This window comes from Haliotis asinina, chromosome 8, assembly GCF_037392515.1.
Source record: "Haliotis asinina isolate JCU_RB_2024 chromosome 8, JCU_Hal_asi_v2, whole genome shotgun sequence".
NCBI lineage: Eukaryota > Metazoa > Mollusca > Gastropoda > Lepetellida > Haliotidae > Haliotis > Haliotis asinina.
This window is the reverse complement of record NC_090287.1, coordinates 53499690-53770934: the sequence shown is the minus strand read 5'-3', so window position 1 is coordinate 53770934 and position 271245 is coordinate 53499690. Positions and strand designations below refer to the sequence as shown.

Here is a 271245-nt window from a genome sequence, read left to right as displayed (position 1 = left end):
TCTTGATATATGTATCCTGTTTCCTTTCCTGACAGGCTGGTGACAAATCACTGCACTTTCACATTTTGCGTTTATATGGTGCTTCTTTCTGTTCTTATTTCAGTAAGCACATTTGCGCGTTCATTCGTGCTGAAGGTGTGAGTGAGACTATGTGTGATGACATTGTGTACAATAACAACATACACATGCTGTCAGTCAAACTGTTGTCCCATAAGCCGCCGTGGAGATGGAATCTCGACCGAGTGCATTAAGTTTTAGGAAGTTCTCCCTGTTGAACGACGAGTGAGTGAGTGAGTTTAGTTTTACGCCGCACTCAGCAATATTCCAGCTATATGGCGGCGGTCTGTAAATAATCGAGTCTGTCCCAGACAATCCAGTGATCAACAACATGAGCATCGATCTGCGCAATGGGGAACCGATGACATGTGTCAACCAAGTCAGCGAGCCTTACCACCCGATCCCGTTAGTCGCCTCTTACGACAAGCATAGTCGCCTTGTATGACAAGCATGGGTTGCTGAAGGTCTATTCTACCCCGGGACCTTCACGGCTCTGTTGAACGACGAACGATCTTGTCCAGATAAAGGGGTTTTGACAAGAAAAATACCTGGTATAATGTTTATATACCTGTAGAAACAAACGAACAAAAACATTACTAAATTTCTTAAGCTTTCCGGAAGAGGGAGTGAGTGAGTTGGGTTTTACGCAATTTATAGCAATATCACACAAAAGAAACAAGGGACAAATGAAATGGGCTTCACACATTGTGCTGTTGTGTGGAATCGATCCCGGGTCTTCAGCGCGACGAGCCAACGCCATAACCACTAGGCTACCCAACCGCCCTTTGTCGGAAGAGACCATAAAAGGGTTTTAGTGGTTAGGCACGTACGCTGGATGACGCATGACATCCTGTCTTATTTGCATAGGTCGATGCATGTTTGTTTGTTGATGCATATGTTAGCATATGTTACTAACTGAGCTGTCTGACCTATATCAGATTATTTAGAGACTATCGTCATGTAACTGAAGTGTTACTTAAACATGAAATAGACCAAGCCTCTCACAGAGGCTATCCGCCATTAATCATCCCTCACGATAAGCATAGGTTGTTTGTTTGATTGTTGTTTAACGCCGCTTTCAGCAAATCTTCCAGCTATATGCATGGGGGTTGTAAATAGTCGAGTCTGGACTAGAAAATCCAGTTATCAACAGCATGAACACCGATCTACCCAGCTGGATCGATATTAGAGACTGAGGGAAGTTTGCTTTATAGCCGCTTGTAACATATGTATGTCTGGCCAGCAGAGGCTCACTAAACATAGAATTATTAACTTTACTAGTTGTAGGTTTGCAGTATAAAGAAAAGGGAGACCACTCTCATCCGACTTCCTTTTCAAGGCCATGTGCTCATAGCACTAGCCGCTGTTAGCGTAACAGTTACTAATAAAGCTTTCTAACACAAAGCTCAACCTTGAAACTTCCTTACAAACCTCCTTCCTTTCCTTAGAAATATAGTCGAAACTGACGCGGGTACTGGAAGGTTACCGCTCAGGGTAAACCCGCTGGACAAGGGTCAGATTCACAGCTGACTAAGCAGGACGAGTTGTGGGTTCAGACTCCCAATCAGCGTATCCTGGTTCGAGAAAAGAGAAAGAGTGCAGTTCTTCAAGACTAATTGCTTTCTTCAATACTCTATTGAGCCTTCCGTAGTTTCTGTGTATTTTATGAATAGAACGGCTGCCCGTAAAGATTAAAGTGGTGGTTTGATCCTGACTGCGTGATACCAACAGAAAATATTTGTTGTTGCCCTGCCTGGGCATATGGATTTGTAAAACAATACGTAACAAGGGCTGGTCGACCGGCAGTCGATATAATGTGTCTGAGTAGGTCTGAGCAGCTGTGATCTGTCAGTGGGAGGTATTATGAAACCGACTTTAGTACAGTGGACCAACACGCACACGCACATGCACACGCACACACATGCGCGCGCACACGGAACTAACGTATTTGGATGCAATCATCGTGAACGCAGCGCTTAGGTTTGTATAGTTCTACCACATATTCCGTGAATCCCCGAGGCTGTTGGGGGAACGAGGACGAATGAATATGGGGCCATTGTATACCAAATACGGAGATAACTATAGCGACATTAGTCATAACCCACATACCGGATACTGTCAAACAATATGTTTATTTAATAGAACGACACAACATAGTTTTTTGTTTTATTATTTTGGGTCATAGGCGGAAACATGCTTTCTGGCAGGGAAAACACATTTGTTTATTTCCTGTTTATTTTTTTCACTGATTCATTACAATCTAGGCAGACGAAAATAATTTTCACTCGAGTTCGATATCGATAAAACAATATATTATTTACTTACCAAATATATCATCAATATATCAATAAGTCTCACAAATGAATTTGGTTTTTTTTCATAGTATGTCTTTGGCCATACCCTAACACCGCCCCCAATCAATACTTCACGGCCCTGTATACACTACCTTCCTCCATCACATGTAATGTCAATACTTCACGGCCCTGTATACACTACCTTCCTCCATCACTTGCACAGTCAGTACTTCACGGCCCTGTATACACTTACTCAGTCACATGCACTGCCAATACTTCACGGTCGTGTTTACACTACCTTCCTCCATCACTGTCAATACGTCACGGTCGTGTTTACACTACCTTCCTCCATCACTGTCAATACTTCACGGTCGTGTTTACACTACCCTCATTCATCACATGCAATGTCAGTACGTCACGGTCATGTTTACATTACCCTCCTCCATCACTGTCAATACTTCACGGTCGTGTTTACACTACCTTCCTCCATCACATGCACTCTGTCAGTACTTCACGGCCGTGTATACACTTACTCAATCACATGCACTGTCGATATTTCACTGTCGTGCAGAGCGACAGGCAACGAAATGTCGTTTAGGCGTGATCTTGTCACACCCATGTCTTGGGTTCGATATTCCCAGTGGTACACAATGTATGAGACCTATTCATGTTCTTCAATGTGTGATTTTCCTAAAACCGTAAAACCATACTCACTCACACATGTATCCAGTTGCAGCCGCGATCGCTTTGTCAAACCAATCCTGTACGCTGCAACGAAATCATGTATTGTATATCTTTCCACGCTATAACTGATGGACCACGATATTCCTTTCACTGCAGATCCGCCCAGTAATGAGTTCGATATTTACAATAATACAACATCCATAATATTCTCGTGTAAATGGTAAACAGCCTTGTGGATCTACATATGAATATTCCCTTCAGCACAATCCATAGCCTCTCTGCCCTACGATTTACTATGGCCATCAAGAACACAACCCAAAATCATTGATTAGATTACAATCAATCAAACTGCTCATTGATATTACGATGGTGGTTTTTTTTTTCAAAACGGTAATTTGAGATTAATAAACACGCAATCGATGCGCAAACTACTTCAAATCAACAATTACATACACACCACACAATGACGTGTCATTAATCGAGGGGAGACTGTATTTTCACACCGGTAATGCTTATATTTTAGATCCGCTTAACAGAGTCTGACAAGAGTGAGTGAGTGAGTTTAGTTTTACGCCGCACTCAGCAATATTCCAGCGATATGGCGCTGGTCTGTAAATAATCGAGTCTGGGCCAGAATATCCAGTGATCAACAACATGAGCATCGATCTGCGCAATTGGGAACCGATGACATGTGTCAACCAAGTCAGCGAGTCTGACCACCGGATCCCGTTAGTCGCCTCTTACGACAAGCATAGTCGCCTTGTATGACAAGCATGGGTTGCTGAAGGCCTATTCTACCCCGGGACCTTCACGGGTCTGTTGAACGACGAACGATCTTGTCCAGATAAAGGGGTTTTGACAAGAAAAATACCTGGTATAATGTTTATACACCTGTAGAAACAAACGAACAAAAACATTACTAAATTTCTTAAGCTTTCCGGAAGAGGGAGTGAGTGAGTTGGGTTTTACGCAATTTATAGCAATGTTCAAGCAATATCACACAAAAGAAACAAGGGACAAATGAAATGGGCTTCACACATTGTGCTGTTGTGTGGAATCGATCCCGGGTCTTCAGCGCGGCGAGCCAACGCCATAACCACTAGGCTACCCAACCGCCCTTTGTCGGAAGAGACCATAAAAGGGTTTTAGTGGTTAGGCACGTACGCTGGTTGACGCATGACATCCTGTCTTATTTGCATAGGTCGATGCATGTTTGTTTGTTGATGCATATGTTAGCATATGTTACTAACTGAGCTGTCTGACCTATATCAGATTATTTAGAGACTATCGTCATGTAACTGAAGTGTTACTTAAACATGAAATAGACCAAGCCTCTCACAGAGGCTGTCCGCCATTAATCATCCCTCACGATAAGCATAGGTTGTTTGTTTGAATGTTGTTTAACGCCGCTTTCAGCAAATCTTCCAGCTATATGCATGGGGGTTGTAAATAGTCGAGTCTGGACTAGAAAATCCAGTTATCAACAGCATGAACACCGATCTACCCAGCTGGATCGATATTAGAGACTGAGGGAAGTTTGCTTTATAGCCGCTTGTAACATATGTATGTCTGGCCAGCAGAGGCTCACTAAACATAGAATTATTAACTTTACTAGTTGTAGGTTTGCAGTATAAAGAAAAGGGAGACCACTCTCATCCGACTTCCTTTTCAAGGTCATGTGCTCATAGCACTAGCCGCTGTTAGCCTAACAGTTACTAATAAAGCTTTCTAACACAAAGCTCAACCTTGAAACTTCCTTACAAACTTCCTTCCTTTCCTTAGAAATATAGTCGAAACTGACGCGGGTACTGGAAGGTTACCGCTCAGGGTAAACCCGCTGGACAAGGGTCAGATTCACAGCTGACTAAGCAGGACGAGTTGTGGGTTCAGACTCCCAATCAGCGTATCCTGGTTCGAGAAAAGAGAAAGAGTGCAGTTCTTCAAGACTAATTGCTTTCTTCAATACTCTATTGAGCCTTCCGTAGTTTCTGTGTATTTTATGAATAGAACGGCTGCCCGTAAAGATTAAAGTGGTGGTTTGATCCTGACTGCGTGATACCAACAGAAAATATTTGTTGTTGCCCTGCCTGGGCATATGGATTTGTAAAACAATACGTAACAAGGGCTGGTCGACCGGCAGTCGATATAATGTGTCTGAGTAGGTCTGAGCAGCTGTGATCTGTCAGTGGGAGGTATTATGAAACCGACTTTAGTACAGTGGACCAACACGCACACGCACATGCACACGCACACACATGCGCGCGCACACGGAACTAACGTATTTGGATGCAATCATCGTGAACGCAGCGCTTAGGTTTGTATAGTTCTACCACATATTCCGTGAATCCCCGAGGCTGTTGGGGGAACGAGGACGAATGAATATGGGGCCATTGTATACCTAATACGGAGATAACTATAGCGACATTAGTCATAACCCACATACCGGATACTGTCAAACAATATGTTTATTTAATAGAACGACACAACATAGTTTTTTGTTTTATTATTTTGGGTCATAGGCGGAAACATGCTTTCTGGCAGGGAAAACACATTTGTTTATTTCCTGTTTATTTTTTTTCACTGATTCATTACAATCTAGGCAGACGAAAATAATTTTCACTCGAGTTCGATATCGATAAAACCATATATTATTTACTTACCAAATATATCATCAATATATCAATAAGTCTCACAAATGAATTTTTTTTTTTTTTCATAGTATGTCTTTGGCCATACCCTAACACCGCCCCCAGTCAATACTTCACGGCCCTGTATACACTACCTTCCTCCATCACATGTAATGTCAATACTTCACGGCCCTGTATACACTACCTTCCTCCATCACTTGCACAGTCAGTACTTCACGGCCCTGTATACACTTACTCAGTCACATGCACTGCCAATACTTCACGGTCGTGTTTACACTACCTTCCTCCATCACTGTCAATACGTCACGGTCGTGTTTACACTACCCTCATTCATCACATGCAATGTCAATACGTCACGGTCATGTTTACATTACCCTCCTCCATCACTGTCAATACTTCACGGTCGTGTTTACACTACCTTCCTCCATCACTTGCACAGTCAGTACTTCACGGCCCTGTATACACTTACTCAGTCACATGCACTGCCAATACTTCACGGTCGTGTTTACACTACCTTCCTCCATCACTGTCAATACTTCACGGTCGTGTTTACACTACCCTCATTCATCACATGCAATGTCAATACGTCACGGTCATGTTTACATTACCCTCCTCCATCACTGTCAATACTTCACGGTCGTGTTTACACTACCTTCCTCCATCACATGCACTCTGTCAGTACTTCACCGCCGTGTATACACTTACTCAATCACATGCACTGTCGATATTTCACTGTCGTGCAGAGCGACAGGCAACGAACTGTCGTTTAGGCGTGATCTTGTCACACCCATGTCTTGGGTTCAATATCCCCAGTGGTACACAATGTATGAGACCTATTCATGTTCTTCAATGTGTGATTTTCCTAAAACCGTAAAACCATACTCACTCACACATGTATCCAGTCGCAGCCGCGATCGCTTTGTCAAACCAATCCTGTACGCTGCAACGAAATCATGTATTGTATATCTTTCCACGCTATAACTGATGGACCACGATATTCCTTTCACTGCAGATCCGCCCAGTAATGAGTTCGATATTTACAATAATACAACATCCATAATATTCTCGTGTAAATGGTAAACAGCCTTGTGGATCTACATATGAATATTCCCTTCAGCACAATCCATAGCCTCTCTGCCCTACGATTTACTATGGCCATCAAGAACACAACCCAAAATCATTGATTAGATTACAATCAATCAAACTGCTCATTGATATTACGATGGTGGGTTTTTTTTCAAAACGGTAATTTGAGATTAATAAACACGCAATCGATGCGCAAACTACTTCAAATCAACAATTACATACACACCACACAATGACGTGTCATTAATCGAGGGGAGACTGTATTTTCACACCGGTAATGCTTATATTTTAGATCCGCTTAACAGAGTCTGACAAGAGTGAGTGAGTGAGTTTAGTTTTACGCCGCACTCAGCAATATTCCAGCGATATGGCGCTGGTCTGTAAATAATCGAGCCTGGACCAGAATATCCACTGATCAACAACATGAGCATCGATCTGCGCAATTGGGAACCGATGACATATGTCAACCAAGTCAACGAGTCTGACCACCCGATCCCGTTAGTCGCCTCTTAGGACAAGCACAGTCACCTTTTATGGCAAGCATGGGTTGCTGAAGGCCTATTCCACCCCGGGACCTTCACGGGTCGAGTCTGACAAGATCTTTTGATGAAATCGATGACCGGTGGCCTCTGGTTATGTAGTGTATGTCAATATGTATTGTTCAAGATTGCTTGATGCAATAATTGCATGACATAAATGCATGAACAATCTTAAAAAGCACCGTCATTGGTTAAATCATGTGTTTTATTTGCGTGCAGTGGTGTTTATGCTATCTACCTTTCGTTTGTGTGAGTGAGTGAGTGAGTGAGTGAGTATCTTTTAATGCCGCTTTTTGCAATATTCAAGAATTATGGCAGCGGGGGCACAAAGCCTAGAAGTTCCTTTTCATCATATTTTTTTGTTTACTACGCCCATGTCAGGGACTAGTTGTTAGTCTAGGGACACCAGAAATGGGCCTCACACCTTGTACCCATTTGAGGAATGGCACCCGGGTCTCCGGAGTGTTAAGCGAACACTTCAACCACTATGCACACGTGGATTTCACACATTTTACACGTGGGGAATCGAACACGGTGTTCCGACCGAAGGACTTAACCCCTTGCCTACCCTACCGCTGGCTTGTCTAGGACAGACTGGCTTACAAGTCTGTTCCGCTGGCACCGTCACTTTGTTTGATTCCCTGACAAGCATTTTAAGTGCATTGTGCCTGTGATGTAAGACGTTAACAACGAGGGTAAATGTTGTTTTAAGAATGTTGCACCCATGCATTATATAACGGAAATGTTTGACGAATCGAAATTGGTTACGACAAACCAATTGTTAACAGCATGCGTAATGGTTCGTTTCGTCAGAGTAGCTTTAAGCCACATTACCAATGACAACCAACGGATCCCCATTCGCTTGGCACTTTGAATAATGTATTAGAACACACTGGGACACATTGGGACACACTCTGGTCGGTATCTCCACAGTTAACACGAAGTATTCCCTAAGACCTGATATCTGCATTGCGTTGCTCTTATCATTCTTTCACAATTAGTTCACAAGACTCAAGATTATGTGGTTCGTTTCCTAGAAACAACCTAAATACACAGGTCTACAATGTTTACATAAACATTAAGAAATTACATGCCTTTCAATTACAACAGCCCCGCTGTCAGCTAGAAAGATACACATCATGTCGCAGACGTAGACGGCTTGCCTTGCTCCAAGTCTCCACTGAATAACAAGTCCTGAGATGTATGGTAATTCTACAAAGTGATAGTTTATCCCAAAAGGCGCCTGTCTTTTAAATGGACAGCGTGCTCTCATTATGTATTTTATCTATCTATTATGTTTCAAACTAAGAAACTAAGAATCATGGCTTCAGATTGTGAACAAGTCTAGTATACTGTGTGGAATGCCTAATAATTTGCCGAATCCGTTTATTTAATCACATTTACTGTAAGCTTTCATTCATTCATTTATGTTTTCAGATTTGGGGACTTGGGTCGCTCTTCTGGCAAATACAGTTTTACCACATACTGTTGTTTTCAAACAATGTGACATGTTGCTCAAAATGCCGTTGAAGAACACCTGATGTTTTTCACACAACAGTTTCATGATGGACTAAGCAACGCCGTCGTTTCTCAACGTCATTTGACTGATATATTTTCGTATATTGGTCTAAGGTATGTTAATCTCGTTCAAACAGACAATACTTTGTTAAAACTCGTTGTCTCCTTCTTATTGCGAATGGCGCGAGTGAGAGAATGAGTATGGTTTTACGCCGCATTTAGCAATAACCCAGCAATAACACGGCGGAGGACACCAGAAATGGGCTTCACACACTGTTCTCATGTAGGGAATCGAACCCGGATCTGCAGCGTGACGAGCGAACGCTTTAATGACAAAGCTACCCTACCGACCCTATTGTGAATGGGCTTAGATGCGAAAGATAAGAAGGAATAAGATATTCATTGCATAGCATTCCATCATGGGACAACTGTAAACACTGTACGTACACAGAAACAGAGGGTTTGTTCGCCTATAGATGGTGTACATTATAACAGAAATGCCGCACCGATAGGGATTTCTTCAAGCACACTCTTTAATCAACTCTAACTCACTCTAATTAACAATCAGAACGGAGGACTGAGTTCAAACTTGACAGTTATGGTTAACACGACATTCCGGAATCTTTTCCACAGAAACAAAGTCATCCAAAATGCTACCAAAATCCAAAAAAGAATTGGGTTTGGCCTCTATGTATGGACATCGATGGAACGTTGTCTGTACATGGAAAGACCTAGCCGGTTGATGAAGGCCATAGGCAGTTGGGCTCATACTCTGAGAAATGCTTGATCGAGTCCAGCAGCAGTTGTCGGTCATGAGTGGAGGACATTCAGTCTTCTTTGAATCTCGTCCCAACGGTCTCAGATCAAGACTGAGTGCAGGTTGTTGTAGGGTTTGGATGCCATATTTTCCTTTAATGTCCAATGTTGCTGTGGCAGTGTGGACACGAGCGTTGTCTTGCTGGAAGATGTAATTTCTGTAACGATGAAATTCGGTACAACGTGGGGTCATATGATTTGGTCAATATAGCAAGCAGCTATCACGTCATTTCCGGAACTTGAGTCAAGCTTCTGGAACACCACGGTGCCAGCTATCTGGTTCAGACCGATTGCACCCCACACCACGATGCTTGGGCCGTTGGCCTGGTCAACTTGAAGTTTCCCAAGACTTGATTCCTCGATCTCTTGTAATTCGTGTCATGTCGATTGTGTCAAACCAAAACTGATTTTAGGCCAGTTTCGGACTCGCTTTCATTGGTATGGTTGTCACGATATGCACATGCATTTTAGTTTTCACGAATGTCATACGGAACTTTTACCATGTCTGCCTTTGTAGGTGTCCTAGGTTAGTATGCCTTTTCATAAGAAAACTCCTTGGTGATGGTAATAATTGTCAGTTTGGATACAATCCTCATAAAACCACCATTTTGTAAGAACAAAATCTTGCATTTGGTTTTGAAAAGCGACATTGTTTTTGTTCAGTATATAATGGCATGGGAACAATATGAGGTACCACGGTAATACACTTAACGGGTTGCTATGGTAATACACAGAATTCATTTAAAATTGTAAATACAATGACATATTTTGGAAATTGTTTCAGGACTTCAGTTTGTGAAAATTTCTAAAAGTTGTTTTTTTTAAGAGAATGTAGTAAATTCTTTATCATGATTAATCATTATTTGTGGAAGTGATTCTTTTTCCTTCATATATTTTGTTCAAGATATAACATGTTGTTGTGATCTTCAAAGACATTAAACATTTCACAGAGATTTTGTTCTAGTGGGGTTGCAGGTTTTGCATATCTTCCAGTTTCAGCTTTGACTTTATGGTTACTTAAGCGTAGTTTTGATACACCTGGGCCCCGTTTCACAAAACTCTCGTAAGGCTAAGGTCTCGTAACTTTTCTCGTAGCATTCGTACCTCCTATACTGTAACATAGGAAGCAGGAATGATACGAGAAAACTTACGAGACCTTAGGCTCACGGGAGTTTTGTGAAAGGGGGCCCTGGGCTTTGTTTTGATTTGGGTATATGTGGGAACTATACGTCTCGTCGCTGTATGAATGAAATAATATTGATGAGACTCTCAAGTTTAACTCACTATTATTCGATGCTCATGCTGTCAATCACTGGATTATCCAACTGAGTCTGTTATTGCAGACGATTAGCTGGAATACATCTGACAATAAACAAACATAGTGAGACATCAGCCATTCTATAATGGGGAATACATCGAACAATGAATCTCGTTGCTATACTATCTAACCATGTAATTGAAACATAACGATAAATCATATCTCTAAATTACAAGTGTACGGCTTTGCTTTAGACATTGATTCCATTTTAGTTATTTAGGTCACCGGGTAAACACGACACCAGCGTTTCGAGTTCGCTTCATATCTACACCCCCACGGAGTGTAAGTCGCCACCGAATATGATAAACTTGCCTTTGGGGTCAGGCGGTACCGATTTCAAGATACCAGACAACGCACCGACCAATCAGAGATGGCGTTACAACGGCCTATAGGCTCTCCAGAGCGTCCCTTGCAACGCGACAAGCTCATAACATGTGTGAGGTGGAGCCGAGAGAGACGCGATACGGGCCGTCATTACTTAATCTATGGTACTGTTTATACGTGCTGTTTAATGACACCATAACCCTCTCCATGTCTAGGCAATGATGACTTTTGTGAGAAAAGGAACATTTTATTCAACTGGTGATTGAAAATAACAACTTTGTGGATTTATTTATTTTTTACCGAAAAATACAAAAAGATGTTTATTATTGTTAAATACGGCAATAATAAATCACTACTATGCAACCCCAGTTGTGCCGTGATCAACTTGCTGAACAGCATAAAGAAGCGCGCTGGGTATGGAAATACTGGCTTGACATTGGATCTATCAGACGAAACAGGTAAGGTTTTTTCTTGCACACATGTTCACACAAAACTAGTGTCACGCGTATCCTACATGGCTCCGTTGCAGCTAAGCCAATGGATTACTCTAATCCGCAGTGCATGTCCCAGTAAGAGTGTAACAGCCAGCGTTTTATTTGACCTACACTTAATTCGCGTGCTTTATGCGAGGACTGGAAGCTCTTGACTTAAGAGCGAGCGCAGCTGACGTAAAGCGATCAGTCACATTTGACGCAAGTCGTCAATCAACGGTATCAATAAAGGGGTGATCGGGTTAATGTTCTTTGACCACACACGGAGATTCGCGACAATAGCTGGACAATCCGTGTGTTACACGAAATTGTTTGGATTACCAGGATTTTATAAGCTGATCATTGGTATTAACGATTTTGATTTGTTCTCTTGACTATAATTCACGCGTGCAATGCATGTATATTTTGTAAGTGTATAATTGGAATTATGTGTCTGCTGTGTATTTAATACCAAATATGTTATGATCTTATGAAACTCAATTGAATGCCTATATAAATGTTTTATGACATAATTGTGGATACATATACTACTACATACGACTGATCAACATGTTTTTCAGTTTTACCTCGAATACTTTACACTTTGACCAGTCTTAACCTTTCAGACATTACCTGAAACGTTAGACATACATAATGCATGAAAGAATATTTACTTCTTGTATATACATGACTGTTTGCTGTTAGTTTCTACAGTTCCCGTTTAACAATGGTTGAAATCTTTGTGGTAGCCCAACCATGGAGAATTCACTACCGTTGCTCTCTCATCCGTATCTCGCACCAAGCACTGCCTGGCGTTGCTTGATCCTTATTGGGCCCTGGGTGATCAAAGGGGAATAGATCACACATTTAATAATCTGTGCTGTATGGGCGAGTAGAGGCGTTCTCACCGTGTGAACCCACTGTCAACCCTATGTGTCCCCACGCTCGGTACCCCACCATTTCTATTGACGTTGGACGGGAAGACAAAAATATCAATATACACGTATATTGGCTTCATAAATCATAAATGTTCTCAATTTAAGTTGTAGTATTAATTTCAAAGTGTGTATTTAGTCATCAAATACATACTGTTTTGGAACATTATCGCTGTTGGATCGATATTAGGGGTATAACATTTCGCCCTACTTTTTAATAAGTAATGGTTCACCGTGGGATTTCTGGCAGGCGTCTCAGCAACTATAGGTTATGCCGCCATTATGAAATATTTTACCCAGATATGATAAGGACAACCGATTCTCCCACAACTGAACCTAATGTGTAACGGCATGGTAAAAAAAAATAACAGCGTCTCGAGCATGCACTAGTGCGCTGATATGATTAACTTTGACTGCCATGACAGATTAACTGTGACTGCTGTGACAGATTAACTGTGACTGCTGTGATAGATTAGTATGACTGTCAGAGAGATTAACTGTGACTGCCGTGACAGATTAGTATGACTGTCAGGGAGATTAACTGTGACTGCCATGACAAATTAGTATGACTGTCAGGGAGATTAACTGTGACTGCCGTGACAAATTAGTATGACTGTCAGGGAGATTATCTGTGACAGATTAGTATGACTGTCAGAGAATTAACTGTGACTGCCGTGACAGATTAGTATGACTGTCAGGGAGATTAACTGTGACTGCCATGACAAATTAGTATGACTGTCAGGGAGATTAACTGTGACTGCCGTGACAGATTAGTATGACTGTCAGGGAGATTATCTGTGACAGATTAGTATGACTGTCAGAGAATTGACTGTGACTGCTGTGACAGATTAGTATGACTGTCAGGGAGATTAACTGTGACTGCCGTGACAGATTAGTATGACTGTCAGGGAGATTATCTTTGACAGATTAGTATGACTGTCAGAGAATTGACTGTGACTGCTGTGACAGATTAGTATGGCTGTCGGGGAGATTAACTGTGACTGCCGTGACAGATTAGTATGACTGTCAGAGAGATTAACTGTGACTGCTGTGACAGATTAGTATGACTGTCAGAGAGATTATCTGTTACTGCCGTGATAATTTAGTATGACTGTCAGAGCGATTAACTGTGACTGCCATGACAGTTGACTGTCGCGACAGATTAACTATGCCTGTCATATATGACAGAATAACCCTGAAAGAATATGAAAGAACACAGTGATCTTATTTTTTGTAGCATACAGCATATGGTATACAAAATATAAACGAACAATAGAAAGAACAAGACCTTGAACAATCTATCAAACGTTTACTTAACGAGACATAATTAGTTCGCAGTTTCACAAACCGATATTGATCCCAAACTCCAATACTTTGACTAGGATTATCCAGACACTAGATTCAACAATTCCATCAGCTGCACATCCAACGTAAGATATTATATCCTAGAACAAAGAAACAGGTGTGGGTCCAAATCATGGATGGGACTCAACTCCCCCCAAAGTACCGGAACTTGTACTTTACTAAGAAAGTGTCATCTTAAATATAATATATGTTACATTTGACCACTTTCTAAATGGCATTGTGTATTCATACTCAGAACCAGTATCCACAGGTAAAATGGTTTGCAGAGCATTCCATACTTTTGCATCTCATGTATGGAACTTTTAACCATGACACCCGTCAGTGAATCGACTTTAAAAGGTAAATCAAACCCCGTACGTTCATAACAGCTGACAATATTTGGTACTTCCCTTCACCTTCTACTGACAGATGGATAGTAGACACTATAACATTAATCATAATACAATATTATTATGCTTTCTATCGAGTTATATGACAATGTGTTATCTTGAAGTTGGAGTCAGTGAGTGTGTGAGTTTGGTTTTAACAATATTCCAGCGATATCACGGGCGGGGACCAAAAATGGGCTTCAAACATTGTACCCATGTGGGAATCTACCCCGGGCCTTCAGCGTGACGAGCGAACGCTTTAACCAATAGGCCACCTCACCGCCCCTCTTGGGGTTGGAGGAAAACTTGAAGTGATGCAGTTCCAAAAGTTTACAAGTATGGTACGGTCCAGACAAACGAGTTAACGAGTCGGGTTCGAACCTACAACTGTAGGTTCATGGAGTGCCACTGGGGGGGGGGGGAATCTTGGACGTTTGGAAGAGTATCCCCTCTCCAACAGAACTGAAACATTTTCAGATTTTAGTTTAGACCATGAAAAACATGAAACAATATCAGTAATACGAGCACGAATTTCCAGTAATAATTCATTTATTATTTCTACCAGTACGAATTTATTGTAAGGTCGATGCAGCAATACTTGTCAATACAGTGACTGAGTGAGTCTAGTTTTACGTCGCTTTTAGCAATAGTCCAGCAGTATCACGGCAGGGAACAACAGAAATGGGCTTCAAACATTGTAACCATATCGGGAATCAAACCCAGATCATCGCGAGACGAGCGACTCTAAGCGACCCAACCGACTTGCCTTTACTGAGCAGTACACGTTAAGGCAGATCTCCTTGACATACAGGTGGAGGTTATTAACTAATAGGCCTGCCCTGAGTTTATATCAAGGAACCATCATGTACCAGCTGTAGAATTCCAATCTATCACCATAAGCCACTTCCATTGTTATCATGTTGTTTTTATCAAAGACAACTTTCTTATCAGACTGTCCTCCAACACACCCACATAGGCTGACATGTGAATAGTGTCATATTATTGCCTTGGCCGAGTCCCCGGCCTATCCATCAATGCTGAGTGATATAATGTCGGTTTGTTGAATATGTCACTGGGGCTTCGAGACACATAAAGAAACCAATATTTCTTCAGTACCCAGCACAATAGACCCTCGACAATCTTGGAACAAATCAGGGACTTACTTAATCGATAGTATTGATCGATATTGATCTACATTGAGTTTCATTGACCTACATATTATTCTAAAGCCAAAGTTGGTCATGCTGTTGCCATTACCATCTTGTCAAATATATAAATCATTAACTGAATTAATATCGACATGGCTTATTGGTTCCATAAAATTATTGAACACGTGCCTGTACTGCAAAATGCACGCCAGTTATAGACTTAACCACAGCGTTACAATGTCTTTATCAAACGTAGCCTAATATATGAAAGAAGAACGGACAGGAATGTCCGGTCCTCGATTCGATTAGCATCCTCTTACGCCAAGCACACAATGATGAAGAAAGCATCTTACCCAGAACTGAAACGGATGGACTCGCTTTAAGTAACGGTATGTTTGATTGAGATTTACAAGAAGAGAGCTATTTCTTCAGTTTTGGGTTGCTTTGGTGCCCACGATGTCTACACGAGTGGTAATCATTTTTAATACGCAATGGCTGGTATGTAAATGTAATATTTCTATGCAGCTTCGAACCAATGGTTTCGTATGGTGTACCGTATTCTACTTATATAACAAACACGCTTGTGCCGAACTGACAGATATGATGAATATGTTCGTACACATAGTTACTTTCAACACATCTTAGTTCCAGCAGAATGTTAGGTGCATTCCAATACAATCGAGGCTTCTGGTCAATCGTGTTGCAATTTTAACACGAAAAATGTGGCATTGAATCAATTGCAGGTGTTTGTTACTACAAACGGTGCCGTTTCAGCAAAGCATCCGTTGTCAAAAGTGACATAGACAGGAGTCTCGCTAAGATCGCTTCGTGAAACCGGCCAAAGTACTGGCGACCTGTCAACGCAATTCAACCAACTTGATACGATGAAGCAGTGGAAGTCAGGGACTCAGCTGTATATACAAATGGGAATAGAAACGTCTCTATGTGAAAGTCAATAGACACGTACGTCTCCATTTACATGCCAGCAGACACGTCTCTATATGAAAGCCTATAGACATGCTTCCGTGTAAAAGCCAATAAACCCTTCTCTGTTCATAAGCCAACAGACATGTCTCAGTTCAAAATCTATGAGACAGGCTCCATTTACAGCCAAAATGGAAATGTCTCAGTGTAAAAGCCAATAGACACGTCTTTATGCAAAACCCAATAGACACGTTTCCGTATAAGCCAGTATCCGTGTAAAAGCCATCAGACATGTTCCCGGTCAATACCTATACTCTGACCTGAGTGTTGACAAGATGGATGTAAAGTTAAAATAATGAAGGTCCCGAGAAATCAAACAAATGCTGGCCAGTCAAGCATAATCACAGTCCCTGAACCAAACTATTTTCCCTACTGCCTTGCCCTCTCTGCAGTGCTAAAGCCCTAAAATGAAGCAAGTCTAGATTACCCCAGGTTCTGGATCTCTGGTCACCCTGGGACACCTCTTCTATTTACATGGGTTTATTTGTTACAGTCAAAATTATTTATTCAGAGACTAAGCGTTAGTCTAGACTTTATCACTGCATGCAGTTTACGCACTGCGTGTCATTAACGACCTGCAAGTTGGGTATCTGGGTTCACCATATCAAAAAAACAATGTTTATTGCAAAGGTGATATGAAACGAAACATGTCGAGTCAATATTTTCTTTATTATAATGGTCTGTTAGCCTCTTCATTACTTCCAAATGTTTCTCTGTATGGTGTTGCCACCTTCTGGATTTCTTTCATATCGGTGATCACACACCTCCGCTAGAACTAGATAAACTGTAGATAACTGGAAGCGATCTGCGGTCTCAATACAACCAGTCAAGTTCCCAACTGAGATCACACGAAGCTAACCTTACAGGTCACGTGGTACGTCAGAATGAACGGATGTCGTCATATCTTTGAATGGTGTGTGAGCAGTTCTTGGGTTTCCCGGATAGATAAAACCGTATCGAGCATAAACCATGATGAGTGCTCTTGACGTGGAACATACTTCCAATTCGTGTGATTTATGACATGTACTTCGAACAATTATTGGGATACTAAATCACTGACTTCTGCCATCACACATTGTCTTGCTGTTGCAGATTCCGAATGGGGGATCTCAGACGTTGTCATCTGCTTATAATCAAACCATTTTTTGTTTTCTGCTGATTAAATTCTTGAGAAAACGTGCTATTGGACCTGAGCGACCCATTGCGACATTTTCTTGGTCAAGAAGAACACGAATAACCCGAAAGTTGTATATTTACCTTGCCACATGTTAAATGACGTCAACAATACGGGTAATGTCTGCATGGGACAATCTGAGGCAATAATTTTTTTTGGCACTTGAGTGACACATGACGTCAACTGAAAATTTTATAGGAAGCAGGCGTACGTCATATCAGAGCATTAGAATTGGTGCGCAGTAACCCATTTTTCGTAAGAGAATACAAACAGGATCATGCCGCCAAGCACTATCAGTCATGTGTTTACCGGTGCCACTTAGTCTGTTATAGAGACCCTGAAGCAAATATATCCAAGAAAGTCTACGCAAATCTAGAAAATGTGGCAATTCTAGATTTCTGAATGTGAAGAAAGTATCAGAGGTCCCTTTCATTTCTTTATAATATGTTCATTTCAGAAACTAGATGTTAGTCTTCGGGGGCACTTTCAGCATTGTGTTTTTCATTTGGGGTACTATGAGCATTGTGCTATTTTTCTTTGGGCACTGTCACAACTGTAATTTAACGAGGGAACTGTCACAATTGAGTTATTTTATCGAGGACACAGTCATCATTATGTTATTTTACCGATGACACAGTCACCACTGTATTATTTTACCGATGACACAGTCATCATTGTGCTATTTTACAGATGACACTGTCATCGTTGTGTTATTTCACCGAAGGTCCTATCGTCAGTGTTCCCTTTTTTATTCAGTGCGCTGCCCTGCTATGTCGTACGTGTAATCAGAGGCTTTTGTTGCAAAACGTTAAATGGTCTACTGCTAGTGCGTTACTAGTGTTCGAAGACAGCCATCTGTTGTATATCTTATGTATATAGAAGAGTACTATCCGTGTGATATGGCATCTGGAAGTTTTATCTCATTAATGAAGGTTATCCCAACCAGCTGCTATCGAACCATCTTAAGGTCGTGTCCTCTGAACCATACTGGCACCATGACATGTTCATTCAGTTTACACACACATGTTTTTATGTCATCTATCCTGGAACAAACTTGCGTTATCCGAGTTACCGCGATACGATCCAATACGGACAGTGTCACATCAAGCAGTAAATGTCAAATCCTAATGTTTGACACACAGCCAGATTGCAATTCATTTGGTACCAATGCGTTCAAAGATTCTTGGCGAACCATAAACACCACCCGCCTCGTGGAATTTGCACTATCAACGTTCAAAACACGACACTCAAATCTGACTCAGTCGGCCTACATAAACAGGCTGGGCAATGTGTCACACCGCCTGTTCATGATAACACAAGAGTGCATGTAATGAATGCTTCGGAAGGACACCAGAGCCAGGCTCCACAAAGCATTGTAAGCTATAGGATGGCCGTAATTCCCGTACCTCTGTGCTCTATGGTTTTCAACAACGACACCCTGGGTCAGATTTCAGAAAACGATTTTAACGCTAAGGTCACCTTTGCCTTCATACCTTAACCCAGACTTAAGATAGTCTGAGCGCTAAGGTTATTTTGCACAACGACACCCTGGGCTAGCTTGACCGTCATTCCCATGGCTTTACATTGACTTAAGTCTGATCGGAAAGGTTTTTACGACACTATCTCCACAAGCGATCTTAGCGCTAAGAGTATCGTAGGAAGTTACGATCCACATACGAAGTCACGATCGACTTAGCATCGAGATCATTTTGTTGATTATTCAGGATGTGTCGGTTTAGTATGCTGAAAAAAACTACCTCCTGATGCCGTGGATTAGAGCGAGATGTCGTAAACTGGGGGGTTGCATATCATCGTATACCAGTTGCGTAGATCATGATGTCAATCACTGGATTATATGTAGTTTTAGAAATAGGGAGTGGCTCAGTCTTATTTCCGTCGTTCCCTTAGTACTGGCGGACAGTTTGTGTTTCATAGTACGCAGTACACATTACCTGCAACAGTAAGAGTGAATTGTCATCCGTCAGCATCACGTAAAGTGAATTTAGGACTGCAGGGCAATAGATTTAGAGTCAAACGACTCTCAGACATATTGTGAAGAAAAACACTGAAGTCAGCTGGTCCAATATTGGCAAGTTCACACCACAGATCATCCCGCACTTCGGATGTATAGTCACACGACGTTATAATGCGGGACAAGGGGTCTGAAAAGGAGTTACCACAGACTTCGCAAAGGTACTCTTTAGATTTCAGCAGTTTGTAAACGGCAACAACTTTCATAAAATACTTTCTTAAGATTGGATTGTTCTGCATGGCTACCCAAGCTGGGTGAACTGAAAATGAAGAGTGAATGTGCTTACATTCTTGGAGATCTGGGTCGTTATGGATCCGCTCAGTCCAAGATCTCGACTGAACGTCAAACACTGCAGATTTTACTTTCTACTTCCATAAGGTATAGCAGGGGAAATAGCCGTGGGAAAGAAAGGGCCTTATATGACCCATTAAGCCATACTTATCACAAAAGACAAGACTCGATTATTTTACGAACCACAATAATGTAGCTGGAATTTTGCTGAGTACGGTGTTAAACAACAAAATCTCTCATACATATGTGGTGGAACCGTCAATCCACTGTTCGGATAGCCTAGTGGTTAAAGCGTTGGCTCGTCACGCCGAAGACCCAAGTTCCATTTCACACATCGGTTCAATGTGTGAAGCCCATTTCTGGTGTTTCCTGCAATGATATTGCTGGAACACTGCTAAACGGCGTAAAAAACATACTAACTCACACACTCATTTCAGTAAAGTGGAGATGGTTGGCTGCCAGTGAAGCCGCTGCAGAGTTGTCACCCTTCGACACGCCTGAAACTTATGATTGTGAGTTTGAATTGAGGTACTAGGCTTTTCACGGCTGTCCAGCGCCATCACCGAAAAGGTAACACTTGAGACGTGCATTGCTTCGGGATGTAGTCCCACATTAAGCTGTCACGTCGTGATATAGGTGTTAATGCAGCTTCAGACCCACACACCCACTTATGTAAATGCAAGTACTTGTGCAACCTACTCAAGTTCCCATAACGATGATAAACCTATTCATTCCCTCGTCACATGTAGATTAGCCAGACACCGGACCTTGACAAACCTGTAGAGAGTAAATGACTTCTAAGAACCATAAATTCCATGCTACCACGCAGAGAACGTCTGGTTAATGTCGTCGCAGAAATGTTTTTGACACCACGGGAGGTCGATCAGACATAAATAACCACTCCCGCATATTTCAGGTGTTCAAAGGGCTTAATAGACTGGCCATTTACACATCTAACGTACACTTGCGCTTTGTGAAAGTGTTTATTCATACCCATGTCCACTTGCCCTGATCGGAACGGTCGGAGCGCTTTGTGACGGCGCGGTATGGAGGTAAACAAGGTGAACGTCTCAACCCCTTATGTGGATTTCTTGGGGCTCTGGTCATAATAATTTCTATAGAGCGATGAGGGCATGTTTGAGGCAGGTGGTGTGTACAAATGGACATTGGCCATATGTTGAGATCAGAATCCTCTTCCGATCTTTCATCCAGAATTTGTGGATAATGAGTGCCACTGAAATACGCTACTCAGATATACTAAACAGCAAAGGAAAGAAATTTTCGAAAAAAAGAAAAGAAATCTGATAAAGTGTTCACGTCTACTATTCAAAAGCTTGCAAAACAGCCAGAGTTTTTTCTTTTGCTGTTCATTCAGTACGCGCGCGCGCGCGCGTGAGTGCGTGTGTGTGTGTGACAGCATGTATCGCTATGTGGTCTCTGGTTACAGTCAATGTGTAAGACGTATGTCAGTGTCTGTGATGACCTTGGGAGTGAACTCACTTCCGTTGGTACTCTGCAGAATCTGGCGGGTACCAAACATCCAGAATCTCAATGGATGAGGATGTTCAACTTGACTTAAGACCTTTGTGGATTAAAGGGCCGCACACATGGGTTCGATTTCATACATGGATACAATGTATGAAGCCCATTTCTATTGCCCCTGTCATGATATTACTGAAACATTGCAAAAGTCTTCGTAAAACAATACCCGTACTCACTCACTATACATGAGACCCGTGAAGGTCCCGGGGTAGAATAGGCCTTCAGCAACCTATGCTTGCCATAAAAGGCGACTATGCTTGTCATTAGTGGCGACTAACGGGATCCGGTGGTCAGGCTCGCTGGCTTGGTTGACACAGGTCATCGGTTCCCAGTTGCGCAGGTCGATGCTCATGCTGATGATCACTGGATTGTCTGGTGTAGACTCGATTATTTACAAACAGCCACCATGTAATTGGAGTACGGCGTAAAACTAAACCCACTCAGTGTATGAGACAGTCCAGAAATGCATTTTCATGACTAGTCCAAGTCCCCAAGCATTTCATCAATGAACGCATTCTCTAAACAGCAAAACAAATAAAATGTTTTTAAAAGCATTATTTAAAAAAGGCCAAGTAAAGTTTCCATTTCCTGTTCTCGTTCAGCAGGTCTACATGCCTCACGTGAATTAGATGAAATCGTGAGTCTACTGTTATTCCGTTCCGGCACCCCCACTGCTGTATCAACTTACACCGACCGCACTGCGATAGGGCTCTGGTTGCTCACTGTTAGGCCTTGAGTTAACAGATAGACGATCTGCTATTGTTAAAATGTCCCGAAGAATGCCATATGTTCCGCTGTTTGGAAATAATATTGGAAATTCAAACACATCCATGTCTTCCATTTTGGAGGCACTTAAGAAGCATGAATAAAAAGGTTAATATGTTAACGCAGTGCTTCCCTGAGCCAGACAGCATATTTGTCTCTACTTGAGACAGTGTCAAGGTTCAGTGTTAGACGCAAATATAAGTGATTGATGATCGGGTTATTGGAGACGCAGTCGCCTTGTGGTTCGGGTCAAGTTCATATGGAAGTCTTTTAGTGCCACGGTCTGTTTTATAGATGATACTTACACCAACGAGTGAGTGAGTATGGTTTTACACCGCTATTAGCAATATTCCAACAATGTCACGGCGGGAGACTTCACACATTGTAACCATGTGAGGAATCGAACTCCGGTCTTCGAATCGACGAGCCAACGCTTTAACTACTAGGCTACTCCACCGCCCCATTACATCTACGGAGATGTTACTTTAACGTACGTTTGATTAAAACCAAAAATTATTTATATCAAACGTTTATTTAGTTTGCTTGGTTCTTTTTTAACGCCGCATTCAGCAATATTAAAGCTATATGGCTGTTCTTCAAGAGGTGATATTTCAGTGAATAACCTGATAGTACCTCAGTATTGTCATGTCAAATTCGTATCTCAATAATTACATCAGACAATAACTTAAAGTTTGGGTCGTAACTTCACATCACGATATGACTGTCTCAGTAACGATACGCACAATTGTATCCTAAATGATCATGAAATTATTTTCTGTTTAGAACATAGCTCCTGCGTAGACGAACGTTCATGTATACTGTACTTAGATGTTTGTATCTTCAGGGTATAGGGATCGAAGTATTTACCCTAGTAAGTATCTAGTACGTATATGAAACTATTTTCTATGCATATCATTTAAAACATTTAGTCTGTGGTCCTTGTACGTTTCCATACGTTCATGTTCTGTGTGACGTACATTAAGAAAATGTCTGCATGCAACTACAAATAAACCTGGCGTGTCCTTTCATCTCCAGAAATATCTGGTCCAAACTCGGGTGCTTACAGACCGCCGTCAAATAACTGGAACAACAATAACTAAAGAACAGATTCTGTCAAACAAGCCCTATTTCTGTATAACAGTGCATCACATTTCAGGGATAGTGGACTTGGACAATAACCAAGACCCCAAAAATCGAAACAAAAGAAAACAAACCGATCATGAAAACAACAACGTATATTAGTTTCGTTATACAAGGGTCGCCCATCATGTTTTGAGAGTGAAGTTAGATACCGTTCATGATTTATGGTTTCGGGTTGGGGGTGGGGTGATGATGATTTTTACACAGTTGCATGTACAAAGTAAGTGACCCCCAACCACCTGCTTGTCATGGACAAAACCAATGAACCTCCCTCCAGAACATGTGTACAAAATTGATGAACGCCTCAAACTCAAAGTAATCATCACACACCCCAGCCATAAATTATGAACGGTCCCTAATTGAAAGGCCCCTTTCATGAAAATGACTACCAAATTCTACTTGCTGTACTACTGGGAAATAAGGCAAACAATATATCCTCTGATTTGACAACATTAAAGAAGATTGTATGAATGTTGTCACGTTGATGACATCTGCCGACAATGACGCTATTATGTAACACAACAACGCTGTGCATATAACACAACAAACAAGTGCTTGTTGGACAGTCGCCAAGGCCATGAGGTAGCATAGCACAACCAGATTAAGCGAAGTCCGTGAACATACAAGTTGACTGAATCACATAACCAAGACTCGATCACCTCTCCGTCTACCTCTTCTGTCCAGATCATGTTTCAGTATAGTGTTTATGTCTCCCCCGAACCCAAAATCAATGACAGGCCATTAATTTATAGGGATATTTATGGGATTTGAATGGAACTGCTGATACATCGCAGCAAGTTAACTGTTGTGGACAAGGTGTGTAATACCTTTCCATATGAAGTGGAGAACAAGGAATATTTTCATGCTTATACTATGATGCATATAACCAGAACTGGCAAAGTACCTTGGACTGAAAATTGGTAAAAATTACTAACTTTCAAATGTATCTTTTCACCCTACAGAAATGTTGAATATGTGCTGAATGGCGGGTTCCTGAATGGACATAATAAATGTTCTGTCCATGTCTCTCTCCGATACTTGTTGCCCTTGCTGTATGCAGCTGTTCAACCTCCTGCAAGGAGTTGTGTCCATTAGTTGTGCCAGGATCTGCCAACGGGTGTCAAAACCCAAGTCAAACTGATTATGATGACTGATCAGAACCTGTTATGATTAATACATCAAAACTGGAGTTAAAAACCTACCATTTCAAGATCTGATTTTGCAGGAAGACATGTCAACCAAGATGATCTTGATATTTTCTGGAAACATTCTTAATATTATCAACAACTTCACTGACTAACAGCTTTATCTTTGCTATATAATCTTCTTTCAGAAAAGATCTATTGTTAAGTTGCTTTTTGGCATCTCTGGAGTTTTGAAGCACACTTCTAGCTGTGAGTCAAATATTCTTGCTTGTGTTCATTCCAGGTCTGGTGAAAGATCTGGACCTCCACAAGAATGAGTATGCCACCAAGTTCCTGGTCTCCCACACCACCTACATCCTAGTCCAGAAGGAGGTGGTGTCGGACAACGAACTGAGTCCAGGGGACCGGTCCTCCACCCCAACCCCAACCTTCCAGTACATGCCCCTCCTGGAGGAGTACGCTAAACAGTTCCCTAACTACCATGTGCACGTACAGGAGGTGGAGAAGAAGAAGACTCGTCGCACCGGTAGTAAGTCCCCAAGCCCCGCTGGAAGGTTGAGGTCACAGAAGACGTCCAAGAGGGTTTCACGAAAGAAGTAACAGGAATGCCTTGTTCAGGTCCAACATGCAGTTCTCTACAACATGGCCCATATCTACACTTTCTGTTTTTAATGCAAATTGTACTTTGATCTGTAAGGTTGTGTTTGGTATGGCTGATAATTTATTAAAATGCTATGAAACTGTGTTTCCAGAATTATGAAGGAGTATGAATGTCAGGATGTATGATCTCAAGTGTCCACAAACAGTCAATCAATGAATATCTTACAGTCAACACAATATTGTCTCAATTTCTCTGATCCTGTTGATGTTCAGATCTCACTGGTTCAAGTGTATATCCTGTCTGAACAACCTCTGATTATCCTGTCTGGCCATCAACGGCCATTTAAATCCTGAAGAAAGTACTTAAAGTAATGTGCAACTTGTCAGTTGTTGTATTCACCAAAATATATGCCCTGGGTAATATGATTACTGAAGGGGCAGTTAGTAACTGGGTTCAATCTCTTGCCTAGATCAAGCAGTAGGAATCAAACTTCTCATGGTCAATAGACCTAAATGATTTTCAAAAATAGTTACCAGACAGTTGTACTTCCCTTCTGCACTTTCTTAAGTACAATCTGCAATATACCATACAAAAATGTAGACTATCGTAAATGTACAGTTAGTCATAACAGGTTGAATTTGATCAAAAGAAGAATTACTTAGAGGTTGGTCTGATCGTTTGCACGGGGCATCTCATTAGAGCAATTAGACCAGGGCGCTTATTATGGTGAATATGGTATGTCAATATATTATTTTATTTTCAAAAGGATAGACCAGTTTCCTACAAAATGTAGTGAGCACTCTTGCTACAACTCAGACAGATCAAGTTAAGTCCTGTTACTAGCTAATGAAGTTTATCAAGTTTTGTTTAATATTGACAAACAAGGATATAGCTCCAGTTCAATGTTACTTTGTACATATTTGTAAAAAGTGTAAAATGAATTATTGTTCATGTGATATGAATTAATAAAAAAGCCAATGTTTTGCAAATACTATTTTTACTACATTTACAACGCATTTTTTCAATTATGTTACAAAACAACTTTTCCTTGTCGTGAAATCAACTTGTTTCGGTTTATTTACAGAACAACTAGACATGGAAACTTCAATGTATTTCCCCGTGTGTAAGAAATTTGTCATCCCAATTCATCACAGTTACATTTTCATAAGTATAAGTAACTCATATCACTTTCCCTGCCCAGTGACTTCCTGTTTGAGCAGAGGGTTCATTTTAACAATGTTTTCTGGGAAACTGTCTTTCAGAATGATTCCTTTGTCTTGGTTCACATCCAGTTCCTCAATAAATCCAAACCAGTAGATCACCATGCCTGGGCCAAATCTGTAAAATATGGATAATAGCAGATTCAGACTTTCAGAGTGAGTGAGTGAGTGAGTGAGTGAGTGAGTGAGTGAGTGAGTGAGTGAGTGAGTGAGTGAGTGAGTGAGTGAGTGAGTGAGTGAGTGAGTGAGTGAGTGAGTGAGTGAGTGAGTGAGTGAGTGAGTGAGTGAGTGAGTGAGTGAGTGAGTGAGTGAGTGAGTGAGTGAGTGAGTGAGTGAGTGAGTGAGTGAGTGAGTGAGTGAGTGAGTGAGTGAGTGAGTGAGTGAGTGAGTGAGTGAGTGAGTGAGTGAGTGAGTGAGTGAGTGAGTGAGTGAGTGAGTGAGTGAGTGAGTGAGTGAGTGAGTGAGTGAGTGAGTGAGTGAGTGAGTGAGTGAGTGAGTGAGTGAGAGAGATCATATGTATTAAAACAGTATCAACATTATAGAGTGGCCAGTTAAAACAGAGGCATGGAAGGACTGAGTGTATTTGTAATTCCTAAAAAATAAAACAGCAGGTTGGGATTCTTTAAACATTATTAAATGACAGAATCAAACTTGCATCTCCTGCCCATACTCTGAGAAGAGGGATGACTAAGGTCAGCATATTCATCACAAGCTGTACTAAAAACAGGATCCTGTTCACAACAACGAGCACACTGAATTGAGAATTATACATAACCGCACACCAGCAGATTTTTCCTGCAGATGATAGGCATACCTATTCCAGTAGGCCCAGAACTGGTCCTTCAGGTACCCTCGATGACTCATCTCATCTCCAAACGAAGCCTTGCTCTCCACCCAGTTCACAATATGTCCATCGACAGCTGGAAACAATGAGTCTTTACCATTCCATTGGAAAATAATGGTGCAAAATCTCTCAAGACATTGAAGTCTGCAAAAATATCTGTGAAAATCCACCCTCTTCATCACCAACTGTCAATGACACACATCACCAACTATCCACACCCTTCATCACCAACTTTCAACAACATACATCACCAACTATTCCTCCCTTCATCACCAACTGTCAACAGCATACATCACCAACTATCCACTTCCTTCTGCACCAACTATCAACAACATACTTCACCAACTATCCACTTCCCTCATCACCAACTATCAACAACATACATCACCGTTCTCCATATCCTTCATCACCAACAATCAACAGCATTCAGCCACATCATATTCTGTTTTCATTTATACATCTCAACTATGATTACACGATGCCATTTAGAAAGTGGTCAAATGCAACAAATGCCTAGCATGCTCAGTCACCGCGACTTCCACGTGACTTTGTGTGCTGGCGATTAGGTGCCTGACTCTGAGGGTGTGGGTTCGAATCCCAGATGGGACTCAACCAAAAAAAGTACTAGAATTTGTACTTTACTAAGAAAATGAAATCCCAAATATGACGTGTTGCATCTGACCACTTTCTGAATGGCATCATGTAATCATAGCTTTCAGCTAACTCTCCTTTCAGCTTTACACTCATCAGAGGGGTACACAAAGTACGCAGTCTAGACTACCAGTTGTTCGACTTTCATTTTTGTGGAAGTCACGGTGGCTGAGCGGGCTAGGTGGCTGACTTTGTGTGCTGGCGATTAGGTGCCTGACTCTGAGGGTGTGGGTTCGAATCCCGGATGGGACTCAACCAAAAAAAGTACTAGAATTTGTACTTTACTAAGAAAGTGAAATCCCAAATATGACATGTTACACCTCAACTAGTATGACAATTATTGTGTTCTGTGGACACAATTTTAGCATGGAAGTGATATATGGGAACAGATGAGTAAATAGTTACCTATTGGAATCTCCAGTTTGACATCAGGAGTTTTGTCATAGCCCCGTTCCCGCATCTGATCTTCTTCTGTATACAAAGCAATAATTGTACTGACAAGCATTGTATTTTGTACTGATGAATATTGTATCTTGTACTGAAATGCACTGTATCTTGTACTAGCACACATACTAGTACTTCTATCACAGTACATACGTTTACAGAAGTTCGAACTGAAAATACAACAGCGGTAACTCACAAAGACAGAAGAAGAATCTTACCAATGTAGGACAGGCCCAGCTCGTCCAGAGTCTTGGTCAGCTTGAATTCATATTCATGGCCAACAGAACTGGACAAATGAGGGATCATAAGTTCTGTCAAATCATGAGTTTCATTATGAATGTGAAACTAGTCATTGTTGTTCACTTTAAAGATTCACTGTTACAAATGTTACAAGATACAGAAGCTTCTTTGAAAGCATATTTGCCATATTAACAAAGAACATATACATCTATCAAATATACACAATGGTAAGCTTAGTCATTCACCTTTCACACCAGTAAACTCTTGTAAAACCTACTGACTATCATGAACCCAATCAAACTAAATATCTGCATAAATTACAGGTCATCTTCTGAAAAAATGTGTAAAGGCTGTTGCACCAAGGGAGATAACTCTAAGGCAGTCATAAATCAATCACGTTAAGGATACCGCTTGATACTTTCCACAAAGGGTCCATAGTAGTCATCACAGACAATACACTGAAAAAGATTAAAACAGCTTTGTCAAGGGAGACAGATCCATCATCATGTACGTCCCATGCCTCTATGGTACATATTGGACAAAATAATGACATAGTTTATATACCGAATTTCAGATTTCAAGAATCAGCAGGCTCCAGTACATAAGCACTGCCACCTAAATTTCAACAGATGTTATTCAGACAGCTGGTAATGTCATTTAAGATGAAACATGCACCAAATGAGTAAGCCCTATCAAATACCAACATATCAATGGTGCCTTTCCTACCCTAGTCTCAGGGTGTCTTATTTTGCCTACTGCCAAGCCTTCTCTGCAGTGGTAAAGCCTAAATGAGCCTAGAATCCCTGGTCTCCCTGGGGCTCCTTTTCAGTTAAAATGGGTTTGTTTGTTACTATCAAAATTACATATATTCAGAGGCTAAGCATTAGCCTATTTGCATCCTTAAAAACATGATTACTGAAAATTATTAGAAAGCAAAATTTGATCCGGATTATAGTTTCAGTATCACGATTGCTTTCTCCCACTCAAGAAGTTTGTCTCACAGTCCCTGAACCACAACATTTTCCAAACCTTTTCTAACATACAAAAGCTTGAAATCTGGATTTACTCAGTTTCAGAGCGCGAAGCTCGCTTGGACTTATTTTCCAATTTAAACAGTTATTTGATTTCTTCATAATTTACATATTTTCAGAAACAAATCATGAGTCTAACAGTCACAGATCGAGCTGACGTATGGTAGATATACATACTTCAAACACTTCCCTGGCCAGGACTGGGTCGTCAATCTGATTAGGATCCTTCATCATGCTACTCACAGTACTCTTGTGAACTGAATACACATAAATTGTCTTGTATCAGTATCTGTCAACACCATATACCAAAACAGTGCAAATCATAATTATTTTCCAGGATATTTATTCCACAATTATGCATCAGATTTCTGAAATTCAGGACGATTATTTCCAGTTATCTGCACAATGACAAGATAGCTAGTATCCAACTTTCTGACAATAAATAGCAGTGAAACTCTCCTCATTTCTATGATGTGATAGAGATGTGTACAGGCCCTAAAACCAACATTGCCGAAAACAGGGGCTGAATGAAGAGACTTGGACTATCTCAAATAACTTGTTGGATAAAATTGACTAAACAGACAGCTTTATCAATACTTACCACTCTTTCCTCCATTTTGTTCAGCTAAGTGTTTATCAAGAATTCTCCGAGCTAACATTGATGCATTCTGATCTGTCTGTAATGAAAGACAGCAGTTCAGATGGGGTTTTTCTGTTTCTTTGTTGCAGCATATGGCAGCAGTCTGTAAATAATTCAGTCTGGACCAAACCTGACTGTCCTGTGATCAACAGCATGAGCATCAATCTACACAATTCGGTAACATGTAAATAATTCAGTCTGGACAGAACCTGACTATCCTGTGATCAACAGTATGAGCATCAATTTACCCAATTGGGTGACATGTGTAAATAATTCAGTCTGCACCAGACCAGGATATCATGTGATCAACAGCATGAGCATCAATCTTCACAATCGGAGGACATGTCTTAACAAAGTCAGCGAGCATGACCACCCAATACTTCTAGTTGCCTCTAACGATGACCAAATTTAACCTGGATCTTCTCAAGTGTGTGTGAAAAAAAAGTCATAGAACAGCCATGGTTATCATGAGTCAGAAAAAAGGGTTTTCACATCGTCTTAGGAACATCCTGTCATATCATGGCAGAGATTAACATGAAGAAGAACCTCACATGATTGTGCTAATGTGAAAAGTTAACCACTTGGCAACTACACTTAACAGATTAAAGAGAAAGACATGATTTCACAATTGCCCCCACCCCTACTAACTCTTCTCCACCCCTCACTTACATTGTCAGCAATTGTGAGTAGAATATGCTCTTGTTTGGCTTCTACTCCTGCCAGGTAGCTGCAATGAATTATTTTACATTCAAAGTAAATCCTGACAAACAAAAGACATCTTCTAATTTTAACTTGAAACATCCCTTGTTTATATTTTTTTCTTAATTTTATGAAAACAGATGAAGAAAAAAACATTTGTTTTATTTTACTTCCACAATAACATTTTAAATAAATTTTCAAACAAACTATTAGACATTTGTTAAAACAGAAGTAAAATGAAACAATATGTGTGGTTTCTCTGTATATACATTGTACACGCTTTTCAATAACAAAGTTGCATGCATTCACAAAAGTTTGACATCTTTAGCAAAAATAAATGCATAATGTTTTCAATGGAATTATTGTTTTCATTTTTGCAGATATCATCTCTATCAATACTGATTCTATAACGAATTTTGTTTCAATATCAAATATACTGTCAGTAATATTAATATTGTCAATAATAGAATATATACTCATAATAACACAGCACATCCTAAGTGTCAACTTCAATCCATAGTTTGCTTTCAATCTATTTCAATGCAGCCACATAACTCTAGAACTCATGACACCCAATTTTTTCCTGACAAAATGACTCAACCAAATACTGTTCATGTTTTTTGAGAATATCAAAAAACACATACACATTGTAGTCGTGTTCAAGAGCATCATGGTTGGAGTGGTAATGATGACTTTTCCTGGTCTTCCTCTGCAATGTACATTCAAAATCGTTACACAGATGTTCAGTGGGTGGGATGACTCACTAATACACCGAGTCAGGATGAAATTTGAAACAGCATCACACATGTTTTTTTGCGATAGTTTGATTTACCAGCTGGGCATCCGAGCCTGCCGCTACCTGCTGGCTTTAAAATCTACTCTGAATGAAATCTACAGGCCCATTTGGTACATTGTACTCAGTTTCACACTGTTTCTACAAAATCAAGCAAAGCCTATGGCACAATGGTGTTCGTATCCTACGCCAAAGCGCTGAAATACTAGGAAGTTACACTGTAAGTTATTGTACATGATGGATCGTGGATGATTCCCGAACTTCAATAAAAAAAGGGGGGGAAACATTCCATTTAAAAAATAATTGACAGACAATTTACTGGAGGCCATAAGGGCCTGCACATATTTGAAACTGCTGGTCCAATACAATAACAACTGGCGCTGGGTCTCTGGGCTGGCGGTTATTTTGAATGCTGATCACATATCATACACATTAAAGCTACAATGCAATCTCAACCTTGGGAACAAATAAACAGAATAAAGCATATTCATGTCTGTATTTTTTTATATTTCAACAATGCATGCAGTTCAAGTAAACAGTATCATTTGTCACACTGCTATGTCGAGTCTAACAAACCACAGTAGAAGGTCTTGTCCTACTCAAAGAATGCAAGTGGTTTTTTGTAGGAAATCCATGATATTTTTGTGAGACAGATGAATATATCTTCATCACTCAAGGTTAGCAAAATCACAACTTTAAATGATATTAAAGATAAAAATTTGTTTTTTTGTCTTACATCGAAAACCCCTGAAGCAGTGATACTGTAACAAAACAAAGTAAGAACTCCAATGCAGGAGTATTTAGAGCTAGAGCTTCCAGTACCACTGGGAATGTAAACTGTAGTGCAACAGGTTCATCAGGCACATATTGATTGGAGTTCAGTCTAACATATACCCTTTTACATGACAGTGTGTTTTGTGGTATTCCAAATTGAGAATTTACATTTTTGACACTGAGCTTTTAAATAAGAAAGAGTAGTATAGTTCCTAAGAAAACATGGTCACAATTTCAGTTACTTGTTTGCTGTTTAACGTCGCGCTCAGTATATGACTAGTGACTAGTGACTAGTCAGTGAATATACATACATAGTATACATACCTGGTATTCTTGTGATAAGATGCTTCCTATGGTCTTTTTCGGAACTCTAGAAAATCAAGACATTATTAAATTCCAACGTTTTGCCTATTTCCATGTAACATAATGACTGTTATAGTGTTATTGTAACTAATATAATAATAAAGACATCAAAGTCATAAAGATCAAAATGTTCATTAAATAAGCCTACCCCGGGAACTTTGCTGCAACTTGCGAAAGATATCCTCGAGAAGTATTGGCGGGAATTGCTTTGACAATTTCATTGTATAATTCTAATTTCATTTTTGTGTGCTGTGTTGAATGTTTCGTTAAATAACGGCATCCTCCAGCATCTTGTTTTCATTTTTCCCGGCTACGCCATCTTGACGTGATGTTCTCATAAATGAAATTATTACTTATTTTGTAACTGGTTCATAGATTTTCAAATACAGAATATTTTTAAAAAATAGATTGTAAAATAGTAAAACATCTTGGCCATTATTTTACAATGTGTATCTCCCTAATTCAGCCATATAAATGCTATAGATGCCTGGACAATATTCTTGGTGAACATCAAGAAAACAGAGCCTCGTTTTCATGTAGAGGGAAAAACAAACCAAACAAAACATGGAGGAGGACTTTCAATGCTGTAATCGGTCATATTTTCGCAAATTTGTCTATTAATTTGTGATAGACACTGTAAATATAATACATCCACGTATTTGTAGTTGATACAAAATGTAAATCATGCGAGGTAAGCGATTAACGAGATCTAATAAGGCGCCAAATGCCGTTGAAAGTGGAAACAAGTCGTCCGATTGGACAGGGACACACTTGTCTAGACGAGCTGATGAGACGCTGAATTTTGTGACCACGTCAACTCCAGCAAAACAGTCAACGAGGACGTGTAATGATACGACGTTAAGTGGTAATTCTTTGAGATATTTTCAGTTTGTGTTTTGTTTCATAATTAACTATCCCCTATTCTCTGACAAAACAGGGTAAATTGTTTGGAAATGTCTGGGATCATTTTGACAGTAGTTACATTACTTAGAAAACAACACTTCTAGAAGGAAGATCACCGTGGTTGATGCTAAAATATACTTGCATATTGTAGTACATGATACTAACATATATAGCTATATATGTGTGTGAAGGTAGACATTGCGATCTTATAGGAGATTGTGCCAGTAGAGATTGCGATCACAGATCAGTGCCTCTACCAGAAGAGATTGCAATTGGAGTCTCAACCAGCTGTCTACTGTTAGAATCTGTGATCCTTCTATTACAGATTTCAATTGGAATCTTTGCTGGTAGGGACTCATTACAAATAAACGATCTTAATCAATTGCAGTATCCACCAGTAGAAGCTCAAATCTTATGCAGCTTGTATGTTTAGAAAAACAAACCTGATTGCCAACGTTTACTCTGACATATGCATGAAACTTAATGTTCAACGAAAGAATATAATCATTTTTGTACTGATTCACGTTTGTATACTTACAATTCTGTTTATTTGGGTTTTTTTCACAATCAGCAATGTATATTTACCTCGCGTAATCAATATTCACGCACCTAACACGTTTCGGCATGCTATGCAGAATTAACAGGGCACATTAAAATCAACAATTATACGAATCGTCATCAATGTAAAATGTTCATAAAAACATACGTTTCAGCATTTGACACATCGCTATCGTAGCGGGAACAAGCCATCATCCACACGACAGTATCAAGGTGAACTGCGTGCAACGACATCAATATTTATGATAGTTAAAATCTGGACAAACACTACTACAAACAGTATAGTGAATAGTTTACGCCAAGAGCTGATACCGATGTAATATTGAAGTTTATGACTCACAATGCTGATAAGAAGGGTTTTTTTTATCAGGAAATGTTCAGAATTTGCCTGCTTTTGTCTTTATTCGTCAAAAAGACACATTTAAACAAGTGTAAGTCCCAGTAATCTTATATGAAGATTTTAATAATATTCTACATCCCTTGGGAGACCTTTACCAAATAAACACAAGCATATGTTCCTATTTCATTAATTAAAACCATTTGATTTGATCATATAAAGTCATATTAATCGCTTTTACTTAATAATTTTTTATGAAAATTTGTTGTAAAGTTATAAGGATTGTGTCTGAAATGGGCTTTCACAGTTATTTTTCCCATACAGCATCCCACCTTCTGGGGTCATGACCTTTTAGCATTACCACTTACCAATACAGACAACCTTCAGATCGGTGATGTCATGAATGAAAACTATTTTTTAGGATTTATTTTCCTCTTGATGTTTTTGCATTAGTGTTTGCTTGAAAACTTTGGATAAAAACCTCTACTTTCAAGTTTGTGATTTCCGAATAGTGACAGTAGGAAAGAGAAGACGATGTCTTGTTTACAAACACAAAATCTTACGTCACACTTTTATGTGTATTGACCATGTAAATCCGGAAGTGATAGGTGCGAGAAAATAGATGTCTGCGAATTTACATTACTCAAAGATATATGTCATGAATAAGTGGTAATTGTGTTTTTTGGTTGCATGTGCCCTTTTGCCTCAGTTTTGTCTGCTTTATCAGATACAGATGATGAAATCTCCCTTGCTCTGCGAGATACACCAACTGGTCTTCGAATGAAAGGATATTTTCGAGATGAATTTCTATCATCACAAGCTGCAGACTCTCAACTGGATGTCCGATGGGATCATACTTCACCAGATGCATATAAGCATCTAAAGAGAGGTGTGTTCAGCAGAAAAACTTGACTCCTAGCCAGAATATTGTTTTCCACTTACTTGTAGTTTGGCTTGATCATGGTGGTCTGTGGTTGATATTGTATGGTCAAAGCAAGAGCATAGTCTTCAGTTGATTATTGTGAGAAATATTTTATAGATCAGGGTTCAACATGAACAGGACCTGTGAAGGTCCCGGGTAGAATAGGCCTTCAACAACCCATGCTTGCCATGAAAGGCGTCTATGCTTGTCGTAAGAGGCGACTAACGGGATTGGGTGGTCAGACTTACTGACTTGGTTGACACATGTCATCGGTTCCCATTTGCACAGATCGATGCTCATGCTGTTGGTCACTGGATTGTCTGGTCCAGACTCGATTATTTACAGACCGCAGTCATATAGCTGGAATATTGCTGAGTGCAGCGTAAAACTAAACTCACTCACTCACTCACTCAACATGAACAGAAGTACTCAAGTTAATCCAGTCAAACTGACAAGTGATCGTCATTGCCATTAGGATCATTGCTAATCTGTACCACATCTTTTTTTCAGACATGCAGAAATGCATATTCATCATTACAATGTCAATATTATAGTGCAAACAAGGGACATTATGGTTTGAAACATCTTTAGCTTACTATGCTTACACTTGCAACTGAAATCATTTATCTGATTAACCATATGTTAGCCATTTTCATTTCCAAACAGAACAATTTGCTCCACAAATTCATTGTTTTATTTCCAGTTTCTGATACTTGTCAAAAGGAACTAAATATTGCAGGCCCTGTTCGGAAGTCCAAATGCTATGTACACAATTTGATGAATGCTGCCTTCCTGTCTTGACTGATTTGATTGCTCGTTTATCAAAACCTGTACATAACATATTTAAGGAACCATTAGAAATGTTGTCTAAGAAGTTTGATGGTCCAGTAAAATTAATCATACATATCATCATCTTGAGGAACAGACTGCATTTTGCAACTACCTTCAACATTCTTAAGCCCCTGTCAGAGGGCAACAGCATTCCATACAGGAGCATTCAGGAGTCCATACTTTTAAATGTAACTGCAGGCAAGATAATATGTGCTTTTGGTACAGACTGATTGTAATCTTGTTCAGAGAATTACGATTCTTTTCTGCTGAATCATTCACAAGATTCAGTTAGCTGTTTAACTTTATTGCATTTTGTATGCTTTAATTTTTCAGTTCAGAGAAAGACCGGATCACGACAAGACAAGGATGACTTGTCAGATATTGTATGCAGGCTGGCCCCAGCAGTTGGTGCAAATGTAAGATTCCTTTCTCCATATACCGTTTCTAATTGTATGTGTACATAAGAATATTAAAATTGTGTTTGTTCGATAAATGAAAAAGTCTACTGATTAATTGTTAATATCATCAGTTGATTACTTTTGAATGATTCTGTGTTTTTCTTCTTCTTGAGCAAGACTGAAGGTTTGATAGCCAGCATATTTTGTGTTTTCAGGGGGAAGAATTCGAGACAATTTCTAGCACACCGCCTCTGTTGTGCTCCTGGCTTCAAGCCAATAAAGCTACCAGCCATAACATGCCTTTTGAAGGGCAAATCTTTAGGGGCAACCACAAATTTAAACGGTAGGTATTGCATTTTGTTGTCAAGGAATACCATGTCAATTTTATAATTCATTCACAATGTGCATGTGGAATTTGCTGAAACTATCCAAATGGTATGCAGGCATATTTTCAAACATTTGAAACTGGTGGTTGACAGGACATGTTACAAATGGTTATACTTTGAGGAGTAGTGTTATGTGAGCCTGCAATATCATACCTACTCCAGTAATGTGGTATTTGTTTGCCAATACAGTATACTTAGTTCGAAGTAAATATTCAACCTGAACAATGTTGGTACTATGTGTTTTGTTCCTGAAAAAAAAGTAACATGCAGTTCCATAGGTAATGAGTACTTTTAACCTAAAGTTTGTTATGTGTGGACTTTTTGTGTTTTACACTGCATGTTCTTTATATGTATCGACATGTCATTCAATAAGATTCCTGATTGCCTATTTTTTAGCACAGTTTGTGTCTTCTGATATTACACCACATTGTGACCTGTGAAGGTCCCGGGGTAGAATAGGCCTTCAGCAACCCATGCTTGCCATAAAAGGTGACTATGCTTGTCGTAAGAGGCGACTAACGGGATCGGGTGGTCAGACTAGCTGACTTTGTTGACACATGTCATCGGTTCCCAATTGCGCAGATCGATGCTCATGTTGTTGATCACTGGATTGTCTGGTCCAGACTCGATTATTTACAGACCGTCGCCATATAGCTGGAATATTGCTAAGTGCGACGTAAAACTAAACTCACTCACTCACTCACTACACCACATTGTTCTAATTGTTGCAGAGGTGTGAAGAAAAAGAAGAGATCAAATGTGCAGAAGTTTGATGATGTTCTAAGTAATCTTCACCAGTGTTTAAACAGACTTGATGGTAAGTGAGACTGTACAGTGAGGTAGTTCATGACATGGGCCTCTCTAGGCATCATCTGTTTTGTAAGTGGAGCATGGTTATGTTTAGATTGGCTTTCTAGTTTCCAGTTGTTTGTTATCATAATGATAATCATTAATGTCGACTCTGGGTGTGGTGTTTCTTCTTTCCAGTTGTTTTCATGTGCTGCGGAGATAGAGAATCCCAATATACATCAAAATGAGATGATTTTGAATATTTTGTAATAATATAGTAAATATTCAACTTTACAGCTTGCAGAATGCAAGGCTCATTGGTGGTAGTCTCTTCATGGCAAATAACGAAAACGTGACATCTGAGATCTTAAGACTATCAAGTAACCACCAGGCTTTTAGGTTTTTACATGATGCTTTAATTACCCTGTGGCATATTCTCACACAGTCGAGTTGGTTCCACTGTGAGTGAATTAATTTGGGTGATGCGGTTCAGCTAGTACCGTGGTGCACTCACGTTGTGTGTACAAGAGACGATATATGCTGTCTTGCATAAAAGTTACATCTCTGACTGCTAATGTTGACCATACATCAGTGACATACTTTAACAACTGGTTTCAGCAGGTTGAATCCTGTAATGATTTATCAAACTCTTGTGTTGATGTCTTGCAAATGTTCATGATCTGATTGTGGTATGTCATATAACGTTTTTGGACATGAAAGAATTATAATCATCAATAAAACTAGTTAACATGGTGAAAACTTCAGTACTGTAAATGCTGTTTGAAGTTACTCGCCTTACTTGTAAACAAATTATCATTCATGCTTATCCATTGAGAGAAATTGTATCCAACTGCTTCACAGTTCATTGTGGACAAGTTACTGGATTACCCATCCTCGATATCTCCAGGGTATACGTTCCGATAAGTCTCCACTATACCCTGGACACATCTACGGCTCTGCCCGATAAATTCATTCCCTCCCTTTGCTGGCGCCGTCTTCTCACAGTAGCCTATCAGCTAGGCCGCCGTTATAACCGAGCTTGCCAGTGTCAGCAAAGGTGGTGGTCGCAACTGCGAAGGTTTGCTCGAAGTGCGACTCAGACTTTAGGGAAATCATACAAACAAATTGACAGGCCCGAAACTTTAAAACAACATATGCAAGAACTCCTTCTATCTCTTACACATAACCTCTGCATGGTTTCTGTTGCCAAGTATAATCGGTTAGATAATTCAAAAAACGAAAGTGAGTTGTGATTGGTTCGCTCAACTTCCCAGCGTAGGCACCTGATTGCATCAAAAGACAGTCAAGGGTTGTAATAAATTTATCTGGCAGAGCCGTAGATGCGTCCAGGGTATAGTGGAGATTTATCGGAACGTATACCCTGGAGATATCGAGGATGTGGATTACCATACTGGAACAAAATCTCAGTTGCCCATGCAGATGGGTTGTCAGCATCATTGTATGAACCACTGTTTCGTACTTATTGGATATTACTGCTTGACAAGTATTGGATGAGCCAGCGTAGTGAACGCTTTGTGACAAGCAGACAGAGCAAGTAATCTGGACAAATACACTTGATTGCTACAGGTAGATTGACGATTAAGCACGTGCAATACACGCTGACCATGGCGTGAAATCAATACCGCTACTGTGTAGCATGTGTTTCGAAGAGCAATTTAGTTCACCATCACAACATAAGTTGCACGAGGAAACTGAACTTTTCAATATTTAGACAACAAACTGTTTCCCTCTTGTTTGAAATGGAATGTTCTGGAGGGCTGTCAGGTTGTGGCGCATCTAATAGCTGTCAAGCAGTATTTAGGCTGTTGTAATATAGAGGGAATATTGTTCATAGTAAGCAGGTAAGGGAAGACACATAGGACACATTCTCTTTAACAGTAAATGTTTCATTTTTCCTTATCCCGACTCATGCTTAATTGCTTACTCTCCTCGTCCTGGTGAAGGTAGTGGAACACCTGAAATCCCTTGAAGTTCCCTTCTAAAAGATGCGGACGTAAAATCACACTCACTCAAGTATTACCTCACTTTCCCTCCACATGGTCAGCTGACTGCCATGATACTTCACTCTCTCCTTATAACCGATGAGGGCGGCAGGTGGCACCTGGGGTCCTGTACACAGCAATAAGTCTTTCATGCTTTTGGTTTTTCTAACTAAATTTGTGCTGTATGTGGTTTTTTGGCTTGTATATATTTGTTATATTATACTATTTTGTGATTTTGGCTTGTATATATTTGTTATTATTATGCAATTTTGTGATTTTTATGTCTATTTCTAACACATATTTCGTCAACTGAGACTTAGTCTCAGCTGACGAAATCGTGTTTTCAGTGCAGATTACGTCTGTCGGCGGTTGACCCGCACATACTTTGCCCGGCGTGTAAACCTTTATGTTCTGCTCATACTCATTCTGTATTTTGCATTAAATTATTATTTACTAGAGATAAGCACCGTCGGCTTACATTAGCCATGTCCAATCTAGTGTAATAAAGTCGGGGAAAAACGTTTAATAATTGATGCTGAGATTCATTCCAGCGAGATGTCAGCCGTATCTCCAAGGTTGTGTCCAGGGTCAGAGTCTCCGTTAATGATATGGAGTGAGGATACCACTCATCAAACACCGGCAACTAGATAGACACCGACGGCATCTTCAACGCCCCAGAACACATCTCATCTACAACAGACATCGCGTATGTCGACTCCATTCACGGGCATCGTAGACAACTCTTCAACACAGTCGTCAATGCATGCACTGTGTGCATTTGACACAGGCGTCTTCATGCAACAATTCACAATGCAAATGATGAACCTCATGGAACAAAGATTGGAAGAGGAAAGACAACTGCACTCGTCAACGATGTTGACTGTGAATCAATGAGAGCATTCAACTAGACCGGGACTCACATCTGAGGATGAAGAGGAGGCGCATGCAAGCAACTGCTCAAGAGGATCATCATCATCATCCTTATCCCGTCGCAGTTCGGAGAGAGATCCACCTACGCTGGAAAAAAGAAAGGATGAAGAAGGAAGCCTTGCGTTAATGTTTCCGGCGATAGCTCCAGTATCTAATATTTCTGAGAAGTCAGCATCCAAGTGTCAACAACAACAAGATCATCATCAGTCCCCGCAACGATCTTTCAAGATAGACGACATTTGTACGGACTTGATTTAGACTTGCATCACAAGTTCAGCAATCCTGCGAACAATGAAAAGAGAAAATGTTCCGGCCAAATTTCGTCACTCAGAAGAAGGATCAGCAGTTTACGTCCGAACACTTCATCTCAGCTACTACGGGACTGAATCTACTCCCTTGGAAAGAATGCTTGATAACTTGATGTAAAATAAAATAAACCATGTAAGAGAACGAGAGATAAGAATTTTAATACCAGTGCATCCAGGAGGTAAACATTGAAGATCAGGGTCAGAACAACTGGCGTTTTCCACCCTCAGCTGTTCCCATATAAGGGACTCCAGTCTTCAACTCATCTGGCAGAAGCGATGAATTCTCAACGATGAATACATCACGAAGATTCTTCGAGATGACTGCAACATTCCACTGCATACTACACCTCTGATCATATGAGATGACGGTATTATCTTCGATGGAAAAATTTCAGCACATCTACCTGTAAGACATTTTGTCTACATCAGCTTCAAGCGGCATAAGTTTTCTTTACTCATCTAGACACATGCTCGCCAAACAGTATGGTTACGGACAAGCCTAAATGCTAGCAAGGGTATCACCGTTTGAACAAGATATCACGATGATCAGTTATCTGCTACACTGGTGACATCACGTCTACAATCTGATTGGTACCCAAGAGACAACACCCTGAAAAGAAAACCAGTGATGTTACATCTACAGTCTGATTGGTTTTCGCGAGAAAACGCCCTGCGCAGAATGTGATGTTAGTTTTCCATTGTTGGGAAGTCGTCTACATTTGACCTACAGTCATTGAATGATGGACAGGTGTTGTTTACACACTAAATTAGCAGTCTACAGCGTCATTTGATTGTTCAGACAGCGTAGAGATCTCATTGTTGCCTATCAGGAGGCTTGCAGCAATGAATGGCAGTTTCTGAGCGGACAGCCAGCCAGCTATAGACTTCCTTGGAATGTCAACACATTCAGTGTTGATGATCTGAAGACGAAGAATGACACATCTTCACGACATACAAGCTCATCTACACTTTGATTTCACTATCGGGTTACTAACTCAGCTCGAATGACTTTAGAATCTAACTCCTCAGGATTTGATTCATCGCTACGTTGAGATACATCGCTACTCCCAGGATCGGTGGGTCGATGTTCAAGCCGATGACTAGAACAAGTTCTACTCTCTCCGTTATCGCTATGTCAGTGATAATGTCTACTCGATCAGCTCATGTCAGGATATGACCAGATGAAGATGCCTACTACTATGTTTATTACAGCGGTTCCTGAGTCATGGTTTCACTTATTGACCGATTTACGATGCTAGACAACTTGAAACGACACCCGCTATGGGGAACTCACCAGTCAAATGTCTGCGCAGGAACCTACATGATACAGTCGGCATTCAACAACCATCTCTAGGTGGACACGTCTCTCCAAGGACAGGATGCCCATCTAAACAACGATGTTGCAGCAGGAATCTGGAAGACAGAAGATCGAAATCTTCCCGTCAACCAGCTGGAGATGAAAGTGGTGATTCATGGTATCCATTACTGGTTGACAACACTGAGAGACAAGCTACTGATGATCCACACAGACAATTGAACAGTGGCTTTCTACTTAAACAAGGGTCAATGAGATCACCATCTCTACTACACCTGTGGTTTCAACTTTTTGACATGGTCGACAGTCTGAATCTCCAAATAAAAGCATGTCACATACCAAGAGTCTGTAACATCATGGCATATGCCTTATCTCGTCCTCTTCGATCATCACCAACAGAGTGGATGCTGCTTCGACAAGCCTCTAACCCACATGAAGTCAGAGCTCTAGCCTCAACACTAGCGCTACATGGTAATTGCTCGCTATCTACTGTTATGGAAGGCTGTGTTTGGAAGTCAAATACGGTTTTCGCCAACCATTACCTGTGAGACATAGCCACGGAGGACATTCATCAGTTTAGACCACTTGTTGTTGCTCAGCAACTAACAGTTCCCCATCGAAGCTAACTCATCTGTTTTATCACGTGACTTGTGGAAGCCAGACACTCTGCGGAGTATATTGGTGGAAAGTCTTGAACAGACATCTTGAACAGACTAGCATAAGTGATCATGACCTTGTATTCATTATGAAGATAATTAACATGAAGAAAGGTTGCAACTAGCTTCGATTGTTATATCGTGATATTTAGTTGCATCAGAAACTAACAAGACACTAGCTATATTAGTGTCATCACGTACCAGTCAATGAAGCCTTTTCAACTTGATGTGATTCCCCCCAAAAGTCTGCAATGAATATGAGAAGAATAAGACTGAATTATCGCCGTTACAAGTTCCTGTTAGGGGGGAGAATTACTGGACGTAAATTACAACAGACAGCAGAATCCAGCATGGTCTGACCCACCACCGTTTCCGTCGGATTCTGTAAGCAATTAAGCATGAGTCGGGATAAGGAAAAATATGTAATTTTCTGAATAAAATTGATGTTTTATACTTATCCTGACTCATGGCTAAAGCCCTCCCAGCCGCCCCTCACAGACACGCTGAATTCTCGTATTCTCGTGTCAGGCGATTATAGGAGAGAATGAAGTATCATGACGGTCAGCTGACCATGTGGAGGGAAAGTGAGGTAATACTTGGGTGAGTGTGATTTTACGTCCACATCTTTTAGAAGGGACCTTCAAGGGATTTCAGGTGTTCCACTATCTTCGCCAGGAAGCAATTAAGCATGAGTCATGATAAGTATAAAATATCAATTTTATTCAGAAAATTACATTTTCCAATAAAATATAATTTCTTTTATGTGAATTAGAATATTTTCCATTATGTTTTCAGATGAAGAAAATGAGAGGGAAAATCAAAGGTTTGTATCTTTTTGTCCTACATTTATGTAACTGATTATTAGAGTGAAAGTTTGATTTAAAGGGGAGCCCAGATGGCACAGTTGTCTGAGATGTTGGAATTCTCTGTGCCGAGTTGCATTCCCTTGGTGTGCAGGAAATCTGTGATTGTGCTTTTAAATACCTGTTCTCCAAATTATGTTTCTAAGTTGTTTCCCTGCTTGTGGGATGAAGGCAAAACATGTAAGACCATCAATTCGTGCATTCCTTCCACGTCAACTAACCTGCCACACCCTAATATAACTGGAATACTATCCAAACTGTGTTAAACCCAACTTTCTCATTCAATCACTGAAATGTAAAAGAAAATGTCAAATGCTGGGTATTAATTTTTCAAAATGTTCCTGAACTGGAAAAGGATAACTAGGCATGTCTCTGCATTGTTCTTTATTTAATGTCTTTTATTTCCTGATTAGTAGAATACTTCCCTGTAAGTATAACAGTCAGTTGAATCACTGAAACATGCATTTTACAGTGCAAATTCTTGACTAAATGCATGTCTTTATTCTACTGAACACACACACACAATGCAATATGGTACAAAATAAACAAGAGTCTACATATTGAAATATCTTTTTTCTCTTGTAGGTCCAGCAAGTCTTCTACTGACAGTGAGCCCTTTGTTCCCACCATTGAAGATCAAAACAAAAATGTACTTAAATCTGAAAGGAGATTAAGTAATCTAAACCCTGCCCACATGATTGGGGAGTCCAGTCTCCTGCCAAAAGATGCAGCCCAGGCTTTGTTGGATGAGGAGGAAGATCTGTGGAGTGATGACGAACTTTTTGAGGACAATTCCTTCATCCTTCAAGCAACTCAACTCCCAGTGGAGAAGATTGCTCGCTTCACACCTTCACTTTTTGCAGGGAAACGCAAACAGATCTCACCAGTGCTAGACCAGCCCAAGAATAAAACCAAAAGATGTGATGCATCACCAGAATGGGAGAAGGAATCCAGTGATGTTATTCCTCCAACCTGTGCAACAAAGTCAAGTAATCATGGTGGAAAGAGCACTTCTGGAGTGTCCAGACTGAATCAACATGGCTTGTCTAATAATAAACATAATCCAAGTGGCAAGACAAATGTAAATGAAAACAATAATGTGGTTTATAGCAGACAGGCGTCATGTGGCTTTTCTACAACAGTTGATAAGAACAATCAGGGAGAGTCAACAGCCAGAAAATCTACAAGTCCTTTCAGAAAGCACAGTAGTTTCTCTGGGTATGAATCAAAGAATACAGCTGCTGAATTGGGCAAATCAAGTTCTGGCTCCACCAGGAGCAAATCTCCCTGGAGGAAGACAAGCAGCTTTTCTGGAAGAGATGCTTCAGTCTCTAAGCCTGCCACTTGTGTGAGTGGAGCCCAGACTACCTCTTTTCAGGGACAGACATTGCCCTGGAAAAGTACTCAAAGTGCATCTAATGTTACGAATAGCTGTAACAGACCATCAACACTGAAAACAGCTGGGAAGATTCTTAAGGAAGCAGTTCCACCACAAAATCATCTACCTGCAAAAGGTAAGGTGTCTCCTAAAACCAGCTATAAGAGGGATAATCTTGACACTAGTTGGTCAGATGAAATTCTCAGACAATTAGCTGAACCTGATGAAATTTTGGAAAGTCAGGTGAACACAGTCCCTGTTCCCAAGGGGGTGTCAGATAAGTCCTTAGGAGAATATGATGACTTCTTTGATTCTGACTGTGATTTCAGCATCAATGAGACAATCACAAATGAGAAGACTACCACACATTCCGATGATGCAAAATCATTGGACAATGAAAGTGCACATACAATAAATCCAAGTAAGTTAGCAAAAGGAAAAAGTGATTCATTTCCAAAACAAAAGTTGACAAATACTGATTCAACTAAACAAGGAGCATCAAGACACTCTCCAAGAAATTCAAGCAAGCTTGTTCCAGTATCAAATGGGCATCTCAAAAATGCTCCTTCAAGTTCAACAAAAACAAATGTGTCTTCTAGAAATACAGCCATAGCTTCTAGCCAGAATAGTACACAGGGAAGATACAGTTTTCGGTCTACAGCTACAAAGAAACCCACAAGTGCATGTGTCCAAAACAGTACCAGCTCTTCTAATTCTCTGTCAAAGACAAAAAGGCCAGTGGTTATTCCTGTGTCTGCAAATGTATCGTCATCCAAACAAGTGAAGAGTGGGTCTGTTAACAGTTCAGTATCAAAACCTCAGACTTCACAGAGATCTTATGCCGTGGCTGACAACAAAACTACCCCCACAGATGGTGAGTAGACTGAAATTCTTAATGTCTAAAGTTCTGTCAGAAATGGAAAATAAATGTTTAGAGGTTGTTACTCTGTATCCCTAACATTTACATTCCTGCAAATAGGATATTTTGAAACTGGGCATTTAGTCCAATGCGTAAGAGGTTATCAAACAAGCATGTTTATTCGTAAAATCGGCCAAAACTTAGTGAGTTTTGTTTTACGCTGCACTCAGCAGTATTCCAGACATGTGGCGGCGGTCTGTAAATAGTCGAGTCTGGATCAGACAATCCAGTGATCAACAGCATGACCATTGATCTGCACAATTGGGAACCGATGACGTGTCAACCATTAGTAGCCTTTTATGTCAAGCAAGGGCTGCTGGCCTATTCTACCCCGGGACCTTCACGGGTCAGCCAAAACTTATAAACAAATATGACTAGCTACTGAAAACAATATATCAGACTATAGATGGCAATAAGGTTGCTCAGCCAATTATAACGACAGACCAAAGACTCACATTGCATGAAATGCATGCAATGCCTAGTGGAACAAAGGGGCCGTCATAAAGATATTTTTTTGCTTTTTCATGTGTGTTGAACATGTCTCATCTATTGATTAACATCTTACATGTCTTTTTTTTTCAGTTTATATTGAGTTATGTAAAATAGTATGGTACCTGATACCCATAGAAAAGCATCGTATGAAATGACTTAAACTATATGAGTAGCATGACCACCCGAAGACTAACAGGACTGGATGTTATTTGTAAATTGTTATGACATGTCATGTACTTCCACAATCCACAGGGATTTTCATATATTAGCTGATTTCTCTATCCCGAGCCTGACGCCAACCATCATGGCGCTACACCCATCCTGGCTTTGCTTTTGAGATGACCCCTCCGTCCTGTTTTCCTTATAGTGATAGTGAGACTCCGTAGTTGCTACATCTTTAATATTTTCTCCTTGAAAGTTATTGTTTTTTACATATAATAAAGTTAAATCTTAATTTCTAAATGGGCATTTAAAAAGTGTCCTTTGTAATACAGTATCATCGCATTCTAATTTGCATAAAGCCATGATCTTTTCCAAATGAGTCACTTTGAACTTTGAAAAAGTCTGCATTGCTCATTTCCGCACTTAGGCTGGACTTAGTTGAATAGATATTTCACATTTCCACATATCAGCTATATAAATTGTGGAGATAAGTGTTAGAAAAAAACCCAAAAAAACAAAAACATTTTGTTTCCTATTTCCTACATGAGATAAATTATCAATGCAGTTTTTCCCAGGGATTAGACTGAAGTCAGTAGTTAGTGCACAGTTGCCATTGGCTGACCAGAATAGGTTCCAAGTCTTAGATGACGAGTGAATATAAGATAATCCAGCTTAATATCATGGCTGATTGTGTGGCATCATGTTCTGATACTTTCTTGCGCATTAATCATGTCAAAGGGGCAGTGGGGTAGCATAGTGGTTAAAGTGTTCATTTATCACGCCAATGACCCAGGTTCGATTCTCCACATGGGTACAATATGTGAAGCCCATTTCAAGTGTCCCCACCTAGATATTGGTGAAATATTTCTAAAAGTGGCGTAAAGTGATACTCTCTTAAGCATGTTAAGTCATTTGATGGCCTGGTTCAGATCCGATTTCCAGCCTGCCATGATGAAGCAAATATGCTACCAACTTCAGCAATGAACGTCATTACTTGACCACCGGTGACAATGACTATGAGTGTGGCCTTACTTCCAGTGTCAGTGAACGTTTTTCCTGAACTTTCAAAATGATGATTTTAGATCTGCTGAGCACACAGACATTACTAGAGGATGACTCATTCCTGAAGGATGATGCTCTGTTTGAGTCCCAGATCATTGCCATGTTGGAAGAAGTTGAATGTAAGTAAAGTATATCTTTAAAACTACACATGCATTGGTCTTTGGAGGCCTAACAACAGTATACTTTCAAACATCTTGAATATTGATCTGCAGGCTCAGTATCTCAGATATGGTTCCGTCTGATATTTGATTTTATGGACAATATCATAAACACAATAAATCAATAATATGATGTCATTGTATCCAGTCTCACCCTGGATATCAGTATTCATTCAAATGTTTCTTGACTGGCTATGAGAACATTAACTTGCACTTTATTACACCATTAATTACTTTATTACACCATTAACGCATTATACTGCCTTACAGTATGTAGATTCTGATATTTGTTTGAGAACCATGCTTACTGTTTCAGATGAGGCTTCTCAACAGCCAAAATTGGAAACAAATGATGATAAAATCAGCTGTTCCCCTGATGAGATTGAACAGAAGAGGTTAGCAGCAATTGCTAAAAGAAAACAGAAGCTGAAAACCTGAAGGAAAGATGAAACTGAGACCAGAATGGTTTACAAGTGAACTATCGGTGATAAAAAGCCAAAGCAGCAGGACTGTCGTTGTCGCATCTGTAGCCCTGAATGCAGTGCTGAGAATCAAGACTGTGCACTTCCCATGTATTGTGATGATTTGGCAGCCAAACGGAAGCCACCTGGAACCTTACCCTAGCTATTCCAAGAATCTATGCAGTGTAAACCATCTTTGTTCCTCAGATGTGTTGGAATGTTATATCCTGATGTTTGAAGCCTACATATTAAGGCTTCAGTGTTTGACTGTTCTAGATTTCATCTTGGCTAGTTTTTTTCCAAATGAGACCACATGGGTCTGATCACATGGTTTGTGTGTTTGAAATGAGACCACATGGGTAGTCTGTACCTGGTCTTATCACATGGCGTATGTGTTCCAAAGGAGACCACAAGGGTTGTCTGCTCGGATCTGACTACGATGCTTATGTGTTCCAAAGGAGACCACATAGGTTATCTGTACCAGGTCTGATCACATGACTTTTCTGTTCCAAATGAGAACACAAGGATTATCTTTACCAGGTCTGATCACATGGCTTATGTGTACCAAATGGGACCATAAGGGTTATTTGTATCTGGTGTGACAACATGACTTTTCAGCTCCAAATCAGACTACATGGGTTATCTGCAGCAGATCTGACTACATGGCTTATGTCTTCCAAGTGAGACCATATGGGTTATCAGTACCAGGTCTGATCACATGGCTAATGTGTTCCAAAGGAGACCACAAGAGTTGTTTGTTCCAAATCTAAGAACTACATGGCTTATATATTTCAAAGGAAACCACATGTGTTCTGTACCAGATCTGATCACATGGCATTTGTGCTCCAAATGAGACCACAAGAATTATCTGTATCTGGTCTGACCATGTGACTTATGTGCTCCAAATGAGACCACAAGGGTTATCTGTATGTGGTCTGACCACATGACTTTTGTGCTCCAAATGAGACCACAAGGGTTATCTGTATGTGGTCTGACCACATGACTTTTGTGCTCCAAATGAGACCACATGGGTTATCTGTATGTGGTCTGATTACATGACTTTTTTGCTCCAAATGAGACCACAAGGGTTAACTGTACCAGGTCTGATTACATGGCTTATGTCTTACAAAGGAGACCACTTACATTGTCTGTGCCAGATCTGGTGTTCAGGTATACCAATCCTTTCCTAGCTTAACCCTTTACATCACTGCATATAGAAGGTTGGGAGGTTCATCCTATGTTGTACAACATACTGATTATGTTGTTTAACAGACTGTGCTTATCCAAGCTTAAATGAAGATCTTAATATTTATTGTCCATTTAGGTGGGATCAGTGTTATTTCTTGTTTTCCTGACGAAGTAGAGAGTCAACAAAAAGGAATAATAGATCAGAATTTACAAGTTCTTGCTTTGAAATGAAAAATAATTAAACCTAATGCATAGTTTTGCCTTATATCGGGTAATGGATAGTGTTATTATTGAGTTGAAATCAGTCCAGTGAACTTTGTAGAGATTTCAGCTCCACACAAATCATAACATACCCAGGGATGTAGGGTGTACTGCTTATTGAAGTGTTTGCCCATCATACCAATGTGGGTCAAGTGTGTGGTTCCCATTTCTGATGTCATCCACCATTAACATGCTGGAATATTGCTGAGAACGACATTAAACTCAAACCCTCACTGTCACATTCCCAAAGAGTTCAGATAAAGACTCCTATGGTATGGTTATTGCGAATCATGGCTACAAATCATTTAACTCTATGTGGAACATGGGATAAATCTCTCAATGATTGTATACGTATGCAGGTTTGGAAGTGAGTTTTGCAAGGTAGTTTCTCCTGTTGTTTTAAAAATTATATTATGAAGGAATAAGTAACTGAGTGTTTTTTCCTGTCAGAATCTTGTATTGATGTACTTTGGCTCAAACGATGTTGAACTGACAGATTCTGATAAGTCAATCATCATAAATGAGTGCTGAAAGGTAAAGGTTTACAGGGTTTTGATTCAAGCTTTACACGGTTAGCGTTTATTATTTACAAAGTTTCACTTCAATGTGTTGATAGTGCTGAAGGAGGTTTCCACATCATTCATCATTGTCCCAAGATGTAATTACACTATTCTGCACTTTGAACAGGAAGTACTTTATTGGGGATCCGTTTCTCTCAATAATATTGAACATCAGCAAGAATGAAAACAAGCACATACTGAGGTGCTCAAAGTGTCTGGATCTCTTTGTGAATGTAAATCTGCTCATGATGCCCTTCTTGTACTCCACAAACCAGTATTTGCAATGTTAATTGTCTGAACAATCAGACAGAAATAAGCATGGTACTGATCTCCTGACAAGTACTTCACCTTCAAATATCACATTTTAGCTAAGCATCTTATTCGAAATAAGTTGATTATACTGATGAGCATTCCTTCGGCATTTTGAAACACATTGTCCAACATACTGACTTTTGTCATTTACTTTATGCTGTTATGAAATGAACCATTAAATGTCACACTCTCACTTATTAAAAAAGATTTCAAGCTTATGCTCATATACAGCTTGAAAGTAACTGATGAAGGATACAGGGACTCATTAGGGGTCCAAAGAGAGCTTTGTCCTTCAGTATGCGACACAGAAAAGGAACCACAAATATGGCATTTAACAATGACGTCGGCTCAAGTTTCCAGATAAGTTCATTCCTACATGTGTGAATCTTCTTCATAGTTGTAGTTTTAATTGTTTGTGTATGAAGAGTTCAAGTTGTAGAAAATGAAAATACAAATGGATCTTCATACACATCCTGAATCAGTAAAACATGCTGGCATGTTGTTATTCGAGTTATTGTCATTCGACACAATAATAATTCACCCAGGAAAGATTGTCTATCATACTACAATCAAACAGTCAATCTATGCCTACTTTTAGAGTGAGTGAGTTTAGTTTTACGCCGCACTCAGCAATATTCCAGCTATATGGCGGCGGTCTGTAAATAATCGAATCTGGACCAGACAATCCAGTAACCAACAACATGAGCGTCAATCTGCGCAATTGGGAACCGATGACACCTACTTTTAGAAGTCAGCACCTGAGACCAAAGTTTCTTATTATGACTGCTTGTTTACAAATGAGTCAAGGGTAGTTTTGACTAAGACAAACACTGTGCTGACTATATACTTCATACATCCCACATTATCATACTGTTTAGTGTCATATGAGCTTGTTCTGTGTACATACTCATTTTTAAACTCTATGGTTGTATTCGTTTTGTATATATACTTGTCAATATCCTATTTTAGATGCCATTATTGGCTATACAGTTCATGCTACTGAATGAAGACTTTTATAATCATATGAATGCTCAATTATGACTATGAGTTGGTTGATTTGATAGGTTGTAATCATATTTGATAGCCATTGTGATGGCCACCTTGGTCTGCAAAGCCTTCACACCTTTGCAGTATTTTTGCAGTGTATAGTTGGTTTGAGTTGGGTTTTATATCACATTGGAATTAAACCAGCATGCACTGATGAGTGGACAATATTTCTTTATTGTCATAATAGTAGAGAAGATGTCATTTGGATGCCACAGTCGATTTGGATGCCACAGTCGATTTGGATGCCACAGTCGATTTGGATGCCACAGTCGATTTGGATGCCACATAGCATCATCTAAAAATTGTTCCTGGCAAATTTGGGCAGTCTTCGTAATTCACCTTTCTTGACATTCTTAATCTAATAGTAGCCTATGGGAAATGTTTTAATGTGCTTATTTTAATGTCAAGTTTTGGTGCAATAAATCATGTGATATGCAGTCAGGGTGTCAGGTAGCTGTAATTTTTTATTCAGTTGTGCTCTGGAAGTGGACAAACAATGTGAAGCAAAGTGTGGTCATTTGTTTTGATAAATTTGATTTATCCAACAAGTATGATTATCGATATAATCCACAGTGACAATCCTACAGGAGGCACCATTTGTTGGTCATAGTATTTTAGTGTTTAAACACTGACTGCACCACGAGCTTACTCGTAGTTATCAATGTCTTCTCAAATTAGCCACTATGAGTCACCTCATAGTTATATCAGCTGACAAAACAGGCATAAGGAGCAGTTGTCTCATGGCATTCTTTGATTCTTGTGCCTATTTTGCCAATATGTAAAATACCACTGATGTACCTATGAGTTAGCTCGTAGTGGCAAACTCATCTAGAATTGGTATGCCAAGTATACTTGTGAGAGGCAGTCAGCAGGTTAAACACTGAAAGCTGTTTAGTTGTTAGATTGAAGTTGTATATCAATCAGATAATGGTGAGGAGTTTTCTGACACTGAAAACCGACATTTTTGGTTAATCAGTTTATCTTTTATTTCTGTATGTTTCCATTTTGTCACAGGTATAGGTGATTTTAGATATGCTGTTGTGACATTTATATATCTTTAGTGATGGAATACTACAGTAATCGAGGATTTTGAATGAGTAAACAGTCATAAAAAGATAACAGCTCAGTTTTTCCTGGATTATCTCTAAAATATTTCTATATTTTGATGAGTATATTACAGATACGACAGAACTTATGACCTTTAAACAATGGGTGCTCTGAATTTCATTTCAGCTACAATTTATTTAGTGTTTATGGTAGTCATACAAGTTTTTCATTCAGTCTAGTCAGGCATCTAAAACTTCACAAAAGTTTGCTAATTACTATGCTTTTGTTATGTCTGTCTTGTATTAGGTCAGTTCTAGTGCAAGTGCAGCTTTTATCTTGAAATGCAGTTTTCTTATATACTGCCCTATGAGTGGATTGTTTTAAAATGTTTGTGTATATTACGTATATATTAACTTGTATAATTAAATGTGAATCCCTCAATTACATGTGTTATTAAAGCATATGTATAATGATCATTGTTAGTTTTATGTTTGTGTATCAGCATGTGGGTATGCTGTCTGTGTAAGGTAGGTTCTGGATAAATTGTAAAATTTCCTCGACCTCATCCAACATAGGTGTTTTAAGAACTTCCACCTGCAACCGTTACTTGATTAGCAGGGGGAACAGAACCATGTGGGGCTGTATGATCCTGTCCATACAGTCCATACAGTCCAGGTCACAAGTGATGGTTCTGGAGGGTCCTGGGTGACTGTGTCTGACAGCTTGACTTCTCACAATTTTCTGATAAGAAGCACATGACATATTGTCTCGCCCAAGGCAAGCAAGTTTGTTCATAAACTGCCTGTTCATCCAGCAGTGAATGGGTACCCAGTGGGATAAGACTTAACCTAGCACTTCACAGGCAGCTTGGGTTATCTGGATAATGTACATGAACAAGTGTGTGGAAATAGATACTTTATAATAGCAATTATAATACATTATTAAGAGATAGGGAAGACAAAAGCTCTGTAATTTGCTGTGCAGAGTTGCATCTCTCTGGCATTCCAGACTCATGTGATCATTGGTTCAAATCTGGTTCGTCTAGATGGGTCAGCAACATACCCTGCTAGTGGATTTCACAAGGGAAGTAGACAACAGTCATCTTTTCAGTTTCCTGCAGCTGACCCCAACCGTGACCTCATTGTATGGATGGAAAAACTATGTACAGCAAAAGGTTCAAACCTTCACTAAATTGTCACGTGCTGGGTACTTACTTTTAGAGGTTGTCCCATACCTTGTCCTTCCATAACAGTGGTACACAATTTCTCAATTACTGTCTCTTTAAGAATCCAATAAAGAGATCTTATAATGTTATCTTAATTGTTTATTATCAAATAGATGTATATCATTTCTAATGACAAGCATGAAAATGACATGTACAATGAAACTGACAATGAGATCAGTGGTGATCACAGTCTAACATTTCCTGTAACAACATGGAGAAAGTGTCGAGGATGATGATTGATTGTGATAAATGATTGAGCTTGAATCTTCACAGATAAAGAATGATATCACTACTAAGTCAGTATCACATAGAAAAAGGAATGGATTTGTCAATATTTACAATATTCTCACCTGTAAACATAAGGGGGAGAAAGAAAGAAAGGAAAAACAATATGTTGCTTATAAACAACAGGCCCACCAAGAACTGACTTACTGCAGCACAACCCTTCTGTATATCTACAATGATTTGGCAACATAAAGCAATGAGACGGTAACCAGAGACTAAATCGTAAATCTCAAGAGTTTTCAAGTAACATGGAAACGGTTACCTCTCAACTAGGTACGGGTACAAACAATACATAGTTGACAGTAGAGTCACAAGGAAGAACAAACTGGGTAAATGTTCATTGTACAACACTTTCATCGAATATTCTCTAGCAGTGTTATATAACCCAGGCACTTTAAGACTTACACATGTTTTTGCTGGTCCAAATTTCATTGGCTGGAGTTACATGCTTCATGATGGATTGCTATGGACAAGACTGTCATGAATAAAATCATCTACATAAATTAAAAACCCTGTTGACAACTGTGGAAGACCAACAATCAATAGATGATATGATAATACCCCCTTGCAGTTGGAGTATGTGAAAAAAAAAGGAAACCCTGCAGCTGAGAGTAGTCTCTCCTTGCCTATAGCCCTGTTTCTCAGTCATCTGTTCCACTGCCCATGGCCAAAGTTTTGAAACAAGCTGAAGAAGTTTTGTAGTGAGAGTTGATATGTGAGAAATGTTGTTATTGCTATAGTCCACATTTCAAAGGCAAATGACAACTGATGTTAATGAAATACAATGTACTTAAAAAAGTATAAATCATACATACAAAAATACACCATATGATCAGCTTTTAAAACATGCCATTTCTTCAAATAGATGTACAAACAACCAATTCAGTTTTTGAACATTGAAACAATTTATCAAATCTAAATTTTGCAGCTGTTTTCAAACAGTACAAACACGTTCTTTACAAGGTATACTCACAACCACTGAAGACAGTAAATCTAGTGTTGACACATACAAATTATAGTATTTACAAAAGCTGGTAAAAACAGTACAAAAAGAAGTATAAGGTTTCTGTACAAGATTAAAATGCTTAAATGTTGCTGTTGCTGCCTTGTAGGCTAGTTGACAATAGGACGTACACACACACACTCCCACTTGTGGATAGTTGTCATTATATAACACACATGGCAGTAATCAACATCGTTATCAATCGTAAATACATAATAAATTACAAATGCATACACAGCGCTTTATCTCAGTTTTAAATCAATATTAGAAACCTTACTACAAAATGTCAAATTAATTTGGAGTTGCAAAACTAAAAGATATCATCTCCTGTTTAAATCCACCATACTATCCTCTAAAAAGGTGAGGCTTCAGTGGCTATATAAATTGTTAATAAATTTGGCAAAATGGCATTTAATGTAATTCATCTCTGAGAAGATTACTGTTCAAGAACTATGTCCTTTCAAGGAGTGTTCATGTACACTATCATCTGTCTGTAATATTTCTCAAGTTAAAATAATAAAAGATTCCAAACTAAAAATTAAACTGTGTCAGTCATCAAAGCAGGATACAAATATTATCATCAGTTACATCATGCAGAAAGTAACCCCCCCAAAAATATAAAAACAGGGATGGCTTTTCATGAGTTTGTTTAAACTAACTCAACCGTGACATGTATCCCAGAAAATAAGTTCTTAAAATCAGTTCTTAAAATAATTAGAAATTATCAAACACTTTATGGAAACAATGTTTTCCCTTCAACACCCCCATTCACACTACAGACGAATTATGCATGATGTATATTGTATAGCCATGATATACGAATACTGGAGGAATGAGAAAAGGTTATCACCTTGCAAACTATCCAAGCAGGCTTTTTCAAAAGAGAGAGTTAGTGATTTGTCATCCATTATTGCATAGTATTTTCCTATTTTCTGTCATTAATGTTAATATTCTTAAAGCTTGTTCATTCAAATGAAGTATCCCTTTGTGCATTGAACTTCATCTGTTACTCACTAAAAGCACCAAGAAAATTACAATACACAACGGCTCAGTTGGGTATCTTCTGACATAAGGCACATTATGACCTTTTTGTTGTATTTGCCTGTCACTATTTGTATAACCTCAGCACGTAATTTAATAGATAACATCAACTATATACATAGTAAATGACATACATTTGTATGTATAATTAAAACTGAATAAATGAATTGAAAAATACACAAAGTATGTTTTAGTTAGAAAATGTCAAGTGATAAGTTTTAAAACTCTGAAATGACAAAATAATGTAAATGATATTAAACAATTCCTTGAGACAAAGACCAGGTATCCCTCATCTATCACTAGCAAAGTTTAAACATAGTCTACAAAGTTCTACATGTCCTATGACGTTCTACACCTTGTTTCTGATAGGGCACACTTTGGAATAGAATTTTGCCACAATCACATACAATCTGAGGTAGGAGTGATTTCACTCTGGAATTCATATTTCAAATACTAGTACATGATATGCTATCCATGGCCATTCTTGTCCATTAATGTACAACATTTACAATCATCTCAGCACAAAAATGGCCCTGAAGAGTATGAGATGTTTTAGGAGAAAGGATTACAATCTTGGGCAAACAAATCATATATGATGGGTATAGAATGTGACTCATGTTCTATAAAAGCTGATTACTTTTTATCTAAACAGTGGTTACCTGGGAACTTTGGACTACAGAGAAAATATTTATTTCTTCTTTATTGCAAGATTGCAAGTTCAGCTCATGTTAGACAGCACCAAAACAGCCCAAGTTCCTTGCACATGTTGTGCACTGTAAAATGGCCATATACAAAAACATGGCTTGAGCATGGTTTATAAAATATGTTCCATATAAATATGTCCATCTTCCCTAAAATATTAAATATACAGTAAGACAATGTTTTCTCTCAATGACAAGAAAAATTGCAACAGATATGGTACTTCTTCGTATATTGGAGTGTTGTATTTTCCCTGTTTAGGCTCAAGTGAAACCAAACATGAACCAAAAAACTATTACAAACACAGCCAAATCTCAGTGTCCCAACAGCATTTTTCTTTTGAAATTGTACCTGACATAATATTTTATCAAACTTTTCTTTTTTGCTTTAATCTCCACTAAGACGATACAATGTACCCTTTCTCTTTTCTAAATCTGAGTCAACATCTAGATCACTATTTCTTAAAACAATCCTCAGACCTCTTTGACAGGGATCTGTTACACAAAGTGATCTTAAGGATACACCAACCACATGTCTGTGTAAAGAATAAGTCTGGCAGCTGTTGGAGTACTGAGAATTGCTGTGTGAGACCCATGTTCCACAGATCCTTGTCCTTCTAATACCCACGTCACTGATGCAAGTGGTATTGATATTTTTTTTTCTCTATTGTCTCAGTAACCTAGATCTCAGTCTCCACACTCTCTTCATTTGGAGATTTGAGCTTCTGCTGGAGGTACAAGACATTATCCCGAGGCACTGTACGGTAGGTGGGCGGATGAGCGAATCTCTGTTGAGGTGGCGGCTGCACCGATGGAGATGCCTCAATCACTGATGGCTGCACTGTCAATGGAGAAGGTCGATCAGGTCGGTGTGCAGGAACAGGTTTTACACGAGCAGCTGGAACTGGTGACTGACGATTACTATCCTGAAACCCTCGTTGGAAAGGTTTGGGTGATTCTCTGAACTCTGGCGTATTGCTGCCAGGTGGGTAGTCATATATATCCGGTGTGCGTGTTCGTGGTACTGGCTGTGGTCTGGTGATTGGAGGGCGATGGTATCCTGGTACATTTCCATACCTGTGGTCACTGCCAGACTCTGAAGGCACATCATCGTATAGATTTGGTGTAGATCTGGCTGATGTCTGTAGTTGATGCTTACTGGGGCTATAGCCTGGAACATTGCTGTATCTGTTGGCACTGCTGGTTTCCGAAGGGACATCATCATACAGATCTGGAGTGGACCTTGCAGGCATTCTCTGTGGACTCTGGGGATTGTACCCAGGGACATTTCTGTATCTGGGATTACTGCTTGTCTCTGATGGAACATCATCATATAGATTGGGTGAAGGTCTCTGTTGGGGAGAGTTGTGTCCTGGGACATTGCTATAGCGACTTAAGACAGGGGGAGTTGGTGGGGGAGTGGGTAGAGGCTGTGAACGGAGATCAGATCGCTGGGATGCGAGACTTTGAGTGCTTTGTGGAAGGAAGATTGTATTCTTGACAGGAGTTGATGGACTTTCTGGAGCACTGAAGCTGGACAAGGACTGTTTGTGGTAACTCTTGACATCATCGTCATCGTCATCTTCTTCATCACCATGGTCATAATTGTACGCAATTTCCTGTGATCCTACGTGACGAAGATTCCCATTCCTAACCCTGGGAGCCTGGCCCTGGTGATTGATGTGTCCGCTGTTATACACCGGACCTTCAATATTCTCCAAACTCACTTTCACGTCCTTTTCATCAACATCATCATCATCAAATGTATCATCAAAGCCATCATCATCATCATCTTGCATACTCTCATCAGGATAATAACCCTTGTTATGAAGAGGCTGTTTCCTGAGGGATGCCATTGTCCGACCAACAGCAGGTCGAGGAGCTGATTGAATACTCTCCACACTGTTACCAAGACTTGTTCCTCGAGAGGTTCTTGAAGCATAAGAATGTTGAGACACTTCATCTCTGAAGTCATTCATCCGTTGTCTGGATGTTCCAGTGGACAAGACAGTCAGCTGAGATTTGCTTCTGATGCTTCCCCTGATTGACGATCTGATGGACATCGCTCGCTCGAACCTTTCCTTGCCTCGTCTGCGAGACTTGATAAACCACAAGATTGCAATGATGAGGATGACGAGGACAATAAGCCCTCCAATACCAACGCCAATACCAATGGCTAGTGCTGTCACATAGTCTGTTACCTCTGGGGGCTGAGTAATATACGGATCTGAAAAGACAGGAAGTCATCTATTACTCGGTGGGCAGGGGGTGAATCGGTGACTGATTTACGCCACAGTAGTGTCTTAAAAGTTGAAGTGAAAATAACTAATCTGGAAGAGCATACCATTTGTTTTTGCTTTTTAATGAAAAATAAGGCACTTATCAGCCAAAGATGTACATAATACAAAACTGAGATGACATGTTTAATGAATATGGCAACATATTAAGAAAATGCTGAATGAATGAATGAATGAATGAATGAATGAATGAATGAATGAATGAATGAATGAGAAGAAAACAGGATTTTCATAAAGAAGGAAAAAATAAAGAGCTGTATAAAAGGTTCCCATTGTGGGTCACAAAATAGACAAACTGAGCTCCGGTTTACTCTTCTGCTTCCCTAGTATATAACATGTAAGGCTAAATAAAAAAGGTGAAATCTTTCTCAGGCACTTGCGCATCACTTTTTCTTGTGTGCATAGCAATTTTATATTGCCATTTACAAAAAATAACTCTGATTTGTCTACTAAAAGATTGAGTGTCTGTAAGAGAGAGTGTGGCTGAATCTATAACTAACTCATTAACACATGCTAAACTTCCAAAGCTGTATTTCTAAGAGAAAAAAAATATGTGCTCCTCCCTCGTCACTCTCTTTTATACCAAAAATTAAAAAAACCCAACAAACCTACCACCCTCATCATTGCAGAATAAAATGTGCCTCAGAAACATTTAATTTTTTTTTTATGCTGCCTAAAGGAGCAATACAGAAATTATCGAAAACCAGACAATTACACAAACATCCATCAATATAGCCATGTTTAAAGGTCTGACACAACCATTATCTATGTGATAAAACACATCACTTTACAAAACACATCATAAATTATTAGAACATTCATGATAATTTTTTCCCTACTTTGACCTCCAGCAATATGATCTTACATAGTGTGAATATATACGACAGATCATGCTGAAACTGGCTACATACATTGCACTCATATAGGGAATAGAACTCCGGCCTTTAGTGCGGTGAGCAAACATCTTAACCACTAGGCTACAAATACATGAGCGAGTGAGTGAGTTGGGTTTTCTCCCACTTTTAGCAGTCTCCCAGCAACATCATAGCGAGGAACACCAGAATTTAACTTCACACACCCATGCGAAGTATTGAAACCGCATCTTTGGTGTGACAAGCAAACAATTTAACCAATACACTACCACAGTTGTGCAATCTCCTAACAATGCGTTTGCATACCTTTCTCACAGATGAATGGGTACAGGAGTCTCGTGCAGTCATCCTCGATGATCATGTTGCTCCCCTGAAGGGCAGCGCAGTACCCGGACTTCACATCCCCCATCACCCAAACACGCATCCTCGGATTGTTCACTGCACGCATCAGCCGCACCAAGTACTCCAAGAAATACTCTCGACCTCGCAAGTCTGCCAGGAAACCACCATTAGCCTGCAAATAATCACACCATCAGATGCTCAGTTTCAGTTTTCAGAGAGCAGGTCATTATCACCCTGTTAAAATTCATTGTCCATGTGTGAGTGCATGTGTGAGTATGTGTGAGTGCATGGTTTTATGCCACTTGTTCAGCATTATTACAGTGGGGTAAATGGGCTTACACATGTGGGAAATCAAACCTGGGTCTTTGGTGTGACAATCAAATGCTTTAACCACTAGGCTACCCAACCATCAGTCAATGTCTATGAAATCTGTGATGACCCAGTGCTTCTGTGATAAAATATTAAATAAAAGAAACGTCTGTACACACAATTATATGGACTGAACATTAAGAGTAGATATTCTGTTCTGAAAGCTGTTTACATCTGTGTGGTCATAGTACTTCCTATCTATGACTATCCTGTAAAACAAGAGCCAATGAACAATGAATAACATGGCTGACAAGTCAGACAAGCTTATGCATGTTATCTTATGTGAGCTGTACAGATCCACACTCATGATGCTATGCTTGCCATAGAAGGCGACTATGCTTGTTGTAAGAGGCGACTAAAATGGGATCGTGTAGCTCGCTGACTTGGTTGACACATGTCATCTTTTCCCAATTGCACAGATTGATGATCATGTTATTGATCACTGGATTGTCTGCTCCAGAATCGATTATTTACTGACCACTGCCATATAGCTGGAATATTGTTGAGTGTGGCATAAAACTTAAGTCATTCACTCGCTCATGATGTTAATCACTGGCTGCTCCATATCCCATCTTTTCCATGCTCTGGACCAACACTCTCTTTGTACAGAGAAGAAGATCTTTGTGAAGATCAGAGTTAGAATGGGCTGTCAGTAACCCATGCTTGTCAAAAGAGGTGACTAACAGGATGGTGTAGTCAGGTTCACTCACTTGGTTTACACATTTGCATAGATTGATGTGCTAGGTGTAGATCACTGGATTGTCTGGTCAAGACTCTCAATTATTTACAGACCACACCACATAGCTGGAATATCGCTGAGAGCAACATTAAACAACAAACAAACAACCATCCTTTGAACCCAGCGGAAGTTTGGTATAGTATTAAACAGAGAAACAATCCAGTGGAAGCAACTCACCCTACAGAATTCATTAGCCTCGTAGAAAGGCAGGGCTCCGCCCATGTACCTGTAGCAGCGCCCTGTGTCCAGCTTCCAGCCTGGTCGACACTTGCCTGAGGCCAACACAACATGGTCAAATAAGGTCAGTCGTAACGAACACAGTTTCATTTCAACAGAGAGCGGAAGACATAGTACAGAAACATCCATAAACAAAGATTAAAAAATAAACAAAAACAAGTTCCCGGTAGTGACAAATCTACATGTGAACAGATGTTTAATATTTAAAAAAAAATGCAGTAAAAAGCATAGAGCATGAGTGTGAGGTAGCCACATAGCTCACTTTCATTAGACACAATTATACAACAAAAATAATTAAAAAATAAAAAAACCCACATAAATAGTAGCTACAATATCATAGTTAGTCTAAAAAATCAACAACTAAGTCTAAGTTTACTATGAGTAACTAGGGTTAAATGTATAACAGACATTTTGAACATGCTTCAAATCAGTTTAAATCTATATATCACAGAAACAGATGCACTGCCACAGATATTCTTACTATTCTCTTGAGCTTGTTGACAAGACAACTGTGGTGGAATAAGGATCTAAAACATCCCTTAGCATTTCACAGAAAGTGTCAGAGTGATCTTTATTTCTATGGATCTCACCATCAACAACCGATCTGTTGTCCAGCTTTGGCGGCGCAAAGACAACTGGAGACAGCAGTGGGTTATCTGATTCATCCCAGATCTTCCCATTTATGTAGCCGATTCTGTCCGAACCCCACCAATTCTGAGTGGCATTCACAGGAAGCTCTGAAGGACTGCAAACCATAACAATTAGTTTAACAAATGTACAAAGTCAAATACAAGTATCAGTATAAAGTAAGGGGAGACAATCACTCATCTGACTGAAAGTGAAGCAATGCTGCCTCCATGTGTAGGAGTGGAGGCATACTGAGATGAGACACAGGTTGTGAACGCTTTCATGAAGTCAAAAATGTGGTGCTGACTGACTATGTCTTATATCAGGGGCAACAGGGAATCTTAGCTACAACTACTGTCAATCTGTGTTCTAATACAGGGTAGGAGACTGCCATTTTACAATTTCTTTGTGAAACTGGACCCAGACAGGTTAAGTGATTCTCAACCAAGATATTAATTGAAATATGCAGAACTCAAAGAATGCTCCCTGGAATCAAAATACAGTGGAAGCTGTCAAACTGGCATTTGTCCAATCCGGCAAGTCATCAACACCGGCATAAAATCTCAGTCCCATTCGTGACTTGTACATTTATCATGAGCTCTACAATCTGGCACATTGTCTAAACTGGATTATTTATTCAGTCCCAATGAGTGCCAGTTTAGACAGCTTGCACTGTACAATCATTTGCTTATGTTACAAGTTTAAAATGCATTTTAGAAATTTTGGACAAGAATTAACCAGTTAAAATCAGTCAGAGAAACAGAAAACAGATTCTTACTCTTCTTTCAAGCTTGACTGGAACTCAAAGTCGTTCAGCTCATTGACAAGATAGTTATGGTGGAAGACTGGGCGACCTCTGCCCACCTTGACAGTACTCTCATACAGGGCCGTTGCGTTGTTGTCATCGAAGCCACACCTAGTATACTCCTGCCGTGCCTGTGGATCAGGATTATTATAGGCAGCCAGGATGTAATGACCGACGTTATTTGTGATGACATTGTAGGTGAAGTTCACAACAACATCCTTGATGTGAATGACGTCACGGTAGTCCCCTGCTGTGTAGTTGTAGAAGTAATTTTGGAACAGGAAAACACGCTGGTAGTAATGACCTGAGATGTTGAGAGCCTCACCATGGGAACCATATGCAAATACATTATTGGAAATGTTTCCACGTAATGCAGTTGCAATGGTTTTGGTCCTGGCAGAGAAATACATTCCTCCTTTGTTTCGACCAATGTAGTTGTGGCTGAAGTCGAACAGAACTGTTCCTTGCAGTGAAATATCAATCGTTGGTGGAGAGGTCAGGTTCAGTATGGCAACACCATTATCTTCAAGCCAACAGTGATCGATGAAGAGTGATGGATTTATCTCCCCTACATTTTTATACTGAATGGCGCCATCTTGGTTGCTTCTTATCACTGTCTGCTGCAGCACATGTCGGTAGTTGCTGTCTGTAGAACAAGATAATACATCTCAAATCTTTGTCTAAACCCAACATGACATCATCTGTTTGTAAAAATACAATCACAAAATAACTTTTACTGATTTCTGACAATTCAAATTTGTTAAAGAAACTGAATAGTAAATTAATATCAAACTGCAACATTTTAACTTTTTTTTTTATTTTGTCATCAATGTCTTTCACATGGGTACATAAAATCAGCTTTCAGTAACACTAAGGATGCATTAAGATTTGAAGAGAATTATATGATTATGAACTGTCACGATTTCATTTGTATTGAGCTGTGTAATTATGACAATACTGCAAGAGGTTTATGGCTAAACAGTCTGAAAGCTGTCTGGGGTATCAGGTTTATTTCCCTCATAATAATCTGCATATAGAATATACAATTAAGATACACACATGAAGATGGTTATATAATCAAATTTTCGAAAACTCCACTGAGCCTTTTTTAGTTTCAGCTGTAAATTTTGAAAAGAAATGCACGGCAAATTTTTTCTAAAGAGCAAGAAAATACACAGATGTGGTCTATATGTTAACTTACCAGGATATGTCAATCCCGTGGGTGGCACAGTTACGATTTCAGCAATAAATCCATAATACTGGAAGGAGACAGAGGCGTGCATGAGAACGGTGAGAGTATCACCAGTGCTGGTGTACTGCCTCAGCACATCCTCCCCACTTGTGTTGGCCAGGATTTGTTTCAGCAGGTTATCCATCCGACCATCAAACAACTCAATGGAGTTCCGGGAGAAAGCTTCATGGAAGAGATTAAGCTGAAGAAATCGGAGTCCAACAGTCTTCCTTGGGTTGGAGCTTCTGATGATTTTGACACAGTCCACAGCTTTGTGAGAGTACTTATAGAATAGGATCATCCTGTTGTCCAGTGTGATCTCCTTCTCCATCCGACAGATGTCAACAAGTCCATATACATGGTATGGGATGGTACTGATGCCAAGCGGAGTGAAGGATGACTCTCGCACACTGGACTCCCCATTCAGGACAAGGACATTCACACCAAACCCAAGATTCCCAGAAATGTTCTGGTTCCGTATCTCCATCATGTCTCTGGGTGCGATGATGTCATACCCATTAGAGGCACATTTGGTGATGTTGATGTTCTTGAAGACTGGAGTGACATAAGTTGTCTGTATGGCCCCAACCTTTTCCCCATGCAGGATTCCAGCTCCTTCAATATCCATGTACTCAACATAGGAGTCTTGGTAAAACGTCTGGTCTAGAGTGAACTTCTCCTGGTAGCTGTCTGTAGCAAACCTGATGTTGCCCCAGTAGTCCACGTCACTCTCCAGGTTACGGGGCCCGCAAGTGATGAAGGTGTAGTTGGCAGCATAGATACACGGCAGCAGATTGTAGTTGTATCGCTTCTCGCACTGCTCCAGTGAGGTCTCATCGCCTCGACAGTAGTAACTAAATGTCCAGAACTCCTTTCGGAAGTAACTTGGTTTGCCATAAATGTAATGGTCATACAAATGGGTGAATCTGACGCGAACATTTATCGTTTCCTTGCCAAGAGCTCTGCAGACAACCTCTGCTGTTTTTTCATTGAACTGGTTGTCACACATAATGTTCCAGGACTGGGTGGAAGTGTTGTAGAGTTCCAGGAATCCCTCATCAGTGAAAAGAGTACCATCTCCTTTCAGATGCACATCTCCCAACACTTGACGCTTCTGTCTGTGTTCAGCATCTCTTTTCACTCTTGGTAAAGTTGTGTCCTTTAGAGGCTGGAGTTTGATTCTGTTGTATGGAAGTCCCCGAGCCTGAAGTTTGCCAAGAACAAGAATACCCACATTTGGTCTGAACTGCAGAACAGTTCCAGGAGCAATAGTCAGTGTTGCCTGTGGCATGACAGTCAAGTCAGCAACAACAGTGTATGGAGTGGATTGGTAGGGTAAACTCAGAGAATTAAACACTCGACCTCCAAGTCGGCGGAGGTCAAGAGGAACATCCACCGGGGGACCAGTGGCTAGGTCAGAATTAACATCTGACCTTGTTAAGTAGGGATGGTAGGATGCAATGGCATAGCTATTCCAGTCGTCAAAATCAAAGATCCTCTTCCTAATCACATCAATATTGGTTGAACCCCACCAGTTTTCTGTCACATCAACAGTGTTCCCAAGAGAGAGGGCTGTTGTGGCTGCCACCAGCTCAAATCCAAGGTCAGGATTCTCAAAAAGGTTTCGTCTGGCCTTCATGCTCTGTAGGCCTCGGAAGGCAACCGTGAAGGTTTTGGGGCTGTATTCAGAACCTGGCGCCACCTGTCCTGGAAAATAATTGTTGCCTTTTATTTCATTCAGCTCCATGAGTCCTGACACTGTGTTGGAGTATTCTGAATGGCTTATAATGTCCAAGTCGATCATGTAAGTCCCTGAGTTCGATTCAATCTTATTGCTGTATATATACATGTCCTTTTCCATGCCTGAGATGGTCATGAGGCCCTTCCGACACAAATTGTTTGTGAACGTGTTACTCCTAATGCTCACATTAGCATAATATCCGGCAACAGTAAAAGCAAATTTCTTGTTGTTCTTTGCAACGTTATCCTGGAACAGTATCTTGTGTTTTTTAACGCCTCCTCCCTCATCATTAACCCTTGGCAGCTCAACCTCAAAGCCACCATTGTTGACATTCATGATGTCAGTGCGCTTCACAGTCCAGTGCCAGACATTGTTGGCAAAGTCTACATGATTATGTTCGGCCAGAATTCCATACTCATTGTCAAGGAAGTGGCACTGGTCAATGGTATATTCAATGGTTGCCACCTTCTGAGGAATGGTCATCTCCTCCCACGTGGGGACATAGTCCTCGTTGTACTTGGTGACGCTCGGCATGTACATGGCCTCCTTCCTGCTGTGGAATACATTGATTCTTTCAAAGACGAATGTTTCTAGTTTGTGCCGATGGTACAGTTCGAGTTTCCTGTTGGACGGGTTGTTGTAATGCTTTGTAACAATGCCCTGGTAATTGTAGCTGAATGTACAGTTACGAAGATGTGTCTTCAGTTCTGGAGGCGTTGATTCGTATTGATCTGAAAACATGAAACAGCAGGTTACAGGCAAATCTAACATAGCAATGTGCCTAGATGTTTGATGTACAAAATCGATGCATGCTCAAAGCACTGACTTGTTAGTATAGTTGACGTGGTGCACTTGATTTGACCTCAGTAAGTGAGAACAACATCTGATTCACACTATTCCTGGAGTATGAGCACTATGCATCACTGGGTACTTATTACTTGAGTGAGTGAGTGAGTGAGTGAGTGAGTGAGTGAGTGAGTGAGTGAGTGAGTGAGTGAGTGAGTGAGTGAGCGAGCGAGCGAGCGAGCGAGCGAGCGAGCGAGCTTTAACCAGAAGGCTACCCCACCTTCCGTCCACTTCAGCAAACACCATGTGGATTCTGAGTGTGAGTGAGTACCCAGAAGAGATCTCCGATAGTAGGATATTATCAGATGACTCAATGAATATAGAGGCCAGTTTCAGTGATTTGGGCTTAAAAACACAAATGACATATAAACAAACAACCAACTAAACAAGAAATGGAAAGCGCATACTTACAAGATATTGCAGCAAAGGACAGCCTCCCAGAACGAACCCCTCCTTTTATTTCAAGTTTTATAGTGAGGTATTGAGACGAGGAGACAACGGGGAAGTCAATCAGATCCTTTTCAATCTTCCAGCTGTGCGTGTTTTGTTGAATCTGCGACCGACTCGAATCATACACTGTCACTTCCTCGATGTCAGTCAAAGGGGAGTAATCGAGCACCTGCAATGTGATGCGGAATGTGCTAGTCACAAACAACTCACAGAAATATGTTTTACTCTCCGTCGCAGTCCCAGGCTTAGTTAGCAGGAAGATCATCCCTCTATCACCAATGCTTAACTGTGGATTTTCCGTTATGTAGGTCCGTCGTGTGGCATAAATGGAGTTTCGGACAAGAAGAGAGTCATATTCTGTAAAGAACGGGTCAAACAAGAAGCCTGCAGAATCACTGTTTGTTACTCGGGTGTAGAGGATGGTCATCCTGGAGCTCCTCAAGACGACGCCATTGCCATTCACATTAGTAATGTTACCATATTCAAGCTTGTTCTCAGTGTGAGGGTGATTGAACTTGATGTGGATGGCATCGGACAGGGCGTCGTTAATGGTGATGTAGGACATCTGGTAGTAGTTGTAGTCGATCCTGAGGGCAGGAGTGTGGGCCATTGTTGCGTGATCAAGTAGACCGGCCTTGTGTATAGCAATGTGGCGCAACTGAGATGTGCAGGCTTGGCCATCCTTAGGTGTGGCCGGGAATGTTATGCCTGAAAAGGAGCAGAAAAATGTTTTCTTAAAACACATCATCAAATATTATTACTATTATAAACTAATATAACAGAATGGTCAACATACTTCTCCATCCATGGATAAATTTTTGGTGACTTTTGCAAAAGATTCCACCTTTTTCAAGACCCTAGACAAAAGTCTAAATCATTCTGCACTCACATACATCACATGTGTTTTGACAATTGACCACCATTATATTGATAACCACACACTGACCTTCAGCTGAGCTTGATGTTATGGCTAATGTATTTTATCAACATGATCAAGTTACATATCATGGTCACTTAAATAATAATGTCTTTAGTTGAAACCAACAAAGGACTGGTGTAGATAAACCGATGAACAGTGAAGTACAACAAATTCTCAACAACACATAAATAATGAGACAGTGTATTCTATCTGAATCTGGGTAGAAGACTAGCATAGAAAATTGCTGCAACTTGTTAAACTGGGCTGTTCAACCAGGTCAGTCTTAACCAAACAGTAATCAGCAAGCCATTGCTACTAATATAATAGGATATGAACTTGCCCAGCAACCTGGCAGAAAAAGCTGCACTTTCTTCAGCTGGGCTGTTCAAAACTGGCCCTGGTAGCTGTTCCCAAAGCAGTAACCAACATGATACAAACCTGCCCATGTAGCTGGTTCACATCGAAGGAACACGTCCATGTTGTGAGTGCACTGATGTTCCCCATCTCGGGCTGCACGACACTGTGTGAGGTCAGTATCCACGTCATCACATTTCACCCAGCTCATCAGGATCGGCTGATTGGTGGGGCCGTACTGTTTCTGTCGAGCTGTTGGTCTGTCAGGGTTGTAGACAAGACCTAATTGCTGACAAGCCAACAGGGAGTTCTGCTCTGACCATCCCTATAGAGCAAGTAAGTGAACAATCAGTTGAATGATGAGTGGTCAATGTTCACCTCCAAATACTGCTAGTACAAACATGAAATTGAGCATGAAGACTAAAATTTCAGTGATTCGAAGAAATCAACTTGCACTGTTTTCAGCAGATCATTTTATGATTACAAGTTCATCCTTAAATGTATCATGGATAAGGTTAGGGCTTAAGTCTGTATGATCCCTAAACAATACTAAGTAAAACAATACACTGATGCCGATGTAGCAGGCCATTTCTTTCCTCGTCTAAGCTTTCCTTGGGGAGAATCTGGCCTAGGACACACATTCCCCGGGAAAGATTAAGCCTGGACATAAGGGGAGTTTGTTCTAGGTCATGGCCTGATACACTGGATCTTTTTGTTCTGTCCACTATTTGGGTTGTAAACATGATGGATATGATAACATTATGATGTTAGCCATCTCAACGCAGATGTTTCAGGTACTGCAGATTTCAGCCCCAAGGACACTGACATGCTCATTTATGTGCTTACATAGTTTCTGAATACATTTATTGTGTCAATCTGACATAATCCACCAATCTGAAGACCAGGTTTTTCAGAATTTCATGCTTCACTTTTACAAAGTGTAAACTAAACTGATATTAAAGAAAAAACATCTGATCAGAAGACTCCAACAGTAGACTATTCTTTCAAACAGTTTTATGCTCCAAAGACTGAGCTTGATGGCCACTGACCTGATTACAAACAGTTCCCCATTCTCCATTGATGTCAACCTCCAGACGACCTTCATAATCATCCTCACCATCCACCAGACGAACGGATGCTGTTCTGTTCTCAACAGGCAGGATGTCAGGATCGTCTCTCAGACGGAACTGTACGGTGTTGGAAACTTCATGGCCATCTGCTCTCAAACAGCCATGCACCACCATACCAACAGAACTCTCAAACTCCAGCACCACCCCTCGACCAAGAACAAGGGATCTCCCAGGAATTATGAAAATGTCTCGGTCCACATGATACACTGTATGATCACTAGCTGTAAAATCACTGTCCTCCAGGACTCCACCAATTAAGTTGCCAGGACGACTGAAGTGCCAACGGAACCGAGGCACGTCGTCACTGACGATGTTGTCATAGAGACGATCTGTCTTGAGAACAGGGTAGTAGTTGATTCTGGCCAGATTGTACCGGTCATCCTGGTCAAAGATGGCTTTGTGGATGGGCTCCAGCTGTTGTTGCTGGAGAACCTCGACCCCCCACCAGTTCTCGGAGCCAGTGATGATTACAGATGGATCAACAAGATGGGTGGCGATTTCACGCACAGAGTTTGGATTCTGAATCCAGTTTCGTTGCACCAGGACATTTCCAGAAGATACAACCACCACTGCATTAGCTTTGCTCCTCGGGTTTAGAAACATGAACGAGTCCTGAATAGCATTTTCCACTAATTTGTTAAACTTAAACTCCATTTTCTGAAATGGACTATTTTGAGTCAACCTCATACTTACTGCATAGCGTCCATAATTATCCGTGAACAGGTTCTGAAAAATGCGATAGTCTACTTCAAACTTTTGATACCACCTACTTATAAGCAGATCGTATCCATTGTCAATCAACACACCTCCAAGACTGTGATTCTGAAAAGTATTATTGCTAATAATACCCACAGTATTCACCATTGGCCGCACAAATATGGCATGTCGGAAGTTTGAGTCAAATTTATTGAAAGCCACGCTGAAATTGGTTGGTTTTGTTGTCGAGATATTGCATGACAGATACTCAATTGTTTCATCAAAATTGAATGCAAAGGAGCTCTGATTGATCAAAATACTTCCTCCCTTGCAGTAATTTCCAACTCGAACAGCACGCCATTCATTCAACTTAAATTCTGATCGGACAATTTCCATCTTCTGCTGCGACTCAATCCTGGTCCGATTCAGCAGGAGATATTCTGTGATGATTCCATAGCCATGGCTTCCAATGATCTTTGTGTTGTTGATGAGCTGGAAGCCTCCAGAGTAGGTGATGTTGATGCCTGCTGCCATGTTTCTCTCAAGGAGGGTGTTATTCACAGTTACTTCCCCTGCTCCTTGATAGACTCGTATTCCTGCGCCATACCTGTTGTCTGAGATTTCACTGGTGTTGAAGAACACCTTGTTGCGCATGTCTTGGATATTGACACCATAGCCTGTATTGTTGGATACTTGAGAATAGATCAGTCGGAAATCGTCGTCAGTTCCTGAAACAACATTAATGGATCAAATCATGATTTTAAAAATATGGTAACTGCAAACAGTTGGTTCATTGTGATTTCAGCAGCCATTCACTCCACTGACATTTAACTAGTTTTGTGTTCCGGACATTTTACAGAGGCACTTTATCACTGGCTGGTTCACCCTCATTTTTATGTGTACATCTGAATGAAGTCTGAAGAATTGATAACCCACAATTGTCAGAAGAGACGACTAACAGAATCATGTGGTTAAGATCACTGACTTGAGGCATGCCACTGTATCCTAGATGTGTACCTATCTAATCCTCTGTAGACTCCCAGGAATTCTGGGTAACAACATATGTCCATATGACCACTGTATCCCTATTGGTTAGATCTGTTAGCTTGTGATACTGACCAAGCTGACCCAAAAAGATCCGGGTTAGAATATTGGCCTTCAGTAACTGATGTTTGTTTTAAGCGGCAACTAACAGGATCAGTATGGGATCTACCATCACCTTAGAGCTAAGACAGCTTTGCGTAACTGGGCCCTGTTCTTTAATATATCTAACAAAGAAACGGTGGGGTAGCCTCGTGGTTAAAATGTTTGCTTGTCACGCTGAAGACCTGCTTCGATACCCAACATGGGTATAATGTGTGAAGCCATTTCTGGTGTCCCTAACCATGATACTGGTGGAATATTTCTAAACAACAGCATAAAATCAAACTCACTCCAACTCAGCCAAACATTCAAAAGCATTACTACCTACCATTAACAAAAACTGTAGTCAATCTCATCAGGATACGGATGCAGGGCTTGAAAGACTCGCACTGATGGTTCTTTGGAATGTTGAATCGGAAGGCGATGTATGCTTTATTGGTCCTGGTGGTCACTGACTGTGGAAAGCTACCGTTGGTTATATCATACGTGCCAATGAGAGTCCCTGTACTTGACTGCTCTCTTATTTCTAAGCTGCCACTGGCCACCTTGTCTCGTATCAAGTCTAGAAAGTGAATCACCACCTTCTTGTTCTCAAGTGTCTGGTACGTCTGCAAAGTACATGAAATATCAAAATTAGTAATCATAATGTTTGCCTCTTGATGGCAAAAATTACTTAACCTGCAGTTAGCAATATTCCAGCTTGGCCTCTCATGACCCTGACGACATATTATCTGAAAAAATCATAAACAGGTTTGGCAAATCAGTCTCAACTCTATTCCCTTGGATGTATGCTGCCTCTCAAAGTAAACAGTCACATTCCTTTTTCATTTTACCATCTACACATTCATGGCTGAGTGAACAGAAGCATACGTTGGACAATGTTTACAGAGTTGCCTGAGCAGATGTCATGAGAGCACATGCTTCACATATAGAATCACAATTATACATGAACTACTATTCGGCTGACCTTGGAGCATGATATTCCTTGAACTAGCTTGTTTCCCTCAAAGTCAATGATGTCTTGGTAAATGTACACAGGGTACGTCTGGCCAATCAGGATCGGGGTTCTACAGAAGGACTTCTCCATAGGGAATCTGGTCAGGAAGTCATTGTAGGTGAGGTTTGACATGTACATCTTGATGCCGTCACCCCAGTTCTCCGTGATGTTAGTCATATTGACGAGGACGTTGCCCACGGCAGTTTGTACATAAATGCCATAACCTGTGCAGATTAACATGTTCATTTATACATATGCATAAAAATTTCCAATGAAAGGGTTGTTGGTGATCATCATTACCACTACTTTTTTTTAAGTAGCTTTTAAAAAAAATAGTTATCAATTTAATCTGTTTAATTTGTTGAGTACATCACCAACATTACAGTCTGCCAGCTTAATGTTGGAAGGGTCCATATTAGACAATGACAGTGAACCACCACCCCTACTGCAAAAGTGGTAGTGGGGTATCCACCATTCGCTTGACATGCGACCTGGGTTTGATTCCCCATATAGGTACAAAATGTGAAGCCCATTTTAGGAGTCCATCATCAAGATATTGCTGGAACAATGCTAACAGCAAACGAAGTGAAAAACTAAAATCTCTCACTCCTTACTAAAATAAAGCAATGTTACCATGGTAACTACCACTCACCTCTGTTTCTGTAGAGAGTGCAGTTAGCTATATGAATGGGCCCTTCAACATTAGTCAAGTTGAAAGCATGGTAGGCACTGTATTTGACTGTGACGTTGTTGAACACAGGGACATGTGGACTTGCACTTATTGCCGCTCGTTGGTAGTTCACTCCGATTCCTTTACCATGAAATATGTCTAGTCCAGCATACAGAATATCGGTATATTCAATCCAGGAAAATGTGGAATTGATGTAAACATTATCTTCAATGTTTTTCTCTGCCGAAGTGGAATTATAGAATTCTAACCCTCGCCAGTTGTCCGTTGCAAGACCATCCCGTAAACCCTCACATTCGAACCCTATAAGTTGTTGTCCATCTGCAAATAGAACATGTAATTCTGTATACACATCATCATAAAAATATACTGTATTCTGGCAGAGAAAACGAACCTCTGGCCAAAATCAGGACTTCATGGTTTGTAACATTGCTGCACTCACATTTATACTGTTATGTCTTTGCAGTCTCATTCCATCTGGGAATATCTAATAACATTTGCTTCAGGCTTTGGGACAAATGTCAGTCTATGACCAGGTCAAGTTAAACTTGGAGCAAGTGAATTGTGTTTGTGAACTTAAACAATATGTCATTTATATATTTATTACATATTCCACTGTATTTTGGCAGAAAGCCCAAAACTGAACTGGTATGGTTGCCAGCAAAACCATGTGAATATTTAACATTCAGTTCAATTCGAATTCTTTTTACTACTGACTTAATATCAAAATCGATAATGAATAATTTGTAAAAACTCACATTTTAACCAAGACACAATAAGAATCTAAATTTCTGTCTTCGTTGATTTATCAATCCAGTTACATGTATACCAATGAAAATACATTAATCATTAATAAGTCTTACTTTCTGCAAATAAAAAAAAAAAAAAATTCTCTCAGACAAGATTGTTCACATAAAGAGGTAAATCTTTTATTATAATTAAATGATCTCCATAAAATGATATTATTGTATTTTAATCTGTTTCAATATTGTTTCCTCATATTGATCAAGTCATAAAGTGGTGATCAGTCACTTATATAACTTCAGCAATGACCCCACTGACGACTTACAAGGAAAATCTATTTTCTACTACAACCATTCCAGCTGCTTCAGTGAGTGTTTAGAGAACAAACATGGCCACACAACGTAACAAAACACAGAGAAACATGTCCACAACTCTTACCACAAATGTGTTGTCCAAGCTGAATATTTGTCGCAGTCACACCTGGACAATCAAACAACGAGTTCTCCTGCCCTGTACACCTGGGTCTCTCAAACAGCATGTAGTCGGTGTAATTCTTAGCAAATGAGTGGTAAGTAAAGTTGCCTTTGAGGAATCCAAGATGGCGGCATGTTACGTTGGCATCTATTTCAGTGAAACTGGAAACAATTTTTTCAAATTTACAACACTTCACATCACTACCAATATACATACCACAACTTGTCAAAACAAAAAACATGCAGGCATACAGATAAATCAATAGTATTATCCAATTCCATAATTCCATGACTATCTACCACTGCTAAAATGCATTGCCATTCACACAAATATACTGAGTAATTATATCACTGTGTGTAAGGTTCATGGATGGTCTGTTTGTTGTGAAAACATACATATGAATTTCACTTAAAACAAAAATGCAAAATGCAACTCAAATACAATGAAATCATAGCACTGTGTATCAGAATCATGTATAAGGAACCTAAGTGACTGACCACAATGAAATAGAGACTATGTCTAACATTCACCTTGGTATCAGTTACAGTCAATAGATTTTGGTTGGCTTGGCTTGTTGTATTATGCCACACTCAGCAATATTCCGGCTACATGGTGTCAGTCTGTAAATAATCGGGTCTGGACCAGACAATCCAGTGATCAGCAACATGAAAATCTATCTGTGCAATTTGTATATGATGATGTGTCAACCAAGTCAGTGAGCCTGACCACCCAATCCCGTTAGTCGCCAAGCATGGGTTGCTTGACACTAATTCTAACCCGAATCTTCACAGGTTAGACTAAGAACCAGGCAGAGAATGGGCACCATCCTTCGACTAGTTTTCTGTTTATTTCAGCTATACCACATATATGGCTGTGGTCTGGAAATAAATCAAGTCTGGATCAGACAATCCAGTGATTAACCGAATCCATCCTGGCACACAAGCTTTTATCATATTCATAATGTTCACAGCTCACTTGACATAGTTGGTGCAGATTCCTCTCCACTTGTTCTGATACAACAAGTTAAGCTGGCCATCCATTGTGGTGTTTCCGTCAACCAATCGGGCATCAAAGTGCCAGTCACCTGATGGGTACCCCGTGTCCTCCCCCTTGTCCTTCGTCATCACGATACGTCCTCCAGGTTCGTCACTACCCTAGAGTCAGGAGTAACGTTCCATCAGAATTCAGGTTGTTATACAGGTTTCAATTAGGCAATTAGGCTGGCAATTAAGAAACTCAGGCCTTTTTCACAAAACAAGTTCAGCATAATGTGATTTATTATGACACTAATCTTAGCACTAAGGTGATCATAACTCTCATATTTGAACTATTATTATGACAATTGTAGTGCTAAGATCACTTTGTACAATAAACATGCGACAAATTAAATTATGAACAATGAAGAGGAGAAGGTGTGACTTTTAACAATCTTGTGTGGCATTACTATTTTAATCAATGGCACTTTCTGTAAATCTGGTCTTTCTTCCCTGTTGCCAGACGTATATCCTTCTGTTTACTTCCTCAGCCATGTAAGATCTATGTATACACATGTTCATTTGTTGTAAAATTTCTGTGAGAAAAAAAACTCTGTGAAAGATATTCTGATAGACTCCAAATGTAAAAATCTGTAATCCATTTCATTATATGAAATAAACTTAGTGATGCAATCAAATTTCATTTTTCTTTTGGACTCATCTTGCAAGGCCAACACCTCAAATCAATAAATAACTTCATGGCATTTGGCCTTTGCATTAACAACTGAGAAGAAGAATGCCACCAAATTCTTATTTGAAGAAGCTAATCAAGTAATTACATAATTAAGGGCCATGAAGGATGATGTTGGGTAGCAATGGCAAACACTATCTAAACACAGCCTCTCATCTTAATGAGATCAGTCCCCTGTGATCACATAGTTAATCCATTATGCAAACAGTCATGGTGTATTTAACAGAGCTTACATACAGATTATCTATATGATTATGAATTTACAGGAAGCTAAACTGTTCAGCCAAAAGCACTTTCCTTACGGGGACACATGCAGTAATCACTTTACAATACAGTCACACCCACCATACCTAATCGTGTGAGAAAAATTCATGAAATATGTAACTATTTGAACTAACAAAATGAAATAAATAGAATCTAATAAATAATAGATTCATGATGGTATTTGTTCCATGAAAATAATACAGCACAATGGTTTACATTGTGAATACATATAAATAATCAAGACTTCAATTTGTTAGCACACAGTTGTGTATGTAGTAACATGATACTCTAAAATGTTGTGTGAGTACACTGCACAAGTAAACTGGAGACCTTAAGTCATTAGTAAGGAATGAAACATTCATTCAATTAGCTTTTTAATCATATAAACAATATATTTCTTTACCACACATCTGCAAAGGGTTAAACTGACATAAACCAAAGAAACCTTTTAGAACAGCATGAATATTTGCATCTTTTTTTCGCATCAATGTTGAAAATATTCTTATAATTTTTGTGATATCCCAAGAAGGACAGAACTGATTACCACTTGCTATGCCTGAAGTTACAGAATCAGTGAAGCATGGCAAGTAAAATTCCAAGATCCATTTTCTGATTTAAAAAACGAATATTAAGAACTTGGGCCTTAAACTTAAAGAAAGGAAATATTACACACTGAAACACAAAACATTTTCTTATGGGTTTTTCTTTAAAATGTTTTCTTGACAATCTTTCACCGACAGTGAAAGGTAGATATCAACAATAGGCTAAACTTGTTGACCGTAATAAGTCAGTGTTGTAAATGTGTCTGCCAAAATTTTATTTATTGCTCTTGCATTGTATTATCGATCGTGTCGTTATGTACATTGTGTATTGAACTTACCCTGGATATGAGGGTTCCGTTCACAATTATTCCAAATCCTGGACCAAACCTCATCTCAACACCTGGTTCTATGTACAGACATCCCGAGGGTGCGATCTCTAAGTTGCCGTATGTGATGTGGGGGTTGTCAGCTCGCATCAGCGCCCGTCTGTCCCTGATCACGGCCCCAGCCGGGTACTTCGACACCCGGGGTTCCAAGCAGTGGTCGGGGATGTCGATGTAGTGTAAGAAATATACGATTCCATTTGCCACTACAGGTCGGCCAAGGTCTGGAGGAGGGGTCACAAACAGACTGCCCTGACCCTGGGAAATCCGAACGCTCGTAAAGCAACATAAACAAAACAATAACCACACACAGGTAGTTCCCTTTGAAGTCTCCATATTTCCTTTCGCGTGATGGTAAATATTTATGATTTACCTGTTATTTCCATATCTCTATACCTGTGTCATTTACATACTTTGCAGGTAAGTCACAGAGGGTCTACTTGCCCAGATTGATTTCCGTGAATACTGTTACCTGTATTCTCGTTTGAAATCTCGCTATCAAGTAGGTCACAACGTCGCCCCGATCAGGTGCGTGATGTGACAAAAATGTGGTCACATGACTGAATGTCTATTTTTAGATACAGGTAAGCGGGATAGGCCCCAGTGAATCTGCGTTGACAAAAACGTTATACGGATGTTATAAGGTTAAAGATTACATTTTCGATACCATGTTGCAACAAGAATTGGTTAATTAAGAGTTTTGGACAACTTTTCAGATCACTATTTAAAATGTTACTAACACACAATATACATTATAACAGACCTTACCTTACTAGATGGAATCAATATTATTTAACCAAATTTTTAAGTTTACTGTTTGTCCAGTATATATTCAACTTCTAGCATGAACAGTGAAGTTAATAGATCGAACAAATCAAGGAATAGAAATATCGGGACAGGACTATATACAAATTTCAAAATGGGTATATAGACGTCAAACTGGCTTAATTGATGAATTGTATGAATACATTCACCTACCCAGCTATAATATATGTTTGTTTATATTTTTGTTTACTCTTCAGCAGTGTGCGACAAAAATGTGCTTCACATGTGTAGACAGCTCCACACCGGGAAAGTCCCGGGACAATGATCAATACCGCCCACAGCAGCTGGGCCTATTGTTTGGACGATTCAGATAACTGATTATACCTCGGGCTGTCTCCTAAAAATAAATTAAACAGGAGTACATATTAAATAGGCGTCTTGGACAAGCTAGATTGCCTCATCCCGAAGAAATTATGGATTGTTCTAGGTTTCATACAGAAGTGAAACAAACATATCCAGGAAAGCCCCTGCAAGTTCATCCTCGATATCTCGAGCCTGGAGACTTATCGGAACGTATACCCTGGAGATATCGAGGATGCTGCAAGTTTAGAATATGATGTATCAAGTGTGTAAATAAAGGAAGTCTGGCGGCTCCTTTTCCTTGTATTTTATGGGGTAGCTTAGTGGTTCTGTGTTAAGCCCATTTTCTGGTGTCCACCGCCATGATATTGCTGGAATATTGCTAAAAGCGACGTAAGACCAAACTCATTTTCTCATTATATTCTTTGTCATGAATTGTGCGTTTATTTCTGTAAAATTTGTGAATTTCAGAGACTAGTAACTGTTTTTGTATTTGTTTAGTTCTGGGACCACCAGCCTTCCACTCGCTGTCCGAAACATTACACACATGTGCGGACTGTACATACATGGTTTGTAACTGACGTCTGTCAGTGCAAACGTAGTCATGAATTTGCAAGGTATAAAACTCCTAGCAATTTCAGCCAGACCAAAGGGCTGGCTAGATGTAAAACGTACCAAAAGCACAGAAAAACGTACCTCCCCAAAAAACATTTTTATATACATGTCTAAATGTCAACCCGACCGTGGGGCAGGTGAATTTGATAATCTGGCAGTCCGTGTTAAGAATAACCCGTCGGTCAGGGTATCTGGAACGCTGGCATTCGTCATTTCATTTGTCTATAAATACTGTCGACTAAATTTGGGTTATTACATTGTCATAGTATCATCTCAGTCATACTGGGTTCCGTCCAAACTAGCCTTGTGTTTAAAGATTTCAAAAAGAAAACGCCTCGGTGCAATGTAGCTTCGCTGTACAATATACGCGTGACTCCTCGCCTTAAACTGCACTTCCGAACTAATACCACTTCAGGCTGTTTATCACAATTCTGATTAGCGTCACGATACCTGTCCAGATAAAGCTGTAAACGAGTTTCGAAAAGGAGCGTGCACGCGATGAAATATATAGAGGATATTATATGAGTGCTCATGTTTACGACATGAGTGGCTAAATGTTGGTATTTCCCGAGCGAGAGCGAGGGATATACCGATATATAGCACAACTGTCGTAAACATGGTATGGTATGGGCACGAATATAACATGCCGTTTATTACCGAAGTCGTTAAATTGTGGAAAATATACCCAAATCTACTTTCAAAACTGATCTGGTTACCCATCATCGCTGCGTGTAGAACACAACGTCACAGGAACCGTGACGTCACGGCATTGTTCATGACGTCACGTTACCATGACAGAGTGATATGTTACCCTATTGCATCGTATGAAAAATATGAACCCCGTTATGTTCGCCCTCGTAGGTAATAAATAGTGTTACAAACACTTAAGACTAATGCAGAAAAGCTCACTGTCAACAACTAATTCATGAGCTGTGACGCCTTCGGTATTGCATAAAACATCAACAATCACGTCATTTTTTTAAACGAATATTTACCCATGACATCGTATATGATGAAAACAGTAATACAACAGTCAGGTTTTGTTTATCCGACGAGACAGGTCCTTTCAATATTGTAAACCAAAAGTCAATGTGTTCGAGTCCCAGCAAATGCAAAAATCTTCGCTACGTGTTAATGATATTGTTTTTGCTTCCAAGATGTCTTCAACAGCACCTCAAACTTTAGTGTCGGCAATTTAGTGTCGTAACTTTCTAATTTTAAATGTTGGCACCGTTGAAGGCATTTTTGAGAACTAAATGATAGCAGTTTGGAAAAAATAACACATGACGAATTAAAAACACAAACAAAAACAAAAGACCAAGTGTTCATAAGTAACAAAAACAATAAAAAAAAACAAAAACAAAAAAACATTAAACAAACAAACAAACACCACTGCGATTTTTCTTGAGGTGGGTGGCGGAAGCGATTTATTGGTACACCCGTAGTCGATGTCCATACTGAGAGCAGACAGATATTCGTATTCGCGAGTGGACATCTTGGTTTACTTTTGTGTTTACAATGTCGATAAACATCATGTGTTTTGCTGATTCCGCTGGTTCCAAATGTATTCCCGTGCTCCAACTCTAATGACAGATGGCAAAACATTTCTTTTGGTGTCTTTACATCACATACTTATTGGATGCTTCAAACGTAGTGCTTTGAATACCAGCTCTTCGTTTCCAAAATTCTTGATTACACTCTGTGTGCTTTAAAATGCCGATGGAACGTGGATAAGAAAGACCAGTACAAGAATCCACCCATCTGCCCATCCGTATTGTATTTTCCGACATTGATGGTTCTTGTACAACATGAGTACAGTGCCTTTGGTCAATGATATTTTGTTTACACTGACATTTGGTAAGTTCATCTTACTTCCAAGACGTATTATAAATGATCACGTCTGGGCAAGCATCACATCATCGGTGTGTGTTTTCAGTCACATCTCGTGATGTAACTACCCAGCCAATTAAGAAATCTCTTACGACCACCGGTTACCTTAGACCTGTTCCTACCCCATCTCCAGGGAAAGCAAGAAAGTGTACACATACACCGTGTGTCTAAGCAACACGGAAGCAGATTAATCCTTCTGACTGATCCATATAAAATGATGAACAGATAACGGAATGGTCGCTGGAGCTTTCCATTAATACAAAAACGTTTAACATAATTGGATTTGTCAGATGTTAAACTTCCATGTGACTAATTGATTGACTCGCTAATCCATACCGGAAGTATCTTGACAGCTATTAAATAATCTGTTGTTTTCGGATCACTGTTGATGACGTCATATACAAGGGTTCTTTATGATAAGACTATACGCGGCGAGTGACGTCATGGCGTCGATCTATGCAAGCGTGTTCTGATAGACACAGTTTGTCTTCACTATAAACGTCCACAGTCATCAACGATCGCTAAGGATAACCTGTACCTAACACTAGCAACTCTTCACTAATGTGGTCTCCAGCAACCTACGTTGTTTGTAAGAATCGACTAACGGGATCGGACATGGTTGACACATGTCATCACATTCCAGTTGCCTAATCTGATCATCATGGGTTGATCATTGTATTGTCTGGTCCACACTCGATTATTTTCAGAACGGCGTCACATAGTTGGAATATTGTTTAGTGCGGTGTTAAACAACAAACACACATAAGAAGCAACTCGCTGACTTGGTTCATATAAGTCATCGTACCCCAAATGCATTAACCTGCAGAGTGCTGCGTCAAATAACAAACAAATGAGGCATGCCTCTGTTCAACACGCGTGCTTAACGTCTGTCTAAGTCCACAACAGCGGTTCGTGTTCATTCAAATTAAAATCACATAAAAACCGTAAATGTAAATAGTGTGATTATATGGACCTATGACATATTTCATTGTGTTCGATTTTCTCATGTGTTGTGTATTGGTAGCATGTCATACAGACCCTGAAACAGATATCTCCAAGAGAGCCCATGCAAGTGTACAATATGTGTCAGGTCAAGAGTACTGAAGTTTCAGGTCATACAGTCCCAGAAACAAATAAATCAAAGTAAGCACATGCAAGTCTAGATTACTGCGGGGTTTTTTTCACAACTAATAATTTAAAGTCCCGAGGTTTCTTTTTATCATGTGTGATTAAATTAAATTTAGAACAGTCTTTGCTGTAACATACGATCATTTAAGAGACTAGATGTTAGTCTAGTGTGTTGGGTAGACGTGCAGATTTGTTCGATAATCCCACAACATTCACACTTTATTAACGTATTTTGCATGAAATTTCATGACCGGGGGCAATTGGATACATTTAATAATAATTTTTTTTTATGTTCAACAGACTTGTTGTTTCAGTTCCGTTTTTTTTCTGCTTCATTGGTGTTAGTCTACACAAAGATATATATTATAAATCACAACATTGTGTTTTTGCTTTAGACTCTTGGAGTTTCATTCCTCATTGACATGGAATAAATTCCGTCCTGTCGGCAAAAAATTTGCACATAATTTGGGCGAATGATTCATAATGATAAATGACGCATTATGTAAGGCATCGTCAATACTCCCGATGAACTTCGATTCATTTCCTGGTCCGGGATCTGTTCTTCAGTGAGAACACAGTATACCCACAGAAAAATAACTTAACACAAACACATAACGCATATATTCGCATACATATATATGATTTGAATTGTAACAAATGAGAGGACCGCAATCGTTGAGAGACAAAGATGAGAACAAATTACGAATTACAGTTATTGAATTTAGCATTTTCTACCTGGAACTAGTCGAGTTAATGCTTATTTAAAAGACTTGATAAAATATTTCCTCATACAGGCTAAGCCACATTGTAGTGGCTCAAGGGAAGTAACTCTAGATCACAACCAAATTTACGTGGGAAATCCGACTACCGTCTCGAAGCGTGCAGCAGCTGTCAAACAGTATCTATTTCCTCTATTGCTTGCTTTCTGCTTGTGGCAATTTAGGATTCATTTGGACAAGTGATCAGGTATGTGTTTAGAAATCCCAGTCATCAGACAGGTCGGTGTCGCAATTTGCAAATAGGATTTCTGGGAAAGATGCGCTTCTCACAGCATTGTACAACTCGCCTCTTTCCGTTACCTACCGGCTTGCCGGAAAGACACGAGTAGTGACGAATGCTCGCAGTGCTGTGCCCTGTTGGCTGTATGGAGCAATGGCGGTGTAAGGAGTCAATATAAGTGTTAGAAACGCCTGTAAAATCAATATACCCTTCGTGGCCGAGTGGTCACAGATGCGAGTAGTAGCGAATGGATCAGTTATGTTACAGACTCTGACCTCAACATCATCACTAGTAGTTAGAGTAACAATAAACGTGGTGTCTGTCTTGAAAGTAAACGTGAGGTTTCTACCTCTCGGTTCCTGCCTTGTAGCCTGTCGCAGAACACACACCGACTACAGGGCATCTGAGACTGAGATTGAGGACAGTTGTGATTCAGACCCCGGCATCCCCGTAAGTTTGTGATCGACATCACGTGTTTGCAACACAATGGAATGAATTCTTTAATAATCGTTATCTACATCAAAAAGCAGGGATAATCTATAATCTCTATATAGGCTCCAAATGTGTAAAATACCTTAAAATTAAACTATTATATATTTGTTCACAAAATATCAACCCCAATTATCAACCATGTATTAAAACAAAAATGAAAACATATTCTGACTTCCTCAGAAAAACTGAGGTAAATGATGTTGATTTTCATGCTACAAACTTATAAACGTCAGCGGCTAAAAATCATGATAAAATATTGCATGTTTTCTTGCTTTTTTTGTTTCTTCAACTATGGATGCTTAATTTGTAATTTGAGACTGTAACATGCCATGTAGGATGATTTTCAAGTTATTGTCATTATCACTTGTGTTCTAGTTTGTCACAGCCATGCCTCCAAAAGGGAAACCGATTGCACCAAGCTGGCAGATAGAGGAAGTGATTGCTGATACAGTCGACACATCACAAGATGTTGCTCGCAATTTGGTGCAGATGCTGGAAGAAGGCGCCACCATCCCCTTCATTGCGAGATATCGTAAAGAGAGAACAGGGGGTATGGAGGCTGAGAAACTACGAGAAGTCAGCAGTCTTCTTGATGATCTCAAGTAAGGATATTAAAAGCATTCTGGGATAATGATTACAGCAAAAATCTTTTTTTCTTATTTTAAAGAGAAGGGAAGGGTGGGGTGGTCTTGTGGTTAAAACATTTGCTCATCACATAGAAACCATAGGGTTGATTCCCCAATTAGGTGCAATGTGTGAGGCCATTTCTGATTTTAATGTCTGATTTATTCCAGGAATGTTATATCCAAGATGTCATCTGTGTACAACAGCATTGAGTCAGCAGGAAAGATGAACCGAACACTGGCTGCTGCATTGAAAAGATCCACCTCTCTCACTGAAATAGAACACCTGGTACATAGCAGCAAAATAACTGTTTCTTGCATGAACATACTTTGAGCAAAATATTTCTGTACATGGAATGCCACTGAGAATGTTTAGTATGTCAGAATGCTCATAAGTTATAAGGGATCCAGATTTTAACCAGACTTGACATTATGTAGGCTTATTTCTTTTTCCACTTACCAAGGGTCAGACCACAAAGTTGCTTTCTTATCGGGCAGGGAAGAGTCAAACACCGTCACCCATCCAAAGACTCCATGACCAGTGTTGCTCAACTTCACCTGATCTGTGTTCACAAGACCAGACATTCCACCTAGGTGCAGGTCTTGAGTATGACAAGTGAACATTCTAACTGCAGGCTACTTCCCTGAACCCCACCAAATTAATGATGCCTAACAATGCCATTATGTCTTCCATATTGTTAATCAAACATGTATATCTGCATTGCGTGTTTTAGGCAAGGTGTCACACACTTTAAGAAGCACACATACATACAAATTATAGGACCTGAGATGTTATTGTAGTAGTGATGTGACAATTCTCACATTGATACATTGATCCATGGGCTGTCGATACACTGAATCAACACAAAGATTTACATTGTCATATATCCAGATACTATACATCCAATGGGCCATGATACATTGATGTTTAACTTTGAATTTTGCCAAATCATGATATTTGTAAAGCTTTACTATTTTTAAAATCAATGACAGCATCCAGTATGGCAATATCATCCATATATTGTAGGTGGAATTACTTTATGAAAATCTTCATGTTGGCTTAAAAAGACTAAGGACTGGATCCAAGGAATAAAGACATATTGGAAACAGATGACAGTGAACTGTCCGTTTCTAAAGTGAACTGTAACGAGGGAGTAAATACTTTGTGGCTCAAGACATAGTCAGGAGAGATGCCGAGGTAGCCTAGTGGTAATAGCACTGGCTTGTTGGACCAACAACCTGGGTTTGATTACCCACTGGGGTACAATACGTGAAGCCCATTTCTGGTATCTGCTGCTTGTAGTATTGTTGGAGTATTGCTGAAAGCAGTATAAAGCCATACTCACTTACTTATAATCTGGAGCCGGTTGTAAATAATGCTACTGCTCTCCCCCTCAGTACGCCCCCTTTAAACCAGGACACAAAGGAAGTCTTGCTGAGAGAGCTCGCAAACTTGGCCTGGAGGAACCAGCGTTACAGATTCTAGATGGAAAGCATGTTCAGCTGGAGACACTCGTCAGACAAGGTGAAAAAGGTGAGGTTGTTCCCTATGTTGTAGCTAACTTGTTGCAATACAGGTTGTTGACAGTTATGACTTAAGACTCTGTAGCCAGCAATACTGCTTATCAAACTGTGATGCATTTTAACCAGAAACAAAGTCATGGGTGAATCCATCAGGGTGGGAGGGTGTGTGGGGTTGGTAATTTGAAAATGACTTAGGACGACCTTGAACTGAATGTTTTGCATTGGCAGAGAATTGAAAATTCCTGGATCCGCCTGTGGGAGATATGTTTCAAGTTGTGTGGTGCTGAATCAGCAATATTAATTTGTTGATATTATTGTTACATTACTGTTAGATCATTGTTAGCACATCTGTCGGTAGATAATAGCAAATAGCAGTATGATGCACATCTTGATACTGTGACAGACTCTAGAAAAAGAGATTGGAAGTATTATGACAACCCTGTGATTGAAACTCTGTGATGAATGCATTATGCTCATTGAACTAAGGGAGACATTGTGTATCAATGTACTGTCGTTTCAAAACCAAGGGAGGTAACTCCATGAGGCTTCTGTATTGCAGCTACACCTTGTGCTGTTTGTTTACTGGTAGATGTCAGATGTCTTTGTCATCTATGCCATCTAGCACATCATTAAAAGCTGATGATCAGCTGAACCACTTACTGTATATTTCGCTGTTTCAGTCACCCCTTTCCGTGGGTGCACCACTTGCAGTATGACTATATGTCTTACCAGCAATATTTCTTGCAGGGCCATAGTTAACTTATCTTAGTAATGGGGTCACTATCCACATCGCAAAGCACAAAAGGTTCTAGCAGGGAGGCATGCTCCTCTTGAAATGTTTTCAAAAAAGATGGTTCCTACTGTCTGAATGTAAAATAATTCATTATGTAATCACCAATTTTGTAGAGGTATTATTTTTTCCTTCTTTGTTTGAACTATTTTTTTTCATGCTTCTTTGTTCAAATTGTAGCATCTGTACATAATGTTCTGAAGTAAACTTACATGTTTAGACATACTAGATGTACAAAACAACTGTGAAGGAGCACTTTGCATATACCAGTACCATTGTTTTAGCTACTTCCACTTGTCTAACCTTCACCCCTAACCCAAACCTTAAGTTTCCTTCCAATCATGCGCAGAAAATTATGCATAGCGATACCGGGATAAGTAAATCTCTCTATACAATACTACTATTAGACTGACAGTTGAAAAAATTCCTTTGTGTAAGTTTACTTAAGATATTGTTTCTCATGGAAATAATCTCTAGAGGTTATTGCATATCCTGTTATGTAGTCATGATTTACTGGTTAAGTCAGTCACTGTGTATTGGGGACTTTCTCAGCCAAAACAACAGCTAAAAAAAACGAATTTTCTGAAGTTTAAGAGTGAGTGTGATTCAAGACCTGTTACATAGTTTTAGTGTGGGTCAAGATGCCAGGTGTGAAATGCGACTTGTTTTCACATACAAATTGTTGTCCCTGACTGATATACAATTGCTTTGTTGGTACAGCTTAGTGCATACCTTGAATCACTTTGTATATATTTCAGGTTTGGCTAAACCTCATGACATAGAGACTGGCATACAGCATATCCTGGCAGATATTTTCTCAAAGGAGAAAGAGGCCATGGATGAAGTCAAAAGATTGTGAGTTGTCTCCCCTTGCATAGTTGACACAAAAAATTAGATGACACTCCCTCCTCCTGACCCACATTGAAAACTTGTTTTGATACTGTATTCAGAGTTTCAGCTTGTCTCAAACACATTCAGGAGCTGAAATGTTAGACTGACTTTTAACCCCAGAGATGAAGTTATCTCATGTGATAATACTGGGAGACAACCAGTGAAAGAAGTAACTGTCATGTGCAGGTGTGAGACGTCCAATGTCAAGATGGAGTCCAGCAGAAGTAAGACCAGCACCAAGAAGGATGATAAGGACAACAAAGCTGGAGCATCAGACGACAGCCACAAGTTTGAACAGTACTTTGACTTTTCCTGCCCTGTGAAATACATCAAGAGCCACCAAGTAGGTCATCGAAGCTTTGTTAGTGTAAGATAGTCGTAAGTTAATGGTAATGTATGCCACTTACGACTGTGTTAGCACTAAGAGAGCTTTGAAAATCCAGGCCCTGGATCATTCTTAGTATTGATTATTTTGTCAGCCAATTGCTGATCTGATTCAGCTATAAATACATTCTGTGTGTTCAAGATCATTACTGAGTGAGTGAGTGAGTGAGTGAGTCTGATTTTATACTGCATTATCCATGAGGCTACCTTGAGTATGTTTGGTGACAACAGACGAGAGAATGTTGACAGTGTTATGAAAACACATGTGGTTCAGTTACTGATCAGAAGCTTTTATGACATTGGTGAAATGGACATTTGAAAAAAATCTAGGTGAAGGTCAAAGCTACCCAAGACACAAGTGCACATGCATTACATGACAAAACTATTCACGTAGGTATAAAGAAGTTCATACAAAACTCTGAAATGTGCATTTTTGGCAGCATCAGTCATGATGATGAGCTCACATGCCCACAGCAGCACACTGACTGTTCCTGCTGCACTGTGTATGGCAATGAGCAAACCCATTTGGTTTGTGAAAGGGAGGGCAAATGTAGGCTAGTACATGTGCAGTACATGAAGATGAAGTTGATTCTGCAAGTAGCTGCACACATCAATGTTCATAAGGCTCTCTGGTCGGTGTAGCACTACACTTGATCGCAGACAACCTGGGGACCTTCGCTCTCAATGGCAAGCACCAGTGGGCAGCACTCATACAGTAAGGGTCAATTGTCAGGCCAGTGCTCAACTTATCCTTGTTTTCCAGTAAAGACCTCCTGACCTCACAGAGGAGGTTGTCCTCATCACTAGACATGTCTTCTGGTGTAGTTCAGATATTGTATTGCAGGTGCTTGCTTTAAATCGTGGAGAAGACAAGAAGATTCTGACTGTTCGAGTGGCTATCCCTGATTATGTGAAGAATCGTCTTGTTAGCAGCTACACCCACAAGTTTGTGAAGCACTGGTCACCTGCAAGTGTGAAGAAGCTGATGTCTGCTAGCATCACTGATGCTGTCAACAGACTCATCCTGCCACAGACCTGCAGACATATCAGGTGGGGGCCCCCTGAGGTCAATGTCAGTAATAGAATGGAATCTCATCAGCATCAGTTAAAAATGGAACCCATCAAAGTCTGGGCAATTCACTTCAGAAACAGCTGCATCCTCAACAATGTCCAGGGTAGCGTTACAATCAATCTCCACTCTACCCTGGATGCATCTATGGCCAAGGGAGCTAATAAAATTATTGGGCTGAGCCTGAGAAGCATCCAGGATATAGTGGAGATTTATTGTGACATTTTCTCTCGAGATTATCAAGAATGAACATTTGAGGCATGCGTCCTATTTTTTCAAATAAGAATTCAGATTTTCAAAATTATTATAGGATGAAAATTGAATAGTATTTGACTACTTGGCCATTTGGAGAGAGTGTCTCATCTTAGTTATTGATCCCATTACTGAGTTGGGAGACTTTTAGGATGTCATGATGCAGAGTAGCATAAACTAGGAACATTCGGCAAAAGTCTTTCTGTCCCCAGGTCTGAGTTGACAAAGACAGCAGAAAAGGACTCCATCCTTGTGTTTGCCTCCAACCTGAAACGGCTCCTTCTGACTCCTCCAGTCAGGGGAAAGATGGTGTTTGGGATTGACCCAGGGTTCAAGAATGGCTGCAAGACAGCAGTTGTTTCCGCAACAGGTGTCCATTTCAACAATGACATTTATAGTTTATTCATGATTACAGTGGAAGCTGTATAATCCGGCACTCATCGGGACTGGAGAACTAATCCAGTTTAGACAATGTGGCCAGATTGTAGAGCTGATTATCCAGGCCACGGACTGGACTGACAACTTGCCGGATTGGACAGATGCCGGTTTTGACAGCTTCTACTGTACTTAATTGATTTAGCAAATAAATAAAAACAAATATCTTTAAAAAAATTTTTTTTTTTTCACCTCAGGTTACATGAAATTCTGCAGTGTATTTGCAGTATATTTGCAGTATATTCTTTGAATTTTATACCAGCTTTTCCAACTAATGTACACTGGGTACACTGACCATACAAACTATAATAACTTACATCTACATGACCCTTGTCATTTGGTCTGACAAAACTAGCAGCCACAGACACATTCTTCATTACCTAATTATCTCTCTGACTCTGACCCCAGCTATTATAATGTGTGTCACAGGCTGACCCAGCTATACATTTCAACCTCACTGTCCTTATGAGTCTTGGATTGTAACCTATCGTTCTAACTGAGTTTGTTGGTTAACAATGGATATATTCCCTCTACAGGTGGAATACAGACAACTCAGGTGTTCTATTTCCTGGACTACAAGTCAAACAAAGCTGCCGAGAAACAGAAGCTGGTCAATATCATTAAAACATACAGGTAACTTTGAGCAGAGAGACTGACTGTTCTGTTTAACACAGACCTATTTACAATGTAACAAATGTTCCACAGAAGAAAAAGTCTAAGTAAACTTAGTCTCAGTGTATTTCGTTACACTCCACCACTGAGTCTAAGAAAACCTAGTAGAAGGTCGTGTCGGGTAAAATGTGAGTGACCAATGACCGTCCAATCAAACGCGAGACGGTTAAATAGATTTAACCAATCAGACAAAGGCTACTATTTCGGGATCGGAGGGACTTTCAAAATATTCAGGTCACCGACACAGATCTGTCCACAAACTAACCATCTGCATGTGACACAGTTATTTGACCTGCAGTATATACGCTTTGGGGTTTCTGTTGACATAGTTACCATTGGCTAATATTTCCGCAAGATAACATCCTTGAATTTTGCCAAAAACACTGTGACTGTTTACTCATTGTTGTCATGGTTGTATGTACGCCATGTGCATCACCTGGAAGCGAGCGTACGCTAAATAGCATTCGGAATCATTCGAGTACAAACCTTTTCGAGATAAAAAGTTCAAAAGGTATGTGCAAATGTGCACTTTCACGATTTGGTAGGCTGTGTTCTGATTGGTCAATCTCAAAGGTTACCTGACGCGACCTCCCATAAGGTTTTGTTAGACTCAGTAGTGGAGTCTAACGAAAATTACTGAGGATAAGTTTAGTGTTAGAGGTCACATGCAACCAAAAACTCAAGCATAATTAAAACACAATTATCACAAAACAAACAAACAAAATTACAAGTGTACAATCGCAAATCAAAAGTGCAATATTTTATGCTTGGGTCTATACGCTCGAAATGAAGGGCCCGGGATACCAAGACAGAACCATTGGGTGTGCATTTAAGTGTAACAAAATCTTTCCATTGGTTGGCTCATCCTCCAATTTGCTTAGCTGGCTCTCTGTTTATGGTATATAAGCCTGATAGGTGTTAATTTCAAATTGCATGTAGTCAATGATTGAAGTTGTGCATTGCATATTGTCATTAGCAGATGGGCAGGCAGACATATAGGTGTCAATAAGCCATTGAGTTTTGACATTGATGTTTGAGTTTTCCTCAACAGAGGCTGCTTATCATAATCAACATGTTTTTTTATGTCACGAGTAGATTATTTACTTGTTTGTGTACTCAACCAAGATTAGACTACTGCTCACAACCTCATACTCCAGGAAGGCATACTGTTTCAAGCTTCATGAACCTACTCACTGTGCATGTGTTTTGGACAGTAAGTTAGTGAAACTCAGCCTTTTCGGTAAAAACTATTATCCTAGAAACATTTCAGCAATGATGTCTGTTTGTCCAAATGTTTATGGATTCATCTTGTACTGGATGTTATCAGTGATCGTGGTAGGTTTTGTACAAGTGCGTGCAGAAATAAAAGTATAAATATGTAGTCCAAATCTTTTGTGCATGAAATTTTCAGTACAATCCTGAATCGTGTAAAAAATTGTTTGTCTATAGGTTGCTTTTTTAAGGTACTTTTTAAAATTATCAGAATCTATGTGTCCAAGACACGCCCACAAAATCTTTTTTGCATGGTTTTATGATATATTTGCGTGAAAAACACGTTCCTGCATTATGTTATGGACAGATGTGCAGATGTATTTACTAAGATCCAACTTAGTTGGCGTGTCTGGTGCATATTATCAGAAGACACTGCAAGCCAGGTGCATATAATCAGAAGACACTACTAGTCAGTTGAATTTTATCATAAGACACTACTAGTCAGATGTATATTATGAGGAGACACTACTAGTCGGATGCATATTATGAGGAGACACTACTAGTCAGATGCATATTATGAGGAGACACTACTAGTCAGATGCATATTATCAGGAAAAACTACTGGTCAGGTGCATATTATCAGAAACTACTACTAGTCAGGTGCATATTATCAGAGTGAGTGAGTGAGTGAGTTTAGTTTTACGTCGCACTTAGCAATATTCCAGCTATATGGCGACGGTCTGTAAATAATCGAGTCTGGACCAGACAATCCAGTGATCAACAACATGAGCATCGATCTGCGCAATTGGGAACCGATGACATGTGTCAACCAAGTCAGCGAGTCTGACCACCCGATCCCGTTAGTCGCCTCTTACGACAAGCATAGTCACCTTTTATGGCAAGCATGGGTTGCTGAAGGCCTATTCTACCCCGGGACCTTCACGGGTCGCATATTATCAGAAGACACCACTAGTCAGGTGTATATTATGAGGAGACACTACTAGTCAGATGCATATTATGAGGAGACACTACTAGTCAGATGCATATTATCAGGAAAAACAACTGGTCAGGTGCATATTATCAGAAGACACTACTAGTCAGGTGTATATTATCAGAAGACACTACTAGTAGAGTACATATTATCAGAAGACACTACTAGTCAGATGTATATTATCAGGATGCCCTACTAGACAGGTGCATATTATCATAAAACAGAAATAGTCAGGTGTATATTATCAGGAGACACTACTAGTCAGGTGTATATTATGAAAGAGCACAACTAACCAGGTGTGTATTATCAGAAGACACTACTGGTCAGGTGCAAATTATCATAAGACACTACTAGTCAGGTGTATATTATCAGGAGACACTACTAGCCAGTGCATATTATCAGAAAACACTTCTAGTCAGGTACATATCAGAAGACTCCACTAGCCAGGTGGATATTATCAAAAGTCCGTTGTATATTATCATTAGACACTACTAGTCAGATACATATTATCAGAAGACACTACTTGTCAGATGCACATTATCAGAAGACACTACTAGTTAGGTGAATATTGTCAAAAGACACTACTAGTCAGGTGTATATTATCAGAAGACACTACTAGGCAGATGCATGTTCTCAGAAGACGCTACTAGTCAGGTGCATATTATCATAAAGTCAGGTGCATATTATCAGAAGACAGTACTAGTCAAGTGTATGATGTCAGAAGAAACTACTAGTCAGGTGTATTCACAACATTTTGCAGGTGTGAGATGATAGCTATCGGGAATGGTGTTGCCTGTCGACAGACGGAAGAGTATGTTTCTGGCCTCATCCAGGAGAAGGCGTTCGGGGAGATGCAAGTCATGTACTGGTGGGTGAACAGTCTGCACTCTCACTCACTCACTACCAACCCACTCACTACTCACACACTCCCTCCCTCACTACTCGCGCACTTCCTCCCTCACTCACTACTCACCCACTCACTACTCACACACTCCCTCACTCACTACTCACACACATCCTCCCTCACTCACTACTTACCCACTCACTCACTACTCACACACTCCCTCCCTCCCTCCCTCACTACTCGCACACTTCCTCACTCACTACTCACTCACAACTCACTCTCACACACTCCCTGACTCACTACTCGCACACTTCCTCACTCACTACTCACTCACTCACAACTCACTCTCACACACTCCCTCACTCACTACTCGCACACTTCCTCCCTCACTCACTACTCACTCACAACTCACTCTCACACACTCCCTCCCTCACTCACTACTCGCACACTTCCTCACTCACTGCTCACTCACAGCTCACTCTCACACTCCCTCCCTCCCTCACTACTTACCCACTACTCACTACTCACACACTAACTCCCTCACTCACTACCTCCTTCATTCACTCATTCAGTCTCTCACTACTCACTCCCTCACTCACTACACTCCCTCACTCACTACTCACACACTACTCACTACTCACACACTACTCACACACTCCTTCCCTCCCTCACTACTTACCCACTCATTCACTCACTACTCCCTCCCTCCCTCCCTCACTACTCACCCACTCCCTCACTCACTACTCACCCACTACTCACTACTCACACACTCCCTCACTCACTCACTACTCACACACTACTCACACACTACTCACTACTCACACTCCTTCCCTCCCTCACTACTTACCCACTCATTCACTCACTACTCACTCCCTTCCTTACTACTCACACACTACTCACTACTTACTCACCCGCTACTCACACACTCACTTCTAACCCCCTCACTTTCTCAGTACTCACCTACTCACCCACTCACCCACAGGTCAGGGTTTGAAGGAGAAACATGCTTCCCAAATCTTTTCTTGAATTGATGTAGTAAATATGGTCCATCCATCAGAATGTACTGTAATATTAAATGTAACACATTGTTGACATTAAATATCTTGTAACAAGATTATGAAAGCACAATTTAATTACTTTACCTGACCCTGATAATATCCAGTATGGACTTATGAAATGAATTATCGGGATGTCAGTTCTGCAAGCCAGCTCTGTATATATAGTATCCTCACTTTGTTAGTTTGAGGACAGGGTTAACTGTGTCAGTTGAAAAGGCTTTGGTTAGAATCCAACAGATGTCGTATCGCAACTCTGGCTGTTATGATATGGATGAGATGGTAGTTGCCACATGATCAAAATAGTAAATCTTATCAGAAAACTCACAAGGTAAAAATGTCATCTGCAGGATGATTCCTTACCCTTCTACAATATGATGAAGACAGTTCTTTTGGTCTTTGTATGTACACATCCAGTTTTGTTTTACAGCATTGTAGACGAGTGTGGAGCGTCCATCTACAGCGTCTCAGATGAGGCCCAGCGAGAGTTACCTGACCTTGACCCGACACTCAGAGGAGCAGGTAGGTTGTATACCTCTGCTACAAACAGATATATAGGGTGCGTTGCAAACATCCAACCGCTTGCAGGCGATGTACAGCGATTCACCAGAGCACTAACTTTCAGCAGCTTGCAATTGCAGCAATTGCTGAATGAAGTCGCTTCGTTCTCAAACCAAAATGGCAGAATTCGAAGGCTGAACAAACTTGTTCGGCAGCGAAATCGGCAAAAAAACAATTTACATCCCAGCATCCTAAGTTTGTTCCACTAGTTCATTGTAGTCATCAATAATCATAAATTCATCACTTGTCATTGAGACTCTCCTAATACGTTCTTTATTAGCGAGGAATGAGGAAACGGTAATCGCTCCGCCATTTTTGGAAGAGCAGTAAACGCTTCAAACTGTTGCAAGCCCATAATAAGCGATTCATTTGCTTACTTTAAGCGATTTTCGGCTTGCACCGCACCCATAGTCTTAAAATTGACACTGTTAAATGGAAAAAACCTGCACTGATCATCATCATTGCACTATTATGTCGCCTCACATGTTGACTCAACACTTAGATTCAAAAATGAAGGATCCACCTCTGTGATGATGATGACTCCTTGTCTGTATATAAGGAATCTGTTCCAGGTGTCGAATCTGTGTCAGGTGTCTAGCTAGCTGCTCATTTGTCTTATTTGTGAAACTTTTCTTTTTCATATAAAATCATATTCCAGCTGCAAAATGTTTGTCATCAAGGGATGCTGCACTGTTTATTTATCTTAGATTTCATCCTTTTATTCATTTTAATATTCATTATATGGGCAGAATTGTTGTGGTATTTATTCATCCTAATTATCTATTATGTTTGTTCAGAATCACAGTATTTAACATCCTCGATAATCTCCAGGGTATACGTTACAATAAATTTCCACTACACCCTGGATGAATCTACAGCTGTACCTGATGATTTTATTACCTCCCTTTGCTGGCTTTTTATCCAATCAGGTGCCTATGCTGGGAAGTTGAGCACACCAATCACAACTCACTTTCACTACTTATATTGTCTAACCATTTAAACTTGGCAACACATTTGAAGCAGAGGTACTCTGAAAGAGTTCAATGAGTTTCAGACCTGTTGATTTGTCTGTATGATTTCCACCAAGATAAAATTACCATAGATGCATCCTGGATATTTGTGGAGGTTCATCGGACCATATACCCGGGTGATTATTGAGGATGATTTACTGATTGTAGAATCCCTGATTGATCTAAGCTCAACCATTGAGGTGTTACCAAGTGAGTACCTGACACAACTATACCTGTTATTACATCAAGATTGTCTTTTATTTGTGGTTTCGTGTTTCGTGTTTCCAGTTTCCATAGCAAGACGACTGCAGGATCCCATGGCAGAGTTTGTCAAAATTGAACCCAAACATATTGGTGTGGGCATGTATCAGGTGAGCGATGTACAAGTGTCAGCAGGGTAAAATTCACCTGATCTAACCACTCTCATCTGTCCATATTAATGCTTAGCTCACCTGTAGGCTGGTTAGACATGAACCATGGGTTGACAGAACTGTTGGTAATTTGACCTGTGATCACCTCTGGAAAGTCATGGGATCAATCCCCTGCCATGTCATACTAAAAGACTAAAATATAGTATTTGTTGGTCCCTCCTTGGCGCTCAGCATTAATGGGAACAACAGGTTTTACCAGTCAGAGTAACATGTCTGAGTGAGGTATTCATGCTAACTGTGGTATAGTATCTCAGTGAGCTAGCACTGTAATTTTAAAACCAGCTGAAGTCTTTGCTAGGACAAGCAGATACACAGACACAGAGAGACACACACACAGACATCCACACACGCACACACACGAGGGATGAGGGAAGTAGTCTTAATTAATTTAGACTGTGACTATTTTCATTGTAAGCAATGTCAGACATTTGGAAATCAAAATAGAAATATCAGAACTTCTGGAATTTGGAACAAGGCTTCCTAAACTCTGCACATTGCTAGTATGTCTATTTGCATACAAGACTGTGACATTAATCACTATAAGGAGCTTGTTTCAGTGTACAAGGCTCAACTCAATCTACAGAGTTTGCCATGAAATCTCTTTCTTTTTGTCAAAATGTCAAAGAGAATGATTTGTCAATTTTGGTTATTGGTCCACATTTTCTAATATAAAGGTAGGGGCCAACTAACCACTTCCAAGGAAATCCTGGCTGCAGCACTGAATACAAACTACCAGAGGGCCTTGGATTTGATTGAATGTTCATCAAATACTGCAAAAGATTAGATCCCTTGTTTGAACACCATCTGTTTCCTTTGTATTTGCAAAGAGATTTAGAATACTTGACTTTGTGTAATGTGTTTCCTAGCATGACATCGCAGAGAGCAAGTTGAAGACAGCTTTAGATTCGGTAGTGGAGGAGTGTGTCAGCTTTGTTGGTGTGGACATCAACACCGGCAGTGAGTGTCTTCTCAGGTGAGTCTGTACCTCTATTCCAAGCCTGACTAATTAATTATCTCAAAACAAAACTGTCTTAATATACATTCTTTTTTTAATGAATTTAATGAGTATATTATCAATTATTATATTATAATATATTAAACAATATCATCTTCTGTGTCTTCATAATCCTTGTTGAATCAGTTGTTGGTCTGGATGAAAATGAAATCCAGAAATTTCAGTCTTTAAATGTGTTTTAAATTGATCATTAATTTGTGTGCAGATGTTGGGGTAGGTGTCTGTGCCCATGTGCTTAGAAAACAAAACAACTATTGAATGAGGATTCAGTTGACTAATGTGTCATTTTGTTATTATGGGTCAAGATTCCTGTTTGAAGTTCATGCTGTCCATCACTGCTCAACCAGGTTTATCCTTATAGGTATAAAATTGATGGAAAACATCATTCAGCCACTCAGTTTTCCTGGGTAGTATTTTCTGATAATGTTGATTAAATGGAAATTGTCAGCTCATTGCAAACACCACAATGACTGCCTTTGGTGCATGTGTGTGTGTGTATTTCAGGAGGATTGCAGGGCTGAATGCTAGCAAGGCAAAGAAGATCATTGAGTGGCGAGAGAAGAATGGAGCATTTGTTAGTCGAGAGCAGCTGCTAGGTATCAAGGGCTTGGGTCAGAAGGGGTATGAGCAGTGTGCTGGCTTCATCCGAGTGCTAACTGGCTTAAATCGTCAGGGACTGGGGTAAGTATTGTGATGGAGTAGGGATTATTCATTAAAGTCTGGAGGGAGAGAGGTAAATAGCGCCAAAATGAGCTAGTTAGGGTTGTGACACTCCAGTCTGGAGAGAGGTCAATGGAAGGGTTGTTCCATTTCAGTTTGGAGGTAGAGAGGTTATAGATGGGAAAGTCAATGTAGTTGAGGTTGTTCCACTTCAGTCAGGAGAGAGATAGGTAAGTAGTATGAAAGTCAGCTAGTTAGGGATGTTCCACTTCAGTCTAGAGATAGGTCAGTGGTGGAGTAAGGGTTGTTCTATTTCAGTTTGGAGGGATAGAGGTAAATAGTGTGAATGTCAGTGTAATTAGGGTTGTTCCACTTCAGTCTGGAGGGAGAGGTGTAAGTGGTCGGGAAGTCTTAGGAAGGTGGAATTTGGAGGGAGACAGGTAAGAGAAGGGAAGTCAATGTAGTTTTGGTTCTTTCACTTCATTCTACATCCAGTTAGGGTTAGTAAATTCTATTTTAATTGGTTTCAATGAATTCAGCACTGTCAGTCTTCTGAGGATATTTATAATTAAGAACATCAAATATCATTATTTGGGAGGTGTTTTCCATTCACAAACTGAAAACAAATAACTTGCAAATTTGTAGTTAAGGTTAGAGTTAGTATTGCAACATGTTGACATTATATGGGACTTGATAGTACATCATATCCAGGCCAGATGAAGATGCTGAAGCTGAGGCACCAGGCCCATCAGGCCAAGGGAAGAAGAGGAAAGCTTGCTCATCTAAAGTGTCTGCCAAAAAGAAGAAATCACACATCGATTGTACCCCAAATCCTTTAGATATGACCGCCATACATCCAGAGTCTTATCATATAGCAACAAGGTGAGTCTGTGATACCTGCAATGTCATGAGTGCTATTGTATATTGACCAAATGGAAATTCTTGATCAAAATTGATCCAAAGCATCCCCAGGTTGTCTGAAGACAGAGCTACCCAAAAGGTTGGACCAAAAAGATCTGGGCCCTGTTTCACAAAGCTATTATAGTGCTACGATTGTCATAACTCTATGTTACAGTATATGTTACCGGCTTTGAAAAAAGATGGATTGTATGTCAGTGAATCAATGTTGACAAAATTATTAACTGGATATTCTGATCCAGAGTCCAGTATTTTTGTTATGCAGCTGGCATAATTCAGATTGTACTGCTATATTAGAACACACTCGATAACAAAGATGGTGTGACGGCTTTTTCTGTTTCAGACTCATGAAAGACACTGGAGTTGATCCTATGAATGTAGGTCAGGAAGACTTTTGTAAGCAAATTAGACGATTCAGCAAACACAAAGGTGAGTTAACATTTATTAATAAATATCTCCATGGTATGTAAATGCTGAGTAATGATTGTGCTTAAAACCTTACTACCTACCTAAACCTACAATGTATCTCCACATTTTCGTGATTCTTCATCATAGTATGTCATCACAGGATCAGTGGCATTTACTCTATTATTTAGGACATCACTAATTGATATTTATGTTGTCAGTACAATAGAGAAAGTAAAGAACACCTGATTGTTTCTAGGACTATAGTTAACTATCAGGGCCATGTTCTTGAACTTCCTTTAAGCAGTTGTAGTAGTGAAATTCCACATGATATTCTTCATTATCTGTCCTTACTGAATAAATGTCAAAATCCTTGTCAAAGATTCTCATATTGATTACTTCTTCATCAATTTTGAGTCTATTGTTATTGTCTTTAAAGATTTGTGAAGTCCAAGTTTAGGGAGTCCAATGATCCAAGGTCGATGTTCAATGTTTGTATTGTTAGGAGTGGAGGAGCTTGCGAGGATGTACAACACAGGATCTCCCACAATCACCCTAATCACTGATGCTCTCAGCCAGTCACTGACTTACGACATTCGAGATGGTATGTGAGAACACAAATTAACAGCTTATTTGTAATGAACAACTTCTTTTCAAGCTGACAATGTAGGTGTATAGAACTTTCCTATTGTTTACTGTAAGCATGTATATTCTTAGTGGTAGTAATGAGCCAAATTAGCAGTTTCACCATAAAATTAGTAGTCAACTAAATTCTTAAAATCGTGATCTTAATCAACTGAAAAGTCCACATTGCAAAGTCGGCAAAATGCGTGAAAATTTTCACATGAAATTCTTTTCAAACTGCAGAATGTTGAAGATTTCTGATGTACAATTTTGCTGAAATTATGTTTGTTACTTGCAATGATTCCTGTTCAATTATGTCATTAAATATGATGAATGGAAGGTAAGTGAATGCCTAATATATATTTAATCAATGAAAATATGTGGTTTTGTTTATATATCAAAGTTTCTTTCAAATCTTGTAGAATTTCTAGTGCAGTCTCTTGGTGTAATTCAAGGTTAAAAATCCACAGCAACTACAATGAAATCATAGAGGTTGGCATCTCTGTAACAGGTTTGGTGACATTAGCTCACTTGGTTCAAATTCATAGAATTTCCACATCATTTTAGAGTAGCCCAGTTTGATTTTTGCAACAGTTTATGATCATGACATAGAGGAGTGTGAAAATAATAGTTCAGTTATTTCTCTCAAAAAATGTATGTCTAATCTGTTTCAGAGTATGATAAGCCACTATTCAAAAAGGGTGTGATTGCAATGGAGGATCTGAAAGTCAAACAAACACTGACAGGCAGAGTGACAAATGTGACTCATTTCGGGGCATTTGTGGATGTAGGGGTGGGTCAAAATGGACTGATCCATACAAGTCAGATGAGACAGGGCCTGGAGGGGAGACAGGGTGTGCAGCTTGGTGATAACGTGAACGTGGAAGTATTAAATGTTGACCTTCACAAGAAGAGACTTGGCTTGAAACTACTGGGATTTACCAGGAAATGATGTGATATAAATGTTGTCAGAGTGATAAATGAGTATGAATGCATCATTTTGTGAGTGGGTGAGTTGTTTTTAATGTTGCTTCAGAGACAACAAGTGACGTGTCAAAACTTTTCACTGGAACTTAACCCCCCAAACTGGTATTGTCCTGAAAGACCAAGAATTCAAATCAAGACAAACCCAGCATTCTCCTGGTGTGACAAAGGGACATAATTCTTTGCCTTCAACAAGTGAATAATCTTGTTCACAAAATCTTGAAGTTGAAAACATCTTTAAGTGTTTGAGTGACTTACACCAACAGCATAATCTGGTCAATTAACATTCTGATCTCATATGTTTTTTTATAGTTCATGAGCCATGCGGTAACAAGTGGCATGTCATATAGTCATCCTTCGCCATAATACAGGTCTTGGAGTCCATGGATGACCCCATCAGTATAGGAACTATTCCATAACTATCACAGTGGTTACAGTAGTTCTGTAAAATCATATTTTCTATGAATATAACACAACGGCTATGACATGTATCGTGCCCAGTCAAAATTATATTGTATCACTGAAGGTGAAAAAACAAACAGGGAAAATGAAAATACACATATGTACAGCAATCAGACATCACTAGACATGATAACTCAATTAACATTCCAGTGTTCATCTGATTATTTAAGAACATCCTGAATGTTTTCAAACACCAGATAAAAACATGGATATGTTCTGATAAACACTGTCAGTTGGAAGTTTACAACACGTTAACCAGAACTTAACAGTGGATTTGTTGATGCGCCACTTCCGATTACATGAAGATGTGCAATAGCTGGGCAGCTTTTTTATGGGAACCACAGATTTCCCCTCAGTTCAACCTACTCCACGCTATCGAGAATAGTGTTATGGCAAAGGATGACTATTTATCAAGTGACAGGATATCAAAAATTATCATTTGAAAAAAAAAGCAAGTTCTGTTTAGTATTTGAGTTCATATTTGCTGACCTGCTTCTTAACACCATATGATTGAGTTGTATTAGTTCTGTCATGAACAGATATGATTGAATTTTTTTATTTTGCCATCAACTAAGCATTTCCTTTAGCATATACAAGCATTCCTTTGACATTTTATCTAATGTGATATAAAATTGTTTTCTGTAGAATTGTAGCAAGGTGTGAAAGATTACCAGCATGTTTTATGTAATTATTCCATTAAAATAAACTGAATTGGTATTCTTGTGGTTTCCAATTTTTATGCCCTCAAACATGTCATTGTCAAAATGAGTTTGTTGCAGTTTTTATCGACCAAGAATGACACACAATCTGGTCTAATCTAAATTCAGCAAATCCTTGCATAGCTGAGGGTAGGTAATTCTGCAGATTGCTTTTGACCTACTAGGCCTCTCTGCATTATCTGTGGAATGAATTCCTGAAATCATTATAACTTTCCTGAACATCTTCACAAGAGCAACATCTTCACAAGAGCAACATCTTCACAAGACCACACAAAGTATTCACAGGTCACGACAGCATTACATACATGTTTCCCCACTGAATGTTCATTTATGCATGAATCACAGTCGAAGTAAACGTAGGCTCAGTATTATTTGTTACACAGCTATACTGAGTCTAACAAACACTAGTAGAAGGTTGCGTGTCTGCTAACCTTTGAGCAACCAATGACTGTCCAACTCCTCACTCCGTGTTCATCTCTGCATGCATCACAGCCATTAATTCATCTCTGTATTATTCAGTGACCATATAGTCTGTGTATGTTTCAGTGACCATAGAGTCTGTGTATGATTCAGTGACCATACAGTCTGTGTATGTTCCAGTGACCATACAGTCTGTGTATGATTCAGTGACCATACAGTCGGTGTTTGTTCCAGTGACCATACAGTCTGTGAATGATTCAGTGACCATACAGTTATAATATTGTATGTGAATAATTGTTTTGGTTTGCATAGTTTTTCACTTTGCAAGAAGCCCATTTAAAGACATCTTTTCTGACATAATGTGAATCCTTTGATTATGGGGTCTATGACAGAATCGACCTTGTGACAGTCTTTCGGGTGTGAGCACCATACTGGTGACCCCTGCTAATATGTATAAGTAACTGCAGTTTAAAGTAAACTCAAGAATGTCACAATTGTCATGTCAACAAGGATAAAACAAAGTCAAGTAGAACTCTAAGGCCAGAGCAATCTATTTCATGCTTTACAGATTTTTGTCCGCAAAACAAGGCTAAAGGCATGAGGGAGAAAAGAGAAAAACAAAATATCATCCGTCAGAGTAATAGTTCGTCTAAATATTGAAAGTATTGGCAGTTTATAAAATGTATATGGGGCACACAAAAAAATACAATCAAAGAATATTTCCATGTAAGTTAACATATCTGGCCAATAAAAACACAAAAATTTTACCTTATGAATGGAAAAAATCAATTGTGTAGTTTTTTTCTTATTGAAAAAATACGACTGGTGGATATGTAGAATAAGAAATAAAATTGGTCTGGCCTAAAGTAACAAAACATGGGACACAATATATGACAGGTATTGCTAAAGTAGCAGTAATATACAACACAGTAACTAGGACATCAAAAACAATTTTGCAACACAAAATATTATTTTATTTACAAAATTACTTATCAATGTACATTTCATGTTACCCTCAACTGTACCAAGTAAGTGTCAGATCTTGATTAAACTGTGTCTCTTCAGTCTTCTCAAGTCAGATGGGAGTAGGATGGAGAGCTGCAGAATATCAAGCCATTCACAGAAGTAAATCAACTCAGGAAGATGCTTCCTGCTTCTTACAGGGAACAGTCTTCTTATACAGCACAATGTATTATGTTCTAATTTCAGGTAACCAAACACAGGTGATTATGTAAAATGACTTATTTTTCCATTTTTCAGCAAACTTATATCAGTATCAGGATCTTTTCAACCTTGTCATGAATCTTGAAAAGCTGACTTGCAAAGCAGGCCACAAAAGGGAAATGTTTTTCTTGTACCATTCTCTGAAAATGAAGACATTTTGTCTGTTAAACTATCCTGTCACACCACAGATGCACGTGCAGTCGTTGACCATAAGTTAGTTATCAAAAGAAAAATTCCCATAGACTTGCATGGTAATTAACTCTTGCAAGAATAATTTTCACAAATTTAGTTTCGGTCGAATTCTTTCAATACTTGTGTATTAGCCTTATGAATCATCTCAGCTGTATGATTATTAAGAAAACAGCAACTATTTAAACAACATATATTAGACATCAATCAAATTTAACATGGCTATCTATGGGATAGATTAAAGTCAAGTTGTACTTATGGTGTGTAATCAGATGTCATTCAAGAAGAACAGGAAGATGAAAGAAAAGTATGTACACATAGCTAAAGTTGATTTCCAAGATGTTTGCTAAAAATCCAAACAAAATTATTCTTGCAAAAGTTAATGAACAAACATGTCTATGGAAATTTCACTAATGATGACTCACTTATGGCCAACTACTGTACTCAGCTGTGGAAAGGACAAACGATCAACACGAGTGATGATTTGGCAATTTTTTTAAACCTACACCATTTACTGACCAAAACATTTTGGAAACTCTACTGGATTCAGACTCTTGATATCATCAGATATCATAACAATTTACTGGAAGGTCATATCCATGTATGAGAGAACATGACTCGGAAAACGCTAATGCAGTGTTGAGTGCTTTCAGGTCTCAGGATCATATTTCAGTCAGTTTGTTGAAAATTACTTGTCACTAGTACTATGCATCACCATGATTTTATACAAAACTGACTGTTTACCAAACCATGTTCTGCAGTACATGTGCCACCATTCAGTTTGTGTTATACAATGGGTGTTTAGAGTGAGTGAGTTTAGTTTTACACCGCACTCAGCAATATTTCAGCTATATCGGGGTGCTCAGTAAATAACTGAGTTGGGATTAGACAATCCAGTGATCAACAGCATGAGCATCCAATGGAGTGAGTGAGTTTAGCAATATTCCAGCTATATGGCGGCGGTATGTAAATAATCGAGACTGGACCAGATAATCCAGTGATTAACATCAGCATCTACCTGCGCAATTGGGAACCGATGACGTGTCAACCAAGTCATGATCAGTCATCAGTTTTGTTATCTAACACCCTTGAAAAATAAGAGTATGAGTCCCTGGGACCCTCAAATCCAGGCCTCAATTAAATCTCTGAACTACTGAGCTATTTCACTGTCTGTTGGCCTGTCATTAAAAATATCTATTTAAATGGTTAAATCCCTTGTGTGACACAGCCCAGAACAAGGACTTGTATTAACTGAGAAAATGTAATCCCAAGTATAACATGATGCATTTGATGAATTTCTGAAAGGCATTGTTTGCTCATAACTTCAGCAATGCCAATTTGCACTTTTCAGAGTTCATGATACTGATAACCAGTTTTCAAATCCAGAATCCCCTAGTACTGGGAATCTGTTCTATACTGAGAAAGAGTAATCTCAAATATAACATATTCTATATTTAAACAAGTCGGAAATGGTCTCCAGAAGGTTTGACGTAAAGAACTGCTTACTTGTTATACCAAATGTGATTCTTATAGTTGTCATTGAGGAAGCGCTTGTAGAAGATGGACATCTCATCAGCTGACAGGGTCTGAGGAGGATCACCTTCCCCTTTAAATGAAGCTCTTTTATCAGCTAATTTTGATTGCACATACTCCTCCTTTTTCTAAAAAAGAGAGATGAAATTGAAGAATTCAGTATGTAACTATCTTAAGAAACAAACTTGCATTTGGTATACAATTACAGAAATTTCAAAAGATACCATGTATTAAAATTGAACAGAGCACAAAAAATGTTTTCTAAAGATCACATGTAACAAAAAACACAACTTTGCATATTCTGATACATTTTTCTATCATTTATTAAAACTGAACAGTACACCTGGTTATGACTGCCAAATACGTTTCTAAAGATCACATGAAATGTAAAACACAACTTTGCAGATTCTGATAGCTGTTTTTAATCAGCAATTCATATTATATATCATGAATAAGTGATAAGTGTGTTTTAGTTATGTCTGATTGTTTAGTTGCAAGTGACCTGTAAAGTACACTGAATGAACAAGTACAACTTTCATCAGATGGTTACGTTTCAGGCAATATCTGTCTTTAGCATTACTATTAATACACTATCGAGACTGAATATACCAGATCGTATGTAACTAAGACTTGTTGCAGAATGTGATTGAATACATACATTTTGAGAGAGAGAGAGCGTGAAAGAGAGAGAGGAAGATGATTCAATAATAAGATAACTCACTTGTACAAATGACTTGTTGTGCTTTTCCCAGAATTCCTGGTTCCATTTCCACACTTCCTGTCTGCGCTCTCTATAATTCTTCTCAAGTGGAGTTTCATTGGGAGGAATGTAGTACTTGACAGGACGGAGATTTGAGACTGAATGAGGCGGACCAACCCAGTCATTCATACTACTCTCAGGAGGTTGTGTATTTGTCTTTGAATTCTGTTGGTTCTAGAAAAGTAAATAATACAACAGATAACACAACATATAATAATACCTCTTCAGTGAGTGTTGTTTTATCTAAATAATGGTAAAAAGATTAAGTTTCCTATACTTTCCAAGCAACTGACGTACTGAAATTACATCAGTTGATCAAAATCAGGTACATTATGCTATTGTTCTCTAATAATTCAAGAAATTCAAACAAAAAAGATGACTTGGGACAAAAAACGTTCATGTTTTACACCTAGTAAAAGAAAAACACATATACTGAGTAATGAGTGCATTTGCTTTCTCGCAAGTTTTTATCTATATTTTCAATAGAAGACGTGAACACCAACACATACTCTTTTGAGAGTTCACTTTTTTTTTTAAACTTGCATTTCTTTTGCTGTTCAGTACATTCAAAAAACAAATATGCACTTCTTGCAAGCACTAATAATTTCCTTAAAGTTGCATCATACAGAGGGATGAAAAAAAGTCTACCATAACATTACAGTAATGCACATGTGAAGCCACACCAGGCAAGATGCAGCATCTCACCAGGAACAAGATGGAAATCCACTACCCACTGACTTGAGGTCAAGCTTAGTTTACATTTTCTTGTCATGAAGTTTTCACAAATCATGCTTTGCTGTACAAAGCTACATAGATAAAACATTGATACACTTCCTACTGTGATGGGCCTTTTGACATTGTGCTGATCCAGGCATGATCAGCATTTAGAGAAACTTTAAAAGTGCTCTTTATTTTGGATTTGGAACATTTTAATGGGATAGTTTGCAAGGATTGCACATTACAAATTGTGCTCAGAAGTGTTGCATGAAAAAGTCGTTTTGAAATGAACATCAAATCATTCAGTTTTCCCAACAGAAACAACAATCAAGGTTAGTGAGTATTGTTGATGTTTAATGACCGTTTCATCATGTTCATATTTCACCGTGAAGTAGATAAAACATTTAGCCCGGTATTATAACCAGACTGTTTCTACTCCAGCATTTGACCTTGGGTTCATGAATAAAAATGTTGACAAACAGCTAAGCATAACATTCTTAACAGGTATACAGAATTCTGAATACCATAATACTGACGAAAAAATAACTTTACTTAAACGTGAATGGAAGGGTAAAAAATGCATGATGAATCTGTGTCTGTGAATTGTTAATCAAAACATTTGAACGTTTCGTAAAACAGCTGTTATACTGACCTCTCTTGTAGTTCGAGTCGCATTCGTCCTGTACTGTTGTGCGTTAGCATGATACGTGTGTCGATATAATGTGCATGTTAGGCTGTTTTCACAGAGAAATTGGAAAGCACCCCGACAATTCATTTTCTAGCAGACAACACTCAAGGTAGGTAACTCTGTGTGACTGCGAGGTTATATATACTATTCCGCTGAATTAAAACGTGATTGCATATGTGGTAAATGTTGGTGTGATTCAATTACATCGACATGTGCCGCAAGGATGAAGGAAACCCAAAGGTACTTCAGACACCATCAGTCAAATTTAGAAACCCGAAAGCATGCTGCTCCGTGATGGATAGAGGGAGCACATTTCAGGGGCAGGTAACTCTCATATACGTTTGAGTTCTGCCCGACGGGAAAATATTTTTGTTGTTTGTTTTGTGCTACTTTCGCCTTTTCTCAGAACCATGGCGATATAGTAGTGTCTGTTTCGAAAGAAATATCAGAAAAATGTGGTTGTCCGCTTCTTCCACCACACGCGGCGGTTCACGCGATCACACAGCTGGACACAATCTCAGCCGCAAAGACTGATTGAGTGGTCACTGATTCGACGTCAGTGAATGACAGTGTGATTGCTTGAATGAATCAGCTTTTGTTTTGCTGACATCCTTACTGAGACAGACATTCGTGCTATATACCATGCAAGGTATACATTCCTAGATTAGTGAGACGCATACTTGGTAGGATATTGTTAAAAGCATGACCATGAAAAATGATCAAGTTTGAAGTGGGAGGGGTTAGTGTGGCTGCATCTTTTAAAATTATGTTTGAACATGGTCAGGATCCACCTGCACCGGGATTTACTGGGTTGGGGAGAGTAGGGTGTACTTTTTTTCAGTCAATTTCAGTCTATTCTGTTGTTTCAAATTTCTCAATGATACCATTTTATGAGCAGTGATTCATACTCATAGGTGGTAAATGTAAAGACATGTAAAATAGGGTTAATCTGTGCACAAGATTCTATGAATACATATGTTACATGTCGCACACTCATATGAAAAAATCATCCAGTTGCCAGGTATCTAAGGTTGTTTTCCTTGTAGGTCAGCATCAGTGATGTCATTGGTTATGAGTTGCTATTTTTATCTATGTATCAACACATGTCTACACAACAGATTTCATCAAAGCCTATCCTTCCCTTCTCAAACCTTTTCATTTGTGACAATATACACGCATGTTCTGACAACAATAGCAACATCCCAGTTTGTAAAAGGCACATATTTCAGTGCCTTGCTTATTGTGTGGGACCATCATAACTGTTAACAACCATTCAGTTACAGCTGAATTTCATCATGCATTGTTAACACTGTTTTCGTGAAACATGGTGTAATATATTTAAATAACCGTTCAGATGAAATATAAATGTGACACTCACAACAAAACTGGCAAAGGATTGGAATCTTGTGTACAGTGAACTCAACACTCTCTACCATTTGGCGACCAATTTTGTTCTTTCAAACATACGTTGGTGTCTATGTCAATGATATTTATGATTAGAGGTGTTTCTCATAATGGTTTAACCTCATTGCCTCCAGCTGTGAGACGCCGCACAGATCAAGTGCATCGTATCCCTTCTCAAGAAGAGATTCCCCCACGAAGTGGCCATGTTGCAGCGTGTGTGGACATGAAGCTGCTGGTGTGGGGAGGCTATCAGGTGAAACATTCTGTCATTAATTGGGGTGATTGTTGAGAGGGAAACAGCTATTGTGATAGTGATTGTCTATTGCAACATACTATTGTGATACTATTGCAATAGTTTTTTTCTCCTTGAATTGTCTCATTTGAAGTCATGTCCCAGATGAATGCTTAGTTTATATGAAATAAAAACAAGCTGTAGTCAGTCTCTATTGATAACTGACAAGAAACTTGAAACCCTCATGAAGAGTGTTATAGAGGTAAAGGGGCAGATAACTCTAAATCAGAATGAATGGATTGGGTACTTCCTGTATTTTGCACTGTGTACTTATCAACAGAAGTAAATTACTAAACTACGGATACTAGTTTTCCATCGACTAATTGCTATCCATTGATAGCTTGATATATTGTTACAGTCCTTGTCATTACACTGACGATATGAGTATGTGTCTTGAACAAGAGGGAATCCTAAAACATGTAACTACTGTGGAAGCTGTCTAACTGGCACTCATTGGGACTGAAGAAATAACCCGGTTTTGACAATGTGGCGGATGTGCCAGGAACATGCCAAGGACAGGACTGAGTTTATGCCATTGTTGATAACTTGGCAGATTGGACAGATGCCGGGTAGGGCAGCTTCCACTGTGTCAGGACTAGTAAACTTCCAGAATGACATGTAGTGAAAGGTTTAGTCTGTGTTGCAGTCCCTGAAGCAATGAGATGACATAATTAAGCATGAGTCAGGATAAGTATAAAATAGCAATTTTATCATAAAAGATATATATTTGTATTATCATTTGAACATAATAGACCAAACACAATTCAGCAGGACTCTATCTTCAGCCAGGTGGTTATAACAGGCTCTAAAGTTAATGTACACATTGTTATTCAGGGCATAATGTTCCGAAATAATGTGTTGTGAACATTATTTTGATGTTGTTCCTCTTAAAAGAACATTTTTATAAATAATAGTCAGTCCAGATGAATCAAGTATGACCTGTACTTTCCACTGTTAAGGATTTAACATAATCAAATTAAACAGACTTGTTGAAGGTCATTTCTCCTGAAAAATGATTTAATTACTTTCCCAGATGAATTCCAGTACGGACTACAACTGCACACTGTAACTTAAGTAGTTCAAGGTTACTTCTCTTTAAAAGTTATTTATTAATGTTTGCCTATCCAGATGAATCCAGTATAACTGGTTCTGTCCACAGTTGCAGTTGTAATCAGATCATGTGTAGATGACAAGAGGGGATTACTACTGAGTAGAATAAAAACAGTTTCCGTGACATGTCTCTAACAGGATATGAAACTAAGCTGTGAGCTACTTAACAAGTTCTATATAAGATGATTAAAACATGCTTTTATTGTTGTGATAAGTCAAATTACTAATGCTTTCACCATTCCCCTTGCCTTGTGATGATAAATTCTTTTGAGTGTAGGGACTTCTTATTTGTGTTTTGAAACATACCAACACTGCTACTTGACTGTGTGCAAAATACAAATACTGTTTTCAATGTTTAGTACCAACTCCAGATAGAGGAGTACAACTATTATATGGTCAAATGAACTGAGACATGCCATGATAGTTTTGCTGTTTTATTGTTTGGAGTGTGGACATCTTGACTGACAGGTATGAGATTAGCTGAAGTAGGACCAGCCAAAATGTCACCAAGTGTATTGATTATTTGGATGATACTTTTTCTGAAATGAAAATGTTTTTAAGTGATTGTGAATGGATGTGAAATAATGCTTGAATGTATTTATTTACGCAGGATGAGAATACCTATGAAGATCGGTACCTGCCATCCAGTGATCTCTGGTGTTACAGCATGGACTTTGATAAATGGTATGTTTAAATGGGGTTCCCACTTGTTACCATGGTTACAGTCTCAAAAGTTGTGTCTTGCTCATATTTTGATGAAATAATCAGGTCTTTCGTTTCATATATTTAATTTGACATTTTTTAGAAGTGTTTGAATTTCAGAACTTCATTGCCACTCGAAAAACAATATTTTTGAGTTGGACAACAAAGAAATCAAACAGATTATGTTTCACCAGTTTGAACCTGTTTAACTGTTTCTGTGTCAATATATGTCAAGATAAAATGAAGGAAAGTCTTCATAAATTTTGAGTCTGTTATCGGCACACAGACACAACAAGTCTGCTCAAGACAGATTTATGTCATTTATATGCACAACACACTTGTGCTGTGCACCATCAAGTGAAGCGCTTGACCTATTTAATTCAATCATTGAAGCCAGCTCAAATGTGAACCTGACCAGTTCCTCATATCATCTCAAGTATGTTTACTGCAAGTCATAAATAATCTTGTTTTTAATGGTCTGATTTTCATCATGATTGTTACAGTTTTGTCATTAGCTCAAACAAGTTCTTTTACAGCATGTTTAATTCTGATCTGTATTTTACAATGGGTTTCATCATGTTTAATAGACATTTAGGAGTTGGTAGGGTAATACAAGACACATGATATGGATGATTAACTTCTTTATTGTTTACACACAACCTTTCTAGGCAAATACTTTCTCCTTCCTCATTCATCACTGTCATTCACCTGATGAAGGCACAAGTATTTGCCCAGAAATAATAAAGATGTTGCACATCCTTGTCAAGTGTCTTGTATTAATGTGTTTCATGCTGATCAATACTTTGCAACATGTTTTATTCTGATCAGTATTTTGCAGTGTGTTTTATGCTGATCAGTATTTGTATAATTTTCATGATTTTATTCACTTTTGGTGTTAAATTTCAATATATTAGTACCAACCTAGAATAGAAAGGAAATCTCAGGAATTTTTATGACTGTCAGTCAGTCAGTGTCTTGGAAAATTAATTGATCTGAGACACTCCATATCTTGTTATAGCTATTTATGTTATTATCTTAAACGTATCATCAATTCACACAAGTTTAATCAACATGTAACTTCGATCACCCATGCTGAATGGTAGTTCTTGCAATACGTAATGATAACTTATGGCATCTGCAGCTTTGAACATCTGGTGACACTGTCTTCATTCATTTGAACCAGAAGATGCTTCATGTCAACATACCAAACATAAGTTTTAGCTTAATTTCAGCAAACAAGTACTTTTTAACCCTTTAAGTCAGTGATAAGTCTGCTAATCATATGATAGAACTTGTGTGATATAGCTTTCTAGGTCAGATGTGTTGACAGTGAGAGGGCGGCCATGCCGCAATTGTGAAAAAAAGTAAAAATTCCTGGATTTCAGAAATGTTTGACATAAATAAACAAGCTTAGAGGTAAGAGATTTGAAAATAAAACTACATGCATGATACTTTGAAAATTTATTTCTTAAGTAATCGAAAATCCATCACATGAGAATAACGATAAATGTTTAAGAGTGGATACTTCATTCTTTCTTTTTGCATGAAGCTGAACTGCTGTGATCTGCCAAAATTCTCTTCAAAGCTAATGTTCAATAAAAGATCTATCTATGTGCGTTGTTGTTCAGGACGTGCAACACCACACTTGGAACCCGCCCTCCAGGGACGTCTGGCGCCTGTTGTTGTGTCCTTGACGGCTTCTTTTATGTGGTGTTTGGTCACACCGACTTTGGCAATACCAACAAAGTATACAAGCTGAACCTCCAGACAATGACCTGGAGTAAGTTACCTGCTACCGAGCGGGCACCAAGCCCAAGAGACAAGTTTGCTTTGTGGACACATGAGAAAAGGTAACCTTTTAGCCTTGACCTATGTGAGTTCTTTGGTGGATTTTCCATACCAGGTGGGCCAAAATGGCCAAAAGGTAAAAGAAAGAATGTTAAAGAGCGATAGTTATCGAATTTGATGTATGATATGTTTGAAAAAAAGTAAAACAAAGAAATGAAGTCTCAGATGAACAGTTTTCTTAAAACTCCAAGTCAAGTGTGTCTGAGTGAGGTGGGTTGTAAATGGACACTGTCAGTGCATCCATCTTTGCAAGAGGTTTTTTAACAAGCAGATGTTGAAAACCCAAAATATTTCTTCACCAATTTTAGTATACAGATAGGTCTGGTATTGTGCTGGTGCTTTTTGGTAGCTTGTAATATTTTTTACATATATTACATAAGATCCATGGTGATGACTTTTACTTAGACTGTATTTGGGGATACCATTTGTGGTAATTTCTGGAGAACCTTGAAAAATGTCCAACATTTCTTCACCTCATTTGGCTCATAGATATGTCAACCATTTCACTCTGTGACTTTTCATATTTTGAGACTTGTTGTGGCAAATGTTTTTCTAATTTCCATGGCAACTAGTCTCACATACTTATTCAGTCACACTCAAGATGCTGGTTCGATTCCCCACATTGGTACAATATGTGAAGCCCATTTCTGGTGTTCCCTACCATGATATTGTTGGAATATTGCTAAATGCTGCGAAAAATTAAGCTCACTGACTCACCGACTCATTCTCTCTCACTCACTCACTCACTCACTCACTCGAAATGTGATCATCAAGGCAGCTGTTATTACCTTATAGAGATACTGAAAACTCTCCTTTTCATAGTTTCTAAGGACTATTTATACTGGTTATTTACAAAAATGCATTGTTTGCTGCAGAATCTACTGTTTTGGAGGATTTGGTATTCCGATTCATGAATACCTATGTGAGAATGGAGACTTTGTGGCAGACACCTCCGGGGACTTGAATGTTCCAGTAAGTCTTTTAGTCACAATATTGACCAGATTCAATATGACTTCATAATAAATTATAGTTACATCAGTTCTTGAATACAACTGAGATGTTCAGTTGAGACTGGCACAGGAGAGTGATGTTTTGTGTATATGTGATCAGTTTTAATTTTCAAGGTAAATCTAACCACTCATGGTGACTTGTCTCAATGGCTGTCAATGCTGTCAATGGACCACATGGAATGATGAGATTATATGACCAGATTTTCTGGTCCAGCTGCTATTTATATCGATTACTGCAGCAGTACACAGCATTCACTCACAGAGTCATGAATCATGAGGAAAGGGTGGGGGGGTGGCTTTAAGCATTTGCTTGTCAGACAGAAGATCTAGGTTCTTTTCCCCTCATGGGTTCAATATGTGAAGCCCATGTCTGGTATCCACCTGTCATGGTATTGCAGGAATGTTGCTAAAAGTGGCTTAAGGTGAGTATGTGTTTGTCATAAACCATACTCACTCATTCGTGAATCATCATCGATTGACGTGGCCTGATTCTACTTCTCTACTTCTCTTCTCATATACTGATGTGACCTTACCGGATTCTACATCTCTTCTCATATACTGATGTGACCTTACCGGATTCTACATCTCTTCTCATAGCTGATGTGACCTTACCTGATTCTACATCTCTTCTCATATACTGATGTGACCTTACCTGATTCTACATCTCTTCTCATATACTGATGTGACCTTACCTGATTCTACATCTCTTCTCATATACTGATGTGACCTTACCTGATTCTACATCTCTTCTCATATACTGATGTGACCTTACCTGATTCTACATCTCTTCTCATATACTGATGTGACCTTACCGGATTCTACATCTCTTCTCATATACTGATGTGACCTTACCGGATTCTACATCTCTTCTCATATACTGATGTGACCTTACCTGATTCTACATCTCTTCTCATATACTGATGTGACCTTACCTGATTCTACATCTCTTCTCATATACTGATGTGACCTTACCTGATTCTACATCTCTTCTCATATACTGATGTGACCTTACCGGATTCTACATCTCTTCTCATATACTGATGTGACCGTACCTGATTCTACATCTCTTCTCATATACTGATGTGACCTTACCTGATTCTACATCTCTTCTCATATACTGATGTGACCTTACCTGATTCTACATCTCTTCTCATATACTGATGTGACCTTACCTGATTCTACATCTCTTCTCATATACTGATGTGACCTTACCTGATTCTACATCTCTTCTCATATACTGATGTGACCTTACCTGATTCTACATCTCTTCTCATATACTGATGTGACCTTACCGGATTCTACATCTCTTCTCATATACTGATGTGACCTTACCGGATTCTACATCTCTTCTCATATACTGATGTGACCTTACCTGATTCTACATCTCTTCTCATATACTGATGTGACCTTACCTGATTCTACATCTCTTCTCATATACTGATGTGACCTTACCGGATTCTACATCTCTTCTCATATACTGATGTGACCTTACCGGATTCTACATCTCTTCTCATATACTGATGTGACCGTACCTGATTCTACATCTCTTCTCATATACTGATGTGACCTTACCTGATTCTACATCTCTTCTTATATACTGATGTGACCGTACCTGATTCTACATCTCTTCTCATATACTGATGTGACCTTACCTGATTCTACATCTCTTCTCATATACTGATGTGACCTTACCTGATTCTACATCTCTTCTCATATACTGATGTGACCTTACCTGATTCTACATCTCTTCTCATATATTGATGTGACATTACCTGATTCTACTTCTCATATACTAAGGTGGACATACCTGATTCTACATCTCATATACTAAGGTGGACATACCTGATTCTACATCTGATATACTGCAGTGGCTTTACATGATTCTACTTCTCATATACTAAGGTGCACATACCTGATTCTACATCTGATATACTGCAGTGGCTTTACATGATTCTACTTCTCATATACTGAGGTGGACATACCTGATTCTACAACTCATATACTAAGGTGGACATACCTGATTCTACATCTCATATACTGCAGTGGCTTTACATGATTCTACTTCTCATATACTAAGGTGCACATACCTGATTCTACATCTCATATACTGCAGTGGCTTTACATGATTCTACTTCTCATATACTGAGGTGGACATACCTGATTCTACATCTCATATACTAAGGTGCACATACCTGATTCTACATCTGATATACTGCAGTGGCTTTACATGATTCTACTTCTCATATACTAAGGTGCACATACCTGATTCTACATCTGATATACTGCAGTGGCTTTACATGATTCTACTTCTCATATACTGATGTGGACATACCTGATTCTACATCTCATATACTAAGGTGGACATACCTGATTCTACATCTGATATACTGCAGTGGCTTTACATGATTCTACTTCTCATATACTGAGGTGCACATACCTGATTCTGCATCTCATATACTGCAGTGGCTTTACATGATTCTACTTCTCATATACTGAGGTGGACATACCTGATTCTACATCGCATATACTAAGGTGGACATACCTGATTTATAATTTATACTGACGTAACTATACTAACTAATACATAACTGACGTAACTATGTAACTATACCTGACTTCTCATATAGTGATTCCTGATTCTACATTTCTTTAACGAATGTTAGGATTGATTTACGTCTGACGAATACCTTGGTAACCGTATAACTGATAATGAGATATTATGTGCAGTAAAAATTTGAAATGTGGAAAAGCACCCAGGGAAGACGGTTTTCCAGTCGAAGTTTTTACAGAATGTATTTCTTTACTGCTTCCTCTTATGAATAGTCTGTTTAATCAAGCTGTAGATAGCGGTGTTTTCCCAGATGCCTGGAATGTAGGATTGATAGTACTTCTGCATAATTCGGGAGAAAGTAGTGACCCCTATAATTACAGAGGCATTGCGTGACTGAATACACTTAATAAAATATTTACCACTGTATTAGATAATGACATTAAGTTTTGGGTCTCCACATGCAACTTCTGTCAGAGTGCCAAGCAGAATTTCAAGAAGAATATGCAAATGTGGGTGAATGAGTGAGTTTAGTTTTACGTCGCACTTAGCAATATTCCAGCTATATGGCGACGGTCTGTAAATAATCGAGTCTGGACCAGACAATCCAGTGATCAACAACATGAGCATCGATCTGTGCAATGGGGAACCGATGACATGTGTCAACCAAGTCATAGTCTGACCACCCGATCCCGTTAGTCGCCTCTTACGACAAGCATAGTCACCTTTTATGGCAAGCATGGGTTGCTGAAGGCCTATTCTACCCCGGGACCTTCACGGGTCTGCAACTGTGGACCATATATTTACTCTTAATAGTATTATCCATAAACATCTATGGAAGAAAGGGGGGAAGTTTTATTGCCCTTTCGTAGAATCTGTTAACAGAACGAAACTGATCTATGTTCTTCTACAGTCAGGAATACATGGTAAACTCCAACGTCTTTTACGTAATATGTACACCAACGTGAGAGCATCTGTCAGAATTAATCAATTTCAAATGAGTGATGTAGTTGATACATATGTGGGAGTTTGGCAAGGTTGCATTCTGTCATCGGTTCTTTTCTTGTTATGTCGCAGAACTTGTCAAAGAGGTGTATTTATTAACGAACATATCAGAGATCTTGTGTTGCTATTTGCAGATGATGTTGTGATCCTTATTGATTCTGTTGTCCAGTTACAATGTAAAATGGATATTTAAAATGAATATTGTCTGAAATTGGGCCTCGAGATAAATATGAGTAAAACTAAAGTAATGGTTTTTTGAAATGGAGGTCAAATTTCCAATAGCAAAAAATGGTTCCTCAATGACCAAATATATATAATATTTAGGTATCATATTTTCTTGTAGAAATATATTTTCCAGAGCCTGTGAAACATTATCCATGCAAGTTGAACGAGCCCTACATGTCATAAAGAGATTCATATGTAAATACAAAGAACTAACGATCCTTGCAAGTTTTAAACTGTATGATGGGAAATTTCAACCAATTTTGCTCTACGGTTCTGAAACATGGGGCTCTAGGATAAATGAGAATATTGAAAAGGTACATTCAAAGTTCTGTAAATTCCTGTTACGTGTTGGTTACAGAACTACAAACAAGGTTAATTACCTGAATGTGGACGTTTTCCACTATTTATTAACGCCCGCTGTCGGGTTATATCGTATTGGCTAAGATTGGCGAGACAACCAATTTCACGATATTCACAATGTATTTGTTTGATTGGCGTTATTAGAAGCTGGTGAGTAATAAGAGGGTAAGATTCTTCGTGGATAACTGTTGTCAAGCAAGAGTGACAACGGTGTAAGGATCCATACCGAAACCTCGCATCATATGTAATAAAAAAGTTGTTATCCATAAAGAATCTTACCCTTTTATTCACGATGTAGTTATGAAATGCTTAAAACATTAGATGATTCAGGAGATACTAATTGGGTTTCCTTCATTAGAACTGTTCTTTTCAGTCATGACTTTGGAAATGTATGGCTCGCTAAAAATGTAAGCACTGCAGAATATTTCATTGAAGTATTCAAGCAGAGATGCAAAGATATTTATCAACAAGACTGGTACAATGAAATAACTTCATCTACATCTGTTAACTTTTATACAGAATATAAATATTGTATTAATACAGAAATTTACTTTTCAAAGATTAAATCATCACAACTTAAGCATGCGTTTTCTAAATTTAGATTTAATGCACACAATTTTAAAGTCCAAGCCATACGATTTGACAAAACTGTAAATGCAATAGATATCCAGTGTCCATTCTGTAATCTGTCGCAAGAGGATGAGTACCATGTACTACTTATATGCCCGCAATACTCAGAAAATAGAGAAAAATATCTGCCATCATGATTCTACATCTCATATACTAAGGTGAACATACCTGTTTCTACTTGTCATATACTGCAGTGGCTTTACATGATTCTACTTCTCATATACTAAGGTGGACATACCTGATTATCTAGCCTCATGTAAGAATGTCAAGTTTTGATTGGTCCACGTGACTCTGATAAAATACCATGTACATCCATCTCGATCCGCCAGCGGGAGTATAAAAGTCGTATACTCCCGCTGCGAAAGTCATATCACCCCGCTATGCCTCTGTGACGACGTGAAGTGAGAAAAGCGTGCATCGACAAGTCTTTAGTAACGTGTGGTGCATTGAGATCAAACGGTCAGCTTGTGTCGACATGGCAGCAAGTCGATTCGATGCGTGTTGTTTTGTTTTGATTTATTGAAAACATTCAGCTGGATAAATGTGTTATCACATTGTGTCAAGGGAAATACAGGATTTTGTCAGTCCCGAGTAAGGCTGTATTCACCGAGCTGGAGGCAAGGGGATGTGATAACTTATATTCTATATCTCATATACTACAGTGGCTTTGCATGATTCTACTTCTCATATACTAAGATGGACATACCTGATTCTATATCTCATAAACTGCGGTGGCTTTACATGATTTTACTTCTGTTCGTAGCGTTTTTTCCCTGATCGAGGTTGGAACAATCAGCTGCTGATACTGGACACCACCACTGACGAGTGGTCGAATCCCAAGTGCAGGGTATGTCCACTTGTTCAATTAGGAAATGAATGTTCCTGAACGTTTAAAATTCCTTAACTAACTCTCTGTCATTATAAACAATTCTTGCAGTGTTTCAGAACAGTTCATTGTGTAGGTCATATAGATTGTCTCTACAATGACCTAACAATACTTTGCAAAGAAATTGTAAAAATATCTTTGTAACAGTTGTTTTTAACAGTATCACCTCCTTATTTAAATATGATTATCTTCCTGTACAAAATGTTTGAAACATAAAGGGAGGGAGTATATTTTTTCTTAAAAGTCAATGATTTGTTGTCCACATATTTATGTTTGTTTTCATAAATTGTTTATGGTGATAATTTTTATTGTGTTTCAAGATTATTTCAGCTATTGAGATGTGACTGTGAATCAGTTATTCAGTTTACAGTAATGATTATTTTGAAAAGAACTCACTGTTAAACATACATATTGGATTATTTATATTAATGGACACGGAATTAGAATGCTTTAATATTCCTAATACACAGGGTCCAGTACCTCTGCCTCGAGCTGCACATGGGGTGGCTCAACTGGGAGAGAAGGTCTACTTGTTTGGAGGACGACATCTGACTGCAAGGATGAATGACCTTCACTGTCTTGACCTTTCAAGCTTGACCTGGAGTGGAGAGTAAGTGTAAGAATTATAAAAGTTTGAGGAACAGTTTTAATTTCTCCCAGGCTTGGCTGGGTATCCTATTTGTTAAAGCATCCCCATGTCACACGGAAGACCTCACTTCAATTTCCCCATGTGCATACAATGTGTGAAGACCATATCTGGTCCATATATGTCAATTTCTTGTTGTTCACACATAGATATTCACATGATCTCAAAACTGGATTTTTAATAAATATTTATATTTTATGTTCCACAAAAAGAATCTTCAGTTGTAATATGAATCTTGGTTTCTCTTCTTTGATGACCTCAGTGATAGCGAGACCTATCCTGCTTTGAACGCCTGACCTTCATTTGTATGATTCTGAGGATATAATGTCATATCATTCTTCCAGGCTGTCATGTTCTACAGTGATCCCCTGTGGCCGATCCTGGCACACACTGACCCCGGTGTCACACAACCACCTCTTCCTGTATGGCGGATACACACAGGATCAGAAGCCGCTCAGTTAGTAAAATCTCAAGTGAATCTTTGTTTAAATTTTATTTTCTAATAATAGTCAAAATTAATGTGTCCAGAAAGAAGGTCAAAATAGTGACATCTTCACAGACTGTTTGCACTGTACTCGACACAAAAATGAACCAAAACCCCAACAATTGTATCATCAGCCAATCAGGAAACAAGTCCATTAATAAGTCTGACCTCATGTATATTTTTCATTGAAATACATATTTTAAAAATCATTCAGTGGGTTATCAAAACAAATGGTATAGAATCTGGCAATATTATGATATTGGATATTCGCTGTACAATATTCAGTTTCCACTGACAGATATGGAGAAGAATTTGAAAGGTTTCATGCCATACAGAGGAATATCAGCTCTTTTACTTAATAACTGAAGAAGTTTGAAGATGCTGATATGATGAAATTGAGCATATTTTTGTCCAAACATAAGGTCATTAGAGGTACTTTGCAAACTACTGATCGTAAGATGTGACTTCATAGGTTCAGTTGATTTTTGTCAGCATACCCACTGGATATTGCTCATGATATCAATCACTGGATTCTCTGGTCCAGGTTCACTTTTTCCAGGCCTGTCACATGCTGAATGAGTATAGGTCTTATGCATATTACCACAAACTCCACTTAAGAGAGATAAGACACTCATTGATTCACCATTCTCTGGAATGTATCGATGCTATTTCATGTATCGATGAATGTATAGGAACAGGAGTGACGTGATCTCCCCTCCCACGCACATGCGGTCCATCCAAAAAATTCACTCTTACTTCAAGCATCTTGCGAGTCAGACATTTTTTATTTCGCTTAGTTCTTACCGACTGACACTTCTCACTGTTCAAGTTGTTTGTATCTGGTAGGTATGTTTTTTATTACCCTTTTCCCTTTTATGCATGGATAAAGAAGAAATTATGTTAACTTCACCTGGCTACCTCGTATCTCTCACTTCAGTGGTTGGTGTATTTCCTGTGTCATAAGTATCCCTGTGCTTGACTCATGTGGTGTTTTGTAATCTCATATGTCTTTTTCACCATAATGTCCTTGCTTGCTTGTGTGTTTGCCATTTTATGTGTCCAGTGCAAAGCTAGGTTGGCATATCTATAACTTGGAGCTACAAGCAGTCATACAACACTGGACGCCTCTTCTGAGAAACACCAGAATCAATGATGTTGTGGTTGATTTGAAACCAAGGAATGACCAGATCCAAACGGTTCGTACCTTGGAGGCCAACCAGGATTTGGTTTACGAACTCTGCCGCCGCGTCGACAGAAATCCACAACAGTTACCAGAGTGGCCTCACCTGCACCAGCATCCTCAGAGTCACAAATGCACCCTAATTCATCCAGTTCCATCTGCACAGTTGGACCTTTTGCAGAATCCACTGAAGGTCAAAGCTTTCTGCACGTGTTTGGCTAAAGTTATTGCTCACAATCAGTGAGTTTACACAAGATCACTATATGACAATAAGTGGATGTCTTTTGAGAAGTTTTGTGCACAGAAGTTGAACGACCTGCTGAATCATCTCCTCAGTTCGTTGCAGAGTTCCTCCTTTACCTGACATCTCAAGGGCAACTCTATAGGGACTTATTTGTCACAAGCAGATATCCAAGGTGCCTGAGCATATAGCAATGCTCAAAGCCTTCAGGCATCCTCTTGCTTTGGACTTTGACATTGTCCTTGAGCATCTGTAGGGTCCTCCTTACTAACCTTCGGATGCTGTTCCTTTTCAGAACCTTTCCAGAAATCCTGGCACTGGCTACGGTGGCTAGAGTTAGCAAAATACACACACTGGATATCACCAGGGTGTGCATTTTGAGCAGTTCCGACATGGTCTTGATCACTTGGGACTTCATGGCAATCAATCAACTGCCAGAACAAGCGGACAGAATGTCATCCATTCCTCCATTGTCTTCCATCATTGGCTACTGCTTTGTCCTGTGTGGGCTATTAGGATGTATGTTGCCAAGTCAACACCCAGGGAGAAGTCTCATAAGAGACTATTCATTCAATTTTCCACTACAGCTAAGGGAAACACCATTGCGCTTTGGGTATGCACAACCATCGTGGCTACTTAGGCTTCCACCATGGCTCTCCATAGGAGTTAACACCATTACGGCTATCATGGAGGGGTGTTTTTGGAAATCCTTTTTCTGTCTTCAATAGCCACTACCTGCGGGATCTAAAGGTCGAGGACGTAGAGGGTCTTCAATCTTTTGGTCCACTAGTGGTTGCCCAGCAGCTCACCCACCCAACTCTTGCCTTGGGTGTGCTTGTTTTTCTTTTGGTTTCCATGGGTTACTGTCTGTCTCTTGTTCCAGATGTTACCTGTGACAGTCTGCTGTGTTAGTTAGTCTTCCCTAGGTTCCCCTTGGCATGTTGTCCTGTTATTGTGGAACAGTCCTGTGGAGCCCAACACCACCATTCTACTGTCAAATCCATATGCATAAGACCTGTGGTAACGCTAAAGTTAAGAAATTATTAAAATCTAAATATTTTAGATACTTACCTTACCAAAAGGCGGCTAATCTCTCCCAGTGCTGGGTGCTTCTCCCCTCTCTTGCTCTTCAGACCTGTTCAGGAAAAGTGAATTTTTTGGAAAGTCCAGGCTGGCACTATTGATTCGTCAATACATGAGGTAGCCATTCCAGAGAATGGGGAATCAACAACTGTATGATCTCTTTTAAGCGGAGCCTGAGTTAATGTGCATAAGACTTATGGTAAAGTAAGTATTTAAATATCTAAAATATTTAGATTTTAAAAATTCTTCCTGTGGGTTATGTGGAAATTTCTGCTACTGATTGTCTGATTCTTGACAGGTGATGCGTGGGTGCTAGATGTTGATGTGTGTCAATGGACACAACTCACCATCCCCCAGAACAACCCTCGTCTCTGGCATACAACTGCCCTGTCCTCGGACAATGATATCATCATCTTCGGCGGGTGTTGTGACGACATCCTCAGCCATCAGGTTAATGTATGTTTATTGCTTATATTGAACTTGCAAGTTTTTAATTAGGGTGTCATGACCCAACACTGTTATGTCATGGAACAAGATTTATGATGTCATTATGGAGTATGTTGACAGAACAAAACAATACCAATGTGACATCATTAAAGGAATCAGCAAGCCATTATGTGTAGCGGTCAGCTCATATAGAAGGTGGTTTTATGATATTTCCATCCATTTTAGGTATAATACAAAATTGTGATTACCTGTCACTGGCCATGCATATTCAAACAGTTTTGTCATGTACATATAAGTATTCCTACAACTGTCTGGATTCAGTCACTGTCAAACAAAGAAAAGAAACTGAAAAATGCTTAAAAAGTTAATAGCCCAGAGCCTATACCTGTCTTCTGTGGCATTTTGGGTCTGAGTAGGCCCCAGTACCCCATGTTTGTTTCCCTGTTGGGTTGCCACGTCCCCAGTGCCCCACATTTATCTTCCGGTTGGGGTTCCAGGTCCCCAGTACTTCATGTATGTATCCCTATTGGGGTTCCAGGTCCCCAGTACACCATGCATGTTTACCTATTGGGGTTCCAGGTCCCCAGTACCCCATGCATGTCTCCTTGTTGGGTTTCTAGATCTCCAGTGCCACATGCATGTCTCCCTGTTGGAGTTCCAGGTGCCCAGTACCCCATGCATGTCTCTCTGTAGGGGTTCTAAGTCCCAAGTACCAAATGCTTGTCACCCTGTAGGTGTTTCAGGGTTCCAGTACCCCTTGCATGTATCCATGTAGGGATTCCAGGTCACTAGTACCTCATGTTTGTCTCCCTTTTGGGGATCCCAGTACCCCATTCTTGTCTTACTGTAAGGGTTCCAGTGACCCATGCTTGTCTCCCTGTTAGGGTTCCAGATCCCCAGTACTCCATGCTTGTCTCTCTCAAGGGGTTCTAGATTCCCAATACCACATGCTTGTCTTGCTGTAGGGATTCCAGGTGCCCAGTGCCTCATGTTTGTCTCCTGGTTAGGGTACCCAGGTCCCCATTACCCCATGCTTGTCTAATAGTAGGCGTTCAAGGTGAACAGTATTCCGTGCTTTTCTTGCTGTTGGTGTTCCGGGTTCCAGGGTTATGCTTGGTTCAACTGCCAGGGAACAGGAAAGAATAGGTCCCTTTGCTTGTCAAACAAACAAATCCAACCAGAGGGGACAAGAGTCTATTTTTTCTAGGCAGATGAGATACAGATGGAAAAAGTCTAAATGTGATACTTGAACTTACTCACTCACTCAAAGTAATCAGAGACCGGTATCTTATTAGTCACTTGTCATGTACCGTTTTGATGTTGACTGGTTGTTCTAATTGACCACTGGTTAACGTGTCAGAATTCATCGTATTTGAGGTTCACAACATTGACAAACTTTATGAATAACAACTTCTTTTATTTCATGAGTTTGACATTTCGATACAGATTCTTGTACCATTGTTATCCATTAAGTTTGTCATTATTGTTCTTAATAATTGTTCATTATTGAAATTCCACTTACAGGAGTATTACATGTAGTCATGACATTTGTATGATAACTCACCATAAAAAACTCACTTGTACTTTCATTTTATTCATTGCCTTTATTTTGTTTCAGGAACATTCGAACAAAATCCTAGTGTTTAGGTTACAGCCAAAATCACTCCTCAGGTAAGCCTTCCTGCACATAACTGTTTCACATTCAGTGTTTATGATATCAGATATTTGATAATACCAAATCTTTGATGAAGCACCTTGAGATTTTGGACAGTTTTTTGTTCTCTGAACTAAAAAATCAACTGTGTATTTAAATCTGACAGAAAACTAGTAATGTCTACTCAAGACTGTTCCTGTTGGATATGTCAAGTCACTGACAGTGATACTCGTATTAGAGCTAAAATTTGGAGTGCTGCGTTTTGTAGCCAATTTATCATCTGACACATGTATTGCCAACCAGTTTAGTAAGCTTATTGCATGACATACATAATGTCCATTGTCAGTCCATTGATAGCTTAGGGATTTTCAGCTTGTTCAATAAAACCACAAACCATTGTAGCTCAGAGTTATATGAGTCTTTAGGAACCCATGATGTTGTCAAAGGTGAATAATGGGAAGGGCTACCACATTTGCTTGGCTGACATACTGTTGATCACTGGATTGTCTTGTCCAGACCTGGTAATTTACAGACCACCAGTGTGGTATTAATCAACAAGCAAACAAATGAAATAAATGAAACTGCTAGACCTAAGGGCTAGAACTTCACAACTATGATGTCTCTGAAATCAGTTCGGGTCATTACATATCCATTTCTCCATGTATCATTTTGAAACTGGATACACTGGGTGCATTATATCAAGGATATTGTACAGTTTGGGACACATTTTTTACAGTCTCAGCTTTAGAAATGATACAATGGCTAATAATAGGCTGTCTTTTTCAGAATGTGTTGAAATTATGGCATAGCTGGCTCCAGCATGTGTTCATTCGGAATGAAGCCTTGTCTCAGTCCTTTCAACATAAATCGACATTGGCTAAAAATGTTGAATACTTGAAAGTTGATTCATAATTATTTATAACCCTTTTTCAGGTTGTGTCTGGAGACAGTATTCAGTTATCGTATTGAAACTCAACCATCATGGCCATACCTTCCTGCCATCCTGCAGAAATGGCTGGACACCAAGTTAAAGTATTCCAAACGAACTGTCCACAATGTCAACCACGCACAACACAACCATAAGGAACAAGCTTCCACGTGTGAGGTCACATGACCATGGATCAGCGGCATGACGTAGCCCAGTGAATGATATGTGGCTCAGATTGTGATTTTTAAGGTGTAATTTATTCAGTTGTGTTGCTGCTATTAGTGACAAAAGTATCCACCGTGACATGTGCTCTGAATGCATAATGATTTTGAATAAGTGGAATAGCTGTCCAAGGCCTGTCTAAGCACAAAGGTGATTGCAAGTCCCGTATGTATTTTAATTGGAACACAAAGTATGTTATTCTGTATTTACTCCCAGGCCAAATGCTGAAACAGCATCAAAGTCAGGTAATATGATACACCCAGCCTTATCACCCATACTGCATATCTTGACCATGATGTTGAACTCTAGTGCATCAGGCACCGTCCATAGACAATGTGGTCAATACAGATGCAGTTGGTCCGTGAACATGAGGACACATGTGGACTGAACCCAGTTTGTTTTAGTAGCCTGATACATCCTGTTTGCTATAGCTACATATCAAGAAGAATTTTTGGAGGATAGGAGGTGTCATACTAATTACTTGATAACACATTTACTACTACTGTAAGATCCTGAAAGATAGGGACTTTCTAGCATTTGGCCTAGGACTATATTGTGACTGTGTCATCTGAATGCAAACTGTTTCCTGCAGCTGGTTGAAAAACCATAGTGACTCTGTATGCTGGCTGACTGCCTTACCTTCCATTGTACTCTTGTTCCCAGTTATCTCCCCTTTTACAGTCATATGATCTCCACAAGATCACATGATCTCAGTCTAAATATAACCTCTGAACTGTCTAATAACATATAGTCTGATGTCCATTTTGTTTTTTAGACCTTGCAGTTTATACCCTTTGTGAAATAATGACTATATCTTTGCAATATGAGGATGAATTACTGAATTACCTGGTATGGTATTTCCATAGATCATAAAAATTGAAGGGGCAGACATTGTCTGGCTCCAGCTCTCATTGCTGAAGGCATCTCCTGAACCATATGTGTATGTCGTCTACATACTCAGGCATTTTTTGTTGTTCTACAAATGCAATGTCTTTACTCTTTATCACTCAACCATAGCAAGTGACATTTGTGATATGTTTCTTCCAGCTCATCCTTGCCATGTACTACTCTCCACACCAAGAATACTGGGGAACAGGGTTTTATCAGGCAAGAAAACACTTAGAATCGTGTATCATTTAGGAGATGAACATCATGTGTTGGCCAATTTCCGGATGTTACTGAGTATTTGAAGCACAGGAATGCATTTGGAACCGACAGTGTCGGTTTTTTAAACAAAAAAGTAAACCAAAGGGGGTTTTACAATCTGCACTCGTTTACATCGAGTAGGGGTACAGCAGTGAAGTGTCATCAGCTGGCCGTTTCAGCTGGTTCCCATGGTAGCATCTGGAGTCGCTCATTTGTGACGTCATTCTAACTTTATGCCACAATATGATTTGAATGACGTCACCACTGTTGATGACAACTAAACAATTGTTTACGTGTCAATACGCAGTGAATAAATAGTCTTGCAGTTTCCGGGAATCTAATACCATTTGATCATGTTTTTCAACCAATCAGATTACAGAACACAGTAACTTTTGGTTAACAATCTTAAATGTTCTCAAGAAAAGATATGACCTGAAAAGAAACTTAATTTCCTTTTCCAATCTATGTTTCAAGAAAATTATGATTGCCATCTTGTTATGGAGTAAAAGTAAAAACACATATAATTTGTCCACAGTATGTTATTGTCAGTGATCATAATGTTCAACCCCAATATGTCCTAATCTGTTAAGATGCTTATCACTGCTCAGAGACTGCCCTCAGTGAGCAAGTATCTTTTTATTCCGCTTTTAGCAATAATCCAGCAATACCGCAGCAGCCCTCAGTCTCAATACTCAACATAATCAAATAGTCATTACCAAAGTGATAAATGATATTGGATTGATTTGTAGAGTGTGGAAAACTCTCTCCCAACAGTGACCACAACAGTGACCACTGGTTTAAGTGACTTGGGCTCAGTGTGCCATTTCACAAGAATCTCTTAAAGCAGTGACCTCCTAATCCCCACATCATGCTAGACAACCCTCTTTAGGATAACCTTATAACAAGCTGACGGAACGCTCACTCAACCACTCACACATCAAGTCACCACCCCACCCATATCCCCTTGCAACTACCAACAACACTCAGTGACTCACTGTTGACCATATTAGTCCCTCAATGACCGTGAATGGCCATCATGATGACAGCATGTAGTTAGGTTTTGTCTCTTCACAGTGATGTGTTCATATAGATATATAGGATAATGCTTCCTTGTCTCAAATCTACACAGCAGATAGACTTACACCACTGCCTTTGTATCCACAGCACATCCTCACAACTCTAGACCAGATATGCTCAAAGGATATATGACCAGGGGCCGTTTCACAAAACTCTCGTAAGCCTAAGGTCTCGTAACTTTTCTCGTAGCATCCGTAGCTCCTGTGTTACAGTATAGGAGGCACAATGGCTACGAGAAAACTTACAAGATCTTAGGCTTACGAGAGCTTTGTGAAAGGGGCCCCTGGACATATCTGAAGGCAAAATGACTGAAACTGTGTCCAGTCAAGGAAAGCACTGTAAAATATTTTGATGAATATATTTCATAAATATAGGATGTGTTGGTTTTGTGAATAGCATTGTGCAATAGGTGCAATGGCTTCTTTAGATTTGTATAAGAAATCACTAGAGCCAAAGGTTAAAAACTTATAGACATTTACTGCCAAGGTAAAATTTGTAAAAAAGCTATGATGCTATGGTGTACAGTTTTTAAATTCATGTTTGGCAGGTAACATATAGCTATTCACATACATGGTAATTTGTCTTTTTCATTAAATGTATGAAAAATTCAAGTATCAGTATCTGTATTGAATATGGTGATTTCAACACTGCTTATGGTCTTTCGTGTAATGGAGTGAGTATATGGCCATTCATATATCACAGTGTATATTGTGTGATATGTGCCTTGTTTTGTGGGTTTGCTCTATGAGCAGAGTGAACGTTATTATGTATATGAGAAATTAATAATATTACTTGTAATCTTTATGGCATAGTCAGTGTAAATGGCAACATATAAGCCTGGCTTCATGGGTCAATCGTAACATATCAAACAGAAAGAACCCCAACCCACGGTAAGAACAATGAGTCAATGTTTCAACGTATGAAATGCATAATTTATAGTATACACCACAGGTGCAAGTAGGAACAAAAGGTGACTCAATTCAGTCAAAATGAATGAAACTAGTGATTTAGTCAATCTCTCGGCCTCATGACAATGAGTCTAGATTATCATTGTTTCCATTTTAATTTTCTATAACATAATAATTGTGTGTGTAGATATACTTTTGTAACTAGCATAACGAGATTGCTGGAGCCTAATGTTGGTTTATCAGCGAATGTATTGAACACCTTTTCTGACTTTCTAACTCTTCCTGTCTGGGTGTCGTTGTACAAAACAGTCTTAGCGATAAGTATGGCAGTGGATAGGTATCTGTATTGCGATATGTATTGCAGTATATTGGAACTTTAAGTGTTTGACAGTGAGCAGCACTAACTGTGCACGTCAATCCTAGTTTCTACATTATAAGTCCCTAAGCATTCTGATGACAGTAACCTCAAAATTAGTTTGCATAGTAATGGATACTGTTTTCCTGTTTACACAATTTATAATATTACAGGATGCAGTTTTGTCATTGGGTAACAAAGGAAAACATCTGTTGTGAATAAAAATATGTGGAGATTTAAATTGAAACCATACAACCATAAAGATTATCACAAACACATATATATTCTTTACCATACTGGTTCTCAGAAAAAATATTGCAATATGAATCATTTATAAAACGTATTGCAATATACCAGTATACCGGTCATACCATGCAGTCCTAGCCATAAGGCTACCCCAAGTCTATGTTAAGGTATGAGAGTTATGATTTCATTAGTGCTAAGAACACTCTGTACAATGGCACCCTCGAGGGTATTGGGCTTACATACCACACTAAGTTTTGAAGATAATTACTACACAGACTGCACATAATTCATTTCCGTGTAGTCTTAGGTGAAGTAGGTTTCATGTTAAACAGATTTTGAATAAACATGTATGAGATCTGATCATAATAGCTTTGATGATGCTTGTTTGTTTGTTGGTGCCAAGGTTCTGGATAGTTTGTGAATATAACTTAGCATACAAGTCTCATTTCATGTACAAATTATGTTGTCTTTTGTAAACTATGTAAAAAGATCATTAAAGCATATGAAATCATCTGTTTCTTATTTATCACAACCTAACTGAAGATTAGCCATGAAACAATCGCAATTAGCAAAACAATGCTAAATGTTTCATCATGAACAGCAGCTGCGGTAGGATTGTGTTCTGACATTGCACACCCAAATACATGTGACATTGTCACACATGCAAGGGAGAAAACTCTGTCATTCTTATGTTCAGTTGACTTCATTCAGTCAAACTGAACGTCATAAAACTGGACCTTACTGACGTTAATAAAATAATGTTACCAACTGCAGATTTTTAAGAAAATATTTACTCACCAGCATTTATGGGGCACATCCTTAAAGAAGCAGTGCTCTACCTGCTCGCCTTCAAAGATTATTTTTATTCTTCAGTATTATGTTGTGTCACAGGTAAGTAAAAAATAAATGGGAAAACATATTTGGAGGTCAGAATAGCATTTTTCTCAAAGTATATGAATAATTTCAGGATGAACAAATTAGATGATTTCAGTTTATATTTCTTCTCAAGATTATAACCACAAATATCTTATTTAAATTAAAATAAGACAATTTGGGTACATTGTGTAACTCATCATGCAATGAAAGATTCCTGGAATTCATAAACACAGTTACTTGCAAGTATTTGTCCGCACATCTGTCACTGGATTGTTAGTTATGTTGCTTAGGGTCAAGGAAAATACTAACTATAATAGTTGATGTATTTGTTCTGATTCCTATCACATTGTGAAAGAGTGAAATGAGTATCAGAACATATAACTAGTGGTATAAAACTATCAGCCTTGAATGTGTTAATATTACTTTTTTAGACAATGTTCTTTCCATTCATGCCAGCTGAAATTTTGAGAAAAGGAAAACCAATGCTTTAAAATTCACCCAATCAAATGAGAAGAAAAATGTCATTACAAATAATGCTTGTGGTCACTGTTGATCTAAGGGACCATTCATTATTTATGGTTGGTGGTGAGGGGAGAGGTTGTGATGGGGGTTCACCTATTTTGTTCTGCGGAGGTATGTATTCGCATATTTTTGTACGTAAAAGTAAATTAAAATCATGGCACGTCACTCACATTGTGCATGCTTCTCCAAAAAAATTATCATTTCCCCATAGCCATAAAATATAAACAGTCCCAAAACTTAAATGTCTTATACAGTACTCATTTGACAGTCTTTGTAACCGTTGTTTCTGAATACATGTACAAGCATGCTTGGTTGACAGGCTTGTAACCTGACTTTGCTGGGAAAAATATGAAATCTGTTGAAATTCACCTTTTGTCTTGAAAGTTTATGAAATGACCATTGAATTTCTCATGAAATTAAAATGTGCACCCCTACCCCTTTCTCAAAAGTGTGCACCCCCTTTCTCAAATAGCTGTATCCACCTCTGAGTATAGTGATGTATTTGCATTTGATGCAAGATTATACAGACCCTCTTCTTTGTTGGGTGTAGTTTAGTTTGGTTTACATGGTTGATAATAAACATGAACGATTGCATAGCATGAATGATATATCAGTGCAGAAATGGAGATGTTTGTCAAGAATGTGCAGGAACTGGCACTAAACATTGCCTTGTCCTTGCCAAAGATCATATATTAGTGCAGATATTCGCATGTTAATACCTAATTACAGTACTTGAACTAAACATTTATTACATCACTACATTACATTTAAGTTTGCCTGACATTGCCAATGTGGGGTAGACTTTAATAGGTTTCCTCTGAAAACAATAATTTGGAATTCAGTAGAAAAAAAATAGTTCTCCCCGGCCGGGAATTGAACCCGGGTCTCCCGCGTGACAGGCGGGGATACTGACCACTATACTACCGAGGATCTGTATAAGGAGGTGCAATCTTTGATATTTATAGATCGCACGTAGCTAGTCTGGCTTGACGTGCTTGAAATAGTTCCTGCTGGGAGTCGCTCGAGCTGACGTCATGAGTTGTGTCACGTGACTTGCACTGTACTCGCTAACGTGCTTGTTCCAAAATATTCGGAATACTATCGCTGTGTTCAACATATCAGAAGAGAATCTTCTTTGTTGACACCGATTAATGGTAAGTTTATTAACTCAATAATTGATGGCGAAGTTTATTTGAAGATGGATGACGTGTTCGAAGGGTTTTACTTTGGTCGACGGAGGGGCAGATGTCTTGTCCACAAGTGTGTTGGGCAGGGCTTAGTGTGAGCCGCGTACATTTGACTCTGACCATGGGCAATAGCAAAGGTGCGCTTCGAAACGGACAGGCATTGGGCCATCTCAATAATTGCACAGGTGCACTTCGAAAAAAATTGTTCACATGTTATGTCTGCTCGTTTTGATTATAAAGTGAATGTGAGAAAGCGTCTACCCGAAGTCGGTGGTTGCACTTGTAGGAGACGGGTCAGGAACGTGTCGTTCTCACTTCCTGAAGTTACAAATCATGTTTATTTTTGTTGGTGGACGGAGATACCGTCTTGTTCGCATTCTTATTTCAAAGACACATCTGTGTAGATAACATATATTTACGTGTTACCTGATCTTGTTGAAAGGAGGAGTTCTGTATTGTCACGCTCAGGTAGGTTTCTACCTGTCAGTTCAAACACCTGTGGGCCTATTGTGGACATTACTGAAATGAATCTGGCGAATTTCTTTCTCAATCTCAGCGACAATTCAAACTGTGATTCGAACGGCATATTTTGAACTGTTGTTGGAATAATGGTGTAGTACTACATATCCGTCTGAATACTAACAGCAAATATGACAAGAGATGGAGAAGGCTGACATCAGCAAGAATGTGACCAGATTTAATGCATTTTGAGACGTGAATGATTTTGTTTGAAGGCTGGTTTTCTTGTGTAAGTACATTAGGAAAATGTATAAAAATAACTTTTGACTGTCTAAGCGTTTGAGTGAGTCCCTGAGATGATCAATGCTTGGAATGTTTTCAAAATTTGAGTTAAGCATTGGAAAGGCTGTGTCAGTATCCTTCTGCCCATTTTATCATTGTATCAAGAACATGCACGAAATTATATCTAACTGCAAGTTTTGAGTTGCACTGTTTTTGATGTGATAAAACATTAAACATAATAACAATGCTGGATGCGATAAATGAAGACAAAAATCCTGTCAGGACAAATCCAGCTGAACTATTGGACCTTTGGAAGGGTATAGTTGCTTAAGACTTGCTGAAATATGTTCCAAAATTAAACTTTGAATGGGAAATGATGTTTCCAAATTAAATGAACCCTCATTGTGAACATGTAGATTATTTGTTGTCATCATATAAAGCCAGTGTTGGTGCTACACATTAACTAAATACCTTCTCATCCACCATACATACTATCTCTATTAATGCTAGCCCTCAAGAACAAAGGTAGGGGCAAGATGGTGAAAATACCCAGCTAAGATCAGAATCTTTTTTACATAGTTGGACCGTGAAATGAGATTAAAAAACTGGCATGCTTACACTTCTCTTAGTCTACATACTGAAAAAACTTGCATCACCCATGATCCATTGTGGTAATATTTTTATTTAATGCATCCTGGTGGTGTTTCTATTTATATCAGTGATGGTAGCAAACAACTCATATTTACCCTGAAGACATTTTCAAATAAAATGCCGCAGGAAATGATCATATGGTTTAGGTTTTATATTCATAACCACTGTATTGTCATTATAGGTTTTGAAAATATTATTCTTGGGAAAAATGAAATTGAAAAACAAGTACTCACTGCTTATGGTAGACATGTTATGAAACATATAATTCTGTATATCTTTGGGAGGGGTATTACAATAAGTTGACTGAGGTTAAATGTTTTTTGCTTTGCACTACGGGAACAGCAAATTTCTTGAACTCTAACATTATGGGACAGTTGTCCCATTTCGAAATATGCCACATAAAACAACATCTGCCGTTTCCAGAACCTGTAAATGGCACTGTCACTCACACAAACAGCTGCAATGCATGCCGTGTGTAATTATGCATGCTCCAGACTAACTTGTCAGATGATGAGGTAATAAAACTGTATATCGTAATCAAGGTAATTAGGAGGCATTTAGTATGTCAGTGCCAAATCGTGTGTTGAAGTCCAGGATAGATGGGTAACATGCTCATTAAACACACAAAAAAACGTTTTCAGCATCTGTCATTATGTACTTGGAAAGCTGATTAGGCCTTTTAGAAAACCTTTCAAGTATTTGGCAAAGATAATATGTTCTCTTTGTTTTTTGTTTTTATCTTGAACACTGAGTACCACTGAAAAAAACAATATGCTGGGGCCATCATCTCCCAGCACTGACTTTGATTTTTCTTCCTTACTTCGTTAGAGGCAGAAATTACTTAAATTGTTTATTGTGCTCTGACTTTGCAGTCTGGTAGGTAGAGTGCTTACCTGGAAAGCTGAAGGTTGGTGGTTTGAACGAATGGCAGCGTTGAACTGAAATGTATTACTTGTTGAAAAGTTTGGGTTGCTTAACATTGAGAGAAAAAAACAAAAGTACTGGTTGGCTCGCCATTGTGACAGTGTGCGAGTTGTATATTTCTATGTTTAACTGTCATTCATGGTTTCTAGGTATAATGGCATTTATAACATGCATATCTCTCCCTCCCCACTTTTCTCCACCCCACTAACTGCCTCCCCTTCCCTCTCTCCCTGAAGAAAAATTGAGTTAATGTACTCACACTTGCTTGTGTCTATTAAGTGTCCAGAATTAGTAGTATAAATCATTCCTTGCCATGGTAGTTGTGATAAAATTGATAGAAATGTGTCCTTTGTTTGTGGTACAATACACAAGAACATTAGAAATCCTTAGATTACAGTCAATTTCTGCTGCTCCTGTAGAGACAAGACAGAAGTAATTCAAAACAAATGGCTTGCTATGATATCTCAATTAAGTTTCTCCACTGATGGAGGGGGGTGAAGGTCAGAGTATCTCCCACCCCTCATTTCCAGATTTTGGGGCACAGCTGAAACACACACCATCTGCCAATCAACCTGACAGCTTTATTATCATTCTGCAAATGAAGAATTTCACCCCCAGGCCCTTTAGATCTTCAAATGCACACCATGCTTTGTTTGTGGGGTCGTTAGCTGTTTACAGACATGTTGGTATATATTGGGAATTAGCACTACATCTACAATTAGGTAATAATGTTGTGACAACTCAGCGTACTTGTTTCATTGATTGTGGTACAAAACTAGAAGTAGTAATTCCAAGCATAAATGATATCATTTGGCTAATACAACAAATATTTATTTACTTAAAGCCAAATTTATTTGTAGCCTTTTTGAAAATACCTTCAGGTCATGTATACTGTCAACTAAAAGCTTTGTTGTGACTGAACTATATACAGTTGTATTATATTATTACCATGTAAGCAAGATTCATGGATATAGAAATATTGCAGATAATAAAAGTATTTGCTACTGAACATTTAATTTGAAAGATATTCATTGAAATATATTCAGTGAGTTAAAGCTTGATGTATATGGTGGAAATAATCTCATTAGACTCGGGACATCCCTCAACTTGGCAAGGAATAGACTAACAGCTAGTCTCTGAAATGAACATATTTTACTGAAAAAAACGTTTCATAGTGAAAAAAATAATATAATGAAATGGAGCCCTGAGACTTCCTTCATTTTCAGAAGCTAAGGAAACCTAGACTTGCCACATTTTCTAGACTTGCGTGGGCTTTCTTGGATATATATACTTCAGGGTCTGTACGACAGACTAGGCAAGGAACCCCCATTAGTTTAAAAGCCTGGTTGTTCAATATGAAGTGTATAGATTGCAGTGTGGGGACAGTTCAAAAACAGTTGGTCCACGGACATCTATACTTCCCTAGTGATATTTCAATTTCTGAACTTGTACACATGCACCCTATGTGCATGGCAAGCATGAAACAGTCAACCTACTCATATACACATGATACAGGTGAGAACATGGTGTTCTTCTTTAACTGGCATTCAACTCAAGGGGTTATTGAAGCTCTAACTTTACCAATATTGTCTGCAACAATTGTCATTGTGGTGGACTGGGATGACATTTGTCATCATCCCTTAGACTGATGACAGCATCTTTATGACATTATTATGTCTGAGATAATGATACCTTGCTGTGGGAATTCTTTCCATTTTAACAATCACCGAGAGACACTGCAGTTTCAGTTAGCATTGTCAGCAATTATGGTGTACCCCATGTTGTGCATTCATTGCGTCTCTGCATTTACTGGTAGTAATGTGTCTTTGTATCGACTAAATCAACAAACAAAATAAATATCTTGCTGCAGTGTTTGATGGTTAACTTTTCCCTCAGGATATATTTGGATTTATCACTTATGTGCTCACAAATAAAACATATGTCTGGCTGGTATGTTATAATACTTACATGGTAAACTTGTCCTCTCTGCTATGTTTCATTAAAAAGTTGTTTGCCCAAATGCTTCATGATTTTTCACTGATGTGCTCTTAGTAAACAAGAATTTTATTTTTATTAACTTTTATGTGTGAATGAAATGTTCTGAAGATCTTATTTGATGAAAGCAGAAGAAAACCCACAGTGTTATTTCTCAGGTGTCTGAATGTTGCTTTCAATATTTCCTTCATTCTTCAAATAGTTTCCATGCTTAAGCAAATAGTGAACTCAGCGTCTCACATATGACATGCTTATTATGCGTTGAAGCTGTCATTACTTCTTGCAGTCGTCTGGTCATGGTTGAAATGGCTGTGTCTGAATTGTTGAATTTTTATTGTGGCTGTACACTGATTTTCATGTGCTGCTGAAGATAATTGACTCCCTGTTGAGTCGTAGTGGCTTCTTCAAGTATTACAATCTGTGCTTGAAGAGATTGTAGCGTTTGATAATCATTATGATGTTGTCAGGAAAGTATCATTAGAATTATGATTGGGGTCCGATGGTGTCGCAGTCCAGAGGGATATGCTGGCGTGAGTACAACATTGGTCATTACTTGTTCTGCATCACGTTGAAACCTTTGGGATGCTGGTTTTGTGTAACTTATTGTAAGATGGAGTCACTAATTTTTTCGTGGTAATGAGAAACATTAAACAATGGAAAGCCATATCTTTCATGGTCTACCATGATGGAAAATACTAATGAATGCATATTCATTGGAAAATACTGGTTAACTGCATTTTTTAGAAAGCATGCGTATTGTAATCTTGTTGGCAGTGTTTACTTCAGTGTAATGTTTAATTTAAAGTTTAAAAGTAATAGCTGTTTTTTGTGTTTCAAAAAAATGAAACTATTTGCCATGAGCTTTCTGTGGATGGATCTGACATGTCCATATTGCTCAAACATTGTGACCATAGAAACATCCAACAAGATGGTGGACATCTTCAAAGTTGTCAGAAATGTTTTCAGGATCACATTGTTTCATGCATAGAAAGTCTACTTCATGATGCTAATTTACTAGTTTATTAAACATGGATGTATTTTATTGTTTTTGATGCAGTTTGCGAAAGTAATACAATTAGGTGAGCGAGTTTAGTTGTACACCTCACTCAGCAACCTTCCACTAAGTTCCAGCTATATGGCGGCTGTCTGTAAATAATCAAATCTGGACAAGACAATCCAACAGCATGAGCAATGATCTGCGCAATATTACAATTAGGAGTGTTTACCAAGTCACAAGATTCTTTTGCCACTTTGTAACAGTTAATATGTTATTTGATTCATTCATTAATCTAAAGTGAAGCGGTTCCCTGAAAGGAATGTGTGGTAGGATAAATAAATCATGATTTTTAAAAGTGAAATATTTCTCAGGCAGCTCATTGTCAAAAGAAGGGAGGGACGTAAGGTTAGATATATTTTCTCATGAATGTTTAACTTGTTTTATCCTCAATATGGCTGAAACACTGCTACTGTGACAAGAAATCTCAACCCACTCACCATATATTTTCCATTGAAAAACATGTTGTGTGAGAAGAACTCTTAAGTTAAATACAGTATGTAGAATAAGTTTATGTATATAGATAGCACAGTATGCTTCATGTGTCAGGAAATGTGAAATAGTATATCAAATTATTTTGATGTATTATCGATATCATGTATAAGACTGAAAGATGAGGTTTTCTGTCACACAGTAAAGTATCTTCTGTGGTAAGTCTCTGTACTATGATATATGTAAGGGATACTACAGTCATGGCTTTGTGATCACTTTGTGATCACTTTGTGAAATGCAACTCATTTGGAAATTCCCATTGCAAGATGTTCGTGCATGTTCCGGTAAATGTCATGTCTATTTTTAGTCTGGCAGACATAGTGATATTGATGTGTTTGTTTGTTAAAGTTGCCCTGAGCTAGACTTGGTGTTAAAAATAGCACATCCTTTTGTTATTGTCACAACATGACACATGCTTTTAATTTACTTAAGTACATGAAAAAAAATATCACTGTGAACCAGTTGGGTTATTAATATCAGGAAGCTTGTCAGAGTTCCTATTCTAGTATAAGAGTGTATAGATTGTGTGGACTTACACTTAGACTTATAACTAGTCTCTGAAACATCACAAGAACTGAACATATTTTACAAAACAACGTTCATAGTTAAAAATTAAATGTAATGAAAGGGAGCCCTGAGACTTTCCACGTTTTCAGATCTAGACTTGGCACCCTTTCTAGACTTGTGTGGGCTTTCTTGGGTATGTTTGCTTCAGGATCTATATGACAGGCTATCTGTGAGTGAGTGTTTTTTAGGCAGTGATCACACAGCATCACATTGAGAAACACAAAGTGTGCTCCATAATTAAAACATGAGTATAAAAACCAGGGTTGCACAGTGAAAGTGGATTACTTTAACTATCGGACTACCCCATAAATACACACAGCTTTTCTGTTGAAGAAGGGAAAAAAATGTACTTGTTGATTCTAATTTCTACAAGTCTTGGAAGTGAAGGACCCATCTGAATTTACATTTTAACAACTGAGACTATTACTCTCTTGAACTTCCTTAAATTGACTTCCTACTCTTGTGATGCTTGTAGTTGAAGTAATGTTTGTTGTCAATATTAGCGATTGATTATTACCCAGATCTATTAACAGCTGACATTTGCATGGGTAGACACCATGGGCTGAATCAACCGAGTCAGGAATTTATGTCAGACAAGTTCATGTATCATTGCTCATTGTGGAAGAAACCTCTGCTAATTCTTTATGATGTATTCAGTGTAATTACAGTACTGTTCGTCTCACTGACTGTAGAATTAGAAAGGAAAACAGGTCTAGGAAGCTCTTTCCACCATGAATATAACATCATAATCATCAGCAGCAGAAAATGTTGTTAGGAAAGAATATGTTAATCTGTCCATTTTTCCCCACATGGGTAAAGGTCCATTCTTGGTGTCGTGTCCTCTTATATTCTAACTTTATTAGGAGTGAGTATGGTCCTACACTGCTTTTAGCAATGTTCCAGCACTGTCACTGTTGGGGCAGTGTATGAGATAGTCCCACCAGACTCCCAGAGAGACTAGATTTCAGATGGACAGTCTAAATTTACAGCTAGCCGGCCTGATGGTCCAGTAAAATTTTTAAAATGTTCCCTACATCTGAGTAACTTGGCGTCTGGTGTGGTGATATCCATTTCGGGCTGGTAACATTTTGAAATTAGCATGTCTGGCTAGGTTTTCATATACTGGTGTGTGTCTGTGTGTGAGAGAGAGAGAGTAAGAGGGGAATCACCAGAAATGGGCTTCACGCATTGTATACAAAAGGGGAATTGAACCATGGTCATCTGCATGACAAACAAATGCTTTAACCACTAGGCTACACAAACGCCCCTCGTCCCTCATATGGCAAGGCCCTTTGGGTTTGGCAGCATGGATTTGATCCAGTGTAACCAGTGTAGCTGTTCATGAGGGGTGCCTAAATGGATCAAGCAGTGAGGCTGCCTCCTTTGGGATGCTCCAAATATCAACTTCTGGGTTTTTTCTAAGCCATGAAATTTCAACAACAAACAAGAAAATGAGAGAAATGGAATATCTCTGAATCTGAAACTTGACAAGGCTGTAGTCCAGCATTACAACTTTACACAAAATAGTTCGTAACCGTCTTGAACCATGCATTTGATATTTATAATGATAGAATTAATGTACAGTAGAGTTAATGCCAGACAGAATTGAGTGCAAGATTAGTCCTCACTGAGCCCTTTCATGAATAATCATGATTTCAGACCCAGAAGAAATAACTATTCATTTCAAATCCTGCACATAATGGAGTCCTCTGGACCAGAGCTGTCCACTTGCCTCACTCCAACTTCACTGATGACCATGATGACTGTCTACCTCCTTGCTCAACACATCTAACATGTCCACCTCATGTCCATTTATCAGCGGGAGACAGTCAGTGAAGAGTTGCATTTCAGCTTAATTGACAATTTATGAGCATTTGCCTTTTTCCTATAAATAATTAATTGTTTGTCTCATAATTGTCTGCTGTTTGAAAGCATTTTGAATGGTTAAATATGCATGAGTATGGGATACAAAGGATAGTTCAACTTCTCATCTGAACCAATTTGGTCTTTGTTTAGCAGAAGAAGATTCATATAGATTATTTTAAATTTTAGAATCTGAATTGGTAATTACAAATACCCTGTACTGTACACCTGTTATTCTCTTGATGTAAGATGGACAAACTTGAGTGTTGGGTTATTTCACTCACTGTCTGTCACTCACTTACTCACCTACCATCTGAAATCTAGTCTCTCGGGGAGTCTGGTGGGACTATCTCATACACTGCCCCCACAGTGACAGTGCTGGAACATTGCTAAAAGCAGTGTAGGACCATACTCACTCCTAATAAAGTTGGAATGTATGACGACACAACACCAAGAATGGGCCTTTACCCATGTGGGGAAAAATGGACAGATTAACATATTCTTTCCTAAAAACATTTTCCATTGCTGCTGATTTTAATTTTTATATTCATGGTGACATGACACAACATGTGGGTCTGCCATCAATATAAATCATTCGTCCATTATTGTGAATGAGAAATCATTATCTGTTTAATTGATCTGACCATTTGGTTAATTATTCAAAAGTTCAGAGGGGGTGCCGCTTGTTTAGACCATTAAATCGACCAATTAATTGATTATTGCATTCCACTGAAGGTCATGTGACAGAAAAGGTGACCTATGATGGTGTTAAACGGCAAGCACCTTCAGAGGCAGAACTGATAATAAATTAATTGTCTTTGTACTTTCGAACTTTATTGTTCATGCTTATGAACCATTTACAGATAATTTTAAATGTTGGGTAAAGATGCTCAAAATACTACCACAGCTTGAAAACAAATGAAATTAGGTTCAAACAATTGGAACCAATATATGTAATACCTATCTGCTTGTTTCAGCAACATTCCTGCTTTATCGTGCTAGTCTGAATATGACCAAATGTGGATCAGATAATCCAGTGATTGATGGAGCATAACTGGGGTGCAATGACTAGGTCAATGAGTCACCCACCACCCACTTCCCATTGAAGGGTGATGACGTAGTCTAGTGGTTAAAGTGTTCGCTTGTCACACTAAAGACATGTGTTCGATTTCCCTGATAGTCACAATGTCTGAAGCCCTTTTTGGTATCCCTTGTCAGAATATTGCTTGAACATTGCTAAAAGTGGCATAAAACTAAACACAGTCAAGTACCTGTTTCAACCTGAATAACCCAGAATAATCAATAACAAATTACCACACAAGTGACACTTTTGCTCAAGGATAGATGCAGGTCTTTGTAAACAACCTTTGAAGAAATAAGAAAGTATTTTTTGTCAGCTGTAGGAGGAGAGCCTCATGTTAATGCTTTTGGAAAAGGGTCCCCCTTCCTTTCCTCATCAGCTTATGCAGGGTGATGGATGGCATCATTTTTAAAGCCTATTACAGCAATTGGGTTTAGAATGCTTTGTGCAAGCTGCTCTGCTGTCTATGTTATCTTATGGAAGAAGTGCTCTTGCACCAGTAAGGCTGTACTACAAGTAGACATCTTTGTTTAATACGATTTAGGAAATCTTGACAAATGGCTGCTGTTCAAAGATGAGTGCTCAGACAGATTTGGACTGATCAACACCATCCTGAGACTGGCATTCTGAATTTGTCTGAGAGGTAACAATTTACAGAGTTTGGTCTCATTGCCAGTGTTCAGATCTGGCTTGATGCCTATCTGTATGGTGAAACATCGAGAGAGATCAGGTCCCACTTGTAAGATTCAACAGACATCATGATGGTGTGTTAAAGGTTATACAGACAATTCATTGTGTCTATGAAGACAATGTGTCACCAGTACCCTACACAGTATGCACAAATGTAGACATGACATTGAGTCCAGTAATGTTCAGATGTCTGTCTGACCCACTGAAAACTCACAGGACACACATTACAGATGTAACACTTCTTATAATTGGCATTGAAATCATTGATAAACATAACATTTATAAACAGCAGACAAGTGTCCCATGCCCCAAAACCTCAGTCAAAGTTATTGTAAAATATACTGTCAGTCACTGGGGCTGGTAGGTTGTTGATTTCCATTGGACCATTGGCAAATCTTCTGGATTTGCAGGTCCAGCAGTATTCGTGAACTCTGCCTGTACTGGAGTGTATGATCACACTGATATTGGATTGGAGCCAAAATTATTATGGCCTTTTTATCCGTGACTTTACCTACACACCCAAATTGCCCTCAGCTGTATCATATTTCCTGAATATTTATTTTTCCAAATTGATGACTGTTTTGTTGCTGTGAGTCATGTGCCAACACTGGTAAGAATGGAAACAAGCAATTATACCCTACTTTTAAGCTCTTGAAACTGAAAAAAATTGGAGAATGTTTTTCAAGAAAACTGGTGACAACCTTCCATCCATAGGAGCTGCCATGATTTCTGTGGCTCACTGCATCTGTGGTCTTAAGGATAGAGAGCAGACGTTACATGTGTTTGATCCACTATTGCATCATCAACAGCTGTTAAAAGAAGCTACTTGTAGTTAGTCTACCTGCCACAGAGTTTGAAGTTGATAAATCAAAGACTGATTTGGCTTTCAGTCAAAAGTTGGTCTGAGTGGGTACTGTAGGATGTTCATTTTAAATTAAACAGTGACACGGTACCTCTGTGATCCAGCCTGGTACAGCAACAACCCGCCAACATGTGCTAGTGAGTGCGATATTCTTGAATGTGACTCTAAACCCCATTTGACCTTGTCTGCTCAAGTTCCTTGTTTAGAGTCCCAATGACAAACAGATTTATCTTGGATTAGATTATTTATTTCTTTATCAATCGTGTGAACCTGATGAAGGAGTAAGCATTAACTCCGAAACGTTGTGTTCTCTCATAAAGAAGTTGATATCCATAAAATCTTCATTCTCAGTATGAGTATGCCAAGGACTACACACAAAATAAAATGACACGCAAACATACAAACAGTCTGACATCACTTGAAATCTTTTTACATATTTACTTTATCCAATATATCTGTTTCTAAAGCTTGAGTTACGTCCTGAGCACAGTTGTATGTGATGCCTTCTTCTCTAGTGTGTACAGCATGGTAGGATACGGTAGCACTGTGAATGCCACACTCATGGCTTCAGGCTACCTCCCCATTCAAAGAAATTTGTTGATGGTTGGACATGAAAGGAATGTACAATGGCAGAGAGTTTCATAGCGCAGCATTTAAAAATACAATGACTGGGCCAGATGGTCGGGAAGGGTTGACCCTGGGTCAGAACTTGTAGACTCCCTTACAGCTGAGAAATGCCATCTGTGCTCACCCTCAACTGTAACAGGGATTGTTATGCTACCAATGGAACTGTTTCATGTGTGCTTGCTGAATAGTGTCAGTCACTAGTACTGGTCCGTTGTGAGGTGAGACTCTTTCCTATTGGTTTTCGAATTGTGTGATCCAAAGATGATGAAATACTCATGAACAACATCTTTTACTTCCAGTGAATTAAGACTCTCATTTTCTAGGGGTTTATTTGGGATTCAACATGACATGAACCCTGTCCTTTACCACAAATTGGGAACATGGTAATCTTGTTCCAAATTTGACATTTGTTTTTATAGTGTCTTAGTTTAGATTTTAGGCTTGTTTTACGATTGATTTGTAGTGTTCACTGCATCGATGTTCAGCTAAGCATAAACCTTAAAAGTTGGAGTTTTTTCTGTATTGGTGCTGCTGTCAGTGAAAGAGAGCTGTAAAGATCATGGTCAAAACTGGTCTTCCCATAAGAGATGACTAAGCAAATCGGGTGGTCAGACATATTTGCTTTATTGGTGCATGTCATCATATCCCTTTCATGCAGATCAATGGTACTGATGTCAATCACTGGATTGTTTCACCCAAACTGGCTTATTGGTGATTGAGGTATTAAATAACTCAATAATAATGACATGAGTTAGAACTGTAACTGTATTTCTTAGGGAGTAATTCATTCCAATTTACTGATACTTATTGACATTTGCTGTAAATTTTGGGAAAGGGATACTAGATTCTTATCTGGTTCAGATAAATCCCTATGTTTACCACAAACAACTAGTTAATGCAGTATATTGCACTGCATAACAGAGACTTGTTTAACAGATGCTGCACTCAGGTTAATATATTCAGGGGGCAGTTAAAGCATTTGCCCTAAAGACCTGGATTTGATTCCCCATGGTAGTCCAATCTATGAAACCTGTTTCTCGTGTTCCCCATCATGATTTTGCTGGAATATAATATTTCTAAAATCAGTGCAAAACCAAACTCACAAATGTATTCAGATTACTTTTTGACCAAACGAAATCAGAAAAATGCACATATATTTGAAGTGTCTTATAACATTCTTCTTTTCAAAGACCATTGTACAAAAGTTTATGGTAAAGATAGCCAAGCTGTAAGAGATGAGCCCGCCAGGTCTTGCCTCAGTGGTATGTATTACTTAGCTGTACATGTCAGACTGACTGGTGTGTAAAGAGGATAGAGACCCAACATGTCACTATACATGATGGGAGGTCCTCTTTGTTGCTGTAATTGACGTAATTGCTGCCCATTACCACCGTACTGAACACTCCTTGTCAGAGGAAATCTGTATCAGAGAATTATTATGAAAAACAAAAGCAGCTAACTACCTTCTGATCATGATGCTCATGGTGTGTATTGTCAGTGTTTAGTCATTAGCTGATCAATGTTGAAAGGTGTAGGGGATGGTGTATTCCACGCTTGTTTGAATCTGTGAGATTATTGGGTTAGACTTAGTCTGTATTGTACAGTGCTTGAACCACATTATTTTCCCTACTATGTAGCCCACTGTGCAGTGCTAGAGCCTATATGAATTATGTCGAAAGTTCACAAAGGATCCTGGATCTTCCTCTAACCTACCTGTAGACTAATGCTTAGTATCTGAATATATATAATTTCAATAGTGGCAAATAAGCCCATTCAAACTGAAGAGGAGTGAGTGAGTTGAGTTTTACGCCGCATTCGGCAATATTCTAGCTATATGGCAGCAGTCTGTAAATAATCGGTCCTGGACCAGACAATCCAGTGGTCAACAGTATGAGCAGCAGTCTGCGCAATTGGGAACTGATGATGTGTCAGCCAAGTCAGCGAGCCTGACCACCAGATCCTGTTAGCCACCTCTTGCGACAAGCATAGCCGCTTTTTGTGGCAAGCATGGGTTGCTGAAGGCCTATTCTACCTGAGACCTTCACGGCTCAAAAGGAGCCCCAGTGAGAGAGGAAATTCAGAGCCTGAAGAAATCTTGCATAAAAGGTGTCCAGGTGATTTGGATGGTCTGATTTGGGTACTTGGTTGATTCTGTGTCATCCTACCCTTGAGACATGTTGCTTATAATGTGATCACTGGTTTGTATGGTTGAATCATAAGGTTGTCACATGGACCATCACATTTCCTTTCTTTATTTGAGACCAGCGTTCAAAATACCTGCCTTCCCGACCACCCATGACTGGTTATTTTCAACTAGGACTGCCATATTCTCAAATTCACTTGTGGTCAGGTTAAAATTTAGGCATGTATGTGAAGATATTTTGTGGCAGGTAAATTTTGGTCATAACTGGCAAGTGTTACATCTAACAATGCCTGTGGTCTGGTTGAAATTTTTTAGAGTTTCCTACCCTGTCAAGACATGGCAGAAAGTCTGATACAGTGGTCTCAGCAATGAGGATTTTAGGCAAGTCTGCACCCACGATATCCCTAATCTCTCATAGCAGCAAGAGAATAAGGATTGTATATATTTTTTCAGTTACTTATTTGATTGTGTGTCATGGTGACATTAGAAAGGAGCGTTGCCCATGATGTCTCCACACAGTGGTTTGGCTGAACCAGACTTGATTATTCACAAATTAGGGTGTACATGCTGCATAGGACATATTAACTAACTAAACTATTTTGATAATGTGGATCTGGTAATACAAGTAGTAGAACCACACTCAGTGATGGTGGAGGACTGCGTAGAGTCCTCGCTTAATTTGTACAGGTTAGACTTAGAGTCCTTCTGTGTTGCTCAAACAACAAAGAACCTTCTTCTTACTTCCCACCTTCGTTGTCAGGTAGTGGTCAGTCGGTCCTGACGTTGGATGTTTGTACAACGACCATCAGTATTTGTGAATCTGATGTTACTGTCCATGTTGGGTCAACACACATGACCTGAATACAAGGTCAAGGTCATTCACCTTTGAAGTTACATGTTTTGCATCTTGCTTTGTTCATGTCTGTTTATATGATGTGAACTTTGAAATCTTTCTTCTTAGGAATCTTGGTTGCATGATCACCAGGTCATTGTTTTCATATGAAGATTTGAATACATTCGTCTCCACTTTTTTCCATATGTTTTATCCGTCCATTATTCACTGATTCACATATTATGTCAAGTGTACATTGAGATGGAATGACACATTATCGCTATCAATATTATGTCAAGTGTACCTTTAGATAGAATTTATACACAGGAATCTGTTTGCCGGTAATTCTATCCTATTAGATATTGATTATTAGACTAGCATATAATCTATATATTTGTATCTATATATTTCTGTATCATTGTATCTATTGTGTTTATGTTTGTAGTTCATAGAATGCTGCCACAGTTCCTTCGTGGAAATCTATGCAATATATAGCTTATCTCTTGTCTCATAATTTCTGAAAAGAGGATTTTTAACAGAAATTGTTTTAATGAAATTAGTCATAAGATATTGAATGAAAAGGAGCACAGTGAGTTTCTTCATTTCTCCTGCAACTTTTGTAATGTAGACTTGCCACATATTCTAGACTTGCATGGGCTTTCTTGGATATGTTTGTTTAAGGGTCAATATGAAAGATTTTCATGTAATAAATTTGGTGCCAAGTGATCGGTTAGTGTGTATGTTGTTCTTTTTTCACATCATTCAAAATAGATGCAAATTTATAAGTACTTTACGGATGAGTGAAATCATGTAGCTCTGTTGCCATGGTAAAATTGACTTCAATCATTCCTTTGTTCGTGACCAGTCATTTGTTGCTGACAAGAGCATGGATGTTAATAATGAGAGTCTGTCAGGTAGGAGACATGAAAAAATTTAATTATACAATATATAGTCTCCATTTACCCAAAAAAATGTAGAGAAATACTGAGCAGGTTATCGAGAGATACTGAATTCATCAAGGAGGTTTTTTTTCAGTTCATTGCAACAAAAACATCTGACCATCCTGTAGTATATATCCTATCCCATAATTTGGTTTGGTGTGCATGTCATGTCAAGATAGATATTGAAAATATCTTGCCAGGGTGAATGCACTAATCAGTGTACATTTCAGCTGAGGATGTTACACTGCATTTTGCAATTATCTTGTTGTAAACACAGTTCTCCATGATAGAGGGAGGAATCACTAGCCAAGACCTGTCACGATAACATTCCCCCACTATCTCACAAATGTCTTTGTCTATAAGCAATAGGATATGGCCAAGGCGATAACTCCAGATATAACCTAATTACTTCATCCTGCTGAGAACACAGGCAGTGAGGATGGATATGAGTGGTATTATGAGACAACCAGGGACCAAGGTTGTAGGATTATAGCTGTATGAAACAATAAACTCAGTCCAATTGGTTTTGTGAATGACAGCAAGCTGCCTGAATTAATCTTCAGGAATTATCTCATGTAATACTTGAAGGTACCATATATATATACTGACATTTAGTCCCAGATATTCTTATTCAAAATTAAATGTCTACAAAAAATGATAAATTCCAAAAGGAGTCACGAAGAAGCCTGAGGCATTTTAGACGTGGGTCTGACTTCTTAAATGTATTCTCTTTGGTATGGGAGACAGACTTGCTTCCAAACTTTTGGAACAAAAGTTTGATTGATAGATAAAACTATTATCTTGTGTGTCATTTAATTTTGAAAGAATACAAGACATGTCAAGAAAGTATTTCCCTGCATCCTGTGCATGTATCCAGTTGAGCAAGTTGGTACAGTTTGTATAACAACAAGTGTCAGTTAAAGGCAGAGGACTCCCCAAGTAGTTTTTTTTTTTGAGCATCTGTATTGTCACATTCATGTGTGCCGTTGGCTTTCATGGATCTGGAGATGTTACAGTCTGTGAAAACCTGAACTGTCCTGATAAGCAAGGTTTTCCTCTACTGTGCAAGTGGGAGTATGACGATGACCGGGGAATGCCAATACTGAAAGCTCTCATGTGGACATGCAGAACAAATTTTACTCTACTGTGTAAGTGGGAGGATGACAGAGACCGGGGAATGCCAGCATTGCATGCTCTATTGTGGGCAGATGGATTGCTCTGTGAAACTATGCATCTCTTTATGTCAAAAATCGTTAAAGATGAGGTTGCTTTTTCAGCTGTAAGTGCCATATATTCTAACTTTTGATGCATTGTTAGTGTTGCTAGGCAATCTTTCCGATGTCTCATTGAAGGTCAATCAGTCTTGTCATTAATTCCAAAACGCTGACATTTGGAAATCAATACCATTAGACATTGATAGATGACTTTGCTCATCAGGAATACTGTAAGAAGTATGGAACTATGTTTATCATCAGCTTACTGTCTCAACAGGTTTTGTGAAGTGAATATTTCAAGTGGCATGAATATTTCAAAGTTTTGTGTTAGAAGCTTCTAATGCTCTTTTGATATTACTTCAGTAGAATCTCCAAGATCAATAAAATCAATGATATTTGTCATGAGATATCAATAGTGAGGACTCCAGACAAGATAACATATCACTTGCTGTTATACTTGGCCTAGGCCTAAACACGACACACAAAGGTAGAAATATTACAGGTGAAGATCACAGGTTGAGTAGATGTTGGTGGTAAGAATCTCAGGTAGAGTGGCCTTTGATGCGACAGGTAAGATCCCTCATATGTGAGGGTTTTATGACTACCAGACTGTGATCATGGCCAGACCTTCAGGCTTAACCTGCCATGCTGATCACGTGTCAATATTTGTCTGCGGAATTATGAATCTAGAATGTTGCAGTAATGCTCTTGTTGCTAGTTTGTGGTACATGACATGAGGAGTTCAGTTGTGCGTCACCATGCTTCTAGACCTTGTGTATGTCTTCTGTAGCAAGTGATCCTGATTACAGGGCTTGAATGTGTTTACTATATTAATTTACCATGGTTGCAGAGCTTGTGTATGTATGTACTATATTAATTTACCATGGTTATAGAGCTTATGTATGTATTCTGTAGTCAGTTACCAAAGTTACAGGGCTTGTATGTATATTTGATAGTAAGTTACCATGGTTTTTGAGCTTGTGTATGTATTGTTTCCATAGTTACTGGAACTTACGTTTTTATTCAATAGTATGTTATCTGTGTATATGGTAATAGAGAACTTTTACTCGGGCATTTTGAGATTTGCCTTGTCTGTACAGAGATCTAAATACGGCCTGATGAACTGCTGTATTTATCAATACTTAACTCTACATCCATTTTGGCCCTTGTATCACAGCAGTGTGATGTTTACCTGCAAGACAATGACTTACACCTAAAATGTTGAAAATCAACCTCTAAAACCACAGTCTCTAAAACTCTGAAACCATTATCGATGTCTTCTGTCGATCAGTTATTGATACCACAGGACCAGATTGACAACTTGTGAAAAAGATCTGTCAAATGACACGAGATTGCAGCTCATTCTTATTAGAAATAGACAAAAAAGACTTGACAAAAGGATATTGAAAATCATGGAGTGAAATGCAATTAAACATGGGTCTAAATAATATATTCATCCATGTTAAAACTGTTAGCTATAAGCTACTACCTGCACAAAAAGAAAACATCTGCTCCCTTGTGAAGGTATAAGTGGACTTGACTTCCTGTATTACGACTGTGATTTCAAGCCTAACTGAGGTATTTACAAATCTTGCATGTACACTAATCATTTATATCATTTCTGAAGATAGTATACAATGTTATCGATTGGAAATATTTTAAAATTGATAATCGAAGTTTGATTGGCAGACGATCAGTAAACTGATTATTGGACTGTGACACCACTACAAGTTAGGCTATGGAATGGTAAGATAAAGGGTACTTGTAAGAAATAGATTATTTGGATGCTCTTTCACTCACGCCAAAAGACCAAACCTCCATTCCCTTGTTGGAGGCTAACTTCCAATCACTTCCCCAGTACCCAGCCCCTGTCTGCATGACCTTGAACATGTGAAGTCATCTCTAGTCCAGTATGTATGATGTTATCTAGTCCTTTGTTCTTCAAGATAGGCATCTCAAACAAATACTAGTATTTATTGAAACTAGGCCCTTGATACTCCCACAAACAATTTCCGTCTGAAGTTAAGCTTTTGTTGCAAGACAAAACAGAGAAGATGAACTCTCCAATGATCCTGTTTCCTTAATTGAGTGAATTAGATCAGGTTGACCTGTTATCTCTGAATCAAAAGGTGGAGCCAGTAGGGTTGTGTTGGGTATACTGTCAGAAACAAAACAAACCAGTATTTTCACCTCAGGGCAACTGATTCCTTCATCATTATAAAAAAAAAATTGGCTGCCACCATTGTCTGCCTTTAACACCATCAGATACCTATATATTGTGGCCTTACAACAACCCTCCTAGATGGAACAAAAGGCGGAGGTGTTAACACCCAATCAGGGAACAAAATGGAACATATCCCAAGGCTTGCGGTATTGTTGCCATCAGGGATGCAGTGAGGGTCTTGAGCCATATCCCAAATCTCCATAAACACTAATTGAAGAAATTACCTTCACAGGAAGATATTCATTTGTAGTCTAGACCATTCTTCAGAGAGTCAGAGCTTGGATCTATCGTTTGCTTGTTGAGAACTTGGGGTAGTGCGCTGATGGTGCCAGTATGGGAGTTCAGATTCTTGCATAGAGCATGTGTGATTGTGGATTAGCAGTGACTACTTCCATGGAACATGATTTCATTGGTATGACACGTCTAGTAGCTGGATCATGTTTGCGTGTTATTTGTAACAATGACATTGTTTGGTAACGGTAACTGTTCAGTAGTGCGTACAGTAGACCAAACTAACTCTTTTTCCAGAAATAAGGTTGCCTTATGCCAGACCATTTTTTTCTTGTTTTACAGACCAGCCTGTCATATTTTTTCAGGAATATGAAAAAAAAATTAAAATGAATTTTCACTGCTCAAAAAGTAAAATCCTAGTGTTTTTATTGGCCAAAAATGTAAACTTGCATGAAAATACTTTTTAGGTTGTTTTCTGACCCATATTCACTTCATATATTGCCAGAAATAAAATACACCGAGTAATTAGAATGAATGTTACTTTGATTAGAAATTTTATTTTTGTTTTTTTTCCCCACCTGCCTTTAGGTTTTCTGAGAATGAAAATCCGTAAAACGAGAAATAGAATTGGCCTTATTATGAAATATGCATCTTACATGTAAATATACACTATAGGACCAAGATTGTTCCAACTATTAATTTCAGAGCTTAGGCAATCTAGACTTATATTTGTTTCAGTTCAAAATGTACGCAATGGTTGGTGTGGTCCAGTAGCTTGGTGGTTCATCAGGGTCAAATCCCCACATGGGTACAATATGTGAAGCCCATTTGTGGTATTGCTGGATATTGCGGGATATTGCTAGGATATTGCTAAAAGTGGCATAAAACTAAACTCAGTCACTTACTCATTTAATGTTTAATCAAGTACATGTGCATCAGTATGAGCAAAGTCAAAGTGCGACCGGAAACACTTCACTTTTACTGAAATTATTCAGTTCTGAACTTCTGACATTCACTTCTTCATCCAGCTGTTTGTTGTGAAGTGCTTTTTTCTTTGTATTGAAATTGAGTGAGTGAGTGAGATTAGTTTTACACCACACTCAGCAATATTCCAGCTATATGGCGTTGGTCTGTAAATGATCGAGTCTGGACCAGACAATCCAGTGACCAACAACATGAGCATCGATCTGTGCACTTGGGAACAGATGACAAGTGTCAACCAAGTCAGCGAGGCTGACCACCCAATCACGTTAAACGCCTCTTACGACAAGCATACTCACCTTTTATGGCAAGCATGGGTTGCTGAAGGCCTATTCTACCCCGGGACCTTCACGGGTCTTGTATTGAAATGCTGTAATATACTTAAGTCAAAGAATGATAGTAGCATGTTATGGTGGTTTAATGACTGATCAATAAATAGTTACTGAATGTACCAGATTAGTTCTATAAATTGAAATATGTTAAATCAATTCACATGACATGTGTATATTTTCCAAAATGGATGGCATGTGGCATGTTTGCAGTAATATCCTGAATAATTAATCAAATTGGCATTTTTAATCTGTTTTTATTAGAAAGAATTTTTTTTTGTTCTGAAGATTGATTTTATTCAGTTAAAATATGAAACATGCTGAGTATGTTACCATCATTACATATCAGCTCTTTGGCATGTTTGGAAAACCTGGCAAGATATCAGATGCTAAAAGTACAATGACAGCTTGTCTTGAAGTATCAGATAACACTGAGAATGTTTTCATCAACTCTAATTTTCAAATGCCAACATTTGTCATAAATATAGTACAAGCTATACATATATAATATGCAGCATTGACAGTGAAGTTAATGCTGAAGGGGCTATCGGGTTTCCAGACTATCTTATTACCTAGTATGTGAACAAACATGACAGATCTCATGTGAATACACATGCTCTCATTGATCAGAGTGGAAGGCTAGGCATGGCTGCACAGTAGCTGTCGATCTACCAGCTGATCGACTTGTTGCCATTGTTGCATGTTCATCACACAACCTGCTGATCCTGCTAATTACAGGTAGGGGAGTGACAGGTTTACAGAAGTACTTACATGTGTGGCAGGTCAGGTGGTCCAAGAGTACTATGAGGGATTTCAAGAGTTTGATGTCAAGGTGATAAGCATTTTTCTGAATGTGCATGTTTGGTAGCTGCTTTTAGCATTTTTGAGAGCAACATTTCTTGTTTATCTGAATTCTGAGTCACATACATGAAAAAACAATGGTGGAAGGTGGTTATGTCATAAATTGAAAACAATATTATTGCAGAGGAACCTTTTTTGCTAGATTGTAATCTTTTGCACTATATGCCTAAATTTGTTTTGGTTTCTTTTGTTAGTGTGATGGACACTTTGAAAACTTTCCTTTTGTCTTCAGCATCATTGACATCTTGATGGCTAGGTTGCAGTCATTTCCAAGAAGCTCAAAACTCAGTATTAGCCAAACCTTGCCGTTTCGCATAATTTCAACACATAGTCTGTATTGCCTGAGCTTTCTTGACCAAATGAAACTTCATTAGACTTGGGTTTCTGACTTCAGTAAAATTCACCGAGGTGTTTGTACAAATCCCAGTTACAGATTACAGGCAGCACATTCTACAAACCTGGACCTCTGAACAATATTAGACACTAGATGTTACTGACATAGGTATGTTTTTACCTGATAGCTGAAACCACCCATGCGTAATTATCTGTGTCAGCAGTCTCAAAAGCTGAAACTAAGAAGCTCTCATTTGTGTTGGAATAGAGATTTGGACAGGGTTGATAAATTCTTCACTGAAAAATGATGCTGTGCATTCTCTTACCCAAGCCATCTCGCCAAACTTATTGTCTGTCTGTTCGTAATTTCTGAGGGTATTATGGAGGGTAAGCTTGTAATTGATGTCTGACTCTGGCAGGGAGGCCCTGTAATGGGATGTGGTTATGAACAGAACTAATAAATTCAGAAAGGAAATGTTCAAATTCATTTTTAACTGTCTTGAACAAGTTGGAAATCAACAGGGAAGGGATATAGTGGCATTAGTGGCAAAAGTAGATTGGTAGCTTTTACCACAATGGTGTTGGAAGTAGCAAGTCTTGACACACATGTGATGACATGGGAATGTAGACCTTGGGCCTCCTTCAGTGTGAATCCCTGTCAAACAGTCTGATTAGTACAGAACCTGCCACCTAGCCAGATAGGCAGGACAAACTCACCCATTTGACGAACACCTGGCAAGTGTTGTCTCACCAGCTTTTGTGGGATTAGTTTGATAGTGATTCATGAGCATGGCTTCTTGAAGTTAACCAGTAAGTGTTGAGGTCATTCATTACCACTGGTGATCAATTCTACTGCGGTCTTCATCATTCAACCTCATAACATCACATACTTGACACAATCAGTACTTTTTATTTAACTATTTACATTTTTTAGTTTATTAAGAATATGCTTTATGATTTAAGGACCAATCTAGTCTTTCATGGAACAGAGTCGAATAACCTTCAGTGTAAAAGACACTCTAGACTAATAGCTGACGTGAACATGTATTACAGAAAGAGAATTCATTGTAACAAAAGAAATAAAGTATAATGAAAGGTGTTCTGAGACCCTCATGATTTCCTGAAGCTGTGAAAAACTTGAGATGCCACATTTTTTAGACTTCCATGGGCTTTCTTGAGTATATTTGCTTCAGGGTCTGTATCACAGACTAAGGACATTCTCGTGGGATAAGGAACAAGCATAATGGTTGATGTATTTTCATATCCATATGCAGGTTGGATAAAGGTGAAAAATACAGATATTTATGCAACAGTGCTCCAGATAAGGGCCATGTCATTGTGTGTACGGATAAAAAATATAAACAATACCGTAAGAAAAAAGTATGGTCTTAGAATCATTTACGAGTGAATTTTTCTGGAAAAGTATTGCTTTATTGTGATGCATATATGAAACGAAACACAAGATTACTCACATGCCATTAGATTCCATTCAGAACTCTAAATGTACTCTGACCTTTTCCCAGTACTCTTATACTGAAAAGAGATATTGAGTATATACTCCTCATGTTGAAAAATTATCTGGAGCCCTGTTTGCAACATAGAACTGCTGATAATATGTCAATTTCTCTCATACCCAACTAAACCATCAAACAAAAACGTCCCAAACTACCCCAATGAAACTTTAGATTTCTTCAGAAAATAACAAATTTTTTAGGGATGTCGTCACACATAAAAATTTCATGAATGGCTACGTATCACGATGCCCATGTCACGATTCGATAGTATCAAAATACCTATTTTTGGTGGAAGTATTGCGTAACTTAGTTACATTTTGAACATTAATGTTTCATGTTTTATAACTGTCCACCAAAAGATCAGTGTAAGTAAACTTCGTCTCAGTGTATTTCGTTACACTCCACCACTGAGTCTAACAAAACCTAGTAGAAGGTCGCGTCAGGTAACCTTTGAGTAACCAATGACAGGCCAATCAAATGCGAGACGGTTAAGTAGATTTAACCAATCAGACAACAGCTTCTATTTAGGGGTCAGAGGGACTTTCAAAATATTCAGGTCACGGACACAGATCTCTCCACAAACAAAAAAATCAGCATATTACTCAGTTATTTGACTTGCAGTATATACGCTTTGGGGTTTCTGTTGACATGGTTACCATTTGCTAATAGTTCCGCAAATTAACATCCTTGAATATTGTCAAAAACACTATTTTCAGCGAATGTTTACTCACAGTTGTCATGGCAGTACGTACGCCGTGTGCATCACCCGGAAGCGATCGTACGCTAAATAGCATTCGGAATCGTTCGGGTACGAACCTTTTCGAGATAAAAAGTTCATAAGGGATGTGCGAATGTGCACTTTCGCGATTTGGTAAGTTGTGTTCTGATTGGTCAATCTCAAAGGGTACCTGACGTGACCTCCCATAAGGTTTTGTTAGACTCAGTGGTGGAGTGTAACGAAAAGTACTGAAGATAAGTTTACTTAGACTGCAAAAAGATCAACATTTTTTATTCTCAGAGATTAAAAAGTCTGCCCGTGAAGGTCTGGGGTAGAATAGGCCTTCAGCAACCCATGCTTGCCATAAAAGGCAACTATGCTTGTCATAAGAGATGACTAATTGGATCGGGTGGTCAGGCTTGCTGACTTGGTTGACACATGTCACTGGCTCCCAAATGTGCAGATCGATGCTCATGTTGTTGATCACTAGATTGTCTGGTCCAGACTCGATTATTTACAGACAGCCGACATATAGGTGGAATATTGCTGAGTCACTCACTCACAAACATTCTGTCGGAAACTGTCAGTCAAACGCCAAACTGAAAATGTAATACCAACCATCCTTTGGGGACTTTATTTATGTCAGAATAAACCAAGTTATCTCCAGCTTTCTGTTTGTCAGTGTTACACCACTTCGTAGGATTGTGGGATTCTGGGTGATGGGTTTGTAGTTTGCCCGAGTCTTGTTACCAGACTTGTGTAAGATAATCTGTTGACCATGTTATGTTATAAGGTTTAGCTTCAAGGTGTTCAGGTTACAAACTTAGAAAGGGATGGATGTTTTCAAATAAACAATCGCTGTAAACACCTGTGGGAGATAAGCCTTTCTGGGAAATGGGTAGTAGGCCTTATATTTGTCCGTTATCTTGGGAAGATAAGATGGTATAACAGTTCCTGATTGAATTATTACCAGGTTTTCCAACAACTGTGTATGTTGTCGATAAAAACATTTGGTTAGGTGTGAAATGATTGGTTGATTGGTGAGTTGAATGACATTGTGTCTTATTTTGTATGTGAGAAGCCTTCATTGTTGCCATGTATGCAAGTTGCTTAAAGGACGTTTTGATCAATGGAATAATAAAACTGGCTTACTACTCATAGCAGGTCCATCCCTTAAAAATGTTTAGTGTAAAGATAGTGAGTTAAACATTAACCCATAGAAGTAACTTTCACATTTTTAGTGTTCATTGGTCTGTGAACGTTCTTAGCATGAGTGCTTTGGCCATTGAACAAGTTACAATGTTCATGGACCGTTGGCCCTATAGGAATGGGGAACTAAGCTGTCAGGTTTCAATTCTTTGACAAACTGCAGTCCCATAAAAACTGTATGAATAATATATTGTCAGTTTCACTGTCATGTGAAAGATACAGAAAAATACAAAATACTAACTTCACTTTAAAAGATTATGTTATAAAAATATTTTCGTGAGGTATTCAGCTTTTTAGTAACTGACTGTGGTCTTCCAAGAGAATAAGTTGTTCAAACTCATAGACTCTTTGGTTTTAGGTTTATTCACAATAATTTGAATGTTTCTCTGAACTGGGGCTCCTTTCACGAAGCAGCCTTTACTAAGGTTAACCTTAACTCTCATTCTTTATCATTGCACTAAAGTCACCTTAGTGACGTATGATCACCTTAGTGCTTTGTGAAAGGGGGCCCCAATCTGTATGTGATTAGTAGATGGTGTGTGCATAGCTAGTTCTGGGAATGTAATGATACGTCAATACACCAATACATTGCGCAGCAGTGTGACACATGATATGTTCCTGTTTATATTGATATGACCTGTGAAGACCTGGGATAGAACTGATCTTCAGCAACACATTCTTGTCAGAAAAGATGACTAACAAGTTTGGGTGTCATGCTCGATGACTTTGCTGACACATGTCATCGTATCCCAGATGTGTTGATCAATGCATATGATGTTGATCACTAGATTGTCTGGTCCAGACTCAACTATTTACAGACAGCTGTGATACAGCTGGAATATTACTCCGGGAGATGTTAAACAATGAACCCATCATATTGATACAAGACAGTACAAAAGTCGAGATAGATGATATTGCTGAAGTAATGCTAAAAGCCATGTAAAACCGAACTCAGTCACTCTTGATTATTTACAGCCATCGACATATAGCTGGAATATAATCAACAAACACATGCTCAACTGGAGGCGTCAAAAGGCAGAACAATTTGCTGTTAATTGATGCAAATATTCAGATTGATAACAGTGACACTACATTTTCACATTCTAGTTGTAAATGTGTATGGTTGTTTGCTATGAATATAGCAACATACTGGCCTTTGTCAGGTACTAGGTAATCAATACTTACCTTGATCAGCTGTGAGTTGCCTGTGTCTGGCGCCATGTAGGTTGCAAGCCGAGGTGGAAAACATCATCATCATCACTGCTCCCTTGTGTTGTGGAGTGGGACAGATTCTGCTGATTGCCATCATAAGGGTGGGTTCATATGATCGACTTACAGTATGCTGTATCCATTAACCCATCGGAGAATGGTCGGAATTAGTCAACTAAATTACGATTGGATGCTGATGTTCTTTATGGATATCATGTTGTTGATGGATTCGTTGGTAGCCAAGTTGTTAAATGATGCATTCGTATAGCTAAGAATCTGTTTTGATTCCTCATACCTTCAGTGTTTATTCTTGGTTCATTGATGTTTCTATACAAGCTGTACTCTGGGATCTGAAAGGGTTGTGTGGTTTATGACATAGGACAATGTAATAATGGTCTGAGAGGAATACATGTTGTGTTTTACATAGGACAAGAACTGATGGGAATATACAAATTATGTGACCAAGGACACTATGGGGATCCTGATGGGAATATAGTTTTTTATGACCTAGAACGGTGTAGGAATCTGATAAGTATATTCCATTTATATGACCCAGGACACCATGGGGATCTGATGGGAATATGCAATATAATCCTGGAGGGATCTCCGGGGGAATACACAGTTTATATGACCTAGGACACAATAGGGAGGTAACCTTTACCAAACTTTCATGCCTTTAAGTATTACTAGGATCAGAAAGGTCAGTGTTGGGGTGAGTAAAGTTGTATATGGTTGACATTGTACCACAGACACTATTTGTGTACTGTTGTTCAGTGTTTACACATCAAATTAACCTGTTGGTTTTGTTCCACTGTGCATGACCCCCACAGCTAATTTCTCTCTTATTGATGAGGACAACAACATTCCAGCAAGAAATGTTTGTTCAAGCTTAGGGAATTTCATCAGTGATAATGTCCATGTATTGTAACACAACCACTTGTTGCCTTCAACTTTTCAAAAAAATCTTGAAGAGATGAAAAATGACTGAAGTGACATCAAGTTGTTTGACACACTCTGTAGTTGTCTTTGTGATGAACTACCTCTACCACAACTGACATGATGGGCCTATTCCTTTTTTAGCTGAAGAGATAAATACATGACTTCCAACCACCTTCCAACCCCATTACAAATATTTCATTTTGGAGAGTTATAAAACATTCACTCTGAGTGCTTGCATTCAAGTCTTTTATGATTCAATCAAACAACAGATCTTTAAAATGCAATTTCTTCATATTGAAATAGATTTTCTGTCATGTTGTAAACCAGGAGATGGCAAGGAGGGCTGTGTTAATTTTTAGTTTTCCCTCCTGATGGATAAAGCAAAATTGCTTTCTGTGACACTGCGACATTTGTGAGAATATTTGATAGTTAATCACATGAATGATACTACAAGACACAAGGGTAGATTAATGACAATGGTGCCTCGTACATCAATTAATGATTCAACTTGTCCATCGACTGTGCTTAACAAGTCTGGTTTCGACCAAGTGATGAAGCAAAGTACTACTTGTGGACAACTGTTCTTGTAGTTGAAAGTGTCTGGATTTTGGAGGTGTAGCAGATTAAAGATTACATATATAGTATTGTCCTGTCATGAAACTGATCTTGTTTTTAGAATTACATTATGTTCAGTTGCAGTAGAAATAAGGGAATATCACCTGATACCGGGTTCAGTAGTGAATATTGATTAGTGCTTCAGTCAGATTGAGATCTTGTACTCATCACGCAAATTTAGTAAAATTGACAGTGAAAAAATACAATAGTGAACTCACTAGGGCTGCATCATTTTAGTTTGATTCATTGGAAATTTAAACTGACACCTTAGGTTCGATTTTCTATAACCATTATTACTATTTCGATTGAATACTTATTTGAATTCTTATTTAAATTATTTCCACACAGCCAGAACGAAATTTTGTCTCAAACTCGAACAGTTTCGAACCCTGAAATAAGTCGTAACATGATTTGTGTTGGGCAAATTATCCAATGAGAATTATTGTAAGTTGACATCACTAAGTTGACGATGGATTTCACGCTGAAAAGGCTGACTCTGAGAGTTAAAAAAAAATACGTTTTTACTTGAATGAAGCATCAAATCGAAAGTTACTGAATCGAGGGTCCAATATCGGAAATTGAATCAAATCGAAATTTAAATCAAATCGAGGTCTTGGTGACTGGTGTTGGTGTCACTTACTTTGGACATTATTTGGTGGAGGAGGGGTTGTTATTCACATTGTACATGCAACTCCATAAAAATCATCATCACCTCCTCAGGCCATAAATTCTGAAGAGTCCCTTAGCATATATCTTTATTTTATCAAAAGTCCATGTTTACTTACTACACACATTCAGCAATAAACACAAGTTTTACAATGACAGTCAGAAGTTATATAATTACAACAGCTTCCAGAGATTACCATAATACAGATATTCATTCTGGTATAAATTGCATTTGACCTAGGTTGGATACATTGAATTATTTTGAAGTTTTGAAGAAAAGTTGAAAAAATGACTGATTATTTAAGTCACATGAAAAAATGACGATAAGACACAGTGGATGTATTAAAACAGAAACAAATGGGTGTTTGGTGTTCTTTTGAATATTATACATGGTTCAATTCAAAATGATCCATCCAAAAGATAACCATTCAACATTTAATTTTGTACGTTTCATTCACCAAGTTTCATTTCACATGCAGTTTTATATGAGTCAGTTTTCTTCATTGAAGATTATACGTATGTGCCATGAAGGTAGTAAGTCAAGTTTATTCGTTCCTTCTTGTGTAAACTTTTGCTGATGAATTAGCACTGTAGTGTAACAGTACCTCTGAAAAAGTGTGAAACTTTTCAAGCCTTGTTGCATGTCATGAAATATTGGCCTTCAACAGCTCATGACTCACATAAATAGTGTGTAAATACTGCTGGAGTGAACGTGATACTGCCATCTAATTCTGGAACAAAGCTCTCATGCTCTTGAACGTGTATTTGGAGTTTATAGTAATTGTAGACTGCTTGTCGACATTATGAAGTGACTCAATACATGGAACAGGTAGCTCTGCTTACTTGAATTTACACAAAATTTTGCATGTTCAAACAAATCAGTTTGTTGTACATATGGCTGATTATGGAGCTCCAGTTATCACACAGACTTTGGCTTCCCTTATTGAAGGAAAGAGGCATGGCTGCTAGACTGAGATTTTGGCAGACATTTTGAAAATTGAGATTGTAATTGTTGACAGTAGTTATTGATAAGTGTATTGAAATTACAGATCATTAGTTTATATGTCTTGAAAACCTGATGATCCAGGTTAGGGTTATCTACAGCAATCAATTATGTTGCTGTAATATTGCCAATATTTTTTCTGATTAACTTAAACGTTGTTGAAGCAGTGTTTAAGAAAAAGGGTTTATTCGTTTTGATTCTAGGCTTCTTGTCCATCTATTGATGTCATTATGAAACAGATTTGAATTTTTTTCACCCTTGATGCAGTAATCTGCTGCAAATCTGTTATATGTGTCTCTGTAACAAAGAGCAGAGGAGAAATGCTGTAAGTCTGTGTTGACAATGTATGGATAACTTAGGGCATGAATTAAGGGTTAGAGAGATGATAAAACTCTGTGCCAGCCTCACAGCACCCAAGAGATTAGTGAAGGAAAATAAACGACAGTAGAGACACAATGTTAGTGTACTGTTACTTGCCTAGTCAGATAAATACTCACTTATGGTGTGTTAATACCAATTGTGTATTGAATTCTCTTCAAAGTAATGGGCTCGTCAGGTGTCACCACAGAAATTTGTGAAAGAAAACATGACTAGGTGACTTAGAGTAAGTCTAAGGTGGCAGAGCTATACCAGATGTGACAGTCAGATCAATACAGTGAAATTCCTTTGAGGGCAGCAGCATTCCATGGACTATCAGTCGCCCAATACCTCACCTCTTGCTGTGACAGGATGCACTATTCAAAGCCCCGAAAGACCAGGTTTCACAGCCAGGCACTGATAATGTAACACTGCTGTTAAAAATACAGCCACAAATCTGGTATTTTGTGAGACTAATGATCAATGTTGGATCAGGTAAAATATATACTTCTCAAACGAATCTAAAGAACACCAGAATTCTTTCAGACTATAACTTTTTCTGTCATGACTTTCGCATAGTGCAAATTATGGCCATTAGGGTTGGTTGGTGTGTTGGTTAACACTGCAGTCATCAGTATTCCAGCTGTATAATGACAGTCTGTAATTATTCGAATCTGGACCAGAAATCCAGTGATCAATAGTATGAGCATTGATATACGCAAATGGTAAGTGAGTGAGTTTAGTTTTATGCCAGTAATATACCAGCTATATGACGGCGGTCTGTAAATAATCGCGTCTGGACCTAACAATCCAGTGATTAACAACATGAGCATCGATCTGCGCAATTAGGAACCGATGACATGCCAACCAACCACCTGATCCTGTCAGTCGCCTCTTACGACAAGCACAATCGCCTTGTATGGCAAGCATGGGTTGCGGAAGACCTTTTCTACCCCAGACCTTCACAGGTCGACGCAAATGGGATACAATGACGAATATCACCCAAGTCGATGAGTCTGACCACCTGATCTTGTTAGTCACCTCTTGCAGCAAGCATGGGATTCTGAAGATCAATTCTAATTGTGATCTTCAAGGGTATGACCATTAAGGAAACCATGGACAGTGAAAGACATTGTTCAAACCCAGATTTCCATTTTCTGCACTTATTTTCACTTTCTTGCTGTCAGTTAGTGTGAGTGATGTATTATTCAATCTACATGCTTTTGGAACATTTTTGAGCATTATATTAAAGCTTTGAGTGCAAAAGGAAGTCAGGATTTTATTCTGGGTCAACATGAGGTGCGAAGGATTTAAAAATATTTCCTGCACGTTGATGTAGAACAGCAAGACATGAGCAGGAAGTATGGCTTGCAGGGTGATGGTCAGATGTGATGTTCACAGCAAAAAAAGATTTACATTATGAAACTGTCATGATGGCAGGGTCTGTCAAACACTGTGACTGATGGATCCAGGTCATGCGGAAATTGAAAAAATGAGTTCTGCAGTAAACATCACATTCAATTTTGTTTCAAAGTGGATGGGTTTGGTGGGGTTTTTTTTATCTTAATGTGTAAAAAAGCAAGTATGTATAGTGTAACTTTCATATTCCAGTTGGGAACAAATTTCTTCTACGTCAGAAAAGAATGTCTATTTTTTACGGGGTTTTCTCTCACAAAGAGCAGATGTCAGAATCTCTCAGTACTTGTTACTTTATATTTTATTTCATTATTGAAATTATAGGTAGGTTTGATAGATTCATGTTTACAAAATGTAATGTGATAATACATATGTTCATTGGTAATAAGGTGAAAAACATGAAAAAAAAGAAGAGAAATTCTCAGTAGTGGTGATGTTCTGAATCTTTGAAGGCATATGATATGCTTCCTGAGATTGCACTTGCACCAAAGGTCAGGGTTCATCAGCCCAGTCCAGATGGGGATCAAAACCACTCTGGCTGTTGACATTAAAATGTTTTTCGTCAGTAAGTTTATTTGAGTTCAAATTTGTTCTTTTATCACCAGGTTTATTTGAATTCAAATTTGTTGTCACTTATTCCAGTAACAAATTCTTTGAACAATAATGTCTATCATCATTAGGGGAATGTTTGCTGTATACTTTACACTTTTGTCTCCCTTTGCTGTTCCCGGATCTACTAAGAATTGTATCAAGACTGGTTTCTTTCATCAAAAGTAATAAAATATGTTCAAAATAAATGATAAACTAGCTGACTTGGACCAGTAAATGTCAAAAATCATATAATGGGAGACAGATTTTAGCATCAGGTAAGAGACAACTATGTATTCACTTTGGCAGAAGACTGAAAATATAAGTTGATTTTATGCTTGAAAGACATCTACAATGCTGATACAGCTGCAGCATATATTGATAACTTGTATGGAAGATGACAGCACTATCAATCCCCTATGTACACCAACCCCACAGACCTGGAGGTGTAAAGGATATATTCTACTATAATCTTCTGTCTTCGTATTCCTAATTCTTGCTTGTTTCCAGGCTGTAGTTGGTAATTTCCTTTCTATGGCCTTTAGGTTATTTGTCATATACAGGCCATTATCCCTGAAAGTCAGCCTGTACTGCTTGTCTCACAACAGCTTGTGGATATTTATCCTTTTCTCTGGTCTGCTTCATAGGCTCTTCTGTTGTCAAGAAATGCATGTTACTGGGGATTGGCTTGGTCCCTAATTTATCTCCTTCATGATGTATCACAAAAAATGTCAAAACTGTTTTCAACTAATTCTTTTTTGGTCCCTAATGTGTCAGAAAATTAGTTTTGCAGAAAGTAGTTTGTAGGATAATATCATTTGGATGTATGGGGCAGCACGGGTCTCAAATGAGTGACAGTGTGAGGTCAAGTTTTTGTTCTTGCAAAATGTAGTGTCAGTAATCTCGATGACTTTGTCGCAACAGTAGCTGAGGTACACACAACTATTCCAAGTCCTCTTTTATAAGTTGTAAATTTTCTGAAACTAAATTTGTCACTTTAGATTTTTATGCTAGCACGCTAGGTTATGTTTTGCCTTGAAATGTGTTGTGTTCAGTTTAATCAATGTCTGTTTATCTTTGGTAATTTGATTTTAACTCTGAAATGCAAGGTCGAATGTTATATTTTATCGGATAAAAATCAGTAAGTCTAAGGTTAGTGACACATGTCATTGAAAGTGCAATATTGTAAAATATTTATATATACAGCAGTAGAATATGCTGTCAGATTTACATCGATCACAATATTGATTGTTTCAAAGTTCAGAACATTTAGAATTGTTTTGTCATTCTATGATCATGACAGGTTTGTTTTTTTGATCAGCTGATTTTTAGCAAATATACATCACATATCAGAATTATGTTTTCATAAATTAACTTGGAACCATTTAAAGACTTTATCATATCATCCATGTGTGGATGGCTCTTGGGAAAAATACTTTTGATGTCAGTTTGTAACATATTCCTCGACTAAGTGAGGCTGACAGAAAACAGTTTCAGATGGACAGTTGGAAACATAACATTTCCTTCATAGTTCATTTTTTAAGTGACAAAAAGCCTTGGAAGTTCTGTAAGTGTCTACATGATTAATACAGTAATTAGTATGTGGATCAAAGACATGATGGATCACAACTCAACAGTCTGTGGTTTTCTGGGGCAGTGTAATCAGGGATTGTGTCCATTGCACAACTTCAATTAACAACTTCAATCAGATTCCCAGCTGTAAAAAAGTATTGATAGGGCTTTTGAACTTGGGGTTAGTGTCAAATGTATTTATGTACATATTGTTGACCTGCTGTTCACCATGATTATGGTACCTTTTCTTTCTACCAAATAGCTAACATTTTGTAACTGTTGATATTATTGTGGAACATATTTCAGAGGCTGATGTTTAGATCTGCTGGTTTTTCCTTAAATTTCTGACGATGCTTATTCAATTTTGATTATTAATTTTGAAATTGTTAGTCATATGATTTATTAATGAAATTCAGGTAACTTCACATCTCAGAATGTTAAACAGTTGCTGTTGACAGAGTATTACTGATTACAAGAATTCCTTGTGAAAAGTACTGAGCTGATGTTGAGATGACCCCAGTAGCAGAACAGTATGTATTCCAGGTTGTTGAAGGTGTCTTTGTTTTTCCATGACCTCAATTGTGATGTTGTGTCAGGCATTTGAAGCATGTTACTGTCAGACAGTGACAATAGTTTCCAGTGCCCTGTCACATATCTGTGTGAATCTAGCTGTGAATGTATGTAAACCAGGTCGGTGTGATGGAGAACTTTGCCAAACCATGCTGGGGCATGCGGTGTTACCTGTTACTGAAATGAGTTTCAACTGCAATACTTCCTTAAGAGCAGGTCACTTGTTACTGGCTTGTGGTTTTAGGGGTGTGAGTAAAAGACTGATAGACAGGCAAAGCCACAGGGTGGAGTCTTTGTGATAAAGCAAGTGGAGCAATAGATGTATTAAAGCAAAATGTGATGCATTCTTATGAGTGAGTTTTTTACTACTACTTTTAGAGAATTATAAACTGCTTTTAGCAACAGTCCAGCAATATCATGACGGGACATTAGAGATGGACTTCACACTTTGTACCCATATGGGGAATGGAACACAAGTCTTCAGTGCTATGAGCAGACGCTTTAACCTCTTGACTACCTCTCCAGCCATAAGACCAATACAGCAACTCACTGTACATTGAATGAAAACAATACAAATGGTTTGTGTGCATACTTCCAGATACAGCTTGACAAAATTGCACAAGATTCGTGACGTGTGATTGTTTTCCAACTTCAGTTTTGATGTAAGGCGATGTGAATTTTTATAGAAAATTATCTTTTTCCAGGACTTTGAAGTATGAACTCATGCAGGCACAAGGAATATGTTCAAATCCCCTTGGTTAGATTACTCTGTCAGTTTTAGAGTGATGCATTAGACACTTCTCAACTTTCTGGTGTAGGTTGGTGATAAAACAGGCAGGCACTGGAGGATGATCAGACAGATATAAGCATCATGATCATTTAGACAATAGTAGTGACTGGGGAGGCTCAAGAGATTTATTAACAAATTTTTGCCATCACTTTGAACATGTTTTAGAATCAACCATGCCATATTTGCTCAATACTTGCTGTTTAATATTGTTATGTTGCCTGTTTATTTTAATGGTCCTATGTTATGATCATTCAGATAGGAGTGACTTGAAAGGCTCAAGAGAATTATTAAGAAATTTTACCATAAGCTTGAACACGTTTTTATTTAATGGTCTTATGTCATCTTTAGAATCCCCAGGGGTAGTTAAGTGGTTAAAGCATTCGCTCGACAGACCCAGGTTTGATTCCCCACATGGATAAAATGTGTGAAGGCCATTTCTGGTGTCTCCTCACTGATATTGATGAAATATTGCTAAAAGCAGCATAAAACCATTCTCACTCTCTCAGTCTTACGGAACTGCTGCGTGCTCCATCTTCTACATGCTTTTCAGAGAAGTTACTTTAGAATCTTATCAAGACATCTGACACATGTGAATCATGATCTTAACACACTATGTTTTATTTTGTAAAATTATCTTGAGTTGAGAGATGAAACGACTTTAAACCAATTCTTATGAATTGGAAGTTAGTTTGCATTTTGTGAAATTTTGCATTTGAAACTCTGTTTGCTTGGCTGTGTTGTGGTTTGGAGAACGTGTCCCACATAATCATCCTTGCAATAAGGTGCCTGTTTAACAAGATTGTAAAAACCGACCATGTCAAACGTTAAACTAAAGTTGACACAGCAAGGGAGGTATTTGCCCACACTGATCCAAAGCACTGTGCTGAAATTATACAGCAGGCCTCTCCAAGCTGAAGTCTGGCAGGTACAATGGCATAGACTGGCATCAGTCTGCAGGAAAACAGCAGTTTATGTAGTGATAGAACAAGAGTTTAACTTGTGTGGCAAATGACTTGAGTTTAGTCTTTTGGCAGGTACAGTTGCATAAACTAGAAGCAGTCTGTAGGAAAACAACATTTAATTTGTTTCAGAAGAACAAGAGTGTAACTTACGTGGTGACTAATTTGAACTTGGTCGTATTTCTTTCTTTAAATTAAGGTATGTGCTTGTTGTGCACAGTAAAAATTGATGTAAGTGTCTCCAAGTAGGCAGGAAGCACGTTGTCCAGCAGGTTATTGGTGCAGCTGATGACCTAACATCCGGAACTCCATTCCACAGAGCTGTCTTAATTCTGTGGTGATCGTAACACCATACTTTAACAAGGCTAATGGTCATCAGAGCACTAAGGTCGATCTGTGGACGAGTCTAACTTAATGCTAATGTCTCCAGTCAGACTAGAGGCATGTTCTGCAGCAGACTATTGGTGTCGCTGATGACTTGCTGCCCAGACAACCAACAGTAGTGCTTCTGGTAAATTTACTTAATATCAAACCCCAATGCAAGTACTCAGGATTATATTGGAGTTATTGCATGTGGCAAGGAGGGCCAATGGTTCTTGTTAGCTGGTACTAAACAGACGAGTGGTATGTAGGTATATGGACCAAGTCTGTGGGGATGTACCAGTTACTGAAGGCTAGACAGACAAGTGTTAGGTGTCTATCATGATGAGGTTAAGGAGATTAATGGTTTCCTAATGGGTATTTTGTATGAAGGAGTTTGTGGAGAGATTTATCACTTCTTAGAAAGTCTATATCAATTCATGGAAGAACAATCAAAGGTGATCATAGAAAGACTGCATTGATGCTTGGTAAAATAAGTGAAGGTCATTGTTGGTATCTTGTATCAAGACTTAAAAGACCAATTTTGGCTGATCATAGGGGACTTCATCAAGGCTGTGCAAAACTATTCAAGGTCATGGTGAATCTGGAGGTCAAGGTAGATATGTAAAAAAAATCGTACAGGCCCATAGAGACAGTCCAATTAAATGAGATCTTTTTGTCCGATATAATACCTGTCTACAAGAAGATTTAAATTCACTTTCATTGAAGGTCATGTCAACAGAACTTTCTTGTCGCCCAATCAGCATTGAGGCTTCGAAGTTCTTCGTTTGAGTGAGCAAACCGTTCAACGAAGTAAATACTATTTCAGTATCTCAAAAAAATATATATAATTAGGATGATCCAAGTGCAAAAATGTAATCATCTGAAATCCACAGTGTCTACACCATAAGGGATGCAATATGGAAGCTATGTTTGTTTTCTGTTGCCGTTTCTTTTGCTAAATTGGGATTTCTGAAACAAAAGCTGACATCTGATCTCTGCCCTGAGAATTTGAAATCCTTCATTTTGATCAAGCAGCATTCTGTTAGGATTGTTCTGATATAACCTTGTTTGTAATGAGATATGGCATTAGTAAAATATTTGGCCTGTATGTAAATGTCACAGAAAAGTGTCAGAGTCAGACCTTGTTCAAGTTGATTTTGCACAACTTTTATCAAGTCTAGGTGGACAAGCTGTTTGTATCGAGGCTAGACACACAGGCAGCAAGCTGGGAGGTTTGCCAGGAATGTTGCTGAAACACCCATGTGTCTCCTACTTCTCAATTAACATGGCCGCCTCTGTCCTCATCTCAGGATCTGCTCTAAGCTAAGCCATTGTATAATCTTACAGTGCAGGATTACTGTCTAGTGGCAGTTGTAGAACTTTATTGATTATACTCCCTTTTACTTCTGCCATGTCTCAATCCATCAAGGAACTTTTCATCATCGAGTGGTACACATACACAGGAGGAAGCGACAATGAAATATGATTATACTTAATTTGCTATTCATGCTTTGGTCATTTAAACAAAAATAGTAAGTTTTATCATTTGGGCTTCTGGAACCTCAGGTTTGTCAAACATCATTTGTTTCTATTTGAGTTGAATGAGAATTATTCTTGCAAACATGCACAGAACTGGAAACATAAATATTTCATTGAAGAGATGTTAATCGTATCATAGCGTGTTGATTTCAGTACTTATCTCCTGGGCACTTGGTCACCTCTGCTTATGAAGGCACTTAATTTGAAATTGGAAGCACAAATTCTGTTGAAGTGATTAGATAAAGAAAACAGAAAAGGTCCCTCTGATGGAAGCAAGTGGCAGCTAGAGCTGATATCTCCCAAGCATGTGATAACAGCACTTGCTGCCACCATGCATACAACCCATAATTACCCACCTGTGTATTCACCAGATAGGAAGGTGGAATTTGGAGGCTGTGTGTCTCTTTTTCATAGGAAATTTTCACACTTACCAAGTTAAATGTCTTGAGTTATCACACCTCTGTGTCAGGGTACTGGGATTGTGCTCTGTTCTGTTGTGCTTGTGCTGGTACTTAAGCAATTTCTTTGTGTTTTGCACATTTCTGTCTCTAACATTTGTCTAAGATGACTCAACTATTTAGTAATTGTTAAGTAAAACTATCCAGCTTCATACTTTCACGTTTCAAACGCTAACATGCGTCTGCTCATTTTGGCATAGCTTCATGAATAAATCTATTCAAATGAATGGTCCAGAAGGAAGTTCCTGTAACTTTCTTGTGATTTGTCAGAAACTTGTTAATACCTGGTTTACATGTGACTTAAAATGCTGTTTGGGTACATTGAAAGAATGGGAATATTTTGTACATCAAGACTATCCTGAATCAAGAGTCAGCAACCTTAAATCCGTAACTGTTCTGAACATTTCATTTTAATCTTTCACATTATGAAATTTCTGTTCTTAAGAGTCATGGATTCAAGGTATTTTCCTGTCAGTTTTATCAGTGATTGTCCTGAGGTTTCACTGAGAAATATTTTACAATATTTTGTTGCCCTATATTCAATTCGCTGGTCCAGTGATAATTATTACGAACAATAGATATTCACAGTTGTCTAGTTGACTATTAATTTCACCTTTGGTATTGTCTATACTTATTCATGTATTTCCTATCACATGCTAATAATGTGAATTTATTGTAAACTCAAATGTTCAGTGAATTCCGCTCTGGAAAAGATTTGTGTACATTATATACAGCTATGGATTGTTTTAATCATTGTGAAGGAGCCGTGCTATATGAGACTTCCTGTAGTACAGGAGGCAGAAGTGGTGGCCATTTTGTTGGCAGCATCACGGAGAGACAAGAGTTGTGTGTGGGAAACCTGTGGCATTATGCTCCCCGAGATCACTGTCTGGGTATCACTGGGGGAAATCTAAATACTTATCCTTGACTCTCCTTTACTTGCAGACTCCAGCTGAAAGATTACCTCATTTGGAGCACAAACCACAGAAAGGTAAGTTTGAAACAAGTCAGAAGTGAACTGAAATACCTGTAGTGATTCATTGCGGAAACTGCTGCAATACCAAGATACAAAATTTTGAGACGACTAATAATAGGGAAGTTTTGTGAAGGTTTTGCACATTTTTAAACATATTTAGTATTTTAACAAAGCCCTATTATTATATACCATTAAACAAAAGTAGGGAATATTGGATTTACATGACTGATAAAGTACAAATGATGAAGACAAGGAAGAAACATCTGATAAAAAGAAATTAAGGGAAAATTTGACAATTTATTCCATTCCTACAAAATGTTTCAACTCTCTTTTGGAATATATTACTTTTTCACATAGGCATTGGCAGGTGCTATGATAGTTGAAATGGAACATCCCCTACTATTTTTTGAATGATGACAAAAGCCTTTTCATAATCATAAAATTCTATGCTAATAGTGGTCATCTCGACATTTCTTGGAACCGTGGAGGTTCTGGGGTAGAATAGGCCATAAAAGGCGACTGTGCTTGTCGTAAGAGACGACTAACAAGATCGGGTGGTCAGTCTCGCTGACTTGGTTGACACATGTCATCGGTTCCCAATTGCGCAGATCAATGCTTATGTTGTTGATCACTGGATTGTTTGGTCCAGGCTCAATTATTTACAGACCACTCTATATAGCTGGAATATTGTTTAGTGTGGCCTAAAACTAAACTCACTCACTCACTCAACATTTCTTGTTACATTAGTGATTCTGAATCATTATCAGTTTGTGATATGGGGTTGTGGGGTAGCCTATATGCCAAAATATTCACTCGTCAAGCCGAAGACGATTCACATGGGTACAGTGTGTGAAGTTTGTGTCTGATGTGCCAGGCCATGATATCGCTGAAATATTGCTAAAAGCTGTGTGAAGCTAAGTTCACTCACTCGGATTGTGATGATGCTAGGTATCTGCAAAACGGCCATCTTATCCTGCTTTAAAGGTGGCACACATTGTAAACTCATGACAAGCCAGGTATTCACCTGGAATTGTGAAAAACACAGGAACATTTGGTACAAGGGAAACGTTTGTCACTGATGCATCAGATTTGGAAGTGACACCATAAGGAATTTTTAACAGTTTACTAATGGCCTTTATTTTTGTTACTTTTATGACAAACCTTTCAGCAAGATTCCTATGACACTCTTTCAAAGCACTGCCTACATGAACCAAAAGAACACTGTACATGTTCTCTTACTGATTCTTTAATTTTCCTGTTTTATGTCAGCTTGGGGCCTTAGCAGCAGGAGACATTTATCATAATCTCAATTTCATGTACATAGGAAAACTATCATTTTCATTTGTGCAACTTTGACCTTTTCACTTTTTTGGTTAAGTCAATATGTATTGTGCCAGGATCTGTTGTTTCTTAGGAGCCTCTGTTAGAAACTGTCATTTAGTCAAACTAAAAATGCTTTATGGTTCAACTTCTTTATTATACAAGGTCACACCTGAAGAAGAGACTAGGATCTGTCTCGAAAGAAAGTTGAACCATAAAGCATTTTTAGTTTGATTCCTCCAACTTCTAAATGCCTTTGAAACAACTTGTCATTTAGTCTCTGAAGTAATGTAATCTTATTTAAAAAGACATATATACCTTAAAATGAATTTCAGCCAAAAGGAGCCCGAACAATTCTTAATGCCATGATCTGAAGCTATGTAGAATTACCTAATCAGTCTATACTTGAGTTGTACTTCAAATTTATTGTCAAGGATATGAAGGGCAGCCTCTGTTACAGCTTGTTGTTTGTCGTCATCTCACTTTGTAAAAGTAACCTTAGCTTACAGACCGCCTTCTTATAGCTGGAATATTGCTGAGTGCAGTGTAAAACTAAATTCACTCACTCACTCCCCTTTGTGACACTCACTGACTCACTCTCATACACACGCGAACACCTACTCACCTTATCTCCCAAACAAAAGTGGAATGGAAAAAGTCTCTGTCTATCATCTTCCATTTGGTGCTTGTACTCATTGTCAGCCTGTTGCACTGTCAGTTGTTATGAGCCAGCATATGGTGGCAATGCTGACATAATTCCTGAACATGTGTTGTGAGGAATGTAGTAGAAAAACTCACATGCTTGTCAGTGAGCATGAATGGTTATGCATTTGTAGTACTACGCTAGGAATGCATTCACATAGCCAGTTCAGACTGTAAAGGAAGAAGCAATAATGCAGATAAAATAATGCTTGTTCTCGAAAATATATTCTTAAATTCAAATTTGAATTTCAAAAGGAACCCCGGAGAGATGGGAGATTCAGAACCCCAAGAAATCTAGACTGGATATATTTATGGCTTGGCAGTATGGAAACTAATGAGGTTTGGGGCCAGTGAGACAGACTGTTATGCAGAGATTAAAAGGCTTCGAATTGTTTTTGAAAATCTACAGTCCTGACAAGTGATATTTGGGTGACATGTCTGATTGGCAAAAAATAAATTACTTTATGTCACTGATCATGATGCAGGATGTTTTAACTGCCATCTGTCTGTCAAGACTGACAGAGAAACTGACAGCATGAGAAGAAACAAGCAATTTCAAAAATGGACTCATGATTGATATCCAATTTCCTGAAAGGAATGAGTTGGCATTTTTTCAATAGCTAGAGATTTTCTTTACTATTTGAAAAGCCAGTGATTAACATCATGAGCACAGTTGTGATACGATCTTAAATAAAAAAAATGTCAGAAAGCCTGACCATCCAGGGACCAGAATCCCTGTGAATCAGTATGGGATAATATATAGGATGCAGTACATATAATTCATCCCTATCACAGATCTAACTATTTCCGACACATTTGTCAAGTGCTCACAAATCAGTGGTAGAGATATTGTATTGAGTAATATCATACTCCTTAAATAAAATTAAGCTACTTAAAAAGGAAGTATCAAGTGCTTTGTCCCTGTTAGGAGACAGGTTTAAACAATTGTGTGACATTGATATAGGTATAACCTCCAGATGATATAGTTCAGAATACTTTTAGGACATAATGGTGTTTTGAGTGGCATCATTACAGTAATTGGTACATCCTCTATCCGGTGTGAGCCATTCCTCAACAGCAAGTACGTAAGAGTTTTGTGGTTCAGAGTATCTCTTTGTTAAATTACTTTCCCTGGTAGTGTTCAAAGCAAGTTTCCCCTGTGTCACATTCCTTGTGTAGTTTATGAATTTGTTTTGTCATAATTTGCAATCTAATATTTAGGGGTGAAATAGAATATTGCAGTATTAGTAGAACACAGTATTTAGCTATCAGTTTGATTTTCCATAATTCAGTCCAAAAATCTGGTGCTTTTGTACAGTCATTTGTGTCTAGTCATAAAATTACAGATTCGTTCATTCAGAATAAAAAAAGATTATGGTTATTTTCTTCCATGTTATTAAACATTGAAAGGTTTGGCTCTGGTTGCCGATTTTCTGCATTATGATCGTATCTCATGTACCAAAACCAAACGGACCAAACCTTACCATTACCTCGTAACACAATGCATATCGTACTGTGGTAATAGCTTACAATTTCACCACAACTTGTATTACGCAAAATTGATCAATGTTATATATTATCCCATTTTTGTAATATCATGTGTTTAAAGAAACCTCGTGTACTTTAATATTCATGGTTCAAGTTAAAGCTTCATATTTAATGTTTAAATGTCATTTGTACTTTACTTCATAAATAAGATTGATAAGATAACATTTTTTCTTGCACAAGCATTCCCTGCAGAAACAGAAACTGTATAATGAATCAGTGTAGCAAAACATGAATAGTATGAATAGTAGTAGCTTAGGACAATCTACAGATTAGTTAGATTTGCTTATTGGGAGTTGATTATTTTCTTAGTTGGCTCTTTGAATTGCGGCTTGAACTGCATTTGTAATGTTATGTATGGGCCCATGGCCTTATATAATTTCAAATGAATAATTGATTGAATACATTTTACGTATCAGAAAAAGGGTGTTGTTATTTCATGCTGAGCAGTGCGTATATAGCTCAAAAATTGATAAGAAACACTAGTCTTGTTTTTTCATATGGCCATGACAGATCATGTAAAAATTGTGTTCTTTAACATGTATGATTTATATACGTGCAGATCTCAACAGCTGTCTGCTTACAAGGCTCCATGAACTCTCTGCTCTTCCAATGAGAAACTGTTAAAGATACCAAAGTACAATTTAAAGTCATCAGGATAGCACTCTTTCAAATCCAGTGCACCATCAGTTTGGAATGCTCTTCCAAATGAAGTCGCAATTCCCCTTCTCTAACTTCATTCAAGACTGGTTTAAAAACATTCTTATTTAAACAAACTTTCCTTTAATGTGTACTTTTCCATCCAATTTTTGTGAGAAAAATGCGCAAAGAGTCCTTTCAGAGGAAAGCGATATATAAATGCTATCCATTATTATTATCATTATCATTATTGATAATATTGTGTATAGGGTAATGTCTGAGTAACTCTCTATTCCTTCAAATGAATGGAGCCGAGGATATTACCCCACTTAAATTACATTCAAAGTATTGGGAATAATTCTGTTATTTATTCTATAAGAATAAATGTCAAAATGACAAAACAAAGTCTATATTGAAACTGGTACACATCACTCCATTCCTGAAAGGTAATGGAGCGAGCAGACAATGGAATGACATCACAAATGTAATTTGATATTAAGATAATACCCTGTTGTTCATTGTGAGAAAATTCACATATTTGTTATTAAAGACAAAAGCGTAAATACTTTTGTGCCTCTGTGGTAAATAATTCCAAATACATGTTTGCCAGGTTAGCATACATGACAGGTTATGATTTGGGACTATACCATTTTGAAATCAAGGTCAACCAGATGTCAGCCATCTTGTATTCTGCAAGGTATATTTAGCCTCAACTCTCTTGAGATGAAGGTACAGAGGATGTGAGGGTTTATAAACAAATAATAAACAGTTTGCACAGTTATAAAAGCAGGGTCAGCCCACGCCTGTACAAGATCATTCTTGTTCCCAGAACAATGCCCATCACTTAGTGTTTTACTCTTTTGGGCCTATCAATTTTACACTTGTAGCAAGTTCAATATGTTAGTGTGATAGACACATGTGATATAGATGCATTAGTGTGTAAGGTTTTATTATGCTTTCACCAATATTCCAACAAAAACACAATGGTACTCCAGAAATGGGCTTCAAACAATTGTCTTCAGTGTGATGAACAAATGGTAGACTTAACCTGTCCTTTATCCAGGATCAAACAGAATATTTTACAGGAGTATATCTGATTGTTGTCATTCACTTTCGTGAACATTAGTATGCCAGACTACCAGCCAATTACTTGACAGGGTTGGCCCATATACCTGAAGCCGTACAATTTGCTGTGCTGAGTTACGGACCTCAATGGCCTCATCACATCATGAGTTTGAATCCTGGTTTGCCTTAGTTATATATCTCAGCACCACTGTACTCTGGTTTCACCAAAGTGATCAACACATGAGGTCTGCATCACTTGGGTTTTCTGCCCACATGAAGCTGACAGTCCTAAGATATTACTGGATTATTGTCCAAAGCAGCGTTAGAATTCACTTACTTTCAGTTTCACTCACAAAACTTCAGCAAACATCTCATTTGCTTAGCTAATGTCAAAACATTGAAATTTCTGGAATGGTTCTAAACATAAACCAAGAGTGCCTTCACCTTTAAACCATTCATACTAATCAAGAGAGACATTTTCACAATCATGTAATGGAGCCACTTATGACTGCTGATACAAGATGGCAGCTGTCATTTCTTTTTGTGGTGTAGTGCACCAGTCTGAAGCAACCAGCTTTACCCAGTGGCAGATACTGATATTACTGTCAGTTGTATTGGGATCTGTCATAGATAGAAAGAATCACTAAACGGGTTGTAGTCTAAAGAAATCAAACACTTGAATTACGTGTGATTCATGATCTCTGGAGGTGTAGCAGACATCCTGATCTGAATGATTAACAGTTCCAGGCTGGATTCTGTAGCAGGTGATGATGGATGAACAGGATAATAGTCGCTGACAAATGTGGAAAGGAATGAGCATTGGTATGAAATACAACTGGAGTAATTGTACATGGATTGTACATCTGTCACAGCTGAGTGAAGCCAGGCTCATAGAAGAGGTAGTTATTCTCATCCAGACAGGGAGTCCTCTAACACCTTCAGCTGTAGCTGAACATTCCCCTGTCCCTGAATGAAGTTACATGTAACTTGTGACAGGTTAAATGAGAATAATCCTTTAAAGGAACCTTGAAGATTCTTGATATCCTTCACACGAGTTTTGGCGGGAGCAAAGAAAGGGAAGAAAATGAAATAAGAGTGATAATGGTTTTATGTTGCCTCTAGAACTATTGCACCAACATTACACAAATGTGCTTTACACATTGTACCCATCTGCGGAATCGATCCAGAATTGCTTCACTACTTCTGAAGTAGTGGTGATATATGATTATGTCCAACTGATTCTGATCTTCTCTCAAACATGTCAACATTGTTTGAATCCAAAATTTGTATTTTTTCAATCTTGGTCTGTTGCTATAATTGCTCAGTAATTCTACCAAAGTGGTAATTAGCTATCCTTGAGATTGCATTGAAATTTCCTCTTGGTTAATGTTTAATATTGTATTTAATTTATGTATATAGTTTGTGGAATATTGCAGAGGAATGTCATACAATAAATATGTTATCAATTGTTATACACTAGTGCTGTTATATTCACTCACACATTCAGTGAATTGAACTAGTTTCTTCATGAATTTAATTTAGTTTAGTTATTTGCAACTTCTTGAATCCATCTGGCATTTAACATTGTTACTCAGTATTTTTCATACATTGTCCAGTTTCAGAAAAGCATACATTTTAATAGGTATTAACAAAATATTCTCCAAATATCAATCTCAATGTTGACATACTCAGACCTATTGATACTTTTTGGCTTATGTGAATGTATGACCCCTTCCATCTCCAGATGACTTTTCAGTTATGAGGCCGCGTAAATAACTGAAACGCAGTTCATCCCAAATATATTTTTCACATTAATTACTGTTGTGCTGTACGTTTACAAACCACTTGTTTACTTGACATGGGATACCTCCATTTCATCAATGACCTTTGAGTATTAGTATTTCGTTTCTGTCTTCGTACTTCGTTTACATTCAGTCATGATACTGCACAGCCTGTTTTCATTTCCACATGTATGAAATGCATTATGAGAAATCTTTCTGGTGTGGTTGGACTGGATTTTCTGGCGGCAATGCTACAACACCTGCAGCCGTGGAGGAAATTGTCTCATCCTGGTGTCCCGATGCTGTTAGTGACCTTCACCTCATCTTGACACCTTTCTAGTTTTACGTCCTGCTTTTGCATGCGGAAGTTGGGTCTATTTGTGCAATGGATTGGGTGAATGCCTTTGTCGAAACATAACAAATAACTCGGTTAATGAATTGTTTATTTACCAGCTTAAGGAAGCTAACAGTTTAGTTGCTTTCAGCTTTTTAAGCAATTGGATTCAAGATGGTTGCTTGTCTTCATTTCATGCCATAGCCACACCTGTTGTATATACATGAGGACTTTTGCTACTAAGGTATAAAACAGAACATATTTACTCAGTCAGATGTTGAAATGTGAGGGTTGCTCACTAATTTTTCTCATAGTGTTTTGAGCATGAGTGGTTGTGGGACCTAGCTACATGTATGTAATTTGTTTTGAAACCATTTCGCATGTTGCTCTGACCATCCCCACAGCCTAGCATAGCCATCTACTTTCACTTCGTTTCTCCTTTTCATTGATATTGCATATGATATATGTCAGTTACATTGAACATACAATTTAGGTGGTGTCATTCACATAGTACATGCTTCTACATAAAACCCATCATGACCCCTCCAGCCATAAATTATGAACTAAGCAGAGATTCAGATGGAGTTAAGGTTGACAATGTTGCTGTAGAATAGTTGATGATGTAGAAGTTGTTAATGTTGATGTAGAGGTACAAGTAAGTAAAGTGACAGTGTCAGAGTAGCCTCGGAGTCTGTAGTAAAACAAAATGGACACAGTGAGTTTAGTAACCTTCACAAGTCAGACAGGCCACTCCATCTCTGCCATGGGAGTGTGATATAGTGGTCTGACTATTCACGAAAGTTGGACCTGTTTTGCAAACCGATAAGACAGTGTTTTCATTTTCGAGACAAGAGACCACTCAGAACAATAAGTACTGCACAGAATTGGAAAACGTTGTGATGCATGGCAGACTAACTACTGTCATATGAAAGAATTGTAAACAGTCTCAATTTATATACTGTAGCCATCAGCTGCACCAAATTATGGAACTACTAGCGAAAAGATATGCATTGGTCCAAACAGTTTTGACCATCAGTAGAAGCAAGAGTTATCAGCCCTTGTGTGTGTATGTGTGTGAACATGGCTGGCTTGTTAGTTCTTGTTTAACATCTTGATGTGTCTGGTTGGGACAACTTGTACTGTGAGATAATGTTTGATACGTAGCAGAATTCCCACAAGCTATAGCTTCCATTTGCCCAAGCATGTTGCTTATAGATTGGGGATTGCAGCTGCATCAAATCTCAGTTGAGAACACTTCAGCAGATCACTGCATGGGTAGAAAAAGGAACTCTGGAAAGCAAACAGTCACATTTGATGAATGTTGAAAACAAAATACTTTCAAAGGTTTCTTACATCCTTAAATATAGTTGATAAAGAGGACTTACCTGCTTATATCTGCCAGCTATTTGGCTTAGTGTTGGTATTTTCCAATTTCTAGTTTTTCAAAATGTCAGTGTCAGATCTTTAAACTTCAAACTGATATAAAATATTACCTACTGTGATAAATAAATAGGGAAGGGATTGTCATCATTGAAGTATGTATAGCAGTACAATAAAAAATGCATCAACTTTATGATTGTGGAGCATTGCCCAGGGACTATTGATGACTGACACAAAATGTCTTCAGCAACTGTCACCTCTTTATACAAAAACATTTCTTCTTACATTTTTTTATGGTATGATATAGTCAACGCCTCATCTGTAATCATTTTGTTTTCAGAGCATAACTCAGAAACCGTTCAATATTTTTAGACCAAACTTGATAGATATAATAATCTGCACATATGGTTGTGCCTTTTGCTATCTACAGATTTTTGGCATTTTTAGTTTTTTTGTTTTTCCATGGAACATTTTGGTGTTAGTCTAATGGTAAGATGGGCTTCATTTCCGGAGCAGAACTCAAAAACTGTTCAAATTTTTCTGCAGAACTTGGTAGATATATCAATCAGAACCTCAAGTGGTGCCTTTTGCTATTTTTACAGGTTTTTGTGATTTATCATTTTCTGGGTTTCCATGGAAACAATTCGGACTGCACCTCAAAATGGAGGATCTTGAAGTGGTGCCTCTCTGTTTACAGATATATGGCATTTATATTTTTCTTGATTTCCTTTGAAACAATTCAAACTTAGTCTAAAAAACGTCAGGTAACTATCAGGTGATTTGTCCTTTCAAATATGTGATGGTTGGGGGGATATGTCATCTTTTGATGACTCTCGTTGTCCTGGAAGATGCTAGACAGTCACAGAGACGTGACGATTTTCTTCGTGCAAGTTAACATGTAGATTAACAGCTAATCTCTGAATTGAACATATCTTACACAAAAATAGAATGTAATGAAACAGCCCTGAGACTTTCTTCATTTTCAGAAACTTTAACTATGGAAATCTAGACTCGCCACTTAATCTAGACTTGTCACATATTCTAGGATTGCATGGACTGTCTTGGATATATTTGTTCCATATATGTGTGTATGACAGAGTAATTAACATGTTGAAAGATTATTTCTGAGCTCTTCGTCAACACATTGATATGAGGGACATTTTTCTTCCAGTGTGCAGAAAAGTTTCCATATATGTCAATAAACTTTCCTTGAAAATGTATTATGACCCTAACAAAAAATGTGTTTGTAACTGTATGAATTTTTTTTTCTTGTGATATACTTTAAGAATGTCTACATATTAAGACATATCAAATTATTACATAAGTGGAGGATGTTTGTGAAGCTATGACAAGGCAACAGAATATGCAGAACACTGGAGAAGAAAGTTCTTAACACTGAAATGAAGCTCTATTATGTAGCTGTAATTTTCTATACAAATTTCCACCGTTTTTTTTTTCTTGAATGAGCAATGTCAATTACTATATATCACGTCAACTGCCAGCTTGTGGTGAGGTTTGGTCTGGGGCTGGGGCTGAGTTATATCAGGTGTGAAATCTATGGGACATGTTTTCTATTCATGATTCACCATTGAAACATGTGCACATTTACTGGGCTCAACCCAACACGTTCAATGGCTTACTTATTCAGCTTTCTGATGTAGTATGGAAAATTCCTGCACATAATGTACTGATGTTATCATTGTGTGTGCTTGATTGTATGTGTTGACATTTGTTGAGGTGAAATATTTTGTGAAAATTTGATTGACAAACATGTACCAAAAGTATGGCTGTATTTCCACTAGTCAACAGATAGCAGCAGGTACAGTAACTCCTGTTTGTCACCTGTATTGAAGGTATCAAGTCTTCTTTTGGATGGGGCAGTGGCTGCAATGTTCGCTCGCCACGCCGAAGACTTGGGTTCAATTCCCCACATGGCTACAATGTCCAAAGTCCATTTTTGGTGTAGCTAGTTGCACTATTGAAGGAATGTTGCTGAACGTGGTATGAAACTAAACTCACTCACTCAACTATACTGTATTTCTTTTAACAGACTACCCAGATAAATTTATATGGAACATTAATGACAGGGTGTATCAGACAACCTCTCTTTTGACTCTTCAAAATGTTGAAGCGTCTAATTATTCTTTTATACCCCCAGCATGTAATGCGGGGGGATATAGTTGACGCCTCGTCCGTCAATCCGTCTGTCCATCATCATTTTGTTTCTAGAGCGTAAATCAGAAACCATTCAATATTTTTAGACCAAACTTGATAGATACAATAATCTCAACTTATAGTTGTGCCTTTACCTATTTACACACTTTTGGCATTTTTATTTTTTTTTGTTTTTGCATGGAACATTTGAGTGTTAATCTAATGTCCAATATTTTTCTGCAAAACTTGGTAGATACGTGTGACAGTCCCCAAAGTGGTTCCTTTTGGTATTTACAGGTTTTTGTGATTTATTATTTTCTCAGTTTCCATGGAAATGTCTTGGACTTAGTCTCAAAATGGAGGGATGGGCTTCGTTTCTAGAGCAGAACTCAAAAAAACGTTCAATATTTTTCAGCAAAACTTGGTAGATATGTGTGGCAGTCCCCAAAGTGGTTCCTTTTGGTATTTACAGGTTTTTGTGATTTATTATTTTCTGGGTTTCCATGGAAATGTTACGAACTTAGTCTCAAAATGGAGGGATGGGCTTCGTTTCCAGAGCAGAACTCAAAAACCTTTCAATATTTTTCTGGGGGGGGATATGTCATCTTCTGATGACTCTTGTTTTTCTTATGGGGACAATTCATTCATTGTCATGCAGGATTTAGCATCCATTTGAGATATTTCACTTTGTCGTTTGACTGTGTTCATGCACAAAAGATATGTTTAAATGGTGTGTGGTTCAGTTAGATGACTTGCTTGGCTGCCATTGTACCCTCATGACCCAGACATTGCCAGTATTATAAATCAGTGGTTTGTCTAGTCCAGAGGTCATGATTTATATAATGTCAGGATAATGATAGCTAGTATTGTCCAGGGTGCCATTTATCTAAGCGTTGAAGTAAACCTAACACCAATACCTAAACATAGACTTAAAGCAAGGGTGTCTTGTTCAATGGCACCTTGATATCTGTTTGAGGAAATACAGTATTCCGTGATTCCCACAGAAATATAAACTACAGATAAGGGGGCATTCCATGCACCTGCATCTTATCTGGGCTTTTCTTATCAAAACTGAAAATACCACTTTGCAGTTTATGACAAAAGGAAAGAATTTTGTGCAGTAAGGCCTGGGGGTCTCAGTTAATGTACATCCAGTCCCTGTTCTGTTGAACTTTGTGTTGAATTTACTATTGTGTTAAAATAAAAACTTGATCCCTGTGTATCCTGTATTTAGTGACAATTTGAGGTTATGTCGAACCTTGATTAACTTGAAGACTTGAGGTGAGTTGACTGTAGTTTGGTGTGCAGCAGCTAGCAAGGATACATTGATTACGGGTTTCAAATGCAAGATGATTTCTGAATATTTCCTTGGGCATAACCATAGCCATGCTCACTGGTTTCACTGATGAATAAATATAACCCCATTTAAGTTAAAAAGGAGTCCCAGTCAGACGGGAAATTCCCTGAACCTGAGGAAATCTAGACTTGCTTCATTAAGGCTTTAGCATTGCAGGGAGGGCCAGGCAGTAAGGACAATATAGTCAGTCTCACAGTCCATGAAGCATGGTATTTTTACCTAATGCCAAGCCTTCTCTGCAGTGCTAAAGCCTTAAATGAAGCAGTTGTAGATTTCCTCAGGATCAGTATCTCTGCTCTACCCATTTTTTCAATTAAAGTGGATTTGTTTGTTACTATCAACGTCATATGTATTCTAAGACTAAGCCTTAGTCTTGGGACAATAATGTTCAGGGACTGTGAGATAGACTAGTTTCACTATTGCATACTGAGAAAAGATCCAGATTGAGAACGAACAGGATCAGGCTTGCTCACTTCATTGTCACTGTAACTGTAAGCCAAGTGCTTATATTGTCAGTCACTGGATTGACTTGTCCATATGGGTTATTCCCAGACTGCCATCATTTAGCTGGAGTACTTTGTGGCATTAAACAACACACAAACAAACAAATCACTGCAGCGTTAAAACACAAGGCACTCCGGCTGTCAAGAACAACATGAAATGTATTACTTTTGCATTTACTGGTTGTAGAAATCATCTTCCATAAGTATCCTTCCTCTGCTGCAAGTGTATGTATAATCTCCGAAATTCCATACTGCTTAGAAACAGTAAGCCTGTGTTGATGTTCCTGACATGGCAGATGGTGAAAACGTTAAATTTGAAGGTGTGCATATGTTGGCGCGTTATGTGATGTGTTTTGTGCATGTTACCAAGTAGCAGATATGTTTTCCCATTTCTTCTTTATGCTTAGATGGTATCTATTCAGTAGTGCTGCATATCGTAAACAAGGCAGATCTGAAATGGTTGTCTTCTTCCTTGGAGGTGATGACACTTGCATGGTTTTTTAACTGTTCGTCATCTTTGATTATTTACCTAATTCATGAAGCATATTATTTTGTATTGGACAGCTGAAGTGGAACTTACAGGTTGTAATGTATGCCATTAAAGAAAAGTAGGGGATATTCCATTTTGTGAGCATACCCTTATACTAATGCATAAAAAAATATATATATCCACGCAAATGAAACATTTTCCCTTAATTTCTCTTCATCATCTGTTTCCTCCAGACTTCATCATTGTCATTTTACCGATCTTCTAAATCCAACATCCCATACTTTTATACTCCCATATCCCATACTATACGTCAGATGAAGGCAGTACAAGAGCAGGGGACAAGAGGTAGACATGCTGCAGTTGTCGATGGCAGCCTCGTTTGGTGGAAGTTATTAGGGAAGGAGGATGTCTTATCAGGTTTTCCTGTGTGGTCTGAGGTGGAGTTAGATTATCTAGTGTTCCTCTGACAGTATGTGGGGAAAGTGTGTGATGGTGTGAGGTAATACATTGGGGTACATCCAGTGTATGTTTATTTTGGCATCAAGATATGGATAGTGTTTAAGGAGCTTACAGTGGGTATGTTTGGTGTGTGTAGGTTATAGGGGAAGAGATTGAGAATTTGCCTTGAAATTATATTGATATGTGATTTAAAAACTGTGTTGGTAAAAGCTGGAATGTCTTCATTGTAGCAAGGAAACTACAAATCATAAGATGTTTGTCTTAAGAGGCAACTAAAAGGGTTGGGTTGTCAGGCTTTCTGACTCAGTTGAGACGTGTTACCATATCCCAACTGTGTAGATCAATGCTCATGCTGTTTATCACTGGATTGTCTGGTCCAGACTCTTTTAATAGACAGATGCCACAGAGCCAGAACATTGCTGAATGCAGGGTTGAACACCAAGCCAAAGCATATCATTGGATCATGGGTTTGTAGGTGTTTGAGTTTATATCATGGTAAAGGGGAAGGGGAGTAGTTTTGGATAGTTTTGCCTCCAGGATCTAGAAAAGTGTTTTTCATCTGCAAGATGTGAAGAAAACTCCCTGCATTCTCTGCAGGCGGTCGTGGGTTACAAGATGCTGGCAAATGAATGGCGCAGTGGAATTTTGTCTTATGTGTAGGCGTACAACATACCTGACTATTTCTCCCAATTTAGTATAAACAGAAGTGCTAGTCATAGATGAGAAATAGCTAAATATTTACATCATTACTTACTTGAATGATAATAAATTGTCCATGACGTCATGCAGAAGTAGGAACATGGTGTGGATGCGATAGCAATATCAATCTGGTTTATTAATGTTATTCCTCCTCCTCCATGCACTCATGTAATATAACCATGAATCGGTATGACAGAAATAGATCAGTTATATTTTCTTGGTTATCACAATCCCAGTTCCTGTGAAGTGCACTTACTGTATGTTTAGAATGTATCTGTGGTTCAACTTCAGGCTGTGATGCTTTGCATGAAACAGTTGTACCTTGTTCCACAGAGCTGACTATGTAGTCTGAGGATGGAATAGGAGTGTTAGGATACTGATAACAAAATTAAAACTTGGTTAAGAACCAAAAGGAAGGTTATCAGGACCTTTGCCAGATTTAAGCTCATGCCTGCATTAAAAACCACAAATGACAAACTTGATACAAGATGGAAGAGGGGTTGAGATTTGAAATGTAATGTATATCTATTTGGCTTGGAGTGGGGGTGGTGTAGATGACAAGCAGTGTGAGAAAGTGCTATGGCTGTGATGTGCTGCCCCACCTGCAGTATCCTTACACCCTCTCCCATGTGGTATGAATCTATGTATACACCCTCACACTGAGGCTCACGATGGGGGAACCTTCGCCATGTTTTGGATGCAAACCATGGGATTAGGATTCTTGTAAAAGCTTTGAGAAGTCTGGGTTTCTTTGTACTTTATACAGGTCACATGTCTGTTGGTGATCTGTAATGAACATAGAAAGATTATAACAAATATTGAATTAAGTTTCACAAAGGTAATGTACCACAAATATTCTGTGAACTTTGGATTTACTTCATCAGTATTGCATTGTTTTAGACTCAGGAAGTTAACAAATTTACAACTTGTACTTATAATCAGTCACTATTTAATATTTCAGTTATGTTGTCACTGTATTTTGGTCACAAGCAAATTGCATATTAGGTTATGTCTGTGAGTGAGTGTGATCTTATAGTATCCTGACAATATCACAATGACAAGACCATCCAAAACATAGTCTTCAATCTACCCATGTAGGAATCGAAGCCACATCCCAAATTTCACCAGTGAATGAACCTCTCAACAGTCGTAAAGTCCAGTAGGAACAGGATGTTATATTTAATTTAGAAAGGTACAAGGTAGCGAATGAAGTGTTTGCCTTTATATGGTCTCAACTCAGGAACAGCTTCTTGCCTTCCTTCAGTTCATTAATTTGTAGAACAGTGTGGTACTGCAGTGGTTGAAGTTTATCAGTGAAACCTTTTCCCATTCATAAAATCAACATATCTGAACAATTTTCTCAAGCCAGTGTTTTGCGTATCAATGATCGTCATTGAAATTGCTTTGGGAAACCTCCTGTCACAGGCTTGAAGCTGTTCTTCGTGTTCCCTGCATCATCTCTGCAGTGCTGCAAGAATAGTCTGATTTGGAACTCTGCTGATTTTTTTACATTACTCTTCAAATGTTTTCTTCATTTTCTCTGATAAACACTTCTGTAATATGAGCTATGGTGTTGATGTGAATACCTTCCTGATGAGTACTTCTTTGAGTGGCATTTTAGATGTTGTACCGGATGATTTAACACATCTGTATGATCCAGCCTCACACTGCATACATCCATTAACACCTATGTAATCTGGCACTCTTCATACACTGTAATTGATTAACATTGATAACAACACCCACTCATTAAGACCCACATGCCATCTCTTCTGTCAGCATATCAACATTGAGAGTGTTTACATCCTTACCCACCCCCAGAGACCCCCACCCTCCCTGGCAAGACTCTCAGATGACAGTTTATGCAGTGTTTTGACCAACACAGCTTTGTCTTTCACAGGTGTTTCAGGGACCTATGAATTGTGGGTAATAACCTGGACATAGATCGGCCAAGAGGTTCGCAGTTGAGTCTGTGTTGGACAGGATAGCTGTGCACTGAAGGTAGGCAGCTTGTTGATTTTGCATCAGCCGGACAGTGACGTGTTGATGTGTCTATTAAATGGAAATCTCATCTATTTCAACCACAGCTCATCTTGTAAGCATTCATTCTCATCTTGTGCATGATTCACAGTAGTCAACAATACCATGGCAAGAATGTTAAAATTGAAACAGTTTTTTTGTGTTTGTGAGTCTAATTCAAATCAACGAGAACAGGAAAAGAAAAGGCCAGGAATTGTCTAAAAAAAACCAAGATATTTCTCAGAGTGAAAGACAACATAATCCCTCGAAGAGGAATTACATGTCATGTGACGTATGGGTGGATTGTTTAGTTTCTGTTGTCTCCCATCAACATTCCAATGTCATATTCTTTTTCTTTGGTTGGGAAGATTCTACAATTATATAGAGACATATTTGCCACAGTGAAATATGGCAAACACTGAGAGGTTATTGTTTGTAAAGATAAAATTGTCATAATTTTTTAAAGAGAAAGTTAGAATATGCTGAACATAATTTTTAAACTTTAATTTTGATAGACCCAATTTAATGTTAGTACTATTTTGATTCATGTAAAGGTCCTATTTATTCATTTTTTACACTCTCCCAGAGAACTGTTACGGGGTAGTATAACATTACCAGAGTAGAACACATCAGCAGAACCATCTTGAATATATAACCTTTGTGTGTAAAAAAAGCGAAAAACATTGTCAATACATGAATGCATCACTGAAAGCCAACAAATAACAAAAAAATCGAAATTAAATAAAAATGCAAGTAGCGATTGTATTTGAAAATTAAGACTATGTTCAAAAATCAGTCAGTATAAAGGTATCACTCTTGCAGTATGAGATGGTGACGTACAAATTCATTGGTAATATATAACAAGAGCAGAGATTATTGCAGCGAAGACAATGATGTTTAAATTCACCACAGAGTAACAGTATGCCTATTTCCAACTAGAACCAGGCAGGTATATGATCGTCGCATGCAATACAGGTTCGCTGGTGACTTCAGATATGATGTGAGATGAGAAACAAGAATACCTGTATCTACCAAAGAAAAGATGCTAGAAAATACTCTTCAATGCAGATATTCTGTAATAAATTCATTGTAGAACTTTCCTGATCTTGCCAGGGGTTCAATTTGTTTTTTTAAAAGCCACTTTCCGCAGGGCAAGTGATTTAGGAAAGTAACTTGTCCTGAATTTATGACATAATCATGATGATGTAATTATGGAAGAATAAATCAACATGGTATTTGATGTTAATGTTTACAGGACTATTTATTGAGAAGTGATAAATAGCAAAGAATGATAACTTTAATTTATTATCATCGTGAAATTTAACAGCTGCATTTTGAGCAGATATGATGTGAAATCCAAGTTTATCTGCAGTTTGAAACCATAAGCAGAAATTATCAATTAGCCCACAGACATTTAAGATACCATAATTTGATTGCCCAAAATGAAAAGTGACTTGTCCCGGGCATCAGGCAATGGGATGTTTTAATCCCTGCATGTAGTCTAAATCTAGTACAAGACTAAATGTAGTACACCCTTACAGATTCAGGTACAGTAAATAACAGTTGAAACATTATTTCACAGTGGCTTCATAATAATTTAAATATGTTGTGTAGGTTTTCTCATCTGTCTACCTACCATATAACTGGAATATTGCTGACTGCATCATAAACAACAACCAATCATCTATCTTGTCACGTGAAGTCATCCTCTGATACTGTATTTGTAATAAATCACCATCCAAACGTCCATTTTCATGCTGTTTTCATTTTGCAATTTTCAGCAAAATTCTTACCAATTTTCGATCAGGTTATAGGTAATTGGCCGTAAAATCAGCGCTGTATTTCACTCAAATGGAGACGATCCATTATATATCTGTCAATATTTTCACTCAACTTCATGCTAGGCTTCATTCGGGGGAATCTCATAGATCAGTTACTGGTTTCATGCCAAAATCCAATTCTTTTATTTCAACTTTAAATGATAGTATCTCACACTTGAAATAGTGTTTGGATGAACAGTAAGGCTTATCTCTCATCATGGTCATTGAGTAGGATATTGGTCTGTACTGAACCAGGGACAAATTGAACCCCCCAAAAATGTTATTCAGGCATCTTGGAGAGGATACCAATTTAAAGTGTAAATCTCTTTGTACGATTGAGAGAATTTCAGAGAAGTAGGACCATGTGTGTTGGTGAACTTGATCATGTAGAAAGGTTATCAGAGGAGGAATATGGAAGGCACTCCAAAATTGTGAAGTGCTGCAGACAAGTTGTCCATTTAGATCTCACCATTGCTTGATGAGAAACTTTAAAGACAGTTGAAGCCTTTCTACGACTGTTCTACTGTGATGAATATATGAATGATGAGTTTAAAAGTTTGTTTATACATGAGGAAGGTTAAAAGAGAATTTTAGAATTCTAATCCTTACGATTTCTAAAAGGAAATTTTGCATACGTGGGGGAAAAACGTGAATGGTTTGATTACCATTGCTTCAGAGGTTTCTTGAGAAGTGCCTGTGAAGAATAAATGATAAGATAACTCGCTGTTTGTGGAAACATCTCACACTCTGATCAAGTAACTTTTTCTAATTTCATTTCCAGAATGTTTGTGTTGTGTCAGCATCCCTGCTAAATTTGTCAGGATTAACAGGTCTATTGATACAGTGTGAGGCAGTGATTGGACATTTATTGTGGTCAGTATAGACAGCACAACTGCTAATTAGGGATAGAGTCCAACTCAAAGGACTATGAGTCAGACGCAGGCGTTTTCTTTGCCGAGCCAAAGAGGAGTTAAAATGGCAAATTTTACAGTTAGCTCTCACTGATATCTCAAAGTTTCCAGCTTTACAAATTGTGTTTGTCTTCACCTGTAAGGACACTAATGGGGCCTAGTAGGTAAAGCGTTCACCTGTTGTGCATGGTGTGTGAATTTTTGGACCCATGAATGTCCCAGGGTAGAATAGGCCTCAGCAACCCATGCTTGCCATACAAGGTGACTGCTTGTCGTGAGAGGCAACGAACGGGATCGGGTGGTCAGGCTTGCTGACTTTGTTGCCACATGTCATCGGTTCCCAATTGCGCAGATCGATGCTCATGTTGTTGATTACTGGATTGTCTGGTCCAGCCTCGATTATTTTCAGAGCGCCGCCATACAGCTGGAATATTGCTGAGTGCGGCGTAAAACTAAACACACTCACTCATTCACTGTAATTTTTGTGCCCTCCACCATGATATTGTTGTGATATTGTTTGTGTGGTCTAGGCTTGATTATTTACAGACCACCGCCATATAGCTGCTTAGTGGGGCATAAAACTAAATACTCATTCACTTGAAGTGGCATAAAACTATACTCACTCTAATACCAGAATCTTTGCACTTTTATGTGATAGATTTCATTCACAATGAACATATTGTTTTTTCATTAATCAAAATTAGTGACAATACCATTGTGTGACTGGATTTTATGGGCAGGTTGAGTAGAGGCCACTTCATTTCAGTGCACTTTTACATTATTGACTGACAAACACTTAAGGTAATATTTATGCAAGATGTTTTGGTCATGAAAAGTTTATTTATATCATGAAACACTTGCATGCAGTTTGTATGACCTACAAAGTATTACTTGTTCTCCATGTATTTTGTTTTAATTAATAATATTTATTACTTTCAATGATATCTTCTCCAGACACAGAATAGTATCTAATGAACTGAGTATCTCTGTGTGCATTAATTTTATAAGGCACCAAATAATATCTACTTTACTACTTCTTATGTGTTTTTTTTTAAATATTTCTATGTTTATAACAAGAAACACTAAGATCTGAAGTTCCTTAATATGGAGGTATTGAAAACATCATTGTATTTGGTGCAAGTAACATGTACCGGTATACTACAGTCCCAATATGATAACTTCTATATACAATTTGTTGTGTGCAAACCATCTTGGTTGTCATAATATGTTAGTACTTCATGTGCTATGGTGATAACTGTTATAGTAAATAAAACCATTTTTGAATTATAATTGTTGTTTGTACCAACATGTAATAGCAGCAGGATATAATAAGTTGTGCAGAAATCATCTTGTTTATGTTATTGCTCATCCTGGATACATCCCAACCAGGAATGTTAATAACATCATAGGCTTGAATGTCCCTTCCCATCCCATGATATTGCCTTCATGAAATTTCATTAGTGGTAATCAAATTTCTGATGCAGCGTCTATTAATTGGCTCCCATACTTTATATATAGAAGCAATTAAGTAACTATTAGGACCATGTCTATTTTAAGTGGTCTGAATGTAGTTTGTCAATCACCACTAGTGAGAGGAGCTCTGACAGGAAACACTTCTGATGTATTTAATCCGCTAACTGTTGCAGGTGAAGTCTGTGGGACCTTATCTCACTGAAGGGAATGTTTGGAGGAAGATGGCTGGGACCCACTGAAAAGAGCCCAGGAAACTCCTGGCTACTATTGTTTGACCCTACTCTGACAATGAGAGCTGGTCAAGCACCAATAGGAAATAGAAGCTTGTGTGTCGTCTGCTTCTGTGCGGAGATGAATCATAATTGTACAAAATGTGAAATCTAATGGATAACGATTCTGCTTGCAATGCATCATGGTACTGTTGTTTGACAAGCATGGATAGCAATATATGTAAATGAGATGCTGGAAGGGTTTTCCTTCTGAACAGGTACATTTTTTAAAAAGGGATTGTTTTTGTCATTCATAATGGAAGGAGATCACTTGGCATGTTTGAGCAAGCATAAGTGTAAGTCCTCACATTAGTCAAGATTATGGCTACAAAAAACCAGCCGTTTCAAAACAAAACTGATCTTGACACTGTCCGAGAGCGAGCCATGCAAGCAGTGGAGTATTACCAACAACAGGTAGCGCCAACATACTCTGGTAAAAGTGTCAGTCGATCAGGAGGTTACTCCAGCAGCCATTCCAACATTGACCGTAAGGATTATCTTGAAGGATATGCACACTCCTCAACAGAAGATGCCTTGAATTCAGGGATTGAACCTGCCTCATCTAACAACTTCTATCGTGCTCAAATGAAAGCAGGAATTATTGACATGCGCAGCTCAATGAGTGAGCGGATAGGAACAGGTAGAAGTCGAGCAAGAACGTTCCACGGCCCTCATGGTCATACAAACAGAACAAGAACACAAAATTTTAGCATAGATAAAACCAAAACAATGTCAAAACCCTCAGTTCCCCCCAAACCTGTAGAGAAATCCTCATCTCGAAGAACTAGTCGTGGTTTATACAGAAGCAATAGTAACCTTGAGATGGACACAGTTGAAGTTGTGGAGGAGGGCCTTCCACCTACAGCAATTCATCGGGAGTATGGTAGCACCTCCTCCCTAGATCAACTAGGAACTAGCACTGAAAATTTCTTTGCAATGTTGAGGGGCTACCAGAATGAAAACCCAGATCAGAGAAGTCCTGCTCCGCCACAGTTGCAGGAAGTGCTTCGTGGTAAGGCTGATGCCAAAGGACGCTTTCTTAATGGTGCTGCAATGATGGACAAAGACTCAGAGGAAATTAGTGATAGTCCCAAAGGGAAAAATAAATCAAAATTCAAGGATAGGAAAGCACGTGCTAAGTCAATAACGGATGGTAATCCAGGCATTCTGAAGAAAGTGTTTGGTGGGAAGCCTGATGCTGATGTCACAGGAAAAACTGACTATAGCTTTCCTGATGATGGTAGGGCTGAGGAAAGGTACAGACGGAAAGCTTTTGCACACTTTGATTGTCAGAGTGTTGGTGTGAATTTGAGTGACATTAAGAACAAGAATCATTCAGGGATTATGAAAAACACTGCCACAGGTGCTTCTGCTGCGTCCTTCAACAGGAACAGTTATGCAGGAGATAAGGACGACCCAGACATCATTGCTGGGACCGATGAAGGGGACGGCAAGAGCAATGAGCTTGTGTTGTCGTGCCCGTTCTTCCGGAATGAGATCGGTGGTGAGGAGGAGAGGATTGTGAGTTTGACAAAGCTGACTGCCCAGAAGCGTGTACAGGGTGCAGGCAGCAGCAACAACAGTAATCATATTCATAGTGCAATGTCTTGGTATCGACATCCTGCGTGTTGTGGAGTGGCTGTGTTGGACTCTTCTCCTGCCCCTTCAGGACATGTGTTACCTCCCCTTATCTCTCATAAAGGTCATGTGATTGAATATGTGGATTACGGTGCATATTACTACCGACACTTCTTCTTTGGCTATGGTGAGTATGTCATTTGATATATTTGCATATTGATATTGATATTGGATATTTTATCCATCCATTCTACACAAAACTGATTTTCGCAGCAGTTGGTTGGCGGGTTTGTTATCCCCTGGCATGTAATGCGGGGGGATATAGTCGACGCCTTGTTTGTCCTTCCATCCATCCGTCTGTCCGTAATGATAACTCAGATACCGTTCAGTATTTTTAGACCAAACTTGATAGATATGATGATCTCAACCTATAGTTGTGCCTTTTGCTATTTACAGAGTTTTGGCATTTTTATGACTTCGTTTCCGGAGCACAACTCGAAAACCATTTCATATTTTTTAAGAGATCTTGGCAGATATACGAGACAGATCTTGAAATGGTGACTTTTTCTGATTACAGATATATGGCATTTATATTTTTCATGAATTCCATGGAAACAATTCAGACTTGGTCTAAGAACACAATAAGTAACTGTCGGATGATTTATCCTTCCAAATACGTGAGGGCCAGGGGTAGGGGGGGATATGTCATCTTCTGATGACTTTTGTTGTTTAAGGCTGCACTCAGCAATGTTCCAGCTATGGCAGTGGTCTGTAAATAATAGTCAGGACCAGAGCCCTATATCTGGCATGGAAGCCTATACTAAAGTCTTGAAAAGAATTTTTAGTTTAGTGTCCACATGGGAGATAACTCAATTTTGCTGCTTGACAAATCACATGTCAGGAAGTTAAAGCAGTAAAGCCCAACAAAACATTCCTATTCCAGAACACATGCACAATAAAATCCATTGCAACAGAGTTAAAATGAGACATGTTACAGCTTAAGCTACTCTAAACTGATTATGTGAAATGTACTACATAGCATGCAATTTGAAGATCTATTTGAATAAAAGTCAGAAAGGTTTCTGTAAACTTGTATGCTGTGTCTCCACATGTTACAGTTAAGCCTTGCTCAAAGGGTGTGCTGAATGAAAACTAGATGTATGTTTTGTTGGGGTATTGTTTTGTCCTTGGGCATTGTGGATGAAGAGTTCGCTTGTCACACCGAAGTCTTGAGTTTGATTCCCTACATGGGTAGAAAGTGTGAAGCCCATTTCTGGTGTTCCATAACAATGCTGGAAAACAATATAAAACTAAACTCACTCACTATTCTCATGTTAAATAAGTTAGCATAACTATAAGTAGATTGAGAGAGGTATATGATTCTTTTTATAATGCAAAGACAATGAGCATTGTAATTTATGAGCAGAGGACATGCATGCTAAGAAATCTGTACTGATTTATGGAGATAGTATTGTTATCTGTACTGCCTCCTACTCTTAGACAACTAGTGCTGGTATTTTCATACAACCTACATTAAGATGCATCACAAGACTAAAATTATAGTCACAATGATATATTGCCATGTATTGTGCACTGAAGCTGTGATAGGATACAAATCCTGATACAAGGACAGTGGTATAATACATATGACAGTGCTAAAATATTTAATTCTGCACCAACAATATATCACTTTAATCAAATCAAACCACCCTAAAGTATTTTCTAATCCTGTCTGCGTTGTTCAGTGTTTATTCGGAAACAAGATAATTAAGTTTATATATACACCAACTTTCTTAATGGCAATAACATGCGAATACTCTGACACAGTTTTTGACACAACAATTTTCAAGAAAGAAAAAATAAGTAAGCATATATTTTAATCATCAAACAAAAGTAAGTGTTTTCTTGACAGATATCCAACAGTATTTAGAGGTAAACATTAATGTATTGTGACCCATTTGCAGTATTATATTGGGATACAAGACAATGTAAAACTATGCGTCAATAGGTATCCATGAATCGTCACACCGCTTATAGTAACAAATTTTATTGATACTTTCAAAATTTCAGTCATTTTGGCAAAATCTTGTGCGAAGAGTTTATCAAATTGCACATCCCTTATTTACAGCAACCAGTCAGATTACTGTTAGCAACATCTTGAAACCATTTATATCTTACGGAGGCAGTATCACAGAGGACCTATGTTCTTTGACTTGCTTGTAGAAAGACATAAATTTGTTTTAAGTGAATATTTCTCAACATTGTATGCTTGCATAATAGCAAATCCTCAGAAAGCCTCACCTGGTAACTCTTATGTTTAAATAATGTGGACAAATGTGCTTCGCTTAAGTATATTTTTATTTCATTGATATATAATTTAAACAGGAACTGAAAGACCAGATATCTAAATAAAGTATTAGAATAACAGTATAGATAAAATTTCCTCTGATCATTTGCATTAATATTTTGTTATCAGGGTTATGGGATATTTTTAACTGAATCTTTGTGAGAATTAATGTACAGCTGCTGTCGATTGCCAACGTGAAGAGACAAATATAAACAGTAGTCATAATCTTGTCATATATATGAATGCAAGTTACTAGGAGAAAAAATGTGAAATTGTAAATCACAAGTTCTCATTTTCATGACAAACTTGACTCTTTTCTGTTCATTCACATGAAGTGATACAAGATAAATTTTGACAGTGAATGACTTGTGAAAATCTGGCTCAGGGCTTGTCTTCTGTTACACATGCTAGTTGTTGTAAGAGATGACTGACAAAATTGGGTGATCAGGCTCAATGACTTGGTTGACATATCATTGTATCCCAGTTGCCATGATTGTTACTCATGATAATGATCACGTGATTATCTGGTTCAGACTTTATTTACAGACTACTGTCATATAGCTGAAATATCGCCAGCATAACCAATAAACATACTGCTTCTCGAGAAAGTTGTACTCAGAAATGGGTGTGCATTATACACAAGGAAATACATCACTGCCGGCACCTGATTGAACTAGCATTTGTCTAGAGGGCCAGCTTGTTTGATGTGACAAGGACTTCATTGGCTTGGGTCAGCCATTCTTTTGATCCTGTATGGAAACCAGTAATGGCAGTGGTGAAATTTCTTGTGGAGGTGTCGTGGTTATAGCTGTAGATGAATGCTTGCCACAGATGCTGAAATGGAAATCCATGTCTTTCTGTTTTGTTGATTAATAAATGCTGAGAGACTTTGAGGTTTTTGGCTGTGATTTCAACTGTAAAGTTCAGTCTTGATTTAATCTTAACAACTGTGAATATTATGATGATTGCATGTCATTATGATGTGGAAAAAAAACAACTGTTTGGCAAATACATTTTAACATGCCTCTTAGATTCAGCTGGATTCATGCTTATTGCAATGTTACACATTCACTCACACCTTGGGGATTATGTTGAATTGAAATAAGTTGAGTGTTGGTTTGTGGGTTACTTTTATTTGACACACCATTGGGTTTGTGTATTTAATTAATAATGCAGTAATTGTTTTCAGTTTTTTTTCAGTTTGATCAGGTAAACTGAACAGCAGAAGAAATGCATTTTTCAAAAAATGAAATTTCAGTAAAGTAAGCATTCATTCTTATGTCTTCAATTTAAGCACTTGACAAATGCTAGAGTTGCATTTCTTTTGCTGTTCAGTATAATTATTTCCTTCTTGAACCCTCCACAATATTTCAGTCCATAACACTGAAACACATGCAGTATCTTGTAAAATTAGTAATGGTTCCTCAGTTGGGAATACCTGTCAAGAATAGGTCTCAGACTAAACTGTTCACCAGGCGAGTGGATTAGGTGGTCAGATTCTGTGGCTTGCTTGTGTTCATGCCATTGTACCATGATCAGTGTTTGTATTATCTATCACAGGATTACTGATTGTTTGATGTCTCCCTCATACAACTTAAATATTGCTGAGCATAACATTTAACACATTTGACATTAAGAACGACCAATCATTTTTCAGCATGACTTATTTTTTCTAATCTTAAGTTCAGTCCCACCTGCCTAGAGGGCCGTTAGTGTAGCCTAGTGATTAAAGCATTCGGTCATCACCTTGAGGACCAGGGGCTCGATGCCTTGCATGTGAAGCCTATTTCTAGTGTCCCTCTGCCATGAAATTGCTGGAGTATTGCTAAAAGCCACGTTAAAAAACATACTCACTTACCTGTCTGGACTAAACATAAGATATAAAATGTGACACATTGCAGGGTATATCAGATAGTATTTCTGAATTGCAATGTGGTTTATGTCGTACCACTTTTGATCATTATGCCATCCTCTTACCGAAGATAACAGGGTTCTTAGAAGTGATTGTAATCTGTAGCAAACACCAGCACATCTCGGCAGGGCACACTCTGACATGTCTGAAGATCAGCTTGCTGCAGTAAAATGTCAGAGTGGCTTCCCCCTTCAACTAGTGTTTATCAAGTTTATGGCCTTGCACAGACAGGGGAAAATCCCCTCTGGGTGGTCAGGTTAATCACAGTGACTTGCGAAATTAATTTCCTAGAGTTCAGCCATGTGGAAAAAAAACCACCAAATTGAATGATTCAGGAACACAGATTCCCTAATTATGAATCAGCTTTCCATTGAAACGAATCCCGTAAAATAGATTTGCTCAAATCCATAATATAAGGTGAAAAAACCTGCAAGCAGTCCTTTTATGATCATGTTAAATTGTTTTAATATGATTAGTTTGAAAGTTTTGTCTCAGTGAAAAGTTGAAGGTCTGCCTGTTCAATATTTTATGAACCATTTTTGAAACTCAAAGATGATTTTAATGTTGTGGTTTGCAGAATCAATTACTGACATTGAAATTACTGTCCATCACAAATCAGTGAATGTGATTCTTGAATAATGTGATGTTAATGTACTCTCAAGCATCTGAGCTTGTCAATGATCGAGAGAAATGTTGGGGAACAGGATTCTGCTCTTTGATTATTTTTCATCAAAGTGGGAGATGTGGTTCTACTGAGTTGCATGATGTAAAACAGATCCCATGGGTTAAAAAATCCTATTGCTCAATGCCAGGGATAAATCAGTTTTCATTTCAGGAAATCAGATAATGGTGCATGATGGTATCTTACTTGTCTGTGGGCTGCTAGATAATTTCCACTAACGGTTTCAAACTACAAATAAACTTGGATTTCACTTCATATCTGCTCAAAATGTAGCTACTAAATTTTGCATTGATAATAATGTAGAGTTATCTTTCTTTGCTATTTAACACTTCTCAACAAACAGTCCAGTGAACATTAGCATCAAATACTGTGTTGATCCATTCTTTCATAATTACAAGATCCCGATTCTGTCATAAAATCAGAACAAGTGGAAAATTAGTCAGGACAAGTTACTTCCTTAAATCACTTGCTCTGTTGCAAGTAGTAGCCTTTTAAAAACATTTGGAAACCCAAGATCCTGACATTTAACAGTTCCTTAAAAAATTCTGCCCCTATGACAGTAAGTGGTTGGGAATAAGTGTGTAAGTGTGTAAGTCAAAATGTATCTGTATATATTGTGATGTTCATTAGACTACATTTTCTAGATCTCATCAGTGGTCCTCGAAAGGAACATCATTTGTTTATATTTTACTACAGGTTATTCTCTCTTCACTGACTATCATATGGTTTGATATTTAACGCCACACTCAGTAGTATACCAGGTCTGAAACAAACAATTGATCTTATGAGCAGCATCCCTTGATATTAGGTCTGAAGTCAGTGACTCTGATGACCATCTGATTTATGTCCCTGCCTTATAAATTATTCTCTAACTCCTTTTTCTAACCCATAACTGGGTAATCTGCTTTTCATACTTTTACCTGTTATGTTTTTCATTGTATAGCCTTTGAAAAATTTGGGTCAGTGAAACCTAAACAAAGTTGAGTTTGGATCGTTGTTTTCTCATGCAGTTGTGATTTGAAGAGTTTCTGTGTGCTTGAAATAGCCCTTCTGATGAAGAGAGAGGAAACAGACCTGTTTATGCAAGTGCCTTCATTGTCTCACTGGTATGAAGAAGGCTGTTGATTCCTGGAATATTTTCCTTACAAAAATTAGGATGATCTGTACTTTAGCTGTAGGCAGATAGTTGGTAGTTCTTGATACACAAGGAAACCTGATGCCTGCTTGAAAAGCAGAAATATTATTTCAATTTTGCAAAATATATTGTTTGTCTTTGGACATAATGTCCCATTCAAAAGAAGTCAGATATCTGTGTGTTTTCCTATGACTTTAGTTTGTTCTTTTTCTCATGCCTTGGCAAATCAATTATAGCCACATAAATAAGTGAATGCTCTTTATCTTACTAAGTAACACATACTGCCAACATCTTATTTCACTCTCCAAATATAAATCCTTTAAGCTAAGTCAAAGTATGAAGCTCCCAAACTTCAGCAAGACCACAGGGATGGATAGATGTAAAACTTGCCACCCAGACCAAAACTTACAAAAACACAAAATATCTTCATAGACACATGTCTAAATGTTAACCCGACCGTTGAGAACTGAGAACTTGAGAATCTGGCAGTCCATGCTGAAAATAACCCGTCCTGAATGGTCAGGTAGACAGGTATTTTGAATGCTGACAAATATAAAGTTGCTCTGTTTTTCATTCAAAATAATCAGAAATTTCGATTTCCTTTAGTCTCCAAGTGGCTTTGCTTCTTTGAAGCAACTAGCACTTAGAATAGTAAGTGGAGTTAGTCTTCCGCCGTCTTACTCAGTCACCCCTTGAACATGTGCAAATGTTTTCCTCAGTCTGTTTCTGTTTCTGTTTCTTTGCTGAAAATTGACAGCATTCAGCCTCTGTTCAGTCCCCCTTGATATTCAAAGTGCACATCCCTCCCACACAATCATGGAATTAAGAATTATCTGAGACCATCTTCTTGGCATCCAAGCTTCTCAAGGAGGACTATATATACATGGTGGAGGTAATATTAGATACGGCTTAGATTGGTTATTGTCAAACCCAGAAAAGGTTGAGGTTATGTTATATATACGTTACTGAGTGACAACAAGAATGGCATAGTTTAGTTTGTGTCCCCAAATATTCCGCCCTGTTGTATTGGAGGCAAGCAGTGTCTGACTTTTACTGAAGGCTTGGAGTAGCATCATTTCAGCGTGGGCGGGGGATTTCATTCATGCCATGATGTAAGCATTAAGTAGGGAATGTCTGAGAGTGACACCAGGCTGGTTCTGTCAGATGATAATTGCTTCCATGAATGCAGAGCTTGGAGATTCACCATGGGTGATGATGCTATCTTCTTGATAACTTGGATCAGACCCTGCTCATGTAACTGTACATGTTCTGATACAATGGATATTACCATAGGGTAATATGGCATGTATACAATTACAATCTGGTCTGTTTTAATACTATAGGGAACATGGGGTGGTAGTATAGGTCATTTACACCGACGTGATTTTACTTCTTGTGATATGAGGGATTTACATATGATAATATAGTCCCTATACACTGACAAGGCTGCAGTACAGAAAAGATTGATAGTACCATGCAGTAGTATTATAGCCCATGATAATTCTGCATGTTTTTATACAATGGAAATTAACATGAGGTGTTAATATAGTCCATAAACTCTGACAAGGTTGTAGTGCAGGGGAGATTCACATGAGGTGTTAATATAGTCCATATACACTGACAAGGCTGTAGTGCAGGGGAGATTCACATGAGATGATAATATAGTCTATATACACTGACAAGGCTGTAGTATAGGACAGATTCACATGAGATGATAATATAGTCTGTATACACTGACAAGGCTGTAGTATAGGACAGATTCACATGAGATGATAATATAGTCTATATACACTGACAAGGTTGTAGTGCAGGGGAGATTCACATGAGATGATAATATAGTCTATATACACTGACAAGGCTGTAGTGCAGAGGAGATTCACATGAGATGATAATATAGTCTGTATACACTGACAAGGTTGTAGTGCAGGGGAGATTCACATGAGATGATAATATAGTCTGTATACACTGACAAGGCTGTAGTGCAGGGGAGATTCACATGAGATGATAATATAGTCTGTATACACTGACAAGGTTGTAGTGCAGGGGAGATTCACATGAGATAATAATATAGTCTGTATACACTGACAAGGTTGTAGTGCAGGGGAGATTCACATGAGATGATAATATAGTCTGTATACACTGACAAGGTTGTAGTGCAGGGGAGATTCACATGAGATGATAATATAGTCTGTATACACTGACAAGGCTGTAGTGCAGGGGAGATTCACATGAGATGATAATATAGTCTGTATACACTGACAAGGTTGTAGTGCAGGGGAGATTCACATGAGATGATAATATAGTCTGTATACACTGACAAGGTTGTAGTGCAGGGGAGATTCACATGAGATGATAATATAGTCTGTATACACTGACAAGGTTGTAGTGCAGGGGAGATTCACATGAGATGATAATATAGTCTATATACACTGACAAGGTTGTAGTGCAGGGGAGATTCACATGAGATGATAATATAGTCTATATACACTGACAAGGCTGTAGTATAGGACAGATTCACATGAGATGATAATATAGTCTATATACACTGACAAGGCTGTAGTATAGGACAGATTCACATGAGATGATAATATAGTCTATATACACTGACAAGGCTGTAGTATAGGACAGATTCACATGAGATGATAATATAGTCTATATACACTGACAAGGCTGTAGTATAGGGCAAATTCACATGAGATGATAATATAGTCTATATACACTGACAAGGCTGTAGTATAGGACAGATTCACATGAGATGATAATATAGTCTATATACACTGACAAGGCTGTAGTATAGGACAGATTCACATGAGATGATAATATAGTCTATATACACTGACAAGGCTGTAGTATAGGGCAGATTCACATGAGATGATAATACAGTCTGTATACACTGACAAGGCTGTAGTATAAGGGAGATTCACATGAGATGATAATAGAGTCCATATACTCTGACAAGACTTTTGATTTCCCATTAGACTGTGTGATGACATATACTTTATACCCATACATTGAGTAAATGTATTGTCACACAAACTGTCAATACTAAATATATTATCAAAGCAGTGACTGCATCGTCTTGAAGCTGTTCTGTACATTCATATGTTTCTAATGTACACGCATTTCTATACTTAAGTGACTTGCATAATAGACATGTCTCATCCGGTGATACTGATAGAAGTTTAAATGTAATGTGTTTTGTGGCCCAACATTATTCAAGGGCTGTTGAAAGTCAATATCTGACTCCAGATCTGAAGCTAATGTCAGAAAATAATCTCCAGTTCAGAAATCAGAGCTGTAGGTATATTTTACATTAATGTTAAACCACATGTGACCACAGCTGTGATGACATAATTGAGGTGATGTGTATTTCATAAGTGGACAGTCCAATATTAAGGAAGAGGCTTCTGTTGTGATACCTCTGAAGATTTCTTAAAAAAAAACACTGCAAAAAATCCCATTTAGAACAACTTCTTCTTCTTTTTTTCTCTTTTTTTCGAAGGAACCTGAGGTTTGAATTTAGAGATAAAACCCTAGCTTCTTCTTTGACATGACTACTACAATGACTAGTTTGGTAGTCAACATGCACTTATTTTATCTATGGTACAGTCTTTAAGCAGTTTCATCGACTAGCAACTAGTTTCTGAAGTAAATATATTTGTACAGAAGAAATAAGTTCTTAATTTAAAAAATAGTAGCTCTGTTGCCATTTACTGTAATAGGCGAAGCAAGAAATAAATATAATTGAAAAATATAAGTAAATCAAATATAATAAAAAATAGTCCCAGACTTTCTCCATTTTCAAACTTGCTACTGGGGCTTCAGGTCCTGCTACAGGCTTGCAGGGGCTTTCTTAGATATACTAGTATTTGTTTCAGCTTCCGTTTCACTAATGTGACATTTTTTAGTTTGAATATATTTTATTGCTTCAATTTCTGTTTGTACATGTATTTGTAAGACCTGTTTCATGAACATTTCACATGGACACGAAAGCATGCTGCCAAGCAATGTTGGGACGCAGAAACACAGCAATGCATGTTAATATAATACTGCTAATAATCCCATTCAAGTATGAAGTGGAGATTGTTCGGGATAGCTTTGAAGAATTTATGGGCGTGATATTTGAGACTCCTGATTAAAGCCTGATTGCTTTGTCTGTGTCAGAATGTGTTCAGCATGATGGTTGGGGAAAAACTCCATCTTCCAACTGCTCTTGTTTCTGAATGTACATAGTTAGCTAGGAACAGAACTTTTCATTGAATGCATGTAATTTGTGTACCTTTTGTTCAATGTTTTTGCTACTGGTTACTGTTTAAAAAACTCTTACGAAAACCAGGGGATATTTTTTCATAATCCTAATGTTAACAGTGAAGGATTTTGGATGTCATTCCACTGTTAGCTGTAAAAGAGTGTGAGGGAGTGAGTTAAAATTTATCGTCACATTGTCAATTTTTCAGCCATTTCATGATGAGAGAAAATTAAACGTCTATAACAAATATATTGACTGTATTTAGCGATAAAACATCCTGTGGTTAAAGGATCATAAAATAGATGGATTATCACCTTTTGTCTAAAACTATTTTGGAAGCATGTAAAATAGTAGATTGTTTATTAGCAACAATGTAAAAATGGGCTATAAACCAGAAGGACCTGCCTATATCCATAAAACTACATACCGGTAATATGAAAAACTTGTCCATTTTCAGGAGAGAATGCAGGAAGGTTAAGCAGAGTAAATATATGTACCATCAGTTTCACATGATATTGAATACTGTTTTAGATCATCAGAACTTCTTTGGCAATGATGACAATCTTGGCCCAGTTGCAATCAGTATTCGCCGGGAGAAGGTTGACGCAGACGAGCGGACAAATCATCTTGGCAAACCAGACTATGGGTTTTATCAGTACAGAATCATCTGCAGAACTAGCGAGGTAGGAAACCATGTGTGTGATGAAAGGGAGATAACTCTAGTGCATGTCACCAACCACAATGAAGATTCTAATTGAATTCTGTGTTTTCATATACCCAATACCTAGGTATTTTATGACACTTTAAATTTTTGGGGAAAAGGTTTAAGTTCATTAAAGTTTCATCATTATGTAATAACCCTTTATTATTTTTCATTATCTTAATGAAATCTTGCACAGTTTGTATGTCTTCAGACTCCATCCTGAGTGACAATAAATGTATCATGGAAAAAACATTGATATTTTAGAAAGTCAGAATATCCAGAATGTATTTAAAAATTGCATTTTAGTGAAAATGTCCGAACTAAAACCAATCTTCCAGCTGACAACAATACGAGGATCTGTGATAGAGGATGCCATCCCATCATCAGGCCGACTGAGCAGTTCGCGTGGCGTGCCCATTAAGGAAGTCCTCGAGTTTGCTCTGCCTGAAGTGCAACTATCTTGCCTCAAACAGGCTGTACCAGGCCAGAAAACAGCTGAACAACTGCTGAAGGTGGACGAACAAGGGGTGAGACACTAGCTTACAAACACATGCATACATTGAACTTAAAGAAGACACTTCAGCAGAATAATCAGTTTGTGCATGTCGTCTGTTTTGACAACAAAATGAAAGGGTACTTATGGTGAGTGAACCCTGGGATTATTGGGGATGTTTTTGTTTGAGTACATTGATTACAATCTGGAGTTCACAGCAGTGTGTGAAATGACTACTAGCTCGTGGCTAATAAAAACCCATTCAGGCCAGTATATCTCCAGTCTCTGGCCTAACTTGCTTGTGAATTTTTGTGTGGTAATTTTGTAAATATCATTCTCTATGACTTAAAATCCTTCAAGATTATAATCTGATTAAAATGTTCATCATATTAGCAGCTCAGTGATGACTTATTTCAGCATAAACAAAATATTTAACAAATTCAGACATGTGTTTTCTCATTTGTTTTTGATGTTATGTTACCTTTTTGTAACATTTCAGTTTCTCCATTCAGTTTCTCCATTTAGTTTCAGACAGGTGAATTTTTTGTGGGCTAGTAACTTTCAGGCATGGCTAGTCCAAGCAGCTAATAAAATGTTAAACAATTTTGCACACTGGTTGTTGCTGGGCCTGAAATCAAGTCAAAAGACAGAGAATCATTTCAAATACTTGTTCTGAGATTATCCTCAGTGGTAGATCTGTTTTCGGATAAGTTCCTACATCTGCTGTCAGTAAAATCATTAGAGGATTTTAAGCAGGTTGATATTTTTGTGAAGAGGACAAAAAGTTATCAATCAGAGTAGTCTGAAAGTCATGCTTTTGATCGCTTAATTGTCTGTTCATTTACAGACTGTCGCCATATTGCTGATATATGCTGTGTGCGCCGTAAAACAACAAAGCAACCAACCAACCAAACCACTAAGAACAATAACCAGTAACATGTACAATGTATACAATGTTAACTGTTTCATTTTAAAATGATGTTGCATGAGGCTTATGTCTGACCATGATATTCTCTGTTACAGATCAGCAACACATACAAGGTGGGGATCAAGTACTGCAAGTCAGGACAAGCTTCAGAGGAGGATATGTACAATAATGGTGAGCTGGCTTCTGAGTGAGTCAGTGAGTGAGTCTGTGTGAAGTAGTAGACATCAGCTTAGGAGTGAGTGAGTGAGCAAATTGACCTTTACTAAAGCAAGTGGTTGAGTGAATGAGAAGATAGCAAGTATGTGAACTGGCTGGCATATGCTCATGAATGGTTACTTTGATTGTGGCATGCATGTTTTGTGACTGAACTCAGTTGCTTGCACTGATTGCAGGCAATTTTGATATTGCTGAAATATTCCTGTGTGCAAAAAACTCAAACAGTACTTATACCATCTCAAGTGAACATGACTCAGCCTACAGCCACACATTTGATAATATCTAATTAGTCTGATAAGTCTTTTATATGTTTCTGCCCTCAGAGCACAGTTCTCCAGCTTTTGAAGAATTTCTCAAACTCATTGGGAAAAAGGTCAAGTTAAAAGGTTTTGACAAGTACAGAGGAGGGCTTGATTGCAAGAGTAAGTGTTTGATGTCATTTCATGGAAACTTACTCCATAACTTGATGTATTAAAGCACCAGGGCCAAGATTTTTTAAGTTCTCTTCATGCTAAGGCTAAATAAAAAAAAGTGAAATGTTTCTTGGGCATCAGCACGTCACTTTTTTTTGTGCATGTCTGTAAGAAAGAGTGTGATTGAATCTACAGCTCTTTAATGCATGCTAAACTTTCCAAGCTGTATTTGTGAGAGAAAAAACTAAAAATTGTGTTCCTTCCTCATCACTTTTGAAAAAAATGTGACTGAGAAACATTTAATGTTTTTTTATGCAGCCCAAGATAGTTAAAGTTAATGTTAATGTATGAGACTTACGACTATCGAGTTTCGACAGTGTAGACCCTGGATCTGTCAGCATCATGGTGCCTTTGTATGTGTAAACAAATCTTCTTCACTCATTTCGATGTTTTTGTTGCAGCTGACTCCACAGGAACACACTCGTACTACACAACTTTCGAAAACTGCGAGATAATGTTTCACGTCTCCACCATGCTGCCCTTCACAGCAAACAACAGGCAACAGGTAAATTATTTAAAGGCACAAGGTCATGCTTTTTTGACAGTATTTTGTTCTGTGTTTTATTTATTAGGGCATAAACACTCACTTTAGCTTCTTTTTGGTTAAATAAAAGACCTATTATGCCTTGCCTGAAATCGTTAATTGAAACTTTGAGGCGTAACAGCTTCCAAACAGATAACATAAGCCATATGTGGAATGTAAGCAGTTACTCGGTACATCAAAAACTGTCTCATACAATGCCTCAATCACAAGCTGTTTTATAAGATATTTGTAAAGAGCGTTCCAAGGGACATAACTCTGTGGAGTTCGCTTAGAGTTTGGTCAATAGAATGCACAAGAATCGATTTGATGGCAAGACTGCATTCCCTTTCGAACTTCCTAATTTCAAGTCCTCATCTTATATGCAATTTTAGGGGAAGGGAGGGCAATAAATTATGTGAGCTTAGTAGTTAATACTTGCAGAAATGTGTTGTTAGTGTGGACAACTTTACTACTTACTGACAACAAGGTCCATATGATGAGGACTTAATTACGTTCAAGCTCAAAATATCCCTTGAACCAATCTATTAAACTACCACTGAATCAAGAGGCTGACATGTCTCTGATAATTTCTTTTTCAGCTATTGCGAAAGCGGCATATTGGGAACGACATCGTGACAATTGTGTTCCAAGAGCCAGGGTCCCTCCCCTTCACGCCCAAGACAGTGAGGTCACAGTTTCAGCATGTGTTTATCATTGTCCAAGTCCTCAGTCCCAATACAGAGAACGTCCAGTACAGGTACATCTCACGTCAGAACTTGCTTTGTATTTCAGGGGTTGGGGGAATTGACCTACCACGTCCAAATATCTGCATTGTAACTTTTACTGTTCCATACTGACTTGTTTCAAGAGTACATTTGCGTAGGTGCTTGGTCATGATATGGCTGGAACGTTTGTGGAATGTTGCTGAAATATTGCAGCATGACTAAACTTCATTCACCTACTTTTACGATTATTGCAGTGATTACTAATGGTAGCTAATACTAATTTTGAAACTAATTTTAAAATCTGTAATTTAAACATACACCATACTGCTCACACTCATTACTAGTATAATAGCATGACAGTTATGATACCACTATTTTGTTCATGGTACTTGAGGGATGGCCTGCTGGTTAAAGTGTAAACTCGTCATGCTGTCGTGATGCCCATTTCTTGTGTCCGCTGCCATGATATTGCTGGAATATTGCTGAAAGCAGAGTAACACCATATTCACAATGTAACCTAGTGGTTAAAGCCTTCACTTGTCATGCCAAAGACACTCATTCAGTCACTACCTGGTACTGATGTTTTTCTAGCAGAATTTACATCTTCCATATGGCAATTAAATGAATCAATTTATCTTTCAGAGTTTCTGTCACAAGATCCAAAGATGTGCCACCTTTTGGTCCACCCATACCTGAAAATGCTTCATTTACAAAATCTGCTGAATTTGTAGACTTTCTCCTCGCAAAAGGTTTGTGCATCAATACTTTCCAAAAAAGGGATAAATAAAATCCTGAAGGAATGGATACCTTTTATTATCAGTTATCAGTTGCGACAGTCCTTGAAAGCAAGAATCACTTTTACCATTTAGCTATTCATCTGGAAAACATGGTATTAGCATAACTTAATCTGATAAAAAAACAAAAATATATATGTTTTGCATTCACACAGCAGACTTTAGTCAATTTTATTAATCAGAACTTCCTTTTACTTTGGTTCCAGTGATAAATGCAGAAAATGCAGCACACAAGTCTGACAAGTTCCGAGTGATGGCGTCACGCACTCGCCAGGAGTACTTGAAAGACCTTGCAGCAAACTACAGCTCAGCAAATTCCTTAGACTCAGGATCCAAGCTTAGTACGTATTGCTCCTTCAAAAACATGATGGTCAAAATGTTACTATGTTTTAAGAAGTAGTCAAGGCCAGATAAAGAGATTTCTTGGTTTATGAAATTTATATGAAGAGTCCTTTTAAATAGGTTTTCCGTCCTTTCAAGCTTTATGTGTGACACCCTTGTAAAATCACACTATGAGATGATCTAGTAGACATTTATTGGTTGTTTTAACCACAATGCATTGCAGGTTTATGAATGGTGTTATAAACACACTCCATGTACAGGAATTGATTTGAAGTTGCAAGGCACTTTATGTTGTCTTTAGTGTTTCTTTTCAAAATTTGAATTTTTGTTCCAGGCAAGTTTGCACTTGGCAGTGGACGGAAGAAGGAGAGGAGCAAGCAGAAAGTGGTTCCTGATCTGTTTGCAAAGGGTGGTATTGTCTGGAATGTACAGGTGCGTCTCACAGTGCACTGTGTCTGAGTAGGGACTGCATGTGAAAACTGCAACTTGGGGTCTCAGTGGTTCAGCACATAAACATTGATATCGGTGTGGACAAGTACAAAATGATGCACAAACTCTGAAACTACATACACATACAGTGCATTCTGGTTAAAATCCCACCCTGGTAATAATTCCTTGTTTTCACCAGAACAGATTTCCTGCCAATGTGATACCCTGGTTATAATGCCAGGTTGGACAAACTGCCATTCTACAATGTTTTTTTCCCCCTGGTTGTAATGCCACTACTAACATTAATTGACCAAACTCATTAATGCTTTATGTAGTCTTTGGACAAGCATGAACTTAACAGGAGCCTGTCTGAATATTTTCCTGATGGTTGTGTGCAGATCGAGGATTACAGCAACGCGTCGCAGGTGGAGTGCCTGTTGGCAATGGCGGCAGACACTGTGGTGCTGATGGAGGAGGGCAGCAAATACATCATCTTCACCATTCCCTGCGGCACCGTCATTGGCTGGACTTTACAGGGTTCCAGGTGAGTGATGGAATTGGCAGCAGTGGAAGTAAACATTCAAGGAAGACGACTTCATTTCGCATATTTAACTTGAAATGGAATGTTAGCATAAGGGTAGATCACCCGTTTCGAACCAACATAGCACCAAGTTGTGGCATTTTGTTGCTCATCACCTGGCTGTTTTTGTTTGGTTTTTTTTTTTCAAATAAAGTCTCTTGTAAGGTTTTGTTTACGAAAGATCATATTTTCTGTTTGGTTCTATTTTCATTTAGATTTTTTTGTGTTAGCTTTTTTTCTTTGTTTTTTTTTTCAGTATACGTCTGTACTTCAACCAAGGAGAGTTTGTCCTTCTTCGACCAATCAGTGGTGAGCGGGAAGAGATGGATGAAATAATCAGTCGTCTGTCAGCTATTACACAGGGGTCAGAGGTAGGTCATGTGACTTCTTCAGTTACAAGTAACCTTATCAGGTACCACTGTTTGTTGAAGGTAGAAGTGGTACAAAGACAAGTAGCATATATCTTTTAGTAAGTACACTTCTGATGATAAGTATGCAGGGTTTTTTTTTTAAGGGTAAAGTATTTTGATCTCCAGATGGGATTTGGTTTAGAACGTCCCCAGTATGCTGTGTGTAATGTACAAAAGTTTAAGTGGATTGTTGGATGTTAGCCACAAATATGTCCAGACAAGTCTGAAATTATTAAGAGACCATTATGATATTGCGGGTATACTGTAGCCTAAAACAGCATTCGCATTTGACTAGTGGATAAAACATTTGACATGGGTTCAATTTCCTACCGCGTAAAATGTATAGTATCCACTCAAGATGCCATGAGATATCTTGTACCTTGAATGTTGGTCAAGAGCCCATGTTGATATCTGAGTTAAAATAAACTGGAGGAACCTGCTACAATTGTAAGAGAGGAGATTATAGTGTTTGTTTGTTGTTTAATTCCCACTGACCAATATTCCAGCTATATGACAGCAGTTTGTATATAATCGTGTCTGGACCAGATAATCCAGTGATCAACACTTTTAAGCTTCAGTCTACACACCTGGGTTTGGATGACATGTCAGAAACTAGTGTGATCTCATAACTTGGTTCATGTATGTCATCGTATCCTGACTTTGTAAATCAGCGGACTTGATGTTAATCACAGAATTATGTGGTTCAGACTCATTTATTTACATCTGCTTCAAACAAACTACTCTCACTCATTCACTGACTTGTATCTTTAGACACTGGAGATTAACCTGCGCCGAAACGGCCTGGGTCAGCTCGGCTTCCACATCCAGTCTGAGGGCATTGTGACAGAGGTGGAAGAACATGGGTTTGCCTGGTCTGGTGGGCTCAGGAAAGGCAGCCGATTGGTTGAAATATGCAAAGTGGCAACAGCCACACTCACTCATGAACAGATCGTAGATTTACTCCGAACATCACAGCCTGTTAAGGTGGTTGTTGTGCCCCCTCTTGAAGATGGATCACCAAGGTGAGATAACTCTTGATGTCAATAAATTCTCAGATTCATAGATTTTCAGTGTGTACAGCTGTTTATCGATAAAATTTTAGAAAATTCAAAATGTTTTGTTCCTTTAGTCGAGAAAACTTCTGCCAATAAACTCTGACACATAAATAGATCATAACAAAAAAGATGACATGTAAGCAAATCAAAATAAGTCTGAAGTATACTGCAGATGATCAGAGTTTCAGGCATTAAGATTGAGAGTGCTACACGATAAGTTTGAGAGCCAGGTTGATGTTAGTTTTGTCGGTTACTATTCACAGAGGCTTCCTTACCCTCAACTCGCACTTCCATTATTCCTCCATGGGGGCTCTGAATGCCCTTATTCTCTCTGAGCGTGTTCACACTCAGAAAGAGACTAAGTACAACAGCCAGAGAAGCTCCCTAACTCTGCCGTTACAGAAAAAGTCTAGGTACACATCATCCTCATCTCATTTCATTGCCACATCGCTCACAGCTTGTGCTAATGGATAACACCCCCACCTTTAAAATGGAACAGTCCTTTTCTTCATTTTGGTGTTGATACATTGGATAGATAGGATATTTGGAATATTCTATTTCCACTAAAAGGGGATGATTGCTTATATCTTGCTTGCCCTGCTGTTTGTTAGTAGATGTTTGCCATTTATGACTAGATTTAGTTACATCTTCTCTTTCACCTGTCTGCCTCCCTGTCCTGCTTGTCACATCATTCTTCATCCTTCATCTTCATTTGCCTTGCCGCCGTCATCACCACTCACAGCTATTATCTGTGTTGTCATGGTGATTGAATGATGTTTTATGGATTGCTAATTTCTGCATGGTTTATTCAAGCAGTTGTTTTATTTTCTTACTTGTGTGCAGGAGTTCTTCAAATTTGATTCAGTTACTTTTTGATTTTGAGGGTTGACAAATTGTGTTTCTTGTTTTGCTGATTTTCAAAACCAACATGGAAGGTGAAAAATTAAAGCATTGTTTCAATGACTGTTATTTGCAATACTGAGAATTGATCTTTAAAGCTGTATGTGAGAGCATACTAATTCGCAAAGCAATACAACAGATTCATCTGACTGTAACATTGATTTATTTTCAGTTTCCTTGTTATTGTTTTGTCGTTGGTAAATATTTGTTGAAAGGTAAATGGGTTTGTCAAAGTAAACAACTACATCCTTCACTTGGAGGAATGCTGGCATGTCAAAGAAAATGCTTTCTTAAAGCCTTTCTCTGTCTCTGTGCTTTTAATTTTTAAACTGTTAAAGATATTTTATATGAGTTTCACTAGGAGACAAATGTAAATTGTAAACTGAAAGTAGATGGATTTGTTCATATATTTAAAGATGACTAAACTTCTAGTCTGCATGATTAGATAATGCCTGTTTTGATGTGTCTCCATAGTGACTTTGCGTAGACCCCAGTGTGACTCTGCATGATGTCACATCATCAATAGAATAGACTGAAAACATCAAAAACAAATGTTTTTAAATTGAATTTAAATTAAGTTAATTCTTTTTCTACAATTTTCATAAGTGACATATTATGTATTGTTATGCCAAGGGGCTTTGTTATAAGGGAATGCTGGTTTTGACACCATTTTGTAATTGTGGCAAATGTTTGCTCAATTTTAAGTTTTGAAGTTGATTAACTTGTATGATTTTATATCACTGAGGATGATAAAAAAATAACATTTCAATTTACAGAGGAGGTGGCGACATGAAGACCCCATCCCCACGAAGTATTGCAGCATCACAACATTCGTCAGATTACGAACTGAACAATCGTTACCAGACTCATGCATACACCGATTCGACATTATCATCTGGCAGGGGTTCGGATGACAGTCGATTGTCCCACTACAGTCAACCTCAGCAGGATGTATATGAGACATATCGCACAAGGGGAGGCAACCCTGATGGTCACATGAGCTCCGGTGATGAGTTACATTCTCGAAGTGGATCACATGATAGCTCAGATTATTCTCTTTCGGGTAAGTACATAGTAGTAATGTATTTCAAGTTATCTCAAACCTGAAACACATATGTTAACTCAAGTCAGTTCATACAGAAACATTTTCATGAAGGGATCACTCATCAGTCTACACTTTTTGCTTAAACACACGGTTTCGGGTTTACAATGAGAAAGTGAACACAATATGAAAATGAAAGGTTTGTTTTCAAGGTGCGACTTGTCATAGCAATAGGTAACAATAAAGATTGTAACAACTGTGGGTTTCAAACCTCTCTTGGCAAATATATCAGTAACTTCTCAAACAATTAATTAGTCCCTTCGGGAAATTTCCAGAATGATCTCACCAACCATGTTCACATTAGTGCAAAACCTAGAAATCTATACTTTCTGCTGCCAACTGCTGATCAAACCTTACTGCAGTAACACTTGACATAATTTATGTTAGTGGTATTTTCATTTGTTGCATTAGACAACTGCACCATTTGAACAGATTAACCTTGTCCTATCAAGTAACCAACTGGTCTTGGACTTTGTAGGTGGAATACATGGTAAGGTTATGCATAGGTCAGTCACCTTTACAAGATTGTTATCTAAATAAACTTAGCGCCGACTTTAGACTTTGGTTTGATTTAAATAACTACTGTAGTGAAGGTGATTAAACACCTTACATCACAAGGGCATGTTGATTTAATACACTTGTAACATATTAGACGACATGGAGGCATGATGAAGATTGCTGAAATAAGCCAATTTTGTATTTTTTAAAAAATAGAAATAATGTCCTGAGAACAATGGACATAACTTTCCTTAGTTGTTTGATTGTGAAAATGTCGAGACTTAAGTTTTGCTCCTTCCAGTCATTTTTACTTTTATATATCTTGTTTGCTCTCTACTAATTGTGTGATAGCTGCAGATGGGTTACGGTGCATGAATATGAAATATCACAACATGGATGAGTCATTCTCGAATTTAAATATTAACATTTCAACTAAATGCTTGGAGACATATTGTTGACCAAAGGTTGGTCTGTTGTCCTTCAAGCTGATCATAGTCATGATGTCAATCATGCGATTGCCTGATCCAAGATTTGTATAAAGACCACCTCCTTTGTTTGGGTTCATACGAGAAGGTGAATAATTAAATAACTCGAAATAGCTATCAATGCACAAAACAAAAATAAAACACATTGTCCTGAAACCTCTATACCCAACAGGATCTAAAATATGACATTTATGATCGATCACAGATATAGCTGTTCATTGTGTAATATTGTGCTATTTTCACGCTTCACACCAAGGATGGTGCGACAGCACTGGCATGCACTTGCAATGCAGCTGAGCACAGACAGGTGAAATGACACCTACCAGTCAGGAAACAGCCAGTGCTGTTCCACCAGCCGTTTGTCATCTCTCAGTGTGAAGCATGAAAATAGCACATTACATGTTGGCTACAGAGGTTTCCGAACATGTGTCTTACTTATGTTTGGTGCACTCATCCCTTTGAGATACTGAATCATTCAGACAGACCTCCACCTGGTTGAAGTGACCCAGACACAACATCCGGACCTATTTAGCAGGACATTTTCTCCCAGAGCTAAAACATAGTCCTGGAAATAATAAGACATGGATTACGTTTAAAATGACAGATGCTATGGAAATTATTACCCTAGTGTGTTTTCTTCTTGAATGTATTGACAGAATGTAGTATCACCTGGATGAACTCTACCACACGAACTGTTGTTAATCTCCTGATCAATTTCAGAATATCGTGAGACTTAATTTAGTTTAAAAACTATCACTATTTTATGCATCATGGAATCATTGATGATAGATGAAGGATCACAAAACTTTTGGAAGCCACTGACAAGCTTTTGTATCAAAAGACACCAAGGTTGCTACATACCTCTTTGCTTTATAAATTAGCACCCTATCAACTTGTGTTTACTGTCGGTTTTTGTCGGTTTTAGTTTTTGGGTTTTTTTTTTAAACTATCTCATCTTGTTTATTGGCTTCTTGGCCTGTGCTAATTGTTGTTCTTACATCCCGTATTACCTTATCCAGTTATGTACCAACCGTCTCCGTGGTACAGTGGTTATAGCACCCGCCAAGACAGTGGAAGGTAACAGGTTTGATCCCGGCAATGTCATACCGAAAGATGCTAATATATGGTACTTGTTGACAACTCGGCATTAATAGGTGGTACAACAAGTCCTGGTTGGTTCATAGTCTGTATAATGTGTCCGAGTGGGGTATTCATGCCTATCTACTGCATGGTATCTCAGTGAGCTAGCACTATAAAAACCAGTTACCAATTACATGCTGTTGTTAATGTTAGTCATACTACGTATTTGTACTTTTCAGCACTTGGTTGTAGTCAACTTGTGAAGGTCCGGGGTAGAATAGGCCTTCAGCAACCCATGCTTGCCATAAAAGGCAACTATGCTTGTCATAAGAGGCGACTAACAGCATCGTGTCAGGCTTGATCGGTTTGATCACTGGATTGTCTGGTCCAGACTCAATTATTTACAGACCACCACCATATAGCAGGAATATTGCTGAATGCGGCACAAAACTCAGCTCACTGTCTCACTTGGTTGAAGTGACTTTTAGCTCCTTCAAGTTGTAAGAATCTACACTGAAACATTGCTCTCTTTGATAAACAAGAGGTTATCCTTAGGTCGTTTACATGCACTTTGTTATCATGACTATTTTGATATAATATATGACATGAAAAAAAATACTAAAGTGTGGAAAGAGTCGCATTCATTGCCAAGTGTTTGAAAGGCTCAATCCAAAACATCCACCCATTCACAACCTTTGTAAGTATTTGTAGTAATATCAATTCTAGCATAATACACTACTCAAAACAGGCAAAGAACATTGTCTTCCTTTTATGACTGTTGGTAATCTGTCACATTCTTCTCTTTTTTTGAGTAGCACATGTGTTTTCTTTTGACCCTAATTCCAGCTGTGCACAATTGTATATTTTATAACTCTTAGAATATTTCACAACAGAATCATTTAATCATACTGGTCAACGCCTATTTAACTATCAGTGAAGTTTGGTATGAAGAATGTGCGAGATATGTTGGAAGAGCTCATTACCAAAGCATGACTAATGCTCCCACAGTGAAAGTGGTATTTTATGCTATAGTTAGGAATGCCTGTGTTATAGTGAGGTATATTAATGCTATAGAGAGGTTTTTTATGAAGGTGCAATTTGTGCCCAGTTGGAAGTCTGCCTGTTTCGAGAATCACATCCCAGGATAACTACTTTAGACTCATAGTATGTCTTCTAGTCTCAGTTTGTTGTCGATCTTGCTGTCAGTTCTACCACTGCAGTTATGAGTAAGTACATGGACAGGTTTTACAGAGGAGGGGAACTGGTTTATGTTGGACACACACAATCCTGTTCTGCAGGCATTCCACCAGAGTTAAGCTAATTTCTGAAATTGGAATTTTCTGAACTATGAATATTTGATATAACATCTTTCTGAGAATTTCTAGTCTGCTGATGTTTCAAAAGTGCAGATCTGCCGATTTTGTAATACATGGCTATTTATAACTTTTAAGTTGTATTTTATTTGAAAAGAGTCATTGTGTGGATACGAGTATCAGAGATTTATTCTTATGCAAGTTTGCAGAATATGCCTGACATGATAGGTACTGACTTGCAGGAGATGTTGGCAGGCTGTGGGCTAGTTGTGGAGGATGTAGCATGTGAGGGATAAGCCTAGTGTTGATGTGGAGCCAGGAGGTGACAGGACACAGAGCTGTAGCCTGATTCTGGATCCTTGTCCTTCACACAGTCGGAGTGGTGGGGTAACTTAGCTTGTCACGCTGAGGATAAACCGGGTTCAATTCCACACATGGGTACAATGTGTAAAGCCCATTTCTGGTGTCCCCTGTCGTGATATTGTTGGAATATTGCTGAAAGTGGCATAAAACCATAATCACTCACTCCTTCACACAGTCCAACCCTTATTCTCTTCTTTCCTGCGCACTGTCATCTCTGGTCACATCATCACTACCCGCTCTCTAAGATGATGGTAATACACTCCCCTGTGAACATCTATTTCCCTATATGACCCCATCCTTCTACCCTACCATGAAGAGTAAGCATCCCTCAAATACAAATCACCACCTCTCCCGAATGGTTCCTACTCTGCCCCAAACCACCACCTCCCCCAGATTGGCTCTATTCCACCCCCAAACCACAACCTCTCATGGATGGGTCCTACTCTGCCCCAAAACCACCACCTCCCCCAGGATCAGCTCTACTTCACCTGCAAACCAAATCCCTTCCTACCTACAAGTCTACAAAGGACACCTACAGCAGGCCCACCCAAACCACTATCCACCCCTAGCTCTCGTTAACACCCCACCTATCATCTAGAACCCTTCCATTACAACCACACAGTCACATAAATCAGGGCTACCTTGGTATTAATTTGTTACAGCTTGAACATTTTCCTATAGTGAACATTAAAAACATTTTTACATTTATGGACTGAAGTCATCCAGTTAATTGTTTAAATTCTCTGACAGTGAATTTGTCATCTTGCACAACATTACCAGTCACCTGATGCCTGAGTTCAAATTGGATTTTACACAGACAAAAAATGTTAATGTAACATTACATGCAAACAGCTGACTCAGCAGTTCATTGATAAATTGTATCAAGAACAAATTTGTCAGTAAATACTTAATGATATAATGCCTTTGCAATGTTTGTGAATTGCTTGAAAAAATTCAGCAATGGCCTGAACAATCATACCAATGGAAGGCTATAACTGATATCAGCAACTGTGCCTCTCACCCCTCACCTCCACCCTCCCCCTCCCCAACTGTACTCAGTGACAGGTGTTTATACGGCCATCATGCACTTCTGTTTCACCTTGAGCTCAGGAGAATTTCACCTGGTCACAGGTTGTTTCATGGCTGGCACTGAGCCAGGAGACTATTTGGCAGAAATGTTATTCTCGTGGGATTTGAAAAGCTCAAGGCTTTGAGTGACGGCTCATTTTGATCACTTTCAAAGGCACATGCAAACTTTTTGATGTGTGCCTGTACATACCTGCATTGGCTACAGCGTGGGTTATTTATCTAGCATTGTGCTGACGGGGAGCTGAATGGGGACAGCAGGTTCGTGGGGATTTGCATTCAGGTAGGACAACTCTTATCATGCTTATCAACAATGGGGTGATACCTGTCAGGTGCTAATTGTTGTGAGCAGTGAAAGTAATCATCACAAAGGTAGGCATGTTAAGTTTTATGTCGTCTGTTTGAATTCTTAAATGTTCTTGCTAAATTTTTGCCTCATGAAATTGTACATTTTGTCATGATCAACTGGTACAATATATATTGTGACAGCAAAATGTATTGTTGACATATAGTCAGTTTACTATACACATGTGACATTTATGCTATGAATTAGATTGCCAATGCACCAGCAGAAATTGGCATTTATCTTATAGTCTTTGCCAAGCTGCCCAAATGTTTGGTATAAGAACTAGCAGAAATGTCCCTTTTTTTAAGGACTGTTGTACTAAAAATGTTAGTAGTTATTGCTGTGATGTAGGAATTGGAGACTATTGTTATATCGTTTGTACACCTCACGTAACTGACATTGCTAAAGGATTCAGTGATGTATGACCTTTTGAGAGACATGCCATCTGACACTTCATCTGTGGGAGCAGGGCGCTGGGTCGTTCCCTTCACAAGCCAGGAATGTACTATGTCAGCATTGAAGGCTTTCAATAATTTAGATGATTATCAGCACATTGGTCAGTCATGTGGGACGAGTTGATTGTTTACCTTAGTGAATAGACTCATGATTAATTTACAAGCAATTAATCAATATTTTCTGTAGCGTTCAACATGGGTTTTAAGGCTGTAGTGACATTCACTTGGTATTCATGTCAGTCATGTTTAACAATGTTTTGGAGCATTATTAACTGTGTTGTCGCTTCGTGACTGACTAGGATTAGAGAACTTCTAGAAAGTTAGGAAGACACATCTGAGGTTTTGTCATCTTGCTCATGCTGGTATGTCTTTCAATTGAAATCAGGATTTATGTAAATGTGCTCAAATTTAAGTCTTCTTGTGTTAGTAGAAATTCCAAAATAGAAACGAAGCTTAAATATTAATTTAATCTACACAGGCGCTCAGCAATTTTTATACCCCCAGCGTCATGTAATGCGGGGATATAGTCAGTGTGTCATCCGTCCGTAATCATTTTGTTTCTGGAGCATAGCTTCCGTTCAGTATTTTTAGACCAAAATTGATAGATATAATAATCTGAACCTATGGTTGTGCCTTGTCCCATTTACAGATCTTTTTTTGCTTTGTTTTTTTTTTTTCCATGGAACATTTTGGTGTTAGTCTAATATAATGGTGGGGAGGACTTCGTTTTCGGAGCAGAACTCAAAAACCGTTCAATATTTCTCTGCAAAACTTGACAGATATATCAATCAGAACCTAAAGTGGTGCCTTTTGCTATTTACAGGTTTTTGTGATTTATGATTTTCTTGGTTTCCATGGAAACATTTTGGACTTTGTCTCAAAACAGAGAGATGGGCTTCGTTTACAGACCAGAACTCAACAACCGTTCAATATTTTTCCATGGAAACATTCTGGACTTTGTCTAAAAAGGGAGGGATTGGCTTCATTTCCAGAGCACAACTTGAAAAGCATTACATATCTTTCAACAGATCTTGTCAGATATATGAGACAGATCTTGAAGTGGTGCCTTTTGTTGTTTACAGATAAATTGCATTTCTATTTTTCATGAATTGTATGGAAACGATTCAAAGGTAGTCTGAAAAAACTTGAAGTAACTGTCAGATGAATTGTCCTTTGAAATATGTGGGATCCGGGGTGATATGTCATCTTCTGATGACTCTTGTTTCATAAACCAAATGGATTATATTTATATACTAGTATTTTTTAGGGCTTGTTTAATCTTTTTAGACAAAATCATGTCTTCTTTTATAATAGTAGCTATGCCCCAAATTTGGTTGTAATTTCATGCAATGACCTGCTCGAACTGACTTGTTTTTCACTGACAACACTAGAAGAAAAGAGGAAGAGACATTCACTATAATTCTACATATTGCTTTGAATGGAAAACTGAGGTTCAGTGTTAAAATACATCTGAAATTCCGAAAATTAGAATTTTTACCAGTTGTTAACATGATGGATTGTTTGCCTTCCATGAACATGGATTGAATAAGAGAAACATTTCCGTGAAGACTGTTGTCAAAATAGTGAAGTCATCTAAGGAGCACATCAGTGTGAATAGGTTGAAATCCTACTTTTCTGGTTTCACAGCACCAAAGATGTACCAACCTGTGAAGGTCCCAGGGTAGAATAGGCCTTCAGCAACCCATGCTTGCCATAAAAGGCGACTATGCTTGTCATAAGAGGCAACTAATGGGATCGGGTGGTCAGGCTCGCTGACTTGGTTGACACGTCATCGGTTCCCAATCGTTCAGATCGATGCTCATGTTGTTGGTCACTGGATTGTCTGGTCCAGACTTGATTATTTACATACCGTCGCTTACAGACCGTCACGATATAGCAGGAATATTGCTGAGTGGTGCATAAAACTAAACTCACTCACTCCCCCAAAGATGTACCAGGTTTCACTAAGGTTTTAACATCTTAGACCAACAGGACATGTCCCTGATTAAAGCATTATGATCAGATTTATGTAACAGAATCTACTCAGTGGATACAAAAGCCCCATGTTCTGTTTCGTAGTGGTGAAAGTTTCAGTTTCTTGAAAATACTGGATCCATTTTAACAAACTGATCTTAAGATGATATCCTAACTTGGACTGGTAATATTTATGGTATGGAGAATGTTTTGTTAAACAAAGGTCGGTTTCTATTCTTTAAGATGTTCCAGGCTGTGCACCCTGTTCGTTTATTTGCAATGTGTTCTTAATCAAATACTCATTATGTGATTCAAATGATCAGTGTGTGATTTGTGAATGTCAGATGCTTCAATTCATGCTGTAGGTTGTCCTTTTGTTAAATACAAGCTAAACTTAGATTAGAATGGAGGTGATTATTGGCTGAGCAGGCCAGACCTGCTATTTGCTCTGCTACAGCAATGAGAGGTACCGTAAGTGTTGACAGTTGATAGATTGAGTATAGAGGTGGCTGTGTCATTAATGTGGAGGAGTTATCTAGCCAACACCCTGGCTTAGGTCACGTTGACTTTGTGACAGGTCATGTCAGTTCTTTCTAATTGATTTATAGACACCATAAAACTTAAGGTGAGGTACTGGAATAGATTACACTGGGTCTGTGATGGATTGTTTTAGGACTAAGATTAAGATAAGTCATGGATAGATTATGCTTGATTTAGGTGGATTATACTATTGTTGTGTATCAGGTAGAGTGTGCAGGAAGTATGGTGGATTATGGTAGGTCTTGGGTGGATTATGGTAGATGTGGGATGGATTATGGTAGATATGGGGTGGATTATGGTAGATGTGAGGTGGATTATAATTGATTGATGGAGTATAAAATAACTAATTTGGATTATGTGAGGTGGATTGTGCTGGGATTGGTATGGATTGTACTTGGTCTGATTTGCATTCTGCAAGGTTAGATTCTTTTGTTTTAAATGGAAGGTAGATTCTGCTATGTACAAGGAGGATTGTTGTTGGTTGTATGGATTGTGAAATAAGATAGATAATACTAGATCTATAGTTGATTCTTTCTGAAGTGAGACTGGATTGACTTTCAGACTTTATGGGTTATATGTTAACATGTTTAAACCTAGGTTTATTATGTCAGCTATTAATTGGAATTTGACAGTTATCGGATTCAATGGATTATACTAGTTGTAGTTTGGAATATACTACATATAGTTTAGAGTTATTCAAGATAAAGTTGAGATTATTGTAAAAATTGGGTGTACTACACCATTGATATTTGGTATTGTGACATATAATTTGGATTTTGCTAGTTATTTGTTGGTGTGTACTTCAGATTAGCAGATTATCTTTATATTATGTCAAGTACGGTTTCTGTTATTGGAGATACAGTTTGGATTATGCTTTATGTTTGATGGATTATGCTGTAATAATTACATAATAATTTACTTGTATAGCACCTGGTATTCATCTGTCTAGTTGCTATTTTGGCACATATGTACAAGTCAGGAGAATGAAAGGGGAAAATTATTAGATATTATGAACAGAAGGGTTTAGATCACACTTTTTAGAGTGCATTCACAGATGATGGCTTTTTAGTTCTGATGGTAAAGTGTTCCATAATTGAGGTGCAACAAAGGAAAAAGCCTTTGCCTCTCAGTTTGCTTGTGGACACTGGTAGGGACAAGAGGAACTGATCAGAGCAGCGTAGAGGTCTTGATGGCCCCTAGATATTGATGGGCTCTTTAGGGTAGAGAGGGCTGTTTTCCCTGTAGAGGACTTGATGAGTTAGTAACAGAATTTCACAGAAATAATAGTTAGGTTAAGCTAGGTGTGGAGATGATTATTTTCGGACATATTTGACAAAGATGGATGTGTCAGCTTGGACAGGGATGTTGACACTGTGATTTCATGGTCATCTATACAGGACAAAATAAGTTAGGGATATTGGTATTTTTATGACTGATATTTTATCAGTATGTTGATGAATAAATGCATAATTATTCAGAATTTCAAAATTTACTAATATCCCTAGGTATATTCATCCAGTATGTGTATTCTGTCTAATACCTAGTGGGGGTTTGTGTTATGTGCTTCCATGTATCTTCATTAATGATAAAAGTACCCAAATAAACAAACATGATATTAGGGATTATTGATAATTTGTATATTTGTAGATGCTACTTCCCACTTACCTTTGTAATCTGTTTGCAGTGAAAACATACTTTAAACAAATATGTAATTCAAAGATTGTGAAATTAAGATTGCGGATCCTCACAAATGGAATATTAAATCTTAGAATTTCTTCAATTTAGGATAAAAGTTGTTTAACAAATGATCATAGTATCCCTATTATTGGTTTGTGTTACAAGGGGGTAAGCACAGTAGCTGGAACAGTGAAACAAATGCACGTGAAGTACACGATGAGTGTTAACTTAGGCAAACCCAAATCGTTAATGGTGTTTAATTTAATATGCATACCCCCTTGTAGTAATAATAGTGATTTGTAACGAGGATCATTTCTTACAATGACATATTATGCCAGGATTAGCTCTTACTTTCCTGCTAGCCTAGAACAAATAAATACAATGATTTTAGAAACTAACAGTATTATATGATTTTCTAAATTGCCCGTAGATCGTTGCTGATGCTTTCAATCACTGGGTTGTCTGGTCCAAACTCGATTATTTACAGACCACTACCAAATAGCTGGAATATTCTGAAGATTGAAGTTAAAAAAACGAAAAAGACAGCTAAACAAAAAATCCAGATTCTGATTTGTACCAGGGTACATTTCCTTCAGGTTTCTCAACTGAACTACCATGATGCTGTTTTCTTGCAGGGAGTGGCAATAAACAGTGGAACCACCGCAGCAGTGTCCAGAGTCAGTCAGCCTCACAGGTCAGTTACAGGGTTAAACACAGGATGACATTGTTGTAGACTAAATGAACTCCACAATGCTTTTTTCTTCAAATGTTGGGGTGGATGGATAGGCTGGTGGTTATGGTCTTCACTCATCACACCATCAGACCTGGGCTTGATTCCCCACATGGTTGTAATATGTTCAGACCATTTCTGGTAATCCCACCCCCCACCCCCCCGTAATATTGCTGAAAATTGCTGGAAGTGGCATGAAGCTAAACTCACTGATACGAAAGATTTGTATGACTGAATCTAATAAAATCCACATGCAGAGTATGACTCGGTGATGTTTCGGAAGTTAAGGTTTTGGCATTTGGAACACTTCTTTCATAATTTTAAGAAATCTTTGGCATCATGATTTATTGAAACAGTGTATTCCAGATATTAATGGCTGTCTCGTTCATGTAGGTTGGAAGGAGAGGAGAGCCTTCATCGGGGATGGAGGCAGTATCCCAGAATTCCTACCTCACAAGCACGGAGAGTATCTACAGTCAGACATCAGGCACATCCAACTACGGTACCCAGCGCCGCAACTACCACCAGATGGACTACTCCTACACAGGCCTCCCGCTTACTGGCAACATTGCTCTGGAGCTACTGAAGCAGACGCAGAACACCAAGTACCTCCTTCGCCAGGGCAACGAACAGCAGCAGCAGGATCAGCTGCCAACAAACTCCACAACCAACTTGAGTCAGATCAGTGAGGGGTCGTCCTACTCCAGTGGTTCATCACAGATTCATCCAGGTCATAAGAGTCACAGTGACAACAGGCTCAACAATCTCAATAAGGGTTAGTTTAGTAAAGAAATGATGTAGATGTGTCTGTTTTAGCTGGATATCATGGCATCATGTGTTCAGCTTTCTCTGTGTAAACAGATTTAGAGTTATCTCCCTTCCATCGATTTTCAATTGCAAAACATCGGTAATTTCCGTGCTTCATGCGTGATTCAATGGTAATCGAGGCAAAGAAGTACTACCGTGAAGCACCAGAAGAGTTCGGAATTCCCAGCGGTATACCTTGAAAATAATACATCGCCTGTAAGCAGGCATTCTCTTCCCACAGTGGTTACTTGTCACATCTTCCTACGTAACCTCTGTTCTAGTACAACCCTTTCATGCTGCGAGTGTTCAAGACTCGTGATTGGAGGCAATGAGATTTAGTAGTGCAGTAAGCGACCTTGTTTCAAAAGCGATCGTTTGAAAGATCGCAGTAATTTCCGGATGCATCGTGAAAACTGGAACCTCTTCCCGAGCACGATACTCAAATGTTTCTTCTAGACAGAACTGTCATGTCACTTTTGTTTCTCCACATTGCTTGCATTTGTCAAGTTGAATCTAAGTCGATGTAGCACATGCTCTGATTGGACAAAAAAAAAAGGGAGATAAATCTGCTGCCATTTTTTGCCGTTAGGGGATTTTATGAGAACCAAGAAATATGGCCGTATAAAAACAGAGGTTCGTAGGAAGGTATGACAAGTAACCTCTGTGGGAAGGGAATGGTAAGAGGGGTACATTGAAAGTAATAGAATAGCACTTGGCCAATCAGAAAGCGACATTCATGTGTGAGGTAACATAACAGAAAATGTATCTCCCATGTTTCTGTATCAGATGAGCCAATAGTGCCAAAACGGAAGGACTCCCTCCAAGCCCACAGTAAAGCCAGCAAGTTCTCCCAGCACAAGAAGAACCAATTGGACGTGTCCCCTCTCAGCAGCAACAACAGCAGCCCACGCTCATCAAACAAGTACGTTTGTAACTCCAACACTGTTATAACGTAGTCATAGCACTAAAATATTACTTAAACCACAAGGTCATGGCTGTACCACGGCTGTGTTCAATTGATTCAGCCTAAACGTGGGAAACATCTTTGAGTATGCATCATGGCTGTTTCCTTCTGAGGTAACTTTAAGACAAGATCTGTTGCACCATTAGCAATAATTTGAAGAATATTTGAACTCTCTTTATCTGTTTGCTGACTTACAGGGATAATTGTACCAGTTTATCAGATAATCGATTCAAATAATCAGTTGGATTATGTATTAGGTGTTAAAATTGGAGATTTGTTTTAGAAACCTTTTAGGCAATCAGTTTAGGGTAAGGGCTCTTTAGTTTATTCCATTGTACATTCCTAATACCATCTTAGTCCAGATCTTATGTACTTCTCAAATAAAAGTAGGGGAACCTAGCTTTCAATTTGGATAGGAAGTGTAAACGTTAACAAACGTTTCAAGTACAGAAATATTATGAACGCACCACAAATTCCATCTATTATCACCCCTAAACACAAAATGATATGGAGGTGCACAACGCAGTAGCCTTGTACACGTGCATGGGGTCTCATTCTTGATTTTGATGTTTTTTGAAGAAGGTCAACAAATCACTTGTAACTTCAAATTTGACACTCAAATTGTATCACACATTTGTTAGTGTTTGTTTCTAGTCATTTGTTTTAAAATGAAAATCGTATACATGCAAATTACATGCCATGCACCAGTCATTTTTCATAAGTGACTACATTTCAAATAACTATGGTTGTAAGGAAGTGCAAATGGTGATGCACTCTCAAAACATTCAATAATATCATATCAACATTGATTGACTCAAATAAATATCGTAGATATTTTTAATCATAAATGAAAAAGAAAAAGAAGTTCCCTTACTCTTTTTGAAGAGTATAATTAAAGCCTGCTCTTATACAAATCAGGTTTATGTTTATTGCCCAAGTTCTGTCATATGTCAAAGGTATGTGCTGTAGATGTGGTGTCAGCCCGATCTGTCGACAAATGAAAATTATGATGTTGCTAATCGTCGACAGCCAAAAATCCCGGAATGTCGACATAGTGTGGTCAACAAACTGTGACGGTGTTAAAGAGAATGTTCACTTAGTGACTTAGTCAGTCATGAGTAACTGAATTATCTTAACCTTTTTAAAAATTTGTTAGAGAAATAAGGTTGCAAACAGACTATTATATTACGTTATGCGCATATCATGGGGAAATGAATTAAGTTAATCTTTTTAACAATTTGTAAGATAATTAAGGTTCCAAATAAACTATTATTTCAGGTTATGCAAATAGAAGGATTATCATTTCACATGTCACAAAACAAAAAACATCCCCGGAAATTATGTTGTGAAATTATGTTACTTCATCTTGGCTGAACATTCAGATTACTGAAATGGACTTTATCATCACAATTCTCAAATGTTAATACCTTTTTCACTTATGTAATATGTTTCTATATCAGATATATTGTGCGAATATATATGGTCAGAATGAACGCTATATGCCTCTGTTACTTAGCGGTGATATAATAAACATGTAGTGCCCTGTTGATATACAACTGTTTTTAATTTTAATTGCGAGCACACTGGGCATCAAGTCGCTCATGTGGAACATCATCTCCCTTTCCCCAGACTGTGGACAAGTAATTTGAACGGATTGTTCATTGTTGTTGACAGTCCGGGTATAAACCATAGATGTATCAGGAATTTGCCTCGTTTTGTTGTTTACTTTTTAAATGTTTTGGCACACTCTTCTCACATTTCAGGAATTTGTCAGGCATGTCTTCTGAGGAGTCTCTGGCAACACGGCTCCGCCCCGGAGTCATGAACCACTTCCGGTCAGCCCACACCACACCCAGTAACTTTCAGGAGGAGCTGATGAGGCTCATTGACCCAGACATCTCTGAGAAGGATCTTGCTACCTACACAGTAAGTCAAACTTCCCAGAATCGAAGAATGTTTTTTTAAAATGTGTTCCGAACTAGGTATGCTACATGCAGATGAAAGACAACAAACACAAGGACCAAACATAGAGGAAAACAGCTAAAAGTCTGAGATTTCTCAAATTGAATAGTTCATAGTTAGTCAGTATGTTTTTACACCGCTTTTAGCAATATTCCAGCAATATCATGGTGGGCACACTGGAAATGGGCTTCACGCTTTATACCCATGTGGGGAAATGAACCCATGTCTTTGGCATAACAAGCAGACTCTTTAAGCACTAGGCTACCACACTGTTCCTCCAGTACATTGACATTCAAAAAGGCAGATCTTTGTTACTTGTATTTCACTGATTATGTTATCTGTGTTTGCAGTCCAAGGGTCCAAGTCAGCGACGCACGAAGAGGCTACAGAGGACAATGTCTGATGAGAGCCTTCACAGCACCAAAGGGACTATCAGTGCTAGAGATGTAAACCACATTGGCAGTGATGTCATCTTCACCACTGCAGTGCCAGCACATGTGACAGCCACTCAGCAAGATGAAATGTCCAAGGAACAGAGGTGAGCAGAAATAAGGTTCAGACAGGCAGATGTGATGGATGAGAGCTGATGATTTTGTGAAATATAAACAATGCGAGATGTTTAATGAATGTTTACTGTTGAGGATGAGATAAGTTGTTAAGAAAATGTGATGAGAGTTTTGATATTATTATGATACAGGAGGGATATTATTACTTCCCACATCATGTTCCTTTCATTCCTAAATCATTTTTGAGAACATATCTTGTTTTATCATAAGCAAACCATTATATTTGTAATGATTGATTTGTTACCAGACTGTCTCCCAGAGCTCTTCTCACCTCCAAGTCTCGCCCACGAAGTCGTACAGCAGGTGAAGTTAGAAGTCACAAGGTTCCTCTGCCCGAGTCAACGGCTGGCCTAGACTGGTCTAATTTGGTGGATGTAGCCACAAAGGCCATTGAATGTGAGCAACATAAAATATGAAAGCTATACGCTCGTTCTCAATAACTGGGTGCAAATGCTGTCGCCGTCATGCCTCTCTCAAATTTCCTTAACAAATATAATTATCAGTATGACTGAATACTGGTAGTACCATGGCCTACATACATCATGCATAAACAGTCCAAAATACTCAAACGTATACTTGTTGTAGCTTCGATAACAGATCAATTTGAAATGTTCGTTACTGTCGCCGGTAACAATACCTCACCTTGCAGTTTAATTCACTGCTCTTTGGTGTTCATATACCCGGATATCTTTACATTGGGATATTATCATCGGTCAAATGTATCCTCTCTGAAAACTCTGAAGCCACTGAGTTCTCCATACGTGAATAATTTCATTTTAATGTCATGTCGCCAGTTTTGGAGAAATTTCCGTGATCGACTTTCAGCTTGACATGTACATGTGTAAAACAAATCAAAATCTTATTCATTTACTTTAAATGAATACAGTTTATGTTTAAATTAATGGTGTTTGTCATTATTTAGGGCTCAGAACATCCCTTTGCATGGCATAACGCAATACATGCAAAATTCCCCATGCATAAAGATAAGAGTAAAATCTCCGTTACCACTCAAAAGTTGGGGAATTAAGATATTTATCACATATTTTAAGTTACATTTAGACCATGAAGCATGTCAGGTGGGAAAAGGTAAAGAACATTCAAAACGGGTATGTAGTAATGGGAATTTCCTGATGTATTAGCCATATTATGTAATACCCGTTACTGAAATGTTCGTTACCAGTTTATTCGAAACTATGGCTTGAGAACTTCTGGTACCATTTTTCATTACCACGTGGCTTTACGACGTCATGTTGATCTTAGAGGACCGCCATTTCATGAAATCAGGCTTCACGGTGATAAGTTTGGAAGAAGTTTCTCGATGTTGGTGAGTACCTTTCTTCACCTATCCTAGCACTATGCATGTTACATGACACATTGAACATGATTTCATCTAGTGTTTTTCATTTGATGATCGTTAAAGCCAGTGTTGATATAAAACCCGTTTCATTGCCTTTTCAATAGTCTAATTTGAGAACGAAAGAGGTTGAAATGTTCGTTACCAGAGGTAACGAACATTTCATAAAAGTTCGAACAATTTTTTTCTCAATCAACATTCTTTACACAAAAGAGTTTAAGCAAAGTTTGTTCATTTATAAATGATCAATTGCATTATGTACAATTAAGACTGATTTTGCACCAGATAATAGCTGTTTTATAGACAGTTCTTAGCGCATTGTTTAAACTATTATGGTTGTCTTTTTAACATTAAATCCAGTACAGGTTTTGAGGAGTGGTGTGCCAAATATCTGAATCAGATGAAGATAACCTTATTGAATGGATGTTGAATAACAATTAAACAACTGAATTACCGAAACATATAACTTTTTAAGAAAAGCAATCACATGCTGTCATCATTTATTCTAGGGTAACGAACATTTCACAAAATGGTAACGAACATTTCACACGATGGATTGCATCAGTTACTGTTGGATCTTTATTAATTCAGGTATTGCAATGGGGAAAAAAAGGGCAGAGATTCAAAAAGCTTACAGGGAGAGACTGAAGGCAAAAAACAACGAAGAATACTTGGCTAAGGAAAGAAAAAGGAGAAGCGATAGCTATGTACCATCAGCCCAACTATCAAGGAGAGATCGCTTACGCCGGAACTTAAGAAACAAGGAAACCTTAAGGAGGCACAGACAGAGAAAGAGAGCTATTGCACAACATGATGATGACAGAGCTCCAGCTCATGATTTGGACACAAGTGGGTATGACAGTCTAACAGATGGATCAAAGGCTCCACTTCTGGTGCAGATGAGATTCAGAGTTTCGTCCTGGTGTCCGACGAGATGAACCACAACTCCACCACGGTACTTACCTTTCTCAAATACATCATCCAGGAGGTGAAGCAGCTGGATCCCGAGTTGAAGCATGTACACTACTGGACAGACAGTCCCACCAGCCAATACAGGAATAAGTCCATATTCAACTTAGTGGCTAATCATGAGGACGTGTTCAACATCACAGCTACCTGGAATTACTTTGAGGCCGGCCACGGCAAAGGGCCATGTGACGGTCTTGGAGGAACAGTTAAACGTATGGCTCATCAAGCCGTGAACGCTGGGAAAGCTGTCATTCAGGATTCGAAAGATTTCTTTGCCTGGTCTCAGCCACAAAACTGCTCCATGCCAAATGTAAATTTCCTCTTTGTGTCTACTGAAGAATGTGAAGCCACTGCAGCATCACAGGCAAAGCTGAAGCTGAGGCCAGTGAAGGGAACCATGAAGATCCATGCTGTCAAAGGCCAGGACAGTGGGCGCATACACGTGCGTGACTCAAGCTGTTACTGTAACAGCTGTTTGGGTGGTACTGTGTGTGACACCTGGCGGGAGGAGACCACAGTCACCCAGGACCAAGAAGACAGCAGTGTTCTGACAGAGACAGACGTGTCAGGTGTCACCTCTGCAGTTGTAAAGATGTCAGATAAAGCTGGGGTCTCCACAAGGCCAGAATACAATGTAGGAGATTTTGTAGCAGCGCTGTATTCTGGAAGATGGTATATTGGAAAGGTCGAGACTGTGGATCCGGAGGACTCTGAGTATGAGATCAATTTCATGGAATCAAAGAAGTCTAACTTCCAATGGCCTGCTCATGAGGACGTCATCTGGTGCAAGGAAAGTGATGTCATATGTCACATCAACACTCCTGTTCCATCTGGGAAGTCAAAGAGGATGTACACTATCTCCAAAAGTGACAGACTTAAAATTGAAAGTCATATGAAATAGAAAGTGACAACGTAATGAACATTTCACTCCTAAACCAAAAATTCACACCACTATTTGCTGTTAAGTTCTTTTTTCATGTTTCAGGGTTTATCAAGTATATGCACTGTGTATTTCATACGACAGACTTACAACTGAGCAAAGAAATAACATTGCAACATTAGTGGCAATAATAACGAACATTTCATTCAAGTAACGGATATTTCTGACGTTTCTATTCGATTAAATCAAGCAACTGTCCCATAATTTCCACCATGTTTTGCTTTTAGTCTCATGTTGATTAGCCACAGTATTATTATTTGAAAGGCATGTCCCCCCAAAAAACTGAATGATAAACAGTAAAATAATCTATAGTGCACTTTCCTGCAATTTAATATTTAAAAATGTCTGAAAATATTGTTAGTTTTGGTTTGGTTAAAAGAAACAAACATGCTTTTGATGCTCTTTACTATTGTTTTTAGTTATTTTCAGCTTTTAATATCTGGAATATGTTCAGTTAATGTTTATCTGAGGACAAGTTAGTGTTTCTGAAAACATGGCTTTGTCTGAAATGTTCGTTACTTTTATAGTTGTTTGCATTTAGTGGTTAGAAAATTAGTAAATTTTGTTTCCTACTCAAAGAAACGACACGTTTGTTTAAAGAGTGAACAGTCAGAATCGTCGAGAGTATTTTTCATTTCATGGAATTTTGCTTTATGTGTTTACTTCGTTCCTAAAGTTTGCTTGATAAATTTTGCTCGATATTTTCGCATTTGGTATGTTGTATCCTTCAGTGTACTTGCTGGGAACAAGCCAGTCCACGTCGTAGGCTCACAGTTACGATGTTATGGAAACATATGCTTCCTAGCTCTGTAATGAGGAGAATGATTGCATCGTATGTGGTGTTTTCTTTGACACAGTGGGTTATCCCTTGTTATAACGAACATTTCGTCTTCAGTATCTTCTTAGTGTTCACCTATTTGATAAGCTTGTGAAAATTTCAAAAGTGTTCAATTCTTGTTGAATTCCCGTTGGTTTTAGGCAGCCCAGTATGCCACCTATGCAAAATAAATGCGTTCACTCAAATACAACTTGTTTTATTTTTCAACTTTTCTGAGAGCCATTTGCACCCCGTTATTGAGAATGAGCGTATAGTTCTTCAAAGTACTGAAGACCCGTGAAGGTCCCAGGGTAGAACAGGCCTTCAGTAACCCATGCTCGCCATAAAAGGTGATTGTGCTTGTCGTAAGAGGCGACTAACGATATCGGGTGGTCAGGCTCGCTGACTTGGTTGACACATGTCATCGGTTCCCAATTGCGCAGATCAATGCTCATGTTGTTGGTCACTGGATTGTCTGGTCCAGACTTGATTATTTACAGACCATCGCCATATAGCTAGAATATTGCTGAGTGCAGCATAAAGTTAAACCCACTCACTCAAAGTACTGAACCTAAATGTATTGTGTCAAACATTGATGTCCTGTACCTCAGCTGTGGGACATACAAAAGTGAATCTGTTACAGATGAAACGGTAAAATGGTTTAAAGAGGAGAGTGAGTGAGATCAGTTTGACACCTCTCTCAGCAGTACTCCAGCTATGTGGCAGTGGTCTGTAAATAATTGACTCTGGATCAGACAATCCAGTGATCAACAGTGATCATGAGCATCAATCTATGACATTAAGATACAATGACATGTCAGCAAAACATGTCTACCTGATCCCATAGTTGCCTTTTACAACAATCATGGGCTGCTGAAAACCAATTCTGACCGAAATTTTCATAGGACTTCTGCTGTCTTAAGTGTATATAGACTAAGTTCAGTCTCTGAATACAGTATATTGATGCAGTTGAAGCAAATTTTGAGGACCAAAAGAAGCAGTCTGTAGAAGGGGGTCAGTTTATCTGTTGATTACACTTTCATCACACTTTTTATCGGGGGGTGGGGGGGGTGGAGGCAAGAAAACGACCTCTTCACATGAACAAGAGAAGATGACATTGTCAATAAAAATGTCAAATTGCAGTTAATCATCCTATCTGTGAGATCAGCTTATCTACTGTAAAATATGGTATATAATTTTGATTTTGAGAAATAATTACATTGAAAAGAAGCCCCAGTCAAATGGGAAATCCAGACCCTGGGGAAATCTAGACTTGCTTCATTTAGGGATTTAGCACTGGAGTTAGGGCTAGGTAGTAGGAGAAATAATGTGGTTCATGGACTGTGAGACAGGCTAAAGAGTATAATTTACAAATGAAATATCATAGCGATCATCCTTCTATGTCCAAACATGTCTGTTAACCATGGAGATTTAATTGTTAGTGGAGGACAAATTACAACAGACTTGTTGACTAAAATCTACCTCATTCTAAGGCATTTTGGGAAAAGATTTAATACAAACATTTGTTTATTACACTGGCTTCTTAAGTGGATGTATTATATGAGCACAACTATTTTGGTTGATTACTACACTTGTTATAATGAGGATGGTCATGTTAAGGTGTGTTATAGTGAGTTCCATGCATTGATAAGGAAAGAGTAACTGATGCATGACCACATCGCCTGCAGTCATTATGAATAGAGGCTGAGGATAAGGGTGCAGCCAGGCAAATTTAATTATACAAAGTGTCACATGATGCACCTGGGATGGTTGACATTTGTGTCTGTGTCTAACACAGCTCATGACGTGAGCTTTGTTTATGTTGTCTTAATTCTAATTTAATGAAGGTGATTGTGTGAAGTAGTCATACACTATAAAATGGTAATTACTAAATCTTAATATGTCTTTTAGCAATGAGTTAGGAAAAGTATTAAATAATATTTTTTAAAACTTAATACATTTTGCTCTGTTTTTCTGATGTCTTTTCATTCTTTTGTTTCTTGGTTTATAGCTTGTGTATGAACAGAGAATAATATTAGTCTTGGTTTTCATATAGGGAGTGTAACCTGTGTCTTTTATGTTTATTGACAGAAAGCAGTAGTGTTTATGTTGGTATATCAGTACTGATAATTTTGATGAGGAAGTATTTCAGACGAAAGTTGTTCCTTTGTTGTTCTTTCCTCCTAGTCTGAGACACTGAGAGTGGAGATCTCTGCACATTCATTGCATTGTGCTATGACAACTTGGTTCATAAAGTTTGAAGAGAAAGTCTGTTTTGTTTCAGGTGACTTGCCAGATGGAAGTGTGATGGATGGTCAGAATGAGCCACAGTCCAGGGTGTCGAGGGACTTGTCAGAGGATGTCCCCCCACCCCGTCCCCCTACCCCACAGGACAGTGTACTAGGGGCCACATCAAGGTCAGTAGTACCTTGGTCACTTCTCCACCCCACACATGTACACACAACATACCCTACTGATGGAACAAACACATACTCTTGCTCTTCTCTCTCTAGACTTTTTCTTCACCCTTTTTTTCCCCTCTCTCCTCTCTATCATGCTCTCTCTTTCTCGCTGTCTCATGCTCTCTTTCTCCTCGCTTTCCCGTCACTTTCTCTCCCCACATCCTGTCTCATTTTGCTCGGGCTTTGGATCTTGTTTCTCTCTCTCTCTCTCTCTCTCTCTCTCTCTCTCTCTCTCTCTCTCTCTCTCTCTCTCTCTCTCTCTCTCTCTCTCACTCACTCACTCACTCACACATGTTGTCATGTCTACATATGATGTGTTCCAGCAACATGTCAAACTGGCGGTCAGCTGGCCTGAGTCCACAACAGGTGGTGGAGGAGCTGGAGATGAAGGTGGTACAGCTGCAGCAGGACTTGGATAAGGTGAGCTATGATTTTAAGGACACTGCCATTATTTGGTCAGGCCATGTGCATCATGAAAGATGAGACGTGAAACATTATTAGAAAACATTTTATTGTTTGAAAAACATGTTTCATGGCCATGTCTTGAAACATTGTTACTTTCTAGACAGTATTATCCATAATTGTGTGTTCATGTACTTCCAACGTAAATGTGAAAGAATCCACAATTAGATCATTAGCTTGACCCCCCGATTCAAATGGTGAGATCTTAGGTTTGTCAGTGAGTGAGTGAGTAATTTTACGCCTCACTCAGCAATATTTCAGCTCTATGGCAACAATCTGTAAATAATGAAGTCTAGACCAGACACTCCAGTGATAAGCATGAGCATAGACCTACACAACTGGCGAGCAAGCCAGAGCACCTGATCCCTTTAGTCGCCTCTCACAACAAGCAAGGGTTACGGAAGATCAATTCTAACCGATCTAATCTTCAGGGTTCTTAGATTTGTCAACAAAATAGCTGCCCACTGTGGGTTTGGCTAGGGCATGAGCCTGAATAAACTGAAATACTGTTCATTGCGAAAGTGAACCAAGTTTCACTTGCTAATTATTGAATTACATTGTTTTTAAGAAAACTCTGTCTGCTCAGTAATGAAAGCGTATTGTTCACGTAAGGGGAATGTCTAGATACTGTACTGTAGTCATGATACCAAATTACCTTGAGGTGAAAATGTGTACCATGGCCTATGTCTTGTTCCAGGAGAGACGAGAGAAGTCTGCTCTAGAGAATGAGGTCCAGCAGTTGAGGTCGGACAACGTTCGTCTCCAGGAAGAATCTCAGACAGCAGCAGCACAACTTCGCCGCTTCACAGAGTGGTTCTTCAACACCATCGACCGCCAATGACTAGCACGTCAGTGTGACTGGATCCAGCTGGAATTCCAGCAGCTCTGCAGCGAGCTGAATCACCTACAGAAGGATGAAGACTGCTGAAGTTATCTCCCCTAGGAAAGGGAGACAACTCCAAAATAAGGAAGAGGAAGTGCTTTCTGTTATGGTATAAGCTGCACAGACACAAACATATTCATGTTGTAGAGTACCTGTTGTTTTCAATGTCATATGGATTGCAATGGACCTTTCTGTGAGTTTACAACCACGAAAGCTCACATGTTTTGAAAATGTCAAACTTTTCCAGAAATGATTATTTTGTTTGTGTTATAATGGCGGATCATTCTAGTCCATGCTTTCTGAGAAAATGGCAACAAGGAAAAGTGAATTTTGGCTTGTGGCAGCAAGACAGAAACATTATTAGGTCTTGGTCAGAGGAGTGATTTGCCCCTAGTCATTGAATTACTGAAAGAATCATCTGAACAAGTATTTCAATGGAGAAAACTGATTTATCACCTCTCTAAAAACTGGTCAAAGAAAAAAAGTATGTGTATCTGGAGTCTGAACTTCCTGGTACTTCTTATGTCCAGTTTCTTGAACATCATACTCTCTTTACTTGCCATGTGTCAAAACCATACGCCTGAACCACATACATTGAAACCAGATGTCGTTCAACTGTTCAACCTGCCACTGCAGACACCATTCTTTCTGAAGTGATACCATCATTGACAGTGATCCAATTCTCTCAGAAATCACCTAATGAAGAGGTAATTGCGAAGTATGTGCTAGCAGCCAGCCATTGCAGAAACAATGTTTTCTCAGTGAAAGTCATGGTGGCAAATGCCCATCAGCCAACAGAACTGGAAGTCATTGTGCTCTTCCAAACTCCAGTCCAGCATCTTGTCCAGTCACACTGCTCTTCCCAGGGAGGAAGGGAAACCGTTTTGTTGGGATTGCAACCCAGACATGAACCTAAGCACTACCCATATTGGGATATACTACATTCGTCCATGGAGAAGAGTTCTATTTGGTGCAACAATTGTACAGGATTTTTGAGAGAGGAGCTGCGATGTTCAAAATTGTGTATAGTTGTCAGTTGTCAATGCCAAGTTTATATAACCCGTCTGCTGCCATGTTATGTGTACATTAACTCCTTATAACCTCATTGAAATGCCTCATAATATACTCTGTAGACTAGTATTCATACGTCATATTTCTTCAATTTTAGATAAATGTACCAATACAATTTATATTTTCCATGTCTCTTGGCTTGTATTTGTGAAATGTTTTGACTAGATTGATAATCTTTTGCAGTCCAACACTTTTGTGTATGACTAAACCAGGAGAAACTTTCTTCAAGCCACAAATAGATAGTCTTCCTTTACTGTCCAGATAGAATATCCCAGTTGATCTCGTGACTTTGACATCTGTGTACTTAACCACTCCTGGCAAACAAGGATAAGTTGAGGACTGACCTGACAATTGACTTAAATTAGCCTGTTTGAGTGTCACCCAGAAACGCTTGCCCTTGTGAGCGAGGAGGACCCAGTTTGTCCACGATCACATGAGAGTCTCAAGAGTAAGGGGTGTGCAGCTATGCACAGAGTCATCGTCATGCACTGCATGTGCTCTGGCCTACATCTGCTCTCTCATTCACAGACCAAATGGGTTTCCTCATTGCTGTGCACTGCCTACTTCTCATAAGTGTGTTCTCTGAGCCAGTCCAATTTGTCCTTGTTTGCTAGTAGCTTGAAGATCCAGTTATGTAACTTTTTATTGACTGACAAATTCTCCCTATCATGGTACATTTAGATCAGTAGATGGTCTCATCTGCTGAAAAACTGCTGTGGTTGTCTCCTTTTTTTTAAATCAAATAATTTCCTCAGAACCTTCCTGTCAGATCATCCATAATTGTAATGTAATGGTCACATTGAAATTACTCTCTGCCTCATGAATATTTTGAAGATCATCCTTGTACATGAAAATTAACATCAGTGTAAATTATGTAGATTAGATTTTCTCATCATCAGAGATGTTGGCCCATAGAGATGGTAACTTGTTTCCATGGAAACCTGACAAATCGACAATGTACTACTTCTGGTCATGTTGTAAAATGTTGTGTTAAACTGGTCTCAAAATGTGTTTTCCATCCAAGTGAAATACTCCTTATAGTCAGTGTAAATAGTCTAACATTCTAACTTATACTTCCTTAAGCATCTTCTCATATGTCCTCTGTCTGTCAGAGTTGGTTTGTGGGATGTATGTAAGAAGCCACGGATCTATCCATGCATCTATACGCCAACACGCAAGGAATGTTAGCTACCTGGAGCGACTTCCACAAAGCCACCTTTACTTTAATATTACTGAGGTTGTCTGAGTGACTTGAGATCACCTTAGGGCTTTGTGACAGGAAGCTCTGTTCAGAAGCTGATGAGCAGTCTCAAGTCAGCCGGAAATATGTATTGGAACAGGAAGATGCCTCTATGCTGAGTTTTTATTATTTCATTTAATACAAAGTTGATATGCATGGAAGTATAATACCTGGGAAATTAAGAAAGGGGTACTTTAAGAGATGGCATTTCCAGACTGTAGAAAGATGTAAGGACATTTCATCCAATGTGTAATATGTTGAAGTTTTCAAACCACTGGTTACTATAATTCCCATTAGTTTACAAAATGTGGTTTGCCAGGGTGTCAAGTCATCCTGTAGATGATGAAATACATAAGGTTGTATAATGTATCCTATAGCAAGCTTACCTGCAAGAGCTGGATCAGATCAGCCCATGTGAATTTTAGTACATGTACCTCTAGTGATGCAGGTTGTGCTGTTTCATATCTATGAATGTGTAAAATTCAAAACCATTTTTGCCCCAAATTATCTTCTATGTTTATGAGCACCATTATCTTCCACGATGGTTTAACCTAAGAGGTAAACATGAGATACCTGCGTTCTGGGTCAAGTGGACATAATGCTTTATCTGAATACAGTGTAAGCCACACCATACTCACTTCCTAAGTTTCAGTCTAGAAGTTTTTAAAGGAGACTTTTCCAAAACAAAGACAGTCAAGACATGCCATCAGCCATTAGCCATTAAAACACCCACTCATCGCTCTGCTGACCCAGGTTTGATTGCCTGTTTGGGCACAATGTGTGAAGCCCATTTCTAGTGTCCCCCTCCATGATATTGCTGAAAAATTACTAAAGCAGCTTAAACTATATCACTCACCCATTTGCACTTGGGTCACTGGCAGTCTTAAGTACTAAGTCAGTTTACTTACTCAACTACTTCATTATTTAAATAATCTCCCTTTGGTTTTGACAGTCCTGAGTAATTTCCGTCCAAGCCTTGCTAATTTTTCCCCACATTGAATCACAGACACTTTGTTACAGCTCAATTCACACTGAACCACAGGTCATCTTTTACATTATCTAACATATTTGTCCATGTCCGCCCATCTTTTTTTCTGTTCTCAACACAAACAGAACCCTGTCTAAATATTTGGACTGAAAATCCAATCCACAATGAAACTGTCAATTAGGTGAAATCATTCTACTTTTAGGTCACATTTTGTGCATTATGACGTCATGACATTGTCCTGCGCAAGGATGTTTTTGAAATGTCACTGTGTGTGAAAAATGTAGGGAAGTATGTGAAAGTGCATGGTTCTGTTTGCTAAATGTAAACATCATGTTTTCTTGTAGATGAACTTTTTGTATATTTAATATTTAAGTCAAATTCCATTACCAATAAAGACTGACATATATTACCACATAGACCTCTGTTAGAAAATGTGTATTTGGAAAAAAAAATTGGTGATTATGAGTTTTCTCACCATAATAGTGCACCAGTGTGCTGCCATTTTTGGTTTCAGTTGGAAAGTTAGAATTTATTCATTATTTCGAACCACCCATCCTTGGAAAAGTAAATACCCTCAAAACTGACCTGAAGGAAATATACATTGATAAATACTTAATATTATTTAATATATTAAATAATTTTGTATGTGAAACTTATTTACTAAATGAGATTTGTGCTTGTACGTAAGGCATTATCATTTATGTAAGTATTTTTACCCCAAGGGTACGGAATGGGTTTGATGTGTTACTATTCACCACCACAAGTCAGTAGGATATGTCATTTTTATTTCACCAATCTACGCAATTCAGACCATCTTACCAGCAGTAATGTGTTTTCTGAGCTTAATGGAAACACAAACTGATTATTGTTAATGTACAGTTTGAAAAACATACAGACTTCATTATGCATACAATAAACACAGTTCCAATTCGAATGCACTATAAAGATACAGATATGTCTTAGTTCCTGTTTGATCCTTCAGCCTTTATTTGATCTTTAATCCCTTCATAAGTAATCCTGTATCCACCTGCATTGATGGACACAAATGAAACACTTCAATTTTGGCACTCTGTCATTAAGATGGAAATGCACAGAGGACTTTTTCAAGTGAGTTATATAATAAGTGTTTTCCTTATTGATAGTCATAGATTTGGGTGGGTCTAGATCATACCAGAGACAATGACTTCCTCAGTGACTTCCCTTGATTTTAAAAAAGTACATGTATTTAAATCCACTGTAATCTCCACATATTTCTCAGTGTTAGTCGTGTACAGTGATGTTTGTGATGTTGTGGGGCCCTTATCAGCAACATTTGCCAGCAAAACTACAACATCATTGACAAACTATTGCTATTGTAACAACCACATGTTCAGTTAATCTGCTAGTATTTTCAGAAGCAATATTCAGTATTTATATGAAGCAAGGGAATGCACAGCTGAAAATAGACATAAATGTTCACTTGTAAAGTTTACTGCAGAAGTGAACATCATTATTTTATGCACAGTTTTAATTCCTGTGTTGAGACGGGATGCAAGTAATGTGATGCTACTAGCAAGTCAGTCGGGAATGTGATAGATTAATCTATGCAATAAGTCCCATGAATAATTCTCCTCACACCATGAGAACTTTAAGGAGAAAGGATTTGGTAATTGATAACCTTGTACATAGGTTATATTTTGTCAGTCTCAAACAGAAGCATGATAATGTTTATAACATTCTGTAATTGTATCATATGTAAAGCTTGTGTTGATATGGCAGCCAGAGGTGAAATTTCCTGTTACCAGTGGATAACTGAAAATTTATCAGGAAATTAAATTCAAATCACCATATTTAAGATTAGAAGACAGATTATATTTTGAAAATTGGCATGGGGTGAATTTATTTAGGATTTTAGTTTAATGAGTGATGTATTTCTTGTCCTTAAGTCTGTTTAATTGTTCCCGTGACTCTGATGGTTGTGAACGCAGTGCTGTGCCATGAGTTATATGCCAGGTTGTGTCGTTGACTTTTAATTAACTGTTAAACAGATTATAACATTGTTGACAGTTGTGTTTAGTTAACCCTTTGTTACTGAAATTATGTCTTGTTAAGCAGACATTTTCAGGTCATTTTAACTATTTTGTTGCATTAGTCAGGCACAGATTTCTGTAGGTTAAAGGGTTAACATAGATCAGAGGATTTATATATTTTCTAGACAACAGATTCTGTTGATATCCATCACTACAGAACAGTATTTTGTTTGTATTTTTGCGTGTTTACTCTCATCATTACACTCACTTCATGATTCCACGCATAACTTTCTGCTGGTGGTGAAGAGTTTTGTACATTAAAACCAGAGGAAAATCAAAGTGTGAGAGGCAATGTAAATTGATATTTAAGAAATAAACCTTTTACAAACTATGACATGTTTTATTTATGATCAAATAGCAAATTCTTTGTTTCTGTTTGAATGTCTGGCAATGCCCATTGCATGTCTGCTGTGTACAAGGAAGTTCCAAATTACTGATGAGTTACTCACAAACATCAATGAAAGATCAGTCATTGGACCTTTAGGGAGGGTTACAGACTGCTGTTCACTGATGTCTGTTACCAGTTACCCAACCCATGAAGATCTTTTTTTTCAAGAATTGGTCTTCAGTAATCCATGCTTATCATAAGAGGTGACAAACAGGATTGGGTGGTCAGTCCCACTGACCTGATTGACACATATCCTAATTGAATAGATTGATGCTCTTGATGCTGATCACAGGATTGTATGGTCGGTCAAGACAGCTGGAATATTGCTGAGTGTGGCATTAAACAATAAACCAACCAACGTTACCAGAGAGGGTTACAGACTGCAGATTACTCTGATCGATGTAACCAGTAAAGATCGTAACAAACTGCAGATCATTGTGAAATCAGGGCGGATCTGTACTACTAGACTGTAGGTGTGCACATGTCCTTGTACGCACCACAATTTTAGCTACATCACAGCAGCTTCATTTTGTGTCTGGATCAGACAATACAGCAATTGATCCTGTGGGTAACGACCCAAACAGCCATTGTATCATGACATGCCATCAGCATCGACAAGTCCAGTGTATGAAATAAGCAAAAACCCAGCCAGACATCAGGGCTGGTAACTTCAAAACATTTTACCAGCCCAAAATGGATTTAACCTCACCAGACAAGGTGAATTTACTCTGATCTATGGAACACCTAAAATATTTACCAAACCATCAGCAGGCTAGCTGTAAATTTAGACCTTCTGTCAGAAATCCAGCCCGTTTTGGTGGTCAAATGAGCCTTATTTCATACACTGCCAAGTCCGACCACCCAATCCATACATGACAACAAGCATGGGCTGCAGGGGAACTCACTCTGTGCAACAAATGTTCAACATCTGCTGTCAGCATGGTCACAACTTGATACAAACAAGATCCACCAACTCACAACCAGCATCATGACAAGCAACATCCAGATCTGGACAGTTAAATATAGCAGAAATAATCATCTTTGTAGCCAATTCACACCCTTCCTGGCAATGGCAATGCACTGTTCACATGGTAAACAACATAGAGACAGGGGAAAAATATAACAAAGAAAACCATTTTGCGTCCACTATTTTTCCCCAGGGGTTCTTCTCATGATAGTCAATAAATAAACGTTCATCACAGCTTCGCACACAAAATGTACATCATTTCTACAGATAATTTATAAAACTTCAGAAGTAAAGATCAAGTACTCGTGACAACAAGCTTACACCAATAAGTATACACCATCATCACCACCTGTTACAACATGGAAAGGAAAAGCTTTGGCTAACTTAACTGGAATCTTACACTAGGAATGCTTTACAAAGTCTCACCAAGGCATTGTTAAAGCCTTACAAATATATTTTTAACCAATGATGTATCTGAAATTATTTCAAATGATGTATTTTCATCTGAACATGTGAATAAAGGACTGATAAAAATTATAGAGAGCTATTTAGAAAGGTATAGGGAAGGTTGAACAGAAGGTTGGGTCTATGCAAGATTACAAGAAGGCCTGTACTATGCCAATACAAACATATTTAACAAGTCTTTGCATGAAGAACAAGGAGAAAGTAGATAACATGATAGCATTGATTCTTTTAAAAAGGTCCAAAAGTGGAGCCCTTCCCTCGACAATGTCTGAACTTACGATAACCAGGGTAACAGTTGCAACAAGTAATGAAATGGTAATAACACAATGGCCTGCAAGTCAAGGCCTGTTTAGTAAAACATGGACAACATGGACAGATCGATAACAGGTAAAATGTACTGAACAAGTATTTCTAAAATTGATGACACCATTGTTTTCGCATGACATGACAGCTTTGCTCACTTACATCTCACCAGTCATATCTAAAAATACCATGACAATTTCATTACATCATCATTATCACCATAATGCTGAGTTCGTCACATCTCAAATGCACCAACAGTTCTGGCATTTTGGGGTAGTTTAACATATTTAAAAAAGCTTATGCTCAAACCAAGATATTTATGTCAGTTTTTCAACATCATCATGATCATGAACAAGATGTCAGCACAGTGATGAAGAATATATCATTATATGTCCAGTTCAGTGCCACTCTTACATCAATAGTTTGATCAAATATGGCTATAAGAGTCTCTATGTCACTATGTCATCAAATGCATGATGATACTGAACATGCTGAACCTGAAGTGAACAATTAACATAGGATAAGCTGATGCATACATACCACAAAAACACAATTCTATTAGCTTTACTTCATCATATTGAAGTTTGTGGGCAAGGTAGCCTCTGGTCAGTAATAGTATGGTACAAATTTGGGCTTCAAACATCCTATAAATGTGCATTATCAGATTATTATCTTGCAGACAAGCAGTCACTTTACATACATACACACCATCAATGCTTATTATATGATGTTAAAGCAGGAACACCATAGATGTACACGATAAAGGATAACCATATCAAACATTTAATACTGTAAGCTTGAAAAGTACATTTTTAAAGTCAAATATCTTATCGTAAGATGTATGAAACTTAAATCATTATACTAGTGTTTTCTATGCAACTTTTTGTCCCTGTATTCAGAAGAGTAATAAATGTTCATGATTGAAAAAGCAGCTCCTAAAGGTGTCCGGTCCTGATTTTCTCCATCTTGAGGGGCAGGAGAACAACCATTTCCCTACTTATGCTCAGTTCGTTAACCATCCTTCCTTCTATTTCTGGGTGCTTGTTGCAATATGTCTCCACAAACTGGTAACACTCTTGACTTTTCTTCATCAGAGCCAGTCTGTATGGAATTTCTGGTGAAATGATCTTAGAATACAGCCTTCCCAAACAAAACATGGCTACAAGTGCTGGACGCACATCATTTTCATGGAATTCATCTGGAAAGTCTGGCTTTCCATCTTTTAGAGACTCTAAATAAGCATTGTATTGTGCAATACTCTGTTGTGCAAGAGTGTTGATCTTTTTGACAGAATGTGGATTTGGGCCTCTGCCTTCTGCTTCCATTATCCCTAACTTAAGGTCCACCATGGCACTGTAGGTTTCAGCAAGTTCATATATAATCTGTCGACAAACTAGAAGATAGTACTTTGGGTTGAGACCTGTCAAGGTATCCTTCAGCATGTCAACCCTCCGTTTGTGCATTTTGCACTGACGGTCCATATCCATTTCAAAGAATGCCAGTTCCTTATAAGCCTTACTCATGTCCTGGATGATTTGGATGTAGTCAGAGCAGTGTCCATCCACAACATAAAACCTTTTTGCATCATTCAGTCTTGTTTGGACCAGTAAGAACACTCCTCTTGCTTCAGAAAAATCTCTGACAAATTGATCAGTGACTTTCTCCTCATGATTTGTTACTTCCAGGTTAAATCGTGGAAACGTTTTGCAGTTCTCGATATCTAAAATTACAGATGAGTCATCATCTTCTTCCTCAGACCTACCAGTTTCTGAATCTGAAAGTGAAAATTTGTTGGATCCATCTTTAACATCTGCATTGTGATCATCTGAAGACACTCCTTCCCTTGCATCCTCAACCTCTTTCATTAAATAGTCCTTAGAAGCCTCTAGAAGAGCAAGGCCATATTTTGCCCAACATCTGTCGATATCCGCTCTCTTCTGTGCCATTTGCTCTTTGGTATCTTCATCGGTGTCTTCTTCCTTTGATGCAGCTTCTTCAAATATCAGTGATGCACTTGCTAAACAGTGACGAGCAAAGTGATACATATCAACAGTAATGTAGTACTGTGAGAGTGTGGCTGCATTAAGTGCCCATTCATCAGCTTTGTATGTACATGAGTCCAGTTGTCTTTGAAGTGTTACATGACAATACTTGGCAGAGTCCTCTTTCTTTTCAGTAAGTGCATAAACTTGGGCAATGTAGAACAATGTAAGAGTATATGTGTTTTCAAAGTGTTTTGATCTTGCCTTAGAAATAGCAGCAATGTCACTTTGATCTGACTCATCTGGTTTGAAATATTCATCAACAGTATAGGGATCATTTCCAACATCACGCTTGAATTTCTTATACAGCGATTCCGCTTGTTTGAGATATTTCATTGATTTGTCAAAGTTCCTTCTCCCAGACCACAATATTGAAAGATGATTGAGAACCGTTTGATAGACGTTGACGACTTCTCTTTCATACTTCTGATCTTCAAGTAACTGGAGTGAATTCATTAGATGCTCTTCTCCAGCTGCGATTTCTTCAGTATCAGTGAAATTAATACCCAGGTAAAAATCTAAAACCGCTAGAAACCGAGTAAGAGTCACGTCTTCCGCATCGTCGTTTATGTATCCCTTTAACGCGGTTCTGATTTCACCATAGGTTTCTCTAGCCTTGTACTTGGATCTAAATGGATCATCTTCGGGATCATTTTTAGAATCTTCCGTTTCTAGTTTCCTGGCTGCCGAAAATTTTGCATAGCCATCGGCCACAAGATACTCCTTGAAGGTTGCCATGTTGAGTTTGACATCAGCACTGCAGCAAATGCTGAACTTAAAATGAATTACTCTTTTGAAGAATATTTTCGGATAGTATTGCAACAAGCCACAAATAAATTCAAGGCTTACATTATAATATATTTGAGAAATTCTATTTTCTGCCGTAAAATTAGGTTATTTATACCAATCAACTAGCGAATGTCCTTCACTTCGGTCCTGTAAATACATTCCAACTATTGTTCCGGTTTGGTTGTGAATGTCAACAATGCAGGTGCTCTCTTGATTAAGAGACTCGCTAAAGCCTCTCACTACTTCTTAACTGGCGTGTGTTCTTACTTTAATATCAAGATGTCAAAGTCGTAAGTTATGATGGAATAATAGATGTAGCAAATTTCCATGCTACTTAAGAGTATATTTTGTAAACATTCTAATCGTGGGCCTTCCTGCGATGTTGAGAGAAATATTTAGAAGGCAACAGCAATTTTTTAACATTCAAACTTAAAACGAGCGGTTTGCGGGGACTCAAACATGTGCATCTCTTCCCATATCAGGAAAATTGCATGACTGACCTCAGTGTTTTTGAAGGCTGTGTCTGCTGAATTTTTCCGTCTGCTGTATGTTTTCATTGTTGAAAAAATGGACAAAATTGGCTATGCCATTGTCATTGAGAGTTGGGAACTAAAAGCATTGATTCCCACAGCCACCCATTCATTGATGCACTTCATCACAGACACGCTTTAAAACATTGTTGCTCCATCATATAAAAAATTAATAATATAACATTGATAACATTCTCTTCTCTCCTATTTAATGAAGTTAACTCAACCCATATGTGCCATTTGACCTCCTGGGTCATGCATATGTAGAGTACCTCAGGTCAAGCTGTAGATATCAAGACAGGTAAGAAAAATTGATTCTAAGAACCAGTGGACATAATTTGGTAAACACTTGTTTAAACCGAAATGGACACCAGCTAGTTGTATGCATGCACACATTGCACATTGGTTGGTGTAATGTTACAATGTGCTCAAGCATAATGTACCTGAAAATATCAGCGTCTCCTCAAACATGGTGGTTATCAGGACATTAAAGGGAACTATTTTTAATTCTGTTGTTATTTTTCAGACTTTGGGATCTGGCAATAAACCAGGCAAATACCGTTAAAGGTTAGAGGATATTATGACTAGTCTACATATTCTACCTTCGTTGTTTTCATGTACTTTGAGCATGTTAAACAATTAATTTTCTCTTCATGACCATAAAAAATGATCAAGCATATAGTAACTCTAGGGAAACATGTAGCCCTATAATGATAATGTATGTCCATCATTTGTATTTTTTCACCATGCTTTTGTTAAGATGACTACTTGTGTGTTTGCTCATGCAGATCCAGGTCAGAATTGTTCTTCAGCATCCCGTGCAAGATAAATAACATAATCATTTCTTTGAGCTCTCTGATTCACTTGATACATGTCATCATATCCCAACTGCATAGACTGATGCTCATGCTGTTGATCACTGGATAGTGTAGTCCACAGAGTCGATTATTAACAGATTCCCTTCATATAGCTGGAATATTGCTAAATGTCTGAAAACATGCTGAATGTCTGTAAACATACAATAAAACAAATAAACAAACAAACGAAATAGTGTGTTTCTATACTCAAGCAGTATGGACAGTTACTTTAGCTGATTACAAATTTAGACACTGTTCAATCTTTGAGTGTTTACAGAAAACAAAAGCAACATTCACTGACTTAGTCTCCATGTCTTGTATGTCTGTTATTTCTGACTGTATTTCATCATGTTGAACTCATCAGCTTTAATTTGGCATGTTTTCATGAATATGTGTTATTTTCAGATGAAAATCAAGCATCTGAAGACTCTGCAATCTTCATCACAGGCAGCAAAAACTCAGTAATTAATGATATATTTATATTTCCCAAAACAAAAATAACATTTTACATGACATTTTCTGAATTTTTCATAACATTTGCTGTCATGAATAATTTCACTTGAAAATTATTATCTCTACTGCTGAAAGCAGTTACTATAGTATTACCATATATAAAGCTTAACCTTGAATTTGTTGAAGCACCTGCTGGCACCAAAGTTTCAGGATGGTAACATCTTTGTTAGAGACAATGTTTTAATAGGTATAAAGTATTTGTGGGTATTGAGTCAATTTCTTATGCACTGAAACTTTATTTGCTAAATTATTTGAGTCTTGGTGTGAATATTGCAAAATTTCTAGCATATAGAATATTGAATTGCTTAGTATCCAAGGAACATATAACTGTTATGTTGTATGTTAATTAAGTACATGTATCACTTTCATTTTAGGGGAAAACATGCATAATTCTGCGATATTTAGACAGGTAAGTCAAGTACTGATATAAGGTTTAACATCAAACTATTTCCTGTGGAATTAATAAATCTCATAATGTTTATTATTTCAACCAGCACAAGTGTCATTCTTAACTTCTATATTTTATGTAAAGCATTGCTGCAATTTAAAAGTGTCAGGTGGCATAGTTTAAAGACATAGCTGAAAGAATGTAAATGTCATGATGAAAAACTTAGGTACAAAATATGAAGTATGAAGAAAACAATATCAGCGCCTTGAGCAATCAGTAGTTGCTTAGATATGTATGCTACATAAATATCCTATAATGACAGCAATAATTTTTCATAGTTTGGCACTATGATATCACAGAATATATGTTCAATGCAGTTTTTTATAGTCTGCTATTTTGATATTTAACTTAACCTTCTCATGGTACCTGAGGTTGTTTTATGATATTATTCCAGGGATGAGCCTCCAAAGCCAACAGTAGCCCTGGAATACACATTTGGGAGACGTGCTAAAGGACACAACATTGTGAGCTCATACTACAACAGTCAGGGTCATCTCAAAGAAAAATTGTCCCTGTGTATTTTGAGCAGAATAACCAAAATTATGTATGGTCATGTAAACATTATGAAATATTTGACTTACAAATAAATATCTTACTGTGGTTACCTTGGTCAAGTTTAGGTCCAGTCAGTAGTTTGTTTAGGTCCTGCATGCGTCCAGTTTCAGGTTTCAGTCTTGTATAAGACTGCCCTAGAACCAGTTTAAGTCCAGATACTTTTTGATCTATTGCCAATCTACCGAGTCTTTCTCTTTCATGAAATTGGTGAAGCGTCATTAATCAACAATGATGACATATTACTGTATGAATTTTGTAACTCTTGATTTTTTTTATGAACAATGTAATTGTTGTGTGACGTGGTCCTGTAGATGTCCGAAAAGTCCTTTCAGTCTCTAATATCAACTGTACTCATGGTGGAGCCATATTTTTATTCAATTATCATAAAAACAGTTTTGATTTTCATAAGTACAATAATGACACAATCATGAGTAATCCAGTTGAGCTCAGTGGGGTTGCCTAGTAGTTATAGCATCCACTCATCACACTGAAGGTCTGGGTTTGATTCCTCACATGGGTGCAATGTGTGAAGCCCATTTCTCTTGTCCCCTGCCATGATATTGCTGAAATATTGCTAAAAGTGACATAAAACCATACTCACTAACTAACTCACCCCAGTTTTGTTACATCCATTCTTTAAGTCACCCAGTATATTTGGGATTATACATTCTCAGTTTTGTACAAAAATTTTGTATCACCTTATTTGATGATTTGTGAATTCATTCATTCTTTCTTTTGACGTGAAGGCCAAGGATGTGGGCCACATCTGGGAGTTGGGTGGAGGAACATGGCTGTCTAAACTCATGGATATTCCCATCAACCCAGAAACTATTATGTGAGTTGTGCTGTTCTCTTTCAGTAATTATCTAATAATCTGGGCCCCTATTCTGGATAGGATCTTAACCCTAGGATATCGTAGGGTCTAGCATACGTGTCCTATTTTATTCTCAAAAAGTATCCTAGCACTAGGATATCCTAACTTAGGACAATATGCACCCTGCTCCTCATGTGGCATCTTTTCTGTGAATGTGATAGGCAGATGGTACTTAACGATCTAATTAAGAGCAGTCTGGAGGACTTAGTAATCTGACTTCATCATTCTTTACTTCATATGCATTTTCAAGACGTCATTGCAAATACCCGTGAACATCCAGTTTAGAATTGGTCTACAGCAACTCATTGCTTGTCATAAGAGGTGGCTAATGAGACTGGGTGGTCAGACACACCGACTTGGTTGACTCACTGACTTAATTGACTCACGGTCGTGGTTGACTCTCTGGCTTGGTTGACTCATTGACTTGGTTTTTAATGCTGTTTAAGCAACGCATATGTGAGTGTAATGTGCAAGTAATGTTTGATAACATAAGTACATCTTATAGGTTAAAACATTATCTCCAGTTAAAATCATGCTTTGATACAGAATATTATGTCATGAATATCAGAAACTGGGAGTTGAGGAGATGCTTTTGTTTGCTTCGATTAGATGAGTTGCCTATTCAAACAACCATTGGACGAAGGTATGGTATCGATAAACGATTGTGTTTCTGTAGGATAGTTGAAGATGTTATGCACTTCTAATTTGTGTGCCCAATGTATAATTTGGTAAGGGCTAGATATATACCATCTCTATTTTCCGATAACCCCACTGCTTACTCATATAAGCAACTAGTATGTAGTAAAGATCATCAAACCATACTCAATGTAGCAAAATATGTTAAACATTGTTTGTCTCTCCGCAGTGCATAATCATTGTCACTAATGCTATATCACAATGTTAATGTTCACAGATGTACATGGGCCTATGGCCTAAACAACGAATAAAACAGTTACTTTCAAGTTACCATTCCATATCCCGATATTTCTGCTGTTGGTCACTGGATTGATTATTTACAGAATGCTGCCTGGTATTTGGAATATTGCTTTTTTTTCATCCAAATGCACCAAGCAGTTTTAAGAAGCTCAGCAGAAAATGAATGCATCTGGTAGTATAATACTGAAAGATTGCAAAGCTAGGGTTCTTCACATGCAACATAATCTTTGCCTGCTTGAACTGTGATGGTGATGGTACATGTTTAGGCACACTACGTTGGTGATTGTCCTTGACCTATCCACCCCCAAGGAACTGTGGTTCACCCTGGAGAGTCTACTAACGGCAGCTCGCTCCCGCGTGGAGAATGTGATTGCGGAGATGAAACAGGATGATCCTCATATCAGAGACAAACTGAAAAAGATGGCATGGGAAAGAATTGGAGAGGAACATCCAGTAAGTATTGTGAGGAAGGAAGGGAGTGGCTGCACCTCAATGACAAACAAATAACAAAGATTGTAATACTAGTCTACTATCTAAAAGACTGAAAATATATTGGAATGATCCTGAAAACAGCAAAAATGTCTGTGCATATCTTTTCATCAGAAATGTCTTGCAACTGTTTCAGTTAGTGCTGTGAGCACAGAGTAGGGTTTAAATGCCTTGATATCAATAGAACACTCACTCACTCACTCACTCACTCACTCACTCACTCACTCACTCACTCACTCACTCACCACTAAGGACTTTTTTTAAACCCTTCTTTAAGGGAATTATTTTTATTATTCCAGGACAAGAGTATGATAGATCCCTTCCTGATACCTCTGGTCATTGTTGGGAGCAAGTATGACGTGTTTCAGGTGAGGGATCTGTTTGATGTATATGTAAAACTGCACTCAGTTATATAACACCACCCTGTAAATAATCCTGTTTGAAATAATCCTGTTATGGAGGAGGGATACCAAGTCAGTGAGCTGGACTAACTGTTCCTGTTACATGCCTCTTGCACCAAGCATTGGTGACTGAGGTCCCATTCTAATTCTGATTTCATAGGTTACTGTGAGGCCTCTTTGCAGATTATTATTAGTGTATGTTTCAAAATGTCCCAGTTTTATTCAATCTCTTAAAACAAATATTTTTAAGTATTGTTTTGTATAAATTTTTCCTTATTCTGACTCATGCTTATTTGCTTATCTCCTCCCTCTATGTGAAGATAGTGGAACACTTGAAATCCCTTGAAGGTCTTTTCTTTTGAAGAGGATGTACAATCACACTCACCCACAGGAAGCCTCCCCGTTTCCCGCCACATCGGTCACATGACCAGCCTTTTTTGTCACACTCACCTCCATCACCAGACATGATGGTTGGAGTTAACCTGAGTCCCTATGCAGAGTTTAATATCCTTTGATCTGTATTAATTATCATTACGATATGAAATTGTCAATTAATTTATGTATTTTTTATGTTGTTGAGCATGTATTTCATCATGTCTGATTATGTTTGAAATCACACTCCTGGTGTAGATTATGGCTGTGTGCAACTGTTCTGTATTATTATGCCCTACTTGAACATGTATTTGTTTACTATTTAAATATGTGCTAAAAATGTTTACATAGGCTCTCTCAAGTCATGTTTGGCAGTTTGTTCCTGATTGTGACTGGTAGCCATGTGTCTAACTACTACTGATATTCATTTTTTTTGTGAATCGCCAGACTTAGATAGAGCATGCACTGTGTGAACGCTTCTGTTCACGAAGATCTTCACCATCAGCAATATCATCTCAACGCAGTTAGAGCATGCACTGTGTGAACGCTTCTGTTCACGAAGTTCTTCACCATCAGCGATATCATCTCAACGCAGTTAGAGCATGCACTGTGTGAACGCTTCTGTTCACAAAGATCTTCATCAGCTGTATCATCTTGAGGCAGTTTAGACATTGCACTGCGTGAATGCTTCCATCCATGAAGATCTTCACCATCAGCTGTATCATCTCAACGCAGTTTTAGAGCATGCAGCTGATTGAAATGTTCCTGCAACAACGAGCATCGCATACACAAAACAGTTGAGCTGAACTGCAACCGTCATCTCTATGTAGATGTGTCACTACGAGGTTGCAGCAGGAATTTCAGTGAGCAATGAATACACTCTGCATGTCAACCACCTGGAGATGAAAGTTGTACAATAATGGTCAACCACATTGAGGAACAGACAAAGGATGGTTCACACTGACAACTCCAAAGTAGCATTCTACATTAATAAGCATGATTCAAGATGATCTCACAGGCTGCTGAAACTAACCTTTCTACTCTTCAACATCGTCTACGACTTAAATATCTACATAAAGGCATCCCAGGTGCAAGCAGCATCATGGCAGACAGTATATCACATCCTTTACAACCATTCTTATCTCCAGTACTGGATCCGTTTGCGTGAGCAACAGTCGCTCTCAGCATCTCACGGGGAGGAATGAACGTTTACATGTTCCTGGCTCCTGTTGTACTACTGAAGATCACTGGTAAGACAAAATAGAATGACAATGCTGCAACTGACTTTCATCTCACATACTGGCCAGGGAGAGAATGGTTTCCAGCACTCATTGAAGAATGACAACCATCACTGAGACTCCCACAGCGGAAGTACCTTCCACACACCAAATAAACACTCGGACATCGTTCCAACTTCACGTATGGATCGTATCAAAGCCTGCTTGATGCATCAAGGATATTCCGCTACCGTGGTGAAGGCAGTCACCTTAGCTCTATGTAGATCTACTCGCTTCTTATATCACAATAAGTGGATGTGATTTGAAATACAAAAAGTGGATGGGCTTCACTGCTGAAACGAAAGCTACACATCCTCAAGTAGCAGACTACTTACATCACCACCAGCATACATGAGGACTTAAAGGTTCTACTCTGTTTACCTACTTAGCAGCACTTAGCTCTGTCATCACCAGGAGATCTGGTGTCAAGCTGACAAAAGTGCTGATTTTACTCGCTGTACTATGCTCGTTCAAAACCAACAACTCAGATTTAAGGCACCACCTTGGAACTTGAATGTTGTACTTCAACATCTGCCCAGTGACACTTACAAGCCTATAGAACTGTTGACACAGACAACACTGTTTCTACTCACCATAGCTACAGCAGCACAGATGTCTGAAATACATGCTCTAGACTTCAGTTGTACACGATTCAACACCAATCATCATGATATTGCACAGCCTTGGCATTGAAACCTGTTCAAGATGCAATGATGATGGAGGATCATCCACAGTGTTTGCCAACCACTACTTATAAGACATTACCATTGAGGACGTCACTGGAGTAAAATGGTTGAGAGTCTATGCTCACGTCTCAAACAGACTAGCATGAGTGATTATGACCCATCTTGTAATGAAGACACTTGTATATATGAAGGGTCTCAACTTGTCTTGATAGGAATCTTGTCATACAGTTGCATTAGACACTAGCAAGATACTAGTTGATCCTTAGATCATCACGTTCCAGTCAGCAATTGCTTAACAAGAAGAGAAGTTCGACTGGATGTGATTCACCCAGTACTCACAATGAAGATACTTGTACAAGTGAAGGGTCACAACTTGTCTTTGCATACAGTTGCATTAGACACTAGCAGGATGCTAGCTGATCTATATATCATCACGTTCCAGTCACTGATGTCTTCACAACAAGAGATGTTCGACTGGATGTGTTCCCCCCATTTCACGGATGAATATTGGAAGATCAGGACCGAATTACCACCATTACAGTCTCTGAAGTAGGGGAAGTAATGGACGTACATATATAACAGCCAACAGAAACTATCATGGTCTGACCCACCAGCGATTCCATCAGATTCTGTAAGCAAATAAGTGTGAGTCAGGATAAGGAAAAATATGTAATTTCCTGAGTAAAATTGATATTTTATACTTATCCTGACTCATGACATTTTGCTTACATATGCTAGTCAAGCCCTCCTCAACACCCCACTCAGACACGTTGGATTCTTTGCAATTTCTCATGTCGGGCTCATGGAATTACTGAGAGACTGACAAACAGGGCCGGTCATGTGACCGATGTGGTGGGAAATGGGGAGCCTTCCTGTGGGTGAGTGATTGTATGTTCACTTCAAAAGAAGGGAACTCAAGGGATTTCAAGTGTTCCACTATCTTCGCATAGAGGGAGGAAATAAGCAAATAAGCATGAGTCAGAATAAGTATAATATGTAAATTTTATTCAGAAAATTACATTTTTTCACAGAAACAAATAATTCCTTGTGGATTGAAAAGGAGCCCCTGTGAAATATGAGATTCAGAATTCTGAACCTGAGGAAATCTAGACTTGTTTCATTTAGAGCTTTGGTATTGCAGAAAGGGCCAGGTGGAAGGGGAGATAACTTGGTTTAATAATAGTAATCATTACTTGGTATAGTAATCATACTACCTGAAATTCAACACGGTCAACTTTATGCTGACATGGTGCAGAAATTATTTGCTCTACTTTCCCAGGACTTTGCCTCAGAGATGCGGAAGGTGATATGCAAGACTCTGAGATTTGTAGCTCACTCACAAGGTGCAACTCTGCAGGTGAGTCAGTCATATTGTTTGTCAGTTATCGAGTGAGTTAGTGTGAATGAGTGAGTTTAGTTTGATGCCGTACTGAACAATATTTCAGTTGTATAACGTCAGGCTGGAAATAATTGTATCTGGACCAGACAGTCCAGTGATCAATAGCATGAGCATCAATGTATGTAGGTATAGACTAAAGTCAAAAGCATTTAATGTCAAATGTGGAAAAAGACAATGAGCTTTTGTCTTCCAGCTAATAGCATCCAAGGGGATTGGCCAAGTGATTTCTTAAGTGGCAGATGATAAGGTTACCCATTCAAAACAGAATTCCTGTTTTATTGTTTCAAAGATGATCTCAAAGACAGCCATAGTTTACACTCACTGTTTTCTTCCACTGAGGGAGCAACCATTTGATTTCAAGAGGGGAAGTGAATATAACTCACACTGTGGTGTCAGTTGTAATGTGCCTTTTCATGCAGAATACAATTTGTTTGTGTTATTTATTTCCAAATATAAACAATAGATTGCCTATTATGTCAAAAAAGAACTGAGCTGCTAAACATTTAGAACAATACTGATCTCAAAACAAAATTCCCACCACCCATCCTGAGATTAAATGGCTACTCCCTAACAATCCAAATGTTTTTTGTACAGTTCTTCAGCATCAAGATGGAGAGCACTGTCAAACGGATGCAGGGTATAATCAATCACCACCTGTTCCGGACAAACCCAAGGCAAGCGTTTCAGTCAACTTTAATGTTATTAAAAAAACATGCATTAGCCACTGGTGACATAACATCTTCTAGCTATACCGCACATTTCTATTATAGTGAGTCTGTGGTTGTCTCAGCTTGTGATGCAATACTGCATGTCTCCATGAAACCAAGTCCTGTGATCATCAGTTGGTCCTCCAGTTTCCCATAACAGTGATAACTGTCAATGTATCTTGCCAAGGCTGGAGTGTCCATGAACCTTACTGAATTTTAGTTTTCTTTTTTGTCCTTTCAAGGCTTGAAGATGAAGAGACTGGAGCATTGTGTGCTTCATAATAAGAATCGATTACCTTGTTCAGCAAAATGTTGATTTAACAAAACTTTCTATCCTTGAGTTGTGTGCTTCATAACAACCTACCTTCTATCCTTGTTTTAGCACAGAGTAGTCAGTCTTGTGAATGAAGACTAGAGGTACTGCAACTAAAATCGATTAATGAAACATAGTCTCCGTTTCACAAGGACGATCATGAATGCTAGATTGTTCCAATTCATAAACCTTTTAAGTTAACTCACAACCAAATGGCTGCTGCAGTCAGTTTTCTATATCTTTCACGAAATCATTGTTCCCAGGGAAGATGGTATAGTTCGAAGACCAGGTGATTTTGTTTCAGGTCTCGCATGCATTATTGTCAGTCAGGTCTAATATACTTATCTCTTTCTTGTTGTGTTTCAGTAAAAACATGCAGGTTGAACATAACAAGCCTCTGTTTGTCCCAGCAGGACTTGACTCCCTGCAGACAATAGGTAGGTAACAGTCGCTTACTAAACTTCTTTCAACTTCTTTATTTTTTTTAGAACATTTCCTTTCCAGTTGTAGTATCTTTTTGTGCCATTCTGCTATTATAAACAGGATATGCTAAAATGCTGATCTTCATTTAGTGAAAATATGTCTTTGTTTTTTTTATGCATAGAATACTAATCTACTCAGATATTTCTAGAGAATTCAAAATTAATGAATGTAATGGTAAACTATTGTAGATATATATTTCAAAGTACAGGTTAAACAATGTAATACCAGATTAAGATACCAGACAAAGAACAGATTATGATGCAGATGGCTTCCAGAATATTTGTTGAGCAGAAATATGGTGGAACAAGTACCTGTCATATGAAGGGCAGTGATTTAGCCCAGTGGTATTTTTAAGTGTTCACACGTCATGCCAAAGATACGAGTTTGGTTCCCCCCATGGGTACAGTATGTGAAGCCAGTGATATTGCTGGAATATTTCTACATGCACCATAATAGTAACACTCACTCACTCACTCACTCACTCACTCACTCACTCACTCACTCACTCACTCACTCACTCACTCACTCACTCACTCACTCACTCACTCACTCACTCACTCACTCACTCACTCACTCACTCACTCACTCACTCACTCACTCACTCACTCACTCACTCACTCACTCACTCACTCACTCACTCACTCACTCACTCACTCACTCACTCACTCACTCACTCACTCACTCACTCACTCACTCACTCACTCACTCACTCACTCACTCACTCACTCACTCACTCACTCACTCACTCACTCACTCACTCACTCACTCACTCACTCACTCACTCACTCACTCACTCACTCAAATACCACATTTTCATGGCTGCTAGTGATGAAATACCTGGTTCAGACCTCTGCCATGAATCAGTGTTAAAACAATTCCCACCTCTGAGAAAATTTTTAGGGAATGAAATTCACTGAAGCATTTGCTTCTTTGTGTCATTAGGCTTTTTGTTTGTTTTTTAATTTGTTTTTTGGGGTGTTTTTTTTTTTTTTTTGTCAAATGGTACAGAACAGACATTTCACAAGTTATAGTGTATATTTGTCAGATAAATGGTGTTTTTGTTTTGTTATTGGTATTAGTTTCCATCCTCCTCCTTCAGGCAACCCCCCAATCTCAGACGATGACATAGGACGTGTACATGCAAGGTGAGTTTGAAATAGTGATTGCTGGACGTTTCCAAACCATCTGTACTAAATGTCAAGAGTGGGTCAGCAGTCTGAGATTGTGCTTAGCATATGAGCAGTTTTTCTACTTGAGTGGGCCTGTGGGGTAGGGTAGTGGTGAAATTGTTGGTCAGTCACACCAATAACCTTGGTTTCATTCCCCACACAGCTGAAGCATATTTGAAGCCCATTTCTGGTGATCCCCAGTGAAACATTGCTGGAATATTGCTGAAAGCAGCATAAAACCATACTCGCTCACTCACTTCAGACATCTAGCAAAGATAAATGAGCAGATAATTTACTCCAATTGCTCCTGGCTCATATCCATCTTCCATATAAAATACCTGGATACGCCATATCAGCATGGAATGGGGCTGATACAGACCTGGGATTAGCACTGTTTCTTTTTCGACCATCTCTCTGTTGGCTCAATCATAAGAGTATTTCATTATTTTTGGTTTACATGTTTTCATATTTAGTGAAACTTAGTGGAGAATGTTTTTTGTTTACTTTGTCTTATTTGTGCTTGTGAAAGGACTCCAATGGATCTGTGGAAGCAGGCGTTTATTGGACACTTTCCTCAAGAGGTCAGTATAATGTAGATAAAAGGCTCTGCTTTCGTTCCTTCCTTTCAGAAGACACTCATGAAGATCCAATTTAGAATTGGTCATCAGCAAACCATGCTTCGCCTTGTCATGAAAGGCAGCCAGACTCATTGACTTGGTTGACACATGTCATCGACATCCTATTTACATAGATCAGTGTTCGTGCTGTTAATCACTAGATTGTCTGACCCAGACCCGATTATTTACCGACAACTGCCATATAGCTGGAATATTGCAGAGCACAAATGTTAAAAGTAAACTCGCTAACTCGTCTGAGTTTGTACCAGTGTCTGACAGCTACTGCTTGCCTCTTCATCAGGTTAAGGGGGGTGTTGATATATGGTATGTCTACTATTGGAATGATTATCATGCAAAAATAAGGTCATAGTGAGGAAATTGATGGAACAGAAGGTACTGTTGTACATGTATCTTGATGGGAACCTCTCAGGAATTTAGACTGAATATTGAGACCATTTGATTAGTAAGCCTGAGGGTCTGGTCGCCGCTGACAGTCTGAGCTAATGTTGCACATATTTATTGCATGATTTAGTTATAATTGAGACACTGTTGAAAACTGAAGTAAATGTTGTGTCCTTTGTGTTACTGCTGCCAGGTGAACGTAAACGAGGTAAGTGATTCCTTATCATCAGTACAATACAGGTGATACGTATAGATATGTGTTGCACTTCTTACAATATGGTTCTCACCTCTAGATTTGGCACAGCATATTCTGAAATATTATATTCTGATTTAATAAGGAAATCTGATAAGCTGAAGATATTCAAACCAAGATTTTGTGAGTTTTGTTCCTTGTTGTCTGCAGCTGTTTGTTCACTGCATATTGCCCAAGCTTTTCTAAAGGTCATGAATTCTAATTCCTTTCCTTTGGAACTATTTCCTACACTGACTCAAGAATGTGTTCTTATCAGAATGACTTTATGTAAGGACCAAAACAAGACATTTCTCTTTTCCACAATATCTTCTATGTAATGCTCAGAAATTATTTGTCAAGTGTCACAGTTTCTTTATTAGAGGTAAGTGGTGGGATAACATTATCGTCTTGAAGGCCTGGAATTGATTTCCCACGTGGATACAAGGTGTGAAGCCTGTTTCTAATGTCCCTTGTCGAATATTGCTGATAGTGGTGTAAAACCATGCTCACCCTCTTTATTAGAAACTGGGTTAAGCAGATAATTAGCCTTAAGTAAAAAGGTATGATATATTTCAGAATAGATTCTTATACCGTTGTCAACTCCAGCATGACAATAAGAATCTTTACCAAAATGTCACATTATGATATAGAAGGTTATCACCCGTTAAGTATTATACTTTTCTCACCATTCATCAACCTCTAATGTGACAGTCAAACAGACCTTAGCTGAACGTGATTTGAGCAGAAATTTGCGATCTTGTTGAAATACAATGTTATGCAGCTGATAACTTAAATTGTAGGATATATAGAAATCTCATGACACAATCTCAACTACTGCTGGGTAACACAATGTGGTTTATAGTCCCCCTTTCACCTATGTTCACATAATGTCTGGCTGTGTTTGACAGAACACAAACAACCCAGCCATTGTGGAAGACCCAGCCAAGGATCCCCATTATGTGGAAGCTGCCATTGACACCCTTCGAGCTCAGAAAGATGAAGTGAGTTGCCAACCTATCGAAGTCATTTGTATACGGCTACTAACCATAGTATATCTGTTTGAGGACGTATGATATATTTCCACTAAGCACACACTCTCTGTGACTAAGCTACTAAGTCTGGGTCTCCTTTCACAAAGCAGCCTTTCCTAAGGTTAACCTTAACTCCCACTCTTTAACATAGCACTAAGTTTACCTTATTGACTGACCTTAGTGCTTTGTGAAAGGAGGCCCAGACACAAACACTTGGCAGTAATGAAGGTCTTTACACTTAATGTTTCAACAACAGTGTTGTATAAGCACACTTGCTGAACAATTGATGTCCAGTTGAATTTTGTAATACCCCAGGCTTATTGGAGGGTGTATTTAAGTCCCAAGGTTTGTTAGAGAAAATATAGATCAAGTATGGTGAATTCCCTGTATGCATACATTTATTCCCATTAAGATAAATTTGTCGAATTCTGATTGGTTAATAGTCAAAGCATATGAAACCATGAAGGTAGATTTGCCAGGGTCTATGAACTGCACACCCCATCAAATCTTGTCACATGACACGCTACACGGGTTGTTCAAATGACCTTGGCCTTAGGTGGAATGTGGTTGCCAAACGGCTGATCGCTTTGAAATTTTAGAGTTGGTGTATATAATTATGGGTATAAACAGAGTTATACAAATTTTTGCCATAATTTCTTATTTGTTTGTGTCAATAAATGTATCCAAACGTTAAAATGTTTTTGTAAGTCACTTCTCGTTGGACAAAACGTCAAATTTGATCATTTTTGTCATAAACTAAGCTATCCCAGGTTATCCCCCTTTATTGTTGTTCTGGAAATATCATGGCAAAGCATTTTGCATTTCCTTCTGCCAAATGTTGAATATTGTTGTTTAACGATAAGCTAAATTAAAAGATCTTAAGGGTAATAAATTCAACACATGGTGTTTTTGAATGGGTGTACGTGACTGTCAAACCCTGGTAAATTAGGCTACAACCAAGGAAATACAGAACTTACAAGGGTCTTACAGTCCTGCACACCCTCTCAAACCACCATGTAACTAATATTGTTTCCTGCACGCAGCTTAAAGCAGGAATAAGGTTTCAGGAGAAACATTCATATAGACCTTCAGGACTTTTCACTAACATTTTCTCGTACACACTTGTAGTTGTTTGTTCTAACAGTGTGTCAAACCTCAGACGAAAAGCTTATTCCCTGTGTATTCTTTGTATGTTTTCATTTCAAGATTGTATGGAATTTTGGATAACTGGAAGTATTTACAGAGGTCACAATTACTTCAACAAATCTATTTTTGACTGTGTATTATTTACCTATTTTATCATATGTAGCAAATACTGACACAAACAAAGTTCAAGAAGCTGTTTAGAATATCTTAAGTCATTTGCCTGTATAAATACTGATGTTTATTTTTAGTTAGAGTTCATCATTTTGTTTTCTTCACCACGGTCCCAAATACTGATATCATTGCATCTATAGAGATATATTTGTACCCTTTGTGATTTATCATGTTACAAAAAATGTATGACATGTCTCTAGGAGCTGGAGCGATATCGACGTCTGGCAGAACGCAGATCAAGAGAGACAACCACATATTAGTAGTAAGTGTCCCAGAATAAGGTTTGAATACCGTCAAGAATTACAACAAATGGTACACCTTATTATACAATACATATGAAAAGCAGATTCATGATACATTCCAAATGCAACATTGTGATAATATCATGTATAGGATAAAGCATGACCCATGGGAATTACAAAACAATATGGCTGTTTAAACAGCCTTACTTCTTCATAACGCCCATGGGTCATGCTTTATCAAACTTATAAACCGACCAAAGATATACTTCAGCTTTAATTTCAATATTTGGTATTCATGATGAAAATCAACTGGGATGAGACTGGCAGTCAATGCCTCGCCTTGCATACTCATTGCACGTGCCTCACATACGCTACTCGTGTCCTTCTCATGTGCTGCCCGCATTACCCATCTCGCAAGGAACACACGGTTCATACCAAGAAACAATCTCAATCTTCACAGCGAGGCTTAGCAGTCTAGTGGGTAAAGCCACCAAGCTAGTAAGTGAAGGGATGCGGGTTCGAAACCAGGTGTTAGCACTATACTGTTGGAAATTGTCAATAATATCATATGATACATAGAAAACAATGTACCATCAACTGACCAATGTGATATACAATATACAGTCAACTGAGCAATTTGATATACGGCAACATGCTATGACAAATGAAAACTCAAAGTAATCCGTTTTCCCACCTTTGCTGGATTTACCAGACACATGTCAGGAGAGTCATGGCCTCTTTACACACCTTCAGCAAGCACTTCTTTCCCAACCAAATACCATGTGATTATTTAACCACTTGTTTTGTTCTCTAATGATACACATCCTTATGATGTGATATCTCAGGTTATGAAACAGTAACTGCTTTTCATGTTATTATTTCTTTCTTCCACAGGATGCTCCAGTGATTCTCCGTCCAGCACACCCAGACAACTGTGATACACCATGTGCCTCATCCCTCCAACTCATAAACACATAGCTACAGGGTGCAAAAGAAAAATATTGGCATCCGGCTTACCACCGAATTTGTCTTGGCATCCAATTTATGAAATCTTAATGTAAATTAGATCAGGGTTGTCACATGGAATGGGTGTTCATAAACTTAGGGATACATATTATTGATTTGTCAGTCTTAGGAAGGAAAATCTGAGCCCTGAAATGTTGTCACACACAACCTAAAGAGTTGACTGTTGACACTGAGCAATTTATGCAGTTAAAATCAATATAAAAACACAGGATGCACATTGTTACAAAGCTGTATCCTTACTGGGATCAGACAGTTTTCAATTGATAATATATGATTTACTGAAATACATGAAGTTGTTTCCATCAGTATATATCATTGTTTGTTCATTGTATGTTAGTTATCACAGGAAAAATAAAACAATTTGATATTGTAAACATTTGTGATTGTAAGGAATGTGATTTGTTCAATGATGCATTTTTAATACATATGCATGATTAATGAATTGCCACATCACCTGACTTACACATCCAAAACATAATGACTTGTGTGGCCTAAAGCCCTGGTCATGTGATTGTGTGGATATGATTGTGAAATCAGTTATTTCATGGAATGATAAAGAGGATGGGTCATTTTTGGTCATTTTGTGTGACAACAATCAATATACTTCAGTCATTTCATTAAATCTCACCTAATAATTTAACCTTTGAAAGTGGATCACAATTTCAACATCACTTATTGTCAGGAGGAGTTAAAACTATAACATTTAAACTTATCCTATCTCGTGTCATGCATCTCTCTTCCTCTCTTAGACCCAGTGTGGAAACGTGCTGTCAGCTAAGTTGAATCAAATCTTCTTGGCCTCTGACCACCTGACCTCTGCCCCCGCAATAGACGCCTGTCAATCATCCTGCACGCGCAGTCGATCACGTGACGTCCTCTACTTGTCATTCTCTTTCTTGTCGCACCTCAGGCTGGACGTGTTGTTTTGCAAGAGAGTTGATAGCTTGATTAGTGATTGACGATGGGTGTGAACTGTATTGGCTTGTGTGAGAGGTCATCTAGATGTAGTTTGTGTATGGGATTAGATGACGATGAATTTGATCTGTACCTGCAGGTGAATAAGAGGAGGATGTCAGATAGGAGGGCAGATGATGGTTCTTCAGCGCCTGAGAAGGCAAAAAAAGATCGCCCTAAGTTGGTGGCATGGCGTTCTGAATCTAAGTCGGCAGATGAAGACTTTTTACAGGAGGCATCGGATTCTTATCCCAGTGAGAATCTCAGGCAGTTATTTTGTCCCTTGACTTCGGGGAGTTTAAGGGACGCTAGTGTAGTTTTGTCACCACCACGCATGGTAGTGCTTTCTCAACCACCAGTCGTTTCCCGCCCGATGTCAGTCGTTACGATTCAGGATCACTCGTCAATTCAGCAGATGGATCTGCATTCTTTTACCACTTCGAATGTGCTTCGATCGTCGTTTGAGTGAGTCGGACAAAGGGAATTGTTCTCGAGCGTTTTCCAATCCTCTGAGTGGTAGTGATTCGAATAACGGGGAAGCGCTTCAACAACATGATGTAGCTTACGCTAAACCTCTTGGAATGGATGCGGCGATTCGCAATGCAACAGTATTCACCTTACCTCTGGTGGGTGAATCGATGGTGGGTGACCTCGCCTCATTTCAACCTCTCTGCAGCGCATGTCCATGGGTTCTTGTCATTGATTACATCCCCGCCAGTTGATGATGATATTCGAAGCAGAGGTCCTATTCTCCCTTTATGGTAGAAGGCCGAGAGCTGTGTCACTTAGATGGGACAATTAGGAAGATTTTGGCACCTTTGAACATGGTACTCACGACTCCTGGGGGAGTAGCCATGGCACTGGAACATGCTTCTACGCACCAACAAGCTTATACCAGGGCAGCAATGGGTTTGATACAGGAACAATTCACAGGAGTTGATTGCGCATTTCCTTCTGTACTTGACACCCATGCGCAGGAGGGGTCTGTTGCAGTTATCGTCGTGGAAAGACAGATTTCGTACGGACCTATTCAACCATGGTCGGGCAGGATGATCTTCAACAGTGCTATTAGGGAAGTGGCTAGGAAGGTGAGCCAAGATGCCCACCTGCAGGTGTCGGTGGAGCTTTTGAAGTACTAGAGATTGCAGGTGGAGGAGTCTGCAAAACAGCGTCGACCTGCCCGGTATGAGCCCTCCAATCCGGATTTGCGTGCAAGTGTCAATTCATCATTTTGAAGTAGAGGTAACAGGGGTCATACAAATTGACAGAGGCAATCAGGTGATGGACCTAGACCCAATGATGGATCTGGCCAAGCTGACCCCAGGAAGACAGCCAAACAGTGACTCAAGGACATCAGAGCCAGACTGGGTTCTTCCACCTCCGGTTGTACCCATCCAGCCATCTCCCATGGGAGGAAGATTGGAGATTTATGCAGTGAATTGGACGCTTTTAGAAGATCCATTCGTGATGTCTATTCTGTCCAACGGGTATCAGTTGCCGATTGTGGGGAAGCCTCCCTTGACCAGGTCACCGGTGCAAAGGTCTTACCCGACTCAACAGTTTTTCATCCTGGTAGACTCATTAAGCGTAGCAGTTCGAGCCAGTCACATTCCAGGGGTAAAGACTGTCATCTTTGTCACGTCCGAAGCGTCTGTCCCCAACGGAATGGAAGTTGCATCCAGAGGTGTTCAGTGCTGTTTGCCTCCTGCTGACAGAGCCGACTATAGACCTGTTCACCACCATGTTCAATCGTCAACTGCTGCTGTTCGTGTCTCCGATTCCGGATCTGTTAGCCTGGGGACTAGACGCCCTGGCAATTCTGTGGGACGGTCTCAACGCTTACGCGTTTCTGCCAGTAGCCCTTCTTCCACATATACTTCTCAAGTTACGTACAACTCGGCAGATGACACTGCTTTTGGACGTGCCCTTTTGGCCAACAAGGAGTTGGTTCATAGATCTTCAAGAGCTAGCCGATCCAGATCCAGTGCCACTTCCCGTTCGGTCAGATCTACTGGTGCATCCTCCCTCCGATCAACTACAGTGGTCTCCACTAACGCTCCATCTGCACATTTGGCGCATTTGCATCGGTCATTAACAGCCAAGGGTTATTCTAAACATGTCGCTACTGCCATCACTACAGTGCATCGTACATCCACGAGGTCTCTTTATGATGACAAGTGGAAGAATTTCAGTTCGTATTGCAGAGGGAAGGGCATTTTGTCTCCCACGACAACATCGCCACAGATGGTTGCAGAGTATCTTCAACACCTACGGTCTACTAGGAAGTTGAAGAGTGTTACATTATCTACCTACTTAGCCACACTTAACACAGTTGTTGCAGTGGCATTGTCTACTGTCCCTGAGCTCCAGTCTCTGTTGAGATCATATAAATTGGCGGATCAGTCACGGAAGTTTCAAGTCCTGGCTTGGGATTTGTCCATTGTCTTGGTTCATCTTACATCAAATGAGTATGAACCATTGACTGGGAAAGATTCTGAGCATGTCGCTTTCAAGACCTTCTTCCTTCTGGCCTTGGCTACGCGTATATCCGAGTTACATGCGCTGGATGTTTCACGGGTACGGTTTGAAAGGTCTTGATATGATAGAGTGTTCCTAGGCTTAAAGTGGGATTTCCATGCCAAGAACCAGTTACCGGGACAGCTGGATCGTACCTTCAGTATCCTTCCGCTATCCGCTGTATCCTACCCTGGGTCTAGAAGACACTGAATATTTATCTTTGTGCCCAGTTTGGGCATTGAGGATATACTTAGCCGCATCTAAGGACCACCGCACACTACGCAAGAGGCTCTTTATCCCACTTTCAGCGGTTTCCTAAGCAGAAGTATCACATACAACCTTCGCTTTCTGGTTGAGATCCACGATCCTTCGAGCATACGCCTTTGTGAAGTTGCCACCACCTCAGTCCACAAAGCCTCATGAGACATGTGTGCTCGCTTCCACCATGGCACTCCATAGGAACTGTTCATTGCAAGTCATTATGGAAGGTTGCTTTTGGAAGTCAGATACTGTGTTTGTCGCTCATTATGTACGGGATGTATCAATCAGTCACGTATGTAGAAGGCCTTCGTCAATTCGGTCCATTGGTCCTGGTGCGGAAGGTGTCGTTGACCCGTCCATGCAGATAAGCATTCTCGGTCTTGCTATGTACATAATAAACGATATCAATGTTATCCATGTCTTATGCACTTTGATTCAAATGGGCTAGATCATTCTCACCTATGGAACTAGGGCATGGTGTACTGTCATACCCATGGCTGGAAAGACTTTTCAGGCAGTCTTGTACAAGTGCAGAGATGATCGACACTCCGCTTATTGACCTCTACTCTCTGAGCAATCACGTCAGTGAAGCGTTGAATTCCGATTACCTAATGGTTTTCGAAGCGTTCAATCCTAGGTCCTTTCTCAGCTTGGTAAGAAGGGAGATCGGTACTGAACATTAAACTAGTTGAGCATCCGGGCTACTCCTCCTTTCACCACCGTCCAGCGTGTGTCTCTGGGGGGTAGTTTCGAAGCAGGGACATGCCAGATCTCTGGGGTCTCCTGATAAATCATTGGGTGGCGTTAATTCCTTGCCAAACTGCGTCCTTTTGCTTAGCAAAAGTTATGTCTGAAAACCACATTTACTCGGGAACGCCCACTCCCTAGAGTCTTTGTGCCTTGTAAGCCAAGGGGTTTCCGAAGCAACCCATCACAAGTACAGAGTAGCATATCGGGCGTTGGTGCTACTCTTGGCCTTGCATCCTTGCCTGTACTACAGTGTGTCAGAGGGTAATCTGCGGCCTCCAGCCAACTGTGGGATAATGCATAACGTGAGATAGGAGAAGTTTAAAAATTTGGAAATTTTAACTATAAATTGTATATTTATATACTTATCCTGTCTCACGCGATGGTTGCCCACCCTTCCTTCCCCGCATCACAGATTACTTGAAGCTCCAAGAAGAGAATGACAAGTAGAGGACGTCACTTGATTGGTTGCACGTGCAGGGGCAGAGGTTGGGTGGTCAGAGGACAGGAAGATTTGATTCAACTTAGCTGACAGCACGTTTCCACACTGGGTCAAAGAGAGGAAGAGAGATGCATAACATGAGATAGGATAAGTATAGAAATATACAAATTATAGTTAAAATTTCCAGTTGTCAGTGACTGTTGCACTTCAGTGTGGCTTTGAAGCATTTACACCTGTTTGCACTTGCTGTGTCCAGAACAGCCACACCTCACAAACCCCTGACCACCACATATAGATGAATTGAAATTTCATGAAATGACTGAAGTTTATTGATTGTTTTTGCCCAAAATGATGCGAAATGGCTGATCATCTCTGTCGTTTGATGAAATAACTTAAATTAGTCTGATTTCACAATCTGATTGTAACAGATACACTGTTGATGAAGTGAAAGTGTCACATACCTTGGATTCCAGTATCAAATCTGTCACATAATTTGGACTCCAGTATCAAATGTGTCACTTACCTTGGATTCCAGTATCAAATATGTCACATACCTTGGTTTCCAGTATCAAATCTGTCACATAATTTGGACTCCAGTATCAAATGTGTCACTTACCTTGGATTCCAGTATCAAATATGTCACATACCTTGGTTTCCAGTATCAAATATGTCACATAATTTGGATTCCAGTATCAAATGTGTCACTTACCTTGGATTCCAGTTTCAAATATGTCACGTATCTTGGATGCCAGTATCAAATGTCACATATCTTTGATTTGAATGTCAAACATACCACATAAAATTGACTCAAAGGTCAAACATGGCATATTAATTGGACTCCAAGATCAAATATGACACGTTCACTTGACTCAAAAGTGGAACATCAAACATGACACAGTCATCGGACTCCAAGATGAAACCCTACACTGTCAATGGACTCCAAGGACAAGTATGTCACATTCATTGGACATCAATGGACACAATCTCTATGAGATGACTGCCCTCATAATTTTACCATGTATGGTGTGTGGTTGTAGTGTGATAGAACCTTTAACAAGAAAAACTCCATATACTAGTTCGGGTATGGGCTGATCCTAGTGCTGGCCCTGTGTCACAAGTTCTGAGTGAGTGAATTTGGTTTAACCCCGCTTTTAGCAATATTCCAGCAATATGCCAGCAATATCACGGCGGATTACTCCAGTAATGGGCAT

General features: G+C 38.7%; 10 protein-coding genes and 1 non-coding gene across 17 annotated transcripts; 6 read left to right on the top strand and 5 right to left on the bottom strand.

Moving 5' to 3' along the window:
* The first annotated feature begins 11359 nt into the window (after nucleotides 1–11359).
* LOC137293719 (uncharacterized protein CXorf65 homolog) lies at nucleotides 11360–26243 on the top strand. The gene is made up of 2 exons (XM_067824425.1): nucleotides 11360–11742; nucleotides 24927–26243. Exons 1-2 carry the CDS (start codon nucleotides 11601–11603, stop codon nucleotides 25241–25243), a joined length of 459 nt encoding a protein of 152 aa, XP_067680526.1. The 5' UTR covers nucleotides 11360–11600; the 3' UTR covers nucleotides 25244–26243.
* Nucleotides 26225–33284, bottom strand: LOC137293718 (CDAN1-interacting nuclease 1-like). The gene is made up of 11 exons (XM_067824424.1): nucleotides 33092–33284; nucleotides 32905–32950; nucleotides 31658–31722; nucleotides 30984–31041; nucleotides 30276–30351; nucleotides 29852–29931; nucleotides 29052–29101; nucleotides 28622–28689; nucleotides 28365–28430; nucleotides 27279–27384; nucleotides 26225–26582 (listed from the first exon to the last, which is right to left on the bottom strand). Exons 1-11 carry the CDS (start codon nucleotides 33181–33183, stop codon nucleotides 26429–26431), a joined length of 861 nt encoding a protein of 286 aa, XP_067680525.1. The 5' UTR covers nucleotides 33184–33284; the 3' UTR covers nucleotides 26225–26428.
* A 271-nt stretch (nucleotides 33285–33555) lies between these two features.
* LOC137294781 (micronuclear linker histone polyprotein-like) lies at nucleotides 33556–48772 on the top strand. Its single transcript, XM_067825891.1, has 9 exons — nucleotides 33556–33808; nucleotides 35469–35630; nucleotides 36828–36910; nucleotides 37108–37235; nucleotides 38010–38095; nucleotides 44075–44102; nucleotides 44728–46394; nucleotides 48176–48274; nucleotides 48630–48772. Exons 1-9 carry the CDS (start codon nucleotides 33628–33630, stop codon nucleotides 48749–48751), a joined length of 2556 nt encoding a protein of 851 aa, XP_067681992.1. The 5' UTR covers nucleotides 33556–33627; the 3' UTR covers nucleotides 48752–48772.
* A 9001-nt stretch (nucleotides 48773–57773) lies between these two features.
* On the bottom strand, nucleotides 57774–78535 carry LOC137294458 (protein bark beetle-like). The gene is made up of 15 exons (XM_067825479.1): nucleotides 78012–78535; nucleotides 76118–76296; nucleotides 75107–75303; nucleotides 73889–74245; nucleotides 73207–73460; nucleotides 72568–72847; nucleotides 70320–71824; nucleotides 69355–69595; nucleotides 67959–68705; nucleotides 64931–67432; nucleotides 63703–64375; nucleotides 62888–63042; nucleotides 62238–62332; nucleotides 60917–61124; nucleotides 57774–59668 (listed from the first exon to the last, which is right to left on the bottom strand). The coding sequence occupies exons 1-15, from the start codon at nucleotides 78390–78392 to the stop codon at nucleotides 58122–58124; spliced, it is 9321 nt and encodes a 3106-aa protein (XP_067681580.1). The 5' UTR covers nucleotides 78393–78535; the 3' UTR covers nucleotides 57774–58121.
* Nucleotides 78536–83646: 5111 nt separating this feature from the next.
* Nucleotides 83647–102834, top strand: LOC137293682 (S1 RNA-binding domain-containing protein 1-like). 3 transcript variants are annotated; one of them, XM_067824380.1, is made up of 19 exons: nucleotides 83647–83780; nucleotides 84184–84263; nucleotides 84681–84907; nucleotides 85100–85217; nucleotides 86327–86462; nucleotides 88001–88097; nucleotides 88320–88476; nucleotides 89362–89567; nucleotides 90051–90208; nucleotides 90810–90906; nucleotides 93909–94016; nucleotides 95478–95569; nucleotides 96907–96989; nucleotides 97916–98022; nucleotides 98569–98745; nucleotides 99436–99606; nucleotides 99986–100071; nucleotides 100553–100651; nucleotides 101346–102834. In XM_067824380.1, the coding sequence occupies exons 3-19, from the start codon at nucleotides 84693–84695 to the stop codon at nucleotides 101621–101623; spliced, it is 2385 nt and encodes a 794-aa protein (XP_067680481.1). In that variant the 5' UTR covers nucleotides 83647–83780; nucleotides 84184–84263; nucleotides 84681–84692; the 3' UTR covers nucleotides 101624–102834. The 3 variants fall into 3 exon arrangements, with proteins under 3 accessions (XP_067680481.1, XP_067680479.1, XP_067680478.1); XM_067824378.1 differs by lacking the exon at nucleotides 84184–84263 and having other exon boundaries at nucleotides 83658–83780; XM_067824377.1 differs by lacking the exon at nucleotides 83647–83780 and having other exon boundaries at nucleotides 83939–84263.
* A 1373-nt stretch (nucleotides 102835–104207) lies between these two features.
* Nucleotides 104208–108682, bottom strand: LOC137294633 (COA8 family protein CBG23705, mitochondrial-like). Its single transcript, XM_067825693.1, has 4 exons — nucleotides 108332–108682; nucleotides 106924–107136; nucleotides 106176–106330; nucleotides 104208–104620 (listed from the first exon to the last, which is right to left on the bottom strand). The coding sequence occupies exons 1-4, from the start codon at nucleotides 108452–108454 to the stop codon at nucleotides 104533–104535; spliced, it is 579 nt and encodes a 192-aa protein (XP_067681794.1). The 5' UTR covers nucleotides 108455–108682; the 3' UTR covers nucleotides 104208–104532.
* Nucleotides 108683–108696: 14 nt separating this feature from the next.
* LOC137294632 (kelch domain-containing protein 2-like) lies at nucleotides 108697–131513 on the top strand. 2 transcript variants are annotated; one of them, XM_067825691.1, is made up of 11 exons: nucleotides 108697–109016; nucleotides 109906–110024; nucleotides 111784–111857; nucleotides 113504–113725; nucleotides 114599–114695; nucleotides 120265–120348; nucleotides 120858–120997; nucleotides 121378–121490; nucleotides 124320–124471; nucleotides 126087–126139; nucleotides 127056–131513. In XM_067825691.1, exons 1-11 carry the CDS (start codon nucleotides 109010–109012, stop codon nucleotides 127234–127236), a joined length of 1242 nt encoding a protein of 413 aa, XP_067681792.1. In that variant the 5' UTR covers nucleotides 108697–109009; the 3' UTR covers nucleotides 127237–131513. The 2 variants fall into 2 exon arrangements, with proteins under 2 accessions (XP_067681792.1, XP_067681791.1); XM_067825690.1 differs by having other exon boundaries at nucleotides 124320–124477.
* A 1747-nt stretch (nucleotides 131514–133260) lies between these two features.
* Nucleotides 133261–133332, bottom strand: Trnad-guc (transfer RNA aspartic acid (anticodon GUC)). Its single transcript has one exon. It is a non-coding gene; the product is annotated as a tRNA-Asp (tRNA).
* Nucleotides 133333–133430: 98 nt separating this feature from the next.
* Nucleotides 133431–239112, top strand: LOC137295465 (signal-induced proliferation-associated 1-like protein 2). 2 transcript variants are annotated; one of them, XM_067826848.1, is made up of 27 exons: nucleotides 133431–133556; nucleotides 172656–172701; nucleotides 189015–189115; nucleotides 193511–195371; nucleotides 206041–206192; nucleotides 206551–206739; nucleotides 207729–207804; nucleotides 208173–208271; nucleotides 208724–208827; nucleotides 209445–209602; nucleotides 210213–210319; nucleotides 210571–210705; nucleotides 211041–211138; nucleotides 211534–211679; nucleotides 211972–212086; nucleotides 212897–213147; nucleotides 213444–213593; nucleotides 214857–215143; nucleotides 225635–225693; nucleotides 226123–226504; nucleotides 227323–227458; nucleotides 229264–229426; nucleotides 229813–230000; nucleotides 230276–230424; nucleotides 236393–236525; nucleotides 236894–236990; nucleotides 237730–238399. In XM_067826848.1, exons 4-27 carry the CDS (start codon nucleotides 193928–193930, stop codon nucleotides 237871–237873), a joined length of 4962 nt encoding a protein of 1653 aa, XP_067682949.1. In that variant the 5' UTR covers nucleotides 133431–133556; nucleotides 172656–172701; nucleotides 189015–189115; nucleotides 193511–193927; the 3' UTR covers nucleotides 237874–238399. The 2 variants fall into 2 exon arrangements, with proteins under 2 accessions (XP_067682949.1, XP_067682950.1); XM_067826849.1 differs by lacking the exon at nucleotides 213444–213593 and having other exon boundaries at nucleotides 237730–239112.
* A 5694-nt stretch (nucleotides 239113–244806) lies between these two features.
* LOC137295467 (KIF-binding protein-like) lies at nucleotides 244807–248202 on the bottom strand. Its single transcript, XM_067826850.1, has one exon. It carries the CDS (start codon nucleotides 248184–248186, stop codon nucleotides 246342–246344), a length of 1845 nt encoding a protein of 614 aa, XP_067682951.1. The 5' UTR covers nucleotides 248187–248202; the 3' UTR covers nucleotides 244807–246341.
* Nucleotides 248203–248394: 192 nt separating this feature from the next.
* On the top strand, nucleotides 248395–265499 carry LOC137295464 (cytoplasmic dynein 2 light intermediate chain 1-like). 3 transcript variants are annotated; one of them, XM_067826846.1, is made up of 17 exons: nucleotides 248455–248527; nucleotides 249294–249334; nucleotides 250030–250085; nucleotides 250512–250546; nucleotides 250980–251049; nucleotides 251887–251975; nucleotides 253217–253403; nucleotides 253739–253807; nucleotides 257455–257532; nucleotides 258169–258248; nucleotides 258961–259031; nucleotides 260177–260222; nucleotides 260776–260827; nucleotides 261459–261473; nucleotides 262406–262498; nucleotides 264046–264107; nucleotides 264982–265487. In XM_067826846.1, exons 1-16 carry the CDS (start codon nucleotides 248517–248519, stop codon nucleotides 264103–264105), a joined length of 1053 nt encoding a protein of 350 aa, XP_067682947.1. In that variant the 5' UTR covers nucleotides 248455–248516; the 3' UTR covers nucleotides 264106–264107; nucleotides 264982–265487. The 3 variants fall into 3 exon arrangements, with proteins under 3 accessions (XP_067682948.1, XP_067682946.1, XP_067682947.1); XM_067826847.1 differs by lacking the exon at nucleotides 261459–261473 and having other exon boundaries at nucleotides 248395–248527; nucleotides 264982–265499; XM_067826845.1 differs by lacking the exon at nucleotides 261459–261473 and having other exon boundaries at nucleotides 248401–248527; nucleotides 260776–260838; nucleotides 264982–265491.
* The last annotated feature ends 5746 nt before the right edge of the window (nucleotides 265500–271245 follow it).

What these genes read in the sequence shown, in the direction of transcription:
- LOC137294632 (XM_067825690.1), top strand. An exon ending in TGGTGTGGGGAGGCTATCAG is followed by an intron (nt 110,025 to 111,783) that starts GTGAAACATTCT and finishes TTATTTACGCAG; the next exon opens with GATGAGAATACCTATGAAGA. An exon ending in AGCTTGACCTGGAGTGGAGA is followed by an intron (nt 120,998 to 121,377) that starts GTAAGTGTAAGA and finishes TCATTCTTCCAG; the next exon opens with GCTGTCATGTTCTACAGTGA.
- LOC137294781 (XM_067825891.1), top strand. Translation starts at nt 33,628, where the DNA reads ATGCGAGGTAAGCGATTAACGAGATCTAATAAGGCGCCAAATGCCGTT. An exon ending in CCCCAGCAGTTGGTGCAAAT is followed by an intron (nt 36,911 to 37,107) that starts GTAAGATTCCTT and finishes TTGTGTTTTCAG; the next exon opens with GGGGAAGAATTCGAGACAAT. An exon ending in CATGTTGGAAGAAGTTGAAT is followed by an intron (nt 48,275 to 48,629) that starts GTAAGTAAAGTA and finishes TTACTGTTTCAG; the next exon opens with ATGAGGCTTCTCAACAGCCA.
- LOC137295467 (XM_067826850.1), bottom strand. Translation starts at nt 248,186, where the DNA reads ATGGCAACCTTCAAGGAGTATCTTGTGGCCGATGGCTATGCAAAATTT.
- LOC137294633 (XM_067825693.1), bottom strand. Translation starts at nt 108,454, where the DNA reads ATGAATTGTCGGGGTGCTTTCCAATTTCTCTGTGAAAACAGCCTAACA. An exon ending in ACAACAAGTCATTTGTACAA is followed by an intron (nt 106,331 to 106,923) that starts GTGAGTTATCTT and finishes TCTCTTTTTTAG; the next exon opens with AAAAAGGAGGAGTATGTGCA. An exon ending in AATCACATTTGGTATAACAA is followed by an intron (nt 104,621 to 106,175) that starts GTAAGCAGTTCT and finishes CTTCATTTTCAG; the next exon opens with AGAATGGTACAAGAAAAACA.
- LOC137294458 (XM_067825479.1), bottom strand. Translation starts at nt 78,392, where the DNA reads ATGGAGACTTCAAAGGGAACTACCTGTGTGTGGTTATTGTTTTGTTTA. An exon ending in ATCTGCACCAACTATGTCAA is followed by an intron (nt 75,304 to 76,117) that starts GTGAGCTGTGAA and finishes AATTGTTTCCAG; the next exon opens with TTTCACTGAAATAGATGCCA. An exon ending in AAGGAATATCATGCTCCAAG is followed by an intron (nt 72,848 to 73,206) that starts GTCAGCCGAATA and finishes TGTACTTTGCAG; the next exon opens with ACGTACCAGACACTTGAGAA.
- LOC137295465 (XM_067826848.1), top strand. Translation starts at nt 193,928, where the DNA reads ATGGCTACAAAAAACCAGCCGTTTCAAAACAAAACTGATCTTGACACT. An exon ending in TGAAGGTGGACGAACAAGGG is followed by an intron (nt 206,740 to 207,728) that starts GTGAGACACTAG and finishes TCTCTGTTACAG; the next exon opens with ATCAGCAACACATACAAGGT. An exon ending in AGCCCACGCTCATCAAACAA is followed by an intron (nt 227,459 to 229,263) that starts GTACGTTTGTAA and finishes CTCACATTTCAG; the next exon opens with GAATTTGTCAGGCATGTCTT.
- LOC137295464 (XM_067826845.1), top strand. An exon ending in TCACAGGCAGCAAAAACTCA is followed by an intron (nt 250,086 to 250,511) that starts GTAATTAATGAT and finishes CTTTCATTTTAG; the next exon opens with GGGAAAACATGCATAATTCT. An exon ending in ATCAACCCAGAAACTATTAT is followed by an intron (nt 251,976 to 253,216) that starts GTGAGTTGTGCT and finishes GTACATGTTTAG; the next exon opens with GCACACTACGTTGGTGATTG.
- LOC137293719 (XM_067824425.1), top strand. Translation starts at nt 11,601, where the DNA reads ATGTTTATTATTGTTAAATACGGCAATAATAAATCACTACTATGCAAC. An exon ending in GGATCTATCAGACGAAACAG is followed by an intron (nt 11,743 to 24,926) that starts GTAAGGTTTTTT and finishes TGTTCATTCCAG; the next exon opens with GTCTGGTGAAAGATCTGGAC.
- LOC137293682 (XM_067824377.1), top strand. Translation starts at nt 84,045, where the DNA reads ATGCGAGTAGTAGCGAATGGATCAGTTATGTTACAGACTCTGACCTCA. An exon ending in AGCAGTTGTTTCCGCAACAG is followed by an intron (nt 90,209 to 90,809) that starts GTGTCCATTTCA and finishes TTCCCTCTACAG; the next exon opens with GTGGAATACAGACAACTCAG. An exon ending in GAGATGCAAGTCATGTACTG is followed by an intron (nt 94,017 to 95,477) that starts GTGGGTGAACAG and finishes TTTGTTTTACAG; the next exon opens with CATTGTAGACGAGTGTGGAG.
- LOC137293718 (XM_067824424.1), bottom strand. Translation starts at nt 33,183, where the DNA reads ATGAAATTAGAATTATACAATGAAATTGTCAAAGCAATTCCCGCCAAT. An exon ending in TCTTATCACAAGAATACCAG is followed by an intron (nt 31,723 to 32,904) that starts GTATGTATACTA and finishes TGTACATTGCAG; the next exon opens with AGGAAGACCAGGAAAAGTCA. An exon ending in ACAAAATGGAGGAAAGAGTG is followed by an intron (nt 29,932 to 30,275) that starts GTAAGTATTGAT and finishes ATGTGTATTCAG; the next exon opens with TTCACAAGAGTACTGTGAGT.